The 288358-nt window shown below is 37.6% G+C and overlaps 1 long non-coding RNA gene and 1 pseudogene across 1 annotated transcript; both read left to right on the top strand.

Moving 5' to 3' along the window:
• Window positions 1-111856: 111856 nt before the first annotated feature.
• On the top strand, window positions 111857-256610 carry LOC149746832 (uncharacterized). The gene is made up of 3 exons (XR_016388654.1): window positions 111857-112251; window positions 183112-183179; window positions 255077-256610. It is a non-coding gene; the product is annotated as an uncharacterized LOC149746832 (long non-coding RNA).
• Window positions 256611-282644: 26034 nt separating this feature from the next.
• LOC149746831 (adenosine 5'-monophosphoramidase HINT1 pseudogene) lies at window positions 282645-284315 on the top strand (annotated as a pseudogene).
• Window positions 284316-288358: the final 4043 nt, after the last annotated feature.

Below are 288358 nucleotides of genomic sequence, written 5' to 3'. Positions count from 1 at the left end.
ATTTTAGGGAGAAATACAAATCACCAATTTCTGATATATCCATCAATGTAGAGGTAACTCAATTAGTGTAATTTAACCCCTTAACTTAATCTATCCCAGACAGCAATCAGTGATGCATTGGAGGTCTACACTTTGGATGAAATAAGTTAAACCTGATTGGCTTGGTTTCCACTCTTTTCCTTGTGAGGCATAAAAGTCTGAGGGAAGCAAGAACCGGGAAGCAGGATAACTTCTGCTTTCCATGCAGTAATTCCTCCTGGATCAGACCACCCACCTCCCATCACAAAGAGTAGAGCTCTCATCAGTACTGCCTATATCTGAATTAATTAGTCTGCCTAGTTCTAGGGTTCAGTTAGCAGGCACATTTGGCTGTCACACTAACCTGCATCCTCTAGCTTCGCCTCTATCAATCATAAAGGTGGTATTTTGGTTGCCTAAGGGCTGGTATGTCTTTTTTTAAAATTGTGTAATAATCTCAGCAGGAGAGAGGGGTGCTATTTATCAAGGCCCTCTGAAATTCTTAGCATTTGGTGTATAGGTTAGAAATATTGCTAGATGTAACAGAGAATAGAACTTGCCAATAAAAATTACACCCAAAGAAGATTTTGGTATAGCTTTAGACATTTGATTTTTTTTAAACTTTATAATCTTTTTTAAAAATTTATTTTATTTACTTTATTTTTGGCTGCGTTGGGTCTTCGTTGTTGCACGCGGGCTTTCTCTAGTTGTGAGCGGGGGCTACTCTTCGTTGCGGTGCGCAGGCTTCTCATTGCAGTGGCTTCTCTTGTAGAGCACGGGCTCTAGGTGCACAGGCTTCAATAGTTATGGCTCATGGGTTCAGTAGTTGTGGCTCACAGGCTCTAGAGTGCAGGCTCAGTAGTTGTGGCTCATGGGCTTAGTTGCTCCGTGGCATGTGGGATCTTCCCGGACCAGGGCTCGAACCCATGTCCCCTGCATTGGCAGGTGGATTCTGTTTTTTTTTTTTTTTTGGCTCACGGGCCCAGCCGCTCCGCGGCATGTGGGATCTTCCTGGACCGGGGCACGAACCTGTGTCCCCTGCATCGGCAGGTGGACCCTCAACCACTGCACCACCAGGGAAGCCCTAGGCATTTGATTTTAATGTGTATGTAGATTGTTTTGACCTTGGCACTTTGTAGAAGTTTATATTGTACTAACTTTCTACTGTTTTAGGTATGTGGTATTTGACTTTGGTCTGTGTATTAGTCAGCTCAGGCTGCTATAACAAAATACCATACACTGGGGGACTTAAACAACAGATGTTTATTTCTCACAGTTCTGGAGGGTGGGAAGTCCAAGATCAAGATGCTGGCAGATTCAGTTTGTGGCATGGACCTTATTCTTTGCTTGTAGATGTCTGCCTTCTCACTATATCCTCACATGCAGAGAGAGGAAGCTCTGGCATCTCTTCCTTTTCTTATAAGGACACTAATCCCATCATGAGCACCCTACCTTCATGACCATGTCTAAACCTAATAACTTCCCAAAAGCCCCTCCCCCTAATATCATCACATTGAGGAGTAGGGATTCAACATATGAATTTGGGGGGGACACAAACATTCAGTCTACGACAATCTTCAACTGTAACTTATGAAGGCTTGATGCACAGGTAAGTGATAGTTCTAAGATTCATGAAGCACTTCAGGATTTAAAAACAAAAACAAAAACAACAAACAGCTACGCATGGGCTATTTGCTTCTTTATCAAGAGTGTACAGAGACATCTTAGTTGTCAAGTGTGTGCAGGGCTATGAGACCGTAGGCTTATGGGAACCAGAGTTTCTTGGCAAGAGCACACAGGCAAAGTGGGCCTGGAAAAAGGTGAATAGATCCTAGCAAATAGACTGTGAATTGTCATCATCAAATAACAACCACTTAGAGGGCCAGAACCAAACCTGTGAGCAGGTTTCAGAAATGGTCTTAGAGTGCAGACTGATAACAGATTTTTATGCACTTAGCTTTTCCTAAGCACGTTGGTTGAGGTGTGATATATTAACTGCACTAGTGGTCCCTATTTTCTGTGCCATCTGTATCTGTGCTCTTTGATAGTGTTTTCCCTCTCTGATTCTGCACTTGCTCACATGACTTTCTTCAGCCAATGGGATAGTAGCAGACACAATAAAAGCAGAGGTTTGGAAATGTATTTGAGTGATTCTACTTCCTCTCTTGAAATCCTGCCATTGTCATGAAAACAAGTCTGTGTAGTTTGCTAAAGGATAAGAGACCACATGAAGCAGAAATGAGTCATCCCAATAATACTAGCTTAGACTACCTGGCTGCTGCTCTACTTTTTCAGTTGACCACAGACATATGGAGGAATCCAAATGAGAACAGCTAAACACAACTCAACAAAACAGTTAAACTGATATGTAGTTTCATAATAACTAATATTGTCTTAAGCCTCTACATTTTAGGATGATTTGTTACACAGTGATAACTGACTGATACAAGAAGCAGAGTTCCAAAGATAGAGAAAAGAGGTTCTTTAGGGGCCTTTTAAGTATTTTTGGCCATACCTCTGCCCTTGTAATTTGTTCTCTTGAATTTCAAGGCAGCTGAGATTTTGGGTTTATATTCTTAGTTTCAGGGCCAAGTAGTCAGTGCTAGATAGACTGACACAAGTTCAGCTGAATCTTCCTTAGAGGATTAGAGGGGAAAAAGCATAATTGAGAAAAAGACATTGGAGGAAGAAACACATTTTTGAGGCCTGGAACATTGCATGGCACTGTTCTTTATTAGGACCCTGAGGGCTCAGTCTTAAGAAATATAAATAGTTGCTTCATATTAGGAATCTGGTAAGGATGATTTTTCCAGCTAAATGTGGAGACAAGATGAAAACTTAATTAGGTGGCTTTTAAAAAAATGCCTAAGCCATTTCATAACAAAGAAAATACCCATTGAGGTATAAGGCTGAAAATGCCTGGTCACAAGGATTTGTGGGTGCTGTCTCACCAGAGGGAATTGATGCTAAGTTCAACAAATCGGGTGAACAAAAATCAAGAGATTTTGAATGTACTCGAAAGGATAAAAAGGCACCCTGAATGAGGCCAGGTGACTGGGGCTGACTCCACTGTAAATTCCTAATTGTTGCAAGAAAGCAGCATGCACATCTGGATGCACTAGATTATGGTGCAGTAACACACAACTCCAAATCTCAGGGCTTTTCAAACAACACAACACAACAGAACACGACACAACTTTACAGTATTTCTTTCACTTGCTAGATGTTCTACATGGGTTAGAGGGCCTCTGCTTGTTGCAGTCTTTCAGGGATGTAGGCTGGTAGGCACTCCATCTCAGCACATCCATAATCACCAAGGCATAATCACCAAATGTAAAAAGGGAATGTGGTGAATTACATACTGGCCTTAGCGCTAGCACATGGAAGGAACATATGGCACTTCCATTCACGTCTTACTGGTTTAAGCAAGTCACACTGGAGAAGGAAATACCATCGTCTGTTTTGCCTGGGAGGAGAGAGGAAGCAGAACACACTTTAATATCTTCCACAGTTGTTCTATGAAACACAATATTTGATTCAGTCTTCTTTGTATGTGCAAAATACATTTATTCTCACCCCAAGCAAAACAACCAAAAAGCCCCACAGAGTAAGGAAACCAAATGCAAAGTCTAGGGTATCTAGTGATGTGCTGTAGTCTCTACGGCAGGATTAGAAATGGTGCTTTTTGATCCAGAGACTTTAAGACTAAAGTGGTAGATTTTCTCTTCATTACACATCCAATACTCAATGATGGTTTTGGGATACGGTAACTGCTGTAAACATTCCCACTCAGAAAGGGGATGATTGGGAGACACACAAGAGAATAATTCTAAAAATCCCACCGGATAGACATTTTGAGAGCCCTTCCATTGAGAGTGAGTGCTAGCCGTCTTATAATGTGTGCTCAGCTAGTGTATCTCATAGCCTCTGTCCACCTCTTTACTCTCTCTGTCCTGAGAAGTTAGAGTGGCATATCACTGATAATTTTGGAAAAATAAATTAGGGATGATTAAGTCAGCTCTACCCCTCTTCCTCATGGGAGTGAGCAGTCTTTAGGAAGCAGACATTCACCTCTGTGTTGTCAGGCTATCCCTGACTAGGCACCCTGTCCTCCTACCTGTCAGGTGAGATGTCTACCCCTATTCAGCGTTGCCTAATGGATAAGGTCAGCATGCCAACTACTGCGACTCAGATAGCAGGTCCACTTAGCTACACAACTAAGCTACTCGCTTAGCCTTTATCAAAATAACAGTGATATTTTGATTCTATCACTGACCTACTTTTTTTTTCTCAGTTTTCTCAGATGGGAATGATTAAACAGGTTTCTCTCAGAGAATTCAACAGTTAGGTTTTCTATTTCAGAAATCCCTGGTAGCCTTATGTTGGAATGTCTTTATCATCAGTATTTATGTTCTTTTCCTTAATTGCTTCGATCTGTTTGTCTTATTGTATTCATTCATGGTTATTTTTCAGGACTTAATGTTGGGAATTATATTTTAGCATGCATATTCTATTTCTGTTTCTAATTATTTTTAGTTCTATAATAGTGTTATTTTCATACTAAATGGATTTTCTGCAGACTTCTCTTTTATGTTATTTTGCTGATAGTTGAATATAGTTCAGATAGAGAAGAGAGATTAGTTCATTTCTGCAGATCTTGACCAACTGAATAAGGGAGATGAGGGAGGTAGAAGAGTAAAGACAACTACAAGTGTGGCTTGAATAACTGAGTGGTACTAATTGCTGATATAGAGATTTCAGCAGGAGGAAAATATTTTGATTCCGGAAATAAATTCCTTCTGCACATTGGACCTGATTGCTTTCCCAGTAACACCTCAGACCTGAAGAATTAGGAATTTTCACAGGACAGACCTGAGTGGGTCTTCAGTGGGAGGGAAGGGAATTGAAGAGACATATAAACACTGAGTTTCAACAGAGAGGGTTTCCAGAATGTTAGGAAGCAGTGCTAAAAAATGATTGGAAGAGTGACAAAGACTAACTTAATACGTTCCATACTTATCTTTTAAAATGTCTTTTAAGTATTCTTTTGAGGGGGTAAATGGTTGGACACTACGTGGTTTTTAATATTTTGCCATTTTAAATAATACTCTTATGAGTATATAAATATAGATGTCTTTTTTTTCTCTTGGATTTTTACATAGAATTAAGTTCCCATAAGGAGGGTGTATTTAGTAGAATAATGAATACAATTTCTTTTACTTTGTAATGGCAAATTGTTTTCCTAAAGATTGCACAATTTATGTTGCCAGCAATACTGTGTGGGTATATATTGTCAGCCCTGCATTACCTGATTTTAAAAGCAATACCTAGGCACTTCCCTGGTTGTCCAGTGGTTAAAACTCTGTGCTTCCAATGCAGGGGGTGCAGGTTTGATCCCTGGTTGGAACTAAGATACCACATGCCTCATGGCATGGTCAATAAATAATAAATAAATAAATAATAAAAGTCATAATTAATAATTATTATTAGGCAAAAGCTAGCAGATAATTTTAAAGGCAATAATTGTTATTAGGCATAAAATATCTTATTGTTTTAAAATATTGCATATTTTTGTTACCGGTGAGACCTTTAATATTTTATTTATTTACTCATATTTCCTTTTATGTTAATTACTCATCCATATTTTTGGTCAGTTAAGTGTCTGCCTTATCATTTTAGTTTTCGTTGTTCCCTAAAAAGTTTTAGTTTTTGTGTAGTTAAATTTGTTAATTATTTTCTTTTGTTGTTTCTATTCTAACCTTAAAAAGTCATCACCTCACCAAAGATCTGATAAATATAAATTTCTCTTTTAGTTTTCTATGATTTAATGGATTTATAAAAGGCAATGTACTCATTGATCCAATAGAAAATATTGTTGTGTATAATGTGAGGTATATCTCTACATTTTGTGTTTTGTGAAATTTTTAACTGTTAATGCTATGAGAGATTTTTATAGTAATAAGAGCAGTCTAGGAATCAGTGGTTTGCTATTTCTAGAGCGGGGACCATATACTGGGCACTCACCCTATTGTGGGTGTCAAGTTTCAAATGGATTGAATTGGAAGATGTTCTAAGAACTCTTTCAAACTTGAGGTTCACAGAAAAGATGAGTTTAGAAGGGAAAATAAATGTGTCTATTTCTTACGTATGGGAGATTTCCTGAGAAGAATAAACCCTTTATTGCTGTCCAAATGATTACTAACAGAGGATTGTGATGAAAGGTAATTAAATAAAAAACTAAACTAATGATTTCTTTTATTAGAAAGTAATATTCTTTTAAGAAGAAGTAATTGCCTAAAGTCACAAATCAAACTCTTCACACTTGATCTGATGTTAGTCTTTATAAGAGACTCTTCGAAATACTCATCATTATCCCCGACTGCTTTATTTGCCACAGAGAAGTGGTTAGTGATGTATCTTCTGGGCATTTAGAGAGTAAAACTTCTTTGGTCCTCTAATGAATTCTTTCTCTTAGTCAGGTACAAATCTCTCTTCAGTGGAAAATAGTATTCAACCGTCCACAGTCTGAAGCAATTCCTGATAGAATTTTTTTACAACCACTTTAAATTCCATGTAGAGTGCCATTGCACCATGCCTGTATTTCCTGTATCTGGAAGCAGGATGGGGCAAAAGATAAGATAATTTACTTGTTGGAGACCACTGTGACGTAAGAAGCACTAGTTATTATCTCCCTTTACCAACAAAAAAACCTGAGTTTTGAAAGGCTAAGATCTGATCTTTGCTGTCAGTAGCAGAATAATTTATTTTATTGAACAAACATTTATATAGTGATTATTACATGCCAGATGATAACAACCCTATTATGAAATGAGTATTATTTTTATCCTGATTTTAAGATGAGGAAGCTGGGGCTCAGAGAGGTTAAAGTGACTAGCAAAAGTAACAGAGCTGGTAGATGACAGAGCCAGGATACAAAGCCAGGCAGTCTGGCCCTGGAGAGTGTATTGCTCACCACTTAATAAGGCCAGAACTGGGAACAAAATCTCCTGACTTGTGATTTAGTCCTCTTTCCAGTAAACTAGGTAAGTACAGATTGATTCAGTTATCTATTGAGTAACAAAAGCCAGATCCACATTTCTGTCCAATGAAACGCCTCTATCAAGTTTTCATCAAGCATTCTTACCAATCATATCCCTTGCACTAGATCTGTTGCCGGGTTTTTGTTTTTTTTTTCCAGTACACGGGCCTCTCACTGTTGTGGCCTCTCCCGTTGCGGAGCACAGGCTCCGGACGCGCAGGCTCAGCAGCCATGGCTCACGGGCCCAGCAGCTCCGTGGCATGTGGGATCTTCCCGGACCGGGGCACGAAGCCGTGTCCCCTGCATCGGCAGGCGGACTCTCAACCACTGCACCACCAGGGAAGCCCTGTTGCTGGTTTTTAGAAGTGACTCCACTACAAAAGAAAACCAACATTAATTCCCTTCTGTAAGGAGCGGAACCATTGGTTCATGAAGCCCTAATGTACTGAAAATTTGCACCTGAAGTACCGAAAATTTGCCTTCTTTAAAGGATACAGTTGTTAAATTAGGATTTCTTGCTTGGCTGCTTCAAAAAGATAAAAAAGGACACCAGACACAAATGTGGTCAATCTAAAAGGGATTGGAAGATCCCAATGCTTTCTCTCTTACAGGCAGTTGAAGGACACCAGCTCTATTCTCATCATTGTACTTGTTCACAGATGATACTAGGGCAAGGTCAACCCCTGAAAAACCAAGAGAAATAAAAAGAGTTCCTAACACTATGTTATGTCACAGACTATGCAAGAGAGTTCATATAATCAGTACAGTGATTTTTTTCCCACTTCTACTTTAATCTGGATTTGATTGCTGCAACTATAAAATATCAACTAGCTTAGAGAGGGAGCCATGAGGTTATGAATATTATCCTCTAGACAGATTCCACTGGATTCCTCACTTCCTTCCTGAATGAAGTGCAAATCTGAAAGCATTATGCTAAAATGTATCATCAGCTCAGGTTTCTTTGAAATATCTAATTTTTAGGTTTTTCTGATAAACAATAGGAGAAAATGGAACATTAGTTAAAATGTCAATGATTGTAACATCCCAGAGGTATCAGTATTGTTATTACAATAGCATACCCTCTTCTCATAGTAAAAGATTTACTTCACTGTATAATGAGCTCAAGCATTTCTTTAACCAGAACTTTGAGCTGCTTCCTTAGGAGAAATGCAGCATATGGTTTTCCTCTTCCACTTTTTAATATTTTGGTCTCCGGTGAATCCGCATACAAAGGCTTCTTTCCTTTAGCTGGAGTCCACAAATGAAAGGCTTTTCTTTTTCTGATTGTAGATTAGCCTGCCAAGAAACAAACACGAGCTGGAGAACATCACTTTAATTTATTGATGGGATACAGATGACAAGGAAGCCCGTCCTCTTCTAGGCTTTTGGGAACACTGCAGGCTGACCCAGCACAGCCGAGTTCCTACGGCAAAGACAGATTTTGCCAAAAACCGAAGCCAATAGTCATTGCAAACCTCTGAACCAAAACATTCCTTTAGTGCTTGAATTTCCTTATAATTTGTGTCGATTCTCTTTTTGTCAATGAAGCTAGCAGTGGATAACTAGCTTAGTGCAATCAGACAAAACAACTGTGCCATTCATTCAGTAATTAGATGATAGCCTTACTGCATGCTTTATGGTTTCCGTTCTTCATTCTTTCCTTTCTTTTCAAGTCCTTGGAGACAAACTCTGGGATGTTTGGCAAAGCAGAGGCCCTGGTTGAAAAATATCCTGTCCTTTTTTATTTTAGGGTTGCTAATAAGTTCTATTCTCAGAGGCAAAACATTAGATGCACACAGCAGGGAGGATCGGCCAAGTTAAAAAAAAAAAGGTTTGGTTCTTCTGTATATTGCTTTTTACCTCGCTTTACAGTTTTGTCTTACTCGAGACAGAAGACGGTTTTCCTCTACTTTTATCTATCAGTACGCAAATGAATTTGATACTCGAGCTAAATACTTATAGCAGATCTTACATAAATCACTTTTTAAACTTTCAGACATAAAATTTTTATGAGACGTGAAGCAGAGACAGAAAGATAGGAAAAAGAAAGGGAGAGGAGGGCCGCATTAACCCGCTTTGAAGTGTGCACAGCCGATTACATTTCTGCCTGGTAAATTGGGCTAAGCATTGTTGTTGTACTAATACTTTTACTTCTTTTTTTCAAACTTTTGTTTGTTTGTTTATTTCCTAAACCATAAGAAGAGAAGGGAGGAAAAGCTTCTACGAGAAAACAGGGATGGTATTTCGGGTCCTGTTGCCCTCATTGGCTTGAAGATGTAGTGGTGTCAACATCCACAGAATAGGTGCCCTGGCAGCCTTCCCTGTAGATTACCTGGCCCTGTTTGTCAGGAGTCTTGGTTGCAGGGGATACAGACTGAGCTACTTGAAGGAAAAGGGAACATTTTTTTGGCTGCTCTACCTACACTACAGAAGGATAGGAAAGGGGTATCTTGAGGGGTGACTGGAATCAGGGACCTAAAGCCTTATCAGGAGTTTTCTTTCTCCTTCTTCTTCTCATCTCTGCTTCTCCTTTGGCTTGATCTCTCTCTCTCTCTCTCTCTCTTTTTCCTGGGCCACCTGGAACTGCAGCTAGAAATGTGTGAAAAGATAATAATCTAAAAAATAATGCAAATGAATCTATATACAAAACAGAAACAGACTCACAGACACAGGAAACAAATTTATGGTTACCAAAGGGGAGGGATAAATTAGGAGTATGGAATTAACAGATACAGACTACTATATGTAAAATAGATAAGCAACAAAGATATACTGTATAGCACAGGGAAAAATATATTCAACATCTTGTAACAACCTATAATGGAATATAATCTGAAAAAAAATCAATATATTACTGAATCACTTTGCTGTATACCTGAAACTAACACAATATTATAAATCAACTATACTTCAATAAAAAACCTGAAGTATATTAAACAGTTTATGTGAGCAAAACTCAATTGGAATAGGGCAGCACCAAACCAGAAGTGGTTAGAAGTACTCCTCCAACAGCAGCTCAGGGAAAGACTTTTATAGACAAAAGGCAGAAGCAAAGTAAGGAAATTATTGATTGGCTAAATCTTAAAGCCTAGTTGGCTGTTTGTGATTTGCTGTCTTTAGGTTTCAATTTCATAACCTTGTGGCATTACAGGCTTAGGATTTGGTTTATTTATATGGCCCTCCTTAGTCTAATGACTTCCTTGTTTAATTAATTTAACAATAGAGAATGGAATTTTTGGCCTCAATTACAGTTCTTAGATCAAACTGTTGAAAAAAACTACTCTCTTCTCAAACTTTGGTTTACCGAGGGACATACTTTGATTTGCCTGGTTTGGGGCTTTTCCCTCCTCTTGGGACAATCATTTTGGACATTGGGATGAAGCTTTATAACTGGTGCAGTCTAGGTCACAAGCCCATTCTTGATCCTGAGGCTAAGGGCATGGGCCATGTATCCAGAAGAAGGTAAGAAGGGTTGAGCAGACAAAAATAAGAGCCACTGTGTTCCTCAGTTTGTCCACTTGAAAAGCATATTTGTATTTGGGAGTGCCATGAGTAGAGATTCTCTCCTGACAATATACTAAAAGTGACTATACCAGGTAGATCTTAGTTGTACCATTGCGGGAATGGGTTGGGTGCTGGTGGTGGTCAATTGAATTGCAAGGGAAATGATGTTTATGGTTCTTTGTCTGACATATGAGCACAAAAAATTTTATGATTGCATTGGGGTTAAGCTCCCTTTCTACTCCAAGGAATATTTGAGAGTTTTTTTAAGTATTACCCCATGGAAAAATAGTACACTACTGTTAAATGAAAGTCAAATTTTTCTCATTGTTAAAATGGGAAACAAGTCAGCTTGAAGGTGGGGTGTATTGTGTAGGGTGTGAAGGGGAGCACAAAACTGTCACCTTGCTCCAGAATAGGGAGCAGCAACCTTTTTCTGTAGATGGCTACATAATAAATATTTTTGCCTTTGCAGGGTAGCCAGTCTTTACTTCAGCTACACAATTCTACACATGCTCTTCAAGTGGGAAAGCAGCTATAGACAATCTGTAAATGAGCAGGCATGGCTGTGTTCCAACAAAACTTTATTTACAAATGCAACATGTGGGCTGTAGTAGTTTATTGACTCTGACATGTACAGTATAGGCCTAAGAGATGTATAAAGTGAAATATTAAGTAAATCCTATGCATTACTAGCATTTTGAATGTTCTTGAGTAACCTAAGAGTAGATTTACAGAAGTAGCTGGGTCAGAAGCTTGGTATTAAATAAATACGTTTAAAATGGTAATTCTTAAGTAAAACATAACCTCAGTTAAACTACTTACATTACTGAAAAGTGCTTGCAGATTCACTATTTATTTTATGATGTTAAACAATTTTTCCAGAATGAATATAGCAGAAGGCATCAGAGCCCCTGGATGATTTCGTGGAGTAGAGCCGCTCATCCACTCTGAACAACTTGCCCACCTCCAGAAAGTGATATGAAAGAGAAGGCTCAGGTGGAAGAGCATCGGCACAGGGACACGCTTTTCTCTTGGTGCAGGAAGGAGAACAGGAAGCCGTGTGGCTGACAGGGTCTTGTTGCTCTGGCCGGGTGTCAGGCCTGAGTCTCTGAGGTGGGAGAGCTGAGTTCAGGACATTGGTCCACCAGAGACCTCCTGGCTCCGCATAATATCAATCGGCGAGAGCTCTCCTAGAGATCTCCGTCTCAACACTAACATCCAGCTTCACTCAACGACCAGCAAGCTCCAGTGCTGGACACCCCATGCCAAACAACTAGCAAGACAGGAACACAATCCCACCAATTAGCAGAGAGGCTGCCTAAAATCATAATAAGTTCACAGACACCCCAAAACACACCACCGGCTGTGGTCCTGCCCATGAGGAAGACAAGATCCAGCCTCATCCACCAGAACACAGGCACCAGTCCCCTCCACAAGGAAGACTACACAACCCACTGAACCAACCTTACCCACTGGGGGCAGACACCAAAAACAATGGGAACTACAAACCTGCAGCCTGTGAAAAGGAGACCCCAAACACAGTAAGTTAAACAAAATGAGAAGACAGAGAAATACACAGCAGAGGAAGGAGCAAGGTAAACCACTCCACCCCCGCAACCAAATAAATGAAAAGGAAATACAGTCTACCTGAAAAATGATGCAGAGTAATGATAATAAAGAGGATCCAAAATCTTGGAAATAGAATGGAGAAAATACAAGAAATGTTTAACAAGGACCTAGAAGAACTAAAGAGCAAACAAACAATGATAAACAACACAATAAATGAAATGAAAAATTCTCTAGAAGGAATCAATAGCAGAATAACTGAGGCAGAAGAATGGATAAGTGACCTGGAAGATAAAAGAGTGGAAATAACTACCACAGAGCAGAAAAAAGAAAAAAGAATGAAAAAAATTGAGGACAGTCTCAGAGACCTCTGGGACAACATTAAATGCACCAGCATTAGAACTATAGGGGTCCCAAAGGAGAAGAGAAAAAAAAGGGATTGAGAAAATATTTGAAGAGATTATAGTTGAAAGCTTCCCTAATATGGGAAAGGAAATAGTCAATCAAGTCGAGGATGTGCAGAGTCCCACACAGGATAAATCCAAGGAGAAACACGCCAAGACACATATTAATCAAACTATCAAAAATTAAATACAAAGAACAAATATTAAATGCAGCAAGGGAAAAACAACACAGAACATACAAGGGAATCCCCATAAGGTTAACAGCTGATCTTTCAGCAGAAACTCTGCAAGCCAGAAGGGTGTGGCAGGACATATTTAAAGTGATGAAAGGGAAACACCTACAACCAAGATTACTCTACCCAGCAAGGATCTCATTCAGATTTCATGGAGAAATTAAAATCTTTACAGACAAGCAAAAGCTAAGAGAATTCAGCACCACCAAACCGGCTTTACAGCAAATGTTAAAGGAACTTCTCTAGGCAGGAAACACAAGAGAAGGAAAAGACCTACAATAACAAATCCAAAACAATTAAGAAAATGGTAATAGGAACATACATATTTATAATTAGCTTAAATGTAAATGGATTAAATGCTCCAACCAAAAGACACAGACTGACTCAATGGATACAAGAACAAGACCTGTATATATGCTGTCTGCAAGAGACCCACTTCAGACCTAGGGACACATACAGACTGAAAGTGAGGGGATGGAAAAAGATATTCCATGCAAATGGAAATCAAAAGAAAGCTGGAGTAGCAATTTTCATATCAGACAAAACAGACTTTAAAATAAAGACTATTACCAGAGACAAAGAAGGACACTACATAATAATAAAGGGATCAATCCAAGAAGAAAATATAACAATTATAAATATTTGTGCACCCAACATAGGAGCACGTCAATACATAAGGCAAATGCTAACAGCCATAAAAGGGGAAATTGACAGTAGCACAATAATAGTAGGGGACTTAAAATACCCCACTTTCACCAATGGACAGATCATTCAAAATGAAAATAAATAAGTAAACACAAGCTTTAAATGATACATTAACTAGGATGGACTTAATTGATATTTATAGGACATTCCATCCAAAAACAACAATACACTTTCTTCTCAAGTGCACATGGAACATTCTCCAGGATAGATCATATCTAGGATCACAAATCAAGCCTTGGTAAATTTAAGAAAATTCAAATCATATCAAGTATCTCTTCTGAACACAATGCTATGAGACTAGATATCAATTACAGGAAAAAAGTCTGTAAAAAATACAAACACATGGAGGCTAAATAGTACACTACTAAATAACCAAGAGATCACTGATGAAATCAAAGAGGAGATAAAAAAGTACGTAGAAACAAGTGACAATGAAAACACTATGACCCAAAACCTATGGGATGCAGCAAAAGCAGTTCTAAGAGGGAAGTATATAGCAATACAGTCCTACGTCAAGAAACAAGAAAAATATCAAATAAACAACCTAACCTTACATGTAAAGCAATTAGAGAAAGAACAAAAAAACCCCCGAAAGTTAGCAGAAAGAAAGAAATCATAAAGATAAGATCAGAAATAAATGAAAAAGAAATGAAGGAAACAATAGCAAAGATCAATAAAACTAAAAGCTGGTTCTCTGAGAAGATAAACAAAATTGATAAACCATTAGCCAGACTCATCAAGAAAAAAAGGGAGAAGACTCAAATCAATAGAATTAGAAATGAAAAAAAAGAAGTAACAACTGACACTGCAGAAATACAAAGGATCATGAGAGATTACTACAAGCAACTCTATGCCAATAAAATGGACAACCTGGAAGAAATGGACAAATTCTTAGAAATGCACAATCTTCTGAGACTGAACTAGGAAGAAATAGAAAATATGAACAGACCAATCACAAGCACTGAAATTGAAACTGTGATTAAAAATTTTCCAACAAACAAAAGCCCAGGTCCAGATGGCTTCACAGGCGAATTCTATCAAGCAATTAGAGAAGAGTTAACACTTATCTTTCTCAAACTCATCCAAAATATAGCAGAGGGAGGAACACTCCCAAGTTCCTTCTACGAGGCTACCATCACTTTGATACCAAAACCAGACAAGGATGTCACAAAGAAAGAAAACTACAGGCCAATATCACTGATGAACATAGATGCAAAAATCCTCAACAAAATGCTAGAAAACAGAATCCAACAGCACATTAAAAGGATCACACACGATGATCAAGTGGGGTTTATTCCAGGAATGCAAAGATTCTTCAATATATGCAAATCTATCAATGTGATAAACCATATTAACAAACTGAAGGAGAAAAACCATATGATCATCTCAATAGATGCAGAGAAAGCTTTTGACAGAATTCAACACCCATTTATGATAAAAACCCTGCAGAAAGTAGGCAGAGAGGGAACTTTCCTCAACATAATAAAGGCCATATATGACAAGCCCACAGCCAATATCATCCTCAACGGTGAAAAACTGAAAGCATTTCCACTAAGATCAGGAATAAGACAAGGTTGCCCACTCTCACCACTCTTATTCAACATACTTTTGGAAGTTTTAGCCACAGCAATCACAGAAGAAAAGGAAATAAAAGGAATCCAAATTGGAAAAGCAGAAGTAAAGCTGTCACTGTTTGCAGATGACATGATACTATACATAGAGAATCCTAAAGATGCTACCAGAAAACTACTAGAGCTAATCAATGAATTTGGTAAAGTAGCAGGATACAAAATTAATGCACAGAAATCTCTGGCATTCCTATACACTAATGATGAAAACTCTGAAAGTGAAATCAAGAAAACCCTCCCATTTACCATTGCAACAAAAAGAATAAAATATCTAGGAATAAACCTACCTAAGGAGACAAAAGACCTGTATGCAGAAAATTATAAGACACTGGTGAAAGAAATTAAAGATGATACAAAAATAGATGGAGAGATATACCATGTTCTTGGATTGGAAGAATCAACATTGTGAAAATGACTCTACTACTCAAAGCAATCTATAGATTCAATGCAATCCCTATCAAACTACCACTGGCATTTTTCACAGAACTAGAACAAAAAATTTCACAATTTGTATGGAAACACAAAAGACCCCGAATAGCCAAAGCAATCTTGAGAACGAAAAGCAGAGCTGGAGGAATCAGGCTCCCTGACTTCAGACTATACTACAAAGCTACAGTAATCAAGACAGTATGGTACTGGCACAAAAACAGAAAGATAGATCAATGGAACAGGATAGAAAGCCCAGAGATAAACCCACGCACATATGGTCACCTTATCTTTGATAAAGGAGGCAGGAATGTACAGTGGAGAAAGGACAGCCTCTTCAGTAAGTGGTGCTGGGAAAACAGGACAGGTACATGTAAAAGTATGAGTTTAGATCACTCCCTAACACCATACACAAAAATAAGCTCAAAATGGATTAAAGACCTAAATGTAAGGCCAGAAACTATCAAACTGTTAGAGGAAAACATAGGCAGAACACTCTATGACATAAATCACAGCAAGATCCTTTTTGACCCACCTCCTAGAGAAATGGAAATAAAAACAAAAATAAACAAATGGGACCTAATGAAACTTCAAAGCTTTTGCACAGCAAAGGAAACCTTAAACAAGACCAAAAGACAGCCCTCAGAATGGGAGAAAATATTTGCAAATGAAGCAAATGACAAAGGATTAATCTCCAATATTTACAAGCAGCTCATGCAGCTCAATAACAAAGAAACAAACAACCCAATCCAAAAATGGGCAGAAGACCTAAACAGACATTTCTCCAAAGAAGATATACAGACTGCCAACAAGCACATGAAAGAATGCTCAACATCATTAATCATTAGAGAAATGCAAATCAAAACTACAATGAGATATCATCTCACACCAGTCAGGATGGCCATCATCAAAAAATCTAGAAACAATAAATGCTGGAGAGGGTGTGGAGAAAAGGGTACACTCTTGCACTGCTGGTGGGAATGTGAATTCGTTCAACCACTATGGAGAACAGTATGGAGGTTCCTTAAAAAACTAAAAATAGAACTACCATATGACCCAGCAATCCCACTACTGGGCATATACCCTGAGAAAACGAAAATTCAAAAAATCATGTACCAAAATGTTCATTGCAGCTCTATTTACAATAGCCTTATTTTTGATAAAGGAGGCAAGAATATACAATGGAGAAAAGCCAGCCTCTTCAATAAGTGGTGCTGGGAAAACAGGACAGGTACATGTAAAAGTATGAGTTTAGATCACTCCCTAACACCATACATAAAAATAAACTCAAAATGGATTCAAGACCTAAATGTGAGACCAGACAATTAGAGGAAACTCTTAGAGGAAAACATAGGCAGAACACTCAATGACATAAATCACAGCAAGATCCTTTTTGACCCACCTCCTAAACAAATGGGATCTAATGAAACTTAAAAGCTTTTGCACAGCAAAGGAAACCATAAACAAGACAAAAAGACAACCCTCAGAATGGGAGAAATTATTTGTAAACTAAGCAATGGACAAAGGATTAATCTCCAAAATATACAAGCAGCTCATGCATCTCAATATCGAAAAAACAAACAACCCAATCCAGAAATGGGCAGAAGGCTTAAATAGACATTTCTCCAAGGAAGACATACAGATTGCCAAGAAACACATGAAAGGATGCTCAATATCACTAATCATTAGAGAAATGGAAATCAAAAGCACAATGAGGTATCACCTCATGGTCAGAGTGGCCGTCATCAAAAAGTCTAGAAAAAATAAATGCTGAAGAGGGTGTGCAGAAAAGGGAACCCTCTTGCACTGTTGGTGGGAATGTAAATTGATACAGTCACTATGGAGAACAATATGGAGTTTCCTTACAAAATTAAAGATAGAGCTACCATATGACCCAGCAATCCCACTACTGGGCATATACCCTGAGAAAATGATAATTCAAAAAGAGTCATGTACCAAAATGTTCATTGCAGCTCTATTTACCATACCTAGGACATGGAAGCAACCTAAGTGTCCATCGACAGATGAATGGATAAAGAAGATGTGGCACATATATACAATGGAATATTACTCCACCCTAAAAAGAAATGAAATTGAGTTATTTGTAGTGAGGTGGATGAACCTAGAGTCTGTCATACAGAGGGAAGTAAGTCAGAAAGAGAAAAACAAATACCGTATGCTAACACATATATATGGAATCTAAAAAATAAAATGGTTCTGATGAACCTAGGGGCAGGACAGGAATAAAAATGCAGATATAGAGAATGGACTTGAGGACACAGGGAGGGGGAAGGGTAAGCTGAGACGAAGTGAGAGAGTAACGTTGAAATATATACACTACCAAAAGTAAAATAGATGGCTAGTGGGAAGCGGCTGAATAGCACAGGTAGATCAGCTCGGTGCTTTGTTACCACCTAGAGGAGTGGGATAGGGAGGGTGGGAGGGAGGCACAAGAGGGAGGGGATATGGGGATATATGTATATGTATAACTGAGTCACTTTGTTATACAGCAGAAACTAACACCCCATTGTAAAGCAATTGTACTCCAATAAACATGTTTAAGAAAAAAAGAATATAGCATTGATTAAGATTCAAATCTGATGTAAACCCTTGGTATCAATTGTGTTTTTCACAGGATATGGGCATGCATAACTTTTTACCTGTTTTACCTCTGGGACAAAATGGTTACTGACAACATATGTTGTGAACAAATTTGTTCCTTTATTTGTAATGCTTGTAGTCGTGTGAACATGCAATTATTACTTGACATTTGAAATATGTCTCAGTTGAAACGTGAAACTTTTTATGAACTGGAAAAACTTGGAAATCCTTCAGGTAGAGGATTATATTTATGGTATAACTTTCAATATTCCATTGTATCCCTTTATTTTAAATCATTTATTAGATAGCCATAAAATATTACTTCAAGACTAATCTTCATGTTTGTGTGTTTTTAAGTAAATTTATATATTTTATTTCTGGCTGCATTGGGCTTTCTCTAGTTGCAGCAAGCGGGGGCTACTCTTCGTGGTGGTGCATGGGCCTCTCATTGCGGTGGCTTCAGTAGTTGTGGCACACGGGCTTGATCAAGCCCCTTGTTGTGTTTTTTAAATGTGATGATTATACCAAACAAAGAAATATACTTTCCATATTTCATCAATTGTAAGATCCAGGTTTTTTTTTTTTTTTTACATCTTAACATCTCTGGGGACTTCCCTGGTGGTGCAGTGGATAAGAATCCACCTGCCAGTGCAGGGGACACGGGTTCAATCCCTGGTCTGGGAAGATCCCACATGTCGCGGAGCGACTAAGCCCGTGTGCCACAACTACTGAGCCCGTGTGCCACAGTTACTGAAGCCCGCGTGCCTAGAGCTCGTGGTCTGCAACAAGAGAAGCCACTGCAATGAGAAGCCCACGCACTGTAACGAAGAGTACATCCCGCTAGCCGCAACTAGAGAAAGCCTATGTGCAGCAGTGAAGGCCCAAAGCAGCCAAAAATGAATTTAAAAATATAATAAATAAATGAATTAAAAAAACACTGCAGTAAATGTGTCTGTAAATGGAACTACCATAATATAGGATATTTCCTTAAAACAGACCCCCTATTAGTGGAATTTTTAGATTTACGAATATTATTTATAATTATCAATAAATTATTAAGAACTTTTTTTTTTTTTTTTTTTTGCAGTACGCGGCCCTCTCACTGCTGTGGCCTCTCCCGTTGCGGAGCACAGGCTCCGGATGCGCAGGCTCAGTGGCCATGGCTCACAGGCCCAGCCGCTCCGTAGCATGTGGGATCCTCCCGGACCGGGGCACAAACCCGTGTCCCCTGCATCGGCAGGTGGACTCTCAACCACTGTGCCACCAGGGAAGCCCTAAGAATATTTTTGAAAACTACTCAAAGTTGAGGTATTCCCATGCAATGCTTTTATTTTTCAACTGAATCAAGGAAAATTAATTATCCTTTTGGGTTTTTTCTTTGCTTTTGAAAGACCTAGATAATTCAGGTAATAACCCAAATCAATCTCTTCCTTTACCTGATAGAGTGGGTTCAAAAAACCAATTAATTCCCTCCACGACTATTTTTTCCTCCAATTCTCTTGCTATGAGTGATGAATCTCCAGAATATTCACCTGAAACTTCACTGTTAATATGTCCTGACCCACTATTTTATGCATGTCTTTATTAAAAAGAGTCAGCATTATGGAAGTACGCGTTTTCAAGATCAAATTTAGAACTGTTGAAATATTGGTACCTAAGAAAAATTGGAACAATTACTCCTGTAAAAATATATGTTTAGAGTGATGGGACTATTGTTGGTGTTCTTTCAAAAGCAGAAGCTAACATTAGAAATCTTACAGTTTTTTCTTGTGATGAGGACAGTTTTTTTTTTTTTTTGGCCGCACCGTGGGGCATGTGGGACTTCAGTTCTCCCGACCAGGGATTGAACCCGCACCCCTTGCAGTGGAAGTGTGGAGTCTTAACACTGCAACACAACTTATCTCTACTTCGGTTAATTTTGTTTTGGTGCCCAGATTAAATATATGAAACAGGGACAACTTTCAAACTTCTTGGTAGTACATTATTAAAATCCTATTAATAAATGCCTAGCTATCCATGCCCATCAGTATTCTGCAGTACTTATCTGAAATTTTCTGGAAAGAATTCTTAGAACCTGTCCTTTTTAAAAAACAAAACTTAATGAAGTTACTTAATCAACAAATGTGTGACCAAGTTTGCTGTAGGTTGGAGCTAATGTGATTATTTATGTAAAACCATAATCCATTAACTTTTGTGTTCTCCAGATTAATTTGTTGTATGGAATATAGCCCAGTTTCGTGTTCTTATTTCCTAATACTTCTGGAAGTATTTGAAATAAGGCTCCAGATTGTCTTGTCACTGAGCAAGGTGAAAGGGTTTTCTTCCTCCGTGTGATGAGTCCTTCTCCCTCTCCTCCTTTTCCTCGTCCCCTTCTTCCTTCTGCGCGTGCACGCACACACACACACACACGCTACATATATATGTGTGTGTGTGTGTGTGTGTGTGAATAACTGAGTAGATACCATATCAACATCAGGAACTTATCAAGTCACTTCAGCAGGAAATACCTTTCATCTCACTTGATCTCACTGTATTTTAAAATTATTGTTTCTGAGTAAACATGTGAATCCCTGAGGTGAATGTGCCTTTCTGATGACCATCTTACCTCTTCACTGTGCAAATCTTTCCTTGGATCTTAAAAGTAGTGAGGGGGGCTTCCCTGGTGGTGCAGTGGTTGAGAGTCCGCCAGCCGATGCAGGGGACGCGGGTTCGTGCCCCGGTCCAGGAAAATCCCACATGGGGCGGAGCGGCTGGGCCCGTGAGCTATGGCCGCTGAGCCTGCGCGTCCGGAGCCTGTGCTCCGCAGCGGGAGAGGCCACAACAGTGAGAGGCCCGCGTACTGAAAAAAAAAAAAAAAAAGTAGTGAGGGACTCTTATTCATCTCCACTCCAGTTGTACAAATAGGTTGCCTCTCTCAACACACATTCCAAACTTCTTCTCCCTTGACTTCTTCTACAAAATTGAGAGGAAAAAGTAACACTCAAGATCCCATCTCCTGTAAGCCAGAGCAACGATGTAGCATAGTTCTAGGCAAGTAGATGGGGAGGGAAGTTCTGAGGGAGGCCTTCCTTCCTTTTCTTGCCAAATAGAAAGGCAAACCTTGAAGGAAAGGGATTTTACCCTCCCCTTTGCACACTTCCTTTTTGTTGTCTGCAATGCCAGAGCTTTAGCGGCTGTTTTATGACCATGAGGATGAGAGTCATATGCTAAAGAATGGCAGGACAGAAAAATAAAAGCATCCTGATTCCTAGGGCAGTGGAATTCTTGTTATTTGAGAAACATTCTCCTCTTCCTTTGGTCATTGTTTGCTTGGTTCTTTGTTATTCACAACCAAGCTCGACCCTAACTCACCCACACATCTTACTATCACCCCTCTACGCACTGTACTTGTTTTCTTCTGAGGTAGTGTTGGGCTGTCATATCTTCACGTCCTACACTCTGAGGGGCTGCCAGCCAGAGCAACTGATGCATTTCTATTCCCACTTCCCACTTGAGGCACAGAATGTCCAAAAAAAAACGGAGTGGCAGGGATCATGGTGGGCGCAAATTCTGACTTATTTTACTGCTACCTGATCTCTTTCATTTGTTTATTTTGAACTCTTTTGTGCAGAGAATAATTTTTGCCGTCCTCTGCCCGGCTCTCAGTCACCGAATGCCTCTCTATGGTAACATGACCTGCATTTTTCACTTGTTTCACCTAGAAGTATACCCAAGCAACTATTTTTATATTAACTACAGATCTATAATGAAACTATCTCATAATGTAATAATGGAGGGGCAGATTTATTATTTAGAGCCATAATCACATTCCAGAGGAGCAGGGTGATACAGGATTTGATAAATTTGGATTACGCAAAGGTAGGCCTATAATGAAATTTGGACAAGAGGCTATAAGAGAGTGAGAAACATCAGGGGTTACACAGAAAGAACAGCTAGAGAAGAGAAAGGGCCACATGAGGAAGGAAAGGCCAGAGAGGTGGTTTAGGTTGGAGTCTTAAATTGGGTAAAATGGTCCTGGGGAAAAAACATCACAGCCATTAGGGTAGCCAGAGGACTTTGGAATAATATGGATGTAGTATTTAGTTTGAATGGATGCCCTGCTTGAATGTAAAACCTCTTATATATCTTCCGCCATCTTCAGTTAAATTTGCTACATTCCTAAATGATTTGGGGAGGGGAACTACTGTCACCCTTGGTTCAATACCATGACAGATAGATGTTGGGAAAGTAGAGTAACTCCATAAATTCAACTGAAACTGCTGCTGACAGCCGATGTTCTAAGGCTTCCAGAAAATCACTGAAATCATGTGGAGTAAGGTTTGAGGCAATGCCTGCCTTCAAAAGCCATGTAAACCCAGGTGGTGTGTTAGTTCACCATTCATAAGAATGATTAAATGATATTAACAGTTAGAAGAGTCTATCCTAATAGAAAGGTGTAGAGTTTTGCTCAAACATTCTTTCAGATTTGAGAAAGTTTGGGGAGAAAACTTTTGTTTTTCCCTAAAACTTTGCCCTTTTTTCCCCCTATATATAATGTAAGCTTAAGAGTGGAAGAACTGGGGACTTCCCTGGTGGTCCAGTGGTTAAGAATCTGCCTTCCAATGCAGGGGATGCGGGTTCAATTCCTGGTCAGGGAACTAGGATCCCACATGCCACGGGGCAACTTAAGGCCCCATGCCACAACTACTGAGCCTGCATGCCATAACTACTAAGCCTGCGCACCACAACTACCGAGCCCGCGTGCCATAACTAGAGAGAAGCCTGAGCACTGCAACTAAGACCCGATGCAGCCAAAAATAAATAAATAAATAAATAAATAAATAACCCTTTAAAAAAAAAAAAAAGAGTGGAGGAACTATGTCTGTTTTGCTTTCCAATAGATTCCCAGGATCGAGGGCAGTGCCAGTCATACAATAGTCTCAATAAACACTTTGGTTAAATAAAATTAATTTTATTAAAATGTAGAAATACATTTTAAAGATATGAAATTAGGAGAATATAGAATTGATAAGGAGCTTTGACTTTTTTTGCTCCAAGTGCCATTTAAAGATAATATCTTATTTAAAAGTTCCATTGGAGGCCCAGAATGTACATTTCTATAGATGCATTTAGATCCTTTGATGAAGCAGCACAAAACTTTCTACAGTATCCTACTTCTACATTGGATGAAAAATGTCACTTGTCTTTTTTTTTTCCAAGATTGTTTTGCCAAACCTCATTCATGGTAGAGTTTTTGTTTGTTACCCTTTGCATTTATTTTGAAGCTAAAATACAATGCTATTTTTAATGAATTTGGAATTCATGGTTCAAGAAATTTTAAGCAAGTCAATGTAAATATAAGTAACTATATATCATGGAAACTTAGAAATAATCTATTTTAATCACCTTGACTTAAGGCCAGCCCACTCTGAAATGCTGTCACAATTGCTTTTATCACATGTTCTCAGGGTTGTTAGTAGAAAAGCACAACTGATATACATACTTCACATAAAAGATAGTGTCTGAATACAGACTACTACGTATACAAGTATTTTCTTGAAAAATCCTGATATTTCTCAGTGTGTTTTACTGCAAACTTCTTTCTCCCCAATTTTTCCCACATACTTCATTATCTAAAGATGACTCTTTCCCTCAAAAGCAATAGAGGCCATCAGACAAACACTTCCTCAATTGAACTTTATGTTTTCCCTTCTAAATTATGAATCAATTTCATTGTTTTCCATTGGTTTCAAAATCTAAGAGAGGTGATGGATTGTATCAATGTAAATATCCTGGCCACCATATTCCACTATAATTAAAAAAAAAATCACTGTTGGAGAAACCGGTTAAAGTGTACAATTTATCTCTTTTTCTTTTAAACAACTGCATGTGAATCTACAATTATCTGAATAAAAATTTCAATTGAAATAAAATCCAAGAGAAGTCTGTTTCCAGGCAAGAGAGGTTGACTTCGGAAATGCAGGCAGTGGTGATAGTTAATGTAAAATACAATCTGGATTATTAATTAATTAATTAATATGTTGCAATATGTGATGTCTTTCTGCTACCTGAAGATAATCCCTACCACTTTACTTTAGATTTATCTCTTCTTTCAATGAGAGGATATTTCTCCTTTGAATACTTCCTGCTTTACCAAGTCTTCCATTTTTCCTTTTTGAATATTAGAGTGGCATTACTTAGTTGTTCCCCAAATTTATTGTTTTATTGCAACTTCCAAAGCTGTTCATTTCTAATTTTGTGAACCTGTGTGGCTTCTTTCAAAATTAGGCCTCCTGAAAGTCGAGAGTAGAGAAGATATTTTGTTAAGGAATGTCTTCTGCCTGCAGACTGGTATCAAACATGACATGAAATCTGATTATCTGGTTTCTGGTAGGGCTGGAAATACCAAATTCCTGACCCCAAGCTCAGGTTAATATAAACAAGCAGGGAGGGAAAGGACTTAGTAAGAGATAAATTTAGAGTACAGGAAGGGCCTGATTTACCAATCTTCTTCCCAGGTCCTCTTTTGAGCCTTCTTGGTTCCCCACCAGGAGGCAAGGGGCCCATTATATTTGCCTTGTCAGTTCTGTGGTTTTGGGTGGAAACTATTATACTGAGGGCTAGGAGTATGGGAGAAACCAAACCTGGGCTACTAGGAAACAGAAACTCCTGGGCCCAGGCCTGGGTTTAACAACTCTAACCAGATAACATCTATGGCTTTAACTACTAGCCCTGTTATGGAGCAGAAACAAATTGGTAAGAATCTTTCTCAGTTTCCTTAGAGAGCAGTATTACCAATAAAATCCAACCAAGCCTGGCTAAACATAGCCTATATTTGCTCAACCCCCATCTATTCATAGACCCCAAATTCACACTGTGAGAATGTTGACTGCTAAAGCAGTCAGCTGTCAGACGAAGCAGCCATTCCACTGTCCATCTCTGATGTTACAATGGAGAGAAACGGAGTGAAACTACCCAGAAAGCTGTCCTAGGAACTGTTCCATTTAATGATGAGTAGAGACCACCGTTGACTTTGATTCTCCTTTTTCCCCAAGTGGGAGGTTTTATTGCGATGATCCCATTCCTCCCTCCACTAGTAGGTTCTGGATATTATGTTGTGGACAGCTGCTCAGTTGCTGTAGGTACTTGAATACTTCCTCTTGGAAAAGATTGCCCCTGACATAGAGGCCCTGGGATCGTCTTAGATGAAGTAACCAGAAAGGCTTTTGAGTTCACTTCATTTGGGGAAGCAGGAAGTATATTTCACACAGGCATCAGTATTTTTGAAAGTGTGCATCTTGGATGAAAGGTGTATTTGGATGCCGGTTGCTGTAACCAAAGGTGTGGACTGTAATGGAATCACCTTTTGGTTTTCTCCCTGAATCTTTGCCCTCCTTTTCCCTTCTCTCACCAGCAGTCTCTCATTGGGGAAACCATGAGGTCCCAAGGAAGCTGATCCCATTGCTGACTCTAGTGACTAGTTTTCACTAGAGCAGCAGAAACTTATCAAAACATTCTTAAAGCTGACTCTACTTCTGCATCATTTTACTTTAGAGAGTCAATAAATTCTCTTTGTTGTTTAAGCAATTCAAGTTGGATTTCATATTTGTCACATAATAGAAAAACATATTCACTGCTCAAATCTCTGAAAAGAAAAAAAACTGAAACGTTAGCTTCTATCTCCTTTTATTTATTTATTTATTTTTTAACGTCTTTATTGGAGTATAATTGCTTTACAATGGTGTGTTAGTTTCTGCTTTATAACAAAGTGAATCATCTATACATATACATATATCCTTATATCTCTTCCCTCCTCCATCTCCCTCCCTCCCACCCTCTCTATCCCACCCCTCTAGGTGGTCACAAAGCACCGAGCTGATCTCCCTGTGCTATGCGGCTGCTTCCCACTAGCTATCTATTTTACGTTTGGTAGTGTATACATGTCCCAGCCACTCTCTCACTTTGTCCCAGTTTACCCTTCCCCTCCCTGTATCCTCAAGTCCATTCTCTAGTAGGCCTGCATCTTATTCCCGTCTTGCCCCTAGGTTCTTCATGACCAATTTTTTTCTTTTTTAGATTACATATATGTGTGTTAGCATATAGTATTTGTTTTTCTCTTTCTGACTTACTTCACTCTGTATGACAGTCTCTAGGTCCATCCACCTCACTACAAATAACTCAGTTTTGTTCCTTTTAGCTATCATTTTATTATTTTTGTCTTTACAGCTACAGTTGTTGAAAATATAGTGTTTGCTTTTTCTTGGCAATTCCTCTTCTTTTGTCTACTTGACAAACCACTGATTTCTGCTTTCTACCTTCATCACTGTATAGACACAGCTATTGACAAGGACATAGATGGCTTGTCAAATCAGTGGACCTAGTTCAGTTATTAACTTATTAACTTATTCTTTCTCTTCATTGGTGTCAGTTGATACAAACATACTTTATTTCTTCCTTGACCTTCTTAAAGCCCCTCTCCCATTACTTTTTTTTTTTTTTTTTTTTTGGCCACACCTCACGGCTTGTGGGATCTTAGTTCCCTGACCAGGGATTTAACCTGGGCCGTCGGCAATGAGAGCACAGAGTCCTAACTAACCAGTGGACTGCTGGGGAATACCTCCCATTCCTTTTTAAAATCTAACTTTCACACAGCTTCTGCTCAATCTTTTTGCTTTCTCCTCTTCTTTTTATGTTGTCCAAAGTTTCACTGATGCTACTTCCCGTTCCCTTGGCTTTTAAGCTAGTCAAACCTTACCCTACATCCTTATATAAATTATAAACATTTTGCTAGTTTTCGCCAATCCCCAGGACTCCTTCCTCTCCCAATAGTCTTGTTTCTAACCTAACTCTTACCTCTGTGACTTGAACCTTTATTTTAATCTCTGCATACCTTGAACTTGATATTCTTACATGTGTTTGCGTTATCTAAATTGCAGCATAGTCCTATGAATTTATACTTGGCTTATTATTTTCTTTCTTATTTTTTCCTGTTGCATTGGTCAGGAATTTCCTGTCCTATCTTGGTCCTTATTACTCAGGGTTCTCCAGAGAAACAGAACCAACAGGGTATATATATATATATATATATATATATATATATATATACACACACACACACACACATAGAGAGAGAGAAAGAGATTTGTTTTCAGAGATTGGCTCATATGAGCCAATGAGACAATTTTTTTTCCCTCTTTGGCTGTGCTGCACAGCTTACGAGATCTTAGTTCCCTGACCAGGGATTGAACCTGGGCCATGACAGTGAAAGCCCGGGAACCTAACCACTAGGCACCAGGGAACTCCCCTCCAATGAGCCAATTATTAAGAAGAAATCCCAGAATCTGCCATCCATAAGCTTGAGGCTCAGTGGTACAGTTCCAGTCCAAACCTGAAGGCCTAAGAACCAGGATCTCCCATGGGTGGAGATGGATGTCCCAGATCATCTCCCATGGGTGGAGATGGATGTCCCAGATCAAGCAGGAAGCACATTTGCCCTTCCTCTGCTTTTTTGTTCTATTCAGGCTCTTAACAGATTGGATGATGCCCACCTGCATCAGTGAAAGCAATCTTCTTCACTCAGTCTGCTGATTCAAATGCTAATGTCTTCTGGAAATACCCTCACAGATACATCCAGAAATAATGTTTACTAGCTATCTGGGTATTTCACAGTCCAGTCAATTTGACGCATAAAATTAACCGTCATAGATCTATGGAATACAATCCTTTCTTCATCCTTCCTCCACCTTAAGACAGGGAAAGATGGAAGAATTGAACCTAGATTTATTTTCCTTCTTATCACCTCTTGTGCATCAATTAAAGCTAGCTATGTTGTGGCAATAGTTAAATCCTAGGAGGCCAGTGGAAACTAAGAGGAAGCTGGAAAGGTGGTTAACTGTAAGCAGTTTTTTATGTCAACACAGCCTGCATCTTTAACCAGTGGTACCGGTTTGACCTGAAGCAACAAAGATCAAAATAGGGTTAAAAGCCAAGGAAGGAGCTGGTAGAGTCCCTTGTTGGTCAAGTAAATCCTAATTGGGTGGCTGGAATAGGGCTCTGTTTCTTTAAAATCCATACAATCAGGGTGGTCTTGGGGGAAAATAGAGAAAGCCCACATATAGAATAGATCTATATGGGAGTGTTAGTGACAGATAGCTAGTCCCTTCTTTGTGCTTCTTTTAGAGAATTGCCCTCTGAAAGAATTGTCTGCAATGTAGAGGGGTGTGTTATTTTTCAAACCTTGCAGGTAGAGGTTGCCAGCAAAGAATGTAGGGCCTGGATCTTGGGTTAGAAACTTGAGGCAGGTGATAATTATTTGAAATTGTTACTCATCGAGAAGGAGCTGCCAAGGACAAGCAAATGATTTTCAAGGGGCTCTACGTGTCCAGGGAAACTAGAAAGAGTAATTGAAGTCATACCATCTCATCAAGAAAGGAACTGTGGTCCAAAATGATGTGATTTATTTTCTAGGCTTTTCTTCCTAAGCTCATCTCTTAAATTATGGTATTCTCCAGATGTCCACCCTCGACCCACTGCTCTCGTGCTGTGAACTCTTCCAGAGTGATCTCATTTCCTCTCATGATTTCAGTTCCTGATGACTTCAGTTCTCTATCTTTATCCTTGACATTTTCCCACAGATTCATACTTCTATCCATCTGTCTGCTCTATGTCTCCCATAACATCATCTTAAAGACTCAAACTCAACTTTTATAAAACGGTGATTACTCCCATCACCACGAATATACCCCCTTCCTCATCTGCCCAACCCCTTTATTATTATTATTTCTCTCTTCTTCATTGTGTCTGGAAGTACTGAAAACACCTCATTTATCCAGGCTAAAGACTGTCCTCTGTGACTCTTTCATCTCTTTATCCTACCGTTCAATAAATTCCTATGAATTTTAACTCCTATTTTTCCACCCTCTCTTCTCCTTTCCATCATGACACCCTTGCTTGAATTCAGGCCACTATCCTCTTTTATCCCAAATTATCACAACAACCTCTTAACTAGTCTGTGTCAGTCAGAGTTTTCATGGTAAGCAATGGAAAATGACTATTTGGCTAGCTCAAGCAGAAGAGAATATTTCATACAGGTTTGGGAATACTTAGAGAATCAACAGGCTAGTTGGAGAACGTGTTCAGAAAATGCATGGGAACCAATGGGGTCTAGTCAGCTGGGGACACAGCCAAGGTGAAGTATCAGAACAGACTGTTTAGGATGTCACTGCTAGCACTGGCCCTGCTGAAAAAAAGCACCATTCTCACATTTGGTCCTGCCAACACCCTGGCCCCTGGCCTCTGCTGTTTTTGAATGCCACTAGCTGTCCCTTCACATTATTTACTCCGTATTCAAAACCCTGAGTGTGAGTGTCAAATCAGCCTACCCTAAACTGCATGCCAATGCCTTAGGCACTGGAAGATGGGGAGAAAAAAAACTTTGTCCTCCTTCAGTTGCTGTGGGGCATTTCTCTTAAATAGGAAATATTGAAAATTTGGGTAGCAAGAATGATAACAAAAATAAAGGTCCGATAAGTGAACTCTCCTTCTAGTCATTTCTCCCTCTAATCCATCTTCCTTTGGAGACCAGGGTGGAGAAAGGAGACAGGAGTACGCATGAGGACGTTGCTACAGAAATGAGGCAAGAAATTATGGGCTCCTGAAGTAGAGCTGTGACAGAAGACTGTGGAGAAGTGGGCTAGATTAGAGATATATGGGGGCTTGAATCATTAGGGATTTGTGATTTACAGATGTGTGGGGTGAGAGAGAGAGAGAAATTGAGATTTCTTTCTCAAGTAACCAGGAAGGGATGAGAGATTTCTTTAATTTTGGATGTATTTAATTTGGGGGCTTGTGGGAGAGTCAGTGAAGATGTTGTTTAAGTAGATAGCTATGTGAGTCTGGGGTTCAGAGGACAGAGCAACACTGAAATATATTCTTATGAGCCATTAACATAAAATTGACAATTAAAGTGGTAGGAGCTGTTGTAATCACCCAGGGGTAGCACACAGAGTAAAGATGCTCAACTCCATTGAAGCCTGACAAACAGTTCTCTCTCTGGCAGCCATCCAGAGACGCTTGGACCACATCACCTCAATTCTTTCAGATTTAGCACTTGGCTCATTGCTTCTCTTGTGTTGACATTAATCCTGCCAAACTCTTGGTGATTTCAATATACCTCTCCTGAGTTTATTTCCATCCCACTGGTCTCGCAAATCCTTGATCTACTCATTTCCAAAGATTCTGTCCTTAACTCCACATCAGCTACTCCCTTTCTGTTGTCAGACCCTGCATTGGCGTTTTGCAACCAGGACCAGTTGTCTTAAGCAGCATTTCTTTTAAATGAAATTGAAAATATCAGCATGCTTCATATATGCTTAGTGTATAAACTGGGTTATACATCAATCCTGTCTTATTGTATACAGGATTTACAATTGTTCACGTATCGTGAAAGGAGAAAAGGCGGATTAAAAGGAGGATGGCAAGCTTGGGTGGGGTTATATTGAATTTTTAATGGATTACAAAAGCCTGGTCTTCAAACAAGGACAAGGACAGGAATAATGTCTTTGAGTAGTCAAGAGGAAATGAAATTCAATACTCAAAGTATTATTTGGGCTATTCTCTCTTTTTACTATATGACCGATTCTCTTTGTCCACTAGATTATTTTCATCTGCATAGAAAGATGGAGTAAACTCTTCTGTCTGAAAAAGAAAAAAAATGCCCCCAGGCGACTGTACATCCTACTGCACACAGTTTTCTGTGCTCATTATTTCCTTTCCTTCTTTCTTTGCTTCTGATTGGACCACTCCAGTTAGACTCTCATCTTCACCTCTCTTATTAAAGTTACAGAGATCTCTGTTTTACAAACTCAGGACCATTTGATCTTACTTAATTCATAAGCAATGTTTGACATTGCTGATCACCATCTATTTTTTTGAAACCCTCTCCTTGCTTAACCTGATTCTTTACCACTCTCCCCGCTCTCCCCACACTTCACTGGCCACTCATCTGTAACAGTTCACTGTGCTACCCACTTCCTCCTCCTCAAAATAGTTGCTTCCTGTGGCTTCAGTTGTCACCAGCGCTTCTGGTTTACTTGCCTCCTCTTTGGAGACTACTCAGTTTTCTTTACGAACTTCTCTTATTATTATTCTTTAAATCCTCAAATATCATGGTTCCTTCAGAGATCTCTTCTTATTCATACTTTTGCTATGGTTGGACATTATCATCAGTGTTGGGATGTGGCAGTGAATCAAATAAGCAGGGTTCGTTTACATTAAGTACGATCTGGCGGAAGCAACAGAAAATAGACACATAAGCAAAAAATATGGAGGCAAGTGGGACAACGGAAAATAAAGCATAATGAGAGAGTACGGAGTTACTTGATGAGGAGGCCGTTTTATGTGGGTACAAGGGAAGGTCCTGAAAGAAGTGAGGGAAGTTACAGGTTATAATTTGGAAATGAGCATTTCAGAAAGATGTAACAACAATATGCAAAGAACCTCAAGTTAGGAGGGTGCGTGGTATGTACAAGAAAAAGCAAGGAGGCCAGTGTACCTAGAGCGGAAAGAGAGAGAAAAATGGTAAGGTAAGGAGTGGGTGAGAAGATACAGGACCACATCAAGGGGAGCCTTGTGACTCATAATAAAAACGTCAGATTTTACTCTGAGATATAAAACCACAGGAGAACAGCTCATGCAGCTCAATATCAAAAACAAACAAACAACCCAATCAAAAAAATGGGCGGAAGACCTAAAGAGACATTTCTCCAAAGAAGACATACAGATGGCCAACAAACACGTGAAAAGATGCTCAACATCACTAATTATTAGAGAAATGCAAGTCAAAACTACAGTGAGGTATCACCTCACACCAGTCAGAATGGCCGTCATTAAAAAATCTACAAACAACAAATGCTGGAGAGGGTGTGGAGAAAAGAGAACCCTCCTACACTGTTGGTGGGAATGTAGATTGGTATAGCCACTATAGAGAACAGCATGGAGGTTCCTTAAAAAACTAAAAATAGAACTACCATGTGACCCAGCAATCCCACTACTGGGCATATGCCTTGAGAAAACCATAATTCAAAAAGACACATGCACCCCAATGTCCACTGCAGCACTACTTACAATAGCTAGGCCTTGGAAGCAACCTAAATGTCCATTGACAGATGAATGGATAAAGAAGATGTAGTACATATATACAATGGAATATTACTCAGCCATAAAAAGGAACAAAATTGGGTCATTTGCAGAGACGTGGATGGACCTAGAGACTGTCATACAGAGTGAAGTAAGTCAGAAAGAGGAAAAACAAATATTGTCTATTAACGCATATATGTGGAATCTAGAAAAATGGTATAGATGATCTTATTTGCAAAGCAGAAATAGAGACAGATGTAGAGAACAAATGTACGGATACCAAGGGGGAAGGGGGGTGGGATGAATTGGGAAATTGGGATTGACATATATATATACTATTGATACTATGTATAAAATAGATAACTAATGAGAAGCTACTGTACAGCACAGGGAACTCTACTCAATGCTCTGTGGTGACCTAAATGGGAAGGAAATCCAAAAAAGAGAGGATATATGTATATGTGTAGCTGATTCATTTTGCTGTACAGCAGAAACTAACAACATTGTAAAGCAACTATACTCTAATAAAAATTAATAAAAAGAGTTCTGTTTGATTCACCCTACTGCTTATAAGGTATTTACTAATTTGAACAATAAGGCGTCATGTAGCTGGAATCAAATTGATAGTTCTGCCTTTATTTAAAAAAAATACATGATCTTTTTTGCTTTAAAAAAAACACAGGAGAGTTTTGATCATCAACGACCTCAGTCTTAAGGTTGAATTTTGATAAGTGAAACTGAATGGGCTTAGTGACAGTTGAGCGGGGGAGGAAAAAAATTGACTGAGTAACCAATTAAGAGGTTACTGAAGTTGGTCCTGTGAACATATGGCAGTTTGTATAAGGTGGGTAGTGAGAGAGATGAGCACTTGTCAAATTCAGGATATATTTCAAGGATAGAGTTGACAAGATTTCTTGATGATTTGTGTGTAAAGTCTGAATTTTTGGACCGAGCAACTGGTGGAATGGAAGTGCTATTAACTGCGATGGGTATGACTAGAGGATAAGCATGTTAGGGGAGGGTATCCGGGTATCAAGAATTTGTTTTTGCTCATTTTAAGTTTTTCCTACTTGTTAGACATCCAAGTGTATATGTCCAGTAAGCAGGTGGGTGTATGATTCTGGAGTTTAAGGGAGAAATCCATGCTGGAAATATACATTTGGCTATTTTCAGATGAGAGCTGAAGTCATGGAATTAGAGGAGAATCAGGAATCGCCTAGGAGGGGAGTGTTAGATATCAAATGTGAAAGTCAGAGCTGCCATCCCTGTTTTGGTCTCTTCTAGCAGGGGTGACCCTACTGAGCTCCCAGCCTCTGCTCTCATTCCACTCCTGTTGCTTCCTGAGCCTCAGCAATGCCATTGCCGTTAACTCTGAGGTCAGTGTGGAGCCCTCAAGTGCCTCTGACACTGAGTAGGCGTTGGAGCTAAAGCTAATGGAATATCAGGAGGTTTCTAGTTAGTAGAAATAGATTTGACTGCAAAGAGTAAAAGACTGCATTTAACACATGGAAGGGTGCTCAACATCACTAATTATTAGAGAAATGCAAATCAAAACCACAATGAGGTATCACCTCACACCAGTCAGAATGGCCATCATCAAAAAGTCTACGGATAATAAATGCTGAACGGCATGTGGAGAAAAGGAAACCCTCCTACCCTGTTGGTGGGAATGTAAATTAGCGCAGCCACTATGGAAAACAGTATGGAGGTTCCTTAAAACACTAAAAATAAGGCTATCTTCTAGAGGCTTTAGGGGAGAAACCATTGCCTTACTTTTTCTAGCTTCTGGAGCCTAGCTTCTGCTTTCCTTGGATTGTGACCCCTTCTTCCATCTTCAAAACTCATTATCCCAATCTCTGGCTCTATTATCACATCTCCTTATTCTAACTTGGACTCCTCCTGTTTCCCTCTTATAAGCCTCATGATTATATTGGGCCCACCCAGATAAACCAGGATAATCTCTCCATCTCAAAGTCCTTAACTTAATCATATGTGCAAAGTTCCTTTTGCTAGGTAAGGAAAAATATGCACAGTTCTAAGGATTAGGACATAGGTTTCTTTAGGGAGGGCATTATTCTCTCTACCACAGTAACTATTGACTTGACTTTTAATTATATAGATTAATTTTCCTAGTTTTGAATGCAATGTAAATGCAATCTTTATATAAACTTAACCTTAGGTGTCCAACATCTTTCACTCAACATTGTATTTGTGAGGTTTATCCACATTATTGTGCATAGCAGGAGTTTGACAATTTTTAATGCTGTATGATATTCTATTAGTAGTAATATACCACAATGTATTTATCTGTTCTACTGCTGATGAGTTCTTAAATTTGTATTGTTTTTAGCTATTATGCATACTATTGTTATGAATCATCTTGTGCATTTCTTCTAAAAAAAAAGTAAAATAAAATAAAAATAGGGCTATCATACGATCCAGTAATCCCCACTCCTGGGCATGTATCCAGAAAAGATGAAAACTCTAATTTAAAAAGATACATTCACCCCAGTGTTCATTGCAGTACTATTTACAATAGCCAAGACATGGAAGCAACCCAAGTGACAATCAACAGATGATTGGATAAAGAAGATGTGGTATATGTACATGATGGAATATTACTCAGCCATAAAAGAGAATGAAATATTGCCATTTGCAGCAACATGGATGGACCTAGAGAATATCATATTAAGTGAAATAAGTCAGACAGAGAAAGACAAATATTATGTGATATAACTTATATGTGGAATCTAAAAAATAATACAAATGAATCTATATACAAAGCAGAAACAGACTCACAGACGTAGAAAACAAACTTGTGGTTACCAAAGAGGAGAGGGAGGTGGGGACAGATAAACTAGGAGAATGGGATTAACAGATATTTACAAATTATACGTGAAATAGATCAGCAACAGGGATTTACTGTATAGCACGGAGAACCGTATTCAATATCTTATAATGACCTATAATGGAAAATATTCTGAAAAAATAGATACAACTGTATTACTTTGCCCGTACATCTGAAACTAACACGATGTTATAAATCAACTATACTTCAATTAAAAAAAAGACTGCCTTTAAAATATGGAGCCGGAACTTTGTCCATGGAGCTCTGCCAAATCCTTTCAGAGGCTGCCTTGCTAAGAAGGAAGTGGGAGGATGAGAGCTATTAACAATGCAGGGTCATGCTGGAGGCTCCCTGGGACGCTGACACCTTTGTGAAATTGCTTGCAGGATTATCAGGCTGGGGTAGACTCCTGATGAAGGAGTGTTCCAGCTCCCTGGTGGATCTTTTTTTGTTATACCCAAAGAGAATCATTTGAGGAATGTGTGGGAATTGGAGCCTGGAATTACATACTTTTGGTCTCCTCCATTTTGGCTTGTGGTAATATTAAATCTTCTCCCTTCGTTGCTGCTCCTGTGTTGTCTTTGGCTAGCATCCCTTCTGAGGTCATGTGCCTTCTGGGTTCTGACAGGAGGTGCAAGGGGCTAGTCTCTACATCGGCAGTGTCAGTGGGAGCCTATCTGGTGGCATGGATATCGAGAAGATGCCAGCTAGCAGAGTCACATTATTGCTTGAGAGTTTGAAGTCTCATCTCTACTCATTATCTTCTCAAAGGCCCGTATTTGTGTATTTAGGGAAAAGCATATGTTTTTATAAAGTTAAGGAAGTAATAAAATACAACCAATAACAAAAACTGAGACTTCTGAATGAAGATACCAATCATCTGAAATATATAATAACAGACTGCTAAATTAACTCTCTACACGTGCTATCTAAACTATCTAGAGTGTGCTTCAGTTTGTTAAACTGTCCAATGAGTGGGATGTGAAATATTATTGCATTACTAAAGGGTTTTTGTTTAAAGTCCAGATACAAATGGAGGAAGAAAATTAATTGTAAGGCTATTGAGAGTCTCACAGAATCACTGGGAAAGCAGAACAAAGAGTTTGAGATTTGATGTAGCAAGAACCACAACCTAAAACACATCCTATAACTCTTCTGGAGAAAATACAGTGACTACTGCTGAGATCTATACCTTGATGTGTCTCACCTACACTAGATACCCTAGTTCTGCCATCTCTGAGAAGCAGATACTGATATTGTCACTACCACCTGCATCAGAGCACATTTTCAGCTGTCCCTTCTTTGCATAATTTCTGATTTACAATACAGGGTGGGTACATTTGACTAGCTCAGCCCAGGAAATGTGCACATACCCCAGCTGCAAGGAAATCTGGGTTGGTGAGTATCTGGCATCTTTTGCCTCTATGGTAGGGTATGCCACCCATCAAGATTTGTAAGATGTGAAATCCCCTAAAGATACAGAAGAAGATCAGATGCTGGGCAGCCAAAAAAGTGACAAATGTCTATAAGGTGTATACCCTTTGGCTGTTGAAAATAAACGTATACTTCCCTCTACACATATACTTCTATGAGAGAAAATTGCTTCCATGTAACATAATAAAATTATTCTGTAGAAAACTGAGGATGCACCCACTGTCTTTTCACTCCTAGCAGTTATTGCAACCAGCTCAGGCCACACTCTCTGGGTAACACCCATCCTCCCTTTGTTCTGCCAGGATCCCAGCCAGAGAGTCTTTCAACTATAGATTGCGTTGTGACATAAACTGCTAATAAAGACGCAGACGTAGAGAATGGACTTGAGGACACGGGGAAGGGGAAGGGGAAGGTGGGACGAAGTGAGAGAGTAGCATGGACATATATACACTACCAAATGTAAAATAGACAGCTAGTGGGAAGCAGCCGCATAGCACAGGGAGATCAGCTCCATGCTTTGTGACCACCTAGAGGGGTGGGATAGGGAGGTGGGAGGGAGACGCAAGAGGGAGGGGATATGGGGACATATGTATATGTACAGCTGATTCACTTTGTTATACAGCAGCAACTAACACAACATTGTAAAATAATTACACTCCAATAAAGATGCTTAAAAAAACTAGTAGGGGAAAGGGGACAAAAAGAATAGGAAAATGGAAGTGTCTAAGTTACAAGAATACATATGACACAGAGAGGAAGTCTTTTTTACAATTCACAGAGGAGGGCTCCCAGACACCATCCTCCTCTCCCATTCTTTTTTTCTCTCCCATCCAGCCCTATCCTCCAGGGCATGAAAACAATCACTGTCTTCTTAACAAGACTTTCTCAATTCATCACAACCTTTTGTACATTTCCTTTCTCCATGGCCATCATCTTGGATCAAGATGTTGGAGTACTTCAATAGCCCCTGAACATTTTTTCTTTTCCCTCCCTTTCTCCCCACTAAATTCTTTCCATAAAAGATGGTTATCTTTAAAAATACACATCTGATCATGTTACTCCCCTGCTTCCAGTGACTTGTAATTATTCTTTGGAGAAAGTCCACAGTTCTCAGCATGGCCTAGAAGATTTTCCCCTTATGACCTCTGGCCTTTCCGGTCTCATCTTCTGCCTCCCCCTTTCTCTTTGTGCTCCAATGACACTGTTCTCTCTCAGCTTCTCAAAAACCTTACCCTCCTTCTAACCTCATGGCCTTCTAATGACATTCCCTTTGCTTGTTCTTGCCTTCTCATCCTTCACCTCCCTGAGTCTCAGCAAAATTTCAAATCTTCATGTCTGCATCACACATTTGCCCCCAAACCCAGACAAGCAAGGCCCTTAGCTCAGCTACTCTTCACACTAGTGACTGTCACAAACATTATTTCTATTATTTGCTAAATACCTGTCTTGACCCATAAAACCCAAGGTCCATGAGGAAATAGCCTATGTCCTCAGTGCCTCGGATACTTCCAACCTGGCACATGACAGGTGCTCAACAGGTAACCACTGAACAGATGGAAATGTGAAAATGGAGTGTGTTGGTCATTCTTAGGCCGGAAATTCTCTGTGGCTGCTTTCAGGTTTGTATTTTCTCCCGATAAAACTCCTCAACTATTTAACCCTCTGATTTCTCAGGTGACTAGTTTTGGCTGGGAAGGTGTTAATAGAAGAATTCAGTTTGCATTAAGGTATGAAGCTCCTATTTGCCACAAGAGATGGGACAGCTTTGCAAAGGTCCAAATGTCATTTGTTTCCCAGCACTAAACTTTGGCAAAGATAGTTCTCTGCTAATTCGAATGACCAAGAATTCATGCAATTTCCTCTGAAGAAAATTATCCTTTTGAGAGCATGAAGAAATACTTTATTCTTTCCACCGAAATCTAATCGTTTTACCAGGCTCCATTTCTTCTTGCACCTGATTTTTCTTTTTCTTGTAGCCCCAATTCTATCTGCTTTGGGTAAACCTCTCATATTTAAAAATTTGCCTTTCAAATGCACGATGCCCTAGGATGTGTATATTGAATGACCAGAAATAACTCAGTGACATATTCTTCTTGCTTATTTCATACATATTTCCAACTTATGACTCACTGGTTTAAAGAGGACAAATGTGAACTAAAGAGCAAAACAGAGGACTTGATGTACTTGCGCCTGAGAGGAAGATGAATCACTGCGTTGCTGGCAAAGCACCCACTCCGGGCCGCCTGTCTCATGGGTTTGAATGACCCCCACTGTTCCCCGTTCTGGTCCCACTCACAAGCTCACATGCAACCTCACACAAACACACATCCAAACGCCTCTCACTTCTTACTTTAGAAGCCCCGTGGAACTATTTTAGGCTGGAAGACATGCACATAATAAAGAAACTGACTGTCTTGGAGGCTAGAATGTGATATATGAACACGTCAGAGGGACCCAAAATGGTAGCAATGGCATTTTCATTCTCAGTTTTCAAAGAGTTTTATTTTCCTCTCTCCTTCCACCATCTGTTTTTCTGACTGTAGCAAATGTCATTCCCTATGGAGTTTAATAGGATATGAGACAGGATTGTTTTACAGTGAATTTTGATGTAGCTTCTTGATTTTCCTAAGAGTAGTTCTCCTTCCTCCATCCCTTTTTCCTTCCTTCCTTCCTTCCCTCCCTTCTTCCTTCTTTCTTTCTTCCTTTCTTCTTTCTCTCCCCCTTCTTTTTTTTTTTTAACCCTTTTCCCTCCTTTTTCTTTCCTTCTTTCCATTTTAATCAGAAAAGTTGAGCTAGCTTTGACATGACATTAATCATACCACCTGAAAAATAACTTGTAGAGGTTTGCTTCTAGATCCTGGACTGAAATCTGTGAAAAGACAAAGTTCTTAAATATGTGAACTTTTATTTACTTATTCTTATAACAAACACAAATTCCCAACGTGGCGTTAGACCGTTAAGCAGTAAATTCCCATTGAAGGGACAAGCCAGGGAGGGATCTTAACTTCCGTTGGTGTGGGTGTGTGTAAAAGGAGCCCATGGGCAATGCAGAGCCGAGGCAGCAACGAAAGGGGAAAGTGCAGGAAGCAATGATGAGAATGCACTTATATGTCCTTCCCACATGATAGGCAGTCTTTAAACTCTACATGTATGAATTTATCTAAATGTCACCACAACTACATGCTTGGAGGTATCGTTGCTTTCTCCATTTTACAAATGAGAAAACTGAGCCATAAAACAGTGAAGGCCACACAGCTACTAACGACTCAGTGGCAGAGGTAAAGGCTCCATACACAAAAGGGTCATGTTGGTTTTGTATGCTGTTTTCTACATCTGTCTCTCAAGTATAAATCTGTAGCATGATGGACAGTGTTTAGGGAAACATTGGAACAGTCTTTTATTGTCTTCATTTGAGGGGAAAAAAACCCCAAAAGGTTTTAGAAAGTTCCTCCCACTATAGTAAAGGGAGGAGAACTCTAGAAGGCAGGAGTGTTGTCTACGTGAGAGGGTGGCTGTGTGGCATAATGGGGAACAGTGGAGAGAAGCAAAGAGAGAGCCCGGCATATTTAGAGAACAAGATGTAATCACTGGGCTGTATTGCCGGTGACTCTGCTATTGAACAGAGACATAATGACGTCTGTGCCGGAAAAATTCCACTGCGTCAACTTTCCCTTTCCTCTCTAAGACTGATTCAGTGAATTTACTCTCTCTCTGGGAGAATGAGGATCAAGAAAGGACAAGACTCCATCTGTTGAGAGAGGCTCAACCGTGTGGAGTTGCTGGGAAGAGAGGTGTCATGGGAAGATGTTATTTTAAATGTAACAATCTGTGTTTCTCAGGGAAGGGTAAGACAGGAAGATCCATATTTTGGAGACACATTTTAGGGTCAACTACTATGCTTTTCTTTTTAAAAATTTCCCTCATTACAGTAGGGTTTCTTCTTCAACAAGGGCTTCAATACTTAGATGTAGTTAAATGATGGAGTCAACTTCTTGGATTTAGGATATTGTTCCCCTCTATTGCTTCTCTCCTATTTATTCAGGGAATCTGATTTTGCTCCCAGACTCTGTTAGGTCACCTTCTTCAAAAAAGGAAGTACTCTTAGGTTTTGCAGACACTTCAGGAGTAGCAATTTTGGGAATCCTCATTTACCTTGACTTCATGGCTTTTAGAAGGAACATGCAGAGACCTTGACAAGCATATTTCCAAGTTTGTCTTCAGGATAAATTTGGGGGCCTCTGTGTACCTTTGGGTAGGGCTTTACCCCGGCGTGCTTCTTGGCACACACATGTATTCATTCGCCATCTGTTATGGGGCCCGTCCAGGCAACATCTTCTTGGCACTTGGAGTATCTGGGAGAGGAAAAGGAAGATATCTTTTCTTCTCTTGGCTTTAGGATCTAATATAAAGGAAAGAATCAGAAAAAATATTATTTCTTTGTTATATACTTTGAAGATATTTTAGTTGTATTTTGTTCAACTGGAAGGTAATGTACCCATAAAACTGGATACTTGTTACCCAGTGGAACAAGGTGGGAGAGAATGGTTATGGAAACACAAGTGCTGCATTCCCAAACTGAACGGAGCAGGTGAAAAAACAGCAATTCAGTAAATAAGCAAACAAAAAATTAAAAAAAAACACAACCCAGTGGATTCAACATATCCTATATGGATGTGGTGTATTAATATTTCTTTGATTCAAATTAGATTAACAAAAATAAGGGAGTTCATTGTCTTCCAAGTTTGAATAGTATACTGCAGGGGCGGGATGTGTGTGTGTGTTCACATGATCAAAAGAAAAGTTTCAGAGATTAGGACCTTACTGTTTGGGATAAAAGCTCAGTACTGGCAAATTTCTCCTCTCCTCTCATCTTTTCTCGCCCCCCCCCCACTCTGTTCTTCTCCCTCCCCCTTCTCTTCCCCTGCCCTGCCTTATACACACATACATTCGCATGAGTTTGTAGGCTCTTCCCAAGTGGCAGGAACTATTGGGCTACTGTAAAGGCCAGATTCACATTCTCCCAGATTAGCAAACTTGGTAGAAAGAGAGCCTCTCTTCCCAAGTTTGTACATCAATCCCAGGTAAGGTCTTTGATTAGCTTGCCTGAGCAAGTGACATGCACACTCTGGACTAAGCAATAATACACATGGACAAATTTAGCACTCTTTATTTGAAAATGTTTATTTTACCAAATTTCATAAAATGTATATAATTTTCCATTTTATAAAAACTGAACTATATTTATGGAAGGCCTACAGAAATGCTGAATCCATCTTCCCCAAGATAAAAGCTTTCTTTGGTCCCCCAGAGTTCAGAGGATTCAAGATTTTATCACGAATATGAACTCAATAAAAATACTAAAACTACATGTTTAATAATTTTATATTTGAAGCAATGTGAAAATTTGATTGGTTTTATTTTCCATCTCTTTTCTAGCCAGTGCAATTAAGAGCGGTTACTGAGCCACGTTGAAGATTGTTCTCTCAGGTTAGGGATCTCTGTCAGTACTTCACGTAGGAAACAAAGTAGAAATCATGGTCTTTTTTTAAAAAAGTGCTTTAAATAAAAGCATATAAACTTTATAAGACCCACCCACTAGGATTTTTTGAAGTGCATTATTTTAGCTCTTCCAATCGTGTAGAGATTAAAGACAGGCAAGAAGTACCATTGGCTACAGGGTGCTGGACTCCAGGTAGTGGAACCAATGGAGAAAACCCAGCTCACGGATCACTGCAGGTGGGAGGGCAGCAGCTGAGCAAAAGCAAATAAATGCATGATGCACAGGTATGGAGGACAGAAATACAGTGTTCACAGTTCTTTCGTGTTATTTGTGCTGGTATTTGGGTGTTATATAGCATATAAACACTTTGGACAATTGTTTCAGAAGTTTCAATTGTTATTTTGGGGTTTATTTACATAGGATATAGACAAATCTATGATATATATGTACACAGTTATCAATCATCCATGCCATACCGCATAACTTTTGTAGAGGTTTGGGTAGTTCTTAACTTGATTCAATCAGATGGAAGCTATTGTATTATACATAGTTCTCTTGCTGGCCCTTGCCAGAGACCAGTGTTTCCCCGACAAAAAGGAACAGTTATCTAAATTTTTGCTTTTCAAAGTGTAGTCTGTACCACCAGCAATGACATCACAGCAGAATCTCAGGCTCCACTTCAGATCTACTGAACTGGAATTGACATTTTCACAAGATGCCCCAGATTCAAAGTGTCCATAAGCTCTGGATAAGCAAACAATAATGGTGAAGGACGTTCTGGAAGGAAGTATCAGAGGCAGCAAGGCTTGCAGGAATTATAGGTACCTGGAGATTGATCTAGATGGGGCTGAGATTTTTAAACTAGAGAAGAAGGTAACTAAGGGGTGTTCAAGAGAAAGCAATGGGTGTCCGCTTTGCAGGCAGGCATGGAGAGGGAGGGTGGAAGCACCAAAAACAATTCGGTAAACATCACCCAACCCTGAAGCAAAGGGCTGTGGGTCTGATATGGGCTTTTGGCAACCGGGGTGGTGAGGGTGGGACTCATTCATTTGGAATGAGCTTATTTAAGTGAACTACTTAAGTGACTGGTTGGGATGAGTTCACATTACTCTAGGACGATGAAACAAGTCGGTCTTCTTTGATTTAGGAGATGGGGAGATAGAATGCAGAGCGTGAGAGTGCAGTGGTGGCTATGGAGAAAGGATGTGTGACCGAAGTCTAGCTCTCCGTTTCTAAGATTTGTACCTCACTCAATTAAATACATGATACCCCTTGGGCCTGGCACTGCTATGGTAGCTAAAAAAATGTATATTTAGAAAAATGAAGGTGGGGAGAGCATCTATATAGAGTCCAAGAAATTGACTTTACCCATATATGATTATCTGATTTGCATAAGAAAAGTTTTGACTTTTATTCTTCTGTTATGAAGGACAATTTAAATATCTATTTTCTGAATATTAGCCAGAAACATTTAAAGACCACCAACTACATTACAGTGCAACTTTTCAATGTTTAAAAAAATTATTATCCTGAAATAATTCAGGGTCATTATCTTCAGATAGAAAAATAATTTTGAGAAAATTCATGTTTGACAATTACTGCTTTTTTCTCCATGAAAGCCACCAAAAAAGACTTCAAATTCATTTTATGATCACAGTCAATCCAAGAGATTAAAAGCATTGGATAGTAATAGCACATACATCTTTTACATTTTCTTAATATAAAATATAAAATAAAGTAGTTACTTCTCTTGTACCGTTTAGCTCAAGGAATTAAAAGGGTAAAGCAATGGACACTAGGATATCCCTAATAGAGGGCTCCAAGGGTCATAAACTAATGGTGTTTTACTTAGAAGGATGTTTTTGACATTCGTTGTTAAATTGTGTTGTTGCAATGGGCATGGCAAACTCTAATTACAAGAGCAAAACCAAAACCAAATAAACCCCCTTTCACAGCATATCCCCCTTATTGTTTCTTCCCAGATTGTTCCCATTCACTCAAAAAAAGTTTGAGTTCCTGCCTTGCAGGGATAACGGCAAACTGCAGTCAGATGTAGGAGCTGCCTCACCAGGTCTGGGAACCAGACCTTAATTAGAATGCTTGGAAAAGAAGAGCAAATGAAAATTATTAAGCTTCATTCTTGATTCCTGGTTCTAATTTTAAAGAGGAAATCATGCATTAATCAAGCCCTGTGTTACAGCTCAGAGGCACGTTTTTGAAATATCCTGAAATAACACGGGGAAAATTTTTGCTATGTTTTGATAACCACCCTTGACTACTTGCTATGAATAGTATGATATATTTCAACATGCAGTGTGCTAGGTTACAGTATACTTAAGTTTTGGTTACGTTATTTATTTATTTTTCTGGACTCAAGGTATAGCACCATAAACAAGGTTCGGCATGTATTCCTTGAAAATATAACACAAATGTTCGGCACTGATTTTCAGAGGTGAATGAAAGGTGAATTAAATGACAAGAGAAGAACACAACTCTACAAAGAGCTACACAGCAAATAATTTCTGATGAGCAGAAAGATTGCTTTTATAGCAGCATTTTGTGATACAGATTCTGAATCAGTTTTGACACTAATTTGCAAGGATTAAACTTGTACTTAAGGGATAGTGATTGTTTTATGTGAGAGTGGAAAATTGTTCCTGTTTTCTACAAAGTGATGAAATATGGATACTGTATTCTTAAAAAAATTCTTGGCAATTAATTCCCCAATTTCTTATCCTGATCCACGTTATGAAAATAAACATACATGCATATACTCCCTATAAATGTGTTTCCTTGTGACTCTAAAGTAATAATTTAAGTTTTCGCCCTTACTGGCTCCACTGATATTAGTAACTTTCTTTCAAAGGAGATTCCGTGGTAGAGAGAATGATGAATCCTGGATGCTCCTTTGTGAAACAGTATCTTCTCACTGCACAGGAACTGCCTTTCTGCATCTCTGCTATTCTTTCAGTGTCCAGAGGCCATAATTTAGAGACTTGCTTAGCCTATGTTGTCTACTTTAAACTTAATTCTAAACGTTTCATGATGAAGATGGTCTAATCTTTAAACACATTTTTAAAAATCAGGCCTTCTGGAGCCTTAAAACTGTGTGAGGACAGAGACTGAATCCATTGTGTATGTGTCTGTGTATGAGTGTGTTTCTTTAATCAGTATAGAGTTTTAAACACAGTAGGCATACAAAAAATATTTGTCAAGTGACTGAAGCCACATCATTAGGATTAGGGGAACATGCCCGGGGATTCAGAGATACGATTTGTTAAGAAGATAACATTGTAAAAAATTATAAATGTTTAACTCTTCCAGGAAATTGTTGGTGGAGTTTCAAACAATTTCATCAATTATGCAAACTCATATTCTCTCCTTAAATTTAAAAGGAAGCAGGAGTTTTCCTTAATCTCTTTCTTAAGACCAGATCACTCAGCTAACAGGTTTGCTTGTTGGTTTGTTTTCCTAGCATTTTATTTCAGGCACTTTTTCTTTTCTGACATTTTTCTGAGTTTCTTGTACTGTGGAGTAAAAGATGCCAGGATTTTCCACCAGACAATTCTGTTTTTTTTTTTTTTCTTTTTGAGGTACGTACGCGGCCCTCTCCCGTCGCGGAGCACAGGCTCCGGACGCGCAGGCTCCGGACGCGCAGGCTCAGCGGCTATGGCTCATGCGCAGGCTCAGCGGCCAAGGCTCACGGGCCCAGCCGCTCCGCGGCATGGGGGATCTTCCCGGACCGGGGCACAAACCCGCGTCCCCTGCATCGGCAGGCGGACTCTCAACCACTGCGCCACCAGGTAAGCCCTCCTTTCCTCTTTTTTTTTTTTTTTTTTTATTTGCGGTATGCGGGCCTCTCACTGTTGTGGCCTCTCCCGTTGCGGAGCACAGGCTCCGGACGCGCAGGCTCAGCGGCCATGGCTCATGCGCAGGCTCAGCGGCCATGGCTCACGGGCACAGCCGCTCCGGGGCATGTGGGATCTTCCCGGTACGGGGCACGAACCGTGTCCCCTGCATAGGCAGGTGGACTCTCAACCACTGCGCCACCAGGTAAGTCCTCCTTTCTTTTTATTTTTCTTTGGTACGCGGGCCTCTCACTGTTGTGGCCTCTCCCGTTGTGGAGCACAGACTCCGGACGCACAGGCTCGGCGGCCATGGCTCACGGGCCCAGCCGCTCCGCGGCATGTGGGATCTTCGCGGTCCGGAGCACGAACCCGTGTCCCCTGCATAGGCAGGCGGACTCGCAACCACTGCGCCACCAGGGAAGCCCCAAATCTAGTTTTTTTATCCTCCTTCCGAACCACCACCATCGTTAAAACACATACACACACCCACACACACCCACACACACACCAAAACAAAACAAAAATCTTCCCCCTATGGCCCTTTGGCACTAAGACCCTGTTTTAGCAAAGGTCATTTTCCAGAACCTTCACTAGGCTTTGACACATATAATGTCACAGCATGCTTTTTTTTGAGTGCATTTGTTCCTTGAGCTTACTTATAATGTCTGCTAAAGGAAGGGCAGAACAAGCCCCCACAAGATTTAGGACACCGTACCGCAGCAAAGATAGCCAAGCGTTTAGCCTCCTGGTAAAGAGTTAGCTGTTTAATGAATAACAAATTATAAACAGACCCTGAGGTTAAAGGGTAACAGGCACGGTCTTGGCCTCCACCTTATTAAGTAGACCTACTAAGACAGACGTTGGGCCAATTATATCAGTGGGACCCACTGGGGCTAATTCAAATGTTCCTGTTGTGTTTTCCATCCTGTTTACTTATCAGGACTGCACAGCTAAACAGAGCCAACCTTCACCTGATGTGTTCTCTCTTATTATTGTTTAAAAAGTAAGAAACCTCCATTTGGAAAATTCAGTATATTTTTGTCACACGGCAGTAAGTGCTAGGGGTTTGTGGTTATCAGGTGTAACGTGTGTAGGCTGAGGGAGAGCAGCATGGTCAGACCAGCGAACAGAGGTGTGAAAAGTTGTTAAAAATAAGGCTAGAAAAACATGTGTGTTTTCTTACCAAGCAAAACACAGCTTACATTTCTTAAAAGAACTGAAAGGTCCTGATAAGTGGTGATGAGATTTGCATCATCATTGATCCAGCTGATCTTTTCAGAGAAATACGTTTGACACTTAGGTGTTAGAAACGTATTTTTGGCTTGTGGGCTATTTCCATTCAACAAAGCATTTATTATGCTCCCATCATGTGCCAGGCATTTTGCATAAAGCCAGGGATATGAAAATGAATTAAGCAGTTTTTTTTTGTCCTTGGAGTAATGTAGAGACTGGGAAGAATAATGGAGTTATAAACAAATAATATGGAACATTCTGGTTTTGGAGTTTTGATAAAAATAATTATGAGTGGTATCTAATGAGCCTAGACCGAGAACATCAACAGTGCCAGAGGTTGGCAGGGATTGGGAATGAAAATGAAAAATTAGGGGAGGAGGGATTTTGAATGACTTGGAGCAGGAAGTTGATGTGCATTCAGATATGATCCGTAGATAACGCTGCAGGGGAACAAGAGGTAATACGATGCATTTCTAAGAGTGATTCGCGAAGTGTGTCCCTGGATCAACGGCATCAACATCACCTGGAACTTGTTAGAAATGCAAACTATGCCCCACCCCATAGCTACAGGATCAGGAATTCTGGAGGCAGGGCCTAGCAGTCTGATTGTGATGTATGCTGTGGTTTGAGAACCACTAGCTTTAGAGGATGGGGTTTCAAACTTGACATCAGAACCATCTGGGAGTTAAAAAATATGATGCTTGGACCCCATCCCAGAGAGTATGATTTATTTGGTCTGAGGAAATTGAAACTTTGAGGGATTGAATGATTTCCTTCAAGGTCACATAGCTAATAGGTAGGAATTAATGCCTAGGTCAGCCTTATACCAAGGCCCATGTTTATCCATTTTGTTGCCTAGGCCTGTCAAACTGTGCAAGAGCAGAGGTTGACCATCCTTTCTCTTGGGCACCTGGGCCCACTGTAAGAGACCTCTTATTGTTTACTTCTGCTCCCTCAAAGGAAAGTACCCTTAAACAATAATGATACTTGTGGATGTGACTTTAATATGTCAAGAATAAGAAATGAATATATCTTAGCTATGTTTATGTTACTTTAAAAATACATTTGTTTGTAATCACATGAACTATCTAGATTACTACAGTATACCCCTATTTTCAGCAAATCTAATGTACAGAAATTTCACATAGAACTGAAAAATAGAATTACCCTCCAACAGGGCAATATTTTCAATGTACTAAAGGATTCAAGGCCAGCTTTCAAGGTTCTCAAGTACAGTGCTTACCCAGATATTCTTTGTGTACTACTCGTGGCCCTTGGGATTTTTAGTGGTATGCAAATGAATATTTGCATGCATAATAGTTATGCATGATTTTTGTTTTCTTATATTTTCTTTATTACCAACAGAACACAAATTTGTTTGTGGTGGCATTGAAGCCCTGAAGTCTGGTTGTGGACCAATGAGATGAAAGCCAATGTTCCTGGTAGGGTTTCCCAGACAGCCTCTAAAAAGGCAGGCAGAATCAGGCTCTTTGATTTTCCACTTCTTTTCTTCTGCCTGGAACCCAGGCATGGTCTTCTTGTGACCATGAGGAGTCACACACATGCTAAGGATTGCTGAGCATAAAGCAATTAATCATAACAACACAAAGCAAAAAGAGCTGGAAGAGTAGATCTATCTGCTAAAATAAAGACATTTCCAAAAGAACTGCAAATCACTAAAGGTCAATTTGAAAGCAAAAGGATAAGCAGCTTGCAGTCTGAGGTTAATGAAAAGGATGTTTAAGTGCATCTTTATAATAAAGTTCTCTGCAAAGCATCATTGTGAGTGTCCTCTTGGAATATTAATTGAGTTCTTGGATGTAGAATTTTCACTTCTCTTCTGCCTTGGGAATATTGAGCTCTTCTTTGCTCAATTATATTTAGGACATGCTCTGGATGAGCAGCTAAAGTCATCTCCACTTATGATTGCTGGTTAGTTATTTGAGTACTCCTGTTGCCCTTCTAGAAATAGTGGGCATTTCCAGTGCAAATAGAGGCCAGTAACTGCCGGAAACATTAGACAATTAGGAAGAAAGAGGCACTCAAGGAATTCCAGGGTTCTCAGTCCTCATTCAGGTCCTCTGATATTTTTCTCCTTTCCACAACATGAATGTTCCATCCTAGCTTGTCTTAACTGCTTGCCATTTTCTGAACACAAATGATCCATTTCCATCTCTGTACCATATCTCACACTGTTTGTTTCCTTGGTGTCGTAGTCTACTCAGGCTGCTGTAACAAGCCCATAAATGACAGAAATTTATTTCTCACAATTACCGAGGCTGGGAAGTCCAAGGTCAAGTTGCTGGCAGATTCAGGGTCTGGTGAGGACCTGCTTCCTGGCTTGTAGACAACCACCTTCTAGCTGGGTGCTCCCATGGCCTTTCCTTAGTGTGTGCTAGTAAGGAGAGGGGAGGTGGGGAGAAGAGAAGGAGAGGGATGGGGGAGGGCAGTTATGCATGACTTAATGGCTTTTTCTAAGCGATTATACTATCTGATCTCCCTGCTAGGTGCTTTCCATGGATTAATCTGCATCTCATTTCATCTGCACAACCTGCTGTGAGATAGTAATATGACCATACTTGTTTCACAGATAAGGAGACTGAGTCTTAGGAAGATCAGATGAACCTCCATGAGCTGTGTGGACTTGGATGTAGTAAATTCAGTATTTAATTCAGACAGTCTAGAAACAGAGCACAGCTTTAAACTGTTTTGAACTCAATGTCACTCTAAGTATCTGAGCATCCACAGCCCTCTTTTCAGAAAGCAGCTACAAGATTATTTCTTTCTTATCAATTGCCACTATTAGCTAGCTACAGGCTGGGCACTGGGAAACTCAGTGATCTAGGAGGTGGCTTAGATCAAGGACACTGCCTTACTGAGTTCTGCCTAACTGACCCAACTGGATACTTTCTTTCAAAGAACTTTGAAATATATTTATCAGACAGTATTGCTTAGAAACTTGAAGAGACCCACCCAGAGAAACAGAAATCCATCTGACTGCTGCAGAAATGGTTTTCTTTGTTTACCTACCTCTGGGTGTTTTCTTACAAAAACTCCCATCACTCAGGGTAAACTTGCCATGTTCCCTTTCCTTGTCATCTCAAAGAGCCTGACTAATATAATCTTAGGAGAATCCAGTGAGAGTTATGTATCCGGGTGTGGAAAATTTAAAATTTAGCCCTGAACCTCTCTATGAGTCAGAGATGATTTTATCAGCCTGGAGATGTGCACTAAGACTCCACCTGCTCTTCGAGTTGAGTTATTTTTATTGATACCTGAAATAGTGAAAGGGAAGATGTGAGTTCTTGACCCAGTTTTCCTACCAGGCTGCAAAAGGTCTCTTAGGCACATTTAATTTCCACTTCTGTTGAAGCTCTGAGTGACCCTGGCATTCAGCTTCTATTTCTCCACAACACATTTGAGAAATTGTGGAATCAACAGGATTGCAGAAGAGCAGAGGTTCATACCTACGACGCTTTTATTAGAAGCAGATAATTTACAAATATGGCTCTGTCATGTAAGTATTTTAGGCTACACTATGATTCTTGATAAAGACAGATTTATGATTTTATTTTAGCTAGCATATATTTTCTTTCTAGTTGACTACTTCAAACCTAGGTAACAGCTCACCTATTGTGCCTGGTGTGTAAACAGCTGAATCTCTCCTCTGCTTAAATACCTGGAATCATAATTTCCTTCTTTAAAACCTGGCCATAGGCAAAAACATTGATTAATACATTCTCATTCAGCATGCCAAGTCAGGATCTGAGAACGCAAGACAGAGTCGTTGTTTGATTATCACGGTATTGCACGGAAGTGTAATATAACTTCAAACTAACTGCTTTTAAAAGTCAAATGTTTTATTCTTCTATGTTATTAACCTAACTATCCAAGTCATTCGATTTTTATTATAACAGTACTTAGAATAATTGGTGGGACATCTGCAATTCTTTGCCATCCGTGCAATCTGCTTTGACACCACTATGTTAACCGCTGAATACTTTATGTGGTAATTATATGAACAAATGTAAGTACTGTTTTCATAATGTACCTCCATAGAGAATATTATCCAAAACAATATACCCTGAGTCCACAATTATATAACATTCCTTTCCATGAAGATGATGTCACAGAGTCCCATGAAGGTCAGAGACTTAAGAAATAGCCTTTTAAAGAGTTCTTAGACTGTAAGTTGTTACCAGAAAGAACTCAAATAGTTCTATTATTCCATAAATCTCAAGATAAACCCAACAAGGATGTTTTGATCAAAATTCAATCAATTGCTTTGCTGAACAATTTTAGGTTACTGTTAGATTAGTACTTCCATAGGAGAAGATAGAAGTGTTTATTTTTATTTGTGGTTTTGTTTTTAAAGATGGACCTACTGCATGGAAATGAGCTCGTTTTAGCACAAGAGGCCTCTGTCCTCACCTGTATCCTATAGTTAAGCCATCTCTGGGCTGTGCAAGCAGATTGCTGCTCCTGCTTTAATAATTTGCTTTGGCAAGAAGTCTTGTTCTGTATTTACTTTTCTTCTTGTTGTGGGTCATTTAAACATCTGTTCTTGTGACACGGGAGTTTTCCAGATGGATATGTGTTTGTCACTGTCAGGAAAGTCTAATTTTATAAATAAAGGAAGTAGCATAATGGCCAAAGTGTTTTTTATTCCTTTCTGTTCCCTAATATTAATGAAAAAATTCCTCTGGAATGAATGCCATCTCTATATTAAAGCTAACCAACATTAGTCCTCCCTTTTTTATAATGTGAGCGACCTTATTACAATCAGGCCAATTGTTGTTAACCTGTCAGAACACATTCCATTGTTCCTCCAACTAGGGATGCACTTCTTTTCCTTGCAGTACATGTAAAGTCCATCCAAGACTGCTTTAGTCATTCCATAAAGATATTTTACTGAGGGCAGTGCCTTCACAATAGACAGAACAAGGACTTTGGTGCCAGGTGGTTCCATGGTTGATTCCTGGATTCACTACTGACTAAATGAAAACCATTGAATGAATTACTTACTCTTTCTGAATTCCAGTTTTCTCATCCATAACAAGTTATGTCTATCTCACAGAGTTTTGTAAAGATCAGATAAAATGGAATTTTCTTGGCACTCAGTACACTTTAGATACGTCTAATATACCTATATATGATTATTTTTTTCTTAAGCAAAGGGGAATTTATTGGTATCGAGTTTGCTTATGCCCATGATCGAAATATCCAGATTATTATACAAAGTTTGCTTGTGACATACACTGGTCCTCTACCACTCTTGCCTATGCTCCTGCTGCAGATATAACCACTTTCAATTCTTATTTCCCAATCTCTTAAAATTCTCATTTTGTAACCTGTTAATCCTATGGTTTCAGGTATTAACTGTTGGTATGGAAGATGAGGATGAAGCCTGCCTTTATGTTGCCTCATTATCCTCAATACTCTGTCTCTCTCTTCCTATGATGCCTTTCTGTTTTCATAGTTGTGTCATAATTTTAGTTAGATCAGTACTGAGGACTTACATCATTATGACTATGTAAACACTAATCACAGGTGATGAGACTTAAGATACACCGTAATTGCTTTTCCTTTCAAGAAAGAGTTGATGAATGTCTTAACATTTTTGGTTTAGCTTTATGTATACTTGTTACAATTCAAGCCTTAATGTCCATAAAATGTCCAAGTGACATGTTCATATTTTTAAAGAAATCTCTCTTGGCGCTTTCTGACCTGCTTAAATCGGGGCAAGTTGTCCTCTGAACCTGATGCACAACCGCACATTTCCCTCTGATATCCACTTCCACCGTCGTCCTAAATATTTCCTCTGCCCCTTTCCTGTGCTGATCTTCTATTTTCTGTACCACATGTCTTTTTATTTTCTTTTGGTAGAGCACACTTTCCAGTAATTTTCTAAGCATGGGTTCATGTAGGTAACCGTTGATACTTAAATGTCTGATACATTTTGTATTCCAACCTCACACTAGTTGATAGTTTCACAGGTGAAGAATTTTACGTTGGAAAAATTTTCTTTTTAGGAAATGGACTTAGTGCTAGTCTATGCTAAATAAAGTTGAGATGACAGAAATGCTTTTATGTAACATGGGAGAAGGAATCCAAACTCAGAGAGAGATAAGAATGTTGGAGTAATTTATGTTCACTGGTCCCAAGAGAGCCAGAAGGCATTATCTTCATTCAGCTATTAGATATAAATTCGCGAGAAGAGCACACCAGTCTCTGAAAACACCGTAGATGATATTCTCCGGGGATGTAGCTAGGGATGTGCATGTCCGGTATTGTCATTGGAATGGGCTCCCTGATTTTAGTGCAAATGTTGACATTCCATGGGAGTGGGGGCCAAACAGCATTAACTATATGCCAGAGGCAAGGGGAATGTACTCTATTAGCTGGTCAGGCCTACAGTAATCTTTGACGTTGGCTAAGTGATCCTAGAGTCCTGAGATCAAATAGATGGTCAGGGCACTGAAATCCCACTTAATCTTTAGTAAAACAATATAAGCCCTAGTTTGCTGAGTGGAAGCCTGACTTTCAGCCTTGAGTCATGTCACGGAGCCAGAGCTCCCTAATTAAAGGAGATGGGTACCCTTGAAAAATATCCTGTGTCAATATCATGCACATGTATTTAAATCTTCCTTCTAGCCTTCCACAGAAAGATTTGTGACTATTATGCACCTAGGAAAGGAAAATATCCAGGCCTTTGGAGGGTTATTGGATGTAGACTGAGCCCAAAACCAATTCCTGGGAACCAGAATGTCACTATGATCACAGGTTAGGTGGATGTCAGAGGGTAAATGAAATTTTGTTCAAAGACCATTTCATTTTGGGGCCATTGAGTCCCCAAGCCTGTGTTGTGATTACTTCCTTAGTTTCTGTGTGGACAATTTGATGCGATGTATTCAGAAACTAACAGAGTCCCCAGTCTTTCCCTGACATAGTCTGTTAAGACTACTACAGTGAGGATAGCAAAGAAGAAGCTTGTGGAGTATGCCCCTAAAAAATTGATAAGTCAAAAGTAATGCCACACATGGACTTATATACACTACCAAATATAAAATAGATAGCTAGTGGGAAGCAGCCGCATAGCACAGGGAGATCAGCTCGGTGCTTTGTGACCACCTAGAGGGGTGGGATAGGGAGGGTAGGAGGGAGGGAGATGCAAGAGGGAAGAGATATGGGAACATATGTATATGTATAGCTGATTCACTTTGTTATAAAGCAGAAACTAACACACCGTTGTAAAGCAATTATACTCCAATAAAGATGTTAAGAAAAAAAAAAAAGTAATGCCACATCACTGAGGGGCTTTCACAAATGAGAGCCATTGTCAAGAACTGAACAGCCAAACAGTGATGATTTCTAGGATATCCCCATTAAACTTACCTGTTTGGTTTGTGCAGAAGACAGATGATAATGTGTTGTAAATGAATTGTAAAATTTGTAAGCATCTCATGACTCCATTTAGCTACTATTTTATACGGTTCTTTTTTAGTGGAGCAAATTAACACATACCTAGAAGTTGGTTTGCTTTGTAGCTATCCATCTCACCTGAAGAAATTTGCTTTCACTTGATAAACATAAACCTTCACCTTTATCTTTGTCAGTCCTCTAACTCTACGACATAATTTAATCCTCAGGGATTTTTATCATCTCTTCATCTTTTGGTATATAATGCTTGTATATTGCATCAGTCATGCTGCTAGGGCCATATAGTAGTAGCAAAATAAATGTTTTGGTAATACCTACCTTTGAAAGAGGATGGAAGATATATCACATAAAATTCAGGTATCTGTTACTTAAAATTGGAGGGGTCCAGTGATCTGAAGCTTGATGATATAGCTCCTTCAAAACGGAAGTCTACAAGGAGTCCTCTGTATCTTATACTAATAAGGAAAAGATGCACTGGTTTGTGGACTTGTTTGGATTTGGGATTAATATATAACACATGTGGATATGTGACTCTGACATGTTTATCAAGTGGATTGCTTACAAAACTGTTTACAAATAGTGGGGCCAGAGAGAGAAAAGGCATTCCAGCAGATCAAGGCTGCAGTACAGGCTGTTCTCCCTCTTGGCTCTCATGAAGCAATAGATTCAACGGGGCTTGCAGTGTCTTTGGCAGACTGACATGCTGTGTAAAGCAAGTACAAGCTCAAATAAGAGAACTATGATAGAGGCCACTAACGTTCTATTGCAAAGTCTTGTCTTCTTCAGTTAACTGTTCTTAACTTGTTACTGGTCTGAGGTAGAGACTGCAAGCAGGTGACTGCAACCTGAACTCCTAAAATGAACTGTTTCTATCTTGTTTTCCAAACACAAAGTCAGGTATGTTGAATGGTTCTCCATCAACAAATTGAAGAGGTAAACACAAAATGCAGACTTGTCAGATTCTGAGAGCACAAGAAATTTGCACGAGTGACTAATCCTCAGTGTACTGACTCCTGTGGCTCTGATTCTGACCCTCCAGAATGGCCTTGAACAGGTGTTCTTATGAACAGTTGACTTAAGGGGAGGGGAAATTTGGGTCTGCTTTAGAGATGTTAAATTGCTGGCACCAGATGGCAGAGGACTTAGTTTCCTGTACAATCCATTCTTTTAAGGTCAGTCTTGAAGAGAAAGGAAAAGCCTCTTGATGAGAAGAACTACCAATTTATACCAGTTTTATGCATCGTGGCTGATGATCAGATTGAACAGTCTGAGATTTAGAAAGAATAAGACAGGAGGACTAGTGACAAATTGGTTTGGGGAAAAGAAATGTGAATGAGCTTCTTGGAATGGGTCCAAATTATGAGAACGTTTATGCTGTGGGTGAAAACTCCCCAGAAGGACCCTTCTGTGGAGGAGGCTTTCAATAATTGGTTAGATAAGATTACCCTATGGATTCAATCATAGCTTTCCTCACCCAGTCAGTGCTTGTTTAATGGGCTCATGAATGAAGTGGTCATAATAACAGATACTGAGGTCATTTGTGGACTTGCCACAAATTTATAGAATTCCTCTAACTGCAGCGGATCTGATTACTACTACAACTGGGAGCCCAGCCTGTCGAAACAACAATAAAACTTGAGTCCCTGATACGTTATCATACTCTGGAGAGACTCATCTATCTTTGGCAAATTGATGAACTGTTTTGAAGAGTGTTCTAAAGTATACCTGGAAAAATAATTTGGGAAAATATTAAGCTAAGCCAGAATTTAAAACTTAGTTTTGATTTAATAGAGATCCCATAATTACATTAATTTCTTCCCTACCAGGTACAGTCTTGATTTTGTCTAAGTGATTCAAAAAATATCAAGGTATGGAAAATACTGTTCATAGGGGTATGAGACCAATTAGGAGAAAAATGATCTAAATTTAGAGATAATACATTATAACTTGTATTACCCAGAGGGGGAAAATAATTTTATATTTATTTAAAATCATTTGGCTATTTTTTGTTTTATTATACCCATATTGCTTTTAATTTTAATTAATTTGATATTATCATTGAACTCCAAGTCCACTTATTAATGCCATTCTTTTTCTTTAACCTTCTCAGTCAATGATTATGATCTTTAAAAAGTGATGCATAACTTCAAAGTGAATGTCTCTTGTTACTGACAATGAGATGTGGGCTAGCAGATTTCCTTGCAAAAATGTGTCTCTCCCTATAAAGTTGGAAGAAAACTTGCTAGCTTCTCAGCTGTTGGAAACACATATTGAATAATTTTTCTGTAGCTGCATTTTCAATGAATAAACAGCAAGAACTTATAGAAATTAAATTTCAGAAGTAATTGTTGCATAGTAGTTTAAAAATTATTTGTTATTAATATTTGTTAGAAATGTAATAAATTTATTTAAATTTATTAAAAACCACTTAATGAGAAAAAAATTTAGGAAAATTCTTAATTTTAATATGAATGGATTGATGATTATTTATAATTCTTATATACTGGAACAATCTTCCTGTTGTCCTTTTTCTTGCACTTATTCCATCGATGAAATGGGAAGAGTTGTGTTTCATCTTAATGATACAATACTTGAGCACTACTTTCGTTACATATAGAAAAAACTTCTTAGCTGTGCTTTAAAAAACAGTGAAACCAGCCAGTATTTATGATTTGTCTACTAGGTGAATGTCTCCATATGGGGCTAACATTAAAATAATGATACTTTACATAATCATACTTTATGCTGTGAAAAAATTCTTGAGGTAACTGAGTAAATGAGATTTAAAAACATGTAGTTTAATAACATTTAAATAGTTGTTTAGAGAGTGTAGAGATGTCAAAGAGAGTCTATATATAAATCAATTTTTAAAATCCAACGATTGCTGTAGGAATTCAGAGAAGGGACAGATCACTTCAGACAGCCTTGGTCTGGAGTGGTGCCACTTTTCAATGGGAAATCTGTCTGGTTCTGACTGCTTTTCTGGGCTAGGATGGATAAACAGGCAGATAGTTATGGGCTAAGTTTTAAACTTTCTTGACTGAAAGTATGCAGAGCTTGGACACTTCATTTTTTAAATATCAGTGTTAACTAGAAATGTGAAATAGGCAGTCAGATACGAAAAGTACTAGGATTTCAGTTGCCATCAATTCAAAGAAAGAGGTGAGATCTGAGCTGTTTAGAATGTGAGAGAAGATTTGAATCTATAGAGAAGAAGATCTCTATAGAGCATTTTGGGCATGTGTAACAAAAAAGATCCGGGGATGCTTCCAGTGGAAGGGAGTAAATATGCTGGCTGAAGCAGAGGCAGCATAAAGGAAGTAGTTGGCAATAAGGCCAGGAACTTGGGATGTTGATTGAGGCCGAAGATGAAAGACTTCGAAACCAAGATCAATTTAAACTATAGGAGTGAAGGATTGTGGATCAGATTTGGAAGAAATTGATGACATAGAAAAAAAAAAAAGATAATAAAGAGTGACATTTTCTCACAGCTTCCTGACAGATGTATACCACTCCACGACGCATCAGTCTGTGGAACCTCCATCCCAACTGAACTTACAAGGCTTGTCACTCAAATATAACCATCCAAACCCAGTTTCTTGTAGAGGTAAACATAATGTATGAATTGGTAAACTGCTATGTGTGTGAGTTTTTCCTATTACAGTGATTCATAGATGTCTGGAATGTCAACACCAGATGTTCCTTGCATTTAAAAAGAAAATACAGAGGCATTCAAGAAGGGTAATCAGTTCAGACATATCTCTCACTTACACCTTAGTGTGAATGATTTCTCTAAGAACTTTTCCCAAAGAGTAAGATCAGATGGTATAGCAGAGAAGGCATGGGACAAAGAGAGGTAGATACAGCACATTCATGTCAGTTCAATCTTCTACCAATTGCATGTGGGTGAAGACATGAGAAGGGATGCTAGTGTGGGGGAATGAAATATAAAAGACTGTTCTGGCCCCGACCGTACTCTCTCAGTTTTGTCCAGAGCCAGCTGATCACCTCTCTGCTTTCCCCAAATTGCCTTGTTGGACAGCTATTCTTATTTACACAGATATAATCGGTTGACTGAGTTCAGCATTAAACCTATCAGACATGTGCTCCCTGAAATGGAGGTCTTGGAGAATTGCCAGAAAGATGAAGAAAAGTTTTTATTTTATTACCATATTTTCCCTTTCATTTAGTCATCTTTATATAAGGAGAGTCATTCTCTTCCCAGTTCCCTGGTCTAAAACTCACTTTCAAAGTGTACTCTCTTGAGGGCGTTACTCTGCATTATGCATATAATCTTGAATTCTATTTATAGACTGACCTTGCTTTTCACTAGGAAAATGAGGCATCTCATTTCCAATATGCTTTCCTTGGATAGAATAGAGAGCAAGCAGAGATTTATGGGTGAGTTCTGAAACTTCTTAACCAAAGATATTTGTAACATTCACTTTTGATATATCAGTGTTATCTGGAAATATAAAATGGGCACCAAGATGTGTTATCTGGAAATATAAAATGGGCACCAAGATGTGTTATCTGGAAATATAAAATGGGCACCAACTGCAGGGGCAGGACCCTTGGCCCAGTGGACCTGGAGGGCAGATTATTGGGTCAAAGAGAATTGTTCTTGAGCCTTAAGATCTAATGGAACTTGCTCCACTGGATTTTGGGCTTGCATGGTACAGTCACTCCTTTCTTATTTCCTGATTCTCCCTTTTGGAATGGGAATGTCTGTCCTATGCTTGTTCTACCATTGTGTTTTGGAAGCAGGTAACTTGTTTGATTTCCCAGGTTCACTGCTAGAGCAATTTGCCTCAAGATGAATCATATCTTGAGTCTTACCCATATGATTTAGAGGATGTTTAGATAAGACTTTGGACATAGATTTTTTAAGTTAACACTGGAATGATTTAAGACTTTTGGGGCTATTAAGAGGGAATGACTATATTGCACATGCATGAATTTGGTGGGGCGGGGAGGGGTCGGTGGCAGAATGCTATGAAGTGAATGTTTGTGTCCTCCCCAAGTTTATATGTTGAAACCTAACTCTCAATGTGACTGACGTGTTTACAGGTGGGGGTCTTTGGGAGATGATGAGGTCATGAAGGTGGAGCTCTCATGAATGGGATTAGTGACCTTATGAAACAGACTCCAGAGAGCTTCCTTATTTCTTTCACCACTTGAGGACACAGCAAAAAGATGGAACCAGCTTATATGAACCAGGAAGTTGGCTTTCACGAGACTCTGAATATGCTGGTGCTTTTATTTTTGACTTCCCGGCCCCCAGAAACATGAAAAAGAAATATTTGTTGTTTATAAGCGACCTAGCCTAAGGTATTTTGTTACAGCAGCTTGAACTATGAAAGAGTAATAGATATTTATTAAAAATATTTAAAATTGAGCATCATGAACATATGTTGATCTTTTCAAATGGTCTTGTTAAAAGGAAAAGAAATTGAAAATTGGAGTTTCAGGGAAGAGGATCTTCTGGAATGTATAATTATATTACTTTCGAGTAGTGCTTTCTAATCACCACCCTGGTCAGAAATGCTTTATGTCCTCCGTTGTATTGGTAAAGATGACCAATAACAGTCATTTTCAAAAGGTTTTTATTGGGATTGTAATGTCAGTCTTTTGAGAGATTAATTTTTTGAAAGTATTTATGGATATCTTTGAGGCACTAAACAGTACTAGGCACCGAGTTTATAAAGGGAGAAGACAGGGAGGGGACCTCTCAGTGACACAAATCAACAAAATGCTGGTGATTTCCGTGGGATATGCTGTTTTCCACTCCTCTCCACCTCTGTGAACCTGTACTGTCTCCCTGTTAGCATATAGAATATAATCTCATCATAACATGTATAGTGTATAATCTCATCCAGCTCAAGGGCATGTGACCCAGAACAGGCCAATTAATGCCTTTTCCATGTTCTTTTCCGATTGGAGCTAGACAGTAAGGTCCCTTGTCACCTTGTCAGGACCTGTTAGGATTCTGACCCAGAACTTTCAGTGTGTGATCTCTGCCTCACAGAGAGAACTGTCCGCAGAAGTAGAGAATGGAACCTGTGCTCAAAATGAAGCAGAGATGAGAATGCTGGGAAGGAATGTCTTGACAAAGTTTGAGTTCCTGGATCCAAATGATGTTGAGACCAGCCCCACCTCTTGCTTTTGTTTTGTTTGGTTACATGAGCCAAAGAATTTCCCTTTTTCAGTGAAGACAGTTTGAGTTGACTTTCTTTTGCTGCAAACCAAAAGGTCTTGACCAATCACAGGAGCTAACGTTCAGTATCATACTTATATTTACTACCGTAGAATGAAAGAAAGAATATCACCTCCTAATAGGACAAGGTCTAGCAGAATGCATGATGGTGATGACGGTGATAAGAAAAAGAATAAGAGAGAGCAGGAAAAAGAGGAGGAAAACGAGGAAGGAAACATTAATAAAAATCTAGCTGACATCTATTGATTTTCTAATTTTTATTAGGCTTTGTACTAAATATGTTACTTGTATTAGCTCATTTAATCTTACAGCAACCCTATGAGATATGTGCTATTTTTATCTCAAATTCATAGATGATAACATTGACAAAGATGTTAAGTAGTCTTCTCAAAGCCACATGACTAAGAGAGTCAGAGAGATAGAGGCAGAGTCAGTATCCACTTTAGTAGGCTCTCAAGTGATATTTACTGATGGAAAGAAAGAATGAAAGATCCATGAACATAAATAATTATACTGCAATGTGATAGAGGTTTAATCTTTAAAACATTACTATAAAGAAGATACTGTTATTAACCTCATTTCATCCACGTGGAAACTGAGGTTTAGAGAGTGTAGTGGGTCTTCCTAGGCCATCACTTAGCTAGAAAGTGGTGGAGCTGGGACTATACCCAAGCTGACCTTAAAGTACCCTTGGATACTTTTGTATAAGGTGAGATCCTAAGTAGGAGACCACCTTTATTTTATTTTATTTTATTTACGTCTTTATTGGAGTATAACTGTTGTACAATGTTGAGTTAACTTCTGCTGTATAACAAAGTGAATCAGCTGTATGTATCCATATATCCCCATACCCCCTCCCTCTTGCATCTCCCTCCCCCCCTCCCTATCCCACCCCTCTAGGTGGACACAAAGCACCCAGCTGATCTCCCTGTGCTATGCGGCTGCTTCCCATTAGCTATCTGTTTGACATTTGGTCGTGTATATATGTCCATGCTACTCTCTCACCTCGTCCCAGCTTACCCTTCCCACCTTCTCCATGTCCTCAAGTCCATTCTCTATGCCTGTATCTTTATTCCTGTCCTGCCACTAAGTTCATCAGAACCATTATTTTTTAGATTCCATATATGTGTTAGCATACGGTATTTGTTTTTCTCTTTCTGACTTACTTCACTCTGTATGACTCTAGGTCCATCCACCTCACTACAAATAACTCAATTTCATTTCTTTTTATGGCTGAGTAATATTCCATTGTATATATGGGCCACATCCACCTTTAAATGAGACTTTAAAACATTTTGGTGCTTTATCCATTTTTGGATCTTTCTTCCTACAATTTTCCTGTAACTATTTCTTTAAGTTTTGTGTTGTTAACATACTTATATATTACATCCTTTTCAGATGTATTATTTCTATCTTTTTGCAGGATCTTCACTAAGATCAGAGCATTCAAACACAATAATAGATAGTCCTCATTTTAAACCAAAACTCATACACATTTCCACAAAAACCTTTTGAAAATTATTGTTGTTGGTCACCTTTACCAATACAATGAGGGCATAAGGCATTTTGACCAGTGTGATGATTAGAAAGCGCTACTTGAAACAAATATAATTATACATTCCAGAAGGTGCTCTTCCCCAAAAGTCCATGTGCATCTTTCAATTTCAAGTAACTAAATCTATGTAGCAAAGAAGGCAATCTAAAAATGAAGTACATCCACCAGCTATTTATTCATCTGATTTGCTAGCTGCTGCTTCTTTCACTGAGTCATCTGTTTTCTTACTACATTTATGTGGATAAATGGTCAAGAACATATCTCCTTGGATGGCATTTTTTAGCTATCCATTTTTCAGTTCTTCCTTAGCTTAGGTACTGTTCTGTGCTAACTTCATATCAGTTCATTAAGTTCTTTGGTGAATTCTAACACTGCAGTACTCTTTGAATACAAAAAGTGGTTGTCTTTAGCCAATATTTCGTTTCTAATACAATACGTAAACAATCTTCATTTTTGGCTTTTTGAACAGTGCTGTTACAAATTGCAGCTTGTATTTCTGATTCTTTTCCCCAAATAAATCTTGGAAATAAATCACTGTGCTATTTCCCAAACTTACATCATACAACCCTGACATTTGAAAAGTTTCAACAATGTGTCTTGGAAATATTTCCATGTCTTTTTAGTCAAAAAGTTTCATAACTTAATCCCTGTATGGGCAATTTCTGACTTCTTTGCATCTTTTCCTGATTATAACTCTACCAAAAAAAGCTTTTAAGGGTCTCTGGCCTGTTTTTTTAATATCAAATAAGAGAAAGAAGCAAACATGCTCTCACACGTAAAAATGTAAATACACTCTAGAATACTTTGATCTGCCTAAGGATCTTTCTTCTTCTCTTCAGGGTCTTCTGGGAAGTTGCTGGATATCAGATAACACCAGATAGAGCTTTTTCTTCCTCTTTTTCATTACTGCATTTCCCTCCTTTCCCTATTAAGCATTAAATCCTCTACTTTCAGGAACTTCTAATTCTCCCTCTTTTCAAAACTATAATTGGTATAATTTGGGAATGCTGGTTTTTGCTTTCTTTTGACTCCGTTCCGTGTTTTGCTCCTCTTACCTTTTTTCATCCAGATCTTTGGTGCCAACGTTTTTTCCTGATTTGCCTACTCATGCCCACTCTTCTGTCATTACTGTAAGGGCTTTCTCGTTCATTCCTTCCTTGGTATTTTTCTGTAGAATCATCATAGCATACATTTGAAATACAAAGTAATTATTCTCATATTAGGCATCATTTGTAAAGAAACCGAAGGACAGTGACCTGAGTATGTCACCGAAAAAGAATGACAGACCCAGGTTCAGAGGTTAGAGTTCAGACCCAGGTTCAGAGGTTAGAGTTCAGGCTCAACTCTTAGTCCAAGGCTATCCCATCTAGACTGCTGTTTCTCATTTTGGGAAAGTGTGAACATGACATTTTGAGCCCCAATTTTAATTTATTTTACCTTTATATAAATTCACAACTGTAACCTGCAACCTCATATTTAGTAAGATGTTAAATTTTTTTTCCAGGGCTTCCCATTTTAAGTAGCGTTTCCCACAGGATACTTATCTGAAGACCTAAAAAAAAAAAAGTGAATGTGTACTGGATCAGACCTGCTTGACTCAGCAAATTTCTGCAAATTAGACAGATGATGTGCATAACCTCAAAGTATCTTTTTTAAGAAGTAGCATACCACAACCGATTATTAGTCCTCAGACATACAATCATCCTAGGCATCAAATTGCTTCCAATTTGATGGCTTTTATCCTTTCACTGATCAGACTGTTCTCTTTTTTTTTTCTGGAAAAAAATAAATTCTGGAAAGATTTCTTCTGATGCTGAAGGAATCTTGAAGGCTTATCATTGGACTTTGATGGAATTAGAAGCCCACTGATTTGTTCAGAAAACCTCAGACAAGTTTAAAAATAGTACATAGTAAAACTAACTGAGGAAAAGAGCATATGGTTATATTAGTGGGTTCTATGAATAGCATTCATGTATAACTCTTTTTCATTTAACAAGGAGTTGTAATTTCTGTACCTGCAGATACATTCTGAACCAGGCTTATTTTGAGCAGTTTGTTTCCCCTTTTGTAGAATATAGTGTCTCATGAAACAATGGGGGAAGAAAACAGAATTGCTTTATAATTTCAATCAGCTAATTCTTTAATGTATTCCTGATGTTTGATTTCCAAAAAGTTGTTAAGCTGTCTGGACAGAATACAAGTATTGATCACCCATAATTTGGGGGTTGACTTTCTTATTTTAACCAAAAAGATGTGATTCTCCCTTTTCCCTTGAGCCATTGCAAGAAAGGTACCATTGCAAGTGTAAAGGAGGACCTTTTTCAAATTAATTTTTGGTCTTTATTTGACTCTACTCAAATTGACATGTAATTTGTGTGAGGCTGTGAAATTGTGGACATTGGAAAAAACTTTCCTGCATTACTGAAAGAAATACAGGTGGCTGGCTTCTCCCTGTCTCAGAGCTCTTTCAGCACCATTAACCCCTTTCTCCTTTTCTGAGGTGTTTCGGTACCAGCGTACCTCATTTGGTTCAAGTACAAAAATTAAATAGGCTTTTTAGCTAATCTAGCTAAATGTTCTAGCTAATCACTCAGTAACTAATTTTTCTATGATCTTGGCAAAAATTTTAAGTAACAAAATCATACATTCTAGGTCACTCTTGTGGTCCCATGTTTCCAGCATAGATGAATAGCAGTGGACTTTTTCAAAGGACAGATCTGGGTTTAAATCCCATTTCCAGTACTTACAAATTAGGTAGCTTTAGGCAAGTGCGATGGTTAATTTTATGTCAACTTAACTGGGTCATGGGGCACCCATATATTTGGTTAAATACTATTCTGGATGTTTCTGGGAGAATGTTTTTGGATGAGTTTAACATTCAAATTAATAGACTGAGTAAAGCAGATTGCCTTCTCTGTTGTGGGTGGGCCTCATCCAATCAGTTGAAGGCATGAAAAGAACAAAAAGGCTGACCTTCCCCTGAATAAGAAGGAATTTCTCCTTCCTGAATTCCTTGGAGCTGAGACTTTTTTTTTTTTCCTGCTTTCAGACTTGAATAGAAACATGGTCTCTTCCTGGATCTCCAGCCTGCCAGCCTTTGAACTAGAACTATACTGTTGGCTCTCTTGGGTCTCCAGCTGACTGACTACAGATCTTGGGACTCGTCAGCCTGCATAATCATGTGAGCTAATTCCTTATAATAAATCTCTTTCCATATATAATTTATATAGGATATATATATCCTATTGGCTCTGTTTCCCTGGAGAACTCTGACTAATATAGCAGGTTATTCATTCTTTTGCAATGAGTGATTTCATCACATGTGAAATAGGGATAATAACACCCATTTTACAAGGTTGTTGTAAGGTTTATGAGATTAGGAGGGCAAAGCATGTTGCACAAAATAGGTGTTTATAAAACAGTAACTTGTTATTATAGTGATTATGTTTCAGAGCACAGATTCTTTCTAATCTTAAAAAATACAGTTATAGTTAGTCCAATTTTTTTCTTCTTTCTAACTTTTTCTTCCACCTGCAGTTAACTTCCTTTTGATTTCTGACTCAGTGCTGTTTATGTTCCGATGCCATCTCTTCCAAAATTCCTGGTTGAATTTTTTTCTTATAAAATTCTTTAACTCAGCAAAGCAGCCCATGATCCACTGGTAATACTCTTTTATTTAAAAAAATCAATTAATTAATTAATTAATTTTTGGCTGTGTTGGGTCTTCGTTGCTGTGCATGGGCTTTCTCTAGTTGCGGCGAGCAGGGGCTACTTTTGTTGCGGTGCGTGGGCTTCTCATTGCGGTGGCTTCTCTTGTTGTGGAGCACGGGCTCTAGGCGTGCAGGCTTCAGTAGTCGTGGCTCGTGGGCTCTGGAGAGCAGGCTCAGTAGTTGTGGCTCACGGGCTTAGCTGCTCCGCAGCATGTAGCATCTTCCCTGACCAGGGCTTGAACTGGTGCCCCCTGCATTGGCAGGCGGATTCTTAACCACTGTGCCACCAGGGAAGCCCCCATTGGTAATACTTTTGATTTTCATTTTCTGGCTCCCCAGTCTCCAACTACTTTTGACCCTGTCACTCAAGATTGAGGCATCTGGCTTTACCTCTGGGTGACACACATTCCTTAGGCCTGGACAGCAAAAGAAGATGCCGTGAGAATGTGGGTCTTTCAGGCTTAAAGTCAGGGTCTAGGAGTGTAGTTGGAAGAGGTATTGGGATGGGGGACTTGGGGTCAGATGAATCATGTCAAATACTCAATGTAGTGTTTCCCCTACAAATCCTTCTGAGGTGTGCTCTTTTACTCCCTGATTTTTCCTTTTTTGCCAGTCCCTGACCACTACTCCCTTAACCCTCCAGATACACATACACTATTTTCTATTCTACCACCTTTCTCTGACTTGCCTTGCTCTGTGTGTATGTGCAGCAATATTGCCCATACGAGTGGCGTTTGGATAAGTACCCCTCTTCTTTCATTTCCTTGACTCTAAAGTGGTGCTAGTAACACTTACTCCTGGGATTTGGGGGAAAATTAAATAACACAATGTATACAAACTGTCTTGTATCCTGCCTAGGACAGAGTAAGTATACCATAAATTGTAATCAATGCTATTATGTGACTCAGTTAGAATAGGTTATGAGTTCCAGAGTGAGGATACAGAGGGGGAGATTAGGCCAGAAAGATGGCCTAAGATCAAATTAATGTGGGCAAAATCTATAGTTGAAGTTACTTTTGTGTGTTAAAAATGTGTATTGTCTAAGTATATACATATTAGTAGCATATATTATATATTATATATCAATCTATATATTAGTATGTATTATTAGTAATATATTAGTAGTAGTATATATAAATATATATTTTTATATATACCTTAAGTATATTATATATATTAAATATTATATATTCACTATACTTTAAGTGTATTATATATACTTAAAGACCAGACCAAGGTCAAAGATTAAGCTGTCTGGCCAGATAGAGGCAGCAGGAAAGAAGAAGTACTGGCGATGGTTTATAGGGATCCAGAAAGTCTAGAGGGAAGCAGAGACAATCGTGGTCCAGGAATGACAGGAGCATATAACACGGGAAAAGTCCTAAAAGATGACAGGCTGGCAAGCTTGCAAAAAGACTAGATTTTAAACGTTCTCACCACACAAAATCTTTTATGTGACATGACAGAGGTGTTAGCTGATGCCATGGTGGTAATCATGGCAAAATATAAATGTATCAACTCAACACATTGTACACCTTAAACATACCAATGTTATATGTCAATTATATCTCAATTAAAAAAAAGAAATCGCTACAGCCAGAGTGGGAAGGACCATGGGTGCTCAGGCATCGACTACTTGTCCTCTCCCGTGGTGGCAGCACCCACTTAACGAGGATGGCTGTGGCTGAATGTTATGTGTGGGGACCAACCAGCTTTTTCTGGATCACACAGCCAAGCCAGAGAATTAGAATTTGATCCCAGCACTTTCGAACACCAGCTGGTCTGCAGAGCGAGCTTTTCACCACATCCCACATTCCTCTAACACATGTTTTCTGAGAAATCTTCAGGAAAGAGCAGATACTTGAGCTAGCTTTTGAAAGGCATTCTCAACAAAGGGCCCTGAATGGGAGAGCACGGCAAGTTTGGAGAAGTTAGGGCAGAGAGTTTTTGAGTATAGGCACAAAGCAGACGTGAAAATGGAGCAGGGGCTTTAAAAAAAAGTACAATTTGAGGTCCCTGAGCTAAGTGGAAATGCTACTCGGGAGTCCTGGAGTTACTGAGGAGATCGTTAGAAGATGTGAAGCAGGAGTGACATGATGAGATTTGTGTTTGAACATGTAATGAATGAATTGGAAGGGAATTCAGCTGGAAACTAGTAGATCAATTAAGAAATATTTTAATGAATGATAAGAAATGTCAAGTCCAATGTAGGAAGTATTTGTGATGTTGGAGAGCAGGGGATAACTTTGATAGATATTAAGCACATTCAGTGTAGGTAAGTGAGGGGGGAGGGAGGAGTTGATAAATGAGACCCTTAACACAGGAGGAGTGACTTCTGCTACCGAGAGATTCTCCAGGTGGCTTGAGGACCCTGCTTTATCAGGAGAGTTTTGGCAGATAATGTGCACCTTGCCAGAACTTAGGGTACTACAAAGATTTCTAGGAGGAATCCATTCATGGCATTCCTACCTTGTGAAGTACAGGGAGACACTCAGATCTTATTTAATAGTGAGAGTAGATTTACCTTTGAATTGCACCTTCTCTGAATCACTGTTACATACAGAGTGTTGTTGAGCTCTAAAGCATATTTGGTTCAAATTTATAGTTATACAACAGGTATTTTTTTCTGATACTGAATATGAGGCCTTGAAAATATTAAGTTAAATAGACAGACCATTCCAGCCTATTGTGGCGTGTCTGTAAGTACCTGTTCAGTTTATGTATTCTGTATATACTCTTAAGAAAACAGCACCATCTGCCATGATGCACCCAGGACAGCTAGCTGTTTCTGTAGGTGTTGAAATGGGTATATATTTAGCTTTGTCTTTGTCTATGATTAAATGTTACTGAGTGTTAACAAATAAAACCCTTTATGACTTTTTCCCTAAAATCTAATGCAGCATGATATAGAACTTAATACCCCTAATTGCAAACTAACAAGAGCTGCTTTTACAATTACTTCAATGTTTGTATGGTTATGACTCATGAACAAATTACTTTCATGGTTGGGTTGTGTTTATACAAGGCAGGGTGTGAATTTTAAAAATGGACCAACAAGATGGGACAGATTTAGGTGTGGACATATTTATGTAACATGTTTAAATATGGGCATAGAGAAGCAGAAAAACAAATACATCTTTTGGCATGTTCAGTAGTTAAAGAAGATTTTGTGCACTATTGTATTAATAAACATTTATGGAGATTGAATGAAAATTGGCATCAGGTAGGGTTCTGGCAAAAAGCCCTTTAGTAGAGTCAGTTGAAAGCTAGTGACACGTTAAATCCTTAAGAAAATATGGAATAATGCCACTTGCAAATCCTTCACTTACAACAGATGGAATGCAAGCTCATTCCAAATGGCAGACTACTCAACAGTGGCAAATGAAATTAAACCAATAATGGTAGTATGAATCTGTGAAAAAAGGAAGTAGACATACAACCCAAGAAATTCAAATGGAATATTACTACTGTGTTTCACATCTGGTAATATACCTCACTCACAGGTAATGTTGTAACTTCCTTGTGTGATTGTTAAGTCATACTGTTTGTCCTGTTCTACGCTCATAGGCCCTTGTGCAAATACAGCCCAGTTATTGTTACGCATTTAACCCAAGCCTGAGTCTGTATCCCTCAGACTTTAAGAACAGACACTATGCCCAATGCAGTCCTTACATACAGTAGGCTCTCTGAAGGGCTGACAAGGTCTGAAATAACTCTTCCCAGAACAGGGGTTAAAAACCTGAATCTTCTCTATGGTTCTGAAAACATTCCATGTTTCTCCTAACCAACTCTGCCCGTGGGTAACGCCAGCCTGCTTATAGGCAATCTCTGAGCAAGTTCAGAATTGTGCAGTAAATAGTACACGATGCATTACCATTTATATTACAGCTAAATTGGTCTTATTAAGAGATTAACTATAGGACAAAAGATAACTGCTAGAGGCTTAAGAATTCTCTTTAAAAATGTATCCTTAAGGAGGAGCATAGAAAAAAGAATTATCATCCAGCTAACAAGATGTTTAGGAGGCAGTGCTGGGGGTAGACATTGTATAACAAAGGGGCTCGGACATACTACATAGATGTGTATCCTAGTAAGTGTTCCATGTATACATATAATTATTTACATGGGCTAAATCAAACAGACACCTGCATCGTATTCCACTTTTACTTTCTTGGGTCTTGAGATTTTCTGTTACTAATAATTAAGAGACTACATCACATTGTTTGTCACAGGCTCAAATCTTGATTCAGGATTTCTGGGATTTCAACTCTAGGTAGATAATCAGCAGCATCTTTGGGGAACTTTTATAGAGAACAGCTTCTTCTTCCCTGGAAGTACTTGGCAAAAATTGTGATTTAATGTTCTTGCCCTGAGCTTAGTGGCATTCTCTGATCTTCCCATCATTCTTGCTCATTTCCCAGAGGCAATGATGCTTCCCTACTTCCTTTGGCTACCTTCTCTCTAGAGGGTAGCTAATATCCATGCTCTTAGGTGCAGAATCACAAGCTTTTTTCAGGGGCTAATTTGTTGCAGTAAAGTTTCTCAGAATCCTTGGAGACTGTCTAGAAGGTATACATTTTCCTGATGACTGCATAATACTATCCCAATGATCCCTTAAAATATCTTCACAGGTACTGCATTGCAAAGCTATTCAGACCGGAAGTGTCAAAACTCTGGTACCCATACGTAGTAAGAATCCTGATGGATTTTTCATATGTCCCTGCCATAAATCTGTGAGGGGTTATGGACTTTGTCTTCTTTCTCTCTTCTATCCACATATCCAGTCCTGTTCATTCCACCTATTTAGCAATCTCTTGAGTCTTCTCTTTATCCCAAGCACCTTTACCATAGCTGAGCCACCTGCTGTAAAAATCTCCTCTTTTATTTCCCCACATGTACCCCTAATCCCTTCCTATCATTCTTCATACAATAGCTGAGGTAACTTTATAATAGTACAGACCGTATTATATTCTTTTCCTAGTTCAAACCCTCCTAATGACTCCTGATTGTTCTTAAAATAAATCCAAATCCTTAACGTGGTGTCTAAGGCCCTATCTGGTCTTAGACCTGTCTACTGCAATAGCCTCATCTTTTGTAAGGCTCTCTCTTGAGCTGTGATCTCTGGCCATCTTCCGAGATTTCCCTCCTGTCTGCCTCAGGACCTTTACACATGCTCTTCCCTCTTTTGGAAATACTTTTCTACACCCTCCATCCACTCCTTTATTCAGCTAACTCCTACTAGCTCTTCACTTTTTAACTTATATATCCTTTCTTCAGGGAATCCTTCATTGACTCCGGTTCACGCCTTCTGAATAGCTAAGGTCACTAATTATACACTCTCAGCACAATGAACTTCATTAACCAATTGTCACTGACATTAATTGTTTTATGCTTATTTTCTCCTTTAGACTTTAAGCTCCAAATGAGAATAGACTGTATCTCGCTCTTGTTTATAACATTTACACCACTGTTTTCCCTGTGCCTAGCTTGGAGCATTGCAACCAGTAGGTGCTCAATATATATTTATCTGTCACTTGCTAAGTGTCTCTGGAAGTGCATGCATAGCCTTTGGTTCAACAAGGTAAACTTGAACAACAGCTGTAATAGTTTCTGATTATACTATTAAGACTTTGGAGCATATAAAAAATCCAATTTTTCTCTTATTTTTTGGTTTGGACAAAACTGCTCATGTTAATAGCTTGTCCCTGGGAAATTATGTCTTTTTCTTTTAATCTCATGTGATGCCTGTACAATATGTAGATGAATGTTTGGTGAATTCTTAATAAATGCTTAAGGAGGCTTTCCACTGCCCTAATTCTTTGTCTTCTTTAGCATCTCTAGTGATTTAGCTATTTCGTTTGGTTGTTCTCTTGGTTTAATATTAACCTCTGAATTCTAGGAGCCTGGTACCAGTGTCCTAAAGATCTGGACTGGAGGATACTTTAAATGACACATCACCATGTTCTACTCACAACTATTCCCCTTTCCCTCTGGACTATTTATCCTCTTCGATAGGGTGATTTGCTTCTCAAGCTGCTACATTGTCTAGAAGGGTATTGGTGACCATGCTCATCAAGTCAAAAGCTGCCTTTCAGACCCAAAGTATCTAGTCATTCTTCCTGCCACAGAGCTCACTAGGTCCCATGCAATTAAAATTCAGAATTGAATTGTCTTTAATGAGTATAATATTGATGCTATCCAAATTAAATATGAGTGATAAAAAATAGACACAGATTGAAAACCATGTTTGTAGTTCTTTCTTATCTAGATAAGAAAGTAGATAAGAACTACTTATTAAATGGCAATTTTTTTTTTTTTAAACATCTTTATTGGGGTATAATTGCTTTACAATGGTGTGTTAGTTTCTGCTTTATAACAAAGTGAATCAGTTATACATATACATATGTTCCCATATGTCTTCCCTCTTGCGTCTCCCTCCCTCCCACTCTCCCTATCCCACCCCTCCAGGCTGTCACAAAGCACCGAGCTAATATCCCTGTGCCTTGCGGCTGCTTCCCCCTAGCTATCTACCTTACTACGTTTGTTAGTGTGTATATGTCCATGACTCTCTCTCGCCCTGTCAAAGCTCACCCTTCCCCCTCCCCATATCCTCAAGTCCGTTCTCCAGTAGGTCTGCGTCTTTATTCCTGTCTTACCCCTAGGTTCTTCATGACATTTTTTTTTCCCCTTAAATTCCATATATATGTGTTAGCATACGGTATTTGTCTTTTTCTTTCTGACTTACTTCACTCTGTATGACAGACTCTAGGTCTATCCATCTCATTACAAATAGCTCAATTTCATTTCTTTTTAAGGCTGAGTAATATTCCATTGTATATATGTGCCACATCTTCTTTATCCATTCATCCGATGATGGGCGCTTAGGTTGTTTCCATCTCTGGGCTATTGTAAATAGAGCTGCAATGAATGGCAATGTTTTTATAACCTCTCTTTGGGTTTGGAATATATGTAATTTTTAAAACCGTGTCATATAGTCTGAAAGGGCATCTGTTTATGATGAAAGAAAAAACCACAGGAATCACATCTTCTCTTACACCTGATTTAAATAATATTTACTACCTGTATGTGATTATACGGATAGCAAGATACTCATGTTTGGACCCACATACCAGACTGGATTTTTATAAGCAGTTACTGCTAACTGAATTGCTCCTGTGTTTCTTTCTGGACTGTATGATACAGCAGAAATTTAGGAATATGTTTTGCTTCTCTTTTCTTCTTTCAAACCTTTCTTTCTTTCTTCTTTGAAACCTCCATCTTTCAGAGGTTTCAAATTAACAAAGGTTAATAATGAGAATAATTTCTTTATTAACATATATGTCCTAATTTAGAATGATATAAAGATAAAACACATTTTATGATTTTTTTATTCTAGATTTCATTTAATTTTCAGCCTCTAAACCTATGAATGTTGAAAACTGTGCTTGGGCATAGATTTTGTGCCTCTTCATGAAAAAATGTGATCTCTGGGCGAAGTTCGATAATGACTTATTTCTCTGGCTTATACCTAAAACATTTTCCTTCAGTTATTTATTTTATTTTTAATTTAATTCTTCAAGTCATACATAAATATGTTCTCAATGCACAAGATGTAAACAATACAAATAAAGTAAAAGTCCCTCTTGGTAACCCCACGTCAATCTCCTAATCTCATTCCCTTTCCCAACAGTGACCATGACTAAATGTTTGATATGTGTGTTTGTTAAACTTTAAAATTTATTTCATACATATATATATGCTAATACATAGGTTAAATTTATCATAAAAATATATCATGACCTAAATCAAATTATTCTTTTGCTTAAAAATCTCCCGTGGCTTCTGACTTTACTTCATACCTTATTTTACCATGGACCTCACCCTGGCCTCCACGGCCCTTCACGATCTGATCCTTGCTTGCTTCTCTAACTCATTTCCTACACCATCCCATTTCTTTACCAAGGTCCAAGAACACTGGATCATTCCATCTCTTTAATACATTCTGTCTTGTTAATACCCTGCATGTTCCTCCCTCACAGTATGTTCCTGAGCACTTTTCTTTACCTGGAAGAGTCCACACCCAACATTTACATGGCTGATACTGCCTCATCATTCAACTCTTGGCTCAAATACCGTTTCCTAAGAGAAGTCTTTTCTCAGAGGCTATTCTGGTCATTTTGTCTCCTGCTAGGTACTCTCTAGCTAACTATTCCGTTTGAGTATTCACAGCACTTACTACTACTCAGAATTTTGTAATGGAGACAAACAAACCGTGATTGTTATCTGCTTTCTGTACTAGAATAGAAGCTTCATGAGGGCAGGGTCTTTGGCTTGTTCATCTATTTATATCTCCCACGCCTACAGTGGCACCTGACACATAATAACTGATTGTTGAGCAATGAGGACTAGAGAGCAAAGAAAGTGCTGTCACGTCATGGTTCGTACCGTGATGGAGGTGCAAGTTCTATTTATAGTTGTGGGTAATGAGTAAGTTACTTTACTTCTTTTGAATATTCTCATGTTTACAATACTTATGATAACAATAGAATCAGCTTCGTCAAGTTGTTGTCAGACTGTTAACTGGGATAATGCGAGCAAAGTGACCAGCCTTGAACCTGGTATATAGTATGTGGTCAGTGGTCGTTAAAACGGGAGTGACCGAGGACACAGGTATATGTATAACTGATTCACTTTGTTATAAAGCAGAAACTAACACACCACTGTAAAGCAATTATACTCCAATAAAGATGTTGAAAAAAAAAGAATAAAATGAGGTATTTAATTCTTTTTTTTTTAATAAAAAAAGGGGAGTGATGTTAGCATCATGGCTGGAAAATGTCCTTCTTTTGTGCCCCACCCCCAACCCCAGAAACAATTTGGCATCTATCCATGGGAAAAAAAAGTGCCTTGGTTGGAGCTGTGGGATTCAGCACCAAACACAAAGCGACCTGGCAGGAGTCTCAGCCACCCATGTGTCAGATGATAGGCATATAGACCTCAGTCCCAGCTGTGGACACTGCAGTGGCCTGTGAACTGGCTCCAGCCCTTCTTGGCTGTGGTCTTGAAGCCCCTGGAAAACACTGTCTTAGCCAATCACTCACGGATGAGAAAGCCTTCATGGAAGTCCAGCTTTAAAGTAGAGAATTTCCAGCATAATACTGGTGCAAAATATAGGAGTTTAAGTGAAGTGGAGAGGGTAAGAGGAACAGTTTGTCTTTATCCATGTCATTTCTGCCTCGAGGTGGCATGGCTTAGGGCAAAGAGAAATCTTTTTGGCCCTAATAAATAAAGTCAGGAATGAAAGAGAAATTATTACACTTGATAATCACAGAAATACAAAGCATTCTAAGAGGATACTAGGAACAATTATACACAAACAAATGGGATAACCTAGAAATGGATAATTTCCCAGAAATATATGACCGCCAAGACTGAATCATAAAGAAATAGAAAATCTGAACAGATTAATTACTAGTAAGAAAGTTGAATCAGTAATCAAAAATATCCCAACAAATAAAATCTTCAGGACCAGATGCCTTTCCTGGTAAATTCTACGAAATATTTAAAGAAAAATTAATGCCAGTAACTTCTCAGACTCTTCCAAAAGTTGAAGAGGAGGGAACACTTCCAAACTCATTTTATGAGGCCAGCATTACTCCAAGACAAAGCCAGATAAGGACACTATGAGGAAAGAAAACTACAGACCAATATTTCTGATGAATATAGATAGAAAAATTCTCAATAAAATATTAGCAAAAAGAATTCAACAGTACATTAAAAGCATCATACACTATGATCAAGTGGGTTTTATCCCTGGAACATAAGGATGGTTCAACATATGCAAATCAATAAATGTGGTTCACCACATTAATAGAATGAAAGATAAAAATCATATGATCATCTCAGTAGATGCTGAAAAAGCATCTGACAAAACACAACATCTTTCTAAGACAAAAGCTCTGAACAAATTGGTTATAGAAGGAATGTACCTCAACATAATAAAGACCATTACAGTAAGCCCACAGCTAACATCTCACTCAACAGTGAATGTTTGAAATCTTTTCCTCTAAGATCAGGAAAAGATAAGGGTGCCCACTCCCACCACTACTATTCGACATCTTACTAGAAGTCCTAGCTAGGCAGGAAAAAGAAATAAAAGTCATCCACATTTGAAAGGAAGAAGTATAAATGTCTTTGCAGATATGATCATACATATAGAAAATCCTAAAAACTCCACCAAAAAACTGTTAGAACTCATCAACAAACTCAGTAAAGATTCAGGATACAAAATCAACATGCAGAATCAGTTGCATTTCTATGCACTAACAACAAAATCTCTGATAAAGAAATAAATAAAACAACCCCATTCAAATATAGTATCAAAAACAATAAAATACTTAGGAATAAATTTAAGGAAGTGAAAGACCTCTACACTGAAAATGATAAGATTTTGATGAAAAGTTGAAAAGACACAAACAAATGGAAAAATATCCTGTGTTCATGAACAGGAAGAATTAATACTATTAAAATGTTCATACTTCCCGAAGCGATCTATAAATTCAGTGCAATGCCCTTCAAAATTCCAATGGCATTTTTCACGGAAATAGAACAAACAATGTTAAATTTTGTGTGGAACCATAAAAGACCCCACATAGCCAAAGGAATCCTGAGAAAGAAGAACAAAACTGGAGACATCACACTTCCTGATTTCAAACTATACTATCAAGCTATATTAATCAAAGTAGTATGGTACTGGCATAAAAACAGACACGTAGATCAATGGAACAGAATTGAGAGCCCAGGTATAAACCTTCCCATATAAGGTTAACTAATATTGGGAAACAAGAATACTCAATGGAAACAAGAATACTCAATGGGGAAAGTCTAGTTTCTTCAATAAACAGTGTAGGAAAAACTGGATAATTATATGTAGAAGAATAAAAATGAATTCCTATCTTAACACCAATCACAAAAATAAACTCAAATGAGTTAAAGAAAAGACCTGAAACCATAACACTCCTAGAAGAAAGCACAGAGAAAAAACTCCTTGACTTTGGTCTTAGGAACAACTTCCTGGATATAACACGAAGAGCACAAGTGACCAAAGCAAAAATAAATAAGTAGGACTACATCAAACTAAAAAGCTCCTGCACAGAAAAAGAAGCAATCAACAAAATGAAAAGGCAGCCTACAAAATGGAAGAAAATAATGACAAATCATGTATCTGATGAGTTAATATCCACAATATATAAGGAACTAATACAACTCAATAGCAAACCACAAACAAATAGTCTTATTAAAAAATGGATAGAGGGACTAAACAGACATTTTTCCAAAGAAGACCTCCAAATGGCCAAGAACTACATGAAAAAATGCTCAAATTTACTAATTATCAGGGAAATGCAAATTAAAACCACAATGAGATATCACTTCACACCTGTTACAATGGCTATCATCAAAAGTACAAGAGATAACAAGTGTAGGTAAGAATGTGGAAAAACAAGAGCCTTTGTTCACTTTTGGTGGGAATATAAATTGGTACAGCCATTATGGAAAAGAGTATGGAGGTTTTTCAAAAAATTAAAAATAGAATTACCATATGATTCAGCAATCTTACTTCTGGGTATATTTTCCAAGGAAAGGTTATAAGAAACTGAAGAGATATCTGTACTCCAGGTTCACTGTAATATTATTCACAACAGCCAAGATATGGAAATAACCTAAGTATTTGCCTGTTGATGAATGAATAAAGAAGAAGTGGTATATATACACAATGGAATATTATTCAACTATTTGTGACAACATGGATGGACCTTGAGGGCACTATGCTAAGTGAAATAAGTGAGACAGAGGAAGACAAATACTGCATGGTATCATTTATTTGTGGAATCTAAAAAAAAACTAAACTCATAGAAACTGAGGGTAGAATAGTGATTGCCAGGGGTTGGGGTTGGAGAAAATGGGGAGATAGTGGTCAAAGGGTATAAACTTCCAGTTATACAAAGAATACGTTCTGGAGATCTAATGTATTCCATGGTGAAAATAGTTAACAATAATGTATTATATACTTGAAAGTTGCTAAGAGAGTAGATCTTAAATGTTTTCACCACAGAAAAGCAATGGTCATTATGTGAGGTAATGGAAGTATTAACTAACCCTACTGTGGTAGTCATTTCACAATATAGAAGTGTATGAAGTCAACACATTGTAGACCTTAAACTTAATGTTATATGCCAATTATATCTCTATAAACCTGGGAAGAAAATGACAGCTAAAATTTGGTATCAACTCCTAAGTGATATTTGAGACCTCTCGTTTTTTTTACTGTTCTAACTGGGCGTTTCTTCCTAGGGAGGGAAAAAAAAAAAGAGCTGGTTTTGTTGTTTTCTTTTTTTTTTTTAATTTAAGAAATGTGATAGGGTAGGAAGGCAAAGATAAACTATTGATACATTGGAAACCCGTCTCCCTTTGCCCGTGGATGGATCTACCTCCTCTCTTGCACTTTTTAAAAAAATTGATGAGTCTTTAAATTCTATAGTGCTTGCTCTATATCTCTTGCACTTTTTTGAAGCAATTCAAGTATGAATATAGGAGGGGGATCAGGAAAGAGAACACACTAAAATTCCCTCTTTTATTAACCACATGGTTAAATGTGTACTGTTAGTGGAATTCAGTAACTCTACACAGTTTAGTCTACCCTCAGTGGGCAATTAGCCATATTATAAGCAGCAAACCTGCGATGGAGACAAAAAGATAGTCAGTTTGTTAGTTCAGGACTAATGTTTGCCTATTTCTAGTACACAGGATTTAAGTTTATCTGAAATTATAGACAAGCCTTTCCTACCAGCCAAATAATCCTCGGTTGTTTACAAACAATTGCAATTTGGAGTCCTACTTTATTTGCTCATGAAGACAAACAGGAAGGGGAAGAAGTGAAATTCTTAAGACTCGGCAATATAAACAATTGACAGATGAAGGGACACAGACTATTCTAGCCAGGTTCTCCCCGGTCCTCTTACCCTTTCATTCTCTTATTTTCTTGGAATTAAACCAGAATGACATTGATCTGGTTAGCAGGAATTTCTCTTGTTTAAAGATTATTTCAAACAAGGATGGGGAACGATACAAAATGTTTTCCGTGTGTAAAGGCATAAACTGAAAATATCCAAGTCTCAGTCCCCACTTCAGCTGTCAGTAACAACCCCTGATGGAGAAGGCTTTAATCTGGGAAGTTATAAGGACAAGATTAGCTGGGAATGTTTGACCTTACAATTCGGAAAAAGAAATCTACTATATAATGAACTACAGCACCTCCAGATTAGAGAAACCATAAGCAACATGTAGTAGATTCTCCTGTTAATTCTTATTTTTCTCTTAACTAAAGAGTCAGTGAAATCCTTAGCTTGACCTATCATCAGGGGATTTGCTGCTTGTATCTAATTTTAGATTTCTCCTCTTGCTTTGTCTAAGCTCTGCTGATTCCCTTCTCTGCGTGCCTCGGCTTTTCAGTGGCATATTTCCTTTCATAAGCACCTTGCCACGGGTTCTTAGGTAGAGTCTGGAGTGGAGCCAGATGCACAGGATCTGATCCCAGCCATGCCGCTTCCTGTGTGGATTTTCATATTAAGTCATGTAACCTCACAGTGCCTTGCTTTTCTCCTTCTAAATGAGACTTACCTGGCAATTTCATGGGGTTGATGTATAGTTCAGCTGTTATCTTTATTTCTAGTGGAAGATTTGGTTTAGTTTCATCTGCATTTGTTCAGATTTCCCTTTCTTTAACAAGTTTTTTCAATGGCATTCTTTTTTTTTTTTTGAGGATACAGATGTCTTTTATTAAATCAGACATTAAAGACATTTGCAAAAATGAAGAATAATATCACTCTTCTCACTATTTTTCTGTTTTAGAAAACAGGATTATTTTTCATAAAAATGTTATTTGTGTTAACATGCAATAGATTATTCTTTTTATATAAATACATAAATATTTTCTAAATTTATCAGTTTTAATTTCTGATATGTAGTAGATAATAATAGATATAACTCACATATACCAAAGCTCCTCAGGGTCCTGAATACTTTTTAAGAGTGTAAAGTCCCTGAGAGGAATAAGTGTGAGAACCACTGCTCTAAGATTAGTCAGGAGAATGAAAGAGAAGAGTCCTTGCCCTCATTCTAGTTGGAGTATGCAGGTGAACAAATGGATAAACATGACTTCAGATTGTACAAGGCTCTAAAATAAATGAGGTGATGTGATACCTTATCGGTAAAAGTGCTTTCAATACTAAGCTCAGGGAAGGCTTCTCTGAGAAAGTTATAATTTGGCCTGAGACTTAAAGAATGAGTAAAAGTGACCAACTAAAGAGCCAGAGGAAGAGCATTTCAGGTAGAAGGAGAAAGAATTACATTAATCTGAGACACAAAAGGTGTGCATGTTTGAGAGCCAGAGATGAATGGGGCCAGTGGGACTGGAGTGGAGTGGTCGTCAGAGAAAGCAGTGCTAAAGGTTGCAGAACTAGGCAGAGGAGAAGGACCTTGGTGGCCACCATTTGGATTAAAACAGAAGTCCAGTGGGAAGCCACTAAAGGATGAAATAAGGGACTGTGTAATGTGATGAAGATGTTAGAAGGTGACTGGCTGCTGTGTGGAGGATGGATTGCTGGGTAGTAAGAATTGAGGCAGGGAGACCAGTTAGACAGACAAGACTGGCACAGAAAATGGCAAGTGGCTAAGCCAAGTGGTGGCCATGGGGATTGAGAAGAAGTGAAAGATGCCAGATATACTTTGGAAGTAACAATAGGATCTGCTGATGGAATGGATGTGGGAAATGAAAAAAGGGAAGAATCAAAGTTGATTCCTAGGTCTTTGAGTAGCGCAACCAAGTGATGACAGAGTGCATTTGCTGAGATGACCCATCACTGTATAATCACCACACATTGCCACACCTTCAGCCCCCTTGCACCTCTGCACCAAACTTGCCTGGTAAAATCTCAAACCTGGTCCAATATAAATCGCCACTGACTCTTCATTTGCCCCTGTGCAATGAAACATGATGGAGAAAAAAAAGCACACGCACAAGCTGACCTATCTCACTTTAGGACCTCAAACTTCAAGTGCACCTTTGTCCTGCCATGCAATCCTACTATAATTTCCTAGGTAATTCACCTTCCTGCTCTCCTAGGTAACTATTTTGTATCTTCTTCTCTCTCCTTTGACCTGCAGTACCTCTCCACTCTCCATTTCTCAGCTGATAATGACCTTGCTTTCTATTTCAATGAAAAATGAGCTTCCACACCTCTGGCTACATCTGCCAACCTACTTAAAATGGACCTTTCTGCCCTTCCTCCGACTGCAATGGATAAAATGTCTGATCTTCCACCTATGACCGCAGTCTCCACTTGAACTCTGGATCCCCGCTTCCTTGCCTAATTGTGAACATTGCTCCAAAGGTAACATCTGTCTTTCCGGAGATATCAGCCAGCGTCTGCAGCACTCTCGTTAAGCTTTCACTCCCTCCATTACACTGTAATTATCCTTGTCAAGGTCATCAATAACTTCCACATTGTTTTTAAAAAATTTTATTTATTTTAATTAAAAATTTTTTTAAAAATTTTAATACAATTTTTAAGGGTTACTTTTCATTTACGGTTATTACAAAATGTTGGCCATATTCCCCATGTTGTACAATACATCCTTGAGCCTATCTCACACCCAGTAGTTTGTATCTCCCACTCCCCCATCCCTGTGTTGCCCCTCTCCCCCACCCCAGTGGGTCTGCTTCTTTTTTGTTATATTCACTAGTTGGAGTTCAACAGTATTCTTTTTTTATTTTTATTGGAGTACAGTTGCTTTACAAGGTGTGTTAGCTTCTACTGCACAGCAAAATGAATCGGCCATACATATACATATATCCCCTTCATGTAGGACACTACAGTGCATTAAGTAGTGTTCCCTGTGCTGTACGGTATGTTCCCACCAGTTGTCTATTTTATACATAGTATCAGTAGTGTATATGTGTGAATCCCAATCTTCTAATTCCTCCTACCCCACCCCTTTTCCCCTTGGTATCCATATATTTGTTCTCTACGTCTGTGTCTCTGTTTCTGCTTGGCAGTTAAGGTCATCTATACCATTCTTCTAGATTCCACATATATGCATTAATATATGAAGTTTGTTTTTCTCTTTCTGACTTACTTCACTCTGTATGACACTCTCTAGGTGCAAACACGTCTCTGCAAATGACCTAATTTCATTCCTTTTTATGGCTGAGTAATATTCCATTGTATATGTGTACCATATCTTTCTGCATTCTTCTGTTTATGGACATTTAGGTTGCTTCCATGTCCTGGCTATTGTAAACAGTGCTGCTGTGAACATTGGGGTGCATGTGTCTTTTTGAATTATGGTTTTCTCTGGGTCAACAGTATTCTTTTTAAAATTTAATTAATTAATTAATTTTTCGCTGCGTTGGGTCTTCATTGCTGTGCACGGGCTTTCTCTAGTTGCGGTGAGCGGGGGCTACTCTTTGTTGTGGTGTGCAGCCCTCTCATTGTGGTGGCTTCTCTTGTTGTGGAGCATTGGCTTTGGTGCACGGGCTTCAGTAGTTGTGGCGCATGGGCTTAGTTGCTCCACAGCATATGGGGTCTTCCTGGACCAGGGCTCGAACCCGTGTCCCCTGCATTGGCAGGCAGATTCTTAACCACTGCGCCACCAGGGAAGTTCTCAACAGTATTCTTGAAGAGGCTGTTTTTAGCATTATATTCTGACAACTGCCTGTACTAATTGTTTATTGCTCAAGAAACAGTTTGTATAATGGACATTATTGTTGTTGTTTTATTATTATTTTCTGTTCAACAACTCTTTCCCCTTAACTTTTAAATAGCATCTGGTTTCCTTTTGGTGAATTCTCTCACCACCTTTAGGTAGTTTGTCAGTCTTGAAGGTGCTTACTTCTCCCCCTCAAACCTAATTGGGCACTCCTGGAATTCTGATAATTTAAGTAGTGGGCAGAGTGACAAATGAACTAAAAATGGTTGAACCTATTCACTCCAGCTGTAGTGCACCTGGATGAACTTCTCAAGTAACTCCTTCTAACTTAGACTCTCTAAAAGATATCTGATTGCTACCCGAGTTTTTCTGTTAGTCCTGAGAGTTCCCCCTACATCCATCCGATGCATTATCTTTTTATATACTTAAGCTGGCCAGAGTAAATTTCTTTTACACAAAGTTGGTGACTCTCCTCTCTGATACAGATTCCTTCTCTCTGTGTTAGTGCTGCAACTCTGCTTTCTACCCACATGTTCTGTGCCCACCCCAGTGTTTTGCTCTGTTGTATTCTGTGTACTCCGGTCAGCTGCTACTGTGTTCTTTCCCGCTGCAGCCATTGCAAGCATATTTTATTCTACTGCATTTGGTAGAAAGAATCATTTCTTGATTAGTATCTGAGTTGAAAATGGTTTCTCAGTTGAGCAAAATTACCAGAGGTGTACTAGACTTGTTTTAATGGCCTGCTATTTCCTCAGCCCTTCCAAAGCAACCTGCTGAGGTCCTTGATCACTAATGAATGGGCGTGATACACTCATGTATCATGTGACCACACCATCTGGCTGATACTTACTGGGCCATGGATGTGCATGTACCCCAAGGCAGCAAGTCCATGTTTCAGCAAGGCAGAAACTTACGACTTGCATACTCTGGCTCAAAAAAATGTGAAGAAAGCCAATCAGATCCATCTCTTAAGAATTTAGAATTGGGAAACAGACCTGCCTAAAGCAGTTAACCTTAGGGACATACATCAAAATGATGGATGAAGAGTTGCTAGTGTATACAGGAGGCTGAAATACTCACTTGGAGACATGTACAAGCTGAAGCAGGAAAGGACCCCTGAAAGAGAGGCAGATGAAAGAAGCAGTCTGCAGAAAAAAGCAGAAATGCATGAAAATGTGATCTCTGAGGGGGAAACAGGTTTGGTTTCTGATGGCTTTCCTGGTCTGGTTCCTGTGAGGCTAGCCGTATAGTACTACCTCTCTCAAATTTATGAGATCTTTATATATCCTTCAAATATTATATCCTGTCATGTTTTTTCTATGATTTGTGAAGCCACAGTTTCCTGATTAAAGCAGATATTATAACGCTTCCTAGGTAACATCAATAATTCTCCTCTTTGGGAGTAGCAGGTCAGAATTATTTCTGTTAAATCACTTTATAGTCATTATGTATGAGCTACAATAACATGGGAATTTTCTTGTTATTCTTGTAGCTTTTTATTAAATTATTGGCTTTGTGTATGCCATCCCTCTTCCTAGATGGCCTTTTCATCTTACGGTCAAGCTAGTAGTGATCTGTACCCACTATACCACTAGGCATTGGTAGCTAGTCAGTGTAGCCCACCAGTTCTGTGTGACTCATTCAAGAACACCATGGTTCAATTAGATATTTAAAGCTCTTCAATTTTTCCTTTTAGAGGAAAAGATAAATTTGAGTTTTTAATGGAAGTGGGACAGTTGCTTCATTCAAATGCTAACTACCTTCCCCCTTTGGAAATGCTAATCCCTTTGAAAAACACTGTGGAAAATCTTTTAGGAGTTTCTTGGAATCATGCAGTTACAATAGCACAATGTCCTTTACAAACTCTAGCTACCAAAGTAGTATTGTGCGGTGGCCAGCACCATGCATCTGGAGTCATATTTGGTTTGACCTTAGTCTTTACAATTTATTAGTTGTTGCTAATGTGCCTTAATTTCTCTGATCTGCATATTTAAAATGGTGACAATGATAGTACCTATGTGTAATTGCTAGGGTGTAGGATAATCTACTATAATAACAAAACCTCCAACTACAGTGGATTTGTAAATATAGGAATTTATTTCCAACTCACACAATAGTCCAAAGGCAGGGGAACATTTAGAGCAGGAAAGTGGCCCTATAATTCTCATATATAGCTACTCCTTGTGGGTTCAAGGTGGCTACTATAATTTTCATTATCTCCAGTTAGCAGAAAGGTGAAAAGGATGAAAGGATCCTATGACAGCTGTTATACAGGAATACCTGGGAATTGAACATACATTACTTCCTTACTTGTTGCTGAAAGGTCACCCTTAGTTTTCAGGGATGTTGCAAAATATGTTCTTTGGGTGAGAAACCACGTGCCCAGCTTCAAGACTGGGGAAGAGGAGAAGAATGGCTCATAAGGTCATTTAGTTTTCTGCCAAACCTACTCTATTTTCTGAGTGTTAACTCTATGCAAATAATTTAGTTATGCGAACTTATTTAAACCTCACAAAGTTCGTATAACTAAATTATTTGCATAGAGTTAACATTCAGAAAATAGAGTAACAAATTATGTAGATTCCCAGTTACACGTCGTTTCATTTCCAAAAGCATTTGAGTTATTTCTTTGGGAGGAAAACAGAAGTTTTCTCTAAAGAAATCATAAACACAATATAGCCCAGTATCTAATCCAGGATTACATTTGTAAAAAACCCCGATAGGTAGGTAGCTTTCATACTTTATTTTTTTGAGTAGTGATGCTTTTTTTTTTAAACATCTTTATTGGAGTATAATTGCTTTACAATGGTGTGTTAGTTTCTGCTGTATAACAAAGTGAATCAACTATACATATACATATATCCCCATATCCCCTCCCTCTTGTGTATCCCTCCCACCCTCCCTATCCCACCCCTCTAGGTGGTCACAAAGCATAGAGCTGATCTCCCTGTGCTATGCGGCTGCTTCCCACTAGCTATCTATTTTACATTGGGTAGTATATATTAGTCCATGCCACTCTCTCACTTCGTCCCAGCTTAGTTGCAGTATTCAGAATTTATTTTTTCTTTTTTTTTTTGGTACGCGGGCCTCTCACTGTTGTGGCCTCTCCTGTTGCGGAGCACAGGCTCCGGACACGCTGGCTCAGCGGCCATGGCTCACCGGCCCAGCCGCTCCGCGGCATGTGGGATCCTCCCGGACCGGGGCACGAACCCGCGTCCCCTGCATCAGCAGGTGGACTCTCAACCACTGCAACACCAGGGAAGCCCTATTTTTTCTTTGATTTAGAGTTATTGGGAGTTTTTAATTAAAAAAAAATTATTTTGTGAGTGAAGCAATATTTTTTTAAAAATTAGACTTTTGTTGTAAAGTTCTGATTTTAATGAATTTAGTGACCTTAAGTTTTCTTTTTAGGTGACAGTGGTACAATGGTGGAGAAAGTTGTCAAAGTGTCTCCTCATTTTTGGCTGGATGTGATAAATCTTTTTGCTCATAGCACACACATACCTACTTACTTCACCTCCAAGTTACTTTTTTGGGGACTTTTTTTTATCAACAGTAACATATCCTGATGATTTCAAGTCTGTAAAGAAATGGATAATATTCTCTTTAAAAAAAAATTAGGTAGCTCATCTCAGATCATTCTAATTACTGCAGCAGCTTCTTAAAATTCTTCTATGCCATAGGGCTTCCCTGGTGGCGCAATGGTTAAGAATCCGCCTGCCATTGTAGGGTACACAGGTTCGAGCCCTGGTCCGGGAAGATCCCACATGCCGTGGAGCAACTAAGCCCGTGCACCACAACTACTGAGCCTGCGCTCTAGAGCCCGCGAGCCACAACTTCTGAGCTCGCGTGCTACAACTACTGAAGCCTGCGCGCCTAGAGCCCCTGCTCCACAACAAGAGAAGCCACCACAATGAGAAGCCCGCGCACCACAACAAAGACCCCATGCAGCCAAAAATAAATAAATAAAAAAAAAAAGCAAAAATTCTTCCATGCCATAATTATCTATATAAATGTGAACCTTTTGTACCCATTCCTTTGCTTTTTATTCTCATTTGCTTCACGAGTACTTGGCATATTGTTTTCAAAGATAGCTACAAGTTCTCCCATCCCACCAGCCCCATAGTGATATGACTTTATCACTCTTATTATTATTATTATTTATTTTTAAAGTTTTTGGCTGTGTTGGGTCTTCGTTTCTATGCAAGGGCTTTCTCCAGTTGTGGGGAGCGGGGGCCACTCTTCATCGCGGTGCGTGGGCCTCTCACTATCGCGGCCTCTCTCGTTGCGGAGCACAGGCTCCAGACACGCAGGCTCAGCAGTTGTTGCTCACGGGTCCAGTTGCTCCGCGGCATGTGGGATTTTCCCAGACCAGGGCTCGAACCCGTGTCCCCTGCATTAGCAGGCAGATTCTCAACCACTGTGCCACCAGGGAAGCCCCCATCACTCTTATTATTAAGAGATGAAGTCTCTTTCCCCTCCCCTTGGTCTGTGCTGGTCCTGAGATCTGCTGTGACCAACGGCGTGCAACAGATGTGACATTGTGTGACTTCTGGCTCTAAGTTTTAAGAGGTCTTGAGGTTTCCATTTTCACCCTTGGAGAGATGTTCAACCTAGACTACCAACTAATAAGAGCAGACCAAGATAACCAAGTGTAGATAAAGGTTACATGGAGGACTGCTTTCAGCATGAGAGCCCCAAATATGTATGTGCCATCTTGGATCCTCCAGCCCCAGTCAAGCCACCCCAGCCAGCACTGTATGGAGTAAGAACCAAGCTGTCTCCTGTGACTCTTGCTCAAGTTCCTGACCCACAGAATGGTGAGCAATACAGTGGTTGCTGATTTCAGCCACTAAGTTTTGGAGTGGATTGTTATGCAGCAAAAGATTACTGGAACTGTCTTTTCTTCCTCTTGTCATTACATTGTTTTTCAGGACAGGAACCAAGTCCAATGCATTTTTTTTTGTTTTGTTTTGTTTTTGTTTTTGTTTTTTTGTTTTTGCGGTACACGAGCCTCTCACCGCTGCAGCCTCTCCCGTTGCGGAGCACAGGCTCCAGACGCGCAGGCTCAGCGGCCATGGCTCACGGGCCCAGCTGCTCCGCTGCACATGGGATCCTCCCGGACCAGGGCACGACCCGTGTCCCCTGCATCGGCAGGCGGACTCTCAACCACTGCGCCACCAGGGAAGCCCCAATGCATTTTTTTGATGTCTCTCCACAAAGCAATGTACTGATTGCACAATAGCTGTAACTGAGTGTTAATTCCACTTCAAATGTCTGGAGAAAATTTCTCAGGATTAAGTTGATAAATTTCATTGAATGTTAGTGTGTTTTGGAAAAGCAGCTTTGTTATAATTTGATATTTTAACGCATGACCTTGTATAAGTCAGTGAATTGCATGAGGCCTTGGTGCTATTAATCAAGGTCTCTGAGTACCACCACCCTGAAATTTTGTGAAACTGCAATCCTGTGACCAGCTCCAGCTAGAACCACTAATAAAATAGAGAATAAAAATATGTAGGTAGAAAGCAGTGGAGAGAAGAAGAGTATGTAAATTTAACCATGCCGAATTTTAAGGCAGTTTAATTTATTTGTTCTGAGTTTTGTATTTTGGCCTTCTATTTTAGAGTAAAGTAAATAATTTCAAATAAAGCAAAACTGAATAGTATAGGAGGAACAACTTGTCTCCCACACAACTCCATATTTTCTGTAACTAAGGAAAATACCACAAATTGAGGAAACAACTATTAAATGACAGTTATAGCAAAATGTGACACCAATATATCAATATTATGCAAAATCCATGGTCTTATCATAAAGACAAAATAAAAGCTAACCTCTGAGTAAAATATAGTATTTCAAAGCAGACGTGTGCATTGCTAAAGGATTTACTGTTTTGATTGCTCCCTCCCTCCCTCCCTTCCTTCTTACCCTCCTTCCTTTCTTCCTCCTTCTAGTGGATGAGCTAATCACATATAAAAGAAAAGAATTCAAAGTATCAAAATAGAGTTTTGGTCATGTTTCTTTAAGTAACTAAATTCCACATTTTGCTTGGTTGGAAATGACCTACTATCTTGCTGTCACTTCTGACACATGGGAAGTTGTGTCTTTATTTATCTATTTTTATTTCTTTCATTAGCATCTAAATAACTGCAGCTTGTACTGAATTACTGCAGGGATTGTCTCTGCTTCTTTGAAAAGAAAGTCATTCATTAGGGTGCCTTACCTTTACCAACAGACATGTTCTCAGCTTCATGATGGCTGGCAGCCAGAGAAGCAATTTCCTTTCCTTTAAAAGGGGCTGGAAAGCATCTGATTATATCGGGAAGCGGTATTTCAGTTTTCAAGGTGAAAGAACACTTGCTTCTTTTATAGATAATGGAAGAAATAAGATACATTAGTGAAAGGCAGAGGGCATACCAATTAAAACTCTCTAGGAAGGGCGGGACACAGTCTGTCCACATGTTATTTCAATGTAAATTAGCAGAGCAGGGTAACAATACCAGTGTTCTCCTTTATGACTTAAATAATTCAACTTGTAAGATAGGTTTTTCTTGGACATATTTTCTATACCAGAGCAACTGATAGCACAATACTTATCACTTAAAAGTTCTTAAATATTGTTTCCCTGTCTTAGACTATAAATTCTCAGAATAAGAGTTATAATACTAGAAAAAAAAATTTCTACTTATTTTATCCTGGCCTTTAGAATTTTGTTTAAGAGAAAGAAAACATGGAGGTTCCTTGGACAAGCAGACAAAAGAATAATAGCTATTGAAATTATCTTTAACTGTTGTGAATCTAAGATAAAACAACATAAATAAAAAATGCCCAGCCCACACAGGCTATTCAATTCATATTTGTCGTCTACCTTTTCCCGCATATCCTCTGTACCAGGACCATGTGACCCAGCAATCCACTACTGGGCATATACCCAGAGAAAACCACAATTCAAAATATACATGCACCCCAATGTTCACTGCAGCACTATTTACAATAGCCAGGTTATGGCTGGCATTTAACCTAAATGTCCAACAACAGAAGAATGCAAAAAGAAGATGTGGTACATATATACAATGGAATATTACTCAGCCATAAAAAGGAACAAAATTGGGTCATTTGTAGAGTTGTGGATGGACCTAGAAACTGTCATACAGAATGAAGTCAGAAAGAGAAAAACAAATATCGTATATTAACGCATATATGTGGAATCTAGAAAAATGGTACAGATGAGCCTATTTTGCAGGACAGGAATAGAGATGCTGATGAAGAGAGCAGATGGGTAGACACGGAGCAGGGAGAGGGGAGGGTGGGATGAACTGGGAGGTTAGGATTGACATATATACACTACCATGTGTAAAAGAGATAGCTAGTTGGAACCTGCTGTATAGCAGAGGGAGCTCAACTCAGTGCTCTGTGATGACCCAGATGGGTGGGATGGGGGGGTGGAGGGAGGTCCAAGAGGGAGGGGATATATGTATACGTATAGCTGATTCACTTTGTTGTACAGCAGAAACTAACACAACATTATAAAGCTTATACTCCAAATAAAAAAATACATATCTAATATATAAAATATATATAAAATATAATGTATATAAAATATATATAAAATATCCATAAAATATATAAAAATGTAATGTGAGATATAGAGAACAAGCTAGTGATTACCAGTGGGGAGAGGGAAGAGGGGAGGGGCAAGATAGGGGTAGAGGAGAAAAAAAAGGGTTATTATGGAAATATATGAAATCATGTGTGAAACTTTTGAAAATTGTAAAGCACTATAGAATTTAAAGAATCTTTCAGTAAAATAAAATAACATGATTGATTGAATCAACAAAAAGTATAATGTGAACCACAAATATGAGAACACCTGTGTAATTTTATTCTTATGTTATTTTTTCCATACTCCTAATTTATCAATGTAATTTAAAATTTTCTAGTAGGTACATTAAAAAAAAAGAAACTGGGAAATTCGTTTTTTTTTTTTTTTTTTTTTTGCGGTACGCGGGCCTCTCACTGTCGTGGCCTCTCGTTGCGGAGCACAGGCTCCGGACGTGCAGGCTCAGCGGCCATGGCTCACGGGCCTAGCCGCTCCGCGACATGTGGGATCTTCCCGGACCGGGGCACGAACCCGTGTCCCCTGCATCGGCAGGCGGACTCTCAACCACTGCGACACCAGGGAAGCCCGCAAATTAGTTTTAATAATATATTTTATTTAACCCAGTATATCCAAATAATATCATTTCAGGATGTAATAAATATATATTATTAATGAGATATTTTATATTCTTTTTTTGGGAACAGAGTCTTCAAAACCATTATGTACAGATTTTACATAAAGTATATCCCAATTTAGACTAGTCACCTTTCAAGTGCTCAATAACTACATGTGTCTAGTGGTTCCTATACCAGATGGCACAGCCTGTTTTCTTTATTCAGTTCTCCACATTTCTTTTCCTGATATTAGCTTCTAGGACCATGCCTTCAACTTTTTGGCTTTTTGGGTGATCTTTTCTATGTCTACTTTGGGGGAGACACATAAGGTGCCTTCCCCTCCATGTGGGAGTTTTCATGAGCTATTTTTATGAATCTTCCTTACTTCTTTATTACCTCTTGATGTGCCAGCTATCCAGTATTCATTCAGGAACTCAGCAACTCTCTGTGTGCAGATAATTCACACATTTGCTCCATTTATTTCTAGTGTCCATCACAATTTATTTCTCTTAGCTTCCTATTTGACATTTTGTAAATCAAAGCCTTTAAGCCTTGGTTTTAAAATTTGTAAAACAAGGGAGTGTTGTGTTAACTAGATGATTTCAAAGGTCCCCTGTACATTTACTATGACATGATTCTAGGGTTCTTTATATTAACTCAGGCTTAACATTATGAAAGTGGCTGTTTCACTCAGTGCCCAGTTTCCCCATTATAGGGGGCTATTTATATACACACTGAATATTCTAAGGAAAGACTCTCTCTTTGAGCTAATGTAGTCCATCGGTTCTTCCTTCATCATGTATCACCTGCATCTAGACCCCAGTCAACTCTCCAGAATTTTTGTAGGTGTTATCCATTCTTCACATTGTCTCTCTCTAGTGTATGTTTAAGTTTGTTGGATTTATCATCATCTCTAACTTTGACTACATATTTAGGGAGGTAGAAAAACAAAAGAAGCCCTGAATGTGTATATGAAAGGGAATATGAACTAGAAATTAGGGAATTAAAGTCCCAAGTTCAAGACTGAAATTGAAAATCAGTTTGAAGGTGAGCAGTAAATGTTGGCCTGATTTAGATGACCTTATAGAAGGTAGAGCTACTACAGAAATATGTGAGTTCAGCATTTGATGTATTTTTTTCCCCATCAAATAAATGTTGTACCTCTAAGGTACAAATTATGGAACTCTGATAATAAAGTAGTTTAAATGCTATAAGGTTTGAATTTTGTTATTTATTACATAAGTCCAGCCTGTGAAATTTCTATAGCCATCTGTGATCATGGAATATATTCAAAATATGCCATCCCGTGCCAGCTCAACTGCAGCACAGCCAGGCCCCATGAAGAATCTGAACATCATTTATCCTGATCAGTATATAGTGCATAGCAGCCCTTTCAGGATCAACAACATTACTTGTCATCCAAGAGCATCCCATTATCTTGTCATTCCTTAGGTCTTTCCTCTTCTAGCCACTCCATGACACCTGTGATTCATTGCTCTCTACTGATTCCACTGTTAACTACTTTAACTATGTCTGTTTCTGCTGCTTTTGTTTTATACTTAACATCCAAAGATAATCAGATTATGTATTTCGTATCCAATATAAAGCAGTTTTCCTACTTGGTGTTCTCCAGACTGCCATGTTGGGAGACAGGTTCATTTATGTCTAATCTAGAGATGGCTTATCATTGGTCCCTTCAACTGTGGTAGAGGTTTCAATGTCACATAACTCAGAGCATAGTAACTTCCATGCACATAACTGTCGGGAGCAGCTTTTCCCAGTACATTTTTGGTTATGTAGTGGATACTTTACAGCTTTATGAGTTTCTACAGTAAGCACCTACTATCCTCTAGGAACTTTTTAAACACTTGTGTTATAAACAAATAAGATATAGATTCTGTCTGAAAGGAGCTCACAGTCCAATGTAGAAATGCAAACTATTTTTTTTTTTTGCTAAAAATATAGTTATGCAGAGAGATAAGCAGAGGTGTGATGAAGAAGTGATTAACTTTAGTTGGAGAGAATAAAAAGGCTTCATAGAAAAGCTGATTTTGAAGAAGCATCTTAATTGCAGATGTTCTCAGTAGGGTGTGGAGATAGGGAAGGAAAAGGGAATGCAATTTCAGACATGACACAATCTGAATGGAAGTACAGGTGTGTAATCCAGAAGCTGGATGAAATGTATTAGGGTTAAAGCATAGACTCCCGAGGGTGGCACAACAAGAGAGAAGATGGGATAAGTAGCTAGTGTCCAGATTATGGAAGGCCATGTGCTAATGGGTTTGGACTTTGTTCTACAAGTAATGGGAAGCTACTGAAAGGTTTCAAGCCATTGACTAAAATAACGAGATTGATATTTTAAGTTAGATAACCCTGATAGCAGTGTAGGGGAGGAATTAAAAATGGGGGTGACCTGAGGAGTGATACTGGGAGGGGGTTATTGCCACTGTCCATGAAAGCGCTGGTGAGATGAGGCTTTGAAAAAAAAGACAGCAATGAATGGAAGAAGGGTTCAAAGAAGTAAAAGGATAAGGATTAGCAATATATAATTATAAGTGACTGACGTGGGGCTAAGGTTGAAGCAGGAGACTAAGATTATTTCCAGGTTTGGTCCTCTATTTCCACGAGAATCCTGGTGGTTTTCAAGAAAAAAAAGGGAACCCAGAAGGACAAAGAGATTTGGGGAAAATTCTGTGTACAATTCCCGTCATTCCAAGAGCTCCAATCAAGGAGGTATGGTAGGTGTTTGGGCACCTATTTTAGCTAAAGTTATGGATGAGAATGTCAGGGAATGTCTAGAGAGAAGAGGAGATGACCAAAGACTAAGCTGTAGGGCTTCCAAGTGTTAAGAAGTGGGTGAGCAGAAGAGACTGAGGGATATTTAGAGAGGTGGGGTAGAGAACCAGGAGATAGTAGCATACAGATTAGCAGTGACAAGGAGTAAAATAGGTCAAATGGAACAAGGACTGAAACAACCCAATAGAAAATAGTGACATCTACTGGAACATTTCCTGGGCTGTGGGGAGGATAGAACATTGTTTTACGTCATTTGAAGAATAAATATGAGAGAGAGGAGACAGCAATTTCAGATCATTCTTTCAAAGACTTGGTTGTCAAGGGGAGAGCTAGCATAACATGTGCAGAAAGAATTACTGGAGCTGATAAGGGAGGGTCTGACTTTCTGGATTACTTAATCTATAAAATGGGAGAGCCATTCTGAGCATGTTTAAAGCCTATAAATTGAGAGGCAAAAGAGGGAGAGAACAATTATACAGAAAGAGGATATAACTGTAGGACCAAGTTCATATCAGGGGTAAAATTAGCTTTGAGGAGGGAGAAAGGGCAACATCCTCTAATACTTAAGACAGGTTAGATGATGAGTGCAAACTGAATCTCTTTCAGGTAGCAGTTTCTGAGAACATTTCATAAGTATGTGCAAGAGTGCTCAACACACATGATGTGATTATTGCTGACTTTATCTATTTGCTCCAAACCTCACAATTTTCTGTTTTCAATACTTGTATCTGTGATTTGTCCCCCAGCTTTTACTGGCACTAGAAAAACTCCCTCTGGAGAAAACAGTATGGATTCTAGTTTCAGTTACTACCATTGCCCATTACTTCAGCTACCTCCTCACTCAGCAGCCACAGAGCTGGTTAATTTTAAGTTGGAGCTTCTTTCTCTAAGCTCAGAACTTGTTCCAAGCTTGTTCTAATATGGCACTCCATTTCTTAAAAAAACTCAATGCTAAAACACCAATAAAATTATTTTCTAAAATTACTTTATAAATAAATATAGTAATAAGTGAGAAAATAAAATAAGTGAAGGCATACTTTTTATAAAAACTTACATTCCAGTATTTCTACAGAGCTTTTTGTTTCTTTGTTTTTAATGAAAACAATATCTCTTATCCTCTCCTTTTTTCTACCTCTCCCAATCAATTTCAAATCTTTTATCTATTTCTTTGGTATTTACCTGTATATTTCTAAAAAAATATCTTAAACTACTTTAATAATATAGTTATGTTTTTCCAGCTTAGACATTATGTATTTCACATACTACAAGTGAAAGATGAATATTTAATTCTTTTATATTCTCAATCTCCTTCACTTTCTTCCCCCATTTTCCAATATGTTTAATCTAGTTTATCTGATCAATAATCAGTTCTTACATTATTGTGAGTATAAGTATTTTTCACAGGTAACCCTTATAAGTTATTATGTTTATATTTTCTTCCTTGGATACTTTTTTTTGTTTTTTTTTTGCATTTGAGTTAAAAATTGTGTGTGTGTCTGTGTGTGTTTGCTTCGGTTGCTTTATTTGCTACGTAACTGTTACTGATTCATCCCCAAACTCCGCCAAAGTGGAAATGTCTTAATATTTTAAACATTTAAGTGTTTCTATTCATTTTATCTTCTTGGAGATATCTTTCCAGGAGAGCTTTCTCCTCTTGGTCTCCTTTGGGCTTACTGCTCTCCTGGTGTTTTGCATAGCTATTGTTGTTTTGGGAATCTCCCTTTACAATCATCCTAGAAATTCTCATAGTATTTCACCTCCATTGGATCCCCTGTGTGTAGGTTTATGTCTTCCTTTTTCTTGGTTTACACCCTCATTTTGGTGACATGTTTTCTACTAATTTCCTGAGGAAGAGCTCATGGGAGATCAAGTTTGAGATACCTTGTAAATATGAAATATCTTTATTCCACTCTCATGGTTTTTTTTCCCCAGTTTGGCCACCGTAAAAGTATAGAATAGCAATAATATTCATTCATAAGTTTGAAGTTATTGTTTTATTTATTTGTGTGTTTGTCTTGTGTTGCTGCTGACAAGTTTGATGCCATTCTGATTTTTTTCTCTCTGCAAGTTCTACTCCCATGTTCTACTTTTTAAAGTGATATGCACTGATGTGGGTTTTTTTTTTCCCCACTTGTGTTAGGCATTCCATAGACTTTTCACTCTGAATTTCAGTTTTGAAACATTATGTTGAATTAGTTCCTTGATAATCTCCTTACCATAGTTTCTTCTGTTCTCTTTCTCATTTTCCTATTATTCATATAATGAACCTTTGAGGCGGGTGCTCTACGTTTTTTTCCTTTCTGTTTAATTTTCTACATGTAGTCTTTTTATTCTAATTTCTTAGAGATTTCCTTAAGTTAAATTCAACATTTTCTAGCTGAGTTTTACTTCATTTCTGCTATCACAGTTCTAATTTCTACAAGTCTTCCTTTCTTTGTATGGATGTTTATTTTTTTTTAGCATCATGGTGTTCATGGAAGTAAGATTTCCTGTCTCTGAGAGGCTAGATGTTAAATGCGGACACACAGACACAGAGTTTTGTTCTGCTTCCATCACTCTGTTTTCTCCAAATTTGTTACTACAGTTTGTTTGGTCTCTGTCTTTCATGTTAGAGGCTTTCCTTAAATATCTGGGGATACTTGGCTGCCCATAAATATTTAGAAATGAGTCACCAAATACCTGATTAGAAACTTATGGGCTTGTCAACTGGTGTGCCTTCTTGGTGGGTGATCTGGCCCTGACGTTTGGTCAGTGAACTCCTGACTATTAGTGATTTTCAGGTCTTTTCTCTTAGTCTGGTTAGATTCCCTGGAGAGGAATTACCCACCCTCCTATCAGGAGGGTCTAATACTGGCTGCTGGCATTCTTAGAGTCAGGTAAGGGAGAGATCACGGAGATCTCGTGGTTCAGGGTGTACATGAACCATTACAATTGAAGTGTCCTAGCTGGGCCCATGTTCTCTACTCCAGTATCCCTCTGACTCCTCTTCTGTAGAAAGTTAAGCTGCATCCTTCTACAGGAGAAGAGAAAGTGGCCTAGCCGCCTGTAATGTAGTTAGGGAACTGTTTCTCTATTGCATTCAACAAACATCCTCCTGGATTTAATCCGCCTTTATCTTCAGGTTCGGGTATAGCTGGGACTGTCAGTTCTGGAGGATTTATGAGTTTTGCAGTACACATCATTTTGCTTCTGGACTTTCTCTATGAATGTCTTGGAATTAATTCATCTTTCTCCAGGCTAAGGCAGTTATTATTTGTCTATCTGCTTTCTAGCTTCCAAAAATGTGCAGCTGTTGTCTTTTCTTGCATGACATTTGTATTTGTCACTTACTGCCTTAAGAATCCACTGTTAACGTTAGTAGGGTGTCATGAGGAAACACAGGTAAGCGTGTGTTGGTTTTGTTGTATAATTTAGACAATTTGGAATATGTAGTTTTTTGAGACAACCTCTTAAGATATAGCATTATTTAAAAACATTGATCTAAGCATGGAAGTCACAACTTCTAAATGTTTTGTAAAGTGCAAAAAAACCAACATAAGTTTCTAAAGGTGATAAAGTTGAATCCCTTTAGTAATAAATAATCTATATCTATTTTTGTGTGCTTCACACATCTCTTAATAACCATGAAGGGATTACAGTATTCTCAGTAGATCGATTCCATACTTCTTCTTATTAATCATTCTAACTTTTATAATGCTGAAAGTGCCAAAATATCTCCTCAGTGCAGCTGCATATTCACGGTCCAAAACATTCTTTCCAGTATGACTTGATTATCCTCATCAACTTTGTAACGACCTTCATATGTGAGGTGAGGGAGTGAAAAAATCAAGCTTGCCACAAGTAAGAGTAGATTCAGAGTTCTAATGTGAATTCAGATTAGAAACAGTGTGCTAGCTGTGAGGAGAATTAGTTGGAGTTGCTCATTCTAGAGCAGACACACTAAACATATATAAAAAATAATAAAAGTAAATTAAAGTAAAAATCTTTGGAAAAATATGACTGCCCCTAATTTACAAGAACTTGGTTAAATATTTAATAATTTCAAAGAATAAACAACTGTTGTGTCCAAGAAGTAGACGTAATAGTAAATGTTGAAACCAAGGCAAAGAAGATGAAAATATCTGTATCTAGTGATGTCAGTATGGCTTCAGCCAATATGCTAGTAGAAGAGAATAAATGACATGTAAATTGGGATCGAAGAACTGCCTCCATTCTTGTAAGATGCAGTTCGGAGGTTTGAGTACTTCCTGTATGAGTTTAAATTGTCTATACATTGAGTGGGTTTTATAGGAAACCTCTATATGGCAAAAGAAATTGAAGAAGTAACAAAGTTTGCCTGAGAGCTAAACACCTGTATTCAAGTTAATGGGATATGTGCCCAAATAAGGCTTCAGTCAGTCATTATAAAACAAACAAACAAAATATGAGGTTAGAAAAAAAAAAAAGTACCACTTTTCTGAGGAGTCTTCCTCCTAATGAGCACTTCAGATTACATTAATTTCCTTTAAAATTTTACATGAATTCTTTTTTCCCCAGGAAGTTTATGTATTTTTATGCCACTTGGCCCTCCGTATAGAAGAAATATATTGTCCCTATTGCATAGAAAAATGAAAGCGCAGCAAAAAGATTGGTGGGACGAGAAGGCGGTTAGTGAGATGTTCTGAAATTAAGTAAATCAGAATAGAAAGAGAATATTTATGTTTCTTTTCCTTTGATTCTATTTTCAAATATGCACTCTCAGATTAGCATAGAAATATATTTATTAACTGCTTACTAGCATGTAATTGCATTAGATAAATTATAAATAAGTTGAAAGATATATTGACAGTTACATCCAATCTCGCATTTTAAAGCCAAGAGAGAAAGCAAAGTAAACAAATTAAAAATAGAATATAAAAGCATTACACAAAATAATCTAAGGAAACAGTGCAATGCAGAATCAATTCTGAGGAAAAATAAACTATGCTAATTATAAAATCAGTTGGGACTATTTCATTGTGTGGACTCATGAACTCAACTTCAAGAGACGCACTGTAGTAATTTGTCAAAATTGGCCCAGTTATTCAATTCCATTTAACCTAAGAAGGTGAAGATTGCATAGTGTTGACCTCAGTTGGAAAAGAGATTTCACTACCTAGGTCAGTTATATATCTGTCATTCATTCATTGCTTTATTTATTCACCTTCGGGACAATTAGTGTTTATTTTCAGTTGGGGGTCAAGATATTGAAGAGGAAAAACACATGGTCCTGATTCTTCAGGAGCTCAGACAGTTGGAGATAAAAGAACATATAACAAGGGCGCTGATATGTGATCACTTTTCGCAGGGATGGGATGTTAAGTGCTGTGGTGTGGAGCGTAAAGGAAGGCTTCTGAAGTCATGCTTGCTTTCAATCTAAGAATATGACTAGGTTCTCAGCAATAAATCAGTGGAGGAATTATTTCAGTTAGAAGAAAATGTGCAACAGCACAGATCATGAGAGGGCATAGATTGTTTTGGAAACTACAGCATAAGCATCACAGACTTTCAGGAGTGGTAGGAGATGAAATAAAAGAAAGGTGTTTGAAGGGTCTTATGTATGCTAAGCCAAGGGATTTGTATTTTAGTATAGGGATTGGGGAGTCACTTAAAGATTTTATGAGGGAGACCAATGTGATTGGACTTGCTTTTGGTAAGATATCTGGTAGCACCTTAAAGGGTGAACTGGAAAGGACTGAGAATTTAGACAGAGAGAAAAGTGAGTAGCAAATGTAATAAGAGAGGAAATAATAGGGAGATATTTAATAGTTGGAGCTGTCTAGTCTTTATCATTAATTAGATTCAGATGGAAGAGTGATTACCTGGTTTCCAGTTTGGCTAAATGGTGAATGATGTTTCTGTTACTCGATAAGGAGAAGAAAGAGAAGCAGAGGGAAGGTAATAAATTTGTTTGGAGTAAGTTGGATACTTCAAAAATGGAGAGTAAAACAATTTACTTAAATACAAATACAAACAGGGATTTTGGGAAAAAAATAGTTATTTCTTGCAAAATAAGTAAGCCTTTCTTTTTTTAAATCCTGGAAATGTGTTACTAATACCAACTGATCTGCACGTATCCTTTCCCATTCCTGGAATAGGATATTATTTAAACTTACTTTCTCTGGAATATTGCCTTTGGCAAATAGCCCAAAGAAGTATATAGATTTAGGAAAGTCTTTGCAGATGGGAATTCTGCTTTCCCTGTTTTATTACCATCTTGACCAGGAAGAGGAAGAATTCAATTAGAGGACACCTTTAGGTTTGAGCTTTGCCTTTTAATAACTAGATTTATTTAGTTATTGCAGGACCAACAGATGGGCCTAAAAACCACCTTGTATTTTCCAACATAATGTTGTTGATCTCTTTTGTTTGTTTGTTTGTTTTGGACGAGAGACTAGACAAATGGTGACCAGACGGTTCAGTCTAGAAAAGCATAATTGCCAACTCTGATTTAAGCGGGAGTGGAAAAACTCCTCAGAGGAAAATGGGAACTTAGCTTCAGGATAGTAGCTTCCATGTGTGAGTGGGTTTTAAATTCTCCAATGGGGGGAAGAAAAGGCATAACAGAAAAAAATCATTTACAGGATTTAGGATGGTAAGTTTATTTTTAGGAAATCTACTTAAACAGCTATTTCTTGCTTGTGTATATTTGTACTAGTAGAAATCATTAAACTTTTTTTTTTTTGCAGATCTTAGTGTTCCCATCCATACTTTAGAGGGAGTTAACTGAGCTGACAGATTTGATTACTCAGAGTGGTCAGTCTCATTTTTTATTTCACTTTGATATAAGACTTGGCACGAGTCTATTACAAGCTATGCTCATTTATTGCTGCACTTCTAAGTTATAAATCTGGTTTACATCTATGGAAAATGTAGTGCAGAATTGAAGACATGTCCAATTATCTGGGCAATTTGTTTTATGAACTTATACCAAATTAAATAGAAAGCATCGCCAGTATTTGTTCTTCCTCTGTGGGCTGCAAATCAGTTAAGAAAAAACCCTTCTTGAACAGGGGCATCCAAAGTTCTGGCTTTTCAGACTGTCTCCTGAATGTGTTCTGATTAAAACAGGGCCTGAAAGTCTGATTGATAGTCTCTGTTTCTTTCCTTAATGTCACAAATGCATTCAGAATGTTGACTCCTCTGAAAGGTAGAATTGCTGAGCTGAATTGCATTGCCTTCAGCAGTTCTTCATATTAGTTAGAGGAAATGATTTGATGAAGCATTTAAATCATGGATATGCAAGGCTGGTTTTCTCAGGAAATAATTATTGAAAGGGATTTTGTGAGTCTCTCGTCTATAAAAATGAAATAAAATTCAGCCTAGGATGGGCAATCAAGACATAGTATTATACGTATATGCTTTTGACTTTCACAAATAAGTGACTCATCTGATCAAGCATAATATGTAAAGGTGAATTTTTAAGCATTTGTCCTCTGGTAATAAAGAAGTGGGTACCACCCCAGGGATATAAGACTATGATATTATTGGGGATGATGGTGGGAAAGTCTGTGGTCTGCTTTTTTGGTTCTACTCCGTTTTTGGCGGGGCGGGGTGGGGGGGAGGAAGGCTGCTGAATGAAAACAAAACAAAACAATGTGGAAGACCTTAAGCTCATGAAAACTTGGGAAACTTTCTGCAGTAGAAATAATGGGTAACTTTTAAGGAATCCATCAGTAGTTGATTTGGAGTCAGCTCTTGAATTGGTTCCCTCTGGAAAGGGAGGTTGATTGATTCCTTTCTTGTTTTATTTTTATAACAGCTTATTCTCATTTTATAAGTAAAATAATTTATCTTTCTAGGAATATACTGATTTTAGAGTCTTGTTCTGATTGTTTTAGCAACTGTTTCCTCAGGTGTAAATTATTCTCTTGGTTGAGTTTTGTGTCTCTTTCACTGTGTGGCTTTATTTAATTCTTTGGTTATGTGATTCTTGTGTGTTTTTATTCGTCTGCATCCATTTGTGCAAAGTGCTTGGTGGAAGTGTCCTGAGTTTTTGCTAAGACTTGTATTCTATTGTGTTTTCAATTAAATTTAAAGACACACATACATTTCCTTAGGGTCTGGTCTTCTTGTTCTGTTGCCCTTAAGCATTGACCACCTAGGGCTGTTGCCTCTCTAACACAAGCCCCGCTCCCACACTTGTCTTCTATCTTTGAGGTTGCTCCCTGGAGAGAGGGCAGCTGCACAAAGGTGAACCTCTCTGTTGTCCCTAGCACATCCTCCCATGCTCAGGCTCCCCTGCTCTCAGGCCTGGAGCACCTAGTCTTTAGTCTGTGTTCTACCTTGTATTTCCTGTGTTACATTTCCCCCTCTTTTATTCTTATCATTGTGTCATCACTTAGGAATTCTGTGGGGTTTCTGATCTATGGAGATTTCTCATTTTTGTACATGGCTATATGTTTATTCATTTAAGTATATTTTCTATCATCTGGAGGGATTTGACATTGCTCAAGCTGACACTTTGAATGAAATCAATACTTTTGTTAGGCTTAATTTAGATAATTGTGCTTCCCCAGAATTTTTCACTGCCATCTCAGTGCAAACTCGCCTTTAAAACTCACCACCAGCTGTTTTTCACTGGAGATGTTTATTGTCAGGCACATCCAGGGACCTAGTAAGTGGAGAACCATCATCAAATTAAATTATTTCTGTTACTTTTTAACAATAATAATTTATAAATCTCAAGAACATATATTAAGTTATAAAACAATAAAAACAAACTATCCTATTCCTTTCTGTTCCATTATTATTCCACTTTTTTTTAATCAAAGGGGGCAAAATGAATATCAAAAGGGAGAAATATTTTAAAATTGAAAACTAATGGACACTTTACCTCACCCTTAAGATACATTTGGCAATAAAATATACTCTCTTAGGTTCAAATCTGCAGTTATATATGGTGAATTGATTAACACAAGAAGAAGGAATTAGAAAATAGTCTTTTGTGATAAAGGCAGGATTTAATTGACTAGTAAAAATAACTTGTCTTTGTGGATGAGAATTTAGGTCAATACCCTTGTTTAAAAATTGTATATACGAATTTAAAACCATTTTTCAGGAGAGCTGTTATGGAAGCTTTAAGAGGAATTTCCTTATGCTCATATACATTTCCTCATCTGTTTTTCTTTCTGCTGTTAAAATTAAGTGGATGCTGTATTGAAACTTATCCTCATTGCTTTTTATTCTCCCCAATTATTCATGCCATAGTCTATTTTTCTCCATTTATTATACTAATTTGCTTTTAATTTGACAGTTTTCCTCATGTTTCAATGCATTGTTTTGACAGAGAGTTACTCATCAAGTTTTTACTTGAAAAAGAAAATGATAATTCCTGTTCACATTTTAAACTTAATTCCTTTTAGTCTTTCTTTTTATTCCATAGTTCTGTGTGCATTACAATGATAGAGACTATAACTGACAAGATAATGGATTAAACTTTAAGAGTTGATCTAGCTAAAGAGGGCTCATTAGATACCAAAAATTAAACTGAAAGCAAATTTTTTAAAAATAGAGAAATGTCAAAAACACCCCACAACAGATAGACGATATGATTTATTTTAAAAAGCCACTACTCTTATGCTTAACCAATAACTAGCTAACTTACATACCACTTACTCCTGTTCTTTCCTCACGACATGTATGACCTGGATGGGTATGCCATGCACAGGCTTGCGAGTAAATATCACTTTGCCTTAATCTACATTCGGCCTCCTCCTTTATTTGCACATTCCCCTTGATGAAAGAGCTTTATCGTTTTCACTCCTTTTCTTCCCTGTTTTGTCTGCCCCTGCTATTATTTTTTTGCTTTCAATTATCTATCATCTAGCGATCATCTGTCTATCTATTAACTATCTATCTATCATCTATCTGTCTTTCTTTTCTGCCTCTATCTCAAGTATTTCAACAAAATCCTCTGACATAGTTTTGATGGTGGAGATGAGGTTTTCTTTTGCACATTTTTTTTCAATTTCCTCCTACCTTCTATTCCTTACAAAGTTTGAAAAACAAGATTGAGAGGTACAAGTCTGTTAAGCAAAGGCGGCCCACAGCCTGCAGAGGGCGTGGTGCACAGCTTGCAAGGAGGTCTTTACTTGGTGTATTCTGTCAGGTATCATCAGTCAATAGCCCTGGAACTGGACTCTGTCTAAAAGATAGTCAAAGACAGACTTAGCCAGGAAATTTGTGCCCCATTCGGAGTCCCCTTTTTTCTTAGGTAGACCATCTTGGGTTGGAATCTGGGGTAGAGTGGACGTCCACATAGGGGCCCATGGAGTGGAACCAAATAGCCTCTTCTCCCTTATTCAGGGTAGTTAAGGAAAATGATTGAAAACACTATAGTCTTTGAATATGAGCCTAATGAACACAATAGATAATACAGTTGACCCTTGAACAACACAGGGACTAGGGCAGCTGAACCTCTGAGCAGTTGAAAATAAGAGTGTAACTACGTTGGCCCTCCGTATCCCAGGTTTTGCATTCTTGGATTCAACCAACCTTAGATCATGTGGTACCAAAGTATGTACTATTGAAAAAAATCAGCGTATAAGTGGACCTATGCAGTTCAAACCCGTGTTGTTCAAGGGTCAACTGTATTACTTTGAACTCCAAATTTAATTTGTTTGTAGTCTTTGTATTTATTGTGATGATTTATTTAATTTTTGACTATTTGGGGATCATAATAATTATACTAAAACTCAGGTTAATATGATAGAGAAATGTAATGTTCCTTTGTATGGGTTAAAAAATCTTATTCCAGTATAAACTTTTATTTAAAATTCTTATGAAATGGCTAGTACAAATTCTACAGAATTTGGATGGGATTTTAACATGACTGTATTTTAAAAATTATTCTTAAATGAGGCCATTACCACTATTAAGTGCATAGCTACTATATTATCACTTTTTCGAAGCACTGTTCTAGACAGTGAATGGAGAAAATCATTCTCATTCATAAACATCAATTTAAATTTTAATAGTGTGACCATCCCATCTACTTTAAGGAAAACCACTACTTATTGAAAACATTTAGACAAAAAAATTGCTTCACACAAAGAAATTAAGCACTGTTTAATGTTTTAGTACAGTACTGGGGACATTAACTAAATAACGATGGAAATAAAACAGAAGAGAAGGTCTGTTAGCAGCCTGGACTTCATTCACGTGAAAGACTGTTGAAATTCATGCTCAAGTTACTATGTACCAGTGTATATGACATCTGAATATGTGGGTGTCACATTTAATTCTTTTAAAAAATCTGCTTTTAAAAAAACACTAATTGAGTAAATACTTGATAAATATTTTCTTCCTGAAAATATAGGACTTTTATTTGTGTGTCCAGAAGCCCTGTCTTTTCAGATGGAAACTGCCTTACCACACTTCATAGTCCTAGAGATGTCATTTTACTACACAGTAGTTGATTAATTTCATACTGGAGAAGTTATAGTACCCCATTCTCTTGGCCTCAGATTGATTGGTCTAGTTATTGGTACATGGTCATAGTTTGCTAGTGCATTCCTTCTCTAGTATTTTCTTGTTACTGTGTGCACTTACTGTGGCTAAAGTTTTAATGTGTAAAAAGATCAACAGTTGTCATGCCTTATTGGCTAGAAGAGCAAAGGTGGATTCTTTGGTGCAAGGGGAGGGTAGGAGAGGGACAGTAGAGAGAATGACAGCAGAAGAATGATAGGGAGGGTGAGAGGGCAGTGGGCAGTGGGGAGAGAGAGAGAGAGATTAAATTGACCTAGAAAGTCAACTTAGAAGAGAGATGGACGCTCCCGATGTCTTTTGAATTATTCGAATTCTTGGTTCTCTGCTTTGCCTGTAATCTGGTTGTTCTGCAAGATACTCCAGTATTTTTCCAATAACATGCCCCTTTAAAATCTATTCTTACTGAGTATCTGTCATTGCCACCAAACTTTCTGATAAATGCAAATTATATCTTATTCTACAGGTTTCATTTAGAGAGATGTCAGTCTGAAGAAAGGCAAACTTGTAAATATGGTCTATGTCCAAATGCAGAGATCCTCATAACAATATTTAAAATCAATTTGGTTAACTTTTAAAGAAAGCAAACAGTTGAAGTAAAACTTGAATCTATTAAGTGATACTTAGAAGCCTTCCAGCCTTTGAGACTTAGGTTTTCTTTAATGAGTTAGAAAGGCAGTTGATGAAACAAGCTTATCTAGGATGAAACAAGTTCACCTTCTTTACCTCATGCAGACCTAAGCAATCCCAATGATTTTGAATGTCTTAATAGAATCACCAAGTTGTCAAGTGAATTTTGTCCATTTCCCTAAATAAATCCAGTTCACTATTATCTGTAAAATAAGCTCTTATAATCCAAACTTCCTGTCATTTTAACACATTTTTTAAGGGCCTTCACTATAAAAAGCAGTGTTCTCAGTTCTGTGCTGATATGAAGACATGGTCTCTGACATACTGCAACTTTTTTTTTTAATAAAGGAAGTAAATAACATATGTCACCATAATACTGAATAACATATAGAAGATACAGATACTGTAAGGATTTAAGGATACTTCGAGTGCCAGGGATCTGTGTCTGCCTTCTTGGAGATCACTATTCTCTTGGCTATAGCCACCGTCCAGAAAACTAGGAAATACAACCCATCAGGTAGCCCAGCAACCTCTTTATAATTCTACAGTTCAAGACTTCTTTTTTTTTAGGATAATGGCTGTGCAGAATATTTCCTAAGGAGCGTGAGTCAGGGCAGAGCTCTGCCTCTTGAAGGCAGGCTGAGGGTCATGTATATTGGGCAGATTACCCTCATAATCATTTCCCAGTTTCCTTGACTTATTTCTTTATCAAACGCTACGGCTGTAAGTCTCTAATTGCCCCCAGAGCTCCGTTTTGCTGCTTTGCTGTTTTGCTTGCTTACACTTTCCTTCTTTTGACCTATGTTCATGGTTTCCAGGTGATGACACACTCATTCTCTCCATTTCCTGACACTGGTTCACACACAGCTTTGGTATCCCGGCTCTTCTGTTTTCAGAGCTTAAGTCTCATAGGGACTGCAATTCACATGTCCCTTAGTTTTCTTAGAAAAATTCAAATTCATTTTCTAGAATTTAAATTCATTTCATTTAAATTTACTTAAATCCCTTTAAGAACTCTGTTGCTGATTTATAGATTATTAGAAATGATTGGAAGATTTTGAGTAGACTGGAGAAGGTCCTGATGAGAAAACTGACAATGTCAAGGATAGAACAGAAGGCTAGGGAGAGTTTAAGAACGAAATGCCACTTAAAAGTAAGGTTATTATATGATTCCACATTTGCTTGTCTGTTTCTCCCAGTATAGACACTGTTGAGTTTTTTATTTTTCAATTTGCAAAACATCTGACAAGTAATTGATAGCACATAAATATTGTTTCAATATATAAATGAAAAATAATAGAGTTTAAACCAAGGCCTCTGAAGGATGCAGGAGAAGTTATAATCAACAATACCTGACCTCTCTTTGGAAGAAGAATGAAGGAAGAAATCCAGACTCTCTCAGATTTCAGGTTAGTGTTTTTCTGAGTGCTTGATGGTATTATTGACAAAGCAGGAAAAATAGAGGAGCTAGCAGCTTCTGAAGGTACAGATTTTGACTTTGGTTTTTCTTATGTTTAATTTTTGGTACCCTTTGGACATCCCAAAGGAGCTATCCAGTAAGGAGTTAGATATTTGGACCTGGAACTCAGAGGAGAGATAGAGGCTGGAGATCCGGGCTAGATTATGTGATTCTTTGAGAGGGGAACCTCAGTATTTACAAAGTGAACTGCAAGAATATGCTGTAGAGGAAACAGAAAAAAATCTAACCTAGAACTAGAAAGGTAAACACAAGACCAATGCCATGGAAATTTGGAGAAGAAAAAATACTGAATGTCATGAGATTGCATAAGTATATTTCATGCAGTAGCCCTATGGGAGTTGCAGAACCTATTCAATGGCAGATGAGGAACAAGATGATTTATAAAAACATTGGTAGAGAATCCTACCACCCTGGGACTGCCCTGCAAACCAAATACGCCTCTGCAGGGTTGGCCACAGAGTTTACTGAAGACTGCACAGGGCAGGCTGTGTTAATAGCTTTCTTCTTCCTGTGCAACTGCAGTGCATGCATCTTTCTTCTGCTGTGATGTGGATGAAACTTTCACACTTCCTTTCTCTAACTGGAGAACATTTGCTTGTACACTTGAGAAGACTGAAGAACTTCGGAGTCCTCAAAATAATCTCTGGGCAAACATTCCCACTTTAACACGCAATTATTTGTTTCCAATATAGTATTTGAATATAGTTTGTAGTACAGTGTTTGTACATAGCTTGTATCCACTCAGAAAATGTCAAGTAAGTGAATGATGTAGCTATCGACTCATATGTTTATTAATCTGTTAACATGGCCCACATGAGGCTAATGACAATGAATACTTTTTTACAATATGCATGTGGGCACGATCACAGTCAATCTAACATATTTTCCAAAAACCATTTTTAATCATTTCAAAGTGAATTCACTCTGTGAGATAAGACTAATTAAAGGAAGTAAAAAATGATGAGTTCAATGAATAAAATGTTCAATGCAGACATCCCTTGCTCTAGGTAATTTTTGTGAGCATTTTCTTATTGTTTCTTTGCTTTAGTGTTTGATTCTGAAAAACTGAGTCTGCTTGGACTTGGGCCATTGGCCTATTTCGTATTTCCAGTTTTTGCAAATTGGAATATATATTAAATTTCAGAGTTCCTCAGACAAAAGTATATTAAACATCCCCAATTGCTCTTTTCTAATGTAAAAAAATGAAGTGATCTCCAGTGGAGAGGGACTCCCTCTTCTGTGGGCTTGTCTGAAGAGCAGGGGACTACTTATATGTGAGTTCAGAATCATTGTGCCAAAAAGATGGTTGCTTCGATGTGTCCTATCAATCATTTTGTTCTTTTGTTAAGATTTTTATTTTGTGTTTCACAGAGTATAAATCTGGCTTATTACCTTTAAATATTCATGCAGAGCCATATATTACCTTAAAATTTTTATGTTTTTCTTGACATAATTCTTATATTAAAATTAAGACCTTCAAAAGTTTATGAGCCAAACGAAGAGTTTAAGAATATAAAATGGAACCCATCAAGCCACCAGAGTAGAGATGCCTAAGTCAAGTTGCTCTGAAAATGAATATTAGTTACTAATAATTGAGAACTATATTCTCCTGCCAGAACAAAACGGATTATTTCTATGATGGATATAAGGTAATTCAGTAAAATAATCAAGCAAATTTTTTTTACTGTTGTTTTTCTATTCTGTTGAGGGGACCCAAATCTGGCATACTTATGAACTGAATATTTGTGTCTCCACCAAAATTTGTTGGAGGTTGAAACCCTAACTCCCAATATGATGGTTTTTGGAGATGGGGCCTTTGGAGGTAATTAGGGTTAGGTTAGGTCATGAGGGTAGGACCCTCATCATGGAATTAGTGATCTTACAAGAAGAGAAAGTGAGAATATAGTCAGAATGTGTCAAGCCAGGTAGAGAATGCCCACAAGAAATGGAATTGGCCTGCACCCTGCACTTGCACTTCCCAGCCTCGAGAACTGTGAGAAAAGGAATTTCTGTTATTTAAGTCACCCAGTCTATGGTATTTTGTTACAGAAGCCCAAGCAGACCAAGATAACTATGATATTCCCTGGGCTGTTTCCTTGTTTCCTCATTTTCAGAATTTTATTTCATCTTTCATATTTCAAAAATGGACAAATCAATAAAACGTTCAGTGATTGTGAGGTATTGCATAGGATATAAACAGGGCGATGTGACAGAGCAGTAGAAGAGCGATCAGGGAAGACTTCATTGTTGTTGAAAATAAGGTTGTTTGGCATTGTAAAGAGTAGGTGGGGAGAGAGTTTCAGGAAGGGGTAATGGCCATCTCATTGGCCCTGTGTGTATCCTAGCACCACTCTTTGTGATTCTAGATATTAAATAAAGACAGTTGACAAGATGACAAAGATGAAATTTGTTTTGGATTTGGTTAGGGATGGAGAGGGACTTTGAAAATATAGAATTTTTCTGGGCACACGTGTGATCTATTCAAAAGAAAATAATGTAAAAGTATTTAAAATTTGAACAATTGTTGAAAATGCGGCTTTCTTGGTAAAACCTACATTGATAGCTTACATTCTCACTCTTACTCTGTCCTCTACTGTTGTGTTACAACCCAGTTTTATGTGTCTCTGAGTTCTATAGGATTTACATTCATGATTGTGAATGCCTCTCTACAGATGGACTCTAGAAACTGTGCAGGGACTTGGGAAGTTACTATAGATTTGCTGCAGTGCAGTGTTTTATTTCTATTGTGTATGTTAAGGTCTAGCTTCTGGAGCCAGATTTCTGCACTGATTTCCTGGCTGAGGCTCTGCAAATGTGGTTGGCACCATGCTAGGGTGGCTCAGGTAGCCAGGAACTGAGATTATGTTTACCATTTTCATAAAACCTCATGGAATAAATATAGGCTCCAGTCACCCTTTATTCTACCCCCTACTATAGCCCTTAGCAGGAAGGAAGTATCATTTTCATCTCTTGGTACAATGAAAGCTCTGAGAATCTAGTTACAATTTCTTTTAGCAAATGGAATCCCAGAAGTGTCTGCACATAGCTAAAATGCACATGTATTCTCTTAGAGTTTTTTTTTCAGATCATGGTTGAAAAATACCTGCTCTTTAAATTATTCCATTGCTTTACAGAGGAAGTATTGATTACATGACTGCAAGCATAGATCAGGCTGGGATGTAATTACAGGGCTTACTTTGTCTCTGTTGTCCAACAGAATTAGGCAGGAAGTGTTCATGATGCCAGCGGTTTAAGGTGTTTTGGAGCCCATTATGTTTCTGGTTCTCTCAAGAACTTAAGCATGGATCAAATGACATTTCTGTTGCCCAGTTGTCTGGAAGAACAACAAAGGAGGTATTACTAGAGATACATTTTTTCAAGTTTTATGTTTGTACATTGCTAGAAAATGTTATATGCAGCCTTCAAAAGGTAGTCTTCTGTAGCATCACTCTTGTTACCTGATTTTTCTCTCTTTTGCCACAGTGTGAGTCCATTACTGGTTCTATATTTGGTTATCATGCTAAACAGTGATGTAACTGAGAAGATAAAAATGTGTTTGTATTATACAGTTTATTTCTTTTTTAACAATACTTCTATATTAAATTGTTTTTCTTAGATGTCTAATTTTAAATTAGAATATCAGAATAAAAGTTTCTAAAACTGCCCTTCCATCTCATTTACTTTTTTTTATGGGTTATTATTTCCTGTATTGAGATTTTCATCATTCTTATAAAAATTGAACCTATTTTTTTTTCTTGTTAGTTCTCTTGCAAATTTCCTGGCAGTGATCATGTTTATTCTCAGCTTTTAAGCTCTCTCTTCAATTAGGTAAAGAAGCTTTTTCATTCTGCTACTGTTTTCTGTCATTTGGGGTTCTACCTCCTCTGAAAATTCTTCTCAAAGCTAGATTCTCCTCCATCACTTCTCCCATCCTAAATATTATATTTCTTGATATTATTCTTATTACTATTGGGCAATTCATACTACATTCCACTCTTTCCTCAGACTTTCACATTATTGGACTCTTTGGTTTCTTTGCAATGCACCCCAGATTACAGTTTGAGTGCACAATTTTCTTGAAGCAGTTGTGCATATAACTGCTTTAATCCCAGTTACATAACTCTGACCTTGTTACTGGTTTGCAATCATTGTGTTTGTTTCCCGTTTAAAGTTTCACTTTTCATATTCTTCTTCTTCTTCGAAAAACAAGATGACAATTTCTATCATATGTCAGAGTGGTAGAAATGAACCTTCAGGGTTGTACAGGCCTCCTTCACCCTCCCTTTTTTGAGATCTTGTTAATAAAAGCCATCACCCCAAAGACACAGACTTGGATTTTGATGAGCATCTTCAGTCTTTGCTAGGAAGGGCAAGAGTAGTGATGCTGGCAATTTGGGTATGCCAAAGAGAAGCCACAAGGTGCTTTTTTTTTTTTTTTTTTTTTTTTTCTCGGTACGCCGGCCTCTCACTGTTGTGGCCTCTCCTGTTGCGGAGCACAGGCTCCGGACGTGCAGGCTCAGCGGCTATGGCTCACGGGCCCAGCCGCTCCGCGGCATGTGGGATCTTCCTGGACCAGGGCACAAACCCGTGTCCCCTGCATCGGCAGGCGGACTCTCAACCGCTGCGCCACCAGGGAAGCCCAAGGTGCTTTCTTTAAGTGAAAGGGTGACAGTTCTCAACTTAATAGGGTAAGAAAAAAAAATATGCTGCAGTTGCTAAGATCTACAGTAAGAACCAATCTCCTATCTAGAAAATTGTGAAGAAGGGAAAAGAAATTCATGCCAGTTTTGCTGCTGCACCTCAAGCTGCAAAAGCTATGGCCACAGTATGTGGTAAGTGCTTAGTTAATATGGAAGAGGTATTATATTTGTACAATAAGATATTTTGAGAGAGAAAGACCACATTTACATAGCCATTATTACAGTATATTGTTGTAATTGTTCTATTTTATTATTAGTTTTTGTTGTTAATCTCTTACTGTGCCTAATTTATAAATTAAACTTTATCATAGGCATGTAGTTACAGGAAGAAAACCTTGTATATGTAAGGTTTGGTACTGTCTGCAGTTTGAGGCATCCACTGGGGGTCTTGGAACATATCCCTCGTGGATAAGAGGGGACCACTGTAGTTCGTCTGTGCTCATTTTCATTAAATTAGTTCTTTGTTTTTAAACCTGTACTTTACCGTGGAGTAGCAGGAAGTGATGTACCTTTGGTGAAGGTCACACAGCATAATGGTTAAGAGCACAGAACATAGTCAAACAGATTTGTGTTTATATCTCGGCTCTCCTGCTTCCTATTGGTGTGATCTTGGACAAGATGCTTAACTTCTTTAAATCTCAGCTCCCTCTTATGTAAATCTGAAATAATAATAGTATGAAACAGCATATAAAGCACTTAGCACAGCAACTGACGTGTCGTTTATAAGTATTCAATCAATGTTAGTGATCACAAAAACCGCCACCACCCTGACCGCTACAAGTTAACAGTTCCGTTAAGAAGCATCACAACAGCAGTCAGGAACACTATTGTTGCAGCTATTTTCTTTCCTTTAAAATCCATACAACATAATGTCCTAGAATCACTTATGTATGCAGCATAATTCCACTTTACAAAATAAAATTAGTATATTTCCTGAATTAGTTCAAAGTATAAATGTTAGGTTTTATTTAAAGAAATGAAAATATTAATATATTTTGTATTTATTTTTCTCTTTTAACAGACCACAGGTAGATAGTTGTAATGAAGATACCATCCTAATGCAAATGATTGTTGCTAAATCAATAATTAGGAAGGGCAGCCTGCTGTACTGGAAAGAGCAGTGAATTCATAACAGAAATCTCAATTTGTAATTCATTTGTTCCAGCCTGTAGCATTGTGACCAAATACTTATCTGACTCTAAATTTTGATCTTTTTTTTTTTTTTGGACAGAGGGTTCCAGGAAGGATGCCTTATTTTTCTTTCAATATTTATTTATTTATTTGTTTATTTATTTATTTAGGTTGCACCAGGTCTTAGTTGTAGCACGTGGGATCTCTAGTTGCAGCATGCAGACTCTTAGTTGTGGCATGCACGTGGGATCTAGTTCCCTGACCAGGAATCGAACCTGGGCCCCCTGCATTGGGAGCGCAGAGTCTTACCCACTGGACCACCAGAGAAATCCCTAAATTTTGATTTTTAAATTTTCTATAATCCCTGCCTCCTTGCAGTTATCTCCTCAAGTCAGAGAAAATCGATCCAGTTTTATGGAGGAAAAAAAGGTAACTGTGAAATGGTCTTAACTTGAAGAATATACAAATATGTGGCAAAGAATTCCTCAGATTTCCTTTGTACGTAAGGTAATGAGTTTTAGTTAAGTGGCATAGGAGAAGATTAATATGACTAAATGAAATGTTTCAGTAATGGATTTTTTTAAGTGATTGAAATATTAGTGCTTTCCATTTCAGAGAACTGAACTTTTAAATATGCTATTGGCAGAAGTGTTAAGGAGACAAGTTTTAATAACTAAGGATTATCTTAATATGTATATGAATTGCTGACAATAATCATACATCTTTCTCCAATTCTTGAAAATGGTTTGACTTACTTACCATTCAATTCTAATTTGTTTATATTATTAATTCATTTAGCATATTCATTTTACATAAGGAAAAGAGATGTGGTGGTGGGAGAGATGGCTATTTATTTGCCAAAAATGGGTACCCTCTCTTCCAAAGGAGAGGTGTCACTGGGAGAAGCCTGCCCAGTTTCCCAATGAGAATGCCTCCTAGCCCCTCCCTTGCAGTTCAGTGTAGTCACGCGATTGCATTGTAGCCAATGGAGTGAGAGAAAAATGAACTCCTCCTCCAGGCCTTCCCCTTGAAGCTCTCTCATGATTCACTCCTCCTGCCCTTTTCTGTTTCTGGCTGGCTGGATTGGAGAAGACCCGAAGGGTGACCTCAGAAGCCCCAGAAGCTGATTTCCTGGTTGACTGAGTGGGAGAGTCTCTCCTGCCATCCTGGATTTGGAGCAACTACACTGAAGATTAAGAGTGTAAAATTACACTCTAACTGTGTGAAACCATTCAACTGCGGGAATTACTGCAGTACCTTACATTAGAACATTTTCTCAGCTGCTTCCTGAATTTTTACAAATACAGTCTAAAGTTATGATATTATACTGTTTAAAGCACTTATGCAGTGTTTTAGCCTCAGCATACCATAATAGCCTTTAATTTAACATATAGGTAGTCTCACTTTAATTATCAGGAACCTGTATTTATAGACCAAAAACATTCTTAATAAAAATTTTAACTTGTAGCCCCTTTTCTCACATCCTATTTAATTGCATATAACCATTAATTAATACCTCAAAGATCCCACACACCTTTGTATTACCTAAAATTAAAGAACTGACTCTTCTTTTAGTTCAGGGGAAAAAAGAAAACTCTCTACATCTTGAACTCTCAGAAAAGAGGTCCCAGAATGATGATTCAACACTGTTCTCCTAACTCTACCCCAGATCTTTTTGGTAGTTCTCATATCCCCAGAAGCAAATCCTGAAGCACGTATTCCAGTTCAAGTTATTTGAGAGATCATTGCAGGAAATGTCAGTAGAGAGCAAGAAAATAAAACAGGGAAGAAAAGACAGCCAATAACAAATGCATTAGCAAGCAGGTTATTATTACTGGGCATAACCAGGTTTTGCCCTGAGAAAATCTGGGTGCATTTCACAATTAGTGCCAAGTGAGGAGGGCAAGCTGAAATATTTATGCACCAAAATCCCTTCCATTATTGGTGAAGGGATGTTCGTAGGGGGTGTTAATTCTTAGGCCACGGTGGCTTTGGCCAGATAAAATTCACAGGCAGGGCTTTCCTGGTGGCGCAGTGGTTGAGAGTCCGCCTGCCGATGCAGGGGACGCGGGTTTGTGCTCCGGTCCGGGAAGATCCCGCATGCCGCGGAGCGGCTGGACCCGTAAGCCATGGCCGCTGAGCCTGCATGTCCGGAGCCTGTGCTCCACAATGGGAGAGGCCACAATAGTGAGAGGCCCGCGTACTGCAAAAAAAAAAAAAAATTCACAGGCAATGAAACACAGGTGGCAATATGAACAATAGGTATTAGAATGCTAAGTGTGAGGGGATTTGAGAGGGGCAACAACAGTGATCATTTTCCACTTCAGAACCTTACAGAACAGGAAACATAGAAATGGAAACTATGAAATTTTGGCATTTGCATTCACCTCTTTATTTTACAGTGATATGTACATAATTCTCTCTCTTTTTTAAACATCTTTGTTAGAGTATAATTGCTTTACAAGGGTGTGTTAGTTTCTGCTTTATAACAGTGAATCAGTTATACATATACATATGTCCTCAAATCTCTTCCCTCTTGCATCTCCCTCCCTCCATCCCTCCCTATCCCACCCCTCTAGGTGGTCACAAAGCACCGAGCTGATCTCCCTCTGCTGTGCGGCTGCTTCCCACTAGCTATCTGTTATACATTTGGTAGTGTATGTATGTCCATGCCGCTCTCTCACTTTGTCCCAGATTACCCTTCCCCCTCCCCTTATCCTCAGCTCCATTCTCTAATAGGTCTGCATCTTTATTCCCGTTTTGCCCCTAGGTTCTTCTGACCATTTTTTTTTTTTTAAGATTCCATGTATATGTGTTAGCATACGGTATTTGTTTTTCTTTTTCTGACTTACTTCACTCTGTATGACAGTCTCTAGGTCCATCCACCTCACTATAAATAACTTAAGTTTCGTTCCTTTTTATGGCTGAGTAATATTCCATTGTATATATGTGCCACATCTTCTTTATCCATTCATCTGTTGATGGACACTTAGGTGGCTTCCATGTCCTGGCTATTGTAAATAGAGCTGCCATGAACATTTTGGTACATGACTCTTTTTGAATTATGGTTTTCTCAGAGTATATCCCCAGTAGCGGGATTTCTGGGTCATATGGTAGTTCTATTTTTAGTTTTTTAAGGAACCTCCATACTGTTCTCCATAGTGGCTGAACCAATTCATATTCCCACCAGCAGTGCAAGAGTGTTCCCTTTTCTCCACACCCTCTCCAGCATTTATTGTTTGTAGATTTTTTGGATGATGGCCTTTCTGACTGGTTTGAGGTGATACCTCATTGTAGTTTTGATTGGCATTTCTCTAATGATTAGTGATGTTGAGCATCCTTTCATGTGTTTGCTGGCAATCTGTGTATCTTCTTTGGAGAAATGTCTGTTTAGGTCTTCTGCCCATTTTTGGATTGCATTGTTCGGTTTTTTGATATTGAGCTGCATGAGTTGCTAGTATGTTTTGGAGATTAATCCTTTGTCAGTTGCTTCGTTTGCAAATATTTTCTCACATTCTGAGGGCTGTCTTTTGGTCTTGTTTATGGTTTCCTTTGCTGTGCAAAAGCTTTGAAGTTTCATTAGGTCCCATTTGTTTATTTTTGTTTTTATTTCCATTTCTCTAGGAGATGGGTCAAAAAGGATTTTTCTGTGATTTATGTCATAGAGTGTTCTGCCTATGTTTTCCTCTAAGAGTTTGATGGTGTCTGGCCTCAAATTTAGGTCTTTAATCCATTTTGAGTTTATTTTTGTGTATGGTATTAGGGAGTGTTCTAATTTCATTCTTTTACATGTAGCTGTCCAGTTTTCCCTGCACCACTTATTGAAGAGACTGTCTTTTCTTTACAGTATATTCTTGCCTCCTTTATCAAAGATAAGGTTACCATATGTGCGTGGGTTTATCTCTGGGCTTTGTATCCTGTTCCACTGATCTATATTTCTGGTTTTGTGCCAGTACCGTACTGTCTTGACTACTGTAGTTTTGTAGTATAGTCTGAAGTCAGGGAGCCTGATTCCTCCAGCTCCGTTTTTCTTTCTCAAGATAGCTTTGGCTATTCGGGGCCTTTTGTGTTTCCATACAAATTGTGAAATTTTTCATTCTAGTTCTGGTAAAAAGGCAAGTGGTAGTTTGATAGGGATTGCATTGAATCTCTAGTTTGCTTTGGGTAGAATAGTCATTTTCACAATGTTGATTCTTCCAATACAAGAACATGGTATATCTCTCCATCTATTTGTATCATCTTTAATTTCTTTCATCAGTGTCTTATAATCTTCTGCATACAGGTCTTTTGTATCCTTAGGTAGGTTTATTCCTAGATAATTTATTCTTTGTGTTGCAGTGGTAAATGGGAGTGTTTTCTTAATTTCACTTTCATATTTTTCATCATTAGTGTAAAGGAATGCAAGCAATTTCTGTGCATTAATTTTGTATCCTGCTACTTTACCAAATTCATTGATTAGCTCTACTAGTTTTCTGGTAGTATCTTTAGGATTCTCTATGTATAGTTTTATGTCATCTGCAAAAAGTGACAGCTTTACTTCTTCTTTTCCAATTTGGACTCCTCTTATTTCTTTTTCTTCTCTGATTGCTGTGGCTAAAACTTCCAAAACTATGTTGAATAAGAGTGGTGAGAGTGGGCCACCTTGTCTTGTTCCTGATCTTAGTGGAAATGGTTGCAGTTTTTCACCATTGAGGATGATGTTTGCTGTGGGTTTGTCATATATGGCCTTTATTATGTTGAGGAAAGTTCCCTCTGTGCCTACTTTCTGGAGGGCTTTTATCAGAAATGGGTGTTGAATTTTGTCAAAAGCTTTCTCTGCATCTATTGAGATGATCATATGGTTTTCTCCTTCAATTTGTTGATATGGTGTATCACGTTGATTAATTTGCATATATTGAAGAATCCTTGCATTCCTGGAATAAACCCCACTTGATCATGATGTATGAACCGTTTAATGTGCTGTTGGATTCTGTTTGCTAGTATTTTGTTGAGGATTTTTGCATCTATGTTCATCAGTGATATTGGCCTGTAGTTTTCTTTCTTTGTGACATCTTTGTCTGGTTTTGGTATCAGAGTGATGGTGGCCTCGTAGGATGAGTTTGGGAGTGTTCCTCTGCCTGCTATATTTTGGAAGAGTTTGAGAAGGATAGGTGTTAGCTCTTCTCTAAATTTTTGATAGAATTCGCCTGTGAAGCCATCTGGTCCTGGGCTTTTGTTTGTTGGAAAATTTTTAATCACAGTTTCAATTTCAGTGCTTGTGATTGGTCTGTTCATATTTTCTATTTCTTCCTGGTTCAGTCTCGGAAGGTTGTGCATTTCTAAGAATTTGTCCATTTCTTCCAGGTTGTCCATTTTATTGGCATAGAGTTGCTTGTAGTAATCTCTCGTGATCCTTTGTATTTCTGCAGTTTTAGTTGTTACTTAACCTTTTTCATTTCTAATTCTATTGATTTGAGTCTTCTCCCTTTTTTTCTTGATGTGTCTGGCTAATGGTTTATCAATTTTGTTTATCTTCTCAAAGAACCAGCTCTTAGTTTTGTTGATCTTTGCTATCGTTTCATTCACTTCTTTTTCATTTATTTCTGGTCTTTATGATTTCTTTCCTTCTGCTAACTTTGGGGTTTTTTTGTTCTTCTTTCTCTAATTGCTCTAGGTGTAAGGTTAGGTTGTTCATTTAAAATGTTTCTTGTTTCTTATGGTAGGATTTTATTGCTATAAACTTCCCTCTTAGAACTTCTTTTGCAGCATCCCATAGGTTTTGGGTCGTTGGGTTTTCATTGTCATTTGTTTTAGGTATTTTTTGATTTCCTCTTTGATTTCTTCAGTGATCTCTTGGTTATTAAGTAGTGTGTTGTGTAGCCTCCATGTGTTTGTATTTCTTACAGATTTTTTCCTGTAATTGATATCTAGTCTCATAGCATTGTGGTTGTAAAGGATACTTGATACAATTTCAGTTTTCTTACATTTACGAAGACTTGATATGTGACCCAAGATATGATCTATCCTGGAGAATGTTCCATGAGCACTTGAGAAAAATGTGTATTCTGTTGTTTTTGGATGGAGTGTCCTGTAAATATCAATTAAGTCCATCTTGTTTAATGTATCATTTAAAGCTTGTGTTTCCTTATTTATTTTCATTTTGGATGATCTGTCCATTGGTGAAAGTGGGGTGTTAAAGTCCCCTACTATGATTGTGTTACTGTTGATTTCCCCTTTTATGGCTGTTAGCATTTGCCTTATGTACTGAGGTGCTCCTATGTTGGGTGCATAAATATTTACAATTGTTATATCTTCTTCTTGGATCGATCCCTTGATCATTATGTAGTGTCTTTCTTTGTCTCTTGTAATAGTCTTTATTTTAAAGTCTATTTTGTCTGATATGAGAATTGCTACTCCAGCTTTCTTTTGATTTCCATTTGCATGGAATATCTTTTTCCATCCCCTCACTTTCAGTCTGTATGTGTCCCTAGGTCTGAAGTGGGTCTCTTGTAGACAGCATATATATGGGTCTTGTTTTTGTATCCATTCAGCCAGTCTGTGTCTTTTGGTTGGAGCATTTAATCCATTTACATTTAAGGTAATTATCGATATGTATGTTCCTATTACCATTTTCTTAATTGTTTTGGATTTGTTATTATAGGTCTTTTCCTTCTCTTGTGTTTCCTGCTTAGAGAAGTTCTTTTAGCATTTGTTGCAAAGCTGGTTTGGTGGTGCTGAATTCTCTTAGCTTTTGCTTGTCTGTAAAGGTTTTTATTTCTCCATCAAATCTGAATGACATCCTTGCTGGGTAGAGTGATCTTGGTTGTATGTTTTTCTCCTTCATCACTTTAAATATGTCCTGCCACTTCCTTCTGGCTCGCAGAGTTTCTGGTGAAAGATCAGCTGTCAGCCTTATGGGGATTCCCTTATGTGTTATTTGTTGTTTTTCCCTTGCTGCTTTTAATATTTGTTCTTTGTATTTAATTTTTGATAGTTTGATTAATATGTGTCTTGGCGTGTTTCTCCTTGGATTTATCCTGTATGGGACTCTCTGTGCTTCCTGGACTTGACTATTTTTTTTCCCTTATTAGGGAAGTTTTCAAGCATAATCTTGTCAAATATTTTCTCAGTCCCTTTCTTTATCTCCTCTTCTTCTGGGACCCCTATAGTTCGAATGTGGGCACGTTTAATGTTGTCCCAGGGGTCTCTGAGACTGTCCTCAATTATTTTCATTCTTTTTTCTTTATTCTACTCTGCAGTAGTTATTTCCACTATTTTATCTTCCAGGTCACTTATCCATTCTTCTGCCTCACTTATTCTGCTATTGATCCCTTCTAGAGAATTTTTAATTTCACTTATTGTGTTGTTTATCACTGTTTGTTTGCTCTTTAGTTCTTCTAGGTCCTTATTAAATGTTTCTTTTATTTTCTCTATTCTATTTCCAAGATTTTGGATCATCTTTACTATCATTATCCTGAATTCTTTTTCAGGTAGACTGCCTATTTCCTCTTCATTTGTTAGGTCTGGTGAGTTTTTGCTTTGCTCCTTCATCTGCTGTGTGTTTCTCTGTCTTCTCATTTTGCTTAACTTACTGTGTTTGGGGTCTCCTTTTTGCAGGCTGCAGGTTCGTAGTTTCCATTGTTTTTGGTGTCTATCCCCAGTGTCTAAGTTTGGTTCAGTGGGTTGTGTAGGCTTCCTGGTGGAAGGGACTAGTGCCTGTGTTCTGGTGGATGAGGCTGGACCTTGTCTTTCTGGTGGGCAGGTCCACGTCTGGTAGTGTGTTTTGGGGTGTCTGTGGCCTTATTATGATTTTAGGCAGCCTCTATGCTAATGGATGCATTTGTGTTCCTGTCTTGCTAGTTGTTTGGCATAGGGTGTCCTGCACTGTAGCTTGCTGGTCGTTGAGTGGAGCAGGGTCTTGGCATTGAGATGGAGATCTCTGGGAGATTTTTGCCATTTGATATTATGTGGAGCTGGGAGGGCTCTTGTGGACCAGTTTCCTGAACTTGGCTCTCCCACCTCAGTAGCATAGCCCTGATGCCTGGCTGGAGCACCAAGAGCCTGTCTTCTACATGGCTCAGAATAAAAGGGAGAAAAAAAAGAAAGAAATAAAGAATAAAATAATATAAAATTATATAAAGTTATTAAAATACAAAATAATTATTAAGGAAAAAATTTTTCTTAAGTAATAAAAACAACAACAACGAAAAAACGGACAGACAGAACTCTAGGACAGATTGTTAAAGCAAAGCTATACAGCCAAAATCACACACATAAGCATACACATACACACTCAGAAAAAGAGAAAAAGGGGAAAAAATATATATATATCGTTGCTCCCAAAGTCCACCTCCTCAATTTGGGATGATTTGTTGTCTACTCAGGTATTCCACAGATGCAGGGTACATCAGGTTGATTGTGGAGATTTAATCTGCTGCTTCTGAGGCTGCTGGGAGAAATTTCCCTTTCTCTTCTTTCTTCGCACAGCTCCCGGGGTTAAGCTTTGGATTTGGACCTGCCTTCTGCATGTAGGTCGCCTTTTGGGAGGTCTGAGGTTTTATGCCAGCGTTCAGTAGGTGTTCTGTAGGAGTTGTTCCACATGTAGATGCATTTATGATGTATTTGTGGGGAGAAGGTGATCTCCGCGTCTTACTCTTCCACCATCTTGATCCATAATTCTCTTTTTAATCTAATTTTTTCTTCCCATAACATCAAAACCAGAATTTTCATTTCTTCCGTGTGACTGTTTCTTCTATTAAGACTATTTCTAGTAAGATAAGACTATTTCTTATCCCTAGGATATACCACATGGTTTGATCTCCTGGACATCTGGTTTTCTGTCAAAGAAAGAAGTTTACGTTTTGTTGAAACTTTTCTGTATCAGTTCCTTTTTATATTAGTGACTTTTATATCGGTTCCTTTACCATAATCTTGATTTGGACAGTTACATTAATTTGGTTTTGCTAAAAGAATAATGGAGTGTAAATTTAGATCCTGAAAGGGAGAAAGAAAGTGAACATTATATAGAAATCACACTTGTGCCTCTTATTCCTCTGGTCAGGGCAGATATCACTGATGGATTACATCATTCCCTTTGAGAGACGTTTCACCCTGAACTTCAGTCACACATTTGTGTAATATCACGAACTCTCATGTCCTATTTTCCTTCCATTGAGTTTCTTTACAATTAAAACCACATTTTTTGATCAGTTCACTAGCCTGTTTTCTCTTTATCTATCCCTGGGCTACAGAATGTTTCTGCAGAAACTCACACACCAAGCAGATGAGTACCATTACCGTTTACTGTTTCCAGCTTCATTTGGACCCCATAACGGTGTCCGGTGATGCTTAGATGTCTCCCTGCTCAGCTCTATTGCTAATTATCTCCAGAGAAAAATGATTTTTATTCAGTACAACCTTCTTATTGAAAGTATTAGAAAACCAGTTTAAACTAGCTTAAGCAATTGGGGATATTTACCAAAATCTTTCTGGGATGTCGAAGAATGGGAATAGGACTGGTCCTTAGTAACAACTGGAACCAGGAGATTAAATTCCATCTCTCTCCATCTCGTGTTTATTATCTTCTTTGTTTATTATCTATTTTATTTTATTTTATTTTTTCTGTGCAGGTCATATCTGTTCTGTGTTCCCAATAGTAGGAAACATGTGGGAAACACAATGAGAGGGCAATAGGATATGGTATTCAGGTTTCCATGGTAAAACCCGGATTACTAGAAAGACAGTGACTTCTACATTTAAGTTCCAGAAATTCTAGGAAAACACTGTGAATGGTTACACAAGAGTCTGGTGCCCAGTTCTGGGCTAATCAACTGTGGCCAAGGAGTATTTATAACTGAATAGTTGGGCAGTTCCAGTGCGAACAACATGGATGAAGCAGAGTGGACAGGAGAGTTATTGGAACCATGAGTAGGGTTGAGCAAATACCACCATAGATAATTGATTTATTAACCTTTTCTACTTTCCTTAAATTGTAACCTCACCATCCTTCCATTCTTCTCAGAAATGACCTTACTTTCTATTTCATGAAAATAATGTGAACATGTACCTAAAACTTCACTTGTTGTTTCTTCTATCTCTCCCCATCCCACCCCCCTTTTTTAAAGTAAATCTTTATTTTATTTATATATTTTTGGCTGCGTTGGGTCTTCGTTGCTGTGCGCAGGCTTTCTCTAGTTGCAGCGAGCGGTGCTACTCTTTGTTGCGGTGCACGGGCTTCTCATTGTGGTGGCTTCTCCTGTTAAGGAGCACGGGCTCTAGGCGCGTGGGCTTCCGTAGCTGTGGCGCAGGGGCTTAGTTGCTCCGCGGCATGTGGGATCTTCCGGGACCAGGTCTCGAACCCGTGTCCCCTACATTGGCAGGCGGATTCTTAACCACTGTGCCACCAGGGAAGTCCCGACCTCCCATTTTTATAATAAAATAGTTGCACCTCATACTTATGGTGAATTTCTAGGTCCTCATTATTTATGCTGAATTATATTGTCTTTGAACTGTTCCTACAACTCTTGCTTTTATATTCTCTGGTTCAACCTACACAACTATTGCCAGATAAAACTCCTGAATCAGTAGTTCTCTCCATAATGCTTTCTTATGAAGATACATTCTAGAGATACTTATTTCAACAAAATAATGTAAAAAACCTATTTAGTTTGGCATTCAGGGCTTTTTAGTCTCTAGTCCACAGTATGCTACAACCTACTTCCTCAGGTTTATGTTTTATTATTCCCTATATGTATGTATTATACTCCAGATGCTTTCATTGATTTCTTCAACAGACTGAGTTTTCCCACTTCAGTGCCCTTATCCTTTTATTGCATAAAATAATTCTGTTTTTATGTTTTGAAATTTCATCCACCTTTCAAGACTCACAAGTAAACCACCTCTTCTGAAATGCTTTTCTTCATCTCTCTACCAAAACAATCTCATTTTTTTACAAAGTTTATGTATTCTGTACTCTGTCGTATGTTATGGTCACTGGGGTACTTGTATTAGTCTGTATATTAATCTAAATTTTTAACCCAGATATTATATAGAAACTTCTTTGCCTTAAAATATTAGGCTTATTTGGAATAGACTTGCATAGACTTTGTAATCCCATGAGAAATAAATACCTTTTCAAATTGTCTCTAGTAGAATTCACGGGCACACGGTATTTGCTTCGAAGATAGACTTTGCTGAGTTTGCATATGGGCTTTAATTGAGGGGTTTACATAAAAATGCACACATAGGTACTGTAGTGTGTTCTCACTATAGCACCCTTTCTCCATCTTGTGGACTCTTTCCTTTAACGTCCATTTCTCTTGCACTCCTTTGGCTGTTTTACAGGAGTAAAACAGCAACATCCTCCACCCCTCCCATTTTCTTCTTTAAATTTCCTCCTCTGAAGGCATGGTACAGGCCACACCCTTCTTATACGTTTTACTAAATTGCAGGCAGGGGCTGGGTCTTAGTCATCCTTGTATCTTCTGCAGTATCCACAACCATGCCTCATGCTCTCTTGAATTGCTAAGTGGCATTGAGTGACTCAGATGTTAAGTGTCTCATTGCTTCAACACATGTAAGTCATACAGAGACAGAAACAAAACTAGAGAATTATGGAACACGTATCAGACTTTTAGTTCTGCCTTTTAAACTTGTAAGAGTTCTAGCAATTATAAACATCCCCCTCTGCGAATTTATACCAGCACATTCCTTCCTCTGTGGGGTAGGGAAAAGTAGAAGGGAACTGTGTATGTGATATAAATTAGATTAATAGCTTGTATGGAGAAATATATTAGGAGAGAACATTCATATTCATAAATAATTTTATAGGCTTGGTTCCTGGCTCCACTTACCTAGAGTAAGTGTCTTCACTACAAGATATTTTCCATGCCTTGAAATGACTTTAATGAATTCTCTTGTTTTCCCAAGTGTGAGAAGAATTAATTCTGCATGAGGTCAAAATTAGGAAATTGTTTCAGTAGTTTAGATTACAAAAATCATCCATGTCCTAATTAAGAACATTGTTCTCATCTGACTGAATTAATTTCTGCATGAATGCAGCATTCAGAACGGTCTATTGGAGGTCATATAATGTCTTCAATAATTTTATACTATTATATCTTACCTATGGAAAACTAATTACAAATAAAATGATTTGAAAGGGTAGAAGCTTCAAAATATCAGCCGGAAACAATAAATGTGGAATTTTCTCCTTGACTGCATCAAATTTTAATAGGTTGTTGAAGCATATTTTACTAGACATTATCCCTCTGAGTACAACGTGATATGCATATTTTATTAGCCAACTTTGGATCAGAAAAACAGAGCCAGTAGGAGTGATAAAAACTGGGGATTTAATCAAAGGGATTTGACTTTACACATTTGTAAAAGCTGGATAAGTAGTTGATACAAACCTGTTTCTCTACATTGGATGCCGGGCCTGAAGTCAGTAGGGCAGGCCATTGGGAAAGAAAGATGGTAAAGCTGGTGAGGGGCAGGGCGAGCTGGAACCCACCACCAAGGCTCAGCATCCTCACTGCTGGTGACTTGAGCGTGAGGCTGATGGTCATCACCCTGGAGCCAAACTCGTGGAGCTGGTCCAGGGGTAAGAGAAACTGAAGGAGGAGAACTGACGTGAGTGGAAGGAGCAAATGCTGTTGCTGCCGTGGGAGCTGCACACACTAGCCCGGGTTTCAGGGGAACCCGCAGGAGAGCGGTGGCGTTGAGGAGGGCTGGCTGAGATCCAGTTAGACAGGGGAGCCATCAGGCCAGTCAGTGGTGATGATGCCTCGCATGGAACTTCCCAGTGTAAAAACATACGGCTACTGCCTCCTTCCAACTTTTAGATGTCACCCCAAATATCTTTTGTGGCCCACAGGAACTTGAAACTATGCAGGGAAAGGAATTCTGAGAATCATAGTTCCAAGGATGAGCTAACACACCTTGCATGCTAGCGAATCACCTTGTATAAGTTAAAAACAAAAATGAAATAAAAGTGCAAACAATCTGATTTTCTCCCTGGAACAAAGACTTACTATCTTTTGGTCAATGTTGTGTTTTCATCAGGACTCTCATCATAGCTTCAGTGCCTGCATCAGATAACATCTTAGGAAGTCTCATTCAGGTCACCTTTCCTCCAGACACACTGGATATCATCTTAATTGCCAAGCATATTAAGAGAAGATAATAAGATAACAAGGGAAGCAACCTCCATTAGATGTGGTAATTGTCAGTCTGGGACCTGAAAGCTGTAAGAAAGATATTGGGTAATAAGGATCTGGAGACTTGCATGTTGAACTTCATCCACAGTGACCTGATGGATGTGTTTAGCGTGATGGTAAAGATCTTATGTTCAAATTCAAACTGAGAGGACTGGAAGACTATTGAAGTTGTCAGGCGGCCCATTAGTGAACCAGGGCTGCCTACAAACCATTAGTGAAAAGTGCAAGGATACATGTAACACAGGCAATAAACAAAGAGAACTTTGTGTGGCGTGCACAAAAAGCATAATGCTTACAGACTGCCTGAGGCTTTGAAAGCAATTTACTGAGAGAGCTTTTACAGGAGCCCACTTTGGAGCCATTGATAATTAACCAAACAAATAATTCAAAGTATGTACAACTGGTTTCAGCAGATTTCCTTAGGGACTTGCGATACTTTAAATTCCTTATCATGATACTGTTGGGTCACTGTCTTGAGCTTCAGCATCTGAACACACAGGACTTGATTCGTGATCGTGTGGGTGATAACTTAAGATCAATATTTTAAATGATGTAATAGAAAATCAGCAAGGAATCTCTCCCTTTTAATAAACAGCAGTTGCGCCTTAGTTGTGGGCATATGCAGTCATTATGAATTCTGCCAAGTCTATAGATTTATGCCTACATAAATTACTGAGTGATGAAAGATAATATTTTCTTATAATAGCAACGTAGTTTTATAACTTATTAAATACTATAATTTATTCATGTATGACACCCAGATACCAAAGGTATTATTCTCACCACTTATTCTTATGGGATCTGAACTTAGCAGCTGATATTTCTGCTTTTCAGGGGGTCTCCGTGTTTTTCTCCGTCTTGCTGTGGAGGCATAAAGCTTGTCTTACACTGTGAGGCATTATGGAAGAAGATTGGACTTTAGAGCCAGAGAAACATCTGCTTAAAGGATTTGCTTTGTACTAGTTTCTGATTTTGTATAACGAGGGAGGGGGTGTCATTACTCCCCTCTCTGAGCGTTACCCTGAGAATCACTGAATGCAGCAGAAAGAAAAGTGAGTTGTAAACAGTAAGGGACTATGAAAATAACAGTCAATTTCTGCTTTGTATCTCAGGTCTGTAGTACCTAAAGGGCTAGTGGAAAAGGGCAATCATTCATGTAAAAGGACCTAAAATGAGACGTCTCTGTTTTATTTGTGAAATTCTCTCAGTTTCTTCCCTAGACATACTCTTCCTGATGCTCCCTGAAAGCACACAAAATTTGATCTTTCTCCTGCCTGACATTCTTTTCCCTTTCAATGAACTGGAAAATATGGGAAATAGCATCATACTTTCTTTTTCTATCCTCTTCCTTATTCTAATTATTCAGGTACAGCAGACACTTCCACTGTGGGTCACATGTTGTCTATTTCCAGAGCTGATTTGAAAAACTGAGTTTGGATATGGGGTTGCCCTTTCAGTAGATATAACCATCTTTTTCACTCCCTTTCTTCTATTCACCGGTTCCATAGCCATCCAGTCCCCTATCCTCTGATCTATCAGCAGATTTCTGTTTTGTTTTGTTTTGAAAAAAGGAACATTTATTTACTTATTGGCCGCGTTGGGTCTTTGTTGCTGCACGCGGGCTTTTCTCTAGTTGCGGCGAGCAGGGGCTACTCTTCGTTGCGGTGCTCGGGCTTCTCACTGCGGTGGCTTCTCCTGCTGCGGAGCACAGGCTCTAGGTGCACGGGCTTCAGTAGTTGTGGCACGCAGGCTTAGTAGTTGTGGCTCACGGGCTCTAGAGCGCAGGCTCAGTAGCTGTGGCACACGGGCTTAGTTGCTCTGCGGCATGTGGGATCTTCCCGGACCAGGGCTCGAACCCGTGTCCCCTGCATTGGCAGGCAGATTCTTAACCACTGCGCCACCAGGGAAGTCCTATCACCAGATTTCTAGCAACACTACTTTTTAAAAAAAATCTTGCCTGAATCATTGTGTTTATTGGTTTCCCAGCATTCTTGTCCAGCTAATATCAAACGCTGAGTTATTCCAACTCTCTTTTCTTTGTTCCTCCTCCAGGGCTGTGGAGGTTGCTAGAGAAAGTCATGTCTCCTGTATCCATGCATACTTGTAATTGTACTGTCTGGACCCAGTTGGAGCTCACCTAACCACAGACAAAATGAATAGAGCAGCCAAATAACTGTGTTTGCAAAATGCATTCTCCTGAACCAAGCCTCCACTGCTCTCAGGCTTTGCTCTCTTCCATACCGCTCAGGCTCTGACCTTTCACCTCCTCATTCCATTTTGTATTTGCCCCATTTCCATATTGACATCTAGCCTCATCCTTCCCTGTTGCATCTGCTGACCTCAATCTCATCTCCGTGGGCTGCCATGTTCAAACTGGTTATCCAATATTCTGAATACCCTGGCTTGGTCCCAGGACTATGTTTTATGAATTTTCCCCATGGCTAGCCTCTGAAAGGTAGGTGTTTTTAGAGTTTGTCCTTTGCTCAGAGGATCCAGAGTTAGACAATGGTTTCCAAGCCTAACTGAACGCACAGTTCTCCTTGGCTATACCTTTCCTCTCCACTCTAGTCAACATTGTTTTTCCAAAATGATACTGAAAATTGTACCACTTTCCTCAAACTGCTTCACTCTAGGCCTTTTACTTTTTTTTTTTTATTTTTTAAAATTAATTAACTTATTTATTTTGGGCTGCATTGGGTCTTCATCGCTGGGTGTGGGCTTTCTCTAGTTGCGGCGAGCAGGGGCTACTCTTCGTTGCGGTGCGCAGGCCTCTCATTGTAGTGGCTTCTCTTGTTGAGCACAGGCTCTAGGCACTCAGGCTTCAGTAGTTGTGGTGCATGGGCCCAGTTGCTCTGAGGCATGTGGGATCTTCCCGGACCAGGGCTCGAACCCATGTCCCCTGCATCGGCAGGCAGATTCTCAACCACTGTGCCACCAGGGAAGCCCCAGACCTTTTATTTTTAATTGGTGACTTTGTCTTTTACTTCCTAGAAAAAACAGAAGTCATGAAAGTGCACAATCCCATCACCCAGTCCCTCCTTTCCATCATAACCTGTATCCTCACCAATCCGACATTATTTTTGACAAATCTTAGAGGAAGTGATTTTCTTTGTCCTATTCAAGGGTCTCCCCTCTCTTTTCTCCTGATCGTCATTCTGGAGTCTTATTTTCAGCCTAGAAATGTTGACTTTTTCCTACTGTTTGTAACACACACACCTACCACTTGAAGCCCATTAATCTCACTCATTTTTTCATTTTCTTCTACTCCCTCAATTCTCGCATAAGTAGCTTCCTTTAACTGTTTCACCTCCTGTCTACTTACCTTCTCCAAGATGGACTATTTTTGCAGCTATATTCCTCAAAGTAGACATTAACAGGAGGGCTGGCTTTGAGAACTTTGTGAATTAGTAACGTATTGACAAGTTTTCTCATCCATTTGCTCATAATTCCTCTTTCATTCTGGCATTTTATAGCCCATGGGCTCAGTTCCCTCGTGGTGCTCCATGATGGTCTAATTCCCTTATTGAGTGACTATATGAAGGTTTGTCCTATTCAGGTGCCACCTCCCCAAGTCCCCCTACACTATCAAAATCTGCTGTCTAGTTCCTTTTAGCAACTTTACTTTTAGAAAACATTTATTTATTTATTTACTTTGGCTGCGCCGCGTCTTAGTTGCAGCATGTGGGCTTCTTACTTATGGCATGCATGTGGGATCTAGCTCCCGACCAGGGATGGAACCTGGGCCCCCTGCATTGGGAGTGTGGAGTCCTACCCACTGGACCACCAGGGAAGTCCCCCTTTTAGCACTTTAACAGGCTACCTCTCCAACCTTATACAGGCTGATACCAGTGTTTGATAAGGGCTTATGTACTATGCCTCACGGAGTACGGTAATTATTTTAATAAAGTCCCTAAAAGTGCCTTTATCCCAACATTATTATTCTTCTAATCATAATAATTATTATTATTTGATGCCAGCATAAAGACCCTATGGTGGACCATAGCAGAGAGAGATTTTTGGTTGTGGTATTTTTTTTGAAGGGTCTTAAATCACACCGTGGAGGCAGCTGCTTATTTTGCCCACAGTTTATCTCCTTCCTGAGAAGTTTTGGGGAAAGGGACTGAAGGAGGGAAGTAACAGAAACAATTGTCATCTTAATAAATTTCTTTTTTTTTTTTTAACTTTTTGTCTCATTTTCTTCATTATTCCTAATTTTCCTGAAATTGTGTTTTCGTTTTATAACATTAATTTCCTAAATAATATGCCTTGATTACTACTTATGTGTATCCTAAAGTGAGCTTGACTTCTCAGTAAAGGATTCTTCATTTTAGCTTTCATATAATCCTTCCACTTCTCCTTACTATTCTTATAAGTAGTAAGTGTCTAATAATCTAATATATTTTTATGGGAACAAAATTATTGTAAACAAATACAAGTGGCCAAGAAATCATTTAAAGAAAAATAATATGCACCAAGCATCAGTCAGTAACCCACTTATCTTAGCTGTTGTCACTCCAGCAACATTTGAGGACCAAAAAGAAAAAAAAATGTGTGGACTCCATTTTATATTGACATCAGCTTGAGTTTTATTGTTGTGGTATGTGATCTCTCTAGATTAGATTTTAAAATTTTCATTTGTAAGTCTGATGAGCATTACAATACGTATGTGAAGTATGTTGAAGTAGATATAATTATTTCCATTTTCAAGTTGGAAACTGAGGCACTGAGTGGTTAAGGAAAGCTACGTCAGTTCCAAGTGACAGGTTGGAAGCTCCTTCAGGTCACAGGTTGTGTTTTATTTTAGCCTGCTTTCCTGAACATGTGTATCTTTATGCAGTCAGTGCTCAATAAAAAAGTGTGGGCTTGAAATGCCCAGGATTGGTTCTACGTCTCTGACCTTCTGCCTAGAGTTCTTGCCATGGCCCTATTTTGCTATATAAAGAGGGCACTGCAAATTGGAAGTGGGCTCCTTATTAAACTTGACCTACTGCCTGTAGCCTTGGGCACTCCAGATTGAACAGTGGGCTTTCTAAATAGGTATGGGTTTAGAATGGGAAGGGTACTTTGCATCAGTCACATCTACACACCTTTTGCTGATGGGATGAGCCACTCCAGTTGATGATTTTTGTCTCCTCTTATTCTTAACAGAATCCAAGTCATAATCAATATGTGGATTATAACCAACACGGCTGATCCCCAGGCAAATCTGCACCAGCTAGTGACTTTTTGTTGCCACCACATAATAGTTTTAACAACTAGTCATGACCACGTTTCATACTGCCTTCAGGGAAATATGCTAGATGTTGAAATTGAAATAGGTGGGGTGAGGGAATTGGTGTACAGGGGGCACATTTCAGAGGGTGAGGCTCAAGGGGCGTATATACATTATCACGTTGGTACAAATCAGGTCCAGGAATCAGAAACTGCTTGTAAGTAACATGGTTAGAGATGCCAACCATCTGGGCATAATGGTGCATTTGTAGTGACTATTCCACAAAACACCTAAATGCAGATGTTCATTATATTTCATTTACATGAATCCAAGAGGTTTTCATTTAATTCTGTGTAACTACCCTGATTGCCTAAAGTACACATACAAAATTGGTTTAATCTGTTTTCTGAATGGAGTGATCGGTCATATGTATAACTGATGTTTCAAACTTTCAGATGTTCTCTGTATATACTGTATATGTAAAAACAAAAAAGCCCAGCAACCAGACATTCTTAGCACTTACACATTTATCTTTAGTTTATAGGGTGGAAGAGGTTGGTTTAAAAAAAGAAGTTTAACCTTCTTAGTCTGGGGAACCTCTTTTGGATAAAACCATTGTCTGTTTTCCAGAGTTCAAATTAAATGAAGCATTAGCAGTAGGGTTTTAGATAAAGATTCTTATGAAGCCTACAGAAAGTTTGAAAAATCTTTAAAATCATTGTTAATATAGTGTGTAACTAGAGTATGAAGCACATGCATTTAGTTCATAACTAAGATCAAGGTGTGAGGATTTCTATGGCATTGAGACAAAAGTGATTATTTTCCCCAAACCCTATGTGTCACAATATAGGATACAAGAATAAACATGATTGTTTCAGAGTCTTCCAACTGAGAAAAAGTGTTTTACATATAAAACAGCAGTTTTAACTACTTGTCTTGATACTTTTTTTTTTGGTGACACCATTGCCACTGAAGTTTAAGTTATTTGAGACTTAGATTTCTCATAATTTTGTGCTACTATCTTCTATTTATCCAGTTAGCTTTCATGTCCAAAAACCATCTTATTATTTTGTTAAAGGAGCTACGTACACCTTGACTAGATCATTGAAATATGAGAAGAAGGTGGAAATTTTTACACACCAAGCAATCACAATACCTGGTCCATGTTAAGTTTCACATTTAGAAACTACGAATCTTTCAGAAACAATGCAAAAAGAAAAAAAATTTGTAAGGAAAGAAAGCACAAACACAGTGTAAAAGCTAATCAATTCATAACACCACTTTCTCAGGAGAAAAATCATCGGCTGTTTTACCATTAATGTCAGTAGTTCACAGGTGTTCATGAAAGCTACAAAACTGGATCAAGCAAATCTAGTTCTCTGTAGCAAAATAGATTTTATAATAAAAAGATATTTCTGTTTAACAATGTATTTAAGATTATTTTAATCTCCATCTTCATCTAATTTATCATTAATGTTTAACAGATTGCATTTGGGATTTAATTCCCAACACGCAGTGTATAAAGACATCTATATTTATCATTCCTTCAATGTCTCTCCATGTTTTCTTTCTACTCTCTCAAAAGGATATTATTATAAAAATAAATGAAATCTTAGCTTCCATATAACCTTTTGGTTTTACTATTACCCGGTGGGAAATATACTGACCACCAAATTGAACAAGCAGATATACAGTAAGTCAAGGAGGAGTCTAGTGAGCAGGGATTTACTGATGCTCAGGAAAAGAACCAAAAGAAGTTTGAGGAAGTAACAAAACTTTTTGGTTTATTCAAGAGGAGATCCCACTTGCAGCTCAAATGGCTTCAGCCTCCTCCAGGAAACTGTAAGGTCAAGGACAGGAGAGGCAATAAAATTGAGCAGGAGAATGGCAATAGTGCTTTGGTGAACTTTCAAAAAAATCAAAACACTATAGAGCTTTAACCCAACTGAAGCAAAAGTGAAGTTATTTCATTGACACATTATAGGATATGAACTTCGGAAGGAAAGGCACAACAGGAGACCACTATCCACTGTGGATCAGTTAATTTCTCCACTGGTGCTTTGGAGCTCTGGCTGTAATCACACCAACCACCCGAATTTATCCTCAGTATGTTGATATGCTTTCCTGGATGGCAGGCCAGTTAATGGCCCTCCATTGAGTTTCTGCTTGTGCTAATGCTTACTTTAATCCCCAAATTTCTGTACTCAGTTTCTAGATATCAGTGCATTATTTAATGTGAGTTGTTATAATAGTGCCTGGAGTTCTATTCTCCTACAGTCATACATAATTTACATTTAAATAGGCAAGGTGGCCACCCAGGGATGCCTGGTGCAAGCACAATGCTGCATGTAGGAAAACACCATGTTTTATGAGACAAATATGTCAGTTATTTCCAGGAACCTGCACAGTGTTCTTCACTAAGCAAAACAATATGACTCAGAAGATTTAAAGGAAACAAAACAGAGGGCCATAAGGGAAAAGTAAAGAGAGTTTCTTAGAAAATATATTTATATTTGAAAATATACATAAAATAATATATTTTTTCCCAAGTTTCCAGGCTACTTCCCCCAAAGTTCAAGTCAGAGGAGAATGAAAGACTCCTCTGACTTAAAATTATTTAAGTGAGTAGCCAGTCTTTTCAAAAGCATTAGATTTGTCTTAGTATCGTGGGTCTTCAATATAACACTTGTTTGAAATAACATTTTACTATAAAGTATTCGGAAAATATTAGAAAAGTATAATGAAATATATACACACAGATAAATCAGAAGTAATCTCAATGATTTTGTTGTATATCTTTCTAGTCATTTCAGTTTTCCTTTTCATAAATGTTTACACATAAAAAATGAGATATTTGTGTGGGTAAGAGCCTCCATTTTCTCTGGGAAATAGCTTTCTGAATTCTAGTAGTTGTGGGATGTCTCTTATTGAACTGGCATTCTTTGAGGGGGGATCTAGTCCTTAAAAGATCCTTGGGGCTTCCCTGGTGGTGTAGTGGTTCAGAGTCTGCCTGCCGATGCAGGGGACACGGGTTCATGCCCTGGTCCGGGAAGATCCCACATGCCGCGGAGCGGCTGGGCCCGTGAACCATGGCCGCTGAGCCTACGCGTCTGGAGCCTGTGCTCTGCAATGGGAGAGGCCACAGCAGTGAGAGGCCCGCGAACCGCAAAAAAAAAAAAAAAAAAAAAATCCTTGTACTCCATCTTTTGCTCAACATGAAGACTCAGTGGATAATCTTCCTTGGCCATTGCATTCCCAAACCAAAATTTCACACCATTTTTCTCCATGGCCTGAGCTAAACTGCAGATGCTCTTTGTTCTTTTTTTCTGCCAAAATTTCAATATTAGATGTTTCTGAAATGGGGAAATACTTTTCCATAAATTTTAGCAATTTGCTCTATTCATACTGTATTTTTCCTATCATATTTTCTCAAATAATCACAGAATTGAAAGCACAAAATTTAACATTATTTTTGAAACTATAAAAGGAAAAACATACTCCTTAACACTCTAGTAACTTGGATTTTTTAAAAAAAATTGTATATACCTTCAGGTGAATTGATCATAAATTTAAGTAGTGATAATAGAAAAATCCACACTTTTAAGTGAATCAATTTTACTATTAATCTTAATGATTAATCTTCTTAAACTGATTTAAGCATGCAGATATATAATGGATAAGACCTGAAAAGTTGTATTTTGATAATTGATACTGCCCACATGATATCTATGTCATTTTACTAGCAGCCTTCAATAAGATGTATCTAAACTGGGTATACATTTGTTAATTTTTTTTTTTTTTTTTTTTTGCGGTACGCGGGCCTCTCACTGTTGTGGACTCTCCCGTTGCGGAGCACAGGCTCTGGACGCGCAGGCTCAGCGGCCATGGTTCACGGGCCCAGCCGCTCCGCGGCATGTGGGATCTTCCCAGACCAGGGCACGAACCCGTGTCCCCTGCGTCGGCAGGCGGACTCTCAACCACTGCGCCACCAGGGAAGCCCCATTTGTTAATTTTTAATACTAGTTCATGCTCAATGAATTGTAAAAAGGTCATTTCATTTTAAACTTGTATAATGCTTTCTTGGGGAAGTGGGAGTATATATTAGCAGGCTGGGGAAATTGTTTAGCAAATTTACAAGGCTACACCATATTATGTTTAGATGTCTCCTACTTTATATACTGAGCCCCAGTTTTACCTTTTCCTAAAATTAATACCAGAGTAAGAAATTTTAAAAAGGCACATAAGAAAATGTTTAAGTTGGATATAGGCTACGAAATTTCATTCTAAATCTATCGTTTTTCCACCCTATATACTATATGTTCTCCACCAGTTATAAATATCTTTTGTGCCGTCAACCTCCACATAAATTTTTAAAAGATTATTCCAGAAGAGTACCTGGGAGTTTCCAAATGCTTCCTATTGAATTTTTTTTAAAATTTAGTATGTTTGTGGACCCAGTTTCTGCATAACTGCCTTGGCTTTGGTCTTGGTTGCTGAGTTTTCAACTAATCTTTATGGCTCTGAAATTTTTCACCATGCCTTGGACAAAACTTTGTCTCTAAGGAATCTCCCTCTCCTGCATTGATAAAGCATTGTGCCTATTGCCAGTGTAACATGTTAGCCATAACATCATTCTTGTACCGTTTCTAGTGTTTATATCCATCGTACACAAGTACTTCTGATCACCTGTTGGAACTATTATAGATACTAGTGATTCCATGGTAAGCAAGACACACAAAGTGTCCGACTTGACAATTTAGTGGGAGAGGTAGCAAAAATCAAATAAGAGCATTAAATAATATCCGGAAGTGGTAAGGGCTATGAAGAAAAATAAAGCAGGATAAGGGGATGGAAAGTGAAGGCGATGCCCCTGTAGACTGGATGGTCAAAGGCATTTTCTCTGAGGTGACCTTTGAATATAAAACTTATGAAATGAGACGGTGTACAATGTAAGCTTCCCAGAAGAGGAAGCAGCAAGTGCAAAAGCCCTAAGGTTTGTGTGCTTTACATGTCTCCTGAGAAGACCAGTATAGTTAAGCATACGGAGAGAAAGAGAAGGGGTGGGTAGCATATGAGGTCGAAGAGGAAATCTGGGACCAAAACATACAGGACCTAGTAAGCCATGATAAATGCAGCCTGTTTGCACTGGTACAACCAAACTCATTATTTGAATATCAAAATACTTCTAAGAATACTACTGAGGAAATAGCTGCTACTCAGAGCCTTTTATTATCTCCTTGCCTTGGCAGATGCCCTGATCCTTCCCTCAGGATTGATTCCTCAGTAAGGGGTGGAGTGGTCGGTGCTATTGCATTACTTATTGAATGTTTTCAATGTCATGCCCGACAGTGCGGATTTAAGCCTCTGTGTGTTATTGAAAAGCCACCGGAGGGTTTTAATGGGCAAGGGATATGTGTGACACAATATGATTTACTGATTTAAAATATCAGAAGAATACACTAGGGCAATGGAAGAAATAGAAGAAAGACATCATCTAGAAAGCTACTGTAGAAGTCCAGGCAAGAGATGATAGTGTATGAGACTAAAACAGTAGAGATGGAGAAAGTGAGGCTTGGTCAGAATCAGGACATGTTTTGATAGTCATATTTGATAGGTATGCTAGACTGGGCTGTGATAACAAATAGAACCCCAAATGTATAACGACCTCAAAGTAGGAATTTGTAGAAACAGAAATTCATAGAACAGTCTGGGGTTGAAAATCCAGATAGGTTAACAAGAACACAAGGCAAATGAATGGCTGGGTGTATGAAAGTTTGATTTAAACTCTTCAACAGCATTAAGAATTGAATTTTCTGATCCAAATCCGAAGAAGATGATTAAGGCTAATAAAGTCAAATCAATTTTCCAAATGGTGCAGAAATTGATACGATTGTTGAAATAAGGGATCTATTTGACTTCCTTGAAAAGGAATCATAGTATAGGATTTCCTGCTGCCTTATGTGCAGTAATACCATGAAGAGGTAATGTGCAATTTGTTCTTAATTTAATTTAAAATAAAAGGCTCTAAGACAAACGAAGTACTCTATTTGTTAGAAAACGGTTCTCCAGGAGACTTGTGGGAGAGTACCATTTTAAATCATCCATTTGTGTGTTTCTTTGTTTACCAAAGCCTGTACTTAACCCAGATAAAGTATGCTCAACTAGAAAAAAAGGTTTTTAAAGTGATATCTTTGATAATAAATGAAAGTAATCATTATAAGACATACTGTCTTTCCATTGCTACCTTGAAATTCTCTCTTGCTTCCCTCCCACAGCTTTGAGAATTTTTTTTCTGTTCTTTGCATTTTCATTATCTTTATAATTCCTTCACTTGTGTGGATTTTGAGACTCATATTCATAAATAAACAGTTGAACTTATGATATCCATTGTACTTTTTAAAAGTCATGTGCTCTGTTTAGTGTCTACATTATTATAAAGCATTTACAGGTTATTCATATTTTTTCAGCATTCAAGATGCTTGATTCATTTCTTTGTGTTAGAAAATTCATTTCTTTGTGTTCAGAAAATAGCAAAATATATGATCACAGCTCTTTCTTTGATTTCTCTGGTCCACTCAAGGTAAACATGTTATCCTCTTCTGTGCCATCTCTTCCATTACTTTAGAAATACAGTAGAATACTAGTCAACCCAATACCATGTCTAAGTGCAGACCACTCCCATTTGGGAAAACACAGTGGAGCACGTTCCTTACAAAGCCTGAGGCTCTTTCCAGGAGTAAATGCAAGTAGAGACATACGGAAGTTCCCTCACAGCTCTGGACAGGCTTAGTGCCCTCTGTTTCCGTGGAAGTTCAGGAACCCTTACCCCACTCCAAGAGTGCACTAGCTGTTCCCTTGACAATATTTTACTTCTGAACCCACCGTCCTAGAATTCCCATGGTAATAACAATAACAATTAAAACAATGACAATAAGATGATTAACATATACTGAGAGCTTATTGTATACCTAGTTTTATGGTTTTTTGTACACTATCTCATTTAATTCTTGTAACAATCCAATGGGTTAAGTTTCATTATCAACCTTTCAAACATGAGGAAAACAAGGTTTTGAAAGCTGAGAGATGCCTCTAAGTCATATGTCCAAGTTACATGGCCTGTAAATGGTAGAGCCAGGATTCAAACCCAAACCCAAACCCAGAACGGCTCATTTCAGAGACTTTGCTCTTAGTGACTGTGCTTAAACACCATTTTCAACCTCAGGCTTAACAATTTAAAAATACCCTCATATTTTAGTTACAGAAAACTTAGAGGCTTCTTCCTGGATTTCAAAATATAAGTAATTGTCTAACATGAATTAAGTCTCTACTACGGAGCCAGGCAATGTTTTCAGTTCTTTACATGCATCACCCAACTTATACTGCAAAACAACTTTTAAGTTACATCCTTTAATTTTTTTAAATTTTATAATTGAGGAAACTGAACCTTAAAGATATTAAAACACTGTGCAAAAGCAATCAGTTGGTAAATCATGGATCTGTGATTCAAACTTAGGCCTGCCTGAATGACAGGAAGGACGTATTTTCCCATTTCTGCACGTCTAGGGATTTCTGAGCAAAGAAAACTGAGCCGGGGTAAAGGACAAGTTTGGGTTAAAGGAAGTAAAAGATGACTAAAGAGGTAATGAGAAAACTTCAGAGAAAGGTAGGGATTTATTTCTACATGTGTTCGTTTTCCAAAGAGGGATAAAATCTGGAGTTGTGGAGTCATCTGCTCAGGTTCCAAACAGTTGTGAAACACTAGGGAGCAAAGGTTTCTTTCCCTCTCTTAGGAGGGAGAGGGGGCAGTAGGTGGCCTATACAAGCTTCCAGGTTCGTAGTTTTGGGCTTCCTCGTCTGTGGTATAAGAACCCCCCTTTGTGCACATACAGGGTCTATCTAGTTCTCTCCCATCAACAAGTTTGGGCTATTGTCCAACCCAGTAGAGTTGGGTGGCCATGAGGGACGTCTTGACACTCAGAAGACTAAAGAAGGACAAACAGCTTCTGGAGGATAAGTAGTGGGAATCTAGGTACAAAGTAAAGTTTAGAGGGGCTCAAATTCAAAACTTCTCATTTTGTCTAGAACCAACTCAGCCTTGAAGGGGACAACTAAATATGTATGGCATGGTCATTTTTCATTAATTGGCTTATAGATCACTTAGTTTTGCCCCTTCTTATTTCATTTACAATGGAGTGCATAATACAAGTAACGGTTTAAAAATGAATGAGCGAAATATAAATTGTGTGTGTGTGTGTGCGTGCACATGTGCATGTGTCTTATATATTATGTAGTGAGGAGAGTTTGGATCTAATATACCAGGGTGTGAACTCTGGCTCTATATCCAAAGTTTATATGTGACCTTGACCAAGGTATTTAATCTCCCTGATCTTCAGTGTTCATATCTGTAAAATGTGAGTAATATTCTTTACACTAAAATACAGTAAAGGTTATATGAATTCATATATGTAAAGCATATGGTACTGGGTCTGGCAAATATTAGGTGGTCAGTAAATATTGTTTATTATTAATATCACATCATTATACCTTGTTAATTGTAACAAGATGAAATAATTCTTCCTGGTGCCAATTCTTTGCTTTTAGGATGATAGCACCCAGTAGTTGTGGAAACGTAATAATACTTTCTTTTAGCTACCTTACACATTATTCTTGGTAAAACATTAGATTCTCTTGTATGTTTCTCAGTTTTCTCAAGAGTCATTACACATCACACTTCAGGTACTTGTCAGCCATCATAGTACACATTTAGTTAATTTAGGAGTTTAGAAGCTAATGGCCTCGTTGCAAACGAGGTTGCAAGGGGTTGCAAACCCCTTGACATTTTAAGCCAAACGAAATAAAGCAAGTAGGAGAGTATTCTACATGAATTCTCCAAACAGAGAGGGTTATCAAGTTCATTTACATGTTTACCGAGGCTGCCAGCCATCCTGACTGTTGAGACAAGGACTGTTTTTTTTTTCTTAACATCTTTATTGGAGTATAATTGCTTTACAATGGTGTGTTAGTTTCTGCTTTATAACAAAGTGAATCAGTTATATATATACATATATGTACATGTATACACATACATGTATGTACATATATGTATATATCTATGTACATATATGTATAACATATACGGTTATACATATACATATATCCCCATATCTCATACATATATCCCCATATCTCTTCAGTTATACATATACATATATCCCCATATCTCATATGTTTTTTTGTACACTATCTCACTTAATTCTTGTAACAATCCAATGGTTGGATTCCCTCTTGCATCTCCCTCCCTCCCACCCTCCCTATCCCACCCCTCTAGGACTGTTTTTATATGAATTGCATTCTGTTTCTGATGGTCTGTTGGCAGTAAAACAGCATGAAATCCCACTCATCATTATTGCTTACTCAGTGGACCTGTTTTTCATCAGTAAAGTTTGACATTTAATCAGAGTTTGGGGTGCATCATTTCTGAACATGTATACAGCGCTGGAGGCAACAAAAATCATTAAAATTTGGCTCTTGGTATAATGACGAGGTGCCTGAATGGGGGTGCAATTTGTAAAGGACTATAAAACTGTTAAATTTCGTGTGTGGGAAGAAGAAATTATTTGTAAAACCCATAAACCTCTTTAACCAAAATATCTATTACATGCTAACTGGTGCTAATGAGCTGTTCTCGACGTCCAGGTCACTAGAATATATACTTACTTCTCTTTTTGTGCAAGCGAACATTACAAAAAGGAACTGTAGTTCTCCTTACTCTTTCTGAAGGAAAAACCAAGCAACCTTAGTACTACACATTTAAGGTGTAAGCCACATTAAAAAATATTGTTTTTAGAAATAATTACCTCAAAAGCAAGAATTTCACATAGAGTTTTCCACTGAGATTTTTCTAAACCATTTTCTTATTTTTATCAATATGATGAATTAAAGAAGTGAATTCTCAAAGGAGTAATGTTTTAAAATATTGATATTCACTTTAAAAAGTTTATCTGCAAATATAAGGAAAGCATACCATTAAACACTATGACAGTTTAGAGAAATCGATGAAAAGAAAAAATAACCAACATTATATCTATATCTTATCTATATCTATTTCTCTCTGTATCTGTATCTATATTTACATCTACATCTATATCCATCTCTATATCTCCACACCAGTATCTTTATATCCATATCTATCTGTCTAAAAAGAAAGAAGCCATGAAAATCAGTGTATCATCAGTTATAAACACCCTGGAAATTAATATGAAATAACTAGATAGAAAAAATAAAATCCCCATATCACCACAGAGCCAATGTTTAGTCATTTACTTTATTTATTTATTTTACGAGATATATAGGCTGTTTTTTTTTTAATTAAAAAAATTTTTCCTAGTCATTCACTTTAATGTGTTGCTTTCAATAGCATTTATCCAAACTGGGATGTTACTGAAAGGAGGGATTTGAAATACAGCTTGGTGATATGAGATTATAGTGGGCTTGACTCTTAGACCAGACTCAATATTTTCTTGGGAAAGTTAAATCAACCCATCTGATCCCATTAGGAAATTAGCACTACCACAGCTGTAAATCACAGAGTTACTGCTATTCATGTCACGTGAATAAGGATAACTCAGGCTCTGTTCCAGTAAACTGCCAGTCAACTGCTTCCAGATCTCCAGAGGTGGGAGGCTGAATCAATCAGCCTTTATTAGGCAAAGCGTCTGAGCAGGAATAACAATAGCAAACCAATCTGTTAATTAACAGAAAGAAATGAGAATTTAATAAAAATTTAATTTAATATCACTTAAGATTGGGGATAATGACAAATAAGGAGATGGAGGACGTTTTTCTGTAGATAGTTTGGCTTTTACTCAATTCTGATGTGGAAAAGCTTTCTACCAACTAGTATCTGGCCTTTTTAAGTCACAGAGGGAGGACAGTTGAAAACTGTATAAGCCCATTTTGAAAATCTGTTTCCTAAATCTATAAAACAGCCGCTGATTTTGATATCTGCTTAATTTTATCCTTGACCTAATTGACTAACCTAGTAACAGTCATGACTAAAACTCATGTTCTGGACTTCATCTGCCCTAAAAATTTCATCTGTTTGACCCAAATGTATTGAGTAACTAGTAAGTGCTGAGAACTCTGGCAGCTGGGTGCAGGGGCTGCTGTGATCCCCAAGGCAGACACATTCTCTGTCCTTTCTGAGGGTGTAGGCCACATTTGGATAAATAAAACCAATTCTAACATTGTGTTTTTCGTATGGTGATATGAAAGTCCAAGTTAAGGGATCAGGCAAGGCTTCTGGCAGGAAAACCTCTAAGGTGAAACCTGAAGGATGAATCGGAATTAGTCGCCTGAACATGGAGGATGAATACTTCATCAGGGACAGTGTGAACGAAGAGACTTGGAGGGTGTGTGGTAATTCCAAGCAACTAGAGAAAGATCTATGTGGTTGGGGGGAGAATTTAGTAGGGAGAATGTTATAGAGATCAGGTGACAAAGGAAAGCTGGGCTCTGATCGTATACCCACTGCTAAACCAGGTCAAGGAGTTTGAAATTTTTCAAATGGCTAAATGATGCTTTTGAAGCACTGTAAACTATTGAGAAAGTAGCTATAGAAAGATTTAACTGTAATGTGGATGATAGATGGGAAGGAAACAGGGTGCATATTTAGGAAACTGGGAGAAAATGTAGGTTTAGGCAAATGATGGTAGTAGTCAGGATTAGGGAAGTGATGGTAGAGGTGAAGATAAGTGGGTGTGTGTACATACGGGAACGGGGGGTGGTTAATAATGTACATAGGTCACCAGATTGCCTAATGGGGTTGAAGCTGGTGCTATTTTCTGGTTTAGGGATTACTGTAGGGGAATAGACTAATGCGAGAAGATTATAGGTACATATTAGATTTTGAGATGCCTGTGGAATAGATGGGTTGTGTGCAGTTAAAGATAGGGGTTTGAAGCATAGGAAAAAAATTGGGTTTGTAGATGTAGATTTATGTTATCAGCATATAGATGATTATCAAAGCCATAGGAGTGTTGGGAGGGTCTGGAGGGCAGAGTATATGGAGTGAGAAGAAGTGACAGTTTAGGGCAGGGACATCAGTTTCCTCTCTTAGCAACTCACCTTACTCTTCTATCATACTCTTCTCCTCTGTGGATGATGGGAAGATTCACAAAACAACAAACATATAATGCTTTAAGTTACTTAGAAGAAAACAGAGAATACTGTTGTGAAATTGTATCAGAAGACAAGGACCTGGTCTACATACGTAACAATGGAATGATTTGAGATAAGTTTTCTAATGAAGACTTTGATCAGCATCCTGTTCCTTTAAATAGTGGTATAAGTATGAAGGAATAATTAATTCTGTGTCTCTGCCAGAGACACAATTAGAAGTGTTCTGGAACTGGTAATTGGTCTCTGTCCTAAAGACAATTTTTTAGGGTTTGCTACAGTTTCATTTATAACTTCTAGGCAGTCTAAGTCATCTGTAGGATTTCCTGAAGGATTCATTTCCTAAAGTATTCACTCATTCATTGATTCATTTTTTTCTATCATTTTAAAGAAAATTTGGCATGTTTCATTATAGATTGAAATATTTACAAATACTTGCATTGTTTTTCAATTTCAGAACATTCTTTCTCCTTTTGCAAGAGCTTGCCAGTTCATAGAAAACCGATTACCCTGTGGTTTTTGAGAAGCCTGTAGGCCTTTCATTTTTAGGAAATAAATCTATATAAACACTCAGTTAATGCTTGCAATGACAATAGAGCATATTTCATACAAATGATCACTGAGTTCTGCCTTTATAGTGAATGCATTAAGAGAGTGTAATTTATATATTTTACCTTAAAGAAGTTACAGAAATAGCTTCCATGTAGACATCAGCAAATGTTACCAGAGAAAGATTTTTGCTGCACTCAAGACCATAGGCAGTCAGTTCTGAGTGAATTGTTTTACCAACAGGGAAGATGTATTCTGCCAATCAAGCCAGAATGAGGACAGCCAACAGGGTTTGGCCTATATTGAAGTGCAGGTCTTTTGAAAGCCTCCCTTATAATCCTCTTTTATAATCTTTTGTTTTTGTAATATAACGTTTCTGATATCTCAATGGAGTAGTCTCTTTCTCTTTTTCTACTTTTTCTTTTAGAAGAAAAAATAACCTTCTCATCAGTTCTGGGACAGGTAAAGATAAAACTGGAGGGAAATGGTAAAGCACAGAATGGGTAATCATATTGTGTCTTTCTTCTGTGTTTAGGGACAAAAAAAAATTGCTTTGACAAGTCAGTTGATATGCCATTCCTTGGCCAATGACTCAGCAGAGGTCACTTGACCTCCAAAACCCTACTTGTGCTAACCCCTCACTCTGTTTGTCATGCAGGACAACTGGTAGACTCCCGAACTCCCATCACAGAGATTTGAATGAGCCGAAATTAAAAAAAAACTCAAAAAAACTCTGTCAATCAATGTGAGCATTCAGGGATAAGTGAGGGAAATTTCTAAAGAAATGAATTCAGATGTATCCCTAGAACATTCCTGATTCGTTTTGCTCTTCTTTACTTTTAAAGAAAGTTGTTTGTTTTTTTGCTATATATTCTATTATGTTGTTTTGAAATATTTGTTTAAAAAATTTTTATACATCATGATATGATTATTATAAGAAATTTGGTGAGCACCCAGCATCTCCTAAGATACAACATTAAAGAAATAAAAAAAATTTTTTTCCTTATGATGAGAACTCAGGATTTACTCTCTTATCAACTTTCAATAGGTACAAACTTCCAGTTATAAGATAAATAAGTACCTGGATGAAAGGTACAACATGATAAATATAATTCACACTGCTGTATGTTATATATGAAATATTTGTTTTTGTTTGGAATTGCTGTGGAATAAATTTAGGCATTACAGAAAAAATTAAATACAACCCATGAGGAATCTAATGAGTACAGAAAGTTACCCACTAGTGATTTTATATTTGCACAGGGATGTGACCATTTTAGGTAAAAACTCAGGATGTATCCTTATAGACGACGGTTTATTTTTCAACAGGCATTAAAACATTTTCTTAGACAATATTCATTCTATTATTCACTTAGTTGTGGTGAATAGCTAAGAATAATAGGAAAATAAAGAATTAAAGGAAAAGAATAATAGGAAAATAAAGTGAAAACAAAAATATCTAATCAAATGGATGTGAAAAAAGTGCCTAAAGCTCAGGTAACTAAATGAAATGAAGATAATTGAGCATCGCGATAGAAACATGGGACAAAGAAAAGGGCAGATCAATGAAGACCTCTTAAGTGATGGCAGCCATAGCAGGATAAGGAGAAGGCAGTGGGTCTGTGTTAGAAGAATTTGAAGTGGATTAATGACAATATGTGCTTCCCTAGATGGCCAGGCTGTGTCTTCCTGGAGACGGTAGAGCTCCATGTGGGAGGAAAGGGTCAATTTTTGAGGAAAGAGGCTAAATGTTCTGCTTGGAAAAAAGCATGGGAAGTGTTGCGGCATAGAGAAAGAAAATGTGTTTTCTGGGAATGGCAAGTTCTCCCTGAGAAACTTTAGGGGACGTTTTCAACTCTTACGTATTAAGTGGTTCTAGTGGAATGTTGTAATTCTGAGAACATCAGTTCATTCACGTTAGTTTAAAAAAATAGAGGAGAGTGTCTTCATCGACATCCTTCGTTTTCCTCAGACATACATATCTGAGCCCTGTCTGTTTTTTTCTGGATAAGATCCTTTAACTCCATCATTACTCTAACTCCACTGTCATACTCCTTATTTGAAATCTTTAAATATTTTTATCATTTATTATAAAATCCTTCATTTTAATTAGATTATAAGCATAAATTTTGGTTTGTAAAATCTAGGCACCTATAGACTATAGAAAATCTGAGCACCTGTAAAAAGTAATCAAATTCCTTTATTCTAATTATATTCTAAAAATATATTTGCTTTGTAAAATTTAGGCACCCACAGAATAAAGTCTAGCTCCTGTAAAAAATTCAATTTTCTGTAAGAGTGCCAAAATTCCATTTTATATAGATAAAAGAAAAAATCATAATTCCTACCCAAAATAAGTGAGGCATGTGCACTTTATATATTTGTGATATAAAATGTGCATTTATGTGTGATATAATTAGATCACAAATTCAAACTTGATTTATTAAGTCAATGGATTTTGACTTATAAACTTGAATGAGAAGTAATGAAAGTTCTCTCTTCAATGTACTTAACATACATCCTATAAGAATATTATATATTATCTAGAATTTCTTGATAGAAATATAAAACAGAGGGGCCTACCACGTTCTTCGGGGTGGTTCATCCAGTGGTCTCCTTTGAGTATGGTTTTGAATTCCCTTATCAAATATATCACCCTTTTCTGGAAAAATTCAAATTCAACAATGTTTCTCTGAAAGCGAAGTCCCCAGAATGGACGTATATTTCAACAATGATCTAAGCAGAGCAGAAAAAGGGATTCTCAGCTTCCTCATTTCAGATGTCATACTAGATTGATAAAGCTCAAGATTTCAACTATTTGACTTTGTTAAAACAAAACACTAAAGCCTTTATAAGATCTACGTACATTACCTCGGGGATGGGAAACAAATTGGATTCCTCTTAAAATCAGTTCAGTGCAAAATGTAATGAAATCCTTTTGAATCTGCTAAAAATTTGTTATAATTATATCCAAACGTGCATTCCCAGAGTTTGAGGTGATGTGAAAGGAAGCAGTCAGGGAGAGGGCAGCCTTGCAAGCTATTTTCAGGACTGAAAAATACATAAGGAGCACTTAGTGCCTATGGATAATAAGGAAGGGAAAAACTAAACTGTCAAATCAAGTGTTTTCACTTTTAGCTGGACTCCTTTAAAACGCTGCTCATTTTATGCAATTCTGAGGTTGTATGTGTCTATATACACACACACATACAAGTATATATCTGCAACATATTTAACAGACACAGGAAAATAAATGAATTAATCTTGAAAAACGCAACATATCTGCTGCATAAATTCACTTGGAAACATTTTGGAATGAGTGTCTTCAAAAGGCAGAAAATCTGAATACATTTAAGAACATTTAGTTCCTAGCTCCTAGTTGTAGATTACAACCCTGGTCATTACATTTCAAAAGGTGTTCCTCATCCACTGTGGCTGACAGAATCGGGGCTGGAAGAACCATCTATACAACTTATTCCTTTTGTGGCTCTTTTGTTATGAGTGTGGTCAAGTTTGCCTTTGAGATCCTCATAGAGATAACGCCTCTTCCGTAAGCACCATCTGTAACAGCTCGCAGGAAGCTCTTTCCGTGGGATTTTCATGTTCATGCACAAATACTGTAGTCAGTACTTTGAAAGGAAAGCAATTTTCTTTCAGTTGTCTCAAAAATTATCTATTTCTCCCCCATCTAGTTAGGAAGACCCCCAAATTCTGTAATATATAATTTAAATTTCAGGCAGAGCAACTGGAGAAAATTCTGTGAGTTTTCAACTTGGAAGCTTGCTTTGCGTCTCTGGGCACTCCAGAGCTCTCATCAAGTTTTAGTGTCTCTTCGTTTCCAGATGTGTGCTCAGTAGTTCTGGCCACCAGAGAGTTTTCTTGTTAGGGGTCTAGCCTCTTCTGGTTAAAAGCCACAACATCTGCAATTCTGTTTTTCTATTGAATTGGGATGTCGTCAGTTATCATTATTCTTTTCCTTTTGATATTAGCATGAGATGCTGAAAAAAATGGCCCAACTCTTATTCATTTTGTGTACATTGTATTATTCACACAGAAATCATTTGTTGCCATTAGGAACAGCATGGATATTTGAAAGTATTTTTTCTGGTATCATTAATTACCTGCATCCCCATTTTTAATATTATGTCAATTCAAAAGATCCTATAAATGGATTTTTATTTTATATTTGTGAATATCTTTATGGAGCACCAAGCAATGGGTATATTATTAAAAGCATCAAGAGGTAACTAAAGGAAAACTTACCTTAACAAGTTGGAGTTCTTTTCTAACTAAAAAGAAATTGAATATGTTTATTAGAGAAAATAAGCTCAAAAGTTTTTATCCTATGACTTTTGTATGCCTTCAAGCTACTCCTCTGACAGGATAGTTGGGCAAAATTTCATTTTGTTTCAGAAGGAAGCATAAAGCTCATAACCATTTCATGTTGTGACAGGTGAAGGGAAAAAGTAAATGACAGGAATTGAGCAGCGGCACACAAAGTGATAACTGAAGTTCGAGTCCTTAGGATTCCATGAGATCTTAATCAACACTATGAAGATTTAATCTCTGCCCTCCCACCAAACAGAAAGAACTGAACTAAATCAACTGATTGAAAAATGAACCATATCTTTTGGGATATGACACTAAAGCAGAGTAAAATGAAACACATTTATTAAAAAAGGCCTTGGGATTATATTTTGAGTCTCTTAAGTCATCTTCAAATCAACAAGTTGGTGAGGCATTTGGTATTTATGCCTAACGATGTAATAGGTTGCAAGCATAGGGCAGGCACCTGGCACATGTTAAGGATTTTAGTCTGTTCCTTGTGAGAGCAAAGAGTAGCACATTGAAAATATCTGTGCATTTATATGTAATAATGAATTTTTTTTTTTCATATGAAGAATGAAAGTTTCTGGATGGATTGAGTTGATCAATGCAGGCCCAGAGTTCACTACCACTTCTGATTGTAATTCCTTTGCATGCTTGGTTTTAATTTAATTGCTAAAGAAATAAGATGTGTATTTTTAATTTATATTTTTTATCGCACACACCCATCATTTCAGAAGTGTTTATTTGTTGTTATAGGACATATGTGATGTCTCTGCATCCAAGATGCAGACTGTGATGTGGTTAGAGTTAGGGCTTAGCATCCGCTCTTTATTTTTCTTTTAACATCTTTATTGGAGTATAATTGCTTTACAACGTTGTGTCAGTTTCTGCTGTATAACCAAGTGAATCAGCTATACGTATACATATATCCCCATATCCCCTCCCTCTTGAGCCTCCCTCCCATCCTCCCTCGGCTCATCTTTGATGTAGCTGTGTTAAGTATATGCTAAAGATATATTGAAACTTTGTGGCAGCTTTAAAGAAAATTCTGAAATGTGTAGTATATACAAATACTGCAGTTTGTTTCTTCTTTCCTCCTTGTTCCTTTTGGAGAGTAACTGTAAAGTTTGGTTCTTTTGAGACATTTCTCCTTCCTGTCCTTTGATACTTAAACTGTTTTATATAAATTTAGAGACAATCACATTGGCTGTCTTCATTTCATTTCTTTGGACCCAATTTTCTCTTGATTGTAAATTTGTCACTGGGGAATCCTTTTCTTCCTTTAGGCCAAACAGCTGTTTTTAATTTTACTTTGATTCTTCTTTTTTTTTTCCCCACTAACGAGGTCAAGTTCCTTTGGGGGAAAAACTTCAGTTCATTATGTTCTTTTCTTTTATATCAACATGTACAACAACAAAATACAAATTGCTTTCGGGCTGTGAGCTGCTGTGGTAGATTTAGTAGTATCCACTTAAATACCTTTGCATTTCCAAATATTAACACCACTTAAAACCTTCAGATGAAGCCCAGTTAGAAGCTTATTATAGCTAATTTACTTTCATCTGTAAATATGAAAAATGCATTCTTAGCCATGTACTATGGGCTCCTGAAAAACGTGACATTTGTTTAGCTTTTCTTCCTCTTCTGCTGTGTATTCACACTCCATTTGTGAGTACTTAGGACTGCTTAGCACAAATCACTAATCCAAAGCCTATTTCAGATACTGGCAGTGTTTTTGGAACTACTTATTCCCACAATATAGTGTCCCGTATCTTTGAATTAAATGACTCATTACGTCTCTGTTCTTCAGAACCAACGGGCTCTCTTAGGATAAAAATTATATAACCGTAACAGTGACTGGCAATGTGGATGCTGTTCAAGTGCAAAGAACTGAACTTAGTTCTTTGCAAATCAGTAAAATTTGTAAATTAGTAAAATAAATGTTAGTTGACATTCAACTTGACAAAAGCATAATACATGAAATAGGGAAATTCACAGAAGTTTGCCATGTTGTTTTGAAAGTCAGGATATCATCCAGGCCTGAATGATCTTATCTCCCTTCTCTTTGTGAAAGCAAATTGGTCAAATATAGTAGTTACTGATAATAAAACAGTCTATTTGTTCTTGCTTTCTTTCCTCCCAAGTATTTGATATGTAGATGAATTCACATTTAATTGAGCTACGTGTTATAGAAACACAAATAGATTCAGCTGAACATTGGGTGGGAAAGCACAGTTTAGCTTCCTGTAGCTTTATAATGATTCTTCCATATTTGAATATGGGCAGAGAAATCCATGCATGTGTTTGCTATGTGAAAGACCATGCTTGCTTTTTTCTTATTTTTTTCTCTTTTTAAAGTTCCAGAGATTCAAATATTTACTGCTTTCAAGGTTTGTAATTCAAGAATTGTGAGGGAAAATAGGGGCATAAGGACACACGTGTGGTTTATCATCTCTTCCTTGCCTCTGAAATATAGAAGAGAGAACTTGCGTTTGTGATGAAAACTACGGAAGTCACTAAATTGCCAGTCCCGTTGAGAATTTCAGCCAGACACAGAATATGTAAGGTCAGGCTAAGGAAAAGTGCTTGAGACCAGCATGCTGGTTAGATATATCTCTAGTGATAGTAACAAGTGGAATCATCCCTCCAGTCATGTTCATATGTCAGGAGGGACGGTTTACCAAATTGGCAAGGGGTGGCCCAGTAAATTGGGCTGAGAGTTCAAGGAGCTATTACAAGAGATGGTGTAGATATTAGAGAAAGCTCTCAAGAGAGTGGCTCCAGTGAACTCCTCTCACAGGATAAATTTGATCTTAGAGGTCAGTGCTATTTCTATACCAGGAAAGGGCTATCAATGCAGAGTCTGGAATCTGGCATTATATTTCACAAATTCAACAAACAAATGCACACATAAAAACTAAAGAGAAACGAGGCCATGAATGCAATTCTCCATATTTACATCTTCTTTTCTCTCAAGAAATTATATAAAAATATCAATTAAAGGTTCACATCTACATTATAAAAAGAGTCCATCAGGAATCAGGAAAACAAAACTAATAAAGTAGTAAAATCATAGAATTACATTGTAGGCGTTTTGTTGGGGCTTATTAATCATCTCTCTGCCTACCCTTGATTTCTTAGCCAAATGAAGTAGATGCAAGGGCCAACTGGACACTGAAATATAACATCAAGCTATTTCTTGATTGGAGGAAGCAGCTTCATTTTACATGGGGTGTTTTACAACTTCTTCTCAAAATGAATTCACCTACTCAGTTATGAATAAACAGCTGGAGACAGTAGACCTTCCCCCAAAGGGGCAGGGCTAGCCTTGGAGACATTACCAAGCAATGGAAATAGAACAAATTTCACTTTTATGGGCAGATACCTACAAGAGAAGGAAAGCAGCAAGATATATGACCACAGGTGAGCAGTGACCTTCCATATATTCCAGCCACTCTGCAGAGGAAACAAAGGATGCCTGGCTCTCACTGGTCTTTGAAGCTTCCCTTTCAATGAGGAGGAGTAAGAAGTGGGAGACAGAACATCAGAAACTATTTAAAAATGCTTCACTGTGATGATAACAATGATGGTTATGTTCCTATTTTACGGAAACTTGCAGAAATATGACAAGTGACGCTGATATATTTCCCTCTATTATCCTGAAGAAAGTCTTGAGGTTCAAGTACTCAAGCACAAAAAAGTAACATGTTACTTATAAAGAAAGCAAAAGTAAGGCTCCCTTCGGATTTTGCAAAATTAGGTACCAGAGGGCAATGAGCAATAAAAAGTACAAAAGAAAAATGTTGTGATTTGAGAATATGTATTAATTTAAGTAATCTTTCATGCCTGAAAGCAACAAAAAAGATATTTTTAGATAGACAAAGTCTTGGGTAGCACATCATGTGACTCTGGTAGAAGAAGAGAATGAAGTTGTTTTTGCAGAAATTTCTGCTTAAAATTACTGAAATGATCAAAAGCAATGAAATTTAGCCTTAACTATAATAAGCTAAGGGACAGCCACATTATAAATCTATGTAATATCTTTTAGAAACAGTGACAACCTTAGCCTAAATGAAATAGGACATCAAGAACTAATACATCTCTCTCCGGAAACAACACAGATGGCAAATTTCTTTAAACATAAGCAAGGGGATCCTGAAGGGTCCTAATCAAGAATTCTTTATTTGGGAAAATGAAGACTGGGAAATGGACAATGTATTGCGTCCACTTCCTCGTCAAAGGAAAACAGAGAAAAGAAAGCTCAGTGAAGGAAGTGCCGTTTGTAGTTGCTTTGAGCTGGGGAAAAAAATAACAAGGCCTGTGGTGATGCAAAGTTTTAGGGGAAGCATCCACCTGGAATTCAGCTTTATAGATTTTGAATGATGTTCCTAAGAAGAGATAAGTTAACATTAAAGTATCAAAACAAAAGCAGAAATGAGTGTGTTCCATGTCTTCACCACGAGTCCTGGGTCTGGACAGAGACATGGCTTTCTATCAGCAAGGGCTACTTTGTAGGGGGCAATGGCTGCAATGTGAGGTTGAATTTATCAAATTTGACAGAACATATTTTCTTACATAGAAAAATTGAATCGAGGCTCCTCAGCTCTTCTTAACCCACTGGCCCCACCTGTCTCCAAGGAGCTAAAAACTGAAAAGGTGTTTCAAACTATCAGTAGTCTAGCCTCTAAATTAAGTTAGAAGAAAATAATTAAACCAGTTTATAAATGAAAAAATAAGAGCTGAGACAAAGAGAGTCTACCCTACCACTCTGACACAAGTAGTAAGTTTAGTAAGATCTGTGGCCATTTGATGATGAACTGTAGATAGAATAAATACAACAAGAGATCTGTGCACAGATACTTAAAACTAAAAAAGCAAAAAACAAAAAGTAAAAAGGAGAAACAGTTCAAAACAAGCGGGGTGATACCAGGAAACACTTCTATTTTATTTATGTAGTTTTGGTTGCGTTGGATCCTCTTTGCTGCATGCGGGCTTTCTCTAGTTGCGATGAGCAGGGTCTACTCTTTGTTGAGGTGTGCGGGCTTCTCACTGTGGTGGCTTCTCTTGTTTGCGGAGCATGGGTTCTAGGTGTGCAGGATTTGGTAAATGTAGCACATGGGCTCAGTAGTTGTGGCTCGTGGGCTGTAGAGCGCAGGCTTAGTAATTGTGGCGCACGGGCCTAGTGGCTCCACAGTATGTGGGATCTGTCCAGACCAGGGCTCGAACCCATGTCCCCTGCACTGGCAGGCAGATTCTTAACCACTGCAACACCAGGGAAGCCCAGGAAACACTTTTAGATAAGTGTTTTGGATAAGACACTTTAAAAAACATGATTAAAAAATTAAATAACTGAGCAATTTAAATAAAATTATTAAAGAATAAATGTAAAATGATAATGGGATAAAATAGAATCAGATTTTTTTTTAAACAAGCTACATTTCCTCTAAGATCAGGGATAAGACAAGGTTGCCTACTCTCACCACTATTATTGAACATAGTTCTGGAAGTTTTAGCCATGGCAAAGAGAGAAGAAAAAGAAATAAAAGGAATCCAAATGAGAAAAGAAGAGGTAAAACTGTCATTGTTTGCAGATGACATGATACTTTACATAGAGAATCCTAAAGATGCTACCAGAAAACTACTAGAGCCAATCAATGAATCTGGTGAAGTTAATTAATTAAAAATTAATACACAGAAATCTCTTGCATTCCTATACACTAACAACAAAAAATCTGAAAAAGAAATTAAGGAAACATTCCCATTTACCATTGCAACAAGAAGAATAAAATACCTAGGAATAAACCTACCTAAGGAGACAAAAGACTTGTTTGCAGAAAATTATAAGACACTGATGAAAGAAATTAAAGACAATACAAACAGATGGGGAGATATACCATGTTCTTGGATTGGAAGAATCAACAATGTGCAAATGACTATACTGCCCAAAGCAACCTACAGATTCGGTGCAATCCCTATCAAACTACCAATGGCATTTTTCACAGAACTAGAACAAAAAATTTTACAATTTGTATGGAAACACAAAAGACCCTGAATAGCCAAAGCAATATTGAGAAAGAAAAACAGAGCTGGAGGAATCAGGCTCCCTGACTTCAGACTATACTACAAAGCTACAGTAATCAAGACAGTATGGTACTGGCACAAAAACAGAAATGTAGCTCAATAGAACAGGTTAGAAAGCCCAGAGATAAACCCATACACATATGGCCATCTTACTTTGATAAAGGAGGCAAGAATATACAATGGAGAAAAGACAGCCTCTTCAATAAATGGTGCTAGGAAGACTGGACAGCTACATGTAAAAGGATGAAACTAGAACACTTCTTAACACCAAACATAAAAATAAACTCAAAATGGATTAAAGACCTAAATGTAAGGCCAGACACTATAAAACTCTTAGAGGAAAACATAGGCAGAACACTCTATGACATAAATCACAGCAAGATCCGTTTTGACCCACCTCCTAGAGAAATGGAAATAAAAACAAAAATAAACAAATGGAACCTAATGAAACTTAAAAGTTTTTTCACAGCAAAGGAACCATAAACAAGATGAAAAGACAACCCTCAGAATGGGAGGAAATATTTGCAAACTAAGCAACGGACAAGGATTAATCTCCAAAATATACAAGCAGCTCATGCATCTCAATATCAAAAAAACAAACAACCCACTCCAAAAAATGGGCAGAAGACCTAAATAGACATTTCTCCAAAGAAGATACACAGATTACCAACAAACACATGAAAGGATGCTCAACTAATCATCAGAGAAATGCAAATCAAAACCACAGTGAGGTATCTCCTCACACCGGTCAGAATGGCCATCATCAAAATATCTACAAACAATAAATGCTGAAGAGGGTGTGGAGAAAAGGGAACCCTCTTGCACTGTTGGTGGGAATGTAAATTAATACAGCCACTATGGAGAACAGAATGGAGGTTCCTTAAAAACCTAAAAATAGAACTACCATATGATCCAGCAATCCCACTACTGGGCATATACCCTGAGAAAGCTATAATTCAAAAAGAGACATGTACCACATGTTCATTGCAGTTCTATTTACAGTAGCCAGGACATGGAAGCAACCTAAGTGTCCATTGACAGATGAATGGATAAAGATGTGGCACATATATACAATGGAATATTACTCAGCCATAAAAAGAAATGAAATTGAGTTATTTGTAGTGAGGTGGATGGACCTAGAGACTGTCATACAGAGTGAAGTAAGTCAGAAAGAGAAAAACAAATACTGTATGCTAACATATATATGGAATCTAAAAAGAAAATGGTTCTGATGAACCTAGGGGCAGGACAGGAATAAAGATACAGATGTAGAAAATGGACTTGAGGACACTGGGGAGGTGGGAAGGGTAAGCTGCGACGAGATGAGAGAGTAGAATTGACATATATACACTACCAAATGTAAAACAGACAGCTAGTGGGAAGCAGCTGCATAGCACGGGGAGATCACCTCAGTGCTTTGTGACCACATAGAGGGATGGGAGAGAGAGGGTGGGTGGGAGGGAGATATAAGAGGGAGGGGATATGGGGATATATGTATACGTATAGCTGATTCACTGTGTTATAAAGCAGAAAGTAACACAACATTGTGAGGCAATTATACTCCAATAAAGATGTTAAAAAAGAAAAAGAAAAAGAGTTCAAGTACCCAGCTACAAAGTGACTAGCCTAGTGGAGGAGAAAAGTTTTCCTAGGTAAACCAGTAAATGACACTAGACTCCTCTTGATGTATTATGGAAAAGCCTGTTTTTCAAGAAGTTAGCATATACGTTCATTGATGTTCAGATGCCTGTACCAGATTATTAAATGAAGGCATCCCATGATCGTACGATTGCCGTTTTGGGGAATTAAAAAGAACAACAACGACAACAAATAAGCTAAAATAAAGAAGGGAATAATAGAAAATAAGAAAACTATTATGAAAATGACAATCCATATTAAAAGCAGATGGATGTAGAAAAAGTACTTTTGAAATCACGTTCAGAGATATGGAAGTTCTGAGAGAGAAAAACTGTGTAACTTTATAATAAAAATAAGATAAATACAATTGGATAGAAAATGATAGATATAGAAGAAGGCAAACAAGGGGTTAATCATGAACACTTCTCTTGATATCTACAGTGAAGAAATAATTGCATAAATACCCAATCAGAAAAAGCTGGTCACTAATGCTGGCACTTCTCATATCATATGCAGAATTAAATAATATCTATAGTCTATCAAGGGGAAATTGTATGACCATAAAAGTTTTGTTTTTAATTTTTTTTTTTTTTTTTTTTTTGCGGTACGCGGGCCTCTCACTGTTGTGGCCTCTCCCATTGCGGAGCACAGGTTCCAGACGCGCAGGCTCAGCGGCCATGGCTCACGGGCCCAGCCGCTCCACGGCATGTGGGATCCTCCCGCACCGGGGCACGAACCCGTGTCCCCTGCATCGGCAGGCGGACTCTCAACTACTGTGCCACCAGGGAAGCCCTCATCATATTTTTAATGGTCAAACTACATCCGAATACTATGTCTAGCTAGAGATGCTACACTTTAAGACAAGTTTTGGAAAGGTGAACTTGCCCAGCAGATGAAGATAAAGACGGTGAAGATTCTGGAAATCATGCCAAGCATAAAATAGTTTTAAAAAAAATTAGGGATGTTTCAGCCCTCAAGAAGGAAAGGCTTGATAATAGATGTAACAAAATACGGGAAGTGTTATCCTATCAAAGGGATAGATTTTTCGGGTCTCTGATATGTGACAAACAGATAAAGACCCAATGACAGAAATTTTGATACAATGTTAAGTGAAACCTTTTAACCTCTGGAAACATCCAAAAGTGAGCAGGGCTATTTTTCTGAGGTGCTGAGTTCCAGCTGGAGCTGAGCAGGCCACCTGCCAGGGACACAGGGTAAGACATTCTTACACGGGGTCACAGCCTGGCCTCCGTGCCCCTAAGGTCCCGGCCAGCTGTGATTTTGTCATGAGAGTGTCATGCAGTGAAGGTGGTCCCTATAGTTAGTGGAGCTGCATTTTAGCCATCTCAGCAGTCAGTGCTAGAGCCAACTATGATTCTTCTACCTCTTAATTCTGTGCTGTAAATATTCTGTTTGTGCAGAAAATTCCCTATTCCCTGCATGTGTGGTTGAGAATTTGAGTTGCACAATTGGAGTTTCCTTCTCATAGTCAAGTGGTTGGTCCAACAACAACACAATTTCCTCTGTCACAATTAAGTATTTTTTCCCCTTAAAGAAAAATTCTGCCATTTTGTGTGGTAATCACTTTAAAATAATCTCAAAATACAGACTTTTCTATACTGAGGTTTCAGGCTCAAATACATACTTTTTAAAAACATTTGTGGAACCTAAAATAAAAAGCATCATCTTTATAATTGGGGGCATTTACTATATTTAATCTTTTACACAATAAAATCTCATTTAAAAATCAATCTTGTAAGACCATTTCTTCTTAATCTAAGCTCACAAATTTAAAAATAAATTGAATCTAAGAAGTAATGCATTACACAGGGATATGATAACTGCTGTAATACTGTCTTTATGTCCTGATTCTGAGCACAAGTAAAGTGAAGGGCTAAAGGAATTGGCTTCCTAAGACTTGGTGCAGCTCTTTGTTGGAGGGGAGATGGTCATACCTTTCACCATGAGCTGATTCACTTGGCATATGCTTGCTACACTCAGGATTCACCAAACAATGCTATATTGTGGTTGCTTTTTTTTTTTTTTTTTTTTTTGCGGTATGCGGGCCTCTCACTGTTGTGGCCTCTCCCGTTGCGGAGCACAGGCTCCGGACGCGCAGGCTCAGCGGCCATGGCTCACGGGCCCAGCTGCTACGCGGCACGTGGGATCTTCCCGGACCGGGGCACGAACCCGCGTCCCCTGCATCGGCAGGTGGACTCTCAACCACTGCAGCACCAGGGAAGACCCTGTGGTTGCTTTTTAATTTCTCCTCCCCCCCGCCCCTTCTAATTCTTCTTCTTGCAGAAGAACAACAAAAAAGCATCAAAATATTTTTTAGGACTTTCTTGTTTTTATATCAGAGATTTTTTTTAGCCATTTTCTTACATCCCTGACAGGTCTAGGAAACTGGATGATGGCGCCTTCTCTCTTTGTGCTGGATCTTTGTGCTGGATCCAACAGAATCTTTCTGTTGGAAAGGGAAGAAAGGGGAAGATGTCATTTACAATATTGATTTTAGGGACAGCTCATTCATTTCAAAGAGATCAGGTTCTCTGCTCCCAGAAAATCTTGGGATTAGACTCTTATCCTCTTTCACTATTGTCCCTCTTATAAAAATTAACGAATGTATCTAAAAGAAAAAATAATCTTTGTAAATCATTTTCAGTTTAAGTGTAAAGCATTTAAGGTGATTTAAAAATATGTTTGCTAGGAAAAAAATTCTTATAAATTTTCACAAAAAATTGAGCCTAAGATTTAGATAAACAAAAGAAAAAGAATGAACTATTATTAACATTTTGTCAACAGTTGTAAGTATACATATTGCTGAAAAGATAATATTATTTTTAATTCAACAGTAAGGAACTGATGAAATATTTGTATCCTTTGTACATCTGAGCTTGTATTGCATTCACCATCATGACATGCAGTGTATGGAGAATTGCCTTGGCTTGGCATGTCTAATTACCCAGAGATACATTCTTTTCTTAGGAACATTGTGGCAGATTCTGCTTAATGTGGGAAGAACTTTTTCCTCTAATAATCAGTTTATCTACTGGATTTGTAAAGCTACAGATATATTTTTGCAGTCTGTTGAATGGGCTGTGTTCTTCTTATTTTTGGTATGTTGAATGTATCCTCCTACATTTAGCCCACAACCCTACCTCTCAAATCAATTGTATCATCCGCCAAAATCATTATCTTTCTCCCAATCACTATATTTCTATGGCAGCAAAAGTCATCTGAGAAGTGACAACAGGAAATCCTTAAAGACTTTAAGTTTTCACTTAGAAAAGAGTTTTCCATGTACATTTAGATAATTCTTTGTAGATGGCCTTATGATTGTCCCCAGAATGGCTATATTCTTTACCACACATTCACTTAACAAAATATAGTAGCACTTATTGAACACTACCAAATATCAGCATTGTGTTAATAAGTACTTGGGTACAAAGCTGAAAATTTTTTTGCTCTCAAGGAACTTACCATCTGGTTGACCTCCAGTTTTGGGAAGGAGAAAAAGCACATAGCAAATTATATTATAAAGACCAATTAATATTCTTTGAGAATTCATGCCACATCACTTCTGACCCCTCAAATTGTAAAAATTATTTGTAACGTTAGAGCCCAAAACTATTTTTGTGCCATTGCTTCCTTGAATTACAAATGTTCTGCATGAATACATGATTATAAATAATTCAAATAATACAAAAATATACAGACTAAAGGATGAAAGAGCTTGCCTCTCATTTTCCTTCCCTCTCTTTCCAAGGTCCTTGCCCAAAGGCAGAAACTATTAACTGTTTAAGATGTATCATTTGCAAGATTTATTTAAAAGAATAAACATCTCAATGTGTGTTTTCCTATCCAGGAAGAGGGGGTTTGGGCTGCGTTTAAATCTTTTTCTGTTATGTTTTCTGATTTCTTGTTGCTAATTCATAGAAAAGTTATTTTTGATTTTTATATTTTAGCAACATTACCATCTGTTCATATTTTTCCAATATTTCTAAACTGAGTCTTTCTATGTTCTAGATAGCTATGCCATCGACACATAACTACATTTTCTTTATTTTCAATGTTTATTCTTTCTATTCATTTTCTTTCTCTCATTGCACTTCTCGAGTCCTGAGAATAAGGCTGAGAAGTAGCAATGGTATTTCCGTTAAGATTTTTGTGGTTGCAAATAAGATACATTTAACTTGAATAAACTTAGGTAAAAAGAGGAAATCATTAGGAGATTTACACAGCTTGCAGCTTGACCTGAGGACACTCCAGACCACTCACTGACGAGCAGCCAGGGCTCATTCCCTTGTTAGCTCATTTTTAATTTTCTCTCTATTTGGGTCTCATGTTCTACAGTTACTGATCACCCTCTTCTTGACAGAACCATAGATACAGAGTTTCATGTTTCCTATCTCAAAACTTCTGCCACTAGTTGGAATTGAAACCCTTCCTTCAGCTTCAGTTTGAAAAACAAAAACAAAAACATAAGAACACGTGGAAACATAAGAACACGTGGGAAAGAATGATGATTGGCTTGGCTCGGCTCATATGTTTAACCTTCAACAATGGACTTGGGAGTTGGTGGAGACTTCTTCCCCATCATATAGTTATCTTGCTGTGGGGAGCAGTTCCCCAGGGAAGGGGGTTATCTTTCCCAGAGCACAGGAATAGTGCTAAGCAGACAAACAAAAGATGTCCAGGACAGTGGGCTTCCTAATCTCGTTAGTACCTTTAATGGGATTGAATTAAAAAATGTTCATCTAGGAAGTACGATATGTGATAAATTCTCTAGTTTTCTGGTAGATGTATTTTAACAAGGTAACGAATTGGTGTTAAATTTTATGCATGTAATATGTTTTCAGCATTTGTCTAGATGATCTCATAGATTATATTTTAAAATCTCTTTATGATATTTTGTATTTTAAAAGATGCAAATGTCCCTTGCTTTAACTCTTGCCTCCTTTTTCTTTTTCTTTTTAAAAAAATTTTTAAATTTTATATTGGAGTATAGTTGATTAACAATGTTGTGGTAGTTTCAGGTGTATGGCAAAGTGATTCAGTTGTATGTATACATGTATCTATTATTTTTCAAATTCTTTTCCCAGTTAGGTTATTATAGAGTATTGAGCAGAGTTCCCTGTGCTATACAGTAGGCCCTGTTGGTTATCTATTTTGTTTTCGTTTTAAATTTTTATTGGAGTATGGTTGATTTACAATGTTGTGTTAGTTTCAGATGTGCAGCAAAGTGAATCAGTTATACACATACATATATCCACTCTTTTTTAGATTGTTTTCCCATATAGGCCACTACAGAGTACTGAGTAGAGTTCCCTGTGCTATACAGTAGGTCCTTATTAGTTATCTATTTTATGTACGGTAGTGTGTATGTCAGTCCCAATCTCCCTCTTGTTCTTTTTTTATGTTTTCTCTTCTTCCCACTATTCCCTCAACCTCCCTTTCTGGATACGCCCTCCCTCCTTTTCCCCTCCAACCTTGACAAACTATGAGGTTTGGGAAACCACCTCTCAAAAGAACTGTTCTGACAATTGTCTGTTTGGGGTTTCACCAGTGAGCCCAAGCAAGACAGGCATGAAAAGCAGAACAATCTCCACAAGTTTAGCAACAAGAGATGAAGAAAATTACAGCCTGTACCAGGGCACAAGGACATGCACTGAGTATCTCTGTACCCTTTTAAAATGCTGATTCTGATTTGTACATTTGGGATATAGCCTGATAATCTGATGTCTAACAAGCAGCCAGGTCATGATGTAATGTTATTCCATGGGACACAGTTTGAGTAGCAAAAATAAATGTATTATAATTCCCTTTAAGCCAGCCACACACAGCAATTAAATGAAGCCCTTAATAGTGCACACAGAGCTGGTCAGAGGCAGCGACTCCAATTTCTCATCCCCCCCAATGTCTCTCTTCTGTACTTGGGGCAAGATAATCTCACAGGTTAGATGTGGCTGGTGATGGAGTAACAGTAGTGATGTTTTGGGGGCCATAGTTTGATTTCAGTGAGGCTCCCTTTATAGTTGTACCACTACCCCAAAGGGAATCAGCCAAGAATTAAAAAGGAGGCCAAGTGAGTCACGGGAGAAGGCAGAATGCGCACTGTGGTCTCACATCACCACACTGTTGTCAGAAGGAAGCACCCATATCTCCACGGTTCCTCTCCCTCAAGTGGTTACACTGAAGCAGGAACTTGACTGCCTGTTAACTTCTCACCTCTAAGGGCTTCTCCCAAGGGCAAGTGTCTTACTTCCTGTTGGCCCAGAAGTTCACCTTGCTGAGTGTCATAGCTTTCCATTACCTTAAAATATTTGTGGTCATACTTTGCCGAGCAGCTTAAATGTACTACCAGCTTTCTGATTAAAGTACTTCCTTTTTGTAAACTGATCGGATGCTTGTTCTCCTTTTTTCATCTCTTAATGCAGGAAACAACAAACAGAACATTTAAGACATTCCCTATATAACCCATAGTGCTAAAAACCATTATTTAGATTTTATATGTTTCCTCCTAAATTGATGTATATTCTTTTTTTTTTATTGAAGTATAATAGACTTGCAATGTTGTATTAGTTCCAGGTGAACAACATAGTGATTCGACATTTATACACAGGATGAGATGATCACCACTGGTAGTCTCGTTACCGTCTGTCACTAGTTAAAGTTAATACAGTATTATTGACTATATTCCCTAGTCTGTATATTACATCCCCATGACTTATTTATTATATAACTGGAAGTCTGTGCCTCTTTATATATGATTTGCAAATATTTTCTCTTTTTCAGTAGGTTGCCCTTTTGTTTTGTTGCTGACTTTCTTTGCTGTGCCAAAGCTGTTTAGTTTGATGTAGTCCCATTTGTTAATTTTTGTTTTTGTTGCCCTTGCCTGAGGAGACAGATCCAAAAAGCATTGCTAAGACTTATGTAAAACTGCTGGCTGCCAGTGCTTTCTTCTAGGAGTTTTATGGTTTCAGGTCTTACATTCAAGTCTTAATGCATTTTTTAGTTTATTTTTGTATATCGTGTAAGATAGTGGTTCAGATTTATTGATGGGAATTCTTAAGTAATTTTTAGGCTTGTATTTTTAAATTTAGACATAAGTTGTAAGTTCTTTTTGGCAGGGATTATGTCTTTATTTCTTTGTTACTACTTACAGCTTTAGTACAGTATTTTGTGTACAGTGACATTCATTTTGTATTTTGGATTGAATGCGTTTAAAATTTCAGTTTAGTGAATATTTTCTGATGACACTTCATTGCCTCCAAGGTATACAAAGAATGACTAATAATTACCTGCCAAGTTGGGCACGGTGGTGATTAAATGGTATTGTTAGTTTTTTCCTTACCCTGAATGTTACAGAAAGAACTAGAGCATATTGCATGGTGATTAATTAATTGCTCCTGCCAGATGTGTGGATATGTGTGTGTGTGGGGTGATGGGGGGGGGAAGAGTTCAAAAGAAGATTGAGCCTAAGTGAGCTACAAGTAAACAGAGCTCTTAAAATAACTTCCTAAATGATACATACTGCTAAAATGATAAAATAAAATTTTTAGCGGGGTCAAGGTTTGTGAACACTTACAGTGTGGTAATAAAAACTAAAATGAGGTCTCCAAGTTTATGGACGACCAGAAGAAAGAGAATAGTAAAGTAGACAGTACACATGAAAATTATTTCAAGTAACAATAAGAAATAGAAGAGAAAGGGAACACACTGTTTTTGTTGGAAAACATAAGGCTCTACTTAATCCAGCAAAGTCCTTGAATCATACCAAATTCAGTGTTTTTAAAATCTACATAGCATTTTCCCTGATCTCACATCCTATAACCACTCTTTAGAGAGCCCAGAGAAGTAATCGGTAGAAAATCTCATTCACCTGTGTAATCCTGTGTCCCAAGTCCTCCTCTACATGTGATGGCCCAAGATAATTATTAATAGCATTTCTTTTACTATCAAAATATCATTAGAATGGATGATAAATCGTATAAAACCTACCCTTGGGCAGACAAGAAGGGTAAATAGAAATGAAAACATATCTTCCACCAGTAACACCCATTGTAAAGTCTGTTCTGTGTGGATTTGGAGCAAGAGTGAATTTTCTGCTGAGAACAGACAGTCTGTACGGCGCTGAAGGGCAAGGCAGAGAGGAAGGCAGTGGGAGGAAAAGCTACAGTGTTTGCTGGAATATGCCCTTCAGTGACGGAGTCCTTGTCCAAGGTCTCAGTTCTTGACTCATCAGCTTATTCTCTTAAAGGCTTGGAGCCAGTGATTCTGTCTGGAGCAGGCAAAATCTGTCTATGATGAAGGTCAGTGCAAATGGAAGCACATGAGGAAATATACCTCCATGCCTTAAATTTGTTTTCCCTGGATGAACATCTGTTCTAGTCTTAGAATCAGGAGAACTAATATCATGGGAAGTAAAGGCTATTTCCTAAGACTAGTCTGTTGCCCAATACCACAACCTGAGGTGCTGAGAAGAGAAAGAACAGCTGGGAAGGTACCAACGCCAGATGCTAGGAGCCTCTTTGAAGAATTTTATTATCAAATGTAGGATATTGGGCATGTAAGAGCTGTATGGAGATTTGAATTTCCAAAGGTTTCTTTGGAAGAATCATCGAAGTAGAAAAAAGAATGATAAAATCTAAAAGAAGTAAAAATTACATTGTAATAAAGATAAAAGGTAACATTATTCCACTTTTAATTTTCTAAGTGTTTACCAAATACTCTATGAAGAGGATTTTATCCTATTTATAAGGTTTTGCAGTTCTTTACTTTTCTCTACAGTTTACACATTGATCAAAATCTTGGACTCATCTTTGAAACTTTCTTCTAGCATTTTAATTTTGATTCTTTGTCGCCCTTGCGAGTTTCCTTTGATTCTATTTGCACAGGTGCAACCATTTTTCCTCCTCCAAACAATCCTGGACATTGTCATCAACTAAATTTTTAAAAATTAATTAATTAATTTATGGCTGTGTTGGGTCTTCGTTTTTGTGCGAGGGCTTTCTCTAGTTGCGGCAAGCGGGGGCCACTCTTCATCGCGGTGCGCGGGCCTCTCACTATCGCGGCCTCTCTTGTGGAGTACAGGCTCCAGACGCGCAGGCTCAGTAATTGTGGCTCACGGGCCCAGTTGCTCCGCGGCATGTGGGATCTTCCCAGACCAGGGCTCGAACCCGTGTCCCCTGCATCGGCAGGCAGATTCTCAACCACTGTGCCACCAGGGAAGCGCCCTGTCATCAACTAAATTTTGTTAAAGCAACACTCTGTAAACTTTCTGGATGAAAATCCTTTGATGAATTCTCCTTGATTTCCACATAATGTACAAAGTATTTAGTATTCAAGCTTCTTCAAAATTTTTTACCCATCAATTTTCCAATGGTGGAAAAGTATCTTCTATACTTCCTTCACATAAAATTCATGTTCCGGGCAAACTGGAATATTTAACATGGCAGCAAAAGCCCTTCACAAGTCCATCTGTCCAGTCGTATCACATGTACCTTCTATTTCAACCATAAAAAACCATCTAATCTCTCTCTAATGCTTCCAGATAATTCATGTGTTTGTGCTTTTGAAAACTGTTGCTCCCTCAAAATATCCCCTTTCCCTTGTATGTTTGAATTCCTAGTCATCTCTCAAAACCTAAATCAAGAACACCCTGAGAAGCCTATCCATACTACCCAAGCAGAGATGATCATTTCATCCTATTGGCCATCCTTAGATTTGGCGCATTTCTTTAAAAACACACTTACGGCAATATGTGAAGATAATAGGTTCACTCTTCTCCTTTTCCCTTCCTAGACGGGAGAGCTAATTGAGGGCTAACATACTCTTCCATTCATCTTTGTAAATCTCAAGGTCTAAGCAGAGTTCCTGGCACAGTCGGTTCTCAGAAGTTAATGTTGACTGCATGAATATTTCTTATTTCTTGAAGTTTGTTTCTTCATCTTTGTACCATTTTTGAAGCCAGCTGCTCTCCTAGAATGTTCCTTGACTCCCCCTCCACATGTGCTTTCAGCTGTTAGTAGTGGGAGTATGCGTGGCTTTGAATTGAAGCAATCTTTGGTTTGAAGACCACCACTTCGATCCCAGCCTGAGTTACATGCTTTCAAGACAGCCTATGCATAAATATGTCATGTGCTTTGTACTTGACATTGTAAGTCTTTCACAGTCCTACCTGGCTGATGACTATATCAATGCAGGAACCATAGTTTAAAAATATCTTTGTAATATAACACGTAGTATGTTACCCTGCACGTGGCAGGTGCTCAATAACTGTTACTGAATAAGAATTGATTGCTTTATTTCCATCAGCTTGACATCTCACTACCTAGATCAGCTACATGCCACTGATTACATGGGGGATTGTGTTGCACACTTTCCTTATTATTTGCATAAGCTCTAGGGACTCTCACTGTTTAGTTGTTTATATCTTACGAAAAGTTATTTTCTCTCACCTCAGTATCCTATGTCAATTCTGAATCTATGAAAACATGTCCCTTTTACATATTCTCATTTTAAAATTGTCTTTCATGTGGAATCATATTCCATGTCTTCTGAAAGTTTAAATGAGTCATCTTCACTGATTTCTTCCCAGTCATATGTTTAGTTATTTCTGAAAGAATCCACATGCTTAAGCATGATTTCTCTTTTCTTACAGAAACCTTTTGTCTTTTTTTTAACCTATAATGTTTCTTTCATTGGCCCATACATTAATATAACCTCCACATGTTTGTCTAGTAAGAAATTGATACTCATTGGTCTATAATTCTCAACCTAATATATATGATCTTTTACTTGGATTTGATTCACACGAGTAACCCAACAGTTCTAAAATGAGGTAGAAATGGAATAATAAATTTCACTTCTCAGGCAATAGTTTCATATTTTCATCTTTACATTTTTCAAACTTCTTCACAGATATAATCTCATTCTAGGAAATTATGCTTATAGGTATGGTGAATTTTACACTGGGGTGTATTTTTTCAATGTCTAATAAAATTTAGGAATAAATATCTGTCAGATGTCTTCCTCAGTAAAGACCAAGGCAGCCAGTTCAATACTAATCTGGACCAGCCCATCCCCTTCATGTTCCTCTTTTTCTGGTTTTTTTTTTTTTCCCTATTGTACACATCAATGTCTGGCATACTAAATAGTTTGCTTACTTTGTTTTATTCTGTCTTCCCTTACTGGAACGTAAGGGCCATTGTAGCATGTAGGCAGAAACATGAGACTGGTTTGTTCATTGACTGTTAAATTATTACATTCTGGAACCTAGAACAGAGCTTGATGGAGAATAGTTCTACAATAGACATGTGTCAAATAAATGAATTCATTGAGTTTTTTGTTATTTCTATTTATTCCTGAACATGTCTTGTATTGATCATTAAATGTAGTATTTTGCCCATGGATGCATCAATCTTTTTATACCTGCTTGCATACTTCCCTGCTTCCTTCTAGTTGGTTCTTTCCTCTTTCTCTATTGAATATTCCATAGCTTTTTTATTATTTATGTCACTAGAAAGGCATTTTAAAAGGAACGTGGAACAGAGAAAATAAGTCAATATTTTATTCATGTCTTGTGCATAGAAAGCATCTGATAAGATTCAATAAATATGTGAGCCAGAAAGTGTTGCCCATTTCAGAATTGAGATGGTCCAACCTCAGAGTTAAGTTGAATAGAATGGAGTGGAGCATCAGTTGGTATTCCAGTTATGGAACCATCACTGGACTTATTAACACAATGCCCATGCTTTCTCCTTAGGAACTATGTAGCTTTCTTTCTGTAGTTATATTTGGTTCCTAACATGCATTTTATTCACTGTTGATAGTTTAGGACTGGTAACTTTCAGTTCAAATGTGCCAGATAAAATGATGCAGTATTTCATGGTTCTTATATCAAAGTCTATAAAATAGGGTAGACATCTCAAAAATAATTTTTATAAATGTGTATGAATATCTTAAAAATCTAACCTTTTTAATACTTGGTCATACTTTAATACTTTTAATGACACCATTGAAAGCTGCAAGAAGAGCTCCTTGACTCAATCCATTCAAAATCTTTTAAATTTAAACACCAGAATCCAATCAAATTGGCTTTACTGCAAATAACTTAAGAGTTAGCCACATGAGATTCAGTAGGATTACATTAAACCTTTGATAAGGATTTATGCTCCCAAAGCATAGCAAAGACAAACAGTTAAAGTTAGACAAATTTACACGCATACCCAGAGGTAACTGATCTTCAGGGGTACAAGTATGGGACACAGAGAATTCCTATTTGTTTCTCTGCCAGTTTCTTTCCATGTTTCTTCATTCAAGCCATAATTGCATTGCTAAAGATTCCACTGTGGCAAGTGAAAAGAGGAAAGAGAAAAGACACAGTAAAGCTTTTATTGACCCAAGTCCAAATCCAGTGTGTCTAACTAGGAAATTGTTCATTCAGATGAAAGCCAAAAAGCATCTCAGCCTAATTTGGCTGAGGAAGCAAAATCAATTCTGAGCACAACAGCTCTGTTGAGTAAATGTTTAAAGGATAAAAAAAAGGGCCTACGCAAATTAATAAATGATACTAAGAATAAGAGAGATGTAGCCTTTGCCTCATACCCCTTTTATGATATGCTCTTTTATACAGGCTATTTTGCTGGTGAAATAAAAATGATTATTTTCTTCACCTATTAAAAAGAAAATACTATCTTATTAAAACAGTTATTTTAATACCACGATTAATTTATGCCTTGGACCTAATTTTTCCTTCCAAAGATGGGATGGATTTACTATCCTGTTATATTTGATCCCACTCCTCTAGTGTAAAGAATTCTTGTGCATACTTAAGGATGGGTCTTCACCTTTGTTTAGCTCTTTACTGGGTGATATTTTGCTTACTGCTAATTTTTAAAAAAGGATAAAGCAATATTTAAATGGATTTCTATGACTCATTCTAGGAAGAAAGGATTTTTAAATGACAGACCTCATGATGTTATGAAAGAAACATGCTAATAAACATATTTCTTATTAGATTCTGTGGACAAGGGATCAGAATTTGTTAGTGATTATCTAACAGCCACTATTAAAATTTTGTTGGCTTCAGACACATGCGATATAATTTCTTTTCATCGTACCTCTCTGTTATCCATATTTTGATAGATAAGATCTATATTTAGTAGCTGTCAATCAACATGTCTTTGAAAATATCTTTATCTCAATCACTTCCTCATACTGTGTTCTTACCAAAAAGGTTATCTTACCTGATTTATGTTTTCATAGTGACATGCTATGCTCTATGTTCTCTAAAAACCCTTCACTCAATTTATACTAGGGAGTGAGGTAATCACTGGAAAGCATGCTTTTTTTCTGAAACAACACATTCCATTTAATATGTTCAGTTTGGTGAGTATTTCAGGTTTCAGCATAGGTGATCAGTATCACTTAAATATTTGCCAAACGATGAGTTTACATTTATTTATATTGGAGGGAATCTGTTTTGTAGATGTGACTATCTTGTTAATTTCAATAAATAGAGACTTAGAAGCTAGACTCTTCAATGTTGTACCAAAAAATTATCACAATGACTGATTCAGTTGAAATACAGGCTTATATTGTATGTCATGCTCATTTGCCTATTTGCACACAAAGTATAAAAGAACAGATTATCTTGCCAGCAAACTAACCTAGTGTTGTCTCTAAAATCACCAGTGTAATTGGACTGCATCAGGATTATTTGGAAATGTCCATCATATGATCATTATTAAAATTGAAATAACTGATTTGATTATTATTAGTTTGTTGAAGATTCTATGGCCAGATACAATTGTATTGTGCAGTACTGAGCTATATGTGTAATTACAGAATGTAATTTTGCATTAATGTTTTAGGAAACAGGAACTGCACATATAAATTCATTTTATAGGTCATATTGGCATCTTTATTTCAAAATATGTGCTATTTGCTCTTTTCCCACTTCATCTTTTATGCTCCAGCTATGAGTTTCTTTACGATTTCTATGCATCATGCTGTCTTTTCATTTTCTGTTTTTGCTCTTACTTCTGTTTGGAACAACCTTCTAGACATTCTCCTGGGTAATTTCTTCTCAGTTCAGATGCCATTATTTCCCAGTTAAGCCTCACTACAGTGAGGTACCCCCTCATACCAGTTGGAATGGCCATTATTAAAAAGCCTACAAGGGCTTCCCTGGTGGCGCAGTGGTTGAGAATCTGCCTGCTAATGCAGGGGACACGGGTTCGAGCCCTGGTCTGGGAGGATCCCACATGCCACGGAGCAACTAGGCCCGTGAGCCACAACTACTGAGCCTGAGGGTCTGGAGCTTGTGCTCTGCAACAAGAGAGGCCACGATAGTGAGAGGCCCGCTCACCGCGATGAAGAGTGGCCCCTGCTTGCCACAACTAGATAAAGCCCTCGTACAGAAACAAAGACCCAACACAGCAAAAATAAATTAATTAATTAATAAACTCCTACCCCCAACATCTTTAAAAAAAAAAAAAGTCTACAAATAACAAATGCTGGAGAGGATATGGAGAAAAGGAAACCCTCCTACACTGTTGGTAGGAATGTACATTGGTGCAGCCACTATGGAAAACAGTATGGAGGTTCCTCAAAAAACTAAAAATTGAGTTGCCATATGATCCAACAATTCCACTTCTGGGCATATACTATACTATAGACAAAACTATAATTCGAAAAGATACATGCACCCTTATGTTCATGGCAGCGCTATTTACAATAGCCAAGACATGGAAACAACCCAAATGTCCATCGACAGATTAGTGCATAAGAAGATGTGGTACATATATACAATGGAATGCTACTCAGCCATCAAAAAGAATGAAATAATGCCATGTGCAGCAACATGGATGGCTCGAGAGATTATCATACTAAGTGAAGTCAGGAGGAGAAAGACAAATACCATATGATATCACTTGTATGTGGAATCTAAAATACTATACAAATCGACATATATGCAAAGCAAAAAACAGACTTACAGTTATAGAGAACAGACTTGTTGTTGACAAGGCGCAGGGAGGGTAGAGGAGAGGATTGGGAGTTTGGGGTTAGCAGAGGCAAACTATTATGTATAGGATGGATAAACAACAAGGTCACACAGTACAGCACAGGGAACTATCGTCAATATTCTGTGACAAACCATAATGGAAAAGAACATGTATATATGTCTAAGTAAGTCACTTTGCTGTACAGAAGAAATTAACATAACATTGTAAATCACCTGTACTTCAATAAAATTTAAAAAAATAAAGACTCTATACCTGAGCCTGGATTAAGTTCTCTGATAACAGAGCATTTCCACTGTTGTATATATACCAGATCATTTTTAAAATTTATTTATTTATGTTTTTGATAAATGTTGCATATATTTAAGGTGCACAATGTGATAATTACCAAGATCAAGATAATTAACACCTCCACTGTTTTTAAATTATATTTAAATATAAATATTTATTCATCCACCAACTCAAAGACTGACCATTTTAATCAACTTTGTACCTCGGTGGTTATAACAAGGCTTATCCATAACAGATTCTCAGGAACTATTTTGTTTTACTCGTTCTTTGGCTTCAACATCTATATTATAAAATGAAACACAAAAATATAAAGCTATACAAAATAAATATGTAGCTTCATTAATTATTTTAGGTTGCACAACTTGTAATCACTACCCAAATTATAACATTAGGGTGATGTTACCTAATGCCAATTTGTTCAATGTGTTGTCTACTTATTCTTTGGCGCACTGAGAGAGGAGTGTTGAAGTCTCCAATTGTGCATTCAACCCTATAATGCTTCATGTAATACGAAGTTCTCTTGTTAGATGTATACATGCTATATCTTCTTGTTGAATTGACCCTTTTAACATAAGGACTTTGGTTTTTCCATCTAGTTTCTCTACTGACTTTATGTAGGGATTGAAGAACTCTATCTCTACCTTTCCAGAATCCTCAGGAAAGGTTTTTGCATGAATAAATAACCAAGAATATTGTAAGCCCATAGCTTGCCTTTCTGTGAACTAGGGAAAAGATACTCCTCTCAAGAGGCACACATCTATGGGTATATATCTTGGTAAGCAAATAATTCCTTAGTGTGAATTAGAAAAAGGTGCCACTTCTTATGGTTGCACGCAGCCCCTCACAAGGCACACAACTTGGTGTGAAGCATCAGGCCAGATTTTTGCCTCTGCAAATCTTAATCTAGGTTCTCTTGTGCTTTACAGAAACTGCACAACAATATGTAACCATATGTGGTGGTCCTGGTAATTACTTCCAATGAAGATATTGTGTATAGTTTATGCTTCAATGTTATATTTTCTGGGACAGACCCATAATGATAATACATGAAGTATGGAAAGGAAAACCAAAATCTCTTAGATGAGGTCAAGCATAACACAAAAATCTCCATGGCCATAAATGAAATAGAAATATATATGAGCAAGATGAATTCATGGGTGTGCTGTACTACCAGCACCTTGCAGTAGTAAGGAAGGTGCTCCTCCAGGGTCACGGGAAGTAAGTGTTCTGTGTGAGACGGTGGATGTGGGCCAAGTTCGCTGCATGAATGTAGGGGTTTGATTGGCACTGCTCCACCTCCCCACCTGTGAAAGAAACTGGAAAAAAAATTCTAGTTGCTTTCTATTTTTATGGGAATAGGAAATGGTGAGCTTGGGGACATAAGAGGAAATAAGACAGGATTCCCAGCAGGATCTGAAACATTTTCCCTCAGCTCAGTTACTTGGTATCTGCAATATTTATAATGTCTCTGCATTGAAGAAAAGACCACAATTTCATTTTAAGATTTTATCCTGGACTGGGGATTTAAGAACGAATTTCTGAGATCTTGCAGGGGTCTGTTTCTAGCCTCTTCTGCTTTCCTCTAGAAGTAGATAGAGTACAGCTAGACTCACTGCTTAAGACTCTTTACTAGTTTACAGCTTTATTTTGGGGACAGCGGGAAAATTCTGAATATGGATGATATATTAAGGGTGATAATGGCATTGTGTTTGTGTAGGACAAAGTTATAGTTCTTAGGAGGTAACTGGTACAGTATTTAGTATTAAGGGGGCAACAACATCTGCAATTTCCAGACGACTTAGCAGAAAACTATCTATCATCATCTGTTATCTATCTGTTTATCATCTATCACCTATGGAGAGATGATAGAAGAAATGCAGTGAAATATTAACATTTGATAAATATGGATGAAGGAATGTGGATGTTTATTGTAGTATTCTATGTAGATTAGAAAATTTGCAAAATAAACCGAATAAAACAAATATAAAACAGTACCTCTGAGGTCTTCTGACATGCGTCTTTTTTCTTAATCCCATTTTCTGGCCACAGCCTTACTTTCCAGGCTAATCAGGATTAAGGCTTTAGCCAATACAGTAAACTTTCTCTTTTCCTGTTGTCTCAGTGACATGATAATCCCCAAATGACCAGGTGGGAGTCTCAAATTCAAGTTCAATGTAGTGGCCATTACACCCCTGGTACAAGTGTTCCTCTTGGCATATTCCCTGCCAACAGAAGACAAAGATCAATGAGAAGATGAAATGCTTTATGAAAAGGTCACTTGGATTTATGGCTATAGACATCCTTGGAACAGTGGATTCTGATCACAGGAGGAATACTGTATATCATGTGCTGATTTTAAAAATATATCATGTCTTGAAGGACCAAGCCTTCAAGATGCTACCACCCAGACTGTACCATGCTCGAGTATTCAGCAGACAATTCAACATTTTCTCAGGCCAGCTACTGGCTGGATAAACACCATATAAGAAATTCATTGCTTCACAGCTTTTGGTGGAAAATGAGATTCTATATCGGAAACTACTAAGACTTGAAAAAGCATTCAGCAAATTCATGGATGATAGGGTTAGCAGAAGCAGTGACAGCATAAAAGTCAAATACATGTCGTTAGTGTCTGTTTAGTGAGGGTAAAGCGCTGACATTTTCATGATGGAAGATGTCCAATAAATAAAACTGCCACCAAGTGGCTGACTGATGCCCTGCAGGAAATAGGGGCTTGGTGTTGATTTCCACTACTGGTAGGGTTGGTAGTAGCCACATCTTCTTTTCAAGAGGAAATCAATATTTGCATACCCATACATAATCTCTATCTGTGCCTTCACGGTCACTTTGTACATTAGCCCATTGAGCAAGCATTGGACTAGCTAAGGAACAAGAAAGATTGACACTCACAGCAAAGGACATTTTTCCATAGGATTGATAAGAGTCTCCTCTAGAGTGGATGCCCATTGGTGAACATTACATGAGACACAAATATCCTCACACTCTATGCCCATTCAAAGATCCTATCCACACATAATTCTCTGGACTTCTATGACAGCCATCCTCTAATCTCATTCCTTCTGTGTCCCTGGGTATCTGAAATAATAGTTAGCCGCTCCCTCAAAATTGATATAATTGATGTAAATCCAGCTCAGATGAAGTGAGAAATCAGTCACATATCATCATTTCTGCTCAGAAGGAATTTGTTCCTTCACTACTGTCTTTCAAGACCACTGCTGAGGGACTGTCATGCTGCAGCTGTCTATCTCTGGTGAATACTGGGAAGTGATCATGAAGACATGAGGGTGGGTTGTGGGGCCACAGGTAGTGACTGTGGGTAAGGAGTTAATGCAGCAGGAGCAAGTGCCTTGTGAACCTGTTCCACCTGCTCATCCAATATGCCTGTGTTTCAAGGGCCTGCTTGGGTCCAATCTTGTATATGCTACTTCTTGATAGGAGTGATGTGGTGCACATCCAAATTTGTGGATATGTAGATCAGATAAAATATAGCATGTGATAGGCATTTTAGCTTACATGATTATTTGGCATACCATTGTCAGCCATTAATCCTCCGTAAGGCACAGAAGTATTTCAGGGGTTGATGAAGAAGGCTTTGAACACTATAGCTGCTTATTGGTTCATGAAGACTTGGTGAAGGTGTAACTCACTGAACACTGAATGTGCTCCAAAGCATTTTCTTGTTCAGTATCCTAAGATTGGAAAGTTTGAAAACTGGGTCAAAAATCATACTCAAATGTAGAACACGTAGCCTCCAGAATTTAAAAAGGTCTACCAAGACTCTTCTCAAAGTTGAAAGTACAGGTACAACATACAATGGAAAAGGAAGAACTTCAAAGTGGAATAAGCCAAGGTGTATGGAGAATGATTATATTCCAGTTCTTCTCCGGTATGTATGTATTAGAATTGGACTTCCCTTTCTGTGTGAGTGGAAATGACATGTATCTCTCTTCGGAGCCACTGCATTACTCACTGTCATCTTGTTCTTACGCCACAATGATGATGAAGGGAAGTACTGATGTGGAGCCTCCATCAGACTAGATCTCTGAATGATATGCACGGAATATTCAGTGTATGCAAGAAATAAACTTTGTGATGTTAACACATTGATGGTTGATTTTTCTTTTAGTGGCATCTTAAACTAGGCTATACTGGCATTGATACTACCTAAAAGTGAAATCTTGCCTCAAAAGGGAACATACAAATAAAGCCATCAGAAACAGGATGGTATGGTAAAGGAGCTGGTGGTGAGCATTGACTCCATTAAAAAACAGAATCAAGACTAAATACTGGTTGGAATTACAATTTTAAAAAAGAAAAATAAATATTTGAAACTTTGATAATATAAAAATAAGAACATAACTAATAAATTTCATTAATAAATAGTGTTAATATCTTAATATTTTATAATAGGAAGTAAAATAATGTATAAAATAAATGTAGTTAAAATGACTTTAACTTCATAATGGTTAAGAGGATATCTCATTCTGAAAGAATATTCATCTAAAGTTTGGGAATTGCTTTGTTTTTAGTTGTTTCTCTTTCTTCTGTAAATTTAAATACAATAAAATTTAAGTAAAATTTATTTTTTCCCTATAATGACAAAATAATATAATATTGGTTTTATAATACCACGCCCCTCCACCCATCCATCTACCCACCCAGCCAATATCTGCTATCCATCTTCTCTTTCATTTGTATATCCTTCTATTTATACACAGTAAATTGGAGATACGCCTGAAATGCTATTCATAGTAAGATGATTATAGTAATTTACAAGTGATAGGATTTGTACAGATATTTTCCCATATGTTTTGTACTTTTCTGTATTGTTTGCCTTCTTTCCGTCATTTTTTTCAAAACCGTAAATTCATAAATCCTAAAAAATGAAAAATACAAATTTCTTGGCTTCAAGGACCTCAGATAACTTACTTAGGAAACATGAAATCAAAAGTTCCTGTTATGTTTCAGTTCCTATCAAAATTCTTTTCTCTTCAGTAATTTTAACATACTGAAAAAAAAATAGACTGAGTGAAAATAGTAGGATCTGTTGGATGGGGTTCAGATCCAGTGTTTTAACTGTTTGATAAAATACATGGAAATAATCTGAGAAGAGCTTGAGGGGAATGGGTAGAAGTACATATTTACTTGAAGTCACATAATAACTAAACCCTTGAAAATAACTATTCTCTAAGGTTCCATGTTCTCTTTACTTCACACTTAAGTTATCAATGAATACATCCATATTTTGAAACATTGGATTTGGGAAATCGAATTATTACTAGTCTGGTGATTAAACTGCTCTATCCATCTGCTAGTATATTGTCATTATTATTTCAGCCTAGCTCAAATGATAGCAGTCTTTATAAATGACTTTCATTAAATTCAGGCAGTGATTGTATAAAATCTTTTAGAAAAAATAAATCCTTGAACCCGATTTTTTCCTGTATTAAAATTAAGACAAGATATGGAATACAATATAATAAGTTGAAATTGGAGTAGATTTTCAGAAATATAATGATGTCTCAAAGTAGCAGCACTTTGTATATGTTGGTTGAGATTGCATCCAGAGAGATTTCTGGTCTAATGGATAGCCAAGCACTGGTGAGGTTGTGATGTTTGTTTAATTAGTGGGATTTTTTTCTACCCCCAGAATAATTTTAATATGTTAATGCACTCATCAAGCTTTTTCATTCACTGAGCATCTTTGTTATTTTAGAATAAATGGTTTATTCCTGAAGTCACAGAACAACAATTATGGTTATCTTCTAAAATCACAGTTTGATTTCTGTGTCTTTATATGGTCTACTAAGAACATCCATTGACTGAAATAAAGAGGATATGGTAAAGTTCTATTAGAATCTTAGTTATCAATATTTGCTTGCTACATCACTGTTATGTAGAATGAAAAGCATTCTAATATGATCAGCCTTTTCAGTTTCTTATTACTATGAATTGAGTAAATACTTTAAGTATATTTTAAGTTATTTATCCATCTAGTAAATATTATTTGAATGCCTTCTGTGTATACAAGGTACCCTGGAGGTGCCACAGACATGTAGTCTCTCCTCTCAAAGAATTTGCCATCCAGCAATGTTCCTCCACGTAAATAACTGGACCATGTTTGCCACAAGCGTCCATAGTATTCTGTGTCTGCTTTCACAGCGCTTCTGCACTCTTTGTCAGGTATTTATTTTAAACAATTTGTTAACTATCCTCCTTTGCTGCTGGGTCCTAAACTCCATGTGGGTGGGAACAGTGTCCCTTTTGTCAATGGCTGTATCCCTAGTGCCTAACACCGTGATAGGCACTGACATGCCAGCTGAAGGAAGGTGATTAGGGAAGTGGAGGTTACAGGTGGAATCTATGCTAGTGTGGAAAGGTGGTTCAGATTAAGGCATTAAAACTTTGATACTGGCCTTCCCTGGTGGTGCAGTGGTTCAGAGTCTGCCTGCCGATGCAGGGGACACGGGTTCATGCCCCGGTCCGGGAAGATCCCACATGCCGCGGAGCAGCTGGGCCCGTGAGCCGTGGCCGCTGAGCCTGCGCGTCCGGAGCCTGTGCTCCGCAGCGGGAGAGGCCACAACAGTGAGAGGCCCGCGTACCGCAAAACAACAACAACAACAAAAAAACCAAAAAACTTTGATACTGACATTTACACACTGCTATATTTAAAACAGATAACCAACAAGGACCTACTGTATAGCACAGGAAACTTTGCTCAGTACTCTGTAATAACCTAAATGGGAAAAGAATTTGAAAAGGAATAGATACATGTGTAAGTATAACTGAATCTCTTTGCTGTACACCTGAAAACAACACAATTGTTAATCAACTCTACTCCAATATAAAATTAAAAAATCTTTAAATGTATATATTAGTGAATTGATATATATAGTAAAAAACAAAACAAAACAAAACAAAGGAAAGAAATTGGAAGAGAGAGAAGATATAGGCCAAAAAAGAATAACATGGTCAACATTTTGAGGCAATTGACGAGGCATGAATATTTATGAAATAGTGAATTACTCAGGTCTACTAGAACAGAGTTAGATGTCAGAAGTCATTAGGGCAGGGCAGTGGACACTGGAAAGGACACCTGAGTCAGATTATTAAAACTCGATGTGCAAGACTAAGGAATTTAAACATTTTTATAATGTTCAGAAATTTTAGATACAATCACATAATTTTGGTTCAATGACTAAAATAAATTACATTTTAGTTGTATATCCAGAATCTCAATTTACTAAAAGTGTTTTTTAAGAACAGAAAAGATTTTTAAGGGCAGAAACTGTACAGTTTAAACTTTGTAATTACAGTAACTGGCATTGTCCCTAGTGTATTTTAGGTGTTGGGCATATATATATACATATATATATTTTTTCCAACATCTTTATTGCAGTATAATTGCTTTACAATCATGTGTTAGTTTCTGCTTTATAACAAAGTGAATCAGCTATAAATAAAACATATACCCCATATCCCCTCCCTCTTGTGTCTCCCTCCCACCCTCCCTATCCCACCCCTCTAGGTGATCACGAAGCACCAAGCTGATCTCCGTGTGCTATGTGGCTGCTTCCCACTAGCTATCTATTTTACATTTGGTAGTGTGTATATGTCCATGCCACTCTCTCACTTCATCCCAGCTTACCCTTCCCCCTCCCCATGTCCTCAAGTCCATTCTCTACCTCTGTGTCTTTATTCCTGTCCTGCCCCTAGGTTCTTCAGAACCATTTTTTTTTTTTTTTTTAGATTCCATATATATGTGTTAGCATATGGTATTCGTTTTTCTCTTTCTGACTTACTTCACTCTGTATGACAGACTCTAGGTCCATCCACCTCACTACAAATAACTCAATTTCATTTTTTTTATGGCTGAGTAATATTCCATTGTATATATGTGCCACATCTTCTTTATCCATTCATCTGTCGATGGACACTTAGGTTGGTTCCATGTCCTGGCTATTGTAAATAGAGCTGCAGTGAACATTGGGGTTCATGTGTCTCTTTGAATTATGGCTTTCTCAGGGTATATGCCCAGGAGTGGGATTGCTGGATCAGATGGTAGTTCTATTTTTAGTTTTTTAGGGAACCTCCATACCATTCTCCACAGTGGCTGTATCAATTTACATTCCAACCAACAGTGCAAGAGGGTTCCCTTTTCTCCACACCTGCTCAAGCATTTATTGTTTGTAGATTTTTTGATGATGGCCATTCTGACCGGTGTGAGGTGATACCTCATTGTGTTTTTGATTTGCATTTCTCTAATGATTAGTGATGTTGAGCATCCTTTCATGTGCTTGTTGTAATCTGTATATCTTCTTTGGAGAAATGTCTATTTAGGTCTTCTGTCCATTTTTGGATTGGGTTGTTTTTTGTTTAATATTGAGCTGCATGAGCTGCTTGTAAATTTTGGAGATTAATCCTTTGTCAGTTGCTTCATTTGCAAATATTTTCTCCTGTTCTGAGGGCTGTCTTTTCATCTTGTTTATGTTTTCCCTTGCTGTGCAAAAGCTTTTAAGTTTCATTAGGTCCCATTTGTTTATTTTTGCTTTTATTTCCATTTCTCTAGGAGGTGGGCCGAAAATGATCTTGCTGTGATTTATGTCATAGTGTGTTCTGCTTATGTTTTCCTCTAAGAGTTTTATAGTGTCCAGTTTTACATTTAGGTCTTTAATCCATTTTGAGTTTATTTTTGTGTATGGTGTTAGGGAGTGTTCTAATTTCATTCTTTTACATGTAGCTGTCCAGTTTTCCCAGCACCACTTATTGAAGAGGCTGTGTTTTCTCCACTGTCTATTCTTGCCTCCATTATCAGAAATAAGGTGACGATATGTGTGTGGGTTTATCTCTGGGCTTTTTATCTTGTTCCATTGATCTATATTCCTGTTTTTGTGCCAGTACCGTACTGTCTTGATTACTGTAGCTTTGTAGTATAGTCTGAAATCCGGGAGCCTGATTCTTCCAGCTCCGTTTTTCTTTCTCAAGATTGCTTTGGCTCTTTGGAGTCTTTTGCATTTCCATATAAATTGTGAAATTTTTTGTTCTAGTTCTGTGAAAGATGCCAGTGGTAGTTTGATAGGGATTGCATTGAATCTGTAGATTACTTTGGGTAGAACAGTCATTTTCACAGTGTTGATTCTTCCAATCCAAGAACATGGTATATCTCTCCCATCTGTTTGTATCATCTTTAATTTCTTTCAGCAGTGTCTTATAGTTTTCTGCTTACAGGTCTTTTGTCTCCTTAGGTAGGTTTATTCCTAGGTATTTTATTCTTTTTGTTGCAGTTGTAAATGGGAGTGTTTCCTTAATTTCTCTTTCAGATTTTTCATTGTTAGTGTATAGGAATGCAAGAGATTTCTGTGCATTAATTTTGTATCCTGCTACTTTACCAAATTCATTGATTAGCTCTAGTAGTTTTCTGGTAGCATCTTTAGGGTTCTCTATGTATAGTATCATGTCATCTGCAAACAGTGACAGCTTTACTACTTCTTTTCCGATTTGGAATCCTTTTATTTCTTTTTCTTCTTTGATTGCTTTGGCTAAAAATTCCAAAACTATGTTGAATAATAGTGGTGAGAGTGGACAACCTTGTCTTGTTCCTGATCTTAGAGGAAATGGTTTCAGTTTTTCACCATTGAGAATTATGTTGGCTGTGGTTTGTCATATATGGCCTTTATTATGTTGAGGTAAGTTCCCTCTATGCCTACTTTCTGGAGGGTTTTTTATCATTAATGCACGTTGAATTTTGTCGCAAGCTTTTCCTGCATCTATTGAGATGATAATATGGTTTTTCTCCTTCAATTTGTTAATATGGTTCGTTACATTGATTGATTTGTGTATATTGAAGAATCCTTGGGCGGCATATATTTTTGATAAGAGAGTTATTTGAATTTGTTAAGTGAAACAATATTCTAAAAGGTGTGAAGTGATTGTTGTTTTGGACTATAGGGAGATAAGTGGGAGGTAATTAGGTAGGTAGACAAGAAGACATATAAGTTTAGAGGTAGATAGATGGATAGATAAAAACAAATATACACACTTAAACACACAAACACATATGTAATCAATACACACACCTAACTACACACACACAGACTCACACACACATACAGGCACAGGCATACGCATAGATGTAACCCACACAAGTACACATATGTACGTACAAATACATATATATACACACATTACAAACACACATAGACATCTACATATACCCACACACGTATATTTGCGAGAGACAGTAGATAAAATATTAGGATTATATTATAAGAAAGAAAGACAAAGCTCGTGAAATTATCAAGGAGAATAGTATGAGAAGGGCAGACAAATAACAGATGGAAGAGGATTTATAAGAAAAAATTAAAGAATAAAGAGTTTATTCTCCGTGAAGAAGAGACATCCTAAGGAGATTATCACATCGTAGGCAGATTTCCCAAACTCTTACTGTGCATTGCCAAATACTTACTTACACATCACATATTACCTACATTAGAATCTGAGTCTGAGGATGGGTGGCATAATCATATTTACCAAATTAGACAATGTTTAAATTTTTTTCTTTATGGTATTCAAATGCTTGGGTTTTTGAAAAATATAGAATGAAGAATCTAGGGGCAGGACAGGAATAAAGACACAGAGGTAGAGAATGGACTTGAGGACACAGGGAGGGGGAAGAGTAAGCTGGGATGAAGTGAGAGAGTGGCATGGACATATATACACTACCAAATGTAAAACAGATAGCTAGTGGGAAGCAGCTGCATAGCACACGGAGATCAGCTCAGTGCTTTGTGACCACCTAGAGGGGTGGGATAGGGAGGGTGGGGGGGAGATGCAAGAGGGAGGGGATATGGGGATATATGTATAGCTGGTTCACTTTGTTACAAAGCAGAAACTAACACACCACTGTAAAGCAATTATACACCAATAAAGATGTTAAAAAAAAATAGAAATAAGTCCATTACCACAAAACCAAATTTAAATAGTGCTAATTTTTTTTTTCATTCTAATTTTTAAATCTGTAGAAAAGGTGTTTCATTCTGATATGTTGAGGTGACACTGTCTAAGGTTTAACTGTTTCTGTCTACTCTGGGTCTTAGATTGTAATCTTTGTTGGTTCCAGAGATTTATCTGATCTGGGTAGCCATCTGTAAGTTATCAGGAAGGGCTATTGACATATTTCATGATTATACTGAAAAGACTAAATGAGAGTGACAAAACCTATGTTAGAAAACATTATTGTTAATTTCAACATAAATAGTGTGTACAATCAGTTCAGTAGTGCTGTATAAAAGATTTAAAGTGTTCATGATTTCTCACTCTTTCCTATGTTTAGGTAGACCTTTTTGGGTCAGAATTGTGGAGAAAACATCTGAGTCAGATTATTAGGATCTGATGTGCAGGGTAAGTCTGATGGTGACAATTTCTCTTATTTTTTTCTTCATTTGAGAGCATCTTGATTCTCCCTAGAGTCCTGCAAAATATTTCACTGGATGTAGAATTCTGGGTTGACAGTTCACTTCTTTCAGCTCTTGAAGAATTAGAGAGAAAAAAAGATTAGCACTACTTAAATTTTAATTGTTTTCCTTTACAGAATTCAAATGCTTGTTTTAAAGAAAATGAAAAAAATATATAGAAAAATAGAAATAAGAAATAAAGTTCATTATCACAAACCCACATTCAAATCCACTGTTTTTCACCTCTAGATAACATGGAGGGTTTTTTTTTTTCCACTGCTTTTAAGATGTTTCTTTGTCTTTATCTTCAGAAGTTTGAATATGTTGTGTCTTGGTGTGTTTCTTTGGGTTTATTCTGTTTGTAGTTCACTCAGCTTCTTGAATATGTAGGTTTATTTCTTTTGCCAGATTCAGAAATCTTTCTGCCATGTATTTGCATACTTTGCAGCCCCTTCCTCTTCATCCTCTCCTTCTGGGTCTCTGATGGCACAAATGTTAGATCCTTTGTTATATTCCCACAAGTCCCCTGTGGCTCTTATCATTTGTCTATTTCTTTTCTTCTTCTTCTTTTTTCTTTTTTTTCGTTTATTTTCTCTCTCTTGTCCAGATTTGCTAATTTCTATCGATACATTCAAGTTTACTGATTCATCTCCCACCTTCATCTGGTTGTTGAGCTCATCCATTGAGTTTTATTATTTCAGTCATTATATTTTTCTGTTCTAAATTTTCATTTGGTCTTCTTTTTAACTTCCATTTCTTTGCTGAGATTTTCTGTTTCTTTACGGAGCTTTTATGTTTTCTGATTGGTTTAAACACACTCAAAATTGCTTGTTGAATCGATTTTATAATGGTTGCTGTAAAGTCTTTCTCAGTTAATTCTAACATCTCTGTCTTCTCAGTGTTTCTCCTCTACTGATGGTTGTTTTTCCCCTGAGATTTTCCTGGTTCTTTGTGTAGCAAGTGACATTTGATTGATATTTGGGAATTTTTGGAACTGTATTATGAAACTCTGCATCTTATTTAGCCTCTGTTTTAGCTGACTTTTTTGTTTGTTTGTTTGTTTGACATTATCCTGGCAGGGACAGAGGGAGAGGGGAAATCAGTGAAGTCTCTTTACTGCCAGATGAAGGTAGAAATCTGGATTCCCCACTCAGTCTAACAACACATGAGCAGAGGGTTCCTTGTTACTGCTGGGCAGAGGCAGAAGTCTGGCTCCCCAGCCCTCCACTGATACCATGGAGGGGTGGCCCCATTATCTCTGGGAGCTTGTGAAAGTCCTAAGCCTCCATTCAGCCTTTTCTGACACCGTCCCAGCTGGTGGAGGGAGGACACCTCATTGCCGCCGCCACTCTGCCCTTGCTGGTGCAGATGGGGATGAGGCCTTCATTTTTCCTGTGATGTTTGCCTTGAGTAGAACAGTTACTGTCTAAAAGTATCTCTCTGAGTGGGCTACCCTGTTTTTTTTTTTTCATTAGGGAGAGCAGAATTTTTTTTTTTTCTTGTGTCTGTTGGCATTTCTCAGTTGCCACTTTCTTCAGCTCCAAGTCTGCCACATATGAAGCAAAAAGATAACTCAGGAAACTCATCATCATGTCATTCCTTGGGTCCCAAGGTCCCTAGCTGTTCTGCCTTTTTTCTCCTATGTTTGCTTTAAATAACAATGCCAGGGTCTTTGGTGTACATAGTGGGAGAAATTATGTCTCCTTAATCTTCCCACAGGATGGATTTTGAGAAAATAGATTTTGAGGCAGCAACTTAAGATGAATTCGTGGAAAATCAGAAGTCTGAACAGTTACTCAATAATGGTCTTCCAGGTCCATTCAAACTACATGCAGATTGGTAATCATTCACATTTGTTTCCATTAGTTCATTTTTAGTAATGATCAAAAATCAGATTGAGTCATAGATTAGATCATCATAATCATCTGACCGATTTCTTTAAGAAGAATTTCTTGAATAGTCTTTCTAGGAGCAATTCTTTAAAACAGAACAGGTTTTCATTGGATTCTGCTGACAGTGTTGTGACTCAAGGGAGTCTTAGGAGATATCTTTCAACTCTTTATATAGATAATAATATGGCTCCTAACATGTTACAAATGTTAAATAGGCATTTAGTTGTTTCACTAAAGGTCTTCTATGTAGGTAACATTTCCTTTCAAAGTAATAGTCTGAAAGTCAATTTTGAGCTTATTTTATTTCCTTACATTTCTTTCAAAGGGTAAATCATTCCAGCCCTAGAATAGAAATGCTTAGTCTCCTGAGACTCCTCTGATGAATAGCCAAAGGGATAATTGCTTGGCTACACGGGTTTCTACATATTTTTTAGCAAAATCATAGATATCCAAATGTAGATTCTGGCAATTAAGGATGTCGTGTCAATATGAGGAATTCCCAAGGGGACTCCGGAACTCTTGTGGAATTACTAGGTTATGGCACTAAACATAGTGGGCATAGTTTTTCGATAGTCAAAACAAAGTATGATCTATGTAACATATTTTGTATAATAAGTAATACAAGTGTAATACAAAACAGGTGACTAATATTGCTTAACTATTTAAGTGTACCATATGTGATAAAATATAGCCAAATGGTAATTTAATTATTGCCATAAAAATACAGATACATTCCAGCATTTAAAAAGCAGCTGATTTACTGTGTTGTGAACTTTGAGGCTATACATATGATTATGTATAGTGATGAACTTTACAGTTTATTATATAGAATCAGTTATAAAAAACGAAATGAATATTCAAATATTCTGGGAAGGAATCGTTGTACTTTTTATGTGAAAAAATCAGTCATCCAAAAAAATAGTTCCAAGAAATATGTTCTGCTGTGATGAGCTGAACATTTGTACTGTTTAACTCAGTTACTGAAAACACAAGACTCATGGATGAGATCCAACCCTTTGGTGCACCTTGAGCTGCTGCTCTACTCTGTGGTTGTGGATTGCACCCGTAACTGAGACTGTCCCTTGGATAATGCGGCTTGTGAAGATCAGATGAGAAAATATATTTGAATAACTGGAAAATCTAAAGTATTTCTCCTGATATTAGTTTTCTTTACCACAGGGAAAATTTAAATCATTAGAGTAGCTGAGACATACGTAAGTGATAAATACAAGGACAGAATTAATAAAGCCCCTGGTTCTGACCTGTTTGGGGCATCTGCTCCCAGGACATATCGACCTGTGTGGGATATTGTTGGCTTGAATCAGTATCCAAAATTGTCACATTTTCTTCCTTAAAGCCTTCTTCCAGTATCAACATGTATATTTTCACTTTACCTAGTCTGCTTGGACTTGTTCTTTAAGTGAACAGAGCCATTGTGAAAGGCTACATACTGTACAATTCTGACTGTATGACATACTGTTTAAGGTAGTACTACAGAGCAGTAAGTAGATCAGTGGTTGGCAGAAGTTCACGTGGAATAATATGGGAAGAGGGATGAATAGGTGAAGCACAGGGGATTTTCAGAGCAGTGAAACTATTCCGAATGATATTTTAATGGTAGACACATGGCATTATGCATTTGTCAAAAACCACAGAACAGAACAACCCAAAAAACTGAGACAGTGTGGGCTTCCCTGGTGGTGCAGTGGTTGAGAGTCCGCCTGCTGATGCAGGGGACACAGATTCGTGCCCCAGTCCGGGAAGATCCCACATGCCGCGGAGCGGCTGGGCCTGTGAGCCATGGCCACTTAGCCTGCGCATCCGGAGCCCGTGCTCGGCAACGGGAGAGGCCACAACAGTGAGAGGCCCGCGTACGTCAGAAAAAAGAAAAAAGAAAAAAAAAAAAGAGACAGTGTAAACTATGGCTTTCTGCTAATAAAAATGTATCAATGTTGGCTTATCAATTGTAACAAAGTACCACACTAAAGCAAGCAGTTAATAAAAGAGGAAACAGTGTTTAGAGAAGATACATGGGAACTCTCTGCTCACCTTTCCTGTACAACTAAAATTGTCCTGAAAAATAAAGTTGATTAATTAAAATACCGATAAATTTAAAAAAATTGTAGAGTAGTATAGAATATGCAAACTTTTAATTAAATTTCCTACTTTGAGACCTGGGCCCCCCTCCCTCTCAACTGAATCTGTCTGGTATCTTAGTCTCAGGAGTGTAAGTCCTGCCTACCCCATGCACAAACAGTAGGTGAAAAGGGGCTAAATACTTTGGCTTTTCTTGAAACAGATTTTTCAACCAATCTCTTGATTTTCTGTCTTCACACTCTGCCTTCTGTAGACCTTGAACCTAAGTCTATCTGTAATTCCATGTAAATTTACTCACGGCTGTTCAGTATCCTCCTGTCCAGACAGCTCGATCGAAACTTTCTCTATTTTGTTAATTCACTTACTATTCTATTTGTTTTTCATCTTCAAAAATTTGTTGTCATATCTAGTCTGCTATTGTCTCCTTTTTTTCCCTTGTTAGTCTAAACATCCATAAATTGTTTAACCTTCTTTTTAGTAAAACTTCAAGGGTGAGAAGGAAAAAGCACCTGTAGCCAAACAGTTAATTAAAAACATAGGTGGCTTTCTGGTCCTCACTCTATGCTTTCCTTTCGTGGTTCCCATCATTTTCTTCCTGTGGACACAACCACTCTTACTAAGTAAAGTTAAACATCATATTTGTCAATACATGGCACAATAATATGAACTACTTGAAATTTAATAATAACTGTTTTTGGCAATGAACTCATTCGAATGAATCATGAGACAACATTTGATGTAATTATTTAATTAATGAAAATGAAGTATTGCAATATTGAGGGACTTGAATACATATTGAAGGATACTGTGGATAAGGGCTATGGCTGAAAGCCAACTCAGAGCAATTCACATTTCAAATCAGGAAATGATGAATTTTCATTGCTTTTTTTTTTTTTTCTTTTTTCTTTTTTCCTTCTTCAAGCTTTGCATCCTGATTGAAGCAAAGACATCTGTCTTTTCCCGGATAACAAGAACTTTGGTTGCTGTGGCAACATATTGACTAGGGAACTTAAAATAAAGGTGGCTCAATTCCAAATTACTTTTTTTTCTTCTTCACAAAAACAGCACACATTGGCTAAAAATCTCTACTGGAATCTTTATAATCAATAAACCTGTTGTTTGTTGAAGAACTGTATCCCCAAACTTGCATGGTAAGCAGGTGAGAAGTGTACATTTGGTTTTTGCATAATTTTGAACTGTGAAACACTGCACTGCATCCTTTTATACAAGTTTTCCTTCCTTCCTTCCCCCCTTCCTTCCTTCCTTCCTTCCTTCCTTCCTTCCTTCCTTCCTTCCTTCCTTCCTTCCTTCCTTCCTTCCTTCCTTCCTCTCCTTTCTTCCTTTTTTCATTCCTTTCTCTCTCTCTAGTTTAAAAAATGGAATGGTAGGAACCTGAGAAGGGTGTAAGGGGAAGGGTAAAGGCAGTGAAAGCAACTCTTCAAATGCCTTTGCTAAAGCAGAGCCTGGTTGCTAGGGCCTGAAAAGATTGTTATTTGTAGCTAACAAAAGTTATTCCAAAATGCACTCAGCCTTAGAAGCAAACAAGTTCCAAATTTTTAAGAGAGGCATGGACTGAATCTGCCAACATATGAAAATAATCTTTTGACACTTTGGGATGCATATCTATTTGTGCATTAAATTTTATAAAATGCTGAGGGGGGAGAATTTTTTTTTTAATCCTTAAATTGAGGACATACATCTTTAAAAACTCATATATTTAAAGACACTTGAATTTTTTACGGTATGTATTTGTAAATTTCATCTTCTGAGTCCTGTTGTAAAGTTGGGTTGATCAACAACAAACGTGCATGACAGGGAAATAAATGTGATTCTACCTTAGTTTTATTTATTAACTTTCTTCCAAACCTAGAGCCTTGTAATTCGTTTCTTTTCCATTTGTTTAACAAAGTAACACAAAGTAAATATTTGATGGATGAACCATATATATGAACTTATTTAATATAAAGTTACTTAAATTAATTAAATAATTACTCCAAAATTTGCTATAGGACCAGGCCGAGGTAATTTACATAGGATCAGTAATTTTGACATCACAATAAATTCAGTAAGCAAAGGAAATAAAAGTGATGTTATCTTTATTAATTGTTGGTTATATGATTTGAGATAGATGTTCAGTTTTCAAAGCTATTTATTGGCCTAGAACAATATAGTTAAATAATTTTTTCAAGAGCATATAAATTTAAAAACTAACATTTCAGAGTAATGATCAAATGCTAATCTCTCTTTTCCCATCTCTCTGGTAAGGATATAGGCTGTCATAATGCAATCAAGTATGATATTTACTTGATTAGAGATTTTTAAGGTAGAGAAGATTGGAGACATAATCTCCCTTCATGCATGAGAATTATAGGACATTGAGTTTACAAACTTGATCTCAAAATTCTATAAATCTTTTTTTTTTTTTCCATGAAGCCTCTTTATGGGTATGAATGATGGCAGCAAAAGAAAATTTCTTGCAGGCAAAGCTTAATGGGTATGGTAAGAAGGTGCTTGTATACATTAATTTCCTTAGATGTTTCTATCATCCAAAGAGTGAAGTACAAATTCTTCAAGAACAAGGACCCCTGATGAGGGTAAAGGGACAGTTTGTAACACAGATGGAGAGATTGGTCATCTGCGGTTTTGCTTTCTTATCCATATTGCCTCTGATCTGGGACTAGTGATCTAGTGATCTAGTGCTCTATTCTGCAGGTCCACCACCTTGTTTCTCTCTATAGGTTTGTGACACTCGAGGAATCTAGCTTTATTTCTTCCATCTTCCCCTCACTCTATAAATTTCCTCTTAATTTGACAATTTTGTTTTCTGATTCTTTATATTATTAGATGCAGGGCCACACTGATAAAATGAATTGCCTGAAGGATTCTAGTGAGATAAGTCAGGAAGACTTACACACTGAGGTGTGTGAGTAGGAGCAATTTATTAATACTGGGCTAGGGGTCCAAAGGTCAGGGATATTGAAAAGGTGCTAAACTCATTCTGCTGGGAAAATTTTGAATGCTGGGCACTATGCTAAGCATATGTCCTTCCTTGGGAAGGATCAGATCCAGGGATGAGTCCTATCTCTGTGTAGGAGGAGAGTAGAAATACTGCAACCATCTGTAAACTACCTCACAGAAGCTGTGGATTTCCCAGATTTCAAAATATGTAAAGTTATGTTAATTTAAAAATGTCGCATGGGCACAGGGATAGACAAAACAAATAAGACAGAGAACTCAGAAACACACATGCAGAATCTTGATATCTGAGAGAGGAACACTTTTAAAACTGAGTAGAAGATGGATTATTAAAAAAACAATAGTGTAGTGCAGTTGCCTGTCCATAAGGAAGACAATAAAATTATATCCCTGTTAATACCATGCAAATATTAAAGGTGTATTTTAGTAGATACAACAAAAGAAATGGGGTAAAAATATGGATAAATCAGTGTATCATCATGAAATTCCAAATAAAATACAAAAAGAATGCAGTATTAATAGAAGCTGAAGAGAAACTAAAAAGGAAAATAAGGTACAATTCACACAGCGTGTATAATAATAAATAAAATTTTCCATTAAGTTTCATGGTAATGCATTCATAAAAGAAAAAGCCTTGAAATACAAATTCTTTCAAAATACAGTTGTAATGAGAGATTTATTATATATTCTTCTGTACTAATGAATTACATAGAAAATGAAACAAGACTATGAAAATGTCAAATAATAAAATCAACAGGGACTATTATATACATATATATAATAATGAAAAATGAGTAAATGAGTATTGCTGTGTAAAGACCTAAAGCAGAGGTGAAACATCTATCTCTCATTTCTTTAAAAATATACTAAATTGGTCATATATTGATCTCCCCTCAAAAACTTCAATGAATTCTACTAGACGCAGGCTATATTGCTTCAGCATAAGCCAATATCACTTGAAATTAAGTCAAAAAATTAAACGCACACATGCCAAAACTTTAGCATCTTAAAATAACTACACTTTAGAAAAAAATCCAAGGATCAATGAAAAAAATCAAAATAAAAATTATGTTATCTAGGATTTTGTGAAAAAGTGAGCAAGATTTTAAGCTTAGTTTTTCAGTGATCATTCAATATTAGCAACCTCTCAGAATAATTTATTTCAGGAACAAGTCAAAATGAATCAATACAGTCATATCACTTGCAACTGAAACAGGATTTGGTAAAACTCATTAGCCTTTCTGAATGAAAAAAAAGTCTATGTAAAGCAAAATAAAATAGAACATAAATATTATGTAAAGACTACTACAAACTAATATCAATTAGCATAATATTAATGTCTAATGTTTAAACTGGGATTTAAAGCTATAAAGCTAGGATTAAGAGATACAAATTACAATGTATAAAACAGATAAGCAACAAGGATATATTAAATAGCCTAGGGAATTATAGCCATTATCATGTAATAACTTTTAATGGAGTATAATCTGTAAAAATACTGAATCACTGTGCTGTACACCTAAAACTAATATAATATTATAGATTAACTATACTTTAATAAACAATAAATAAAAAAATGAAGCCAGCTTCATAAATTCAGTTGTTTTTGAAGTTATGTCTAATGTAGTAACACAAGAAAATTAAGTAATGTAAATTTGTGTTTTCACAGAATGCCAAAATAATAAGTTTGTAAAAATAATAAGTTATTTTTACAAAACTAATTTATTAGCAATAATAATAAAATTATTTAGTGATAATTTACTCTGTGCCAGTCACTGTGCTAAGCACTTTAAACAAATTATCCCATTTGAATTCTCTCGGTGGCCCAGGATGTTGTCTCATCTTACGGATGAGCGTGTTGGGGTTTGTGGATGTTTCCTAAGTGTACACAGCTAGAAAGTGGTAGAATCAAGATGCAAATACAGAGTTAACTCAAAAGTTAAGATCTAAACAACCATGCATCACTTCCCTTTGCATTGAAGACTTTTGACTGTGAATAAATTAACTCATATTTTTGTGTAGTCAAAAATTAAAATTTCAGAAAAATCAAAAATTTTAGTGTAATTGGGAATTCACTGTATAAATGGATTGCTTGCCTGTCAGGAATAGTTGAACAACTGAATCATTTCTATTAGTTTCTAAAATTAAAGAGCTCCATTCCTTAATGGAGACCTATTTGTCTTTTAAAATATCACTTAAATTAGACCAGTCTGTCAGTTAATGGTTAATTAACAGTAAAAGTAAATTCAGAACTACCCAGAAATAATCTGTCAATTTAATAAAACAGCTTTCAGATACTTTTCTCTAGAATGAGTGTAGCAAAACCAAAGTAGCTAATTTCTTTAGTGGCATCTAAATCACATTTATATGATAAATTTGGAGTGAACATGAAATTCACGTATTTGGACCTATGTAAATCAAACTACAAATTTAGTAAGTAAATTGTTTGCTTTTCACCATGTTTATATTTGTCATGAAAGAGAAATGACATACGGGTACCTTAAAAAAAAAAGTTTTCTTGATATTTTGTTATCCTGTGCACACTACCATAACCAGGAGAGGATTCATCTTCCTACACAATAGAAAACCCAAAGCCAAGGGAAGAGAGGAGTGAGTCATAACCCTCCAGCTGTAGCAGCTGCAGACTGAGTTGGCATCATTAATGCACTTCAGAATATTTGATTTTTAAAGTAATTCTAACATGCTTTATATACTATGAATGTATTTGAGAAGTTGATTTGGATAGCCCAGAATTCTAACTGGTAACTTCATGGTAAGGCTTATAGTTCAAGTATGATAACTATTACTTCTTTGAAAAAATCATTGCAGTAAAAGTAAAGACTAATTATGTTTTTGGTGCAAATTTAGCTACTTTGACCTCACAATTCATCTTCATCAACTGATATTTAGTCTTTGGCCACTTTGTACCTGGCATTATTCTGTATTCAATTAGGATTCAAACCTTGATTTTGTGAGTATGATTTGTCATGAAATAAATAGGTTATTATAAATCACTGTGGTTTTTTTTTTAATGACAAATGGCATATTAAGAAAAGATAATGATGTAATTATAGACTCTTGACATTTTAAATCTACTTTTGCAATTGAATACATTTATTCATCTCTGAATCCATTACATTGAAGCCATTTAAATGGTTCTCTGCTTTTTTCTTATTTCAGAGTATCTGAAAAATGATAACCAAATCAGATCCATTTGTAATTCCAAGAATAAATTAAATGAATATATAATTATGAAATGAATTTATTCCTTAGTTTCAGACACATTAACCTGAATAGAGCCTTCTAAAATTTTTTTAATGCACCTATTGTTTTAGGAATTCTTTTGTGACCAAATTTCCAGGCTTATGTATTTAAGTTTTCTTACTTAACATTTTGTTGCCCTTCCTTTCTGCAGCTGCACTCTGAATTGATGTGTTTATAAATCCCATGATAGAAGGAATTAATTTTTTAAAATCATTTCTTTTTGCCAGGGGAGTTTCTTAACCAGGGGAGTTTTCCATTCAGGGGACATTTGGCAATGTCTGGAGACATTGTTGATTGTCACTAAAATTGTGGAGTTCCATTACAAAATTACTCGACTTGGACGTTAATATTACCACTGCTGAATAATCTGCTTTATATAATAGCCTTGTAAACTGTATCACTTTGAGTTCTACAATTTGATAAAAGATGAGATAAATTTCGTCTCTTCATCATGAGTAGCATGTTATGGAATGACTTGAAACTCCTTAGTCCAAGGGCACTTTTATGAGGATAGAAAATCAATAGGTGGAAATAAATGTGAAGCAGTTTGATTCCAGTAAGTTGGGATCAAAGCTTTCAAATGCTCTTTAGGACAGAATCTTGACAGTCTCAACACAACTGAAAGCTAAGCCAAGCACATGTAATCCAATAGTTTCGACCCTCTGTCATGTGGCGCATACGAGTATGAAAATGAGCAGTGTTGACTTGAGAGGGATATACTTGAGAGGAATATATGTAGAACAAGGTTTTAATATTTTTTAAGGAGAGTGAGGTTTTGATTAAGGCAAAGAGGGGATGGAACATGATGAAAAGGTTGAGCATATGGATGAAAGCTATTTAAAATGGAGGAAGCTTGGGAGAACAGAGTGGGTATTTTTGAGAGAGGTCCTCTATGCAGGGAGAATCAGGGCACAGCTTATGTGAGGATGGTCTTCTGGTGCTGCTCAGGCTGAGGCCACAAAGAATAAAGAGGTTTCAGTATTTCATAACTCAGTAACACCAACAAGACAGGGAAGAGAAATTACTTGGATCTGTAGCTTCATATATGATACTAACTTTTAAAAAGTAACTGAATTTTTTAATTGACGAATTCATCTCAGAGTGGGAGATGAGAGTAAATAAAGGTCATTTTGGCCCATGGCTCAGCCTGAAAGAGATAAAGGGAAGAATTGCATTGATTGTGTTTGAAAATATAAAAGACTGGATGCAAAAGCATATTATTCATTAATGCATTTCTTGCACGGGTTGGCTTTATAGATTTTTATATCACTGATGGATGCAGAGCAGCTTAAGGTTAGTGAAAAAATACAGTTTTCGGATACTGTTTAAAACTGAAGATGCCTTTTTTTTTTTTCCTGCGGTACGCGAGCCTCTCACTGTTGTGGCCTCTCCGGTTGCGGAGCACAGGCTCCAGACGCGCAGGCTCAGCGGCCATGGCTCACGGGTCCAGCCGCTCCACGGCATGTGGGATCTTCCCGGACTGGGGCACGAACCTGTGTCCCCTGCATCGACAGGCGGACTCTCAACCGCTGCGCCACCAGGGAAGCCCATGATGATGCGTTTTATGAGCTAGAGGAAAATGTTTATTGGGTAGAATTCTCCCTGAAACATTGAAGAGAATTATAGACACTTATCTCTTGCTGGAGTCACTGGAGCCTTTGATAATTGGGAATGTGAAGTCTAATTTTAGGACTTCCCTAAAGTCCACAGTCTCACAGCTAACAAGTGGCAGAGACTTCTTTGGTTCCATTGTGAACAGATGCTATAGCCCAAGAACACATTCCCCCTCCCCCCACTACAATTTCTTACATCATCTACTGTGCATTATGGACTGACAGCAATGTTTCAGTACGAATATTATAAGTAGGTTCTTCTTTACTCAGGCTTTGAGTAAACTTGTTGGTTTTAAGACCACTCAGCTTACTTAGAAGGCACCTGACATTTAATTAAAGTACCAGATCGTTTTTTATTATATGTCTTATCCCAAATGCAGTGTGCATTTCTTTCATATGGTCTAATCCCTTCACTCCCAACTCGGACCAGGGCCGGCTCCTGGGCAGCAGCCAGGGATTGGGCACCTTGCCCATGACCACGTGACCTCTGCTCCTGCCCTCTGGCCACTGGCAGGTCCTTGGCTGATGCACCAGCCCCGCAGAACCCTCTCCCTCCTCTTTCAAATTAGAGCTCCCCAGCTTTCATGAGATCTCCTTTCCTTTGGCCTGCCTTGAGAATTTCCTGTACATCTTTTTTTGCTAGTCCCTCTCTGAGAATCTCTTGCCCACCTTTTTCTGCCTCTTTTCTCCCCTGTCCCCCAACTTTTCATCTCTTTCCTTACTGCCTTTCACCAGGGGAATTCGAAGGCTGCCCAGCACCAGGTCCATTGCCGGCTTTGCTGTTCTCAGCGATACTCTAGTTATCTGCACTGCTTAATTCAACTGCTTTATTTTGTATACGTATTTTTGAGAGACCCATTAATGATGAGAAAAGTCAAGTTTATTTTTGGAAAGAGTTGATGTTTCACAACCTTCTTGATAATACAACAGTTGTGTGCAAGGCTTTAATTTTTTACAAAATGAGTGTTTTCTTGGCAGATAGAAAATGAATAAAATAGCAGAAAGGTGCCCTCTCCTTCATTATAAACACGACATAAAAGATCATGTAGGTAATCACCATATATACAGAGAGAACAAAACTTCAGTTTAAATTCTTCAGTTAAATTATAGAATAACCTGAAGGAAAATTAACCTGAATATTCAAATTCCTATAGTCTAATGAGGAGGAGGTTTGCCACCTTTTAAATTTTTTCATATACTCTTAACTTTGATTATTTTTTTCTAAAACTAAAATGCCACTGGATAAAAATCTGGAATCAAGGCTTTCTACATATACATTTTATTTACATAAAGCAGTTTTTCCCTTTAATCAGTTCTTGTAATCTGCAATGATAGGCAAGTCATGTATAATTTTCTCTTGGTTATTGTACTCATACACTCATGAAAAAATAGTAAAATGTTGTATTTTTCTTTCTTTACTGAAATTGGTGGCTTACATCATACTGAGAGGCCCACATGAGTATTTGTTTTTAAATTAGGACCATATTCTCAATTCGCTACACAATAAAGGGATTATACATTTAAAAGAACTGTATGCAGTCAAGAAGAAATTTTAATTAATCACAAATAGAACTGGCCCAATGGAAATAATCTGACCCGACAGTTTGAGGTTTGATCAGCATAACACAGAGATTAAGAAGACTTTTGACCTGAGCAGAGTCGGAATTGGTTCAGTCTGGAACTTTAAAAAGGGAAAGCTAATAGGTTCAAATCACACGATATTGTTTCCCATAATGCTACCATCCCATTAGCAAACAGTGAGAAACTTGCTTAGTTTCTGTAGAAACCATCCAGTAGTATATATAGCTCTGGTCTACAATGAAGCAACAGAGATTACGCCACGACACACTATAATCTTTCTCCCATGTTCTCTATGTGTAAAACACTGAGCCAGCTCCTTTGAAGCCCTAATTGACTGTCCGTATCAATTAGTGGACTGATCGCTTTCCAGCTTACATTTATGTCTCCACAGTAACCAACTGGCATTTGGAGAAGGATGGGCGTACTTACCGGGAAGTACTTAAATGTGTACAATATAAAAGAATAATTAAAATTTTTAGCTAGCTTGAGAAACTGGGCTCAGCAATTCATACCTTGTAACAGCTACTTTGTGTGGAAAGCCAAAAGTCTTACTGAAATGGGATCCTTTATTAAAGTAACAACAATAATATAAAAGATATATGGATTATACAGCAAGAGAAAGAAAAATTTCAACAAATGAAAGCATTGAGAGTGAGACTCTGATGATGAGTTTAAGAGCTCTGTGATAAGAAAAATGGATAAAGAAACATGAGATACAGTAAAAGGCAGGGTGGGGGGTTGGAAAGAACTTGGCTTTGGTGTGAGAGAAACCGAAGTTTGCTTCTTACTTCCAGTTTCTTAGCTGATATGACTGTTAGAAAGCACTGTAATCTCCCGGAGCATCAGTTTTCTCATATGGTAAGTGGGAATACTAGTATCATCTTTATGTGTCTACTGAGGGGATGAAATAAGCTAACGCACGTGAAAGACTAAGAATCTTTCCTGGCCCATGGTACGTACTTAGTAAATACCATCATCATCATCATTTCAGGGCTTGGAAAAGAGGAAAAGGGAAGTGCAATATAGTAACTAACACTAATATTAAAAGCAAACATTAAAAACAACCCATCACTTTGAAAAGATGGTAGACTTATTCCATATTACTCCAAAGGCCAAACTAAATCCAATGCATTGAAGTTACGATGAGAAAAATCTACTCCACATAAACAAGTACTTTTCTAACAATTTGAATGGAGTGCAGTCTGATACTCACCTGATTGTGGATAACCACCTATCAGATTATTAGAGATTGGATGACGCCTACATTGAGATAACATGGGTGTAGAGTTTCTATTAGCTAAGATATTTTCTAATTACTATATTTCTGATTAAAAGAAAACTAAATCTACAGATTGACAAACTTCCTGAAATTGTTAGGGGATAAATGCCAATAATTACAAAGGTTTCAGCTGTATAACAATGACAGAAAACTGCACACATAAGAAGCTATAAGAAATGAAATTAACATAGGACTACAATAAATAGAGATTGAAAATACTTGTGGATACATACTATTATAATTTGACATTCTGACATTATACAATATATGCATCAGTTATAGAAGCAATTAAAAGCCATCTAGCTAGAAAGAAAATGAACACATGACAATTCAACCTAGAGATTATATTACTTCCAGATTGCCAAAATAGAAGGTTTAAATATTACTGAAAGTAAACTGTGACCCTGGAACATTGGTCAGTAATGATTTTCACAATTTTATGTCATTAGAGTTTAGGAAAGTACAGTTCTTTCAAAAAACTGTAAATGACTCAACATAGTGACTAGAAGAAAAATGTGTAGTCATTACATTCACTCTATGACCGATCAAAAACTCTGGTAACAAACATCTTTAGAAAACAAAAAAGTATACAATCAGAAACAAGATGTTTCTTATCCCCTTGCTAGGAAACAACTGTAGGATATCATGGTGGTTTATATCCTCACGTATATCCAGAGTCTGAAATTAAGCATGCCATTTTCATATAACTAATACACAAGTAAAAATGTGCTGTGAACCATCCAGATGATTCATTGGAGAGTTTGATAATTATGAGAGCAAGAGATAGGGTGAAGCCTAGGACCCAGTGGTAAGAAACGTGGTGTCCAGTCATGATTCTGGCACTAAGTAGGTGTAACTTTGTGAAAACCACCTAAACTCTCTGATTTCAATTCTTTTTTTTTAAAAAATAATCTTTTTCTTTTTAATTATCTTTTTTTCTTTCTTTTTTTGGCTGTGTCGGGTCTCAGTTGCGGCCAGCGTCTCTTCGTTGTGGCCTGCGGGTTTTTCTCTCTCTAGTTGCGGCGTGCAGGCTCCAGGGCACATGAGCTCTGTAGTGTGGCACACAGGCTCTAGAGCGCACGGGCTCTGTAGTTTGTGGCACGCGGGCTCTCTCGTTGAGGCGCACGGGCTCAGTAGTTGTGGTACATGGGCTTAGTTGCCCTGCGGCATGTGGGATCTTAGTTCCCTGACCAGGGATCAAACCCGCGTCCCCTGCATTGGAAGGCGGATTCTTTACCACTGGACCACCAGGGAAGTCTCCTCAATTTCTTCACTTGTAAAATCATAGCATTGGACTGGATAACCATAAAGTGCCCTCATATTAGAAATTAAAAGAATACATCTTTTTATCGAATTCATTATTCTTTCTGGGATTAACTGTTACTAACTGTAATTTATTGGTAAAGAGGCAGAGGTTAGAAACCTTCCTGAAAATTAATTTCCAACTTTAAAAATACTATTTTCTTTTTCCCTGCTAAATCCATGGGTGCTTTTTGGAAGTTTAGGGATCAGATCTTGAGAAAGATATTTCTTTGAGAGATTAAAAGCCTAAGCTTTTAAAAATTCAGATATTTTAGTTAGAAAATTGTGGCAATAAAAACCTCTACTCTCATTTCCCAGGGTTGTGTCAGTAGGGTAAGGAGATCCACTGAGCAAATTGGTACTGTCTTTTCCCCAGGTCTGCTGTAAAGTAGCCTGGTCTTAGCTCTGCAACTTCTCTGAAGCCCCTCTTCAAATATAGAGCCTTCTGACTTCCTTAAACTTCAGGTCAACATGACTCATTTAACCAACTGCAAATCTCGTGAATGTTTCCAGAATACAAAAGTTCATCTGAGAAAAGAGAGCTTTTTTCCAGCGTAATTTAAATATTACCTCTAAGTTTGAGACTGTGATACATTGATTTTCTTACAGCACATTTTTTTTTTTTTGTCTATGGATAATCGAGCCATTAGGAGGAAGTATTCTTAAATAAAGAGAAAATAAATAGCAATATACATTAATAGTATAGAAAAACGTATCAGTGCTTTACAGTTGAAAGATATGTCCCCCCTCCCCCAAATTCTGACATACTATTTTCTTGGTCTTTGCTGATTTCTTTCAGTTTATAATTACCTTGAACTATAATTCTCTATTGATTCCTTCTGCAAGATTCAGGCAATACAAAAGGTTAATATAATCTGCTTAGAATATTGTCACATGCTCAAGCCTAAACCTCAAGTAAAAAGAAGGAAACAATGGAATTATTTTATAACAGTCATGGCTCACTCCATGGGAATGGGGATATTCTCATTATTTATGAAGACCCTGATTTGTCAAAGAGGAGGGTAACTGAGTAAAATTAGAAGAGAAGTTGGGAATAGTTGTTGAATAGCCAGCCAGCTGGTTAGCTTCTCTGTTGTACAAGCCAGAGAATGAAAGCCTGCGGCCTAAATGGTATAAAAAGCAAAGGACATTATTACCATCCACCTCCAATTCCATAAATAAAATATACTTTCAATAAGAAAAACTGTCACTTAGAGCTGTATTTTTCAAATTTCAAGTGAATATGAATTATGTAAGGATCTTTTAGATTTGCAGATTGTGGTTCAGTATATCTGGGGAGCAGCGTGAACTTCTACATTTCTAACAGCCTCCCAGGATCTGTCCATGCAGGTGTTCCAGAGACCACATTTTGTATAGGAAGGCTTGTGATGTCAATCTAACTCCATTTCCTTGCTAATAAACATCACCTGCTCAAAGAAAGTAATCGCAGATAGTTCTGGAATTACAGAAGAGGGTATGATTCCTTGAAGTTTAGATGAAATCTTCTGATTTCATAGGATGTTGTGAGCCAATTATGCCATTGCTGTTTATATGTCAGTCATCACATAGAAAAGTCTTTCAGGAGGCCAATGCATATTATTTTTCTATAATCAAAGTCATTAGAGCTGAGAACAGTTTAATCCAATTTCAACAGTTCCTGATTCCTAGAATGTGGCTTATTTACTCATTCAGAATAAAACATATAAAGAATGCAGAGTTTCAAATTTCTGTTTAACAAAGGAAGGATGTGGCTAATGGGAATAGAAATTAATATAGGTCACTATTATTTTCGGAATGTTATGAAGAGTATTGGGCAATAATTAAATAAAAGTTTGGCTGACACTACTTGATAAGAATCTAATGCAAGCATTTGAATCATTCAATAATATTCACAATAGAATATCCTACAGAGTTTTATAAACCAAGCTCAGGCCAGGTGCTTTAGTAGGCCACATTCAATTTCTCAGCCTCTGGTTCTGAACTTTTACAATGCACAACAACTGGTTGGAAAGGAAATAATACAGACAGTCAATATAGTTTGGTAAAATTGATTTTTTAAAAGGATCACATAAATGTTACATTAAGTATACTTGCATTTTAGCATTGTGAAAACACATTCATACATAACATCTCAAAAAATGTTGGAAGTGAAAAGGAAGGTAGAAGCCATGGTTTAGTACCTGGTAGACAGAAGCTGTTAATTACCTGCAGAGGACATCTGAAGACAAGTTTTATGAAACTGTAGCAGGTGCTTTTGATACCCCGAGTCACATCTGTAGATCTGCCTCTAATTGGAACTGCAGCAGTGGTGAAAATTCCCTGTTCACTGACAGCATTCCACCTCAAATATTCATTCCACATTTCTCTAATTTTCTGCCTCAGGTTCTTCTCAGAAGTTGAGCCTGCAGGAGTCTGCTTAGTTTATGTGCAATCACAGGCTGAAAGTTTGGAGAGCCAGTTCTCTTCAGCATTCTATGTGTTTCTGAACTCAAATTAATTTGGAAATGCTATAAAAACTTGTTATATAATAATATTTACTCATTTATTCACTAAATATATATTGAACATCCAGTATGTGCCAGACCCTGTGATAAATCCTGGAAATACAGTCCAGTAGGAAAACATGAAACCAAGTAAATGAAATAACATTTTAGGGACATGACAGACCCTGCAAGGTGCAATGGAGGCACATGGATGGTTTTCTCTATGAGTAAAGGAGAGAATTTGGTGTTGCAGAGACTACACAATAGGAATCGAGACTTGAATTAATATAATTTTTCTAGGGTGTGGAGTAGAGAACCCAGTCAGAGAAAAATCAGAATGTAAGATAGTCTTACATGCTTGTTCCAAGAACTTCAAGGAATTTTCTAAGAATAATTAGGGGAACCTTTTTTAAAGGTAATTAGGAGATAGATCACCAAAGTCTTGTTTCTGAGTTTATTGGGTGAATGTGAATAAGCAAAATAATGGATTATGTAATTCTAATGTGTTTTAACTAAGGATGGACATGTATGTTGAACTTATGTGCTAAACTTCTTTACTTAGTTTTGTTTTGTAATGGAATTAAATAAAGAGTTATTTTTCAATCACAGTTTGTTTTGCATTCTGGAAGGGTTAGAATAGCTGAATTAAGGACTCCAGAGCAGGCAGTTTAATGGGCTTGTTTTATATGCACTAATACCTCACTTTTCAGGGCAAGAAAAATCTCAGAGGTGTGCGTGTGTTCCGGGGAAATTTTGTTTTAACTGTAATTTGATTATAATATCTTTGAAAAATATTCCTTAGAGACGTATATGCATGTGTATGAGCGTGTGTGTGTGCGTGCGTGTGTGTAGGTGTGTATCCAAGAGGAAACTGTGAGAACTTCAGGCTGTAGGAGATGTGAGGTAGCTTTACCACACAATGGGGCAGGGACCCCAAGGGGAGGGACTTGGCAGCTCTACCCACACATACCCCATGTGTTATCATTTTAGACTCTGATACTCAAACTTTGGAATTTGTACTGCTGTAGGTTTCTGAGACAATTTTATTTTTCTGGATGAAAAAGTGTTGTTCATCCTTATTCTAAAGCCATAATTCATGGAGTTTCCTGAAGAAGGTGGACATTTAAATGATGAGGAATTGAGGATAGGACTATTAGGGTGGAACTCAAGACAAGGAAGCATCATGGGGCAGAGCATCATGGGAAATAATCTAAGGATGCAGAAGTGCTTAGCACAGGCATGGGCCACTAGTGAAAACCAGTAATGACAGGCAACTGCCAAGATATATTAAGCTCCTTTGATTTGAGGTTACAATGATTGCTTTCATTATCATATATTTCTTTGTCTTAGTTTGCCATGCCAGCTCCTCATTGGTCAGTTGCTAGACCTAATTGATATGAATTATTAGATGAGAATTATTAGCATGGTAACTGACATATAGTAGCTGCTCGTTATGTTAGTGGTATGTGTACCTAGCTGAGTTATTGATAAAAGAGGAGATTCGTCATTCGTACACGCAACAAATAACCTAAAATATCCTCTGCTTCTCTAGCGGCTGGACCTCTGCGTTGCTTATTCCCTCCTTGACTCCATAACCACACTGGCAAGGCTCACGGCTGCTCGTGCAATGTGACAGACTCGTACAGGAAATCTGTCCTTTCGTTCTTAACAAATGGGAAGATGGTATGAAATAGACAAATCATATGAACTTAAAAACAGCACAAATCCCGTTAAGTGGGAAGTGTCTTCCTTTCTTTAAAAAAAACTTTACTGAGGTATAATTGATACACAAAGAATTGCACGTATTTAATGTGTACAACTTGATGAGTTTGGGCACATGCAAACACCACAATCAAGGTGTTCGATGTATCCAACACCTCCCAGTTTCCTTGGGTCCTTCTCTCTCCTTCTCTCTCTCTCTCTCTTTTTTCCTTTGTTAAGAACACTTAACAGGAGATCTACCTCTTAATGAATTTTGAATTGCACGATACTGTATTGTTAACTCTAGGCAATATGTTCTGTGGAAGATGCAACATTCATCTAGCATATTCATTGAGCATAACTGAAACTTGATATGAGAAACTCCCCATTTCTCCAACACCCCAGCCCTGGCAACCACTGTTAAACCCTCTGTTTTCTAAGTTAGACTATAACAGATTCCTCATAGATGTGGAATCACGCAGTACTTGTCCTTCTCTGACTGGCTTATAAATGAGCTTGGAGAACAGTATGCCTAGGGAAGTGTTTTCCTTGATGAAGTTTTATTCTTGCAAAATTGCAGATATAAAATATTCTTCACTGGAACTCACACCATTTTTTTTTCCTTCCAGTCCCCGTGGGCATAGATAATTTCCTTTCACTTCTCTAAATGATTAAGATATGAGGCAGTCTAATCTACTTAGCATAATTAACATAATTCGAACTGGTGGAAGTGCTTATGGGATGGAAATAAGTAACTTATAAATGTATTGTCCATTTGTAATATTCATTAAATTTTGCAAGTTAGCCACTAAGTCATTGTTGGGTAAAAAAACATAAGATTATTTGAATACTTCATCAGTGTCTTACTGTTGTGAGGCCTTAGTCTTCAATACTCTTAATGTCTCTAACATTAAGTTGTTAATGTCTAACTCATAGAGATGATTTGGTGATATTAGGAAACTGCCTTGAAATAGTGGTTTTTTAATAAATAAATAATAATGCTGTCTTCTAATTTCTATTTTTTACCTAATAAGTGATTTAATAAAACTGTATTTTTTATTCTGTAATGTTTATCAATTGCCTTCTACTATGCTAAGTATAATATAGATATCAAGATATGTAAAATTCTTTATATATTTAATAAGACATACTCTTTGTAATGCCAAAATACAGTTGACCCACACAGTTAGAAATCTGAGCGTGACTTTACAGTTGGCTCTCTGTATCCACAGTTCTGCATCTGCAGATTCAACCAACCACAGATCATGTAGTACTATATTATGTATTTATTGAAAGAAATCGGCCTGTAAGTGGACCAACTCAGTTCAAACCCATGTTTTTCAAAGTCAACTGTAATTTCCAGTTTGTATATTGATTAACCCAATAGACAATGCTATAGCATTGAAATTTGTAAATAAGTAAAACAAAGTCAGAATATCAAGATAAAGGTGAATACTACTAGAACGAGCAATACATTATATAAAATCAGAATTTATGCAAGATGATTCTAGTTAACATTCTTTTTGAGCAAAAAATGGCAAATATTAATGATTTGTCCCATGCTATGTTCCAGACTTGCTAAGGTCAAAAGTTTGGATATATAATTTATCAAACATTGATTACATTCCTTGTTTTGGCCTCTTATAAATGAAAATTTGTTAAATTGAAAGGGTGGTTGAATATAATTTTGGCAATGGATTGATATTTTGCACCAAGTCTTGATTGACATTTGCTGATAATTAAACACCTATGTGTAAGATACTACATCAGGCACTGTGGAGGATATCAAAAACAAGTCAAAAAAAAAAAAAAAGAAAGAAAGAAAAAGAAAAAGCAACGAGACAGGTCTTGTTCAGCCCTTGTAGAAGCACAGTTCTGGGACTGCCCTTTAAAAAATGAACATAAATTAATGGGAGCTGTTAAGAGGAAAGTGATCTTGGTGGTGAAAGTGAAAAAAACTCAAGAACCATGCCCTATGGTGGTCACTAGCAAGAGCTGGTTGGTTCAGCACAACCAGCTGAAGAAGTTATGGTCTACAGCAGGGGTTGGCAAATTTTTCTGTAAAGGGCCAGAGAGGTAAATATGTTAGGCTTCTCAAGCCATATGGTTTCTTTCAAAACTACTCAGCTTTGCTGTTGAAGTGTGAAAGCATCCATAGATGATACATAAACGAATAGATGTGACTGTGCTTCAATAAAGCTTTTTTAATTAAAAAAACAAGGCTAAGGCATTCTTAAAAATTGAAATCAGCAAAAATAAAGAATGAAGGGAAAAATACCAGGTTTGCAGAAATATGAGGGCAATTGTAATCACACATGTATTTAGTATAGTTTTTGCTACCACCAATCTGATTTTCTTTTGTTTTGTGTTCCTGGAGATAGGATCTGTTAAGGACAATAAACAGACTTATTCCAAATAGGGAAATTTATCAGCCTCTAGTTTTCTGGAGCAGGAAAGACACATATTTCAGATAAGAGATTTAAAAGGTTCTGCACCCAATTCCAACATGGGGAGTGGGAATTTCCCCACACCAATAAGCAATTCTGGGACACCAGCTGGGTGTACTACAATTAGATTCAATTCTGACATTATCTACCCAAAGATAGCATCAGGTTCCACAGGTTAAGTGTTCAGTCCTATAAGACTGATCCCTACCCCCAATTTCAAATGCCAGTTGCAAGCTCATGCTGCTGACCTGTGTGGCTTTATATTGGAGGTTCCATTGATTCCCTCCTTGGATTACATTAGAATGGCTCACAAAACTCAGAGGAACATTTTACTTACTAGATCACCAGTTTATTATAAAAAGATAAGATTCAGGAACAGCCAGATGGAAGAGATGTGTAGGGCAAGGCATGGGGAAAGGGTGTAGAGCCCTCTCCAGGAATGATGCTCTCCTAGCACCTCCAAGTGTTCACCAACCCGGAATCCAATGGAAACTTTTGAGGTTTTATGAAGGCTTCATTATAGGTATAATTGATAAATCATTGGTCTTTTCTGGGAGAAAAGAGGGGTAGGAATGAAAGTTCTAATCATGTGGTCAACTCTCCTGGCAACCAGTCCCCATCCTTAGGTGAGGCTCTCATCACCTAAGGAAAATTGGAAATTCCAAGGTGTTTTAGGAGCTCTGTGACAGAAAGGGAATGGAGACTAAATATACATTTTTTTTATTATAAATCACAATATCACAGATCACTTTTTCACAAAGCTCAGAGAAATTAGAGACAATGATGTTATTTTGGAAGCTACAAAAAATATTATCACAGAGAACGGTCTTAATTCCCACTGGATGGTGCATTAACGCATTTCATGAAACGTGGAAACTGTATACACTAGTGCACAGCAACAAAACACAACAAGAAGGGAACTTAATTCAATGGCTACATCTTTCAAAATTTTATTTTAAGTAAGCTAGATGCATGACAGTGTAAAAAATTAATAAACAGAAACTTCAATTAAATAGAGTTGGGAGACCAGGAGGGTGAGTCTCTTACCCTTCAACCAACAGCAGATCCCAACAGGAAGAAGAAAGACTCCTCTTCTTTCCTGACAAGGACCCAGCCAATGAAAAGTCATGGATTCTTTTATTAACTATAGCCATCCCAACCTCCTTTTCCCCTCTGTAAAAGAGTTCTTCCCTTGCAGTGCAGGGACTTGCATATGACTCGCCATGGTGGCAGACCCAGAACTGCAGTTCTCTGATGATCCCAAATAAACCCATGTGTGCTGGAGAAATATCTTGCAGTCTGTTTGTTTCAGATCAACAACAGTTAATTGAAATAGTTCTGTAAATGACACAAAATAATCAGTACACATTTGAGTTGCTTAATCTCAGTGATTAGACTATAAACTATGAAATTTCTTGAAGTAGTTTGGTATTCTCTGTCCTACTCAGATTCATTGTATATGTAAAGTCAGATATTAATTAATTTTTATTTTTGCTACCCTTTTGTTTCTGAATTTATCATACTTTTTTTTTTTACTAGTTTCTAACACATATTTTAAAAGAAAATAAACATGAAAACTGAAATAAAAACATGACAAACTAATTTAACTTTACTCTTTGTTACCAAGCGCCGTATAGCAAGGACCGACGGGAGTCGATGGCTGTTCATGCCACACTCCAGTCAGCTCTACAGCTTGTAGAAGACGCGAAGACTAAAGATGTCTGGGGACCTTTCTGGCAAAGAAAAAGCACTGCATCTGGACTGAGGTGGAAAGTTGCATGACGTATGTGACTGGTTTATTCTTGGGCCATCTCCCAGCTTTCCTGTTTGTTCTGTATCGTACACACACCCAAAATTCAGTCTCCACCACAAGTGGACAAAATTGGCCCTGTGAAGACACCATTCCCACCACAAGTGGACAAAAATCCCATAGCTTTCCCTATGAATCCACTGTCACTGGAGGGACTCTGGACATTGCTTCCAGAACCACTTGACAGTTATGTCATGACTCTGGACACGTCTGCTACTGCCGCCACTGCTTTCACCAGAGGGAGTTCTGCAAACCCTTGGTTTCCTTGCCTTGTTTCTATTTTGAAGTCTGTACTGAGAGCATCTGATTGCTGATTTCATGCATCCATGCTTTAGCTGCACAGGAGTTTACAAAAGTATCCAACCTCAATCATGGGAGATGTTCTTTGTCTAAAGAGGTGGAGAATTCCTTATACCCAGCAAAACACAGCCCAAGATGATAAAAAAAATGGCCACTGCATCTCTTTTACAATATAGCAGAAAGAATACAGGCATGTCTTAGTGTTACATCTTGGTAATTCTTGCAATATTTCAATTTTTTTCATTATTATTATATTTGCTATGGTGATCTGTGATCAGTGATTTTTGACGTTACTATTGTAATTGTTTGGGGGCGCCATGGAGCATGCCCATGTAAGACGGCAAACTTAATTGATACATGTCTGTGTTTTGACTGCTCCACTGGCTGGCCATTCCCTTGTCTCTCTCCCTCTCCTCAGGCCTCCCTATTCCCTGAGACACAACAGCATTGAAATTAGGGCCAACTAATAACCCTACAATGGCCTCTAAGTGTTCAAATGAAAGGAAGAGTTGCACGTCTCTCACTTTAAATCAAGTTAGAAATGATTACGCTTAGTGAGGAAGGCAAGTCGAAAGCTAATCTTCTTGTGCCAGTTAGCCAAGTTGTGAATGCAAAGGAAAAGTTCTTGAAAGAAATTCAAGATGCTACTCCAGGGAACACACAAATGATGAGAAAGTGAAACAGGATTCTTGTTGATATGGAGAAAGCTTTAGTGGTCTGGATAGAAGTTCAAGCCAGCCACAACATTCCCATAAGCCAAAGCTTAACCTAGAGCAAAGCTCTTACTCTCTTCAATTCTCTGAAGACTGGGAGAGATGAGGAAGCTTCAGAAAAAAAATTAGTTCTTGGTTTAAGAAAAGAAGTCGTTCCCGTAACATAAAAGTACAAGGTGAAGCAGCAAGTGCTGAAGTAGAAGCTGCAGTGAGTTATCCAGATCTAAGATAATGAAGGTGGCTACACTAAACAACAGATTTTCAATGTAGATGAAACAGCTTTCTTCTGGAAGAAAATGCCTACACTAAACAACAGATTTTCAATGTAGATGAAACAGCTTTCTTCTGGAAGAAAATGCCATCTAGGACATTCATACCTAGAGAGGAAAAGTCAATGCCTGGCTTCAAAGCACAGGCCGGCTCTCTTGTTAGGGGCTAATGCAACTGGTGACTTGAAGTTGAAGCCGATGCTCATTTACCTTTCAGAAAATCCTCAGGTCTTTAAGAATTATGCTAAACCTACTCTGTCTGTGTTCTATGAATAAAACAACAAAGCCTGGATGATAGCACATTTGTTTACAATGTGGCTTACTGAATATTTAAGCCCACTGTTGAGACTTACTGCTCAGAAAAAAAGATTCCAATCAAAGTATTACTGCTCATCGACAGTGCACCTGGTCATCCAAGACCTCTGATGGAGATGTACAGTGAGATTAAAGTTGTTTTCATGCCTGCCAACACAAAATCCATCCTGCAGCCCATAGATTAAGGAGGGATTTCGACTTTCAAGTCTTATTTAAGAAATACACTTTGTAAGGGTATAGCAGCAATAGGTAGTGATTCCTCTGATGGGTCTGGGCAAAGCAAATAGAAAACCTTCTGGACTTGATTCAGTATCCTAGGTGCCATTCAGAACGTTCATGATTCATGGCAAGAGGTCAAAATATCAACATTAACAGGAGCTTGGCAGAAATTGACTCCACCCCTCATGGATGACTTTGAGGGGTTCAAGACTTCAGTGGAGGAAGTAACTGCAGATGTGGTAAAAAATAAATAAATAAATAAAACTAGAATTAGAAGTGGAGCCCGAAGATGTGACCGAATTCCTACAACCTTACGATAAAACTTTCACGGATGAGGAGTTGCTTCTTAGGGATGAACAAAGAAAGTGGGTTCTCGAGATGGAATGTACTCCTGGTGAAGATGCTGTGAGAATTGTTGAAATGACAACAAAGGATTTAGAATATTACATAAATTTAGTCGATAAAGCAGCAACAGGGTTTGAGAGGATTGACTCCAATTTTGAAAGAAGTTCTACTGTGGTTAAAATTCTAGCAAATAGTATTGTATGCTACAGAGAAATCTTTCAAAAAAGGCAGAGTCAATCGATGCAGAAAACTCCACTGTTGTCTTCTCTTAAAGAAACTGCCACATCCACCCTGATCAGTCAGCTGCCATCAACACTGAGGCAAGATCCTCCACCAGCAAAAAGATTATGCCTTGCTAAAGGCTCAGATGAAGGGTAGCATTTTTTTTTTAGCACAAACATATTTTAAAATTAAGGTATATACATTGGTTATTTTAGACGTAATTCTATTGCACACTTACTAGACTAGAGCATAGTGTAAACATAACTTTTAAATGCAACAGGAAACCATGTGACTCACTTTGTTGTGATATTCACTTTACTGCAGTTGTCTGAACCAGCAATATGTCTGAGGTATGCCTGTAGTAATTTGTCTGGACTGTCTACTCTGTGCTTTTCAAACACGAATCATTAGGAGATATAGAGAACTTAAGGGTTTAGGACATTGACCATCTCTATCCTTGGTCTGCCTTAACAGGTTTGTGAAAGAGACTTGCTTGCGGGTCTCAAACTAGTATATCACCTATGAGAAATGAGACCTTTGTACTGGAAATAGATTAAACCTAGGGCATTGAATTAATGAGAACCCAGTTTTGGTGATAAGAAGAGATTTATTCTTAGGATCAAGATGAATTCATATTAAAATATGCATAGTTGCAATATGTAAGTTTTTGGGTTTCAGCTTGGTGGTATCAGACCTTAATGATACAAGACTGGCTGCCCAGATTCTATTCCTTACTGCGGTTTTGTGTTTGTTTTATTTTAATCTCTCCCTCTTCTTCACCAGTGTCATGCCTAAGTTACAGAAGCAGGGAGGCAACTTTGTCAGGATAGGGCTCATTGTGGCACTACTCTGAGACCCAAACCCAAATGTGCAATCAAATAAGCTCTTGTTTGTTTCTTTGTGAGTTTTGGGAATTGAGTGAGGAAAGGTTGAGAAATAAGACAAATGGAGAAAAATTAAAACTATAATCATAGTAATTCACTTGTCTTGTCTCCAGAACATCCAGAGATGCATTTTTTTGTTGTTGTTTTTGCATTTGTCTGTCCTGGCTAAGGATGTCCAAAAGATATTAGGTAAATAAAATTAAGATTTTTAGTTGTAACATATGAATAAGCCACAGGAAGTGAGTGGAATTAGTTAACAAACAAAGATGAATGGAAACTCAAACCAATGTTACATAGAGGATTTTCCATCCTAATAATATCAGGTGAAGGAAAAACTTAACCAGATTACCACAAACAAGGGCTCATCTTCCACAGAACCATCTCAATCTGGGAGTCCAGTTTAATAAGAATAAGAGGGAAAACTACAGTTAGGAAATAAACTTCATAACTTTGTAAGCAAACCAAACACTATTGCTGAGATTTTGAAAAGTGGAAAAAAACTCAGTGAGGCACAGAATCATCTTTATACACAGAATTTGATATTGCAGTCAAATGACAATCCATGTGGGGAAAAAACAACAACACAGATTAGTGCCCAGATGTCTTTTTGCTTTAAGTAAAGGAGAACCAAGACCAAGGAAAAAAACATATTGAAATTTACAAATACTATCCATTTAAAGAGCTTAAGAGAATCTCCAAGTAAGAGCAGTCAAGTTTTCTAATACAAGAATATGGCTTGCATAGAAGAATATGTGCCATTAAAGTTACAGCAGTTAGGACCTAAAATATTCAAATTTTAGGAAATAGAAGATTTTAGGGAGAAATAACTGATCCATGTTGATCCACAGAGGACTTAGGCAACAGTCTTGGGAAATATAGGTAACCCTGAAGGTTGGATAACACAAATTTCCACTTCAAATATATGTCCTAGGGGATTTTCCAAATAGGCAGATGAAAAGGAGGTTAACTCAAAAGAAAAGACACACAGACAAAAGGCACCGTGAAGATTCCAAATCTGTGATGTCTGCTCCTCGTACCAAAATCTCTGGTGCTGAACACTGGAAGTCCCCATGTTGCTCTGAAATTCACTTTAAGAAGTGTGAGCGTGGGTTTTAATGATTCAGAGTTAAACCCCTTATATAACTCATTCATTCGATCATGCTGGTTACCTTCCATCAGGAGCCAAAAAAAGTAATCAAAGATGGGTGAAAAACCAGAGGAAATTGAAAGGAAGGGACTCAAAAGCTCAAAGAAGAGCTGACGTCATCCCCTCTTTCCCAACTGTCATAATGCCAAGTTCAGGTTAAGGGTGAGAAGGAGGGCAGAATAACACAAAAACTTGGCTTTAATTTACCTTGTCAGAAACACAAATAACTTATTAGTAAGGTAATAGTAGGACAGAGGTGAGGAGAGAGCCATGCCATGTAGGTGTTTGGAAGAAGAAATAAGGGAATATTTCCTAATAATTCATTATACATGGGTAAAATTTTAATTAAGCAGAATTATTAGAAATTTTTACTGGATTTACATTTTTATTAAATGTGGCTTTGGTAACCTGTAGGAATATTTTGCATATATTGGCATAGATTTTTTTTGGTAGGATTTCAAAATTACTGTATGTGGCTTTTCATTAGCTAAAGGCTTTTAAAGTTCCAAGTTATATTTGAAAACACAGTAATATTTAAAGGAATTATTGACTTTTTAAACTTATACATTGATGAAATGGAATTCCAGACCTCAGAAAGATTTGTGAAATAAAGACAAGGCGAACATACCTAACAGTGAAAGATTTAAAGAAGTGCAAAGGAATCTAGTGAAATTTGAGTTAAGGTTGAGCAAACTTGTGACATTTCTTTCCAAAGCTCCACCTTACTTTATCCCACCTTACTCATTTCTCAATCTTTGTTGTTATAAATAATAAATATTATACCTGCATAAAGTCCAGACTGTTTAAACGGACTCCTTATTCTACTTTCTCAAGATTCCTCAAACCCCTTTCATTCCCAATCATACCTGCATATCCTCTATACCAATATATTTTTATCCAACACGCCATTACTCAGTGATTTCTACAGGCCAGACACTATCCCAGATACTGGATAGTGTGCTGGAGAAACTTGTGTGGCACAGTTAGATTCTAACAAAATAAAAGCTGACTTACTGAAACTGGTGAATTATTATTTCATCAGTAAGATAAAACTGATATCATCTTGTGATATGAATAGTAGAAATAAACCTTGTTTAAAAAACAAACTAGATGCAGACAAGTTTGGGAGTAATTCATGACATATGAATGGGTCCTGTTTGAAGATTCTACTGGTTCCTTTTCATGTCTCATCTTCCCCCACCATTCTGCAGCATTTTATTTTTTTTGCCAAGCCCCTCTGCCATGCTCTTTTCCCTTGGCTTCCCAGAAGGAACATTCTTCAAGTTCTTCTTTGCTATCGTGCATCCATTTTCACCTCTCATTTCTGTAACTTCTTAAAATTTATGCGTTTTCCCAAATCTTCTTCTCTCTCATAATCTCATTCAGCATTAAAGATTTAACTAAAACTCCTGTAATTATCATCAACACTATTTTACTAGCATTGCAAATAACATATGTGCATAATTAAACACCTCGCTTTCCCAGCCAGACCAACTCTCTGTACCTTCATTCTTCTATTTATCTGTGCTCAACTTGAGAGTCTTATTTAACTTATTTTTCTGTTTGGCTCTCCCCCATGAATTAGTTTACTCTTTGCCCAGTTGAGTATTTTAAAAGTTTCTTAAATATTTTTCCTCATCTTCAAAATCCAAAGCTGTTCAGTCTTATTTGGCCTATATTATTTCAATAGTTTAGGACTGGTTTCCCCACATCGATTTCCCAGTGATCACCCCCATCCTTTGCAATTCATTGTGCTTGGCCTTTTAAAGTACTTTTCTTGAAGCCTACCTCTTGTCACTTCACTGCCCCCAAACAGACACACATGAGACTTCTGATGGCTCCCGATATCCAGAGAAAACTGCAGTTTCTTTGCCACAGCATTTAAGGTGTTTCACTGTCCAGACAATCATTATGGCATAACATTAAATCATAGAATTCGCGCCCATGTCTTCTCTATTCCCAGACTAGACTAGACTCCTGGAAGGCATGTTCCATAGTTAATTAATCATTGTTTTCCCTGAGTAACATAATGCCTGCCCTGGGGTTGTTTACCTAGTAGGAGATAAATACTGTACATGTTGAATAGTCAATTGCATTGGAAAGTCTGAGCCAAGAAGTTTCCTCCATCTTCTCTTATCACCTTCCCATTTTCACTTCAGTAGAAGAGTAACTTCTATTTTTGAGAATGAATTTAGTGATAAAGTGAAAGGTAAAGTGAATACCTTTACTTAAAGGAATTTCTTTTGGGGGGAGGTGAGTGGGAGTGTTTTGTGAGAAGGAAAGGTTTTCCTAGCCCTCAATTAGAATTTGGAATGCATTTTTCAAGTAAGGAAAAATGTATATATTGGTTAAATATAGTTGAAATAATGCAACTGATACTGTATTTCTGGGCACATAAGTTAAAGAGATCATCAAGGACTCTGGAAACCAAACTACTGTTACTGTGATTTCTATAAAGAAATGTTTTCCAAACTTCAAAAAAATGATTTACAATAAGCTTTTTAATACAACATATTCATAACTTGGATTCCTAACATGCAGTTGAGGTAAACAAAAGAGAAGTTATTTATTATAGTGGATCTATAAATTTAAAAAAATTTAAAAATTGCTGAAAATGTTGAGGATTTTATACAATTTCAAAAATTCTGTTTCTGTCAAATTTTCCAAATATGTGTTATATTATGGTACAATATCCTTATATCACTTTTAGTTTTGTAAGATTTTAGTATCTAGCTTAAACATAATTTTTTTGAATTTCTACGTCTTAGCCTATATTTAGAAGTAGCTCTCTGCCTGCAAAAATAGACTAAAAAGGTAATTGTACCTTTTAGACATTTAAACAAGTTTGATCTGGCTTTTTGTTTAAAATTGTGGCAAAAGTCAGAATTAGTTCTCTTTTGGTACAAAGCTCATACCTCCTACCCATTTTTATTTTTAAGTTTTTGTTTTCTTTGAGAATATCAGAAATATCAGGCATTATTTTTGTGAATAATTTTCCAGATGTTGCCCCACTAGTTATCAGTATAAATGCATTTGCAGGAAAGTTTAATTGCTGCTAATTCGACTCAAGATCCTGTTTATTTTCCTAATTGCTGCCAGACATTGAAGGAGTGGTTAATATATTAGAAACCTCCTGTTTTCCTGAACCTTTGCCTTACCCACTGGCAATTTTGTTAGGGAGAAAAAATCTGCTTTTCATTTATTTTCCCTACCTTGAAAGCACTTGCATGTGGTCTGGCAACGTTGTTCTGAAGATAGTACTTGAGAAACCTCTCCCTTTTTCATCTTCTTGTATGACAGTATCATCTTATCGTATTTGTCACAAATGTGTGACAACTATTATTATCATATGTGTGTTATAGCATAGTATTATTCCCATGACAAAAAAGGGACTTTTAAATTTAATAATTTAACGTTGTGAGATACTGACTGTAAGCCATACACCATGATAACAGAGCTGTGGTCCTGTCAGGAACAGAGGGTCCGATACATGAAGAGCTGATCTCGCAAGTGGGTGCAGGGCCCCTGTAGTACCAATGGCCATGTGGTGCAGTGGAGCCTGGAAGAGGCTGAGGTCAGAGCGGCTATTCAAAATGTTCCATCTTATCAAATTTAACAGCAAGATTTTTTGCTCCATGTTTTACCACATAAATAACTGAGAAATTATAAAAGAAGAAATAATTTTAATAATTTTTTTGCACACACCACTTATTTCTCTTCATTTCGATGTTTTCTAATTTTGGAGTGGCACCTTCAAAGAAAGAGTGAATTTTCCCCCTTCTCCTTGCCTCTCTCTTACCTCTGCCAGATAAATATTTTCCCCAGTTGTTTAAAACTAATATATCAATGATGTTTTATTTCAAATACAACTCAGTATCTTTTATTGTTGTCTCTTTTATTCAGAAAGAAAAGTAAAACTGCAATTCCCCACTTGGCTCCCTCTTTGTAACTACCCAATTAAGTTGTACCGATGAGTTCAGTGGGTCCTCAGATTTCAGAAAAGTTTGTTTCTTATTACAGGAGTTTTAATAAGTTAGTAACTAACATTATCACATTTGCTTTTTGATGATTTATTGTCATTTTGTTCTCTGGTCCTTTCTTATGTTCTGTGACCCAGTAAACTCTCCATCCTTTTATTGTAAATTAATTATTGCCTTGCCCTGCCCCCATGACTAATTCTTTACCCAATTCCCTTTCATTCTGGGACTATGACAACACTGCATCCCTCTTCTTACTTCTTACTGTAGTTCCGAAGAAAGTTGTACATTTTCAGTTGCTAAAATTCCCGAAAACCGACCTTCCTTCCTATAATAATTATAGGTGTATGACCTTGGGAAAGTCACTTCGACTCTATGGCATATGCAATTTTTATTTGTAAAAACAGGATTTGAACTGGTTAACACCTAGAGTCCATTCTAGGTCTAACGATCAATCTTTATCCTAGGTTACCTGCCTTTTCCTATTTTCCATAAGCTTATTCTATGAGGCTGATATAATTGATACTGACTTCAGTCAGAAATGCTATCATTTTCAGTAATACCAATAGCTAAATATTTTATTGCCTGATTTAATCAGTGGATTATTAAATTAACATACTGATAATTTATAACCAACATTTCTTTTCAAATATTTTCATTTGACTTTTCTTAGTAAATACTGATTCATTATTTTTTCACATATAACATTTCTAGTTGATTCGAGTGGAAATGTAATTTATACTTCCTTAGGTTTCCCTTCTTCCCTTCATATTTCTAAACTCTTGCTAGAATCCTACCCTTATTTCAGAAAAGAATTTTTATAGGCCTCCTGTTTTTATTCATTGTGCTAATTAGATTTTCAGAGCCCTGTATTTTTGTCTTATGATTTTAAAAAAATATACAATCTTTCTCTTAAACACACATATTATACAAGTCTTACAGAGACATATTCAGGTTGTGCTTTTTATTTTTGCAGCAGTAATAATCTTAATATAAAATAAATCACTTCCTTTTCCCTGCATATGTCAGTGCTTACCACTTGTGTCATTTTCTTCACACCCTTTCACTGTAGAAACAGATGTTATATGCCAACTGGAAGAAAACTTGCTAGCAGGCATTTGCGGACCACCTGGCTACCAAGTCGGGGTTTTGTTCTCTCATGGCTGGTTTTTCCACCTTTGCGATTCACTTAAGCCTTGCTCCTTGGTCAACCAGATAATTTCCAACAGCCAAAACCAATTGACTTCGTGCAGAGGAATTAAAGAGGGATGTGATGGATTATGTCACAGGACAACAAGCCATGTTGACCCTTCCCCAGTGAACATTTAGCCTGAAGAATGTTAAATACCCGGATGTCAGCAAAGTTCCTGAAGGTTAAATATATATTTACAGATGCAATTGCAAAATATTCCCAAGGAATACTATATCTCTAAAAATGCTTTGTGAAACTGGTTTCTAACATATGCCCAACCACTTAAGGAATAGAACCTAAGAAGATGGTTGACTTAGCACATGGCTAATTGTGCTTTGGGTACAGAACACAAGCTTGCTACACAGCTTCTCTCTGGTGACCAGACGTTTGATTTTTTTGTCTTTCTTCCGCTCTTACTTTCACCTCTATTGCTATTAAGACATCTTTCCGGTTTCTAAAGCTGATAATCCTTAGTAATACTCCAACTCTTTCCCCTCTGTTTTCCATATCCAATTAGTCACTGAATTCTTTGAAATCACTTTTATGTAATTTCTTACATGTATTGTGTTCCTGGAATACGGCTGTAGTTAATTACTTAGTAGCCCGCTCTCCAGTTTTGTGCTCATTTAATACATATTACACATTGTTGCCATAATATCTTCTCAAAGTTTGTTTCTGATATCATTTTACTGTTTGAGAATTACGGTAGTGCAGACCAGAGAGCCTAGAGTTCTGACTCCATTATGTGTGATCTTAGGCAAATTACTTAAGTGCTCTCTGTACCTCAGCTTAGCCAACTGCAAAATAGGAATAATAATAGTGCCTCACATAGAGCTGTTTAGGGTGAAATGCTTAGAGCTTTTAGAAGAGTTCCTAGCACACATTAAGCAGTAGGCAAGTCTTTTCCGGTATTGTTGAAAAACTATTGATGGGTTCCCATTGGTTCCGGGACACCTTACTAGAACAGCCAAGATTCTTTGAGATTTGTTGAGATATTTGCTCCAGTAAACACAATTTGAGTCTGGATGAGAGGAAATACTGACTAAAGGTTAATTGCCTTTTAAGATACCAAGTGGCCAGTGGGACAACTGATGGAAAGATATAATGCAAATAAATACTTCTTTGGAATATAGATAAGAAAAAGCCTGCTTGCTAGCTTTTTTCCCCCTCATTATATGCATGGTAGTGTTTTTACTACTGATTTTATTAGGAACACAGCACTTATCACAATTTCATTGGAGGATTCTTCAAATGATTGCATCACAGTTATTTCAAATGTTTAGTTGTTTGCCTCTCCCACTACACTATGCAACCTTAAATATATATGGCCTGGCCATATAATATTCATATCAACAGACCCACTGTGTAGCATAATGCACAGCATAGAATAGGTGTCCTAAGAATGCCATTATCAAACCTTTGAGGAAGCAACCAGTTAAACCTTACCTTGCCAATCAGCTTACCTCTTCCATAAAGTGTCTTCGTATATATTTATTTTCAAGACGCAATGGAGTTGATTGTGAAAGGTATTGAGTAGGGGCCTTTTTAAAATTTTTTTCATCAGGCATTAAAGCAAGATTTGGGAGTGGGTGTAGCATAATGACTATAATTTAAGCTACTGCACTGGTCCTTACGAAGTGTCTGTACATTTAACACTCCATATGGTAATTATGACTGCCCTAGAATGAGTCAGGGTTGTTTATGCTTTCATGAATCAAGCAGCTGCAGCAGAGCAGACAGACTCCATATTAGCACTTCCTCCTAAGACCGTGAATGTGTTTCAAAGATTTTTGCAAATTTCTCTTGAATTCAAGTTGTTTGTTAAAAGTGATAGTTTTATGAGACTGCCACATGGAAAATGTCCTTCACTCTCAGATTTTCCATTTGTGATATAAATTCACATTTAGTACCATTTTTAGAGAGGCATTAAAGCTGATATAATAACCCGCAGCTGAGTTTGATAAAAAGGAGAGTTTAATTTACAGGTAAAGTATGGTTATATGAAATGACAGCTAGGGAAGTTATGAATAAGACTTGGAAAAAGAAATACACACTAACTGGTTGATAATTTATTCCCTGCATTCAATCTTCTGACTTTACAGGAAAAATCCTGCTAAAACAAAGGCTAGCCATTCAAGTACTTTCTGTAGCATAATAAATAGACTGTTTTACACTGAAATTATTTTGGAATTACTTTGAAATATGTGGAACTACATATGTGTTCTCTATATATTTTATTAAAAATATTAGATATTGTGAGGTAAATATTTGTAATAATTGACACAAATAATATCATTATTGATGGGATTTAATCATGTCGCCTTTGGTGAATTACTTTGTATTTCAGGCTCAGTTTTATCAGCCATAAAATGAGAGTGTCCAACTCCACCATGATTTTTTTTTTTTTTTTTGCGGTACGCGGGCCTCTCACTCTTGTGGCCTCTCCCATTGCGGAGCACAGGCTCTGGACTCACAGGCTCAGTGGCCATGGCTCACGGGCCCAGCCGCTCTGCGGCATGTGGGATCCTCCCAGACCAGGGTTCGAACCCGTGTCCCCTGCATCGGCAGGCGGACTCTCAACCACTGCGCCACCAGGGAAGCCCCCACCGTGATTTTTTTTAGGTGAGAAAACTTTGAAATAAAGGTAGTTGTACATATCAGAAAACAAAAATTCCTTTTAGGAGAAAAAGAAAGTATGGTTAAAGAATTACAACACTACGAGTATGTTTTAGTAAACAGGCAATTAAATGATTTAGAAAATATTAATAACTGTTTCCTTTTCTCTTCCTCCCTCTCTTCCTTCTTCTTCCTTTCTTTTAGCTAGAAAGGATCTAAAACACCAACAGAATGGTTTTCCCTTATTTTATCTGTGAAAAACTGAAAAGCAAAGAGGCTAAGTGAAATTTCTGTGGTCATGTATTGACAAATGATAAAGCTGGAACTTGAAAGCAGTTCCTCTGCCTTCAAGGTGATTGCTTTTTCCATTATTTCATTTCTAGACCTGGAGTCTACATTATAGTACACTATAGATGGAATAAATGAGTTCTCTGAGAAATTAGTGAAATAGTGGTCGGAAAAAAATTAGTGAAGGCAATGAGTACAAAATGTCAAACTGAATTATATTCTTTATTACTTTCCTTTCTATAAAAAGAATATTCTAAGATATATTAACTAGCTTTCATTTGATCCATTTTTAATGCTTTTGTATATTCAAAATATATTAAAACCACCCAAATGTCCCTACCAAATGCTATTACATGTATGATATATTTTAATGAAATCAAACGTAACACTTTATCATATTTAGGATTTATGTCCTACTTTGTGTTCTCACCCGTAACTTTGAAATTCAAAAGATATGTCCTGTTCATTCTGAGTGCTGATTAAAGCAAAAATGGAATGATTATTTCAGCATGGATATTCTGAATTGACTGTGAAGCAAGAAGGTAACTGAAATAAATGCCTTTAGGAGAGAAGCGTTTTGGAGGAAGTACTTTAATGCAGGAGAGAAACCACTAGAATACGTAACTAGTGATGGCAAGAAGAGCTTGCTGCCTTCACAGCATGAGTCACCATCCACTGTGCTGGCGTGGCTTGTCGTCTGTCCTCTCTCCTTCCTTCTCCTCAGTCCTGTCACTGTAGATTCTAGGCTTCCAACTTCAGGCCATACATGGGATGAACACATTCTTACCAGAGAGCATATAAAATCTCTCTGACTAAAGCAAGGATTGCTTAGAAATCAGGACAATTTTTATTACTGCCACTTCAACTCTAGTCTTCTGTTGGCTTTTGCCTTGTCGTTTCCAACTTGCTCAGAATGTTCTTTCCCAGCTGACATTGCAACTACCTTCTTGTCCTACCTTCTGGTATCCATGTACATCTAGTCTGTTTAGCTTCTGACTCTCAGTTTTCCCTGAACCTTGAGGTGAATGCGTTTACCCATATGTAGTTCTGACTTAGTGAATTGTTCTGAATAACTCTTCTTGCCTGCCTTTACCAAGTTTCTCCAATCCTTGCCCTAATTCCACAACTGGCTGCATTCAGCAGAACATTGAGTAGTTTTCCTCAGGGGAGTTGAAGAAAAATTTTTTAAGCTTTATAATTGTAATAATATACATTACTTATATTCTGTAATCATAATAATATACATTGCAACAATTTACAATGGTCTAAGTATTTAGCAGCTTGTTTTTAAAAAGGACATTTATCGAGAACTTCACTTTGTGCCAGGCACAGTACAATTTTTTACATATGTCATTTCTTTAATTATCATAACATTATGACTTATAGACTTCATGACCTCATTGTTTCAAATTAAAATACCGAAGCTGAGAGGGGTTAAGTTGTTTAGCTTAGTTCTCATAATTATCAAGTGGCAGAGCTATGACTTGAAGACAAGTGGACTGGACTCAAAAGTTATATTGTGCTGTTATATAATATTGCAATACCACCCATGGAAGTTTTGATCTAACCTCACGACAAATTTATTTCCAGTTACTGGTTCTTGTTTTAGAAAAAAGATGTCTATAGCACATCCCTGTATCTTTTTACCTAATCATTAAGTGACTGTTAGAACATCCTGTTGAAAATATTCATTAACGACTGAATGTGTACATTATTCTGCACTTCAAATATTTACCTGTCTGCATTGACATTCAAACATGTAAAAAAAATGGGCTCAGGCTGTTTTCTGTACAGAATCTGCTGTGACACGGAGAGAACCAGGGCAGATCATTGTTCATTTCCTGATTTGATTTTGATCAAGGGTTTTAGGTTGACGATTATGAGCCCTCACAAGTTCCAGGTGTTCTTTGAAAAACCTGAAAAGTAACATGTGCGTGTATGTGTGTGTATGTGTATCTTGTGTGAATTTTTAAACAGATATACTTATAGAGAGATATACTCATTTATCCATATGAGTATGTATTCATATTAGTATATTCTTTTTGTTGATATACTCATTCAATTCTTAAAGTGCTCTGACTTTCTCAAATAGGCTTAGAGTCAATAGCTCAATCTCCCCAAATCCACTATTAGGTAGAAATCTATTCCATTATTATGCTCTTTAAGTATAGTCAACAGGAATGAATATGCTAAGGTAGTCTCCTTTAGTTGCCTTTTTCTTCTTAATGTGCAATCATGGAAGGAGCTATTGCAGCCGTTTAACTTTTGAAATCTTTATATGAACATAAATGTTGCTCACAAATCTGGGAACTCTTTTCCCAATTCTCTGCAACTAGACCAGGGTTGGTTCTGTGTGCACACTTAATCAGGGGTTCACAAGTATTCATGTCCTTCTTAGCCTCAGAAGTTGAACCTCTTGAATCTTAGAATGAGCAGCAGAAATTTAATAACTTGTTTTGTGTGTAGGTGCTGAAGAAAACAGAGGATTTGCTGTTGTTGTTGTTCCTCTTAGTGCAGGGAAGGGAAAGAAGAGAGTAGACTAGACTAAGCAGAGAGAGAAAAGAGAAAAGATGGTTTAGTATCATTGAAGACAGCCCAAAGGACTTTCATGAATAGAGACTGAATTTTAATTTGTTTGCTTTCTTAACTATAATGTAATAATATTGATAACTAATATTTATTGGGCTTTTACTTTGTGTCCAGTCATTTTGCTAATGAAATATGCGTTGTCTCATTAACTTCTTATTTTTTAAAAAATAACTATTTATTTATTTTTGGCTGCGTTGGGTCTTCACCGTTGCATGCGAGTTTTCTCTGGCTGTGGCGAGTGGGGGCTACTCTATTATTAATAGAGTCCTATCTGTACAATAAATGACACAATCACCCTATCTTTTAGCACCATGTCTATTTTCTGTTCTCTCTGATGCATTCCTAACAGCAGTTTACTAAGTTCACAATGATGCAATCCAACTAGACAAAAAATATGAACTCATTACTCGTAATGCAATTTCTCAGAAATATGACTGTCATATATCTATAATTGACTGTAAGGGAGACATGAGAAAATATATCCCCTATACTTCTCTTCTAAAGAAAGCAGTATAGACTAACAGATAAAGTGTTGGATTCAACAATGCCTGGGTTCAACTCTCAGCTTTGGTAATAAATAATTATGTGAATTTCAGAACTTATTTTTGAACTGCTATTCTTTGACTCTATTTCTTTATCCTTAAAACGGGAATACTCTAATAACTGAACTTAATAATGCTGCAAAGGTTAAATTTGGCACTATAAACTAATTAGCATTATGCATGACACAAAGTAGGAATAGGCTCTGATAAATGGTCACTTTATTACTGTTATTATTATCTTCTTTTAAGAAACGACCTTTGATATCAATCAGGTAATGGGTGAGTTACATTTAGCTCAAGCAGAAGATGAATTTCTGGATTTAAATGAACCCAATGCTTTTATTCACTATTTTTTAAGATATGAAAATAATTATTTGTTAATGTGAAAAAATAAGCTCTGTCATTGAAGTAAGTAATGGAAAGTGACATATTTGAAAATTTCAGAAACATAAGTAATCACTTTACATGTATTCACAAATAAATACTTAACTTTCCACACATAGTTTGGTGTTGTTTAAAAGCATTTTTTTTTCTTTTTATGACTAATCTACTTTGAAAGATATTTTCTGAATAAAAAAAAATATTCTCAGTTTGTAAATCACTGCCTCTCACTTGATTCTCAAATTTTCAGAAAAACTGAGGTACTTTATTTCTGTTAGGTTTCTCTTTAAAAAAAAAAAACAACTTTATTGAGGAATAATTTACATACCATAAATTCACCCACTTTAAGTATAAAATTTAATGATTTTTAGTAAATTTACCAAGTTGTGCAGTTATCACCCTCCAAAAGGATCCTTCATACCCTTTTACAGTTATCCCCTTTCCCACCCCAACCCCCCGTAAAAATATCAGATTTTTAATTTTAATTTTTTTTGAATTTTATTTTATTTACTTTTTTATACAGCAGGTTATTAGTTATCCATGTATATATTGTCAATCCCAATCTCCCAGTTCATCACACCATCACCATCCCCCCCCTCCACTTTCCCCCCTTGGTGTCCATACGTTGGTTCTCTACGTCTGTGTCTCAATTTCTGCCCTGCAAAACAGTTCATCTGTACCGGTTTTCTAGGTTCCACATATATGTGTTAATATACGATATTTGTTTTTCTCTTTCTGACTTACTTCACTCTGTATGACAGTCTCTAGGTCCATCCACGTCTCTACAAATGACCCAATATCGTTTCCTTTTATGGCTGAGTAATATTCCATTGTGTATATGTACCACATCTTCTTTATCCATTCGTCTGTCGATGGACACTTAGGTTGCTTCTGTGACCTGGCTATTGTAAATAGTGCTGCAGTGAACATTGGGGTGCATGTGTCTTTTTGAATTATGGTTTTCTCTGGGTATATGCCCAGTAATGGGATTGCTGGGTCATATGGTAATTCTATTTTTAGTTTTTTAAGGAACCTCCATACTGTTCTCCATAGTGGCTGTATCAATTTACATTCCCACCAACAGTGTAAGAGGGTTCCTTTTCTCCACACCCTCTCCAGCATTTGTTGTTTGTAGATTTTCCTTCATATCCTTTTACAGTTAATCCCCCTTCCCACCCCAACCCCCAGCAAATATATTAGTTTTTAAATAAATAATTATAGTGAAACTTTTTCCTCATTCCAAGGCCACTCTGAATCACGAGCAGCACTAGAAAGAGAGGATATATGTCTTATGCCAAAAAATGCATTGGGGTGAGAGCAGATTTGCAGATACGTTCGGCAGTGGAGGAGAATTAGAGAGTGCTGTGGGGCGGGGGACGTCGAGATGGCACCACTCGATTAGCACTCAAGAGACCCATATCTTCTCAGGGTAGCTGAATCCAGACTCTCAATGGAAGTTCATGCCCCAGGGATTGTAGAAGCCTCACCCTTGTCTCATGATGCTTCATATGTAACATATCAGATTTGTAAAATATTTCAAAACTGATTAAGCCTATAAAACACCATTCAACCTGTATAATATGCTTTGATTCTACTTATATGGAACTGTACCGATTTTTTGCTGAAATTTTCTTGGGGATAAATGGAGGGAAAACCTTCTAAATTTTGAAGCAGAAAACTTGAATCCTGACTTAAGATTTACCTTTCTATACTATCATTTTCCATCTATCAAAGGAGTTGATAATATTTCCCTTATCTACTTTCTCCTTCTCCATCTTCTTTCCTTCCTTCCTTTCTTTCTCTCTCTCTTTCTTTTCTTTCTTTCTCTCCTTCCTTTCTTTTTCTTTTTCTTTCATTTCTTTCTTTCTTCCTTCTTTCTCTCTCTTTCCTTCCTTCTTTCTCTCTCTCTCTTTCTTCTTTTTCTCTCTTTCTTTTACTCCATTTCTTTCTTTCACTCTTCTCTCTCTCTTTGTTTCTTGCAATATTCAAATGTGAAAAGACTTTGCAGTCTAGAACATTTCTCATCACCTCTCACTTGGACAAGTGCTAATAGTTTCCTAACTGTTCTTCTTCCCTCTACTTTTTCTTTCTCAAAACCACTATGTGCATAGCACCCAAGGATGATTTTTAAAACACTAGTTATACTTAAGAGTTCTCAATGCCTTCCCATTGAGAACAAAGTCCAAAATTCTTTCCAAAGTATCAGGGCCACATATAATCTTACAATGTGTCCACATTTCCAATCTTACCATATTAAATTTTGTTCATATGCTCCAGACAAACCGGCCTTTTTTTTTCCTCAAAAAAGATCTTGGATCTCCTTTTATTTTCATGTTAATTATTATTTAATGTCTTTATCCTTCACTGAAATATAAGATTCCTGAGAGCAGGAAACATGTCTGCCTTGTTCCCTGCTATTCTTTAAGTACCTATGACAGTGTCTAGCACATAGGAGATATTAAGTAAGGAAGTATTAAATGAACCTGCTTTTGTACACACATCGACTTCACTCATAAATTAAATGAAAAACAAACCAAGAAAAAGCTCAAGTATTTTTAAAATTTATATGTTAATTTATCCATTTTTTTCAAAAGCCCCAAAAATGTTTAATGGGTATAATTCTGGTATTGTACCGGGGTTAATGGTCTTCGTTGTATTGATTTGTATCAGACAATGTAATATATTGATTTGGCGTGCCACTCTTATCTCATTCATGTGTAAATGACAACCCCCCAAATAAAATAATACACGGAAGAAAAGTTACAGAAGAGATCTAGCTCATAAATATAAAGAGGAAGTACTGCAACTCAGGACTCCCATGAGAAAGCTCTGCATCTTTGGATGAAGATGATAAAAAGTTAGAATAAGTGAAACTCTGGGAAACGTTTTAATTGGGTACTTCTGGAGTTTAACTTTATGCAGTTATTATTTGGTATTGAGATTTGTTTTCTATTGTTTTTATACTTTTAAACTTCTTAAAAACTTGGAGCTGCAATTATATTATGAACTTGGATAAGGCTATCTGCTTTCTCCTAAGAAAAATCATGACATATCTCCAGGGGCAAGTGTTACTCAGATTTCAAATTCCTTTTTCAACAAGCTGGAGCTGAGCTGAGAAAGGGAAAGAGAGAAGTTGTGATGAAAAAATGGGTGTCATTTTACCATACACTGGAAAATAATTCTACAACAATTCTATAGTGGAAGACTTTGGATATCAAGTAACAAAGATGCAAAAAAATATCAGTAGAAGCAGTTAACCATTGCCAAGAGGAAAGGTGTATTCTTAAGATACAGATTAGGTGATCATACTTGTCTTGGATTCACAATTTAAGTTACCCAAATCTTGTACTTTTCTTACCTTACCTCCTTTATGCTCTAGTAGAATACCAAAATTGTATCTCTTTATCTCTCTGTATGTATGCATGTACATGCACGTATATATGTACACACATACATACACAGATATAAATAAATAAGAAGGGTGCATTTCCAAGCATCTCTTGCAATCATGTTGGGCCATATGACTAGTCTTGGCCAGTGGGTTGAAGTGGAATTAACACGTATCACTTCTGGATCAAGCAAATAAGAGTAGATTTGAATTCTCTATTCATGATCTTCCCTTGTCACAGTGATGTAGAAGCCAAAGGCTCCAAATGGGAGAGTTAAAAATAAAAGCCACATGGACCGCTGAATCACCACTTGGAAGGTGGCAGCTCTGCATCAGCACCGTGTGAGCAAAGATGAGATTTTTATGTATTGAGCTACTGAGATTTGGGAACTTGTTGTTGATTATTGCAGCATGATTCTATCAGCCAAGAACTTGCCAGAAAGCAGTTCAGATCATTCAAACTGAGTGCATTTAGTGCAGGAAATTGATTGCATAGATGATGTAAGAAGAGACAAAACCAAAGACAGTAAGGCAACCTCAAGATTAGCAATAAGAAACTGCTACCCTTGGAATAGAGGGGCAATGAGAGAAGATGGTATTAACCCAGAAGTCAAGACCATACAATGAGAGCTAGGACCACAGTGAGGCCTGCCTGATGGAAACTGGAACAATAAAGGGAAGGGCTGTCTAGTGGGAACTAGAAAGAAATGCAACAGAGAACAAAGGCGATAGGATACCCGCCATTCTCTCTTACTTCTCTTCCCAACCTTCTGTCAGGGCTTCCCAGTTGCTGCTTTTCTCAAGAACCCAGAGGTAAAGGGAGCTGAGGAATGTAGTTCCTGCATTGTAGAGCAAAGTGGGGGACAGGTGGTGTGAATCTTAAAGCAAATGAGCTGTCAATTGGCACAAAAGCCTAGACTGTTCTTGTTAGTAGACTCTATGGGAGAGAGAACAAAGAAAATGTGTACTTCTCAAGTCTGAATGATTCATCCTTCTCTTTGTCAAAATGAGAGGGCCAGTGCCAGAACTGAGACCCGATAAATTCTTCCCTTGATTTTAACAAATTCCTGGAGGAGAAGGGAAGCAGAATGAGAAGGGAAGTTCTAACGAGAAGGAGGGAGTAGAATACTATCTTAAACTCCTAGGGGCCAATATCTTCCCCAGCATTCATTTCTCTCTTCTAATTCAACGGGTTTAACAGCAAGGCCTTAGTGAACCAGGGCTACTGATGTTGCTTTTGGGGGAGAAGATGATCAGAGAACTAGAAAGCCAGAGCGTGAAGGGACATGTGGCTGTGTCCTGTGGCAGAGGCTGTTGGTTTGAACGCCGTTTTATTCAGATTGACTTTGCCCCTAGTTGGAAGACACATTCTCAGCTGGCTAGCAGCGACTTGAGTGTGTGTGACTACTCACTAGTTAAATTAGGAAGCGTCTAAAGGGAGCCGATAGCTGGACAATGGTCATTTTTATTCTTCCGCTCTCTCTCTTTCTTGTTATGTGAAAGACTGAATTGATGCTTGGAGCTCCAGTGGCCCTTTTAAACTATGAAGTGAATCTCAAGTATGGGTGTTATATTGTTGGATGGTAGATCAGAAAGAGAGAAGAAACCTGGGTGCCTGATGTACAAGGAGACACCAAACCTACCCTAGACGATGTTCCTCTGGAGGTCTGTTACATAAGCAATACATGTAAACGTTTCAACTGTTACTCCCTTGGTTTTATTTGTTAAATACAGTCTGAATTAATCATTACTGATTTTTCCTCCCTACCCCACGTACAGCTTCCATTCATCTTCCTGATTCCAGGAAGAAGAAGCAGCATATTTTAAGGGATGTAATTTTTCCGTCAGACACCCACCAAAGAGGTGTCTGAAAACTACCTCTGCATCCAGGGATTATTGAATGCATTGTATGGATCTCTAACAGAAAAGTGTGAAGCAGGGTTGGCTTTAGATATTCTGTGGTCAAGTCATGCATATTAACACAATGTTTTCTTTTCTCATGTCTTTCTGACCATTCTTTGTAAGAGTTCAGAAATGATGGTTTATTGAATGGACTGACCAGTGGTGGAAAGGATGTTTCAGAGATCTTTTAAGCAGGCTACAAGAATCCGCCAATTCAGTCCTACCACAAATCCACCCACCGTTGATCCTAGATGTAGGCTTACAGCTGGCAAAGGAAAGGAAATATAGAGTTCAAAGTAAGGTGAAGGGGCTCAATGGCCAAAAATTCGCATATGCAGAGACTACTTATGGCCTTCCCCAGCCCATATGGAAGTTCACTGCTTTTACCATTTAGAGTTCCCAAGAGAGCCTGTCTGGAAGGAGAAATAAATCCCTCTCCCCGCTAACACCAGACCCTGCCTGCTGCATGTGGGATATTACTCAGCGGGCGCAGCTGCACTTGCAGTTTTGTATAAACATCCGAGGCCTTTCCTAAAGCGTGAGTCTCACTCTTTCTTTTGGAGAGCTTTTCCTTCCATTTTCAAGTTCCCTGCACGTATATGATCTGCAGAAACCGAGCCAAATGTAAATCGTGTTAAGGAGTGAAAAGAGATGGTATTTGGGCCAGGACCCAGGATATCAACCACCTGAATCCTTCCTTCAGCCCACACTGCCCCAAATGCAATGAGCCTGGGAGATCTGTGCACAGAGGGCAAGGCCAGGCTAAGGCACATTCTGCATCATTATGTGGCTTTTGTCCTGAATCCCAACGTAATATCACCTTCTCTGGCAGTTACCAAACGGAACTGGCCCCAGACTGTTCTCACCTGCCAAATGTGTGGGAGCAGATCTCGCCCCTACTGGCTCGGGGTTTAACTCTGCACCAAAAACTCTCCACCCATTAGGACTGAGGCCAAATAACATTTCCTGCCTTTGACAATGACCCCTTCTTGATGGAAGAAGGATGAGTCAGGAGGAGGCAGGAGCTGGTCCTGTTTGATTGGTGGATGTGGAAGAAATAGGACAGAAGTGTTAGCTTCCTGTACGAGGCCAGGGCTAAGACGTTGTGTTCATGTTATTTGTATTCCCTTGTTGAGGTATACATGCTGTGCACACTTCAGAAGAAAAACTCTTTGCCTGCATGACATCCATTCTCTCTATTATCGGTTACACCTCTTTACTCCTTAATTTTCTTTACTCCTTCTAATTTTATGTTAGCTCTCCTCCTTTGCATCCAGATGGATGAATATGTTCCAGGCCTGGATAATCAGCCACAACAATTCAGAAATGGCAGTGAGACTTACTGAAGCCAATGAATTTCAGCTTTGGAACTTTCATTAAGAGTGCTTAAGAAAGAAGTCATAACTTTCAACTAGACTTTTTGGAACTGTTGGCAGCTCTTTCATCATTGTTAAAATCTGCCCAAGAATGGAGCCAATGCAGAAGGAAAAGGCATTATCTCTAGATTTCTCAATTTAATGAGGAAACTTTTTCTTTTCTTCCTTCTTCTGTCTTTCCTTCCTTTCTTCCTTCCTTTCCTCTCATTTTTTCTTGGCTAAGGCTTATTTAGGTTACATTTTTGTCACTCTTGTCTAATAGAAGTTTGCTACACATCATGTTTACCAGGCGAGCTGCCTATTTCATTTATATGTTAATTGCATGTGTCTGGAAAATGCTGTGCATATTTTATTCTTATATGCTATTTTTGTGAATCTATAGGTTATGTGAGGCACAGAACCCAGATTCCAGTCTCAGTAATCAAAATTGTTGTGAAGAGCTCCCCTAAACAGGGGACTGTGGCTCTAGAGCAGCATTAGTTGATTTCAAGCGATTGACCCTAGATCCGTTTGTCATTTCTGCCACTCCTCTAAAAATGATAATACTTTTGTTAGCTACTCTCTACTCTTTGGAATCTTCTCCTGTTAGACAGCAGGACTATCTATATGTCAGTTTCATTCATTAACTGACTTTATTCGGTGCGTCCCTAGAGGATGGAGTTGCTGCCATTAGTGGTACAGCCTTTAGAAAATGTTCCAGATGATTTTTGCACTCCTCATTGTGATGTTAAATTCCATTCTCTTATTGATTACAGTTAATATTATCCAGTCTGTGGAAAGCTTGGGACCCATGGACAAATCGCCGTATCTATATTGCTTTTCTCAGGTCACTGAGCTTAAAAGTTGGCAGGGCACCTAACCATATGCTATATATCAATGGTGAAAGAGGAGTCTTAAATGTGCTGAAGGTTTTCAGTGAGTTGGAACCAAGAGCTTCAACTTGTAGATGCATTGAGTCTCATTATTTATGAGTCTTAGCTTGGCAAGCTGAAGGGTTTCTAGAGGCATTGCTTCCTGAGTAAAATGCTCTCTGTAAGCTAATCATGAAGCTTCTGTAACAGCTTAAATTGCTGCCTTAGTCACAAGGACAATGTAATGTCAGGAGTGAAGTCTTTGTCTTAAGCTCTGAAGATTTGCTTTTACCTCCAGAATATTCTACTTGCCAGGGGGTTTGCTGCACTTTGTTCTCTTTGTTTGAGGGATGTTCTCTGCCTTGATCTTGGCACTAAATGCTTCTACAGTTACTCTGATGAGGGGTCAGAACCTTCTTTTCATTTTATAGAAAAGCTTCCCCTACCGACTACCCTAAGTTGCAGGAGGAAACCAGCCCAGGCTATATTATTTGCTCTATGGTGAATACGGAAATGCACTGGGCTTTGGGCTTAGGCCAGTGGCCTCACACTCCAAAATCCTGAAACAATGACCAAAGTTCTCTCTTAACTCTCTACACAGCCTAGATTTATAATAGGTTCAATTATCAGTTGCTAATCTTTCTATTCCCCAGATACTTCTTGGAGGATTTTAGACTTCATTAGCTTAAAAAAAATCACACAGAGCACCATATGGTTTTTCTATCATCCCACATATTTATTCATACTTTATATGTAAGGTGTCAACACAGCCTGAAGTAGGCTCTCATCACTGAATAAAGGTGCCCCCAAACTTGTTATTTTGTAGACATTTGCATTCCTTATGTAAACCAGTCCTCTAACAATTTAGATTCTATTCTGATGTATTATGTCCTATTACCACCCATATGGAGGAACAATAAAGCTGGCATCACACATTATTTTAGAACTAGTAAGATATGCTCATCCAATATTATCTTATGGGAAACAACAAAAATGTTTAAAAAGATCGGGACAAGTATCCTCATGCCTGTGAAAGTTAATAGTATGAATTATTTCACGTATTTCTATAGGTATTTTGTTGAATAAACTATGTAGGATTTGCATATTTCTCTCAGCAAAATCTGATCTTCTGGATCCATTCTCTTATCTCCGAGTATTATTATTATTATTATTATTATTATTTTTAACATCTTTATTGCAGTATAATTGCTTTACAATGGTGTGTTAGTTTCTGCTGTATAACAAAGTGAATCAGCTATACATATACATATATCCCCATATCTCCTCCCTCTTTTTTTTTTTTAACATCTTTATTGGGGTATAATTGCTTTACGATGGTGTGTTAGTTTCTGCTTTATAACAAAGTGAATCAGTTATACATATACATATGTTCCCATATCTCTTCCCTCTTGCGTCTCCCTCCCTCCCACCCTCCCTATCCCACCCCTCCAGGCGGTCACAAAGCACTGAGCTGATATCCCTGTGCTATGAGGCCGCTTCCCACTAGCTATCTACCTTACGTTTGGTAGTGTATATATGTCCATGCCTCTCTCTCGCTTTGTCACAGCTCACCCTTCCCCCTCTCCGTATCCTCAAGTCCGTTCTCCAGTAGCTCTGTGTTTTTATTCCTGTCTTACCCTTAGGTTCTTCATGACATTTTTTTTCTTAAATTCCATATATATGTGTTAGCATATGGTATTTGTCTTTCTCTTTCTGACTTACTTCACTCTGTATGACAGACTCTAGGTCTATCCACCCCATTACAAATAACTCAATTTCGTTTCTTTTTATGGCTGAGTAATATTCCATTGTATATATCTGCCACATCTTCTTTATCCATTCGTCCGAAGATGGGCACGTAGGTTGTCTCCATCTCTGGGCTATCGTAAATAGAGCTGCAATGAACATTTCGGTACATAAACCTTTTTGAATTATGGTTTTCTCAGGGTATATGCCCAGTAGTGGGATTGCTGGGTCATATGGTAGTTCTATTTGTAGTTTTTTAAGGAACCTCCATTCTGTTCTCCATAGTGGCTGTACCAATTCACATTCCTACCAGCAGTACAGGAGTGTTCCCTTTTCTCCACACCCTCTCCAGCATTTATTGTTTCTAGATTTTTTATGATGGCCATTCTGACTGGTGTGAGATGATATCTCATTGTAGTTTTGATTTGCATTTCTCTAATTAATGATGTTGAGCATTGTTTCATGTGTTTGTTGGCAGTCTGTATATCTTCTTTGGAGAAATGTCTATTTAGGTCTTCTGCCCATTTTTGCATTGGATTGTTTGTTTCTTTGCTATTGAGCTGCATGAGCTGCTTGTAAATTTTGGAAATTAATCCTTTGTCAGTTGTTTCATTTGCAAATATTTTCTCCCATTCTGAGGGTTGTCTTTTGGTCTTGTTTATGGTTTCATTTGCTGTGCAAAAGCTTTGAAGTTTCATTAGTCCCATTTGTTTTTTTTTTGTTTTTATTTCCATTTCTCTAGGAGGTGGGTCAAAAAGGATCTTGCTGTGATTTATGTCACAGAGTGTTCTGCCTTTGTTTTCCTCTAAGAGTTTGATAGTTTCTGGCCTTACATTTAGGTCCTTAATCCATTTTGAGCTTATTTTTGTGTATGGTGTTAGGGAGTGATCTAATCTCATACTTCTACATGTACCTGTCCAGTTTTCCCAGCACCACTTATTGAAGAGGCTGTCCTTTCTCCATAGTACATTCCTGCCTCCTTTACCAAAGATAAGGTGACCATATGTGCGTGGGTTTATCTCTGGGCTTTCTATCCTGTTCCATTGATCTATCTTTCTGTTTTTGTTCCAGTACCATACTGTCTTGTTTACTGTAGCTTTGTAGTATAGTCTGAAGTCAGGGAGCCTGATTCCTCCAGCCCCGTTTTTCGTTCTCAAGATTGCTTTGCCTATTCGGGGTCTTTTGTGTTTCCATGCAAATTGTGAAATTTTTTGTTCTAGTTCTGTGAAAAATGCCATTGGTAGTTTGATAGGGATTGCATTGAATCTGTAGATTGCTTTGGGTAGTAGAGTCATTTTCACAATATTCATTCTTCCAATCCAAGAACATGGTATATCTCTCCATCTATTTGTATCATCTTTAATTTCTTTCATCAGTGTCTTATAATCTTCTGCATACAGGTCTTTTGTTTCCTTAGGTAGGTTTATTCCTAGATATTTTATTCTTTTTGGTGCAATGGTAAATGGGAGTGTTTTCTTGATTTCACTTTCAGATTTTTCATCATTAGTGTATAGGAATGCAAGAGATTTCTGTGCATTAATTTTGTATCCTGCTACTTTACCAAATTCATTGATTAGCTCTAGTAGTTTTCTGGTAGCATTTTTAGGATTCTCTATGTATAGTATCATGTCATCTGCAAACAGTGACAGCTTTATTTCTTCTTTTCCGATTTGGATTCCTTTTATTTCCTTTTCGTCTCTGATTGCTCTGGCTAAAACTTCCAAAACTATATTGAATAAGAGTGGTGAGAGTGGGCAACCTTGTCTTGTTCCTGATCTTAGTGGAAATGCTTTCAGTTTTTCACCATTGAGGATGATGTTGGCTGTGGGCTTGTCATATATGGCCTTGATTATGTTGAGGAAAGTTCCCTCTATGCGTACTTTCTGCAGGGTTTTTATCATAAATGGGTGTTGAATTTTGTCAAAAGTTTTCTCTGCATCTATTGAGATGATCATATGGTTTTTCTCCTTCAATTTGTTAATATGGTTTATCACACTGATAGATTTGCATATATTGAAGAATCCTTGCATTCCTGGACTAAACCCCACTTGATCATCGTGTATGATCCTTTTAATGTGCTGTTGGATCCTGTTTGCTAGCATTTTGTTGAGGATTTTTGCATCTATGTTCATCAGTGATATTGGCCTGTAGTTTTCCTTCTTTGTGACATCCTTGTCTGGTTTTGGTATCAAGGTGGTGGTGGCCTCATAGAAGGAATTTGGGAGTGTTCCTCCCTCTGCTATATTTTGGAAGAATTTGAGAAAGATAGGTGTTAGCTCTTCTCTAAAGGTTTGATAGAATTCGCCTGTGAAGCCATCTGGTCCTGGGCTTTTGTTTGTTGGAAGATTTTTAATCACAGTTTCAATTTCAGTGCTTGTGATTGGTCTGTTCATATTTTCTATTTCTTCCTGATTCATTCTGGGCAGGTTGTGCCTTTCTAAGAATTTGTCCATTTCTTCCAGGTTGTCCATTTTATTGGCATAGAGTTGCTTGTAGTAATCTCTCATGATCTTTTGTATTTCTGCAGTGTCAGTTGTTACTTCTCCTTTTTCATTTCCAATTTTGTTGATTTGAGTCTTCTCCCTGTTTTTTTTTTTTTTGAGTCCAGCTAATGGTTTATCTATTTTATCTTCTCAAAGAACCAGCTTTTAGTTTTATTGATCTTTGCTATTGTTTCCTTCATTTCTCTTTCATTTATTTCTGATCTGATTTTTATGATTTCTTTCCTTCTGCTAACTTTGGGGTTTTTTTTGTTCTTCTTTGTCTAATTGCTTTAGGTGCAAGGTTAGGTTGTTTATTCGAGATGTTTCCTGTTTCTTAAGGTGGGCTTGTATTGCTATAAACTTCCCTCTTAGAACTGCTTTTGCTGCATTCCATAGGTTTTGGGTCATCGTGTCTGCATTGTCATTTGTTTCTAGGTATTTTTTTATTTCCTCTTTGATTTCTTCAGTGATCACTTCGTTATTAAGTAGTGTATTGTTTAGCCTCCATGTGTTTGTATTTTTTACAGATCTTTTCCTGTAATTGATATCTAGTCTCATGGCATTGTGGTCGGAAAAGGTACTTGATACAACTTCAGTTTTCTTAAATTTACCAAGGCTTGATTTGTGACCCAAGATATGATCTATTGTGGAGAATGTTCCATGAGCACTTGAGAAAAATGTGTATTTTCTTGTTTTTGGATGGAGTGCCCTATAAATGTCAATTAAGTCCATCTTGTTTAATGTATCATTTAAAGCTTGTGTTTCCTTATTTATTTTCATTTTGGATTTCATTTTCATTTTGGTGAAAGTGGGGTGTTAAAGTCCCCTACTATGAATGTGTTACTGTGGATTTCCCCTTTTATGGCTGTTAGTATTTGCCTTATGTATTGAGGTGCTCCTATGTTGGGTGCATAAATATTTACAATTGTTATGTCTTCTCGTTGGATCGATCCCTTGATCATTATGTAGTGTCCTTCTTTGTCCCTTCTAATAGTCTTTATTTTAAAGTCTATTTTGTCTGATATGAGAATTGCTGCTCCAGCTTTCTTTTGGTTTCCATTTCCATGGAATATCTTTTTCCATCCCCTTACTTTCAGTCTATATGTGTCTCTAGGTCTGAAGTGCGTCTCCTGTAGACAGCATATATATGGGTCTTGTTTTTGTATCCATTCAGCCAATCGGTGTCTTTTGGTGGGAGCATTTAGTCCATTTACATTTAAGGTAACTATGAATATGTATGTTCCTATTCCCATTTTCTAAATTGTTTTGGGTTCGTTATTGTAGGTCTTTTCCTTCTCTTGTGTTTCTTGCCTAGAGAAGTTCCTTTAGCATTTGTTGTAAAGCTGGTTTGTTGGTGCTGAACTCTCTCAGCTTTTGCTTGTCTGTAAAGGTTTTAATTTCTCCATCAAATCTGAATGAGATCCTTGCTGGGTAGAGTAATCTTGGTTGCAGGTTTTCACTTTCAGTATGTCCTGCCACTCCCTTCTGGCTTGCAGAGTTTCTGCTGAGAGATCAGCTGTTAACCTTATGGGGATTCCCTTGTGTGTTATTTGTTGTTTTTCCCTTGCTGCTTTTAATATGCTTTCTTTGTATTTAATTTTTGACAGTTTGATTAATATGTGTCTTGGCATATTTCTCCTTGGATTTATCCTGTATGGGACTCTCTGTGCTTCCTGGACTTGATTAACTATTTCCTTTCCCATATTAGGGAAGTTTTCAACTATAATCTCTTCAACTATTTTCTCAGTCCCTTTCATTTTCTCTTCTTCTTCTGGAACCCCTATAATTCGAATGTTGGTGCGTTTAATGTTGTCCCAGAGGTCTCTGAGACTGTCCTCAGTTCTTTTCATTCTTTTTTCTTTATTCTGCTCTGCAGTAGTTATTTCCACTATTTTATCTTCCAGGTCACTTATCCATTCTTCTGTGTCAGTTATTCTGCTATTGATCCCATCTAGAGTAGTTCTTCTAGGTCCTTGTTAAATGTTTCTTGCATTTTGTCTATTCTATTTCCAAAATTTCAGATCATTCTGAATTCTTTTTCAGGTAGACTGCCTATTTCCTCTTCATTTGTTAGGTTTGGTGTGTTTTTATCTTGCTCCTTCATCTGCTGTGTGTTTTTCTGTCTTCTCATTTTGCTTATCTTACTGTATTTGGGGTCTCCTTTTTGCAGGCTGCAGGTTCGTAGTTCCCGTTGTTTTTGATGTCTGTCCCCAGTGGCTAAGGTTGGTTCAGTGGGTTGCATAGGCTTCCTGGTGGAGGGGACTAGTGGCTGTGTTCTGGTGGATGAGGCTGGATCTTGTCTGTCTGGTGGGCAGATCCACGTCTGGTGGTGTGTTTTGGGGTGTCTGTGGACTTACTATGATTTTAGGCAGCCTCTCTGCTAATGGGTGGGGTTGTGTTCCTGTCTTGCTAGTTGTTTGGCATAGGATGTCCAGCACTGTAGCTTGCTGGTCGTTGAGTGAAGCTGGGTGCTGGTTTTGAGATGGAGATCTCTGGGAGATTTTCAGCATTTGATATTACGTGGAGCTGGGAGGTCTCTTGTTGACCAGTGTCCTGAAGATAGCTCCCCCACCTCAGAGGCACAGCACTGACTCCTGGCTGCAGCACCAAGAGCCTTTCATCCACAGGGCTCAGAATAAAAGGGAGAAAAAGTAGAGAGAAAGAATTAGTAGAAGTAGGAAGAAAGAAATAAAGAAGAAAGGAAAGAAAGAAAGGAGGGACGGAGGGATGGTGGGAGGAAGGAATGAAGGAAGGAAAAAAGAAAGAAAGAAAGATAAAGTAAAATAAAATAAATGTAATAAAGTTAGTTATTAAATAAAAAACTAGAAAAACAAAAACAGATGGATAGAACCTTAGGACAAATGGTGGAAGCAAAGCTATACAGACAAAATCTCACACAGTAGCATACACATACACACTCATAAAAAGAGGAAAAGGGGAAAAAATCATAAATCTTGCTCTCAAAGTCCACCTCCTCAATTTGGGATGATTCGTTGTCTATTCAGGTATTCCACAGATGCAGGGTACATCAAGTTGATTGTGGAGCTTTAATCCGCTGCTCCTGAGGCTGCTGGGAGAGATTTCCCTTTCTCTTCTTTGTTCTCACAGCTCCCAGGGGCTCAGCTTTGGATTTGGCCCCGCCTCTGCGTGTAGGTTGCTGCAGGGCATTTGTTTTTCGCTCAGACAGGACGGGGTTAAAGGAGCTGCTGCTTTGGGGGCTCTGGCTCACTCAGGCTGGGGGGGAGGGAGGGGCGTGGAGTGCGGGGCGAGCCTGCGGCAGCAGAGGCCAGCGTGACGTTGCACCAGCCTGAGGCACGCCATGTGTTCTCCTGGGGAAGTTGTCCCTGGATCCCAGGAACCTGGCAGTGGCGGGCTGCACAGGCTCCCCGGAAGAGGGGTGTGGATAGTGACCTGTGCTCGCACACAGGCCCCTTGGTGGCGGCAGCAGCAGCCTTAGTGTCTCCTGCCCGTCTCTGAGATCCGTGCTTTTAGCCGCGGCTCGCGCCCTTCTCTGGAGTTCCTTTAAGCAGCGCTCTTAATCCCCTCTCCTCGCCCACCAGGAAACAAAGAGGCAAGAAAAAGTCTCTTGCCTCTTCGGCAGCTCCAGACCTTTTCCTGGACTCTCTCCCGGCTAGCCGTGGGGCACTAACCCCTTCAGGCTGTGTTCACGCAGCCAACCCCAGTCCTCTCCCTGCGCTCTGATCTAAGCCCAAGCCTCAGCTTGCAGCTTTGCCCGCCCTGGCGGGTGAGCAGACAAGCCTCTCAGGCTGTTGAGTGACGGTCAGCACCCATCCTCTGTGCGGGAATCTCCCCGCTTTGCCCTCTTCACCCCTGTTGCTGTGCTCTCCTCCGTGGCTCCAAAGCTCCCCCCTCCGCCACCCGCAGTCTCCGCCCGCGAAGGGGCTTCCTAGTGTGTGGGAAACCTTTCCGCCTTCACAGCTCCCTCCCACTGGTGCAGGTCCCATCCCTATTCTTTTGTCTCTGTTTTTTCTTTTTTCCTTTTGCCCTACCCAGGTATGTGGGGAGTTTCTTGCCTTTTGGGAGGTCTGAGGTCTTCTGCCAGCATCCAGTAGGTGTTCTGTAGGAGTTGTTCCACGTGTAGATGTATTTCTGGTGTATCTGTGGGGAGGAAGGTGATCTCCGTGTCTTAGTCTTCCGCCATCTTCCCCTCTGAGCCGAGTATTATTATTAAGATTACATAGCACTCCCTCTTGTGAGAGCACCAGAATCTTGTGAGAGCACCAGAATCACAAGTAACTGCTGAACAATCATCGACAGGAAGACACTGGAACTCACCAAAAAAGATACCCCAAAGACAAAGGAGAAGCCACAATGAGAGATGGTAGGAGGGGCACAATCACAATAAAATCAAATCTCATAACGGCTGGATGAGTGACTCACAAACTGGAGAACACATACCACAGAAGTCCACCCACTGCAGTGATGGTTCTGAGCCCCGCATCAGGCTTCTGAACCTGGGGGTCTGACAACGGGAGGAGGAATTCCTAGAGAATCAGACTTTGAAGGCTAGCAGGACTTGATTGCAGGACTTTGACAGGACTGGAGGAAACAAAGACTCCACTCTTGGAGAGCACACACAAAGTAGTGTGTGCATCAGGACCCAGGGGAAGGAGCAGTGACCCCAGGGAAGACTGAACCAGACCTACCTGCTGGTGTTGGAGGGTCTCCTGCTGAGGCAGGGGGTGGCTGTGGCTCACTGTGGGGACAAGGATACTGGCAGCAGAAGTTCTGAGAAGTACTCCTTGGCGTGAGCCCTACCAGAGTCCGCCATTAGGCCCAGGAAAGAGCTGAGTAGGCTCCAGTGTTGGTCGCCTCAGGTCAAACAACCACCAGGGAGGGAACTCAGCCCCACCCATCAGCAGAAAGCGGATTAAAGTTTTACTGAGCTCTGCCCAGCAGAGCAGACCCAGCTCTACCCACTACCAGTCCCTCCCATCAGGAAGCGTGCACAGGCCTCTTAAGATAGCCTCATCCACCAGAGAGCAGACAGCAGAAGCAAGAAGAACTACAATTCTGCAGCCTGTGGGACGAAAACCACATTCACAGAAAGGTAGACAAAATGAAAAGGCAGGAGGACTATGTACCAGATGAAGGAACAAGATAAGACCCCAGAAAAACATCTGAATGACATAGAGATAGGCAGCCTTCCAGAAAAAGGATTCAGAACAATGATAGTGAAGATGATCCAGGACCTCGGAAAAAGAATGGAGGCAAAGATTGAGAAGATACAAGAAATGTTTAAGAAAGGCCTAGAAGAATTAAAGAACAAACACCTAGAAGAATTAAAGAACAAACAGAGTTGAACAATGGAATAACTGACATGAAAAATACACTAGAAGGAATCAATAGCAGAATAACTGAGGCAGAAGAATGAATAAGTGACCTGAAGACAGAATGTGAAATTCACTGCCATGGAACAGGATAAAGAAAAAAGAATGAAAAAAAATGAAGACAGCTTAAGAGACCTCTGGGACAACATTAAACACAAGAACATTTGCATTATAGGGGTCCCAGAAGGAGAAGAGAGAGAGAAAGGACCAGAGAAAAGGTTTGAAGAGATTATAGTCGAAAACTTCCTTAACATGGGAAAGGAAATAGCCACCGAAGTCCAGGAAGCAAGAGAGTCTCAGGCAGGATAAACCAAAGGAGAAACATGGTGAGACACATAGTAATCAAATTGACAAAAATTAAAGACAAAGAAAAATTATTGAAAGCAACAAGGGAAAAACGACAAATAACACACAAGGGAACTACCATAAGGTTAACAGCTGATTCCTCAGCAGAAACTGTACAAGCCAGAAGGGAGTGGCACGATATATTTAAATTGATGAAAGGGAAGAAACTACAACGAAGATCACTCTACCTGGCAAGGATCTCATTCAGATTCGACAGAGAAATTAACAGTTTTACAGACAAGCAAAAGCTAAGAGAATTCAGCAACACCAAACCAGCTCTACAACAAATGCTAAAGGAACTTCTCGAAGTGGGGAACACAAGAGAAGAAAAGGACCTACAAAACCAAACCCATGACAATTAAGAAAATGGTAATAGGAGCATACATATTGATAATTACCTTAAATGTGAATGGATTAAATGCTCCAACCAAAAGACAAAGGCTTGCTGAATGGATACAAAAACAAGACCCATATATATGCTGTCTACAAAAGACCCACTTCAGACCTAGTGACACATTCAGACTAAAAGTGAGGGGATGGAAAAAGATATTCCATGCAAATGGAAATCAGAAAAAAAGCTGGAGTAGCAATACTCATATCAGATAAAATAGACTTTAAAATAAAGAATGTTACAAGCGACAAGGAGGGCACTACATAATGATCAAGGGATCTATCCAAGAAGAAGATATAACAATTATAAATATATATGCACCCAACAGAGGAGCACCTTAATACATAAGGCAACTGCTAACAGCTCTAAAAGAGGAAATCAACAGTAACACAATAATAGTGGGGAACTTTAACACCTCACTTACACCAATGGATAGATCATCCAGACAGAAAATTAATAAGGAAACGCAAGGTTTTTTTTTTTGTTTTTTTTTTGCAGTACACAGGGCTCTCACTGCTGTGGCCTCTCCTGTTGTGGAGCACAGGCTCCGGACGCGCAGGCCCAGCAGCAATGGCTCACGGGCCCAGCTGCTCCGTGGCATGTGGGATCTGCCCAGACCGGGGCACAAACCCACGTCCCCTGCATCGGCAGGCAGACTCTCAACCACTGCGCCACCAGGGAAGCCCAGGAAACACAAGTTTTAAACGACACAATAGACCAGATATATATTTATAGGACATACCATCTGAAAACAGCAGATTACACTTTCTTCTCAAGTACACACGGAACATTCCCCAGGATACATCACATCTTGGGTCAGAAATCAAGCCACGGTAAATTTAAGAAAATTGAAATCATATCAAGCATCTGTTCAGACCACAACACTATGAATTAGAAATAAATTACAGGGAGAAAAGAGTAAAAAACACAAACACATGGAGGCTAAACAATATGTTACTAAATAACGAAGAGATCACTGAAGAAATCAAAGAGGGAATCAAAACATACTTAGAGACAAATGACAATGAAAACATGACAATCCAAAACCTATAGGATGCAGCAAAAGCAGTTCTAAGAGGGAAGTTTATAGCAATGCAATCCTACCTCAAGAAACAAGAAAAATCTCAAATAAACAATCTAACCTGACACCTAAAGGAACTAGAGAAAGAAGAACAAACAAAACCCAAAGTTAGTAGAAGGAAAGAAATCATAAAGATCAGAGCAGAAATAAATGAAATAGAAACAAAACAATAGCAAAGATCAATAAAAGTTCTCAAAGCTGGTTCTTTGAGAAGATAAACAAAATTGATAAACCTTTAGCCAGATTCATCAAGAAAAAGAGGGAGAGTACTCAAATCAATAAAATTAGAAATGAAAAAGGAGAAGTTAACAGCAGACACCGCAGAAATACAAAGCATCATAAGAGACTACTACAAACAACTCTATGCCAATAAAATGGACAACCTGGAAGAAATGGACAAATTCTTAGGAAGGTGTAACCTTCCAAGACTGAACCAGGAAGAAACAGATAATATGAACAGATGAATCACAAGTAATGAAATTGAAACTGTGATTAAAAGTCTTCCAACAAACAAAAGTCCAGGTCCAGATGGCTTCACAGGTGAATTCTATCAAACATTTGGAGAAGAGCTAACACCCACCCTTCTCAAGCTCTTCCAAAAAATTGCAGAGGAAGGAACACTTCTAAACTCATTCTACGAGGCCACCATCAACTTGATACCAAAACCAGACACAGAAACTATAAAAAAAGAAAATTACAGAACAATATCACTGATGAATATAGATGCAAAAATCCTTAACAAGATACTAGCAAACAGAATCCAACAACACATTAAAAGGATCATACACCATGATGAAGTGGCATTTATCCCAGGGATGCAAGGATTCTTCACCATACGCAAATCAATCAATATGATACACCATATTAACAAACAGAAGAATAAAAGCCATATGATCATCTCAATAGATGCAGAAAAAGCTTTTGACAAAATTCAACCCATTTATGATAAAAACTCTCCAGAAAGTGGGCATAGAGGGAACCTACATCAACATAGTAAAGGCCATGTATGACAAACCCACAGCAAACATCATTCTCAATGGTGAAAAACTGAAAGCATTTCCTCTAAGATCAGGAGTAAGACAAGGATGTCCACTCTCACCACTAGTATTCAACATAGTTTTGGAAGTCCTAGCCACGGCATACAAATTGGAAAAGAAGAAGTAAATCTGTCACTGTTTGCAGATGACATGATACTATACATAGAGAATCCTAAAGATGCCAACAGAAAACTACTAGAGCTAATCAATGAATTTGGTAAAGTTGCAGGATACAAAATTAATGCACAGAAATCTCTTGCATTCCTATACACTAACAATGAAAGATCAGAAAGATAAACTAAGGAAACAATCTCATTCACCATTGCAACAAAAAGAATAAAATACCTAGGAATAAACCTACCTAAGAATTGGGAGACTGGGGACATATATACACAATATGTATAAGATGGATAACTAATAAGAACCTGCTGAATAAAAAACAAAACAAAACAAAAACCTACCTAAGGAGGTGAAAGACCTGTACTCAGAAAACTATAAGACATGGATGAAAGAAATCAAAGATGACATAAACAGATGGAGAAATATACCATGTTCCTGGATTGGAAGAATCAATATTGTGAAAATGGGTATACTACCCAAAGCAATGTACAGATTCAATGCAATCCCTATCAAATTACCAGTGGCATTTTTTACAGAACTAGAACAAAAAATCTTAAAATTTGTATGGAGACACAGAAGACCCCGAATAGCCAAAGCAATCTTGAGGGAAGAAACCGGAGCTGGAGAAATCAGACTATACTACAAAGCTACAGTAATCAAGACAATATCGTACTGGTACAAAAACGGAAATATAGATTAATGGAACAGGATAGAAAGCCCAGAGATAAAACCATGCACCTATGGTCAACTAATCTATGACAAAGGAGGCAAGGATATACAATGGGGAAAAGACAGAGTCTTTAATAAATTCAGCTGGGAAATTCAACTGGACAGCTACATGTAAAAGAATGAAATTAGAACACTCCCTAACCCATACACAAAAATAAACTCAAAATGGATTAAAGACCTAAATGTAAGGCTGGACACTATAAAACTGTTAGAGGAAAACATAGGACGAACACTCTTTGACATAAATCACACCAAGATCTTTTTGACCCACCTCCTAGAGTAATGGAAATAGAAACAAAAAGAAACAAACAGGACCTAATGAAACTTAAAAGTTTTTGCACAGCAAAGGAAACTACAAACGATGAAAAGACAATCCTCAGAATGTGTTAAAATATTTGCAAACGAATTAACGGACAAAGGATTAATCTCCAAAATATATTAACAGCTCATGCAACTCAATAATGAAAAAAAACAACCCACTCAAAAAGTGGGCAGAAGACCTAAATAGACATCTCTCTAAAGAAGACATACAGATGGCCAAGAAGCACATGAAAAGCTGCTCAACATCACTAAGTATTAGAGAAATGCAAATCAACATTACAATGAGGTATCACTTCACACCGGTTAGAATGCGTATCATCAGAAAATCTATAAACAACAAATGCTGGAGACGGTATGGAGAAAAGGGACCCCTCTTGCACTGTTGGTGGGAATGTAAATTGATACAGCCACTATGGAGAACAGTATGGAGGTTCCTTAAAAAAACTAAAAATAGAATTACCATATGACCCAGCAATCCCACTACTGGGCATATACCCAGAGAAAACCATAATTCAAAGAGGCACATGAACCCCAGTGTTCATTGCAGCACTATTTACAATAGGCAGGTCATGGAAGCAACCTAAATGCCCGACAGATGAATGGATAAAGAAGATGTGGTGTATATATATATATATATATATATATATATATATATATATATAAAGGAACGAAATTGGGTCATTTGTAGACACGTGGAAAGATCTAGAGACTGTCATACAGAGTGAAATAAGTCAGAAAGAGAAAATCAAATATCGTGTATTAACGCATATATACGTAATCTAGAAAAATGGTACAGATGAACCAGTTTGCAAGGCAGAAATAGAGACACAGATGTAGAGAACAAACTTATGGACACCAAGAGGGGAAAGTTGTGGGGGAGTGTTGGTGGTGGGATGACTTGGGAGATTGGGATTGACACGTATACACTAATATGTATAAAACAGATAACTAATAAGAACCTGCTATATAAAAAATAAAATTAAATATAAAAATTCACCCCCCCCAAAAATAAAGGATTATATTTATTAAAAACCAAAAAGATTACATAGCATCCTTCAGTTTTTTAATGTGACTCTGGGAAACTTTGTCCCCAAGATGCCACATGTCTGAGCCTATGACTCTTTGCCCAGTAGTTTACCATGACTAATGACTAGATGATACACTTAAGGAGATGGACAAATCTTTCAGGCTGACTTTCTCCGATTGTTACTACCTAAAGCATCTGCTCTGATATTACTTCCTGATAGTTATTGTCAATTTACTAGAATGCAGCTGCTTCCAACACTTGTGCCCACCCATTGCTTACTCAGATTCTGAAACTTCACTCAAAATTCCCCCCCGGGGAGCTCCTGGGGGCCTCTGTGAAACAGGGGTCTGAGATTATCCCTGTGTATGAGATGCTGCTAGAAAAACCAAAGACAGAGTTGCACATCTGCAGGAATGAAGAACTTCCATGTCTGAGGGGATCAAGCAGCTCTTGAAAGATGTACTCACTGTTAACCCCCAGAACTGATCTGATGCCTTTGAACTTGAAACCAAAATGAACCAAGTCACATGCACTGTTTAAAATTCAGGGCACAGCATCTTGGGTGTTTTAAAACTAGGTGAGTGTACTCTTTCTGATCTGCATGCACACTTACTGGACTGGACTCTTCATCCCGGGCCCTAGGGTGGACCCTGTGGAGTTGTGGGAAATGCCAGATTGAAGAGAACTTTGTTATCAAAGATCCCTCCAAGTCTTGATCCCAAAATGTGGGATCATTTGAATATAAATTGGAAAATCCAGTGAAGTCTGAGTGGCAGTTGAATTTGAGCTGAGTCTCCTATGTTTTTTTTTTGTTTTTTTTTTTTGCGGTACACGGGCCTCTCACTGTTGTGGCCTCTCCCATTGCGGAGCACAGGCTCCGGACGCGCAGGCTCAGCGGCCATGGCTCACGGGTCCAGCCGCTCCGTGGCATGTGGGGTCTTCCCGGACTGGGGCACGAACCCGTGTCCCCTGCATTGGCGGGCGGACTCTCAACCACTGCGCCACCAGGGAAGCCCCTCCTATGTTTTTTAGAAACACTTTTTCTCATCGTAATTAATCAATGCTCACCATAGAAAATGCGGGGGAAATAGCGACCTAAATCTCATTAGGATATGTCTCTTTTTTTCTCACAAGCCTATTTCTTGCTTTCTATATAGCTCAGCCAGCACCAAAGGGGCAATGTGAGGAAAATGAATGTCATTGAAAATAATATGCTCAGGTTAGTATAAATCTGAATTCGTTTTATGACTTTGGTCTTCATGTTCGAGTGAAAAGATACATATTCTGCTCAACAGTGTCAAGTAAGGACACTGAATTTTCTGGAATAAGAGCCACCATTTATTTAGTACCTATTATGTGCTGGGAGAAATTAACTAAATCAGTTCCTAATTTGAACCTTGTGAGAAATGCTACCATTTTGTTGATGGAGATTCAGAGAGGTTGAAATATCTTTGCTGCTACAATACTACACTACACTATTATCATATTCTATTGGCTCATCAGATCTGCAGACTTAGAAATAAAGCATTGCTCACAGAGACAAGTGGTCTCAGACTTTGGTTTCCCTTTAAATTTGCTTTTATTCCTTCATTCTCATTCATTTATCCTCCTTTTCAAAAATATTCACTGACTGCCTCTTACATGGCACATTTTACTGGGACAAATATATGAAAATGATCTTTAAACTTTGAAGAAGATCATAATTCCCTGGGATACATGTTAAAAATGCAAACACACAGGCTCCAGACCTACTATATTAGACTTCTGGGAGGAGGAGAGGAACTGAAGCCAGCGAACATTTATGTATTGTTAGCAAACTCTTAGTTGATTACAGATTACTGTTACAGGAGTAACATAATCTCTTAAGTATCAGATAAAGAAAGAGTTTATTAACAAACATTTTGAAATCTCATAAGCCAGTTAATTTTACCACAAGTCATAGGATGCTACAATATTTCATTTCTTATAATACACAAATTTATGCTAATTTCTCTTCTTGGTGAACTCCTAAACTGGTAGCCTTGGTGTGTCAATTAAGCCCTCTAAAAATCTCATTGCTAGAAGAGAGAAAAACCATGTTACCCATAATTTAATAAGAATCAGATTTGCATCCAACTAAAGAACACTGTAATTCCTGTGTCTTCAAAAGTTCTTAGGGAAGAATAAACATTTTACAGAAAATATTTTGATCTAAAGTTTTATATTCAGTTAAACTAGCTTTCAAGTGTAAAAGCATATATTAGACATATTCAGATATGAAAGGTAAGACATGTTTACTAGTATTCTTTCTAAAAAATTACTTCTGTGGTACTGCATAAATATCAAAAAGAAATCCTAAAGTGAGAAAACATTACCAAAGCACGTGGCCATGCAAGGAAATCCTAAGGAACTACGTGAGGAATATAAGAAAATTATACAATTTGTGGTCCTATCTCAGGTTCTTATGCCAGAGGACCCAGATTTTCTCTCATTTCAGGTGCACAGGCTTACGTTCAGAAACTGGGTCTGAAGTTATGAATTTCCACTACAGTGACTCAAGTCACTTTTCCACTCAACAGACCTAGAGTTTTGTTTTGTTTGATCATATTCCTCAGGATACACTTTATATGTTTTCTCATATATTTTATTCTTAGGGACACAGTGATTAACTAGCCACAACCATGGATCCTTCTAGATCAGAAACTGTTTCTTCTTTCTATTATAGTAATTGTTCCCATTGTTCCCATCTTTTCTCTGAAGGTTAGATGTTACTATCTGTTCTTTGCCTCTGTGGCATTTTCTTGTTTCTACTGCAATCAGTGAATTCAACTCTGTGGCAGCATCTCCCAACTGCCATCCCCAGCCTGTAGAGGACAGCCACCACTGAGCTCCCTGTACCCGTGGGTTTCCTAGTGTCTTCAGGAGGGAAGTTTCTGAATCCCCTCCATGGATTTCACTGATGGTTGCTGAATAGGTTGCACATAATTGATCCACCTCAAGATTCCCATCTCCCTGAGCGTCTGAATTTCCTCCTCTAAAGCATGCCAGGGAAGTTCCAGCATCTGAGGCACACTGAATAGAGGTCATTATTGAGACAGAGCTTCAATTAACCAACCAAACTGTCACTGATTGCTACTCAAAATTTATACATTAAAACTAGAATCACAGGAATTCCCTGGTGGTCCAGTGGTTAGGACTCCATGCTCTCACTGTTAAGGGCCCGGGGTTGGATCCCTTGTTTGTTGGAGAACTAAGATTCCACATGCTGTGCAGCCAAAATGAAAAAAAAAAAAAAACCCCAAAAACTAGAATCACAGAGAGCACCAATGGCTTAATTCAAACACGTCTAACCTTATGTTCCATCATATTTGACCACCATCATCAGAAATCATTTACACCTGTATTCCCCAGATTTTTATTGAAATATATTAGCAAAGTTTTGTGAGCTCTTCAGCATATTCACTCTCTTTTTCCTAAGTGGTATATGTGCCAAATCCTTTCTCCCTCTGGGACATTCTGAGATCTGATTTTTTTATGAACCTGAAAACAGTGAGAAGTGGTAGAAAAAGTAAGGAAGGATAAGAGGCCTTCCCCAGGAAACAAACAACTAAAGAAAGGTTTTAATGAAAGGGAGGCAGTTTACTTAGACATGTGAGGAGGTGGCTGCTTCTAGCAAGGGTGACTTGGAGGGGCTGAGAGAAATGTTTCTCAGACTTGTCTATGTCTGCCCAAATATTCCCATTCCAAGTCTAAGGATCACATTCCTTTCTGACCAGTGCCCATTCTTGTTATGGAAGACTTGGAGAGTCAGGCATTTAACTAGCTTGTAATTTTGCAAATCACATAATTAAATTTGGCATTTTATCCTTAGCCATGGTGACAGGCAGAACAATGACCCCGGAGATGTTCATGACCTCATGGTCAGAACTTGTGAATTTGTTACCTTACATGCCAAATGGACTTTAGAGATGTGACTAAGTTAATAATCTTGAGATGTAGAGATTATTCAGGATTATTCAGATAGACCCACTGTAATCACAAGAGTCTTATAAGTGAAAGAGGGAAGCATGAAAGTCAAGGTCAGAGTCAGAAAGAGAGATCTGAGATGCTTCTGGCTGGTTATCAAGAAGAATGTGGCCATGTACCAGAAATATAAGTGGTCTCTAGAAGCTAGAGAGGCAAGGAAATGTATTTTCCCTAGAGTTTCCAGAAAGAACACAACCCTGATGACACAAATTGACTTTTTTAAAATTGAAGTACAGTTGATATATGACATTATTTTAGTTTCAGGTGTATAGCATAGTGATTCAGTATTTTTATAGATTTTAAAAAGTTTTATAGACTATTAAAAGTTTTTACAAAATAATGGCTATAATTCCCTTTGCTGTAAAATATAACTTTGTTGCTTTTCTATTTTACGTATAGTAGTTTGTATCTCTTAATCCCATACCCCTATCTTGCCCCTCCCCCTTCCCTCCGCCACTGGTAACCACAGTCTGTTTCTGTCTTGCTCTATATATTCGTTTGCTTTATTTTTTAGATTCCACATCAAGTGATATCATACGGTGTTTGTCTTTTGCTGCCTGACTTATTTCACTGAGCATAATATTCTGTAGGTCCACCCATCTTGCTACAAATGGCAGAATTTCATTCTTTTTTTAATGGTTGAGTAATATTCCATTGTATATATACATGCATATATGCATGGCCACTTGGGTTCCTTCCATATCTTGGCTAACGTTAAGTAGTGCTGCTACGAACACTGGGGTGCCTGTAGCTTTTCGAAATAGTGTTTTCAGTTTTTTACGGATTCATATCCAGGAGTGGGACTGTTCAATAAAGAGTAGAGAAAGAATCAGAGGCATATGTAGAATAACTAGTATAAAATATAAACATATTATTTAGAATCCTGATAATAATTAATACAAGAATTGAAAACAAACATGGATAAATATGGGACCACCAAGAGATGTGACTCAAAATATTACAGGGGCTTGAGAGGAACTGGAACAGGGGAACTTTATGCTTTATTTAACTAATAAGAACCTACTGAATAGCACAGGGAACTCTACTCAATACTCTGTAATGACCTATATGGGAATAGAATCTAAAAAAGAGTGGATATATGTCTATGTATAACTGATTCACTTTGCTGTACAGCAGGAACTAACACAACATTGTAAAGCAACTATATTCCAATTTAAAAAAAAAAGAAAAATGGGGTTATTCTTAGTGTGCTACTTGAAGGTGATATGCATTTTTATTTTAATTTAATAAAAAGTGAATCTGAATTAAAATTAATAAAAATTAATTAAAAAAACAATATCCAGTATTTATTGAAAACTTTAGAAAATGTTCATAAGTGACACAAATTAAGAAAATACAAAATATAAAGGCAGACTCCAGTACTGTAAAAAAATCTGAAAAACACCAAAAAGCATAGAGAAGGTAAATTAAAATCATACAATTCCATTATCTAAAGAAAATCATTGTTGACATTTTGATGTATTCTTTCATTATCTCTCACTTCTCTCTTCACTTATGTGTATACATGCATGTATATGTATATTTATATACCATACATATATAAGGGTAAATGCTGCTTTATGGATTTTTAAACTTAAAATACCTATTTAGAATTAAAATATTATTAGAAAATATATTTTAATGGCTACGTATTCTATGATATTTACATACTCACATATACATCATATATATGTTTACAATATATATCCTCTATATCATATATATGTATATAGACATACAGATGACTTTAAAATTTTCAATATTATAAATAACACTGCAATAAATTCCCCTGTATATAAATATCCATGTATATTTCCTTGTTTCCTTTAGGTAAATCCTCCCATTTATTTTTCATCTCCAAGTCTCCAATTCCTTGTGATCATTAATCACTGGCTTAAAATAACAGGTGTTTTCCCTTTCTACTATTTCCCCTGCTCCCACTTCCCAAATCTGCCTTTTCTATCTTTCCCCCACCGCCATGTCCTCCAAGGACCTCAGGGTCAGTGCCTTCTCTGGGCATCTCACCTCGCTGTTCTTCCTGGCCTTTTTCACAGCACTGACCAGGATCCCGCATCCGTTCTGGTCTGGTCTCACGGCCAGTACCAGCCTGGCTTGCCCTGACTGTCCTTGTCTCAAATCTTTTCCCAGGAAAATCAATCTCTTTAGAGCTTTTTATACAGCCTCTGTCTTTCAAAGGGGTAAGAAAAAATTTCTGGGCATAGTGCCAGCAGGAGATCTCACACAGACAAGCCAGACGTCCCACCTTCACCTCTTCCCCTCATTTTTCCCTTCCCAATACTTCCTGTTTTTCTGAGGCTATGAGACGAGAGACAAAACTGTCCCGTTTAATATGTAAGAGCTCCTTCACAATCACATGGCTATTTCCCCTGTAAATACTTTTTTTCACCCCCCCTTAAATCATTTAATTCTTTCTTGCCATCAGCACTGAAGTTAAAAGTCATACTGGGAAAAACCCCCACTTATGTAGGCAACCCTTCAAAGTTATTCACGGTGGAGCCGATCTTTCAGATGATAAAAAAAATCAGAGAGTGGTAATTCTGTTACATTCTAGACCTTGGGTTTCAACCTCATTCAGAGCAGTTTTTCAGCAATTTGTATTACTCGTTTTCATATAATCAAGCATGAGAAGAGACGTATTGGAATTTCTAGGGCCTGGATAATTATAATCACCTGCTTGTGTGTTCTATGAATTCTGTGGGAGCAGAAAGCTCACTTATATTGATGGATCATCCTCTCTTAAGACCCAGGAAGGCACTGTGTTTAAAGAGGTCACCACGGGGGAGGGAGGATCTGACCTCAGCACCTGGGGGCCTTGCCTGGCAGGTGGTGCAGTGACCTCTGGTGGAACAGAGGGCCAAAGAGCCATTATGGTCTGCAAGGGACAGCTGGGCCGGAACTCTTGAGGACTTTTATTTGCAAATTCCTTAAGAAGCACATCCTGCAATAAAATTTACCAGTGCCACTGAGGATGTAACCTATTGTATATTTATTTCAAATTGATCACAGGGAGATCAGCTTGGTGCTTTGTGACCACGTAGAGGGGTGAGATAGGGAGGGTGGGAGGGAGATGCAAGAGGGAGGAGATATGGGGATATATGTATATGTATAGCTGATTCACTTTGTTATAAAGCAGGAACTAACACACCATTGTAAAGCAATTATACTCCAATAAAGATGTTACAAAATAAAAACAAAAGAAAAAAAAATTTATATAAACACTTCTGACCTCATGCTTTTCTGACTCATTGCAACAGCTTTGTTTTTCCATGTGTGCAGGAATTTGTATATTTGTTTTTGAATCCTAACAAACGTTAATTAATTTGTTTACCTTTTATATTTCCACTTTCAAAAATGAAATGGAAATTGGCTGTATGAAGGGTATTGTTATGGGTTTAGATTAACAATACCAATATGAGTGTGTACAATACCAAATGATTAATAAACTTACCAACTCCAGCCACTGTTGAAGCATTCACTAGCTATGTGAACTGGCTGCTTATTCTTTCATTTTCTTCATTTGTAAAGTTGGAATGATAATAGTCACTTGCCTCATAGGATTGCAGTAATTACTCAAAGAGATAATGCTGTAAAATTCTTAGTTCAGTGGCTGGCACATAGTCATCTGAGATAAATATTACTATTATTAGTTTTTCATTATTATACTTTCATAATTATATTATTAGACCTATGCATGTCAGTGTGTTGACCAGCATCTCTACCCAGACAAGGTTGTATAAACTTTTTTCAGTTATGTGTTTACCTTATTACTTTCCTGATTACCAAGAGTAATAATAATAATATATATTGTTTTTCACTTTATAGAGCGTTTTTATATTTTATCTCATCCTCACTACAACAAAGTGAGCCAGATACTATAAGTTCTACATCCCTTTAATAAGTTTAAGTGGTTTACAAAAGTCCCTTCACTTATTTATTCATATATTTTAAGCTTCCATTACTAATATCTTCTGTACTATTATATGACCTTGCCCAACATTACAAGCAACGAAGTGGCAACACTAATATTTGAACACTGTTCTTCTGATTCCAAATCTCATACACTCCGTTGCCTGTTGAATGACACTTGGCCATCCTGAAACTTGCCAACCATCTGTATCATGACCATGTGAAGTAATCGCAACTCATTTACTAACTTTAGGGTAGATCGCTCATAAACTCTCCCAAACTGGTAAGAACCTAACACTTTTAAAAGATCTCACAACATGATTTCACAACTTCCCTAAGTTCTATGTTTTTATAAAATTACCTTTATGACAAAAAAAATTATAATTAGATTAAATCTAAGTCCCTCATGCTTTAGTTTGAGTGAATACGTTGCATGCCAGATACAGAGACAAATAAAGCAGGTAGGATAGAAAAGTCTGGGCTGTGGAAAGAGTGTTGTTATTTTAGACCTGAAGAAAATGAGGGCAAGGGCCATGCAGAAATCTGAGAAAAGAGCACTTCTGGTAGATGGAACAGCAAATGCAAAAGCTCCAAGAATGAAGGACAGCGAGAAAAGCAGTGTGTCAGGAGCAGTATGGGCAGGAGAAAGTTCTAGATCAGTTCAGAGAGCCGAGAGGAAGGAGCAGATTTTGTGGGGTCTTGGGACCATTGGGTGGATTTTGTCTTTCACTCTGAGATGTGAAGACGTGGACGATTTGGGGCTGAGGTGTGGTATGATCCGCGTCAGCTTTACAAGGTGAGAGTAAGGGACCGAAAGGGAGCTACTGCCTCGCCAGAGGTGACTTTCTCTACACCTTCACACTTTTGTATAGATATTATTTCCTAACAATTTAAAAAAAACAATTAGAACAAAATTGTTGATGGACTACCAAAAGCTGGCTTTCTTGACCTTTTGGAATAGTTATGGAATCAACTCTTCTGTATCTTACAGACATCCTGGATCTGTAAAACAGCAATCACACCACTTACTAAGTTAATGATTCCCTGACATCTTAAATATTTTACCCCTTATTGCTGTTTGCTTGTTCTACTGAAATCATTATTAGTAACATATACATATAACTATGGGTGTACACTTGAAAGTAAATATACATTACTTTTTAAGTTAGTAAATATTCATTTTGTACCATGAATATATGATGATCTCATAGTAGACAGTGAGGTAATTAGAGAAATTATCAAGTACTGCAAACATCCAATTATAAGCACTTTGAGAGTAACAATCATATATACCTAATCTTTATGTTTCTCTATGGACAGGAAAGCTCTTTGTATGAACCAAGTCTGGACCTATAATATGGAAGATTATGATCCACTAACCCTCCAGATGACAGAAGCAAAGGAAGTTAATTTGCTTGGGGTGAAAATAGTTAAGCAGATGTCATATAGCAGGTATGCAGGGGTAATGAAGAGTTTGAAAACTATCATTTTCTGTTTCTAGAAACTTTGGAGGCATTGACTTATTCCAAGAGAATTTTCGTGTCCTTATATTGAATTATCACTTTCTACCTAAAATAGCCATGATTGTTTTCTGTCACTTATCCTAGTTAAGACAACTTTCTATTCTTCTGATAACGCATTTCAACGTTATTAGGTCTAAAATCTGATTTAATGGCAGATACAGCACAGAGGATTAAACCAAACTTTACCAAAAGTCAAACAGGTTTGATTTGTTACTCCTTTTATTTAAGAGGCAATTTCAAATGTATGAATGGGCGATTCATTACAAAACACTACTGATGATTTACAAAGCCATCTTGGTTATTGCCTAATACTTTGTCCTTATCTTTAGAGAGATTGGTTTGTTTTAAATAAATAATCTGATCTTATGAAAAGCATTTCAAATACCATGCATTTCTATGTAATAGTCATCTTATTTAAATGTTAATAAAATCTGCATGTAGATTAAAAAAAATCAAAACATGAAAATACCAAAATGTCAATTTATAATACAGTGTTACAAGTGGATTAAAGTAGAAAATGGAGTCATAATACACCAAGGCTTTTTTACTAGTTTATGAAATCTTCAGTTTAGTGAAGCTTAAATCAAGACCTAAAAATATTTGGAATTGTAACTAAGTTACAAACAAATAAATGGTCTGCTCCCAGAGATCAGGAGTCTAATTGGAATTACTGACTCTCCATGGAGAGTCATTCTGCACACATTCATCCTGTAGTTACAGGGTTGCAAACAGTTTCTGTGTAAGTTTTTGTCTAGACTTATAAAAACTTTCAATAAAGCCATGGAGACATTCAATTGCTTCCTGTCTCACGGAAAAAGCTGTAGAACCCAAGTCATGTTGCCTGTTATAGGGTGATTTCTGAGTTTGTGGCCTTTCTTTTAGTGCTTCATGTGAATCAAAGAAAGAAAACCAGGAACTATTACTATTAATAATACAGTGGAAGAATTGTCTAGAAAACTTGCATTGAACAAGATTTTTACCAACTATGAAAGTAAGCAAAGTAATTATTTTATCATAATATCCTTATGGAGCACAGAGAGAATTTGGTATTTATTTATTCATTTTGTGGTAGTACCTTCATAACTATACGAAGTAAAATTTCCATTGCAGTGATATTGAAAACATTCCAGTGAGTCTGTCAAATAGCTATCCTCTATAATATTATTATAACTTTTTCTGTGATATATATATATATATATATTTTTTTTGCGGTACGCGGGCCTCTCACTGCTGCGGCCTCTCCCGTTGCGGAGCACAGGCTCCAGACACGCAGGCCCAGTGGCCATGGCTCACGGGCCCAGCCGCTCTGAGGCATGTGGGATCTTCCCGGACCGGGGCACGCACCCGTGTCCCCTGCATCGGCAGGCGGACTGTCAACCACTGTGCCACCAGGGAAGCCCCTGTGATATATTTTAAGTTAGTATATTTTCAAGTTAAGATAACATTTATACCATTGAAAAACTTACAGACAGAAAAAAATTATTTCTATATCTTGGAAGAGTTTTCACTTTATCTGTTGGACTTAAAATGTTTTTACTTTGCCAGAATTGTTACAATAGTTATAAAATATTCGAGTCTTAATAGTTACTAGGATGAGTTAATATGCCAATTTAAAATGCCCAGATGGATGGAAATCAGAGTTTAGAAAAGTTGGCTTTGCTGCTTCTTTGATCTCCAATCAAAACAATGTTGGGAGTGAGGATATAACAGAGGTTACAGAAGAACTCCTTAAACAGGCCTATGTGTAAGGAATGAAAACATAATCTGTTTCGAAAGGAGAAAAACTGTGAAAGTTTGAGAAGAATTTTCAGGTTAAGAACAAGGGCACGTACAGAATCAGAAAATAAAATTTTTAAATTAGGAAAGAAAAATAGTACAGTATGCCATGTAAAACTAAAAACACTTAGCTCATAAAACAAACCTGTGTAGGGCTGTCTAAACTAAGTAGAGCTAGGAATGCTGAAAGCACAGTTCAGATATATTAACTAATACAAAGTAGAAAAATGTCTATCAGATGTATGATATAGATTATCTAAAAACGTGACTCAAAACAGAACTGCCATCCTTCAAAGGTTGGTCTAAACACCATCTCCATCCAGAAGCCTTTCCTGAGCTCATCTGGATTTAATCTTTTTCTTCCTAGTGGTTTATCCTAACTTTGGTATGACAATTATTACTTTTTATCATGGCCCACCTCCTACACTGGACTGTCTCATATTTTTAAGTACTCTCCATAGCACCCAGAACTGTGCCTCTTATCCTGGAAGCATCTAAGTACTTATATAATTGAAAAAAAAATACACTGAAATTTATTTGGTACATACTATTACTATAAATTAGATGGTAAAAATTCTTGCTAGAATGTTCCTTTTCATTTAGAAGCACAAATTTTAAAGGTATTTTGCAAAGATTTTTTTCAGGTTCTTTTTTTTTATAGTGAGCAATAAAATGTTTCATCAATAAATTCTACTTTATCATTATGGCCTTAATATTTTAGCCAAATACATAATGAATGGTATCGATATAAAATACTTTCATACACTGACCACTGATAAATATAAGTCAAAATACGCCTGGATAAAACTATAAAAACAAAACACACTTATTATTGATGTCTAGATATACCTTGTGGACAAGGAGGTCTCATTAGGTGACATTTGTCAGCTTAATGAAGTTATAAAGGTCCAGGGTATGGCTGTCAGCTCTGAAGGCTCCGACACAGGTGAAAGACACATTTTTTACCATACTATACCATGAACTAAGGACTCAAGAGTGATGTATAATATAGAATTCTAATAAATTAATTTTTAGTAATAAGTTGCAGCCATGCCAACTTGCTTGGATGGGCCTTCCCAATCTCAATTTCTCTGACTGTCCCTTTAATAGAAAACATGTTTGTTATCTTTTTAGAATCCCAATATTCCATTGGCTAACATTAAATGTACAAAGTCACAGCATATGCCCATGAGTGGTCATCCTGCCTTCCTATTATCTGAGACTTATTGGCTTGCCATAAAATCTTCCATAACAATGAAGATTTTGAGATAAACAGAGTGTAGGAAAAGTCAAACTCATAGAAACAGACAGTAGAGAAATGGTTGCCAGGGGGTGGGGGAAATAGGGAGTGATGGGTAAAAAGATATAAACTTTCACTTATAAGATGAATAAATTCTGAGGATCCAATGTATAACATGGTGACTATAGTTGATAACACTGTATTGCATAACTGAAATTTGCTAAGACATAGAACTTGAACCCCAAAGATAAAATGTGAGGTGATGGAAGTGTTAATTAACTTCATTGTGGGGATTCTTTCACAATGTATATGTATGTATATCAGATCATCATATTGTACACTTTAAATACCTTGCACCTGTAGCAATTTCCATCCTGGAATTATTAGAAAAGGAGAACAAAGAAAGAAGAGGTGTGAAGTGTGGGGAGGGAAGATTATGAAATAAAAAGAAAGAAATCAAAGACTGGATATATCCCCTTCCTCATTGTCTTTGTCCATCTATTTTCAGTACAATATCACAATGTATTTACATAATTATTTGGATTGTGTATTTCTAGCATAGATGCAGAATTTATATTGTATAAACTTTCCCTGGTGAAAGTTGATGCATGGCCTATTTTCTTCGAGCAAAAGAACTATTGCAGATTTCCCAGGGCAGCTTGGCCACTCAGAAATGAATGAAACGTCTTACTTTCTTAGGCAAAAATCCATCCCAGCCTTCAGCATATGTGAGTACAAACCCCACCACATTTATAGAAATATCCTTGGTTTAGTGAACGTGATGGAGGAGGTACAGATTGGAATGGCGGTTGCCAGGGGCTTGGGGGAGGGGTAAGGGGAGGGAGTAGTCAAAGGGTACAAAGTTTCAGTTATACAAGATGAGGTCTACTGTACAGCATGGTGACTATAGTAAACAACACTGTATACTTGAAAATTTGCTAAGAGGCTAAATCTTACATTAAGTGTTCTTATCACCCCCCCAAAGTAATAATAATAAATAAAGACGGCAGGAGGAAATTTTTGGAGGTCATGGGTATGTTTATGACATAGACTGTGGTGATGGTTTCACAGGCGTATGTTAATCTCCAAACCAATCAAGCTGTATACATTAAATATGTACAACTTTTTGTATGTCAGTTATACTGCCATAAAGTGAGTAAATGGTTTAAAAATATAGGAATGATTCCAAACTCAAATCTCTAAGTTTGGAAATAAGTCTTGTTCAGGACAAGCAGAGACCCACCAGGTATTCCTGAGACTCTGCAGGATGCAGGAATGTGTACACAGAACTCACATGTGAGAGCCATTACTTTGAGGGCACAGGTGAGGTCATGCTTCTCCAGATAGGAAAGGCGTCCCCTATGTGTAGATGTTCTCTGCAGCCCTGCAGTCCCTCAACCGTGTCCCATGCCCTTGCCACTCCCTGCTCCATTATCCTTTGTTGCTCAGGCTTCTGGTCTCAGACCCTCAACAGCTTCAGTTCACAATCTTGGACGTTCCCAAGAGAAGATTTGGGTGTGGTGGAGAGGGTTATGGGTAGGGGAGAGGTTTGAGAAGACAAAATTTGAGAATCAGATTTGGCAATGTTCAGGACATAATTGTTTTAGATTTCATTAATTTATTTATTTACATATGTTTTTATCTCAACACCACTCGTCCTTCCTATAACAATCTCCAGATGACATCCTCTGACAGAGTTGGTGGCCTCTGCAAACACAGCCAAATCGGTAAAATCTGAAGTCACATTATTTATTAATGACCTAATCTTCAAAAAGGCAGTGCAATTCACTAAAGAGGATTTTTGGTGGGGGTTGCTATAAATGGGATGCTAAATCAGATACTGTGACAGGAGACATTTAATCATTCACAGTGACCATTTTGATTTTTTTAATGCACTCCTTGAATTGAAAAGTAGAAAAAAATGAACTTAATGTAATACATGCTTCAAACTGCTCATATCAGAGTTGGGAACTGTGTTAACATTTAACAACAAGTTCACAAATTGATTGACCTACTTATGCTATTTCATATGCAGCGTATGTAAAGATCATATAAAATACAATCTTAGGGGCTTCCCTGGTGGCGCAGTGGTTGGGGGTCCGCCTGCTGATGCAGGGGACGTGGGTTCGTGCCCCGGTCTGGGAGGATCCCACGTGCCGTGGGGTGGCTGGGCCCGTGAGCTGTGGCCGCTGAGCCTGCGCGTCTGGAGCCTGTGCTCTGCAACGGGAGAGGCCACAAGAGTGAGAGGCCCGCGTACCGCCAAAAAAAAAAAAAAAAAAACTTAGATGTATGTATGTGTGTGAGGGGGGAATATATATATTTTTAAAGGGTTAAAGCCGTTCTGAAATCTGCCAAAGTAGAATAGGCTGTTGTCTAAGTTGAGACAACACTAAGTATCAATACTTAATAGACTCAACTTGTGTAAACAAATATTGGAGCATATTATATATGTGGTTAAGGTTTATGACTTGAAACTAAAGTATAATTTTCTTTTTTTTAATTTAATTTTATTTATTTTTTTATACAGCAGGTCCTTATTAGTCATCAGTTTGATACACATCAGTGTATACATGTCAATCCCAATTGCCCAGTTCATCACACTACTAAAGTATAATTTTCAATTTTCATCCATGATTTTGAAATGAGGTAGGGTAAATTAGACCAGCTAAATATTCTACTGCATCTAAATGTTATAAACATGTAGTCTGTATTGAAGACATTATATTTTATACAAAATTATGTTAAAATAAAATCTTAGTATTCTGTCACTACCTAATTTCACATTTATATTTTATCCTTCTACTAACAAACAAACAGTCTTCAATTCCCCATTCATTAAAATTTTGGAGAAAAATAAAGAATGTATTTGTTCGGATGCATTGCATGTATTACCTGAATAAATTCTCACAGGGACCCTGATAGAAAAGTAATTATCTCTCATTTTTCCATGTGAGAAAACTGAGGCACAAGAAGAAGAAGAAACAGACTTATTCATATTACTAACAAGTTTAAGATTTGGAAGTAGAAAGCAGCTCTTCGTGACTCTGACAATGGTGATTTTTTGTTTGTTTTTTTTTTTTAGACTTGCCACACTTGGCTTGTGGAATCATAGTTCCCAGACCAAGGGACTGAATCCTTGGGGCCATGGCAGTGAAAGCACCAAGTCCTATCCAGTGGACCACCAGGGAATTCCTAATAGTGATTTTTTTTCTATTGGTACAATTTAATTTTGAAAACCTCCAGTCAAAATTTATTCCCTTGATCTAAAAAAATCTGATGACTGACTCTCAATTCCACATTCCTAGAAAGTTGCAATTCCTTAGCATGGCATTCAATATTCTCCTCAATCCAGTTTGCTCCATGTTTTTCTACTTAAGTCTCCCAACTTTTCTTCATTTGTTTTATTATCAATTCAGCATGGATCACTTGACATTTGCTTAAAAGGCCCAGTTGTTTTCTTTCTCTTGTTTAATGTCACGCTATTCATTCTTACTTTTCTCTGCTTATATTTGTTGAAGTCCTATATATCATCCAAATCTTAGGATAAATATCACCTCTTCCATGAAGCCTCTTTCCATCTTTCTTAGCCAAGTCCTCATAAACCGTCACTTACACCTCTGGTTTGGAACGCGGGCAATCTGACCCTATGCTATAGTTATTTGTGCATCTGTCTTAGCTCCTTTATCAGACTCTTAAAGGGAAGAAACCCTTCTACATATTTTCCACAGTGCCTGGAATAGTTCTTGGTACATTCTAGAGATCAATAAACATCCCTAGAATGAGTGAATTAAAGTGACAGGCAACTGAAGAGTTATATTCTATGCTTTATTAAAAAGTGAGGTCCTTTTGTTGTAGGTTTTCATAGAACTTTTCAAAACTGATAAAATGAAACTTGCGCACGATAGAATCTCCAAATGTTATCCCCAGGATAGGTTCTGGAATAGTAATATAGAAAACCTTCTTGTAAACCCATGAAAAGCATTCCAAAATGTCAAAGATCCTTGGTTTGAAAACAATGATAATGACATTAATATGGAAAACACATGCGGTAATTAAGGATATATATGTATGTGTGCATGCACTGTGTTAGTTTTTTTTTACTGGATTGATATACCTACTTACCAAAGAATAGAACGTATTTGTGACACAGAATGTTAAGATAATTTGTTGGTAACACATGCATTGCTACAAGTTATAACAGTAAAAAAAAACATTATAAATTAAAGCACCCATGGGTCATTCAACTCAGCTGGCAATACACCTAAATAAAAAGGGAGAGCTAGACTTAATCTCCAAGCCTGTCATTTATTTCTTTCACACAAAATGTATGGGACACAGGTGGCCAGAAGTCAAAGATCATACTCTGCCTGAACGCTTCATAAGACACGGTACAAATGTATGGGACCTGCTGGGTGAAATCAGAAAGCCACTAGAATGGGGTACGATTTTAGTGACCCAGGTCAAAGGCCATACTGCTTTTGGTGTTTTACAAATGTTTGACAGATTAAATACCCACCTCCTAGGGATAACAAATAGGCCGTGGAGCTAAAAGTATTCATAAACATTAAAGCTTCATTCAGAATTCTCCTTATGAAGGATGCAGGTCACAAGGATTAGTAATAATGGTTACAAAAATTTTTTCCCGTTGTTGAAAAATTGTACTCTGGACAATACCTGAGTGTAATTGCAGGTCACCCAATATGAAGACTAGAAAAACAAAAAAGAAAAGAGTAAAAAAAGCAGCAGTTATACCCAGACATCTCCTTCTCTGAAATGCAGCATTACCTTTTTAGGATTCTTTCATATTTTGCCAAATATGTTTTTTCTTGGATACAGTGTCATATTATCACTAATCTGTGTAAATTATTTTGCTGATATTCAGCACTTTTTTATAGTTCACTATCTCTAGAAAGTTGACCTGATACAAGGATATGTTTGACAAATAATCCATGGGTGTTATAAGGACAATAATGTATGGTATTGTGTGGAGAAGTGCTTTATACATTTTGTAAAATGCTCTGAAATTAAGGCAGTATTATGATTTAACACAGTATCTCTTTATTCTTACTTGAACTCTTGTGATAGTTTGCTCACAAAATTAGATTGTGTTGTTATATGCCTCTCCCTCTTTTGGTGTTCTTTTACAATTTGAAAAGAATAATCTAGTTTTCTTGGTGGCTTTATGTAAACCAATGGTTTAAGTTACTGTAAGTCAGAATCACCCGGAGGGATTGTTACAACACAGATTACTGGGTCCCAGCCCAGAATTAAATTTTTTTTTAATTTAAAAATTTTTTCAGGGCTTCCCTGGTGGCACAGTGGTTGACAGTCTGCCTGTTAATGCAGGGGACACGGGTTTGAGCCTTGGTCTGGGAGGATCCCACATGCCGTGGAGAGGCTAGGTCCGTGAGCCACAAGTACTGAGCCTGCGCGTCTGGAGCCTGTGCTCCCCAGCAAGAGAGGCCGCAATAGTGAGAGGCCCGCGCACCGCGATGAAGAGTAGCCCCCACTTGCCACAACTAGAGAAAGCCCTCGCACAGAAACGAAGACCCAACACAGCAAAAATAAATTAATAATAAAATTTTTTTTTCAGCTTTATTAAGGTATAATTGACAAAACCTGTATATATGTAAGGTGTAGAACATGATGGTTTCACATCAATTTACACTGTGAAACGGTCACCACAATCAAGCTAATTAGTATTCATTACCTCACTTAGTTACCTTCATTTTTTCTCCTTTTCATTCCTCCATCCCCCTCCCTTCTGGCAACCACCTGTTTGTTCTCTGTATCTATGAGTCTGCTTCTATTTGTTCATTTGTTTTGTTTTCTTTTAGATTCCACAGAACTTTTTATTCAGTAGTCGGGTCCAAGAACTGGTATTTCTAACAGATGCCCCCAAAATGCAGGTGCTGCTGGTCCAGAGATCACAGTTAGTATCCACTGATCTAAACAACATGCCATTGTAACAACAGTGTTTTCTTTAACAGTGACCCTTAGACGATCTGAAAAGTATTTAAAAATAATTTTTATTAATTTTCCTGAATCCTGAATTTGCTATCAAGATCGTTGTTACTGTTCTTTGATATCCGAGGTAATGCTGATTATGTTTGTGCTGGTAAGACCATGACTGAAAAGTCATTCATTTTCTAAATTAAACAATGGTTGTCTGTTTGTACTCTTACAGATTAATTACTGTTTCCAGGATCTTCTACACGTGACTTCTTTTTCATCAGAAGTGGTCAGAGCCACCTCTGCCTCTAATACCTTCATTTTATATTGGCTATTGTCAGCTTTTTTTCCCCCAGAACGCAATGCCTTTGTCACATAGATTTTATATCTGTTTACAGTAATCCCAGGTTACTCTAGTTTTAACACATAGTATGAAAAGTCTTAGAGAAACAGTGCCAAAATCTTTCATATTCACTTTAGCGGAGGTGAGATGTTTTGAGTCTGTCAATATCAGACTTTCAATTCCAGAACTTATTCATGTTGTTCTAGACAAAGAAATTTGCAGAAAGAAGATGGGGACCTAGGGATACAGGATTTGAACAAACCACTCAGCCCTTAGCATCACATCAAAACGCTGCAGTGGGTATTGCTATTGGTTTGCTAGTGTAGAATTTTATCCTTTAATCTCCCTCTAATTATGTAGTTTTCTTTGAGGCTATTTCTCTATTGATTTATTTAGATCAAGAGATAGAGGAAAGTAAGTAATAGTCTTGGTTCCCATTATTTTCTAACTGATAGTAATTAGTTCTAATTATAATTCTCAGGATACTTTATTGTCGATGCTAAGTTTTAGTTATTAGCTATGATTTCAATAATCATTTCAATAATTATTCATGCATTGGATCCTAATGTGAAACTTCTTTAAGATTTCTATTTATGCACACATGCAAATACCACACAGAGGGTTTTCAGTCTTAAAAAAAGAAATAGGAAAGGATTAGTAGCAGGCAAGTAAAGGGATATGGTCAATGTAAAAACACCTGCTAATAATACATTGTGCTTCACTCTGCTACTTAACAACCTCTTGGAGACATAGATGTGACATCTGTTTTTAGATTTTAAAACTGATTTTTATTTTTAGCCTAATTATATACATATATTATATATATGCATGTATTATATGTATAAACATATAATGTACACATATATTGTGTGTGTGTGTGTCCCCAAGGGGTGGAGATAACAGAGACAATACAGAGAAAGCATTATGTAGGGCAAAGGTGTAGGTATGAGAAGTTATAAGAGCAGAACAAACAATGACAAAAACATTTAGGTTTGTTCTTTTGCTTATTTTCTCCTGAAAATCCGACTAATTCTACAGAAGGATACACTCACAGGTTATAGCTCAGTTTCACTTTCCTCCTCTCATTTAGGATCCCATCCAGTCTACCAAAAATTGTAGGAAAAGTCCTGCTATAATTTATAACAGACTGTAAAAGAATCAACTGACATTTCTTTAAGATGAAAAATAATTTTTCCAAAAATCTTTTAACTTCATCTTCACCACTACCAGGACTGTGAATTTATTTATTAATTTCCTCCCGCAAATGATTTCTATTTTAAACTTATCCAGTGTATTGGGAAAGTTCTCTTTCTAAGTGAAGCAATTCAAAACATATAAGTGAGCAGGGAGAGGAAAATGGTAGTTATGCACAAAGAGATGTGTGCGTGTGTGTGTGTGTGTGTGTGTGTGTGTGTCTGAGTGAGCGGGTAGTGAATCCCTTTGAGAGGAAATCAGGAAAGGATTGCTTGTGAGAGAACCGCAGGCTCATGGTAAGCCCCACCTTGAAAACATACGATCATTTTTTATAAATAATATGTATTGATGTTTACATATTGATGCTTAACTCTAATATGCCCCATGGTTCATATTATGGTTTATTTCCTTAATGCTTCTTGAGTCTTTTCCTCCATTAGACTATAAAACCTGATTTCTTTTCTTTGGAAAAATCATCAAATCCAGTACTATACATATAGGGTCTAGGTAACAAATTTTGACCAACTGAATTATTGTCCCATTTCAGTCTAACAATTGTATTCTCTAAAGGGGTTATAAATAGAGTTTGATATCAGATATCTAGATGCCATCAGCCCCCAAAATAGGTATAAGGAATAATGTTAATGGAATATTTGGCTGTATTCATGCCATGGAATTTCTCTCTTGCTTCACCCACCTCTGGCTTCCAGACATCTAAGCAGATGGAGTACTTTTTCTAAGTTTGAAAGTTAATATTAAAACTGATATAAAAATACAGTAATGGTTTTCAGGTTAAATATTTCTCAAAGTAGGAAATCATTTTTATCCAACACATGACTTGATATAGTATTTTCTAACAAGGAATTTTCCTGTGAACGAGTAAAAGAGATTTGGAATTTGTTGCCCTTTGTAAATCAGCTCTCCAAACATGGAATTCTATTTTTCAAAATTAAGCCAAGAAAATAAAATCTACCAAAAAGAAGGCATATTGATTATTGCTGTTCCTATGTAATATTCTGAAACATTGCTCACTGAGGTTTGAATACCTAACTCTATAGTTACCTTTTCTCTTTTTTCTGTTTTATGGGTTGCAGTGAAAGAACACATGCTTTAAACAGTTGAGAAAAACTAAGGATTACAGTGACGCCAAGCAAGGGCCAAGATGTGGTCAAAACTTTGTGCTAACCTGCCCTGCAGTTGCCTATTTCCAGGTGAATTATATCCTAAATGCATTTAAGAAAGCCAGTTCTCTCCTGTTGCTTGTCAGAAAAGCAAGATCTAGTTTATTTCAGGAAGATATGAGTTTATAATACTTATGTTTTTTACCTGTAACATAAAGCCAACGATATTGTCTACTTACAAAATATGAAAATAACCTGGAGTTAGATAGATATACTGAAAAAGGAAAGGAATTTGCACTTGAGCTGTAGTGAGACATTCAGGTACAGAAGCAGAAACAAGATCAAGGCGGAGAGAACCTGCCTTTGGAACAGTCGACATCAGCAAATCCCTGGTTTGGGCAGCAGGAAAATTTCTCAGCGAAGTGAAGACACCTTAAATCCTGATTTAATCCTCTACTTTGTTCTTCTCATGTGTTATGGTTCTACAGGTTTGGGTTTCTGTGAGACCTGCTTCCATGTTGGTAATTCCTGTTTTCCTTCTATCCATGCCAGTTCTGATGATGCAAAATCATCCATTACTTGAAGAAACATAATAGAGACTCTTCCTTGCAACCATAGCTTTGGCAGCATTCATTGATTTTTGTCACTAGTGGTTGCTGTGAAAAAGGTGTCAGTACTTAAGTTCACGTTTTTACCCACAGTGGTGGAATATACTAATTGGTTAGTGTACCAATGACAAATCCAGATCTTTAAAAAGAATTCTAGATGAATACATTTTAAATTGTGTTCAAATTTAAAATAAAATAATTACTGACTACGACACTGGATCAGTCCTATGAATATTCTCCTATGGGTCTACATGAACTTTTCAGAGCTTGATTGAAATATCTTATTGTTAAAGATTAAATTATTTACACTGACTACGATGAGCTGGACTATTGTAAGTGAGCAAAAATAAACCACAAAGAAAGTAGAAGACCACTAAGGGGAAGGGGAAAAAGGAAAGGGGAAAGGGGAAAGATTAAAGAGAGTAGTTACTACATGGGGCATGTAAACCCAGAATAGGGTGACTTAAGCCCCGAGAGCATGGCTGAAGCACTTTAACTTCAAGGTCCCATTCTCTTCTGTCTCAGTCTCAGTACCACAGCTCCTTGATGTAAGTCTGTTGAGCTCCTGAGCACGGCAGGGAGGCAACAGTACAAATTCTTCAAGTCAGAAGGGAGTAAGGTTCTTGAATTTAGATTTATTCTTTGAGTCTTTTCATCCAACGAAAGCTGCCTGGCAGAGCAGTTAAGAGCAATGGAATATTACTCAGCCATAAAAAGAAACGAAATTGAGCTATTTGTAATGAGGTGGATAGACCTAGAGTGTGTCATACAGAGTGAAGTAAGTCAGAAAGAGAAAGACAAATACCGTATGCTAACAAACACACACAAATATATGAAATTTAAGAAAAAAAATGTCATGAAGAACCTAGGGGTAAGACAGGAATAAAGACACAGACCTACTAGAGAATGGACTTGAGGATATGGGGAGGGGGAAGGGTAAGCTGGGACAAAGTGAGAGAGTGGCATGGACATATATACACTACCAAACGTAAGGTAGATAGCTAGCGGGAAGCAGCCGCATAGCACAGGGACATCAGCTCGGTGCTTTGTGACCGCCTGGAGGGGTGGGAGAGGGAGGGTGGGAGGGAGGGAGACGCAAGGGGGAAGAGATATGGGAACGTATGTGTACGTGTGGCTGATTCACTTTGTTGTGGAGCAGAGGCTAACACACCATTGTAAGACAATTATACTCTAATAGAGATGTGAAAAAAAAAAACAAAACAAAAAGCATGGGCTTTTGGCCTCTGCTTGAATGGGTCCACTGGCTCTGCCAGGTAGTGACTGTGTGATTTTGAAACTATGACTTCACTTCCATATCAAAAAACCTGAGGCCAGGAAAGGAGCCTACTTTGTAGAGTTAAATAGGGATCAAGAGAGGTAACTATAAATGTAAAGTATCTGATACATAGTAAGCACATCAAGTGGCAACTTACAGTGTTATGAGGGAAAGATATTCTATCATCTATTATCTATTTATCATTTGTCTGCTTTCTACCTTGTTACAAAAGGCATTCAATGTGGATAAAGAGATTCTAGCAAAAGAAAACATATATGTCTTACTGGAAGTTATTAGGGTGCTCAGGAATTTGGGGCAGCCACCTGGACTTGATGCTACCTGTCCCGTACTTTGCCCTAAAACTGGTCTCTGCATGTCGTGCTGTGAAGGCCACTGAGGAATAGAAACATGTCTTCATGAACTGAGTAAATTACGGTTTCCTCTCCCTGTGTGAAGCCTGTAGTTTTCTCCTCAGTGGAGTGGAGTATGCTTATTGAGCATCGTCACCTGGATTTGTAAGATATCAAACAAACTGTCTCTTCAGGCCTGCACTTGTCATTATCGTTTTGAGGAGGGCCGGTATGGCCTACGATACTAAGGGAGGAAAGTAAAGTCAGAAAATACAAAAGCATCCACATTAAAGTGCAGCTTAAGAAAGATAGAAGCCCAGTAAACTTTGAAGTTAGTGAGAGGTGGGCCGATGATCCTGGGAATTGTGATTAACTGCAGTTCCACTCAGGTGCTGTGCCACTGTATCTGGATGGATGACTTTAGATATTGTGAGGGGACATAAAAGATGAAAAGAAGCAGCAAAATTTTAAAAGAGCTTTAGTGGTTGTGATGAACGCTGTTATTTCTGAGCGTTTTCCCATGGTTTGCATATTATTAGCAACCCGAGGTGAATGGATTTGCCTCGGGACCACACTATAAATCATCATCTGAGGTAGTCGTAACAGTCACTACCAGTGTTTGTGCTCCGCACTAAAACGTCTTTTCGTGCTTACTCTCCCTTCTTCCTTTGCATTCCACTGATCATCAATCACGAAAGCCGCTTGGCCATTTCTCTCTGTCTTGCCTCAGTGAACTCCGACTTTCCTTGACCGTTAACCCCTAACTGGAATGCACAAGGCCTGGACGCCTCTGTGGGCCCCGATTCACCTCTCGCAATGAGCTTCCCTTCCTGGCACTGAACTGCAAGGCAATATTTTCCATCTGTTGAATGAAGAGCATGACACAGGCAGCTGGATATGGTTTTGGAGCCCAGGGCAAACCAACGATGCACAACTCACTTTTATTCCACAAGCCTGTGGGAGCCCAAAGAGATAAGAGGCCTTTCTGCTAGGCTGAACACAGAGCCTGGCATTCAGAAACAAACCCTCCTTCCTGAAATACTCAATATGTTTTTTATTCAAGCCAGAAACATTGTGGGTTGGAATAATCTAAGGATGAATCTAATCTGAAGTTATCTTGAAACGTGTGAGTAAGCTTCTCTTTCATACACCAGCTGTTTTCTTTCCGTTGAATGTTTACTGGATGGGGGAATCAGCCAGTGTTTCTTACGCAGTAGCGGGGAAATTTTGTCTGCTCCAAAAGAAACTACAAGGCCTTTCCAAGGAGGAGAGAGGAAGAATGGTTCATCATGGGTTCACACAAATTTGGGGGCAGGGGGCTCTGATAAAATCACATCCTCAAATTAGGAAATACTTTTCTTTATAAAGCATTCTAAGAAATGTTTTATCCATGACTGCTAGCTCTCCTTATCAGAATATTTGAGACAAAAATCGTTAAAATAGCATTGCTAAGGGTATAAAAATAATTTTCCCAAACATTTAAAAATATAGGATTTGTAATAAATGTTTATATATGTATACTTTCTTAATTTACACATTTGAGGAGAAAAATGACTTGTTAGGTATTCTTAATAGGATCGTTGGCTTTAAAAATCAAAATGGGGAGAAATAATCTTGGTAAAGGGAAAAAAGTTATGTAATGATATTTAGTTGTTCAAAACATGTCAATTGCTCTTCAAGAATTGAATTATATCCTGGCATGGTTTTCAAGACTCTTCATGACTACACCCAAATTCACTCCAGTCAAACAGTACCGTTTACTCATATTAAAACATCCAAATATTCTGACACTTTTTCCTATGTTCTCTGTGTCTGAAATTCCCTTTTCCATCAATTTTGCATATTAAAATTCAACCTACAGAGGATACTCTTATTAATCTTTCTAAATCTTCCTTATTTCATTAATATCCTTCCCTCTGGAAATAATCACATTTTAACTATTTTGTGCTGTGAATGGCATTCTTATCTCTTCTTTTTGACAATTCTGTTTGCAACTACATGACAGCTACATTTTATTGCACCTACACTGCCTTTAGACTCTGCACTAGGTGTAATACATATGTTCCCTCATACTATCTCTACAGCAAGTTTTTGAGGTTAATATTATCTTCATTTACAAATAGGAAATCAGAATTCATAAAAGGCTGAGACACTTGCTCAAGGTCAGCCAATGCTACGCGGTCAAAGTGGAATTTAAACCTGAATGTGCCTGATTAAAAAAGCCCAATTCTTGGGAGGCAGAAGACCTACATAGACATTTCTCAAAAGAAGACATACAGATGTCCAACAGACACATGAAAAGATGCTCAACATCACCAATCATTAGAGAAATGCATATCAAAACCACAATAAGGTACCTCACACCGGTCAGAACGGCCATCATTAAAAAGTCTACAAATAATAAATGCTGGGGGCTTCCCTGGTGGCACAGTGGTTGAGAGTCTGCCTGCTGATGCAGGGGACACGGGTTCATGCCCCGGTCTGGGAAGATCCCACATGCCGTGGAGCGGCTGGGCCTGTGAGCCATGGCCGCTGAGCCTGCGTGTCTGGAGCCTGTGCTCCGCAACGGGAGAGGCCACGACAGTGAGAGGCCTGCGTACCACAATAATAATAATAATAATAAAAAAATAATAATAAATGCTGGAGAGGGTGTGGAGAAAAGGGAGCCTGCCTACACTGGGAATGTAAATTGGTGCAACCACTATAGTGGGAATGTAAATTGGTGCAGCCACTATGAAAAACATTATGGAGTTTCCTTAAAAAACTAAAAATAGAGTTGCCATATGATTCTGCAATCCCACTCCTTGGCATATATCCAGAGGAATCTATAATTCGAAAAGATACATGCACCCCCCCCAATGTTCATAACAGCACTATTTACAATAGCCGAGACATGGAAGCAACCTAAGTGTTCATCAACCGATGAATGGATAAAGAAGATGTGGTACAAATATACAATGGAATATTATTCAGCCATAAAAAAGAATGAAATAATGCCATTTGCAGCAACGTGGATGGACCTAGAGATCATGATACTAAGTGAAGTAAGTCAGAAAGAGAATGACAAATACCATATGATACCACTTACATGTGGAACCTAAAATATGGCACAAATGAACTTATTTATGAAACAGAAACAGACTCACTGACATGGAAACCAAGCTTATGGTTACCAAAGGGGAAAGGGAGGGGGGGAGGGATAAATTAGGAGTTTGGGATTAGCAGATATAAACTACTATATACAAAATAGATAAACAACAAGGACCTACCGTATAGCACAAGGAACTATATTCAATATCCTGTAATAAACTATAATGGAAAAGTATGAAAAATAATATATATATGTATAACTGAATCACTGTGCAGTACCCCAGAAACTAACACAACATTGTAAATCAACTGTACTTCAAAAAAATAAATAAAAAAGCCCAATTTTCTTTTTCTCTGTTCTAGTTTTGTGGGCGTTTTTTTGGACATGCACCAACTGCTGGGTCTGATCTTAATCTCTCTAGGCTCCAGTGCATCTCATTCTGTACTGATACTGCCAATGAATTTTATCGGACTACATCCAATTCACAAAAACTTGGTCAAGTTTATAGAAAAATGTAATATAAAACTGCCATTGGTTTTGTTTAGATATTTGTCTCAGATTCCACAGTCGTTAGATATGAAATAATTCCAATATATGCACACAAAGTACTCAGCCATGTAAGGTTTATGTGTGCATGTGTAAGTGTGCGGTATAATCATCCACTGATTTTCAGATAAAAGACAATTTATTCTTTTGATACTTGTCACTCACTGTTTCTCTCATTTATTGAATTCTTTATGCTAATTTTGGTAGTTAAAAAGAATCTGAATTTTCACCTGTTAAATGACCTTTATTTTGTTACTATTTGGTTAGGAAAAGGCATTTGCTTATTATTTTTTTCTCATCCTTAGAATTTTTCATGAATTGTTTTATAAAATTTAGATGAGATTTATTTGCAATAAGCATCGAGCCATGTTCCTTGTAAACAAATAAGACCAAGGCCTTTGAGAACCTAAATGTACTAATGAAGAATATTGGGGGGAAATAACTTGACAACCATAACCTTGGAACCAAAAAATGTTACAAAATTTTCTCTATTCAAAGTTTATAACAGAACCTGTTGCCTCCAAGGCCATAAACAATTATGATTATGGTTACGTACTCACTTAATACATTTATTTGTCCTTTTAAAGTTTGATTAACAAAAATGTATCTTTACCAATTTCTGTGTGTGTGTGTGTGTGTGTGAGTGTGTGTGTGTGTGTGTAAGAAGGAAAGGTATTGAATTAATTGTTGAAAAATTCACAATATTTTGGTTCTTTTCCACTTTAAAATGTCACCAAATTTACATAGACCATCAAAGTTTAGTATCCTTCCAAGTATAAATTTTGGACAGTGTCACTTGATAATAAAATACTTATGTATAAGATGCAGTCTACCATTAAAAAACCTGTAGTCTATTTTGTGTACATATGTAATTATTGAAAGAGAAAATGTTTCTTTTCCCCTGGCTCCAATCTTCCTCACTTCCAATCTACCCTTTATTTTCAGTTACAGGAACTTTTCTAAAATACAAATAAGAATATATAACATATTCTTACTTGAAGTCCTTCACGCACTCCATGACTTTCATGATAAAGTACAAATTTGTTGGCTTATCCCTCCAAATTGTTTTTGACATGGTTCCTTCTTACATCTCTAGCCTTAACATCATCTTAAATACCTTAAATATCAAGACATAGATCTTTTTATTTCCTGAAGTAACCATATTACTTTGGAGAATCTGGAGGCACTTAATGAAGGAAGTGATGTTTAAAAAGACTCTTGAAGAAGAGATGGACATTGATAAGTAGAGGAAAAGGGATGTAAGCATGCTGGGTGTGAGGTGTCATAGGCTAGGGCAAAGGATGCGAGCAGAAGAGGCATGGGTTGCCAGGAACCGGGGAAGAGTTTATAATGAGAGTAAATGGGACTGTGAACCAGAATCTGGATGAAGGATGGGGTTTGCTATTTTTTAACTCACGGATGGTTCCTAGATCTTTAGAGTTGGAAAGGGTCTCAGAAATTGAAGAGAGGAGATGATGAAGAAGGAGAAAGGAAAAGAAGACAAAAGTAAGCTTAGTCCTAAGTAAGCTAAGTCCTCTAAGATAATCATCTTTACAATTTTATTCTACATTAACTACATTTCAGCAAAATTATTTTTCTGTTAATAATAAAACCAGCTAACTTTGTTACACTTGGTTACCAGGTTATATCCTGAAACACATACAAATCATTTCACATTCAACATTGTGAAACCATCATCATTTCACATGTAATACTAAACAGTTAATAAATGGAGTCCTAGGTATTTGTACCCTTAATTTTTATGGTTAAAGCATGGATTACAGCAACAGAAGATCACAGACCTGTATTCTTAGTTTTAATTGCTGAACAGTGATTCAGGTCATGGCTTTCTTTTATTTTCCAGTAATTATTTAGTACTGTTGATAGGACATAGTGGAAATGAATACTGTTTAAAAACGTAGTCATGTATTTCTTTCCCAAATGTCATCTTAACATTACATAAAGCCTTAAACTTCCCGTATACATTTACAAAGAGCTTTGAGAGGAACAGGAGAAGGAAAAGCTGATTCTCATTACTCTTTGAAGTTGAGACTAGAAACAAAAGATAAGAGTAGGAAATTACTTATATCCGAGCCAGCTTCCTATCGTCATTAATGAAGTTATCTTTATTTATTGAGTTGTTTATTGTTCTGATTTAATATAAAAAGTTGATGTTTCTTAAAGACACTGTTTTCTTTTGAGGTTAGTATAAAGAAGATAATAAACTGTCCATAAATCACAATAATGAACATATAAATCTACTGTGCACTTTTTATTATGCTTCAGATTTTTATATTCCTCATGTATTGATCATGAACTACATGTTTACATTTAAATTCTTTTTCTAGGCTTTGAAATTAAGATTATAAAAGAAGATAATTTACTGTTTTTAATTTGAAGTGAATCTATTTTATACATTTTTATTGATTTATTAAATACATCAATTTCCTAAAAATCTATTTTAGTGGTATTTATTGAAAATCATTATTTTTATTATTCATCTTCATTACTTAGATTGTATTTACAAAATACTTCCCTGTAAAATGTAAATTAAGTGTGCCTGCATGAAGAAAAAAGGGTAGCTTTCACTCCCCCTTTTTTTTTTACATCCTTCAAGGTAGTTGGGCTTATGCAGAATCTCCATAGCTGCTTGCTATTTTTCATTGTGCCTTTTAGAGCCACTACACAGCCAAAATGACTATATCCACACTTTGACTGGATGCTACATTTCTTCCTTCTAATACAGCAGGCTCAGTTTCATTCATTGGATTGGGAAGAAAATAACGGAGTGTACAAATGACAACATATTGTTCCCATAAATGTAAAAGATTGCTATCATCTATCCCATAATCCAACCAAAATAATACCTCATCAGGAAGAGCTTTCAACCTGTCCTGTCATATATCATGTGCTTTTTAGGCTCTGTTCTTTTTTATAGTATAAATTTGTATACTTTACAGCATTTCTGAAAATCAGGTGCAGAGTATCTGAACCTTGTTTCCAAATTTTGTGTTCCATGTGCCATTTTATTTCTCATTTAAGATACATCCAATGTCTCCAGTGAAATGGCATGGAAAGCCCAGAGGCCTCTTGATCAACTCCTTCTTAAGAAGTTTAAGCAGAACACGTCTCCCGTGGTAGAGTGCACTAAAAAGACATTTTCACCCTGAAATTAGGAATTTGTATTTAATATATTTCTCACAGTGCCTGTAGAGTATAAATATGCGGTTATCCCTTCTGTTTTATTACTTCATTATAATTTGTCATTAACTTTTTGTGCTTTAGTTTCTTTACTTGTTGACTAGAGATAGAACAGTTGCTTGTAAAGGGCATCAAAAGAAATGCACAGATGTGAAGACAACTGTGAAGATAGGATATTAAGCTACTACCATAGGTTTTGAAACTGGCTCAATAGTTTTATTACTATTTTTGTTTACATTAGAAATATGTCCAGAATCAACAATATGTTAGAGGCATGAGTTAACATTCCCTAATCCGTTGAGCTTTAAGTCTTCTGCAGGGTAATATCTTATTCTGCTGCCAAAGGGAGTGTCTGAAAACATAAAACTGATTGTGTCATTTCCATGTTGCAAATCCTTTAATAGCTCCCTTTAGTATAAAACTCCAAACTCCCACTCAGGATGTGTAAGATTCTTCTCAAATTGGACCCTAACTATAATTATAATTTAATTTTTTACCACACTTCCAGGTACACGTTGAGTTCTACACATACTGAATGAACTATTGGTAGCTCCTAACTCAACACACTTATTTCTTCATTTACATTTCTGAATCCCTAGAGGTCAGAGACCATGTTGTCACTGTCTTGTTTTCTTCAGCAGCCCTCCAAGTAATGCCTGGCTGCAGAAGACTTTGAGACCTTGTAGGTTCAATGAGCTCATAACTTGTATCGTGCTTAGAACTCACAAGGTAGCACTACATACCTCATCTTGTTTAATTCTCACAACCCTTTGAGTTGGGAGTGCAGGAATTATCATATTCTCTAGGAAACTGAGGCTGCAGGAGAGTAACTCACTCCCCTGAGATCTCAAAGCTGGTGAGTGATATAACCCAAGATTCTACCACCCTTTCACTAATCACTTTTTTAATTAAACCTCATTGTGTTAGTAACATGCATATATGATATAGTAAATACATTATATGTGTGTGTGTATGTATATATATATATATTTTTTTTTTTCTTTCATTCTGTTGGTTTGTTTCTTTGGAGAATCCTGACTCATACAGGGCTCACCATATTCTCTTTTCCCCCCGAGTAACTCCTCTCCTAGCTCTTTCCCTGCAGTTCCCATGGAGGGAGTATAAACACAAGGATTGGTAATGTAGTGGGATTTTATTATAGCTGGGCAGGTTCTGGAAAAATTTCCCCCTGAATTCAGATCTATTTGTCTCATCAATCAATTCAGATCTAGGATGTTCTGTAAAGCTGATTGTATTGGCTTCCTAGGCCTGCCCTAACAAAGTACCACAAACTGGATAGTTTAAAACTACAGAAATTTATTGCCTCACAGTTTTAGAAGCTAGAAGTATGAAATCAAGGTGTTGTTAGCTGCCTCTCAAACCTGCAGGGGAATCCTCCCTTGCATCTTCCCTTGCATCTTCCCAGCTTCTGGTTTTGGCCTACAGTTTCTGGCATTCCTTGGTTTGCAGCTGCATAACCTCATTCTCGGCTTCTGTTATCACATGACATACTCCATGTGAGTCTGTCTTTACATGGCCATCTTCTTATAATATCACCAGTCACACTGGATTAGAGGACCAGCCTACTCCAGAATAACCTCATTTTAACTTAATTATATCTTCAATGACCCTATTTCTAAATAAGGTGATATTCTGAGGAGCTGGGTGTTAGAATTTCAATGTATTTGTGGAGGGAACCACAATTCAACTTATAAAACTGAGTAAATTTGTGGATCAACTGGCAGCAGTCTAACTTGCCAGAACAGAAATAGACAGAAAATGAGAACTACCTGACCAGGGACCATGGCCATACCTGGGCTACCAGACTCTGCCTAGGTCTACCACGTTAGTTAATTATTTGGAACCAGGAAAGGCAGAAGGTTCTCAGTCTTTAAGATGAAGATACTGTAGATAGTATATATCCTGGCCCAGTGATTATCTCCCCTGACAATCAGACTGTCCATTCACATTTAAAGGATTGAAATAGTGAAGAGAAGAAGAACAAAGCTAATAGAAACCTGAGGAGAATGCACGAAGGGCTTTCAAATATGAGGGGAAAGGTTCCGTCTGTTCATCACTATTTTTCCAGTTCCTGGCACATAGTAGCCATTACATAAATATTTATTAAACAGATGAATCTGTGTTAGCAAAGTGTTAGCAAAGTACCAGGCACATAATAAGATGTCTATAAATATTATTCTTATAAATGTTATTTCTACTGCTTATGTCTATGACATCAAGATCTTGGTGTCATTGTCATTCACTTGTTTATTTAGTTCCTTTGTTACATATAGACTCCCTGAAGTAGGATGGAAATACTGCATTTATTCAAATAAAACAAAATCACGGCTTACTGTAAGACTTCATTTAATGACTCAGTGCAAAGCTAAATGCTCTCTGTATGAAATTTATTTGTTCAATTAACCCTACAAAAATTACTTGGCACCTTGTATTCATCCGTTATTCATGTATTCATTTACCCTTTCTGCAGACGAGTGTTTGCCACCTGCTATGTGCCAGGACCCTTGTTAGATGCTAGGAAACAAAGTCTGAACCCCTTCCCTCAGGGAATTCTCTATCTAGTGAAATAGTGTCCTAGTCAGCTTGGGCTATCATAACAAAATACCGTCGACTGGGTGACTTAAACATCAGACATTTACTTTCTGGAGGACAGGAGCTCTCTTCCTGGCTTGTAAATGGCCACCTTCTTACTGTGTCCTTACACGGCCTTTTCTCAGTGCACACAGTGGGGGGCGGGGAGAGAGAGAGAGGGAAAAGGAGATCCTCTTCCCTTCCTCTTATAAAGTCACCAATCCGATCATGAGCGACCCATCCTCATGAACTAATCTAAATATAATTATGTCCCAAAGACTCCATCTCCAAGTACCATCACATTGGGGGCTAGGACTTCAACATATAAATTTGGGGGGGGGGACACAAACATCTAGTCCATAACAAATAGAGACACAATGGAACCAATAATTATGACACAGGAGGTCACCTCCAAAAGGGGGTTGTTGAGATGGAGATATCAAACATGGCTCACACCTTCCAGAGGCTTGTTTGAGATAAAGTTAAAGCGAAAGACACATGAAGTATCGGGGGGATTTTTTTTAGGATGAGGGAGATTTTATTATATTTAAAAACTTCAGAGAAGGAGAGCAGGAGTAGGTTGCAGTTGTAGCAGTGATGGGAGAAAAGTGATGAAGCCAAATAACGCAGCAGATGGGAAAGTGTGAGATGAATGACACAGGTGAACAGCTTAGTTTTAAACAAGAAAAAGGATAACTTCTTCTCTAAGACTGTAAAAGAAAACATACATAGAAGTGTAGATACATTTGTAAAGTTGGGGTGGAAGTTTGAAATAGTTCAAATATTGACCATCCACGTTTTCCCCAAGACAATTTTCTTTGAATAGAGTAGAGGAAGGTATTTGAATAGGAGACTTGTGGGAAAATTTTAACATTTGAAATAACTTTTGAGGAAGTAGGAGAGAAAACTGCTTAAAGGAAATAAAAGATTATTGAGAAGCATTGAATCCCCAGGTGAGTTGACAACCATACATTTGACAACCATACATTTACTGTCAGACAAATCTATTTACTTGGGAGAATTTCTCGAGAACTACTAAGGAGCTGTGGCATTATAGTAGTAAACTTCTAAGGTTAGTAGGCTAATAAATATTATGTACATTTATGATTTTTGTTGTTTTTGTGGTTAACATAAATTAGAAATCCAATTTTTTTTTTTCATTTGCTTCTTCTCCAACCACTTAAAATCCATTCGTCCACTTGGAGATTCTCAAAGGAACATCATTTTTAACACACCAGGGGCTCTTTCAGTTATTGTTCAACTGATAATCCATCATCCCTGTGTACACCACCTCTTCCCTATTCTTGCTTCAGTCTTCTATTGAGAATATGCTAATGAAAAATATTAATATGTTATGAATGTAAAATAAGATAAGCAAAGGCCCTTTTGCTCAGTGAAACCTCTACCAGCTGGCACTGTGATAAATAAAATTCTATCATTAGATCTGTAGTTTTAGTCCTTTCTTACGATTCAAATATGGAAGGAAATGATTACAGGTAAATGTTAATAGGTATCTGTACTGGCTTTTGTTCATTTACTTGTTTATTTGTTTTTAGATCTTTTCCCAAGAGCATATGTTTACAATGAAGAAAGGAAGAGAGCATGATACACCAGAGCAAAGCACCCATGTGTGTGTTGGGAATTGGGAGTAAGTGCAGAAGTGAATGAGAGCAGAGCAAGTGAACTGGAGGCCCCATGACGTTGCTTCCGTTGTAACTGCCAAAGCCATATTCAGCCGCTTCTGACAGCTACATCTCCTCTATTCTCTAGATGGGGGCTGCTCATATAAAGGAAAAAAATAAATTCGAGGTTTGAGGAAAATCAATTATAGGTTTTGTCTGGAGTCTGAGTTTGTTTAAAGAAAAGTTGAAGCTCGTGAGAGTAAATGAAGGTGGTGGCAGTATTAGAATAAAAGGGTGTGAATGCTGTCAGAGCATTTTTAGGCATTGGGAAATACAGATAAGCGGCTTAGGAAGGTGCTAAAATTTGGAGACAAATTTGGAAATCATTCACATCGAAATGATCTCTGTTGTTCAGGTGATGGATTCATGTATTATTTACTCCTGGAATGGGAGGAATGCTAAAAATCAAAATGCACTTTAGCACTGTGACTGAGAACTCAGGTCTTGGACTCTGATAGTTTGCTGCCAAATTACTGCTCCAGGAATTTCTGTGTCATTTTGGGCAAGACACTCAAAATATCTTAGGCTCAGCAGGAACACTGGTAACATGGAGATAAAAATTATTTCAGAGCTTCAGTTGAGGATTAAGTGGGATAATGCATGTAAAGGGATGAGCAGATGCCTGACATTTACTATGTCCTCAACAAGTGTTACTTAATATTATTATGAATGTTATCATTATTAGCTTATGTACAAAAATTGACAGGCTTGCCTTTCACCAGTTGTTGGTTTCTTAAACAACTATCAGTCACAGTCTTCTCCACTGTATACACAGAATACTTGATACAAAATAAGGGGGCTATTTAATGATTTAAAAAGAAAATCAGGAAAAAGCACCTGGTGAATGTTAGTATATTCCCAGTCTGCAGGAAATTCAATTCAATGAAGAAAGGAAATCCAGCATCAGTCTGGAACAACTGTCAGTCTCCAAAATTGATTTTTGTGAGTGCGGAGTGATAATCTTTTACCCGAGTTTCTTAGAGCGAAAGCTTTACAAGGGGGCTGTCTGATAGTTAAGTCCGTTTTAAAAGATATTTCTGTAAACACGCTAAAGTGCTTCCTGTCTCAGACTAGTTCTTGCCGAATGACAGGGCACTATTCAGCGTGATGCCTGGAGCTGAAAATGCAGGAAGCTATAGCTCGTTCTTAATGAATAAATCCTGTGTGTTCCTGCTGTCACTTCTGCTAACGCTTTTGTAGAAGCCAAGGCTGGTGCTGCGGTAAACTATCAATAATTAGGACCAAGCGGGTCGGCTATTTTAGTATCTTGACATAGCAGAAACATCTGTTCCTGTATATACTTCTTTTAAAGCACTGAAGTACAACTTGGAAAAAATTAGTTCCTAGAATGTATCATGTTTTTTCAACCAGTGTTTCATAAAACATCCATAAAACAAACTATTTTTGAATAAAATAAAGATAACCCTGTCGTGAGAGGTATTTAATTCTTAAATCATTTATTAACATTGGTTTGAATGTCTTATATTTCAAACTTTATTAGCTGCCATAACAATCTTGGCAATGTATCTACAATATTAGTAGGAAAAAAAGGAGAAATGAGCTGGGAACAAAGAAAAGTAAAAGGGGAAAAAATTTAAGTGCTTTATCAGAAACAATCTAAACTAACCACTCCAGTTTGGAAGGGAAACAGGTTATTATTAAGGAATGTACAAATCAAACACATGCTTAGCAGTTTACATTAATTTTATATAAATCTAGGTGAATTTTATACACATTCATTTTATATAAGCAGTTACAGTTCCCCTTTAAAGACAGAGATGGAAAACAGTAACTAAACACACTTGTCTTCTCATTTTAAAATAACTTTTAATGCTTACTCTTATTCTATTCAAAGTCATGAGTTTAGCCAGTGTTTGCTTTAATTCTTTTTTTGTTTGTTTTTGTTTTTTTTCTGCGGTATGCGGGCCTCTCACTGCTGTGGCCTCTCCCATTGCGGAGCACAGGCTCCGGACGCGCAGGCTCAGCGGCCATGGCTCACGTGCCCAGCCGCTCTGTGGCATGTGGGATCTTCCCGAACCGGGGCACGAACCCGTGTCCCCTGCATCGGCAGGCGGACTCTCAACCACTGCGCCCCCAGGGAAGCCCTGCTTTAATTCTTAATTGCACCGAAAACTTTTTCTTCACTTAGGTAGTGTCTGCACATTTTGGGAAATTTTGGCTTTGCCACAGATTTTTTTCATACAAAAACTTTCATTAAATAGATGTAACTGTGAAGCAAGCACTACACTTTTTATGAGCATACTTGAACCAATAATCATGTGATTCGTATCCTAAGGAAACTCTATTACTAAACTAGATAAGACAGTTAGGAGAATTCATTTTTACAATAAAGTGTGAGAATAGCTAGGTTAAAGGCATTTACAGGATACGAGATGAGCACAGAACAGAGGCAGTTAAATCATGTATTAAAGTAAAATTAGAATAGCTCAGATAGGAGAGTAACAGGATATTAAACTAGAGTGTTAGGCACAGTCCTGATCACAAATGGCCTTGCGAGTTAAATGAAAGCACTTGAATTTTGCCTAGAAAGCTGAAGGAGGCAGTAAAGAATTTTAATTAGAACTAATGGGTGGTCAGATACGCACTTTTAGAAAGTTTACTCCTACTTGGGGGTAGAGGGTAGACATGAGAATGATGAGGTTGGAGGTCGGAGGCCAGTTAGCAGGTTGTTGCTCTAGGTAAATAATAAAGTAAGCCCCTCCCCCACCCAGCCTCCTCCTCCCGACCTTGAGGCCGTGAAGGTAGATGAGACCCCTAAGGCTCAGGCCGTCTGGCCTGATGGCAACACGATTCCTTCGCAAGGAAATCCCAGCCAAAATCATTTACGAGGATGACCAGTGTCTTGCTTTCCATGACATTTCCCCTCAAGCCCCAACACATTTTCTGGTGATACCCAAGAAACATATATCCCAGATTTCTGCAGCAGAATATCCAAATATCTTGGATATTTAATGATCATTGGCAAGAAATGTGCTGCTGATCTGGGCCTGAAGAAGGGTTATTGAATGGTGGTGAATGAAGGTTCAGATGGGGGACAGTCTGTCTATCATGTTCATCTCCATGTTATTGGAGGTTGGCAGATGAATGGGCCTCCTGGTTAAGCATGTTGTAGGGATAATTTTCCCTTCTCTATGCAGTGACCAGGCCTGCAAGTTCCAATATGCAAAACAATACCTTTTTTTTTGCCTGTGTATGGAGAGATCGCAGAAATAATTTTAAAAACCCCTACATAATAAAAGATATTGTTGCATGGTCTGAAAAAAAAATAAAGTATGAATTTCTGGGTTAATGTGGTGGTTTATAATGAGAGAAGACTTGTATAGAAGTTGACTATATATTTGAGAGATCCTTAAAGTATAAACTCATAACTCCTTGGTAATGTGGGTGGTGAGGAAGAAGGAGAAGATATGAATAAACCCTGTATTTCCCAAATTAAATCTTCCTTAAGAATAGAGAGAAACATCATTGACAAGAATTATTGAATATTTTCTGTATGCCATAAGTGGGATTGTAAATAATATTCAATATTTAAATATGTATGTATTCATGTGGCTTTGAGCGCAAAAATTAAGAACAGTGTTCTAGTTGCCTGTGACTGCTATAACAGACTGCCACAAACTTAGTAACTTAAAAACATAGAAAGTTATTATCTTAACAATTCTGGAGTCCAGAATTCTAAGATCAGTACCGTTGGACTGAAATCAAGGTACTGGCAGGGCCATGCTCCCTCTGGAGGATCCAGCTAAGGGGCTGTTCATTGCCTATTCCAGTTTCTGGTGGCTGCTGTCATTTCTTGGCTTGTGGCCACCTCATTCCAATCTTCAAAGCCACCATCTTCTCATCTCTCTCTGTTCTACTTTCACATCACCTTCTTCTTTAGTCTGTGAAATATCATCTTGCCTCTCTCTTATAAGGACACTTGTGATTGCATTTAGGACCTACTCAATAATCCACAATAATATCCCCATCTCAAATCCATAAGATCCCAGGGATTAGGACCTAATGTCTCTGGAGGTCGGTATTCAGCCTACTAAAATTCCTACTGATATAAGTCAAAACAGTAAAATGCAAAGATTAGCTATATTCCTCTGTTTCAAACAAAAATTAACAATTGATAAACTTTGAAAAGAAAGAGACTAACTTTTGTGAAATATTGTATGACTTCATTTGTATGAGGTCCCTAAAGTAGGCAAATTCATAGAGACACAAAGTAGAATAGATGTTATTGAGGGCTGGGATGAAAAAGTTCTGAAAATAAATAGTGAAGATGGTTGTACAACATTGTGAATGTACTTAATCATACTGAATTATATACTTAAAATGGTAAATATTATGGTATTTATATTTTACCACAATTTTTAAAAAGTTAGAAAAAAATGTGCTCTGCCTTATAAAAAACAAGTTGTGATTAGGAGTGACTTAATTCTCCCACTGCCCCCTTGACTGAACCTGTAGTGTCACCAACATTACCCTAAATGCATGTTTTGAGAGTTGCTTCCCTGCAAGAGGCCTTGGGGGCCAGGTGGAGGTGGCTGCATAACTTCAAGACAAAATAATGAGCGGAAACAAAAAATAAAATAAGATAAAAAAGAACAAAAATTCTTTACCACTCCAAATGAGCTGCAAAACAAGTTTCAAAAACACGTGAAAAAATATGACCATAAGAAAACTGTCAATCAGTTGGATGAATTTTAAAATGTAGAACAAACTGGGTGGTGGGGGAAGGTTTAAAATAAATATGTTCAGAGGATTTATACTTCTGACCTTGAGGTAGTAACGGGTGCTGGATTTACATCTTCTCTTTTAAGAATAAGAAAAGAGATAAAAAATATGACACACTAGTTTCCAGACACTGGATAATAAACAGCAAGAGAGAGTGATCCTTGAAGAAAGGAAAGTAATCGACATAGGTGACCACTACAAATGCCCCAGCATAGGACAGTTTTCAGAACGCAATGAAGGCAGGGGAAAATCAAACAGAGCCTGGTTGTCTCACGGAGGTAAAGATCAGAGTTTGGGTAGATCGACTAGCTCGAATTTGGGGGCAGCATAACAGAGAAAAAGGAACTACATCAACAAGGCACTGACGATCTTCAGAAAGGGCCTCTTGAATTCTGGGGCAAATACTGATCTACAAATGTGAGAGAGAGAGAACTATTCAGGGCCAAAGGGTGGGGTGGAGGGCAACCCAAATGTATAAAACAGGAGGGCAAACAATTCCCTTCATAACATTTGGGTATAAGGTAGAGGCCTCATAAATGTATCACCTGACCTGCTCATGAAAAATCTATGCAAACCAGAAGGCAATCAAATAATACCTTTGAGATACTGAAAGGGGGAAAAACATGTCAACCTAGACAGTTTACACACTTAGTAAAAATATCTTTCAAAATTGAAAGTGAAATAAATATTTCCAGACCACTAAAAGGGAGAAAGTCCATCACCAGCAGGCCTATTGTTATATACATATATATACACACATTCGACAGGCAGAAATAAAATTATACTACGTAAAAATATGGAGCTACAAAAAAGTATTAAGGCCCTCCAGGAAAGGTAACTATTTGGGTAAGAGACAAGAAAAATAAGAGTAAATTAACCATGATGTCACAGAAATCAGGAAAAAATAAAGGTGAGAGCAGAGATCAGTGAAAAAAAAACCAAACTGAAAAACATTAGAGAAAAACTAGTAGTTCTTAACTCTGGTTCTCTGAATAAATGAATACAATTGATAAAATATGTACTCCTAATGATCAAGAAAACAGGAGATACACATTATCAATGTCAGGAATGAAAGAGGTCACATAGCTAGAAACTCTATAGATATCAATAAAAAGAAAAAACTAAGGGAACATTATAAACAATTTTAAGCCAATAAATTTTGCAACTGTATAAATCCTTTGAAAGAAGTGAACTATCAAATGTCACTCAAGAATGCAAAAATATGAATGTCCTCTATTACAGGCTAAATTGTGTTATCATCCAACCTCCCCTCCAAATTTATGTTGAAGCTGTAACCCCCAGTACTCAGAATGTGATTGCATTTGGAGACAGGGCCTTTAAGGAGGTCATTATGTTAAAATAAGGTTGTGAGGGTGGGCCATAATCCAATCTGACTGGGGTTGTTATAAGAAAAGGAAATTTGGACATACAAAGAGACACCAGGTGCTTGGACACACAGAGAAAAGACCCTGTGAGGACACAGTGAGAACGTGACCATCTGCAAGCCAAGGAGAGAGGCCACAAAGGAAACCAAACCTGCAAACACCTTGATCTTGGACTTCCACCCTCCAGACTGTGAGAAAATAAACTTTCTGTTGTTTAAGCCACCCAGAGTGGTATTTTGTTATGACTACGTAGTCCTAGCAAATTAGTACAGCTTCGGATCTATTTAAATTAATTAAATCCTTCTGATTAAAAATACTCCAGGATCAGGTAGCTTCACTTGTAAATTCTTTCAAATATTTAAAGATTAATTGATACTAATTCTACACAAAATCTTCCAGAAAGCAGAAAAGATGGGAACACCTTGCAATGCATTTTATGAGGCCAGCATTACTCTGATACCAAAACCAGACAAAATCATTCTTGAAAAAGAAAAATTTCAATTTAATATCTTTCATGAATATAAACACAAAGTCCTTAAAAACATTCAGGAAATCAAATCTACAGATAAATAAAAAGATATTGTGAAAGGCAGAATGATGGCTCCCACAAATGTCCATGTCCCAATCTCTGGAAACTATTAACATGTTACTTTACATAGCAAAAGAAAGTTTGTAAATTAAGAATCTTAAAGTGGGGAAACGATCTTGGATTATCCAGGTATGCCCAACGTAACCACATGGGCCCTTAACACGGAAAGAGGGAGACAGAAGAGAGAGGGGGGAGATGTGACTACATAGGGATGATCAGAGAAATAAGAAGTTGCTGGCTTTGAAGATGGAGGATGGGGGACACAAGCTAAGAAATGTGGATGGCCTCTCAAAGCTGGACAAGGTAAGGAAACAGATTCTCCCTCAAAGCCTCCAGACAGGTACATAGCTCTGCCAACACCTTGATTTTAGCCTAGTAAGCCCTGTGTCAAACTTCTAACCTACAGGCTATAATAATTTGCATTGTTTTAAGCCAGTGAATTTGTGGAATTTGTTTAGAGAAATAATACGGATTTTTATTATATTCAAGTAGGATGTATGCCAGGAATGTTTACAGACTAAACGCAACAACAGCAACTAAAACATAATCACCTCTACAGATACAAAGAAAGTATTTGATGATGTTAACACCCACTCAAAACAAAACTTCTAACAAACGAGAAATACATCTACTAAAAACCTGCAGCCATTGTTATACTTGTTGGTAAAATATTGATTTTTTTAACCCCAAGATCGAGAACAAGGCCAGGATGCTCACTCTCACCACATCTAATCACCATTGCATTGGATCCTAGTCAGTGAAAAAATACAAGAAAGAAAAAAAGAAAAAAAATCATATACTTTTAATAGATGACATCATTTATGTAATCCTAAATAATTTGTTTACAGAACTAAAAAGCTAATGTAGCAAAGCTACAGAAAACAAGTTCATATATAAAATTGACTTGAATTACTATATATTACTGATGAACAGTTGGAAATTAAATTTTTTCAAAAACAATACACTGAAAAAATGAAATATTAAAGGTAGCCAAAGAAATGGAAATAAAGTGACATAATCACTGAATGAAAGTTTTTATTAGAAAAGATGTATTCCATATTTATGGAACAGAATAGATATTTCAGGAAAAAGAACCATTTACATATGAAAAGACACCATAAGAGGTAAAAGGCAAGAAAAAAATTAAAATATTTTTAATATCTAGAGTATGTATAGTCACACACACACACATAACTGCATACAAATCAATAGGAAAAAAGCAACAAGGAAACTCAATACAAAGTTGGGAAAATGACACCAACAGGCATCATTTGTAAAAAAAAAAATTATAGAAAATAAAATAAGACCAATAAACACAGGATAAAATACCTCATACTACTAGTAAACAGGTAATACAAATTAAAGTAATGTGATACTTTATCATATTCAT

The sequence above is a fragment of the Delphinapterus leucas genome, chromosome 18 (assembly GCF_059928025.1).
Source record: "Delphinapterus leucas isolate spDelLeu-1000000601 "Yukka" chromosome 18, BTC_Dleu_Yukka2, whole genome shotgun sequence".
Taxonomy (NCBI): domain Eukaryota; kingdom Metazoa; phylum Chordata; class Mammalia; order Artiodactyla; family Monodontidae; genus Delphinapterus; species Delphinapterus leucas.
This window is presented reverse-complemented; position numbering and strand designations above follow the sequence as displayed.